Raw genomic sequence first — 259,801 nt, 5'->3', positions numbered from 1 at the left:
CCAAACCCAGCAGTACAACCACCCAGCCCTCGTTTGCAGCAGAGGTTGCCCGCTCCCCCCACCCCAGTCAGTCACGAGAGTCCCTGCAAAACCAACTTGCACACAACCAGCAGCTTGCAAACATCATCATGTTGCCACAATAGTCAAGTCAATAGGTGAATGGTCTCTCATTGTTACGGCCTTCGGTTAATAAAGAAACTCTTTTGGTTGGTTGGAGTGTTCTGCTTCTTTCTCTGTGTCTGTCTGTCTCTCACACAAACAAACACAAATATCCAGGGTTGGCCCTGCGCTTAAGCAAAGTGAGGTGACTACCTCAGTCAGCAGATATATCGGGAGGGGAGTAGAAGTGAAATATTGAAGGTCAGAGATGCGTGTATCTCAAAGTCACCCCCCTTAGCTGGCCTGCTGGCCTCAGGTGTGTTGGAAGGCGCTAAGCATTCACCAGTGTTGAAAAATCAACTGGCGGTCTAGTTGGCTTTTGCACCCACCCGCCTGCAATTCCCCATACTACTTGTACCTCACCTCAGGCAGGAAAATGCCCTGACCTTGACTACTACCACCACAATAATTCCAAGTGCTACATCCCCCCTGGAACTGACAATTAAATAATAATAATCAAATGACACAAAGCCAGTCTTCATCTAATACATTCAGGAGGAGTATTGCATCCTAAAAATTATGGATCCAAGCGAGCTCTGGCATGGGGCTACAGATCCTCCTAAACCCATGTTGTGTTAATAGGAGACCTCCATGCATTCCATAGTCACTTCTGGATGCATCTCTAGGATCCACAACATTCCCTAGTGACATGTTGCTGTAAAATCCCAAATCCAGTACACAGATTCTAATAGTAATTGCATGCAGACTTTTGAAGTTCATTATACAAACACACCTCATAACTGTCCCTGCTGCCAACAGCAAAAATCAAGGGTGTTTCCAAGTCATCACAGAACCAACATTCAAGGCACAGCATTCTCTGGATCCATATCACATATCACAACTTTTACAATGTAAAGAAAGTGGTTCATGTGTGTTTTAAGCAATGGTGGGAAGAAGGTTAGACCACTCTAACCAGTTTCAGGTCAGTTTCTCTAATGGACTTCCTAAAAATTCCTGGTAGGTGAGATTCTGGCAACGTATGCTGGAACAGAGGAATCTGGGTCGTATTCTACAAGGTGGCTCCTGTGTTCTTAGGTAAGAGTTCATACAAAAGGATTGCATACCACAGATTAGTTATGCTTTAACTGTTAAGAGATTCTGACTTTGCACTCTTGCTTTGTAAATTTAAAATGCAGCAGTGGGCTATAGGGATTCCATCAAAAAGAGTAGGCCACACAAGACTAAAATCAGCTCACTCCTATGTGGGGTAAGGAAATCAAGTTAGGAAAAGGATAGGGAAGTCTGTGCTATGTTTCTGAGTTTATTCATCACTGTGATATATTTTACAACATAGCCAGTATGGATGTGTGATATGGGGATATAGTGATGTCAATGATGATGATACAATGTCAAAAAAATATAAAAGTTATTAAATTTCACTAGCAGGGGGTGTGTGTGTCAGCAGAACCATAATTTTCACAAATTACAAAGAAGGAATTAGGATTAGGAGTCTATACATAAAGAAGAATAGAGGACAGGAAATTATAGTCCTGTCAGCCTAAGTTCTGCCTCAGATAAAACAGGAGAAAAGGCTAGAACTGTTAAAAGCAAACAAGCAACCATGATGCTGCCTTTCTGAGTTAGAACCCATAGAATGCCTTCAAAGGGGTCTGGGGCTTTTGAATTTTGAATCGTTTAGAATTATTTGAGAATGTCAATAGACAACTAGATAGAAATGAACTGACAGACATAATATATTTGGATTTTCAAAAGGTTTTGACAAAGTACTTCACAAAAGGCTTCTATGAAAACTTAGCAGTGATGAAGTAAGAGAATGTTCCTCTTATGGCCGGATATGTAACAGGTTTTAAAAACAAGGTAATGTGAGGAAGGAACAAATGGGAAGTTTTTACAATGGAAGGAAGTAAGCAGTGGGATCCCTCAAGTCATGTGTTGAGACTGGTGCTGTTTTGCATTCCTAAATGATTTTAAGGCAGGGGTGTAGATGTAGAACAGTGAAGTAGATATGTTTGCAGACAAGACCAAATTATTCAGGATGATTAAATCCTGAACAGACTATGAAGAGCTCCAAAGGATCTGTTCAATTTGGGCTTTACAGGCAACAGAATAGCAGATGTGGGTGTCATTAGATAACTGTTTGGTACTGCCACAATTAGAAAACTGTGTACAATTCAGGTCACCCAATCTCTGAAAGGATATCACAGAGCTGCAGAAAGGTACAGAGGAGAGCAACTCTAATGATCTGTGGGTTACCATATTTTTCCTACAATGGAATTATAGCGGTTGGGGAGGTTAATATTTTCTTTTGTTTATTTGGGGAGGGTGGCAAGTTGGTATGCAGCACAATCTAAACCTAAGATTCAGCAGGACCTCAGAGTTTGGATTTGGTAGAGCTTGGCCTCTCCAAACTGAGCCAGGGCTCAGCTGGGGCTGCACAGAGTTAGTCCTTACCTGCTCAAGAACAAAGCTTGGAAAACAGGTAAATTACACTGTCATAATTTACCCCAGCTAGCCAGCTGCCTGTAGTTTGGATACCTGTAATTTGGAAGTGGATGGCAAACAGGCAGAACACTTAAGAACAGGACCTGAAACTGCTGGTGGAGGCAACTGGTTAAATATTCTCTTAAGGAAGTGGCAAAAGATCTTGATCAGACCTGGAGGCTCTGCCTCCCTGGAGGGGCTACCCTCACCTTATCTTGCCATCTTTGGCTGTTGTGTGGCTGGGACACAATGGTTCTGCTCCACCATGGTGGCAGCGTGGTACCGTCCAACTGGAAGGGCCCCAAAGAAGGAACCTGTAGTTCTTATCCAGGGAAGTAGCCTGATCCTCATCCAATTCCTCCATCACACATTGCAAGGTCTGCAGGTCGTGGGTCATGACACACAAGTATACATTAGCTCAATATACCGTAAATTGTCCTCTAAGGGCCAATGAAAAGAGAGAGGCCTTCAAAGCCAGTCAAAGGTATGGTGCCTGTCAGGCTCATAGTAACACTATGATTTTGTTACATATTGTAACAGAATGATGAGTGTCCCCTTTTTGTCTACAATTGTCTAGTTAACCCATGACTACATGGGACATTATAAAAAGGTAAAGGACCCCTGACAGTTAAGTCCAGTTGCATATGACTCTGGGGTTGTGGCGCTCATCTCACTTTACAGGCTGAGGGAGCTGGCATTTGTCTGCAGACAATTTTTCCAGGTCATGTGGCCAGGATGACTAAGCCGCTTCTGGCGCAACAGAACACCGAAACCAGAGCAGCACATGGAAACGCCGTTTACCTTCCCACTGGAGCAGTACCTATTTATCTACTTGCACTTTCTGGCGTGCTTTCGAACTGCTAGGTTGGTAAGAGCTGGGACCGAGCAACGGGAGCTCACCCCGTCGCTGGGATTCAAACCACCGTCCTTCTGATCGGCAAGCCCAAGAGGTTCAGTGGTTTAGATCACAGAGCCACCTGCGTCCCCCATGAGACGTTATACCTAACTGAATTTAGCTAAGAGGCTCATACTGGCCCTATATTCTACAGAGTATGATGTATCAATAAATCCATTTTAGATTTGGAAGGGGTGCAAGGGAAAATAGGGCTTCTAACATATCATAAAGCCAAATGGATTACTTACTGTAATACCTATACCACCCACAGTGGCAGAGCTTCATGCTCCGGCACGGGGGGGGGGGCGGAGAGCAGGCGGGGACGGGGCTGGTGTGCCTCCTGGGGGCATGGTGCGTTGCCCGAAGAGGCGTGATGTGCCTCCTGGGGGCATGGTGCATGTCCTGGGGTTGTGGCACGCTGCCTGTGGGGGCGTGGTGCCCAGCGCGGGTGGGGGAAACAGCCGCGATGGCACCTCACCAGGATTGCACTGCTGGGGGTAGTACGCTCCCCCCGCACTCCTCTTCCTCCACCAGTGACCACCCATTAAGTGAAAGATATAGGAAAGAGTGGGAGGCAATGGTACTAGATCTCTTTGATTGCCAGTTTGCCAAGGGAGAGGGTGTTACAAAGACTGGTTTATGGAAACCATAATTGACACTTAATGGCAGCCAAGAGGGGAGTAGGGAATTTATGGAACTGGAATCTATCTAATTTCCCCCCCTCCCAACCTACCCCTGTGCTTTGGGGTAGGCAATTATTTGTTGTTGTTGTTGTTAAGCAGCACAATCAAACAGAAATATCCTATTAAAATTATATAGACCCATGGTTTTCAACCAGTGTGCCATGACACCCTGGGGTGCCTTGAATGCTGGTCAGGGGTGCCATGGGCAACACTGGCCTCAGTCCCTCTTTCCTCCCTCCCTCCTCTGATGCCCTCATGTGTCTCTGCCTCCCCAAGGCTTGCACAGCTGTCTGTTGCAGCAACCCTGGCTACAAGCTCCCCAGGTGAATGGTGCCTCTGGGACTAGCCAGGGGGTGCTTCCCAGGCCCCTGTGGGGCAGTGTGAGGAGGCACCTTTCTTTGGAGCAGGGGGGGGGGCAGCTCAGAGACTGGGAGGGCAGCTGCAACTGCTCAGAGGACTCTGAAGGAGAAGAGAGAGGAGAGGAGGCTGAGAGAACACTCCACAGTAGAGGGTGTTTGAAAAGGGGTGAGAGACTCCCAGCTCTGCAGGCAAGGGATGACATAACTGGGCTCCTGAGCTCACACAGAAAGAATGTAGCTGGTCAAGGGAGCTGTGGACTCAAAAAGGTTGAAAACCTCTGATATAAACAATGAAAAAAATTAGCTTTATGAAGGATAAGTCTATCAGTGCCTACTGGCTCTGATGGCTATGTACTATCTCAAGTATGTCTGGAATACCAGTTCTGGGGATTCACAAGACAGGACACTGCATTCAGGTCCTCCTTCCAGGCTTCCCAAAGGTATATGGTTGGCCACCATGAGAACAAAATACTAGACTAGTTGGGCCTTTATCTGACCCAGCTGGGCTCTTCTTAGGTCTAACCTGTTTCTATCTAAACCAGGGCATTAACACCAGCCCCCAAACCAATTTCCTGCAGTGTAGTCAGGTTTCTTCTATGGCAAGTCTTTGTTCGAAAAGAATTCTGCTAGTTTTAGGGGTGGCTACTCAGATTTCACTGTGCCTCTTTGAAGTGGCGTGTGGTGCATGAATGGTACATTGAGTGGAAAAGAGTGGTGAATGGATCTGGTGCAGGCTCAGCAACATGGGATCTGTGCCTGTGAGGTTTTTTCCATTTGTAACACCTCCATATGGATGATTATAAAACATATCATGCTGACCCACAGAGCTGCTGCTGCTCTTTGTTCAACAGTATCTCTGGAGGTGAACTTTTCCCCTTCAGTTTCAAGTTGTGTGACAACTCAGTTGTCCTTTTTTATAATAAAGGCAAATCACTGTTACCAAATGGATGCATTTCTGCAAGTTATCACGTTCCAATTTGCTATCTCAATATTACGCCCCTTACTGATGCTATTCCCTCAACTATTCTGAGGCCCCAGCAGTGATTTTTCCCACCAAAGCGATAAACGAACAAAAGATTCAGAAGAAAACTCAGAAAAGGCTTGCTAAGGTTCACATACCATTCCACTTCAGTGAGCCTGAACTAGTTTATGGTTCTACAACTGCAATTAAACTTTCTGGGTTTCAACCTGCTTCAATTTTAAATATCAGCCAGACCAGTATGTGATGTATCAAATAAAGAATGAACAAATTTAGACTACTACAAGCTTTGGGAAGATATTATAATCTTTTATTCTGGTTGTCATTACTTGCTAAAGAAGAATGCATACAAAACACAAACCATTGAAAACATGAAAATACATTTCCCCACAATGTATAATTCCTTTGCAAATTGTTTTGTAACATCTGAAACAAAATACATTGCAAGATCCCAGAAGGTGTGCGGCATGTTTAACAATAAATAAGCTCGGCTGTATCCAATGGATCTTACCTTGCTTGTAACTGAGCCCAATCAATGCATTTTATCTGGGAAGGAAGTGATTCTGAATTCAGGACAATTTTAAGGCAAGTGTGTAAACTGCTTTGCGATCCCTTGCACACTTACTTGGAAGTAAGCCCAGCTAAATATAGAGGAATTTACTTCTGGTTGGAATGTTAGACACATTTATGGAAAGCATGATATTTTTTAGTCTTCAGAAACATAAATAAACAAAGCAAGCATTTGAAACAGATTTACATTTATTAGTAAAGATTAAGACAGCCACTGCCTACTGGGGGTTAGGAAGAAACATGCTCTAATAGTAATGCACTGAATATTTCTAACCGCAGAATTTCTTATACATGGCTACCTCTTGTTAGCTGCTAAACTGAATGGATCAGAGGATTTTATTCTGAATAGAAAGGGACAGGTCCAACCTGAAGGAAAAATACACACAAGGTAAGAGCTGTTTAACAATGGAACAGACACCCTCAGGAGATGGTGGACTTTCCTTCATTAGAGGTTTTTTAACAGAGGCTGGATGGTCATCTGTCATGGATGCTTTAGCTGAGATTCCTGCATTGCAGAGGGTTGCACTAGATAACCCTAGGAGTCCCTTTCAACTCTACAGTTCTATGATTCTAAATTCATATTAATCATCATATCACCATAAATCTAAAACTTAAGTTTGGGAAGACAAAAATCCATTCCGATAAATAGGAAAAGAAATGGTTTGGTTAACTATGATTAGACTGCATAAAAATGGGGGCGGAAAACCACCATTTTATTCTCACTGAACAATAGCATCTAATTACTCAAGGAAATAAGTAATGTTACATTGGTCCCTGCTCCTGCCAACCTAGCAGTTCGAAAGCACGCCAGTGCAAGTAGATAAATAGGCGGGAAGGTAAACAGCGTTTCTGTTCATCTGTTCGCCAGAAGAGGCTTAGTCATGCTGGCCACACGACCCGGAAGCTGCACGCCAGCTCCCTCGGCCAGTAAAGTGAGATGAGCGCTGCAACCCCAGAGTCGGTCACAACTGGACCTAATGGTCAGGGGCCCCTTTACCTTTTACCTTACTCAAGGAAATAAGTAATGTTACATTGGATTTGGCCAATACTGTAATCCACATTACTCTGTATCTACTGGTTGCATCAAAAAGAATGTGCAACAAACAGATCTGTTGCATGTCATTCTGAACTTGTGGCAATACAAAGCAAAGAATGCCCTAATCATGAAAGGGCATTCCCTGATCACTTCTGCCTGGTAGTCATGGAGGAATCTATATTCCTTGGATTTGTATCATATTGGTATAGATTTATAGGCCAATAGTCAAATAATTGTATGACTAGTTCAGCACCCTTGGGAGAACTTGTGGATTTACATTTCAATAATAGCCCCACCTATCACAGTGAAAACATTTTTATTTTTTTAAAATCAGGGTGAGGAAATCAAAAGCTGTTTCTGAGATGCTGTAGGATGGCCAGCACTTCAAATAATAAGAATACAACAAATACCCACAAGCCCTTGAGAACACCTAATGTGCTTCTCTCAGCTAGCAAAGCTGCAATGAGGAACAGGATGAATTTTCTTTATACATAGGCCTTGGCTGTGGATGCAGAAATGTGCCTATTTCACATAAAGGTTAAATTTTCCAGTTTTGCAGGGGGTTGGAGTAGATGATGCTTGGGGTCCCTTCCAGCACTAAAATTCTATGATTTACCCAAGAAATTATGACAATTGATCAGGAGCATTTAGCAACACAGTTATTTTAATTAGAGTATAACAGTTAGCTGATCATCTTCTGTTCACAATAGAATACAGTTGTACCTCAGGTTAAGTACTTAATTCGTTCTGGAGGTCCGTACTTAACCTGAAACTGTTCTTAACCTGAAGCACCACTTTAGCTAATGGGGCCTCCTGCTGCCGCCGCGCCGCGATTTCTGTTCTCATCCTGAAGCAAAGTTCTTAACCTGAAGCACTATTTCTGGGTTAGCGGAGTCTGCAACCTGAAGCATATGTAACCCGAGGTACCACTGTACTAGGCTCTACTGCATTATTGGGGGAGGAGACCTTCTCTCTTACAGAAACGAATATGGATGTATGATACAGGATGACCTCTGATAACCTCAGTTGACTCATATAATAGGTGAGGTATTGTGTTAGTTTTGTGCTTGGGATAGTTCCAAACGTGGCTGGATTTCCAAATGAAGCTGCTTATGATTGGATGCAAGACTGGGGTTGCCCAGGTGTATCAGAATGTAGAATTTGGACTGTACCCAGTAATATATCATTACTAGGATAACTAATCTCTTCACTGAGCCTGCAGTTTTTAAAATCTATTAATCTGTGTTTGCATAAAAGATTCTGAAACAAGCAGTAGGATTTGAAGTGGAAAAAGTAAATGGCCAAAGCAACCATACGGTGAGAGCTTTGAAAAACCTTTATTCAGTTTTCTAAAACAAACGTTGGGTGAGTTTTCTGTTCCCCAGGGAGCCTTTTACCATTAAATGTCCATACTAAATATTAGAGATGAGCAAAATGGTTCTAGTTATTCTCTTATTTATTTAGCTCACATTTGTGAATTAAATACCATGCCAATGGTATGCCATTTCAGTCATGCTGAACCAGCACGTTTAAACATACAGCAGCTTCATGTGACATTTTTGTCCTGCTTGATGTGACAAAATTTTTAAGAAGCTGTGAGAAATGGTGAGAATAAATTTGAAATCATCTCAGTCTTGTGTTTTAGATTCACAGACTGATTCTCTTATGCCAGTGGTTGCTACGCAGGGCTATGCCAGGGTCACACGCCAGCCTAATTTAATTGTAATCGCGTGCACTCCCAGCAGCAAAGCAGAAAGCAAAACAATACAAGTAAAAACAAGAGATAACATAGCAATACTAACAGGCACTTCTGCCCGTTCCTAGCATCTCTTCCTCCACCCATCACCAACCATGGGGCTTAAACCAGTGATATGTATGATTGACATAACAGAATCACAATGCATAATTTGACAGTATCAGTGTTGTTGGACATTCCACCAGTGTAACGGAATTCAACAGTGATTTTATCTCCTGCCCAGCAAACATGATTCCAGGGTGGGAGTGCATTGTTAATTCTCCAAGGAACAGAGTTTTTCAGACTTCAAAACGTTAGCATCTTCTGGATTTAGAGATCCCAAAACACACTTTTAAATAATTTCCTTTTTCTTTCTCCCCCCCCCCCCTTATTTGATAAATTCAAAAAGAAACATAACGTAGAATTTGCATTACAAGTTGATAGAAACAATAAAGACCACCAAAGGAAAAAACACTAATAATTTTCCAGTTAACTACAATATCAATAATCTTCCATTCTATTATCCTGCATTTCATATCTTTATACATGACTTCCCATCTACACCTAATGTATTTACCCAATAATTTTCATGGACAATCTATTTTAGCATAAAACTATGTTACTTAACCTCACCTATTTTGCAACACTTACATTTAATTATTTATATTACATTTTATATTTAGCCTTTAAACTACCTTTACATCTTCATCACAGTATGTGGTGCTGGGAAAGAAAATCAAGCCAGTTCAATCTTCTCTGTTACCTTGAAATAGTACCTTCACATGATGTATAGAAAGCATTTTAATTAATATATACAATTGAAAATGAGGAAAACATTGTACCAAAATATACTTTCTATTTACTATTCACCTTTCATACTAACAGGTTCCACTTTCAAACAAGTCAAGCAAAAAATTAATCTGCAATCAAATTCTCACACCATAGCTTTGTTTTGTAGGTGAAGATATCACATTGCCTTTGGATCCCAACTTCTGCTAATATTTGTGTCCATTCTTTGGGCCAATCTGCACATGCAGGAAAGCTCTGCAATTCTTCGTCCTTTTTTTAAAAAATGAAAACACTGAAGAGATGATTGATAGGGAATGAGGCTGTTTAACTGTTTCCTGGCCGTTTGTCTTCTGAAAATTGGCCTCTTCCATGCCCCAACAGTTTTTCCATCTGTGGAGAAAAAGATGTGAACTCACATCTTCTCCATTATAAGAAATGCCCTGGTTGATCAGACTGGGCCTGTCTATTCCAGTATCCTTTTCTCTCAGTGGCAAACCAGATGCCTATGGGAAGATCACAAGCAGGACATGAGCAGCACTCTCAACAGCACTCTCCACACTTTTGATTCCTTGCAGCTCGCATTCAGAAGCATATTGCCTCCAATACCGTCATCGTGGCTTGCAGCCACTGATAGCCTTGTCCGCCATGCAAGACAGAAGCATCTAATGGGGTCAGGTTTGAGCAGTCAAATAACAGGAAGATATTTACTAGTCCATTTCCTCCACTGCCCCAAATTTCAGCCCTTCATGGCATCTTTTCATTATTATTTTTTAAGGAGATGAATCACTGAACTGCCCTTCATGTACAATTCAGCCATCTGGCATGATCAGAAGGTAACACTGACATCCCATGAGGATCACAGATGCCAGCACAGCATAAGGCCAGGCACCAGGGGCCCGCTGCCAATATAACTGCGTTGCGCCACTGCTAAAATCTAACCCATAACACCTCTGCTGTGGCTACCAGTGCTTCTGCGGTTGCAGCTGCCCACTGCCTTGGAGCAGCAATACGTCATCAAGACACTTTGCTGTAGTGCTGGGAGGGAATACCACCAATGTGGCTTTTGTCTTCCTTGCTGAGTCACTCCACCAGTCTATCCTCTTGTGTGTGAAGTGCTAGATGATGGCTTGTTGACTTGCAAGGAAGTGTGTGGAGAGGAATAATTAGAGCTGAGATAAATTGTGATGAACTATTAACTGTGAATGTTCCCCATTTGGTGAAAAAAGGACACATTATGCAGTCAAGAAGCTAACCTGTAACTTTCTGGATCTCCACTGAGCATGGCATATTTATTAACTTACTATATTACACCCTATATTCCAATTTCGTTTCATGATACTCCTGGCAGCAGTAGAGAGAGGGGTACCAGGCAGTCTCTCGTCCAAGCACTGATCAGACCTAGACAAGCTTACCTTTAGCAAGTTTGCTGCATTTGCACCATGCAGAATTTCCCTCAACTCTGCTTAAAAGGAGAAATTCATCATAGGAGTTTTTGTGGTGTTGTTACTGGAAACAATGCCAACTGCTCAATGTGGTTATCCACATACAGTTTTTCCCATGATAGCTGCATGTCCTTTAAAACAGCTCTCGGTTTGATTCAGCATGACTGTGGTTAACCACTTCCAATGCAAATATGGCCTTTTAAATTGTCCGTATTAAAGATTACAATAATACGAAAGGCACTGTTAGCTCTGTTATGAACAAAGAAAAAATGTTCACTGTTTAATTGATTGATTTAAAGAGCTGTTTATCTCATTGCTCCCTTTCAGGCATATTTTGATGATACATTTTCTACCATATGTATTTTCCCATTCCCTGTACTTTTCTCTCTCAAGGGGAAATTCTGGATTTTTGAAAGCAGATATAACGTGTGCTGGATTATAGCGTTGCATGCTTCTGTGCACATATGCCCTTCTGAAGGTTAGAGAGGCTGTTTGCCAGAAGAGAGGAGAGGGTATCATGAAGCAAACCTAACAGAATGTCTGACCCTCTGACCACTTTCCTTAGACTGTCAAAGTAATACTGGAGTCTGTTGCCATAAGGGCAGTCTCCATGCAGATAATTTGGATTTCCTAAAAATCCAAATGATCTGGTCAGAGCCTGGCGCTACTGAACTTTTTCCAGCTCTGTGACAAGTCAGTACCTTCATTATCATCACTTAGCAGCTGTCATTTTTCTAAGTACTGTAGAGATACTAAACGATAACCCTGCCTGCAGGTTCACAATCAAATAGATTCAAAAGGAAGAAGAAATGATGAGGGAAGAGGAAAGCAAGCGCTGGAACAACTGCACATTCCCTGGCTGATGCGCAGGGCCAGATTGGCCCCTTGCTATGCTGTTCTTTTCGGAAAGCAGGTTGTGCAGACCCCCAGCTGTCCTGGCAGATGCGAGTACATTCTTCCTTTCAGATCTGCAGTGCCAGGGCAACAGACTCTTTTCAGAGCTTCTTATGAGCCTGCAAGATCAGACCAAAAGTCCATCTAGTCTAGCATCCTGCTTCCCACTGGGGCAAATGAAAGGTTCACGGACAGGGCATGAAAACAATATTATTGTGAGATTGTGGGGGAAGTTAGGCTGTATATCTGGGTCTTTTCCAATTCCTGGATTCAACTGCTGAATTAACCAGGCAAGGCCATAATGGCCCCCTAAATATGGTTTGTTATGTATGGGCTCTGTACCAGAAAACAAATGGGTGGGCCCCCTCCCTCAAGGCCAGAGTGGTGTGTTTGAGCTAGAAGCTAGAAGCATGCTACAGGCTAGGCAGCTGAGAGAAAGAGCCATGCTTGATTTCTCCTGGAATCCAAGGCTGTGGCTATGGGGGAAGCAGTTATTATATTTAAAAGTGAGTGAAGAACTGTGGCTCTTACACAGTGAATACTCATTGTGAGAGAGGCCTAAGAACCTTTAACAGACTTACTTTCCATTAAATTTTCTCTACATTTCTTTTTTAAAAACTCCTCTAAGCTAGTGGTTATTACCACGTCATGTAGCAGTGGAGAAAGTACTTTTGTCTGACTTGAGTCTACTGTCAATTAATTACATTAGGTGTCCCTGAAACCCTGAATTCTAAAAAGATCTCTATCCATTTTGTCCAGGTCATTCATAATTTTATGAATGTCCCTCCCTTAGTTACCTTTTCTTCTTCTTTTTTTTTACTTTTTTTCCTAAACTAAAAAGCCAAGTTAAGTTGTCGTCCTCACAATAATGTTGTTCCAGTCCTTCAATAATCGTTCTTTACCTTTTCCAGCTCTTCAATATCCTTTCTGAGACAGGGGTGACCAGAACTGTACACAATATTCCAAGCATTTTAACAATATCTCAAAGCAGGGAGGTGAATCTGCAGCAAATATGTGGGTGCAGAGCAAGTTCCCAAGCAACTGTATTTTAACAGGACAGGTTGTGTTAACAGCGACACTTGACCATTATTCCAAAGCCAGAAAATAAAATCATTAGATAAATATCTCCCTCATGATAATAATTGTTAGCCATGTCCCCATGACATGCCAGGGAGGTTTTAGGACAGCAAAAACTTAAATACTCAGGGACAAAGAATGTTTAAACTAACTTGGGAGTGGAAGTGCAATAAGGAGGTGGAAGGGGAAACTGTGATGCACACTGGCAGTTGGAGAGACAAGAGAGGGGAAGGCAGGAGTTTGTGTGACAGGCTGTCTTCCCAAAGTAGGAGGGGAAAAGGAGGGGGAGTAGAAGCTTGGTATTTTCCCAGAAAAGCTGATAGCGGGTAAAACAGAAAGGAAGAGCTGAACACTGAGAAGGGTGGAACAATGGGTGGGGCTGGATTGGTTTCCTATATACCCATTTGTAGCTGGGATGACCAGCAGGCAAACTTGCAGGAACACAGACAACTCTGGTTTCAGGATTTAGGAGGAACCTCTAGTGAGTCTCTCTAACCTAGAAGAGGAGGGCCATGCAAGCTGAGAATTTCCTTAGCTGATCTCATTGGATAATTTGTGAAAAGTGGAAGTGATATCACATTTAGGTTGCTGGACCCTCTGTTTGTTTTGGGACCCTGGGAAATGTCCAGTCCTGCCGCCCTCTGGAACTGACCCTAAAAACTGAGCCAAGAGGGCTGAAACCTTGTAATCTGCTGGATTCCAGAGTTCCCGAATAGTAGAAACATCTGTGCTCCAATAAGGTTTTAGGAAATCGGAAGTCTTTTCAATTTGGTGCTGTAGCAAAAACACTATGCAAAGTGTTGTGGGGTGCGTGTATTGGGGTGGGGGGGGTGACTGTTGCTAAAGACAGCCCTCTGCACATTTCAAACATAGACTCTCTTATTTAGAAATATTGTTACATGCCACCCATAACAATATACTTTGGTTTTCACTGTATGAAAACACAATTTGATTTATAAAATATTTTGTAGGACAGATTTCGGAAGCATACTCCTAGTTTCCAGGATCTGAAGTAAAGAATTAAATGTGGATTCATTCTCTGCTTGTGTGTGTGTTTTAGTGTGGTGACTGCCTAGGAATTTAATGTGCTTTACTCATAATAAAAGAATCTCTAGCATACTATCGGGCTATGAAGTATTTCAGTACTTGCCTGTAGGCCTATTCATTTTGAAGTCTAGTCACTCTTCTGCTCAGCTAACAACATTGTTTACCACAAAAGGTTCAGCAAAAACTATTGCTAAAATTACTCAGTGGTCAGTCATGTTTCTTCAAATTAATTTTCAGACTGAGTAAGCTGCCTGCTGTGAGAAGATTTGAACAAAATGTTGCAGAAAGTCTGTACTGCTTGACACATGTTTCTAAGGACATTTTAATAAACAAACGATACATTAACATATATTTTTCTTTATGTACCAAATTATTTAAAGTTACATACTTTCCTTCTTTTTACCTGGAGCTTGTTGCAATATTTTTAGCAAATATCTCTAGTGGATAAATTATTATACAACTAGAAAGAGATAGCAGTAAAAGAAATTTGCCTCATGGTAAGTAATGCAAGCGTGGGACGCGGGTGGCGCTGTGGGTAAAAGCCTCAGCGCCTAGGGCTTGCCAATCGAAAGGTCGGCGGTTCGAATCCCCGCAGCGGGGTGCGCTCCCACTGCTCGGTCCCAGCGCCTGCCAACCTAGCAGTTCGAAAGCACCCCCGGGTGCAAGTAGATAAATAGGTACCGCTTACCAGCGGGAAGGTAAACGGCGTTCCGTGTGCTGCGCTGGCTCGCCAGATGCAGCTTTGTCACGCTGGCCACGTGACCCGGAAGTGTCTCCGGACAGCGCTGGCCCCCGGCCTATAGATGTGAGATGGGCGCACAAACCCCAGAGTCTGTCAAGACTGGCCCGTTCGGGCAGGGGTACCTTTACCTTTACCTTAAGTAATGCAAGCAGCTCTTCATTACAGAAGATGTTATTAGCAAATCTGAACAATCCTATGAATATTTTTGTCTGCCCCCTCTCTATGCAAAAGTCAGATATTCATTTTTATGGGTCAGTATACTGGACACAGCATCAGGGTTGAGATTGTTGTCATCAGACCCACACAAAAAAAGCAATGACTGGGTGCTCAGGCTTCTGAGTAATTGGGATAATTATTTCTGTGATATGCAACAATTATTCCAATCTGCATTATATTGCTTACTGAGATGTCTGTGTTGTATGAATGGGGAACAGAATGCACAATTAGCCTAATTGCACCTAATATGCATCCAGTGGGCAACAATGATTGAGATCTGCATTGTGAAAATCATATATTGACTCCTGTGAACAATGTCCTGAACACTGTCATGGTGGGGAAATGAAGGTTTTTGACATTGTTAGGAAAAAGTCAATAGGTGCATATTAAATGCTACTAAATGCAAATTAGCTAATAGTTAATTAACTCCCCCCCGAACTTACAAATGTGGTTAATGGGGCACCATATCACTGTTAAGAGAACAGCTTCTGTTCTGTATAAATTGTTATAAGGTACGGTTCTGGTTAATATAAAGCAGTATGATCTGGTGCATGCATTTATTACCAGCCTTATGAAAGATGGCTTGGAGTTCACAGGTTGGTACAGAACAGTCTGTATATGTAATAATATATAATATTCACGAATGTAAAAGAGTTGCCAGTTCTCCAGACAGGAGACTTTTAAGATCCCTAAATTAGATTCGTATTCAACTTTATTTTTTTATTATTTGTATTTTCCTGTCTCTAGTGTGCTTTACTTCCAAAATTAGATTTTAGCTTGCAAACCACTACACAAAAGACTTCTATATGCAAGCACTCCTCAGTTTCTCATACCCTGCCCATCACTCTGCTGAGAGCTCTGCTATAGACATCACAGACCCCGATCATCCTGACATTGTTTCCTCTGGCTGAGAGCTTGCTCACTCTCTGATGTGCTATAAAGGGAAAGCAGTGGGTAGCCCTCTGTCATTGTCAGGGCTGGGTTGTAGGCAGCAGTCTGAGGGGAGCCAGGAACCAGTAGCTGTGTGGGATGGAGCCAGTAACCAAGACTGAAGAGTAAGTCGGAACCAAAGGATGAAACAGGAGGCAGGATCAAGAAAAGCAGCCCAGAATTCAGGGCTGAAAGACAGTCAAAGGATACAGGAATGCCACATAATCCAGGAATAACTTGTTGACCAAGCAAAGCTTAACCAGAACATGAGACCCTTTTATACTCCTCCTTGTCCAGGTGGATCCTAAAGTCAGTCAGAGTGGGTCCGAGGATCCTAAATTGCCTGGGTAGAAGCTGCAACATGCAATTCAGTAGCTCATCAACATGAGACCTAAAGCTCCAGCAGTTCATGAAGCTGGGTTGTCCAGAGCCCTGTACTGACTGTATTCAAGCAGCCTGTAACCATAAAAGTGCCAAGGCCAAGCTGTAATCTTGGATGGCTGTGCTGAAATCTGATATATTCTTTATAGTCAGTAGCTGAAGAGGAGAAGTGTGATCTTAACATTCAACAAGCCAAAGGTGCTGCTCTGTTGGCCAGACAAAGGCAGGAGGCCAGATTTCTTCTATTTTTACCAGGCCTGACCAAATCAGAGAGACTTTGTACTGCCTATCAGGTGCAGTAACTAATCTTGAACATCCCTGTTCCCTTCAACACCTGGAGGAGGGCTCTGAGGCACGAGATTAGCAGAGCGTGGCTAGAATGCAGCTTGAGATTCTGTGAGTCTCAAAATCCCTGACAATAAGAATACAGTATGTGCAAGCTGAGCTGTATTGATTAGAAAGCATGTTTGTCTTTAGGGACATTCCTCAACTTGTAGCACAATCTATGCAGATGCTGGTCCAGATAAAGGAGTCACCATGCATCTAGTTACTTGGATTCTCCTATATTGATAGAGTGATCTCTAGAGCAGTGTTTCCCAACCTTTTTTGGGCAAAGGCACACTTGTTTGATGAAAAAAATCTCGAGGCACACCACCATTACAGCCCCGTGACGTCAGCGCGCAGCGTCACGCCGGGAGGGATGCACGAAAGTGTAAGTTTCAATTTTTTCCCCTCCCCCTTGCCGGGGAACCTCCAAGCTTTGGTGGTGGGGGGGAGGAGGCACCAAAGCGAGGCAGGAAGGAGAGCGCGGCTTGGCTGGGTGAGCTTTGGCAGGGGCAGGGAATGAGAGCCGCGAGGCGGGCGCTGCGGACGGAGGCGCTGCCCGCCGAGCTCGCAGGCAGCCAGGCAGGCAGACGGCGAGAGCCCCGCGCTGGGCGGCCTCTCCTTGCCGCCGCCGCCCCGCCTCTCGCCGCCCAACTCGCCCGCCTCCCTCCAGGCAACATCTCGCGGCACACCAGGCAACATCTCGCGGCACACTAGTGTGCCGCGGAACAGTGGTTGGGAAACACTGCTCTAGAGGCTGTGTAATGCAATATGCTTTGTGTTATGTGCTGAAGTTCTCGCCCTGGGCCAGCAGGGGGATACTGTAGATAGTTATGCAAATAAGGGATCGAAAGTGACGTTCAGTGATTGGATAGTTTTAGAAAATTGTTACAGTTACGTTGTACTGGAGCTCTATATAAGCAGGCTGACTGAACTCTTCAGTTCAGTTCTGGCCTGTGAATAAACAAGAGCTGTTTGAAGAATTGCTGTGTCGTCTGATATGTTCACCCACAACTTAACACTTTGTGCAGTTTGTCCATACTTGTGAAGCTCATCTTCCTGCTGGGAGTGTGTTTAACTGAGGTGCTGGGAAATAAAGATGTTGGTTTGTAAACTAAATCCAAATTTATTTATTTATTTATTTATTTATTTGTTTATTTATTTATTTATTATTGGAAAACGAATAAAAAATATTATAAAATAATAAAAAATAAAAAATAAAAAATAAATAAAAACCCAAATTTATTTTTTTAAAAGCCAATGCTGAAGTCCAGACATTGCTGGCTAAAATCAGTGTTTGTCCAAAATTTATAGAGCGGTTATGTCATAGCTTCATTAAGTATGATGGGCAAAAGAGAGGATCTAATTGGAGTGCAGGAGCTCACCATGGTTTTCTTTAAGGTGACTCTTGCTTCATCCTCTAATATTGATAATACTTTTGTATTAATCGTTATGCCACCATACCATAGAAAAACCTGTGTTTTCCAGATTTTAGCTCTATTTTCTCTGAAATGCTGAAGTCTTAAAAATAATTAATATGTCATTTTATTTACTGGTTCTTTCTCTATCTTCTGGAAAAGGTACTGGGAGTGTACTGCAGCATAACAATTAAAGCAAGCCTAATCAATTTTTTAAAAAGTTAGGGATTCAGAAACATCCCAAAATTTTAACTCCAAAGGGGTTGGGCTTTTGTGAGCAGCCAGGTGGTCATGTGAGCTGGCCTTTAAGCATCTCACCCTTCCATTTCAGGTCATAATGTCCTCACCCTTCTTCCATATTACCTGATACACTGAGTGGTTCAGTAACTTGTCCTTGAGTAATACTCAGCTTGACCATGCGAATCTTGGGGGTAAGAGTGAGGGAGACCCTGAAGGAGGCCTCAGATAAAGACTATGTACACTCTAATCTGTTTGCAACAGAAAAATGTAGGGTTTTTTCCTGCCAATATGGAACTGTTCATGCTAGTTCTCAGAATGCTTTCAATCTAGATTGCTTCTAGATCTTGCCATCCACAAAGGGGTGTATGGTTACTTGATACACATTTGAAAAAAACAACCCTCCCCTTTATTAGGTTATTCATGCTGTTTTGTCCCCATACATGAAGGAGGAAGTGTGAATTGTAATCTTGGTGTACATTCACTCCCTCAGCATCACTGAGTTAGTGTGGATACACCTGGCCCCAATTGCCAGGGCCACTTAACATCTGTTTTCAAATGGACACACTGCAGAGTAATGCAGACTCAACCTGCAATGAGTTTTTATTTTTGGAATGAAACCATTTTCTCAAGAAGTGCTTTTCAGGGGCAAAAAAGATGCAGTAAATTTAGATTGTGTGTGGACTACATGGGGGGGGGAGTAGTCATACTCCATTGATTCTAGAACAAAATGTTGTGTCTGCACAGCCAAAGTCATGTGAAGCTAGTTAAATTCTGGCCAGGAAATTATTTTCTATTACTGTCATTTAAGGGGGGGGGGTCACTTTAAGAAAATTCAGTTGTTGTGAATGTAGTTTGCTTTACCAAGCTTTAACCAAATCCAGACTTTTGTGGGGACGGAAGAACTTGGCTTAACTCTTAATGAATAGCTGAAAAATCTTATGCATGTCCCTATCCCCCCATCTGCCCTGCCATTGAGGCCCAGTGTAGAAAAGCTGAAATCCTGAACAGAAACCATTTCTTCCTGTCCCGTTCCATTAGAAAAGTAAATAAATGACACAAAGCTGTTTATTCTCACAAGACCTCCGGTCCATTCTGTTGTGCAAACGTGTTTGGATAACGCTGATGAGCTGTCTACAGGACTGACCCACTTTTCATCCTCCAGAAGTGGATAAATTAATATTGTGGGGTTTATAAAGGATAAAGTGTCAGAGAAACCCGATTGCTATTTTAAACATATGAAATTGCAAAAATTAGCAAATAATGACAATGGAAGCAATAACTCTGAATTGCAGCAAAACATTTTATATTTAGTCTCTTACTTGGTGGGGGGGGGCTCAGTTTGGTTAAACAAGTAACGTTTTGATTTGGATTGAAAACTAGCTTGATATATTATAAGTGGGGGAAATCATGACTTAAAAATAACAACCCAAACTTTGTAGCCTTCCTTCATTGGCATAATAACATTATCTCAGGGCCATATTCAATCTATTTGAAGGTCTTGTCTTTTTTTCTCCTGGAAGCAAATTCTGCTGGGAGTCAACAGAGACAACTTCCACTTAAATGCATTGATGCCTGAGTTAAACATCTTAAAGCATCCATGGTCCAACAGTTTTCATCTATAGTTTAACTATTTTTAGCAAAGTTTACCCAATTATGAGTGGAGAATTATTCTGCATTTTAAAAGCCTTTGGCAAAATATTTTATAAACTGCTATTACTTTTGTGAGGTTTGTTGAGTAGAAAAGGAGTACAATCTAATAATTTACTTTCTTACTGAAACTCAGGCAATGCAAATGAGAGTAGGATTTTTGTCAGATTTGACAATCTCAAAGGACACCCTGTTTTCTTTTTATGTATTGCCCTCATTACACCCAGTTGGCATCCTGTTCACGCTATCAGTTTTAACCAATACATATAAGGTATGCTAAAAACAAACAAACATTGTAGTTGATGGGTGCAAGGAGATTTTCACAGCAGCAGCAAGAAACACATAAAATGTAATCCATGGAAATTTAGGGATAACTAAATCCATTGAAATGGGATGCAGGTGGCGCTGTGGGTTAAACCACAGAGCCTAGGGCTTGCCGATTAGAAGGTCAGTGGTTTTGAATCCCTGCGATGGGGTGAGCTCCCGCTGCTCGGTCCCTGCTCCTGCCAACCTAGCAGTTCGAAAGCATGTCAAAGTGCAAGTAGATAAATAGGTACTGCTCCGGCGGGAAGGTAAACGTGCACTGCTCTGGTTCGCCAGAAGCGGCTTAGTCATGCTGGCCACATGACCCAGAAGGGGTACGCCGGCTCCTTCAGCCAGTAAAGCAAGTTGAGCGCCGCAACCCCAGAGTCGTCTGTGACTGGACCTAATGATCAGGGGTCCCTTTACCTTTACCTAAATCCATTGAAATATGTGGGACCTCGGTGGTTATTTCCATATTAATTCACTGAGACTTTTCAAGCATGCTTACTTTTTTCCAGATTGCATCCACAGTATGTACCGTAAATCTTCAACAATATTTAGTTGAAAGCAACCTCAACTGAAATCACTGGGGCCTATTTCCAAGTAGGCATGTTCAGTTTAGGGTAGCAAAATACACAAGGTGGAGAGCAAAGGGTACAAAGAGGAGTCCTTTTTACAATGCATTTGGAGGGGGGTAACAATTGCTTGATGCAATTTCATATAACCTCCCTGCAAACAAATCAGGATGAATGCTCAATAAACAGAACATCTGGAAGGGGAGGGGGTTTGTTGGGAAAGAGCACCAGAAGAACTTTTATTACACAAACTGAATTTGCTAGCATGTGATGGAAGCCCACTTGAAAACAGCATCAGTTACTAGGTCTACCAGTTGAAAAATGGCAGAAAAAAATGTAAGGTTAAGCACTTAAATTGCAATCTCTTCACTGTTCACTGTCCTTGCCTATGAAAGTTTACACCCCAATAATTTGTTATAGCCAGTTTAGATGAAATATTAATTGTGCGAGTGCCATCAATGTGTGTGTTTTTTGTTCTGTTAATAATGGTCTCCCTTTTCTTGCCATGGGCCAAACAAAAATGTTCTCTCTAAAGCTGCTATTTGCATTTCAAGGGAATTTCCACTGGTGTGAAGACAGAATTTTCATTGATGCTATTGTCTCTCCATCCCAACATTGCAGAGGCTTCCTCTTAGCAACTATGTAGCTCAGGAGTCCCCAAACTAAGGCCCACCGGCCGGATAAGGCCCAAAGGACTTGTTTATCTGGCCTGCGGTGGCGCCTGCTGCCGCCACCCGCTCATACCAGCGCTGTGCTGCACAACTGCCCACTTCCGGGTCGGAGGAGCACCGGAAATAGTTTGTGCGCATGCACAAGCGTTATTTGCACATGCGCATTATTTCCGGTGCACATCCAGGTTGGAGGAAGCCCATGCACATGCGCTCCTCTGACCTGGAAGTGCACTGGAAATAGCGTGCGTGCACGCGTATGGGCACGTGCTCCCCACCCTCTGGCCCGCCGCGCAATCGGCGCTGGAGGCACTGGCACAAGGCGCTGTAAGTTTGCTGACCCCTGATGTAGCTTGATGGCAGAGCATCTCCTTTGCTTGCAGAAGGTCCCAGGTTCAATCCCTGGCATCTCCAAGTAGGTCTGGGAAAGACCCCTGCATAAATCCCCGAAGAGCCAATGCCATTGAGTGTAGATGGTGCTGAGTTAGATAGACCAGTGATCTGATTCAGTTTATGTACTTACATAACAAAAAAGTGCATATTAATTACACCCATGCAATGAAAGTTGCATGGTCCTAATGAGTCGTAGAGTGTAGACCAGCCAGAGATGATCACTCAGCCCTACGCTATTGTATGTATGTATACTGCCTTTCAGCTGAAGATCACAGGGTGGCTCATAACATAAAAACAAAAAATACATAATAATGACTTACTTTCAGGTACTCAGGTTCCAGGACAAATAAGCACCTTGGGTGACACTGACAGCCAAGAGATCTGGAAGGTTCAAAGGAAAGGTTTGGTGCCTCCCTCACTGATATTGCCAAAACCAGGAGAAAGTTGCAGATCTGATAATCTTTATACCAGCTGATGATGCCAAAATGTTCTTTGTGTCAGATGAATATTTTTATCTCTAATATTATTATTACTATTTATTAAATGTATTAGTTGCTTTTTTCTATGACAACTCAAAGTGACTTACAATACAGTACAGCTAAAGTGAAGCTCATCAAAAATTTGTTTGCCAGCTTTTAGCAGAAGTCAGTTATGGACAACACTGATTGGTCCTGTGACATCACAAAACCATCTCCCTTTCATTGCTGATGTAGTGCTATACCTTTTTAAAAAAAACACTACTATTGTGCTTCTTAAGACAAAATACATGGACAAACATATATTTACTAATCTAAATCTACAGGCCAAACTTTAAAAATAGGTGAGGTGAGATGGGTAGAAAGTGGAATAAAACTGATGGCGAATGGATCAGAATGAGAATCTTTGGTGTATATGTCTGCCTCTTTTGCAGAAAAGCCAAATGGAAGCCACTCACCAACAGCAGAAAAGAATGTTAACGCTACTCGGGGTAGACCCTTTGAAATTCATAGACATGACTAACTTAGATGCATTAATTTAAACGGATCAGCTTTCTATAAGACTAGCACCTGAATGTTTGCACCTGAGTGTTTCCATAAATCCTTTTTTGAACAGTTGATCAGTTATTTAAACGGCACAGAAGCTGGTTTAAAAGCAGCATCTTTCTCAGACAGCACAAACTGCCAGAGTCCCAAAATGATGTCACCCTGCTTGGATTAGTCACTGCCTGCAGCGAGCTCAGAAGTGCCAACTGCTATTAAGAATATTGGGTTGACCCTCTTTTCCATCCTTATGCTAGCAAGATTGTCATTGAAAACAATGGGAGTTCTGAGAGTGGGGGGAGAACAGAAGGAATAGTCTCTTTATTTTAAATAACTGTCACTGTGGCTTCTATGAATAGCAGCTTACCTTTCACTTCTCAAGGCTAGCCATTGATAACTTCCAGGTGTTACAGTCTGCAGTGGCAAAAAAGAAAAAGAAAAAGGAAAAAATCGAGTAACTGGGTACAGAGGCAGGGGATGGGGAGAATACATCAAATGTGCCGCCTTCCGGAAGTTATCGATGTATAGCTCCAATCAGCCCCAGGCATCATGACCAATGGTCAGGGGTGATGGGAGTTGTAGTCAAATAACATCTGGAGGGCACTACGTTGGCCATCCCTGTCATAGAGTCATCCGTCAGACACATACCAGTCAAACTTTCTCTTCCTGTACTTGCTACTTTTTATCCAACATGGGCCTTTCTTTTCCTGCCTGTGTTATTTAGATTGCAAGCAGGGTGCAGTACAGAGACTTGCAGACTCCCGGTACCGAATAAATGTTTAAGAACAGCAGCAAAACACAGATGGGGCAGGTATATCAGGCTAGAAAGCGATGAAGATGCTGTTTGTTTAAAGACACTGTTTTGTGCCTTAGGCATGTTCCAGTCAAAAACCCATTGAAAGTTGCTCGAATGACAAACATCACTGAAGTGAATGTGGCTGCAACAGGAGCAGGGCTTAGCAGCTGGAAATCAAAATGAAGGTGAATTCTAATGGTTATTTTTCACTGTAACATATTGCAGTCCCGGGTGATACCAATATCAGATATCTTCCATCCATGTGTGTTGACCGAGACTAGTTGTCCCAAGGTAGAAGAAAAGCTGTAGCTGTCTGAATCTGCTGTTAGCTGCAAAACATGGGATTTGGCTTTTTAAAAGGAAAATGAGACATTTCTTCACTGTTTTTTGGAGTAAAAAATGGGCAGGAGAAAACAATGAAAGAGCATGGTAATCAGACCCCATTATATCATATAAAAGTTAGCAAACAAGAAAAGGGGGGAAGGTGTTTAAAAAACAGCAGCAGGAAAGCTAGAGCCATTCACTGTGTATATTTGAAAGAGTTTCAGTGTATCTGGAAAGTAACAGAATTTCTATATCAAACAGTCTAGTTTTTGAAACTGATGCCTGAATATTTTCTGCCATAATAGCACCTGTGCAAGGCCTTTGCCTTGGGCAGCCTTAGCCGCCCACCCCTTTGTGATCCGTTGTTGTAGCCCAAGGTCTCTTGATACAATGGGAATTGTGCAATGCAGATGGAAGCAGGACTGAAGGTTTTCAGCTAGAAGTCAGGTGCCTTCAGCAAGAGCAAGAAAATGGCAGGGTGGCTGGAGCATTTTGCAGCACAGCAGTTCATGTTTACAGAGACATGAATGTGAGCAACAGTTCAAGATTAAGGTCGGGACCACTCAGCAAGCTCACAACCTGTCCATTTTTCTAACACTATTATAACAGTTTTCCATAATTGCTAAAACACATTTTTTTGTTTGCTTTCTTTCTTTTTTTAAAAAAAGAATGGGGCAGCTTTTGCATTGTTTCCTGCAAACATGATCAGCTAGTTTTAAAAGAGGAAGAAAGGGGAAGTCATCCTTATCTCATTTACATGGATGTGAGTTTCTCTTCACCCCACCCCCACCCCGGCCCACTTACTTGAAATTAAATTCTCAGGAGAAATGTGCTTCTTGATATAAGAGGAAATAATTTCTGGACAACAGCAGGGAATATAACTAAGGCTCTTCCAGACATTTTCTAATGTGAAGAATATACATTCAATTACACAAGAAATGTCTCGTGTGTTATACTTTCTTTGCTGTTGTATGGGGATAGAGAGTGTTCTGTTCCACAGGCAAGGCGTATAATTTGCCAGGGTTTTGAGTTCTGACCAGTTTACAGTATGTTAGATTCAGACTGTATGATCTCAACAGGAGAGCACAGAAAGGGAACAGACACAGAGGATCAGAAGCAGTCAGGGAACATTAACTGCATACATGCATAATTATTACTACAGTGACCTGATGGAAATTCTGCAAGGATTTCAGAAATACTTCTCATATCCTTAACTCTAGCTGTGTGACTGCTCAGCTGTAATATGAGGTATATAAAGAATCACATCCTTTTATTTTCTTGTGTGTGTGTGTGTGTGTGTGTGTGTGTAGCACACTTCCCTCAACTAATATGAAAATTAAATACAAACAAATGACCATTTATTTCTACAGGAACATTACCATACCTTGACAAACTGTAGAGCTATATAAAATTCAACAAAACATTTTTATATCAGCTGAAGCATAGAAGCTGCACGACCACAAAAGAATTCAATATTAAACTGTTTTGATTACTCCCTGTTCTGGTCTTTGTGTATATTTTAATTTGTCCTAATAGAAAAGTGTTTATTCACCAGGACTAAACATTCAGGCACTTCATGCATACCATAGTCTATGTATTATGGTGTATATTTTGACCAATTAAACAATTACATGACAATTTAGTGCTGCTGATGGATCAGATCAAAGCATTAAATGTGTGAAGTGTCTACAGATGCTAATATTAATAAATCACAATCCACTTGTCCATAGCTTTATGCTAGCCTGCCTCCACATAAGGTCAAACTAAAAAAGTTTTCTGACAAGTGCTGCATGTTTCCTTCTTTCTGTCTTGTTTCTGCGGCTGAATTTAGGCTAAGCTAAATGTTTAACAGAAGCAACGCAGAAAACCAAACAAAAAAGAAATCTACTAATTTAGCTTTAAAATAAAAGTTAAAGGGACAGAAGTGCCTTTAAATTGTGCAATAATCCTTCCAGTCCTTTTGCATCCCAAAAGACTACAAATGTGACCAGACACTGCAAAATGGCAAGTTGTTTATCAGTAGTCTGTGTTCCAAAGCGACACCTGTAAATTCCTTCTCTTTTTGCATCAGCAGAATTAAGATATCTATAAAAAACCCTCCAAGCCACTTTTCTGCATATTAATGCATAAATATGCATAGCAAAATGACCTGTCCCTCACCTTGAAGATGAGATACATTGCATCAGATTCTTCCCTGCCAATCTAGCTACTTTCTGTAGGACGTAGGAAATCTCTGCTTCATACCAACAGGGAATGATACCAGGGTGTTTGTTTTGTTGTTTTACAGTTAAAACATGGGCATTTAAGCCTTTGCTATCTCTTAGGCATTCAACTCACTTCAAGGATGCAGTGAAACAACAGCAATTTTCTAATGTCTATAAGATGTACGTAAATGTGATTAGCTCCTCCCTACTGTAGCTTCTTGAAAGTTAATTGTTTCTTTTATACCCATAAATGACTTTGGGAACCGTCTCTCACACAGTGATTCTGCTGTACACGCATACTGTTACTTGAAAATAAAATATATTATTTAATTGAAAATGCTTCCATTTACAACCGATTTTTTTAGAATTAACATGCCAGGCTACAGTCCCAGGGGTGTAGAAACACCCCAGGCAGAGGTGCAACTAGGGCTGAGCCCCAGAGCCAAATTCCACAGCCCCCAGAACACTAGGTGCCCCCAAATAACCTTGTAGAGTGCAGTGCACAGGGCCCACGGCAACACCTGGATTAGCATTCTGGGGCCCACTGGGACTGATGCTGGTCACTGCAGCTTCCTTCCTTCCTTCTTAAGTTTTACAAATATTTTATAAGGCAACCAGCCAGGCATGTACATGGTTTCAGAGACTTTAAATAGATTATCCCTTTTTAAAAGAACAAAATGGTGCTTATTCCCCAATATATGTGCAGCAGAAGCAAACTCCATTTTATTCCAGTAGTCATGATGGTGCTATGATTTAAGGAATGTTGGAGCAGTTGGGTAGCATGGAATGGTGGCAAGAGGGGGAGAAGAGGAATGTTAATTGTGGGCTTTACAAATGAAGTCAGAAGTCATACATATGGCTATCTAAAGCCCCTACCTGATGAAAAACCATTATCGTATTGGCCTGAATATAAGCCACACTTTCCCCCCAAATTCCAACCGTGAGTGCGACTTATATTCGCGACCTTACAAAAATTATTCAGTATGCAGCCAGGAGCATGGGGCAAACAGCACCAGGAACGTGACAAAGCGGCTCCCGCCTCGCTCGTAGTCCCCCATCTATGAGATATGAGGCATGCCTATTATTGGCAGTTTCCAAACACAATTGAATACATTTTTGTTTCAACAGCCTTTCCTAGCTGAATGAATGAGTTTCTGCCATGGGTGTTTATTTTGTTTTTTAGACATATTTACGTTTGTGGTTATAAAAAATGTTTTAATTGTACACTGCTTTGAGGTGTGGAAGGCTAATAATAATAATAATAATAATAATAATAATAATAATAATATACACATTTCATTGAGTGTGAGGCCAATTTAACTTAATAGGACTTCTGTCTAGACATGGATAGGGTTGTGCTGAAAGAAGTCTTGAAGAAACTACACCAGTCTCTGATATTATCTGTAAAATGGGAATAGCAGTGACCTCCTTTATGATATCATTGTAAGGACAAACAAAAGACAACAACAGATTACAAAGTTGGGTATTTTGTTTTATAGCTAGAACCTGGTTCTAAGCTTATAATCCAAGAGTTCCAGGTATCCTCTCTATTCTCCCAGTTTATATAATAAATAACTCCTTGAAGATCCAAAGTGGTGACTGGATTCTGTCATCAGAAAGATATGTGGGTGAGTAAGAATTTCTGTGTATCTTGTAAAACAGCTCGGCACTTGTACGTGCATGTGTAGAACTGCAAATGATTTTATGAGATTCTTGGGAATATGTGCCTGCTTATCTAAGAGAGAAAAGTGAACTAAGAAATATCTGTCTCCTGACTTCAGCCTTGCCTGCCAAGCTTTAAATGTTTCTTTGTGTATGTTTTCTTTCTTTCTGAAGTGTATGCTGTCTCATCTCCTTCAGTAAAACTGTTAAGCATTGGAGCACACTTCCAAATAACTGTATCGTGAAGAGGAACAGAAGAGGAGAATGTATCCTGTACTGTGAACCAAATGCACAGGGCCGGGATGGGGAACCTGAGACCCAGCTCCCAATCAGCCCAAATGAGCAGGGCCAATGGTCAGGGATGATGGGAATTGTAGTTCAAAACATTTGGAGGGCACTACGTTGGCTACCTCTGGTCTAAAATCTAGTCAAATATGGCCAAATAATACCTTCAAGAAATTCACTGGACATACCCACCCCAGGTTGATTATCCTGATAGCTGGACCAAGATCACCCAGTGATTCTGTTGCACAGCAGCAGAATACAGCAACAAGCGTAAGCCTGCCAAAATTGTGCACACAGCCCATTTACAGTGCCTAGTAACACTGCACCAAAAAAGTAATACCCTGCAAAGCAAAAGGTGTAGAGAGGGGGCTAAGGACCTAGTAAATACAGTGGTACCTCAGGTTACATACGCTTCAGGTTACAGACTCCGCTAACCCAGAAATAGTGCTTCAGGTTAAGAACTTTGCTTCAGGATGAAAAGAGAAATCGTGTTCTGGCAGCGTGGCGGCAGCGGGAGGCCCCATTAGCTAAAGTAGTGCTTCAGGTTAAGAACAGTTTCAGGTTAAGAACGGACCTCCGGAACAAATTAAGTACTTAACCCAAGGTACCATGATGCGTTAAATACAAAGCATGTTGTGAGTGATTATCCTCAAACACAGCGTGCAGGAAGGGGAGGTTTAAGCCTTCACTCACGAAACTTCATATCGGTGAAACTTGTTGTGGAGGTGGGGGTGGGGAGTGATTAGCAAAATCAATCCTCCTGGCAAACAGGGAATATCCCCTTACTCAGGGGTCAGCAAACTTTTTCCACAGGGGGCTGGTCCACTGTCCCTCAGACCTTGTGGGGGGCTGGACTATATTTTTGGGAGGGGAATCCCCCCCCAACTCTCCCCTCCCTTCTCCACAGCACTGGACGAGCCCCAGTGGCTGCTTACCTGTGCCTTGCGAGCGGCAGGAGCTGGCGGTGGTGGAGGGACCTTGAGCGGCATGAAAGGGCTGGCTCTGGAGAGGGGCTGCTTAAAAAGGCGCTCAGTCAACAAAGCCCAGCCCCCTTCCTCCTCTAGGCAGGGCAGGGAGAAGCCAGGAGCAGGGAGAGAGGAGGTGCCACCGTGATGTGTGTGTGTGTGTGTGTGTATGTGTGTGTGTGTGGGGAATGGTGCAGCCCAAACAATCAAAATCCCCACGCTGATCAACGTGGCGATTTCCGGACCGTCCATGGGCTGGATCCAGAAGGCAATTGGGCCGGATCCAGCCCCCGGGCCTTAGATTGCCGATCCATGCCCTTACTCATATTTAGGACATTCCACAACTTTCCTCAGCAGAGTTTCTTTCTTTCTTTTTAGAAATATAAGTGGCTCACATAAATGTAAACTAAGCTTTAGTAATAAAGAAAACGGTAACAAAATAACATAATGAGAGAAACTAAATACAACAGCGCGAGGCAAGTCTGAGGCAAGAAAAGAAGAAGAGACAGTTGGTCCCTCTTAACTGAAACTTAACGGAACACACTGAAGGGAGGGGCTGATTCCAGAGCGTAACAAACAAGCCCCGCCCACCAGATAACAAACATTCTGCTGATCAAATTAGGCCCCAGTGTTTTTCTTACAGGTTTAAGCCTTCACTCACCAACCTTCATATCGGTCAAAATCCCCCCACATGGCAATTAGCATTGAGGGGAAAATTCCAACAGATGCCCATGGGTTCTGTTTTGTAAGATGCAGGTGGTACAGTGTAACCAAAGTGCTGTCCTGCGTTGATCTCTGAAACTAAGCCTAAGGAAAGGAAATGGCCAGTCAGATATCAGGGTAATCTGGAAAAACAGGGTCTATAGAAGAAGCTGAAGGCAATCACAGAAAGACCTATCAAGTGCAGGCTTGCTCTTGTAGCAAGGTAATGAGACAAAGACAGGGTCAAACACAGCAAAGCAGTCGAAGAGCAGGCTGAATGCTTCTCAGCAAAGTCTTTGCAGGGAGTTGAGGTAGGGTCAGCCCACTCATGAGGCAAGGTGAGGCAACTGCCTTGGGCACCAGGATCCACAAGGGCAGAAAAGCCGGCCTCCAAGGAAAGCACTGCCTGCCACTGCTGCAATGACAGCGCCAGCTGCAGTGTACTCCATGGAGGCTAGATCTGCCACCTCGTTGGCAGCCCCCATCATACTGCCTCTACAGTGGTCTCTCAGCAAAAAGGAGGTCTGCTGGTCTCCCCCCCCCCCCCGGATGAAATGATGGGGGCTGTCCTTTGGGGGTCTCTTGGGCATTGCACCCACTTGATGTAATTCAGGGTGGGCCCTTTCTCCCACCACAATGGCTTTTGATTCCCACTTCAACCATTGGGCAAGGTTTTTTTTACTGTATTTTAATATTTGGTTGGAAGCCGCCCAGAGTGGCTGGGGAAACCCAGCCAAATGGGCGGGGTATAAATAATAAATTATTATAATATTATTATTATTGTTGTTGTTGTTGTTTCGACCCCACCATCCTTGTTCTCAATATAGATATTTAGTCCCCCTTGTTCCCAATGTAGATCTTCACTCACTCCTTCTTTCCACCATTTTGTGGTTTAGCTCAGGTGCCAAAAGGTCTTGGGCCAGCCTTGGGTCCAGTCAGAGTGGGGAGATGGCTCAAGAAACTGTGTTGCTAAAGAGCTGCATTGTTCCAGCAACTAAGTCTTCAGTTGGGAGCTTATGTTGTCTGCACAGCTGCAGCAGGTTAGCTCATCCTTCAAGGTTCCCTGCTTCTGAGACATCCTTTTTTTCCTGAGGAGGTCCCTAATTCTGGTTCTTCTGATCTTAGAAGCATGTGTTCTCTTGATGGGTGGCTGCCTGTGCCTGCATCTTCTAATGCTCGGCATTTCCTGTGCCTGGGAGGTAGTTAAACCTTCTTTTATGCTACAGGCAAGGCAGCTGCTGCAGGTGAGTTAGAAACTTTGACATCACTTCTCTGAAGATGCTTTAGGTGTATAGGGTAGTCAGGAGACCCATAATGTCTTCAGACTTCATCTGATGAGGAATTGGACTGTGTCAGGTATGACTGATATACAGATAGTGTCATTATATGGTTTACTCACTAGGTGGTATGGGGCTTAGTTTTAACCGCATAGAATGAGGGGTTTGCTATGTGCTTCTCTTTAAAGAGAGGCAATAAACTTAGCTTCTAGCTACCTGTCTTGGTGTGTCCTCTAACTCTTCGATGGCACATACTCTTTCTGACACTTTTGTTATGTGTCTTTCTTAATCTGCTTCTCAAAGTTTAAGCAAAAACAGTTAACCTGGACAGACAGTAAATTGCTTACAATACATAGCAGCTACCTTAAAATAGATAAAGTGAAAATAGAAAAAGTTTTGCCTGCTTTCCTTGTGGAAGCCATTGGTTTAATTTGAGTTTTGCCTAAGCTGGATGGCTCAATTGGTTAGAGCATGATGCTGATAACACCAAGGTCGCAGGTTTGATCCAGCGAAATATTCTTGCATTTCAGGGAGTTGGACTAGATGATCCTCAGGGTCCCTTCCAACTCTATGATTCTGTGATTATAGAGCAGCCTGCTTACCTTTCATACATTCAGCAAGGATGGAATACTTGCTTGTAAATAAAAGGGAAAATATGAGATATTAAAACAGCATTTTGTATTAGAAAATATTAAAAAGCAATAGTACTGTTACCATATATGAACTGTAATATTATCCTTGCAGAGCAAAATGATTTGTGATAAGGAACATAAGCACAAAGTAAAGGAACACTTTATATTCTAAATAGCATTAATACCGAGATGATGCAAATAGTGAGGTTGTCTAATTTAATTTTGCTGACAGAAGATGTATAATGAGAATGTATGGAATATGGAGATTAAACCCATTGTCTTGTAAGCAAAGCTAATGCCTTAGAATTGCACAGCAGCAAACCTGTGATTTGATTGTGAACCTCTTTCTTCCATAAGCAACATTAATCTTGCATACTAGTGATGTTAATACTGCTTACCTTATAAAGAGACAAATATATTTTCTTTTCTATTAAAAATGTGAACAGGGGTTCTTTAAAAAACAGAATAGAGCCTCGCCCATTCATCCCATTAAATAATTTACCCATTAAATAATTTGTGACAGATGGCAAGATAAGTCTTCCTTCTAGGCCCTGTGCTATTCTGGATATCTCCATTCCATCCTTTAGCTCTGTTTTCCTCCCTGCCCATTCAGAATGATCTCCTGTTTCTGCTAGTCTGTTGCTAGGTGAATGGGGGACCGCAGAGATCGTGGTGTCTTTATGATATATGGTTTATATACACACATATATAACCTGAGCCTATGATGGACAGGCCCTCTCCCTCACCTGGATGGTAGTGAGAAAAATAAAAGCCCCCACTCTCTCTCTCACACAGAGCCTTTTGTTTTTCTCTCTACCATCCAGGTGAGGGAGAGGACCCACCCATTTCCCCTCTGGCACAAAGCAACTTCCTTTTCTATACTAATAACAACCCATAGTTAGGGCCATTAACTCACCAAGAAACTTGCCTGGTTCCTTCAACAATGGAATCCCTCAAACTCTCAACAATATCAATGTAGGAGATTCATCGTGTAGATGTGGCCCTTTTGGATTTTTGCAGTGTTTCATCATCCATCAATCTTATCTTCATGCTTACCCATTCCTCTTATCATCCTGTTTCTATCCATGTATCTTTTTTCCTGACTGAAATATGTCTTATTCAATGTCCATGACTGTTATTACTCCATGTCTACTCTGTGCTACACTGATGCCAGGTATGCTCTAGGACATTGCTGTTCAGATCCCTTACTTGAGGGAGTCAACATCATATTACCTGTGTGATTTGGAACTAGTCTGTAACTTGATGCAGTCAAGTGACTTCAAAATTCCCACACTTCCCCATCTATACCATTGTCTCCTGCCCTGTTTTCTAAAGCAGAGAATAGTCTGAAGGAACATGACGTGCTTCTACTGCTAAAACGAACCAGATCTAGTCCTACAAGCTCTCAGGATGGGAGACTGCCTGTGAACCATAAATAAGGAACTTTCAGCTCCTCGGGGGAAGAAAGTAAATAAATCATGACGCTTTCTCCAGTCTGATCATGCTATAGTTTCTTGCTCAAAGGGTAAAGTACATTTTGGGCTGCATCTAATATTAGTCACAATCAGAGTAGACCCACTGAAGTTAATAAACATGGCTAACTTAATATCAGTGGTTCTACTCTTGAGCAATCCTAAGTTGGATACAGCCCTTAAAGTTTGTTTATGTTATGTTGGCCTGTGCATCAGTGGGTATTTTATTATGTAAAGCTATCCTGCTGAAGAAATTGTAGTATATTTTCATGAGTTCTTCTTCACTCTCTGAAGCCCAGTCATGTATTCCCTTCCTCCTATGTGGAGGTAGTGGTGATGAGGGAAAGAAATACTCCTTACTTTTGTTTTTTCGTGCTCACTTGGCAGAGGTTTTCCATTTCCTGCTCATCAGGTCTTTCACCAAAATGGTCAAAGGCTTTTCACACTTCATACAATTGTTAAATTAAAGAAAGAAAAAAGAAAAGGCAGGCACATTTAGCGGGAACATTAAAGTAATCTTGCTGGTTGAATATCATATTTTAGGAAAGAAGTAAAAACATACATTTTGCATGAAATCAGAAACATGTGGTAATAAAAGAGAAGATGAAATGTACCCAGTTTAAATGTACATATGAAAAGATCTGGTAACATTATGCAGAGTGAGGAAACAAATACTTGGTATATGGCTGAACAGTCTGTGGAAAGATCAAATGAGAGGCCCTGCATGGATCAAAGTGGCAGAAGGCATAGCCTAATCTATATCTAACACTCACCTCGGTTTAACAAACTGGCCATGATGTGATGCAGACTTATCTGAACTTCTAGGCCCTGCCATCTGTAAGAAGATACATACTGCAAATTATAAGTTATAAATATCAGGTTTGGGTGCCCCAGAGCATGCAAGCTTTCTTTAATTGGTTCTTCAAATTATAGAAGCTTTCTAACAATCTCTTCTGTTCATGATGCACATACAGTAATGCCCCAGTGCAAGGGGAAAGACTAAAAAGAAATGGCCTAATGTATGCATCTCTCTCTCTCTCTCTCTCTCTCTCTCTCTCTCTCTCTCTCTCTCTTTTACACACACACACACACACACACACACACACACACACACACACACACACACACACACTTTCTCTCTGAACAGACACAGGGCTTTTCCTCTAAAGCAGACAGTAGCTTTGACAATGTGTTTGTCAAAAGTAACAGACATTGAGCTGGTGAAAAGTCTTGTAGTATGCAAATAATCATGCAACTGCAAGATACTGGAAGTTGTAGGAGATGCTGGATAAAACAGGAAGTCATGAGGGATTGGCCTGTGAGAACAAAACAAAAAAAAAAAAAACAGAAATCAGCGTATGGCCAACTCTGGTGGTAAACAATGAGTATTTATACACAACTTCTGAAAGCCAAGGGTAGGTAAGATTCTGTGGTGTGTTATCTTGGAACCAAGTTAAGGCATTTGTAACTTCATAAGAAAATGGTACTGACAGACGGGTCTAAGGTCACTTCCAGATGACCTGCTTCTTAAGCAGCCATCTGGATCTGTTTGCTGTGCTATTATACAACATCACAGCATGCAGTTGTTATCCACTACTTTCCAGTGCATTTTCCTATCACTTTCCGTACTGCAAAACTCCACTTTAACTGTGCAACCTAAATTTGCCACTATGCGAATGAATCTCACCTGCAAATAGCAAAAGTGAGAAAATGCCCCAAGACTATTGTTTTTGCCTCTGTTTGATTTTGTACAACAGAAGAGAGATGCAGTTGTTGGATGCAATGGAATAGTAAGGGATTTGACTTAATGGCTGAAGAAAAGCTAAACAGTTATGTAATTATGAACCAGTTCTGTGTAGTATTAGATAACAACGCCGGCTCCCTTGGCCAGTAAAGCGAGATGAGTGCCGCAACCCCAGAGTCGTCCATGACTGGACCTAATGGTCAGGGCTCCCTTTACCTTAAAATAGATAAATCTAATACAATGCTTCCATGAATTTCAAATTTGGGTGTAAATTCTCATACCTGAAAATAATGATGCCTTATATTTGGACCTTTTGTGTTTTGGGTATCTGCAGGGCAGACCCAAATAATTTCGACCATAGTGAAATAGGCTCCTGAGTAATGGCATGGGTTTTAGGACTTTGCTGATAAGTAGAGGCCCCTGTCAAACTCACAACACAGGAAGAAGTAGTGAGTTACTACAGACAAGGAGCTACAGGATGTAACAGACTGCAGTGAAATTTCTTTATGGTACAAAGTCTGATAATGAGTCTGCTTCAGAGAAGATAATACTACTGGTTGGTTGATTTATGTATTTAGACTCTTTCTATCCTGTGCTTCCTCAGCTCAAGGTGACTCACAATAACAGGGAATGTTAAGAACAACTTAATATGAGCATACTGTTACAAAAGTTGGGTGCTTGCCTCTCTCTCTGCCAAGCGGTGGCAAGAGCCCATGGGTCCCAGGCACACATACAGGGTCTGTGTCCCTGCATTTATTCAATCCTAGGGTTTAGGGTAGAGCTTTCCAAACTGTGTGAAGACACATTGTCAGCTGCAATGTGTAGATGTGTCGCAGGAACGCTCTCCACACTCCTCCTGGGGTTGGAAAGGGGTTAGTTTAACCTCCAGTTTGCTAGTAAAACTGAATTACTGTGTTGTGAAATGATGCATGTATAAAAAGTGTGTCACCAACATGAAAAGTTTGGAAAGCTCTGGTTTAGGGGGAGCCCCCCCTAGAACTATCACAGTACAAATCCGCACAACAGCAAAACAACACCTAACAGCACCTAAACACTTTGCAAACTAAGACTGTTTTGTATCAACTATGAAAAGCAGTAAGGGAAACAGCTCTGTACTTCCTCTGTCAGGGATTCCAATAATGATGATCTAGAGCCTTAGAAAATTAAGAATTGCTCTCTGAAGCTGATATTTCTTTCCACCAAAGTGAAGGTACTCTAGGGCTGCCTGGTTTTTACTTTTTGAAATATAGGAACCCTAAGGTACTTGGAGCAGGGCCTGACCTGCCAACTATAATAGCAACACAGAGTCCTAAAGATGAAATAAAAATGTATGTGTAGATATACACATATGTGGCTTAGCTTATTTCATATTCTTATTAAATGATTTATAGAGAAGTATTAAATATTTTGCATTCCACCTCATTTTTGGATACCGTTGTGGAAACTATTTTACAGCCACATCTGTTTGCCACATGCTTGCATTGCTGCACATCACCATAATGCCATGTGCCATGACAATGTGCAAGAAAAGCATTGGGGATACCTATGTCCTAATTACTTATGTCTTAGTAAGGCTACAGGCCTAAGTACAGGCCATGGGCGTAGCCAGGATTTTTGTTGGGGGGGGCAGATCTTTTGTTAGGGAATCAGGCCTTTTTGGGGGGAGGGGAGAACCTCAGTTAGCTATGTATTTTTATTGATTTTTATTGATTTAAGGGGGACAGCTGCCCCTCCCTGCTCCCCCTTGGCTACAACCATGGTACAGGCTAGTAGAGCACAATCCTGATAATTTTAAATCATTGGCAAAACTTTAATTGGTTTTAGGTCTCAGAGTTGCACCATTAATAATATACTCAGGACTGAATGATATGCCACTGGTGTTGACTCACCATTGGTAAGTAATTTTTTTTCTGATGAGTCAAGCCTACCCCAAATTCTACTTTTCATCGAAATGAAAGGATGTATCCTATTTTTCCATAGCATCGTGCAAAAAATCTGGTGAATAAAATCCATGTCTTCTACTTTTTGACAAAATGGTGTTATTTTTCTGTATCAGTTATGGATTGTTCCTATATGCTAACAGCAAACTAATACTTTGAGTATGAATCTTTATGTAACCACACCTGCACCATCTATGCAGAAGCCGGACACATTAGCAGGGACTCCCAAATTTTCCTGAAGTATAAAAATTGTTCAGGAAAAACTGTGAGAGGAGGTGGGGCGAACCTAGTTAGGACTGACTCTTGGGTGGAGGGAATAGAGTGCAGCATCCCCCAAAGCCTGGAATCTAGCAGTGAGCAGGATATTGAACCAGTGGCTACAGAGTCACTGGCTAAGGAGCCAGACCAGATTCCTGGCGCTGAGCCTGATGCTGGTGATCAGGGAAACACGGGATCTGAACCTGGCAGACAGTATCCCCCTGAAGCAGATTCTCCTGCCCTGGGGCCCATAGAACCAGAACCCTGATGGGTGCCTTCCTGGGTCTGAAGAACCAAGTATTTCCCAAATTTCCCCACTGGTCCAACAAGACTGGGAGCATACCAAGTGGGAGGTGGCAGAACATAAGAGATGTGCCTGTCCTGAGGCCAGAGGACTGGCACTGTAGGAACTCTAGTTCTGAGAAAAGGAGGAGGAGGAGGAGCCTAGGAGAGGTTCTAAAGGCTTTAGCTAAATGCCAACCCTTGGGAGCCACAGAGCTCTCTGTGGTTCTGCAAGAACTGACCTGCCTTGCCCTGTGGGTTCTTCTTTGGAACCAGAGCACAGCGTGGGCTTTCATTAAAACCATCTCATTGTTTTTATCAGATAAATATAGCAGCATGTTGTGCAGTTTCAGTTAACATCAAGCAATACTAAATAAGGTTGTACTGAAAGATACTGCTGTACCATCATGATTTGTAATGGTGTAGCATGCAGGGCTGTAGCTCAGTGGTGGAGAATCTGCTTTGCATGCAGAATGACCAGGTTCAATCTCCAGGTAGGGCTGAGAGAGCCTTCCTGCCTGAAACCCTGGGGAGTTGCTGCCAGTCAGTGCAGACAGTAATAAGCTAGATGGGCCAATGGTCTGACTCACTATAAAGTTTCCTATGTTCACAGCAACCATGGAGTCTTTCTCTGAATGAGGCCCTGGAAGCCAATGACTCAAAAATGCCAACTTATAGTCAAGTATATATGTGTCCAGAATGTGGCATCATGGGATGCTTATTGTTCAGTGAAAGATATAGTAGCTTTATAAAGGTCACCTCATACATAAACTTCTACAGTGTTCTATATATAGTTAAGAAAAGCATAGTCATATTTGAAGTTTCCACATTGCCTATCTTACTGCACATATGTGTTGGGAACCTGCATCCCACCATGGTAACATGGACACATATGTCATCCCCACCCCAGTTTTGGCCATGTGTACATGAGTTTTCTCAGCTATGCCTTCATAAATCTGTGTACCAAGAACAGTGGGTTGGATCTAGACTTGCAGCAAGGGAGTTCTATTCTGCTAGAAGAGGGGGACAAAGCTACTCAAGAAGATGGCGATCCGTGTGGAAAGCGGTGATGCTGGGAGCTGCAGGGAGAAGCATGAATCTGTAAAAACCACATTCCCCCTTCCTCCAGCAAGATCAGAGGCCCTTCTGTGAAGAGAGGGAGCACTTGCAGTTATTGAAGGTCATGTCTGGATCTAACCCAATAAGCACAAAGTTGCTGTGTCTGATTCAAGTAAAGGAATCATTTGTGTCCTGTATTTCTTGAAAATCTGGTTATTCTTCCTTTAATTTCATAGGTGGGATTCTTAAACCAAGAAGCTACTAAAATAAATTAAACAAAGTTTTATGTAGGTCATTAATTTTGTTCACATCAAGTGATATTTAACGATTTATATTTCTGTGTTTGGCTTGGCATGATGATACCAAATTGTTTGATCGCTTGTATTTTCAGTTTTGCTGTATAGTTATCTGAGTCATTGCTTAGCTCATGTTCAGGCACGTTCTTCATGGAGCACAAATAAGGCAAAATTTTATCTCACAATAGAGAACGTAGCAGTAGGAACACTCAAGTCAATAGCCAGACTTTTATTGAAATACACTGCGGGCACACCCCGTGGACTGAAAGGCACCAGGCCACTGAAACTATTAGGAGTTACTGACTGACTTATTTACTTTATTTAATAAACTTGTAAACCACTTCACAGCCTGAAATCATCAAAGTGGTGTACAGCATGGGGAAAATAAGAGAAAATGCCAAAAAAGTTCTACAAACAATGCAAACCATTCCTACAAATTTGAAAAAACAATAAAGCTATACAAATGGGCAATTAATATTCCATAAATGGGTGGGTCACACCTCAGGTAATGCCTTTTTTTTAATGCTTTTAGTAGGCACCTTCAGTTATGGGAAAGAACCTGTAACATGTACTTCAAAATATAAGGAAAGCATCTAGGATACAAGCATTAAAATGGAACTGTAAAACCAACTGCCAGGGTAGCTTCTCTGGGTTGGCATTCTTACTCTCAACCACTTCCTGTCCCTATGCAGTTATTCTGCCCCCTCCTTCTGGAGAAAAGAAGCAAGTGTAGTGTAGTGGTTAGAGTGTTGCAATAAGACCTGGGTAAGTGGTGAGGTCAGGTGAGAGGTAAGGTCAAGGCAGCCCAAGGCCATGATCAAGGTGTTCCATGATCAAACAGATACAGTGTTCTAATCCCCATTCAGCCATGAAGCTCACTGGGTGACCTCTGGGCACTCTCTCTGCCTAACCTACCTCACAGAGTTGTTGTGAGGATAGAACAGGGAGAGAGAGAGAGAACCATGTGCACCACCTGGAACTCCTTGAAAGAAAAGATGGGATATAAATGTAATAAATAAATAAGAAGCGAAAACATTGACTGGATCACCAATTCCCAGAGCTCCGAAGTTACCGTCCCTCACACAGTGAAGGTTATACATTTGTGTGTATTTTGAATTGCTTGAGTGTGGAGGGAAACTTGGCTGAAATATACCAAAAAAAGAAAAGAAAAAGGGAACACTATGATAAATATTGAGAAATGGAAAATATAAGAAGAATTTCTTTAAAATCTTAATACAGAATACAGAACAATCTACATTAGAGGTGGGAAACCTCTGGTCCAAACCACACCCACATGTCCAAAACCTGACATACAACATCAGGTGTGGGGCAGGTAGACACACAGCTAGATCCGTGGCTGAAAACAGGACTAGACTCCCTATGCTTCAGTCCTTCTTGGTTGCTATCTTCCCCCCACAAGTCCCAGATAATACTATTATCTACCCTCCTAATTCATCCTTCAGGAAGGAGAAAGGTGGTTTTCTTCCTCTCTCATAATGCTGGAACTGAGGGTCATCTTTTGAAACTGACTGATTCTCCAGTTCTAGACAGGAATCTGAGCCATCAAGGTAACTCAGTGACAGAAGCACTAACAAAAGCCCCCCCAAAAAAGAGGCAGTGTCCAAGGCCAGTCCAGGGTTGCAGTTGGGATAATCAAGGTCAGGTAAGGACAAAGCAGCCCAAGGTCATGATCAAGGTGTTCCATGGTCAAACAGGTATAGGCAAAATACAAGGTAAACACAGCCTAAGGTCCAATTAAGTGAGAAGGCACTGAGAGGGTTTTTAAGTGTGGTCGTTTCAAACAATGGGAGAGCTGTGAATATACTGGGAAGGGAGGAACACAGAAAGGTTGGGATTTTTAAAATTTTAACAAATAGTGGAAATGAACACAACGCAGCAGCTAACACAAGAAAGCCTTTTTCAACTGCTTTCTCATTCTACTCAAATATTTGCCCTGTTTAAAACTGCTACTTCTTTCTCTCCCTGCTTTACTCAGACCTCTTCTTCTTCCATTCCTCAGCTGCCTCATGTGTGAGAGATACAGATGCACTAGGTATTAATAGCAGGTAGGCTACCTTCAGAGTCAACCACTTAATAAGTGGGAAGACAAAGCTAGGTTAACTAGAGAGGAAAGTTCAATGAACAGAATAAAATGCATAAGGCTCTAGGAGTTTTATAGCCTTTAAAAAGCACAAGCATTCACTCTTATTATGTATCTGTAACCAATTATCCATTATTGTTAGCAAAAATAAGGCAGTAATTAGGAATGAGTGGCAGAGTTAAGAAGAGTTAAGAAAGCAGCCCAGAACATAGGAATGGGAGGAACCAATCTGAGAATCACTGCTTACCCAGGACTAAACCCAAAGTGCTAAAAGATTGGCAATGTGTGAGAAAGCAGAACATCTGAGAAGGTAATGGGGACTGATATAGCTCAGCTTGCATTGAAGCTTAGTTTGCAACTCACCCTTGATCACATTATTATGTTTCGAGCAAGTTAAAAATAAACGCTTGATTAACATGCACTTATAAATATGCATTCTTACGATGTCCACTCCAGTTCCAGACTCTTTTCTCTGAAATATAGAATTTAAGCATGTAATTTAAGCTTGTTATTGGCAGTAGGCCTCTACATACTATATAAAGAAAAAACATTTTTGCTCAAGCATATGTATGTTTCTGTAGCAAAGACGTATCATGCAATCAGTGATAGAGAAGATTATGCTCTTGAATACATGCAGAAAATCTAAGTTTCAATCAATCAAATGTACATTATACTCAATAACCAATGGCAGAATCCAGCCAAAGCTAAGTATATTTGTCTCGTTGATTTTAATGGGTGATTTAAGCATGTGTTCATTTCTATCTCATTTAAATCAATTTGATTTGCAAATGCTAACTTTGATCCTGCTCTAAGATATTACCATTTGAATTACAAGTTTGGGAAATTAAAAGGAAATATTGGCATTTCTTAAAATGGCCTGAATCAGTGGAACTGTCAGGTTTAGGGTTGAGCTACCAACCTAAGGTAAATCCAGTAAAAACAACAACAACAACATTTGGTATGTTTACTTCTATAGGATACAAAACAGTACAAAGATATTGATTTTTTTTTAACATTATACATTGCTCCAGTAAAATATATTACCTTCACCACCTTCTTCCTTTCATTTTCTGGAAGCATTAAAATGACAACAACACCTTATTGGGTACCTTTGAGCATATAGCTCTATTTTATTTTTTTTACCCACATCCAGGTTGCCACAATCTTTTATTGCAAACATTTTCATGCCTTTAATTTTCTTTCCAACATTTTTTTTTTCTATCAATGCCTCCTAAGAGTTATCCAGTGTTTGTCCTTTTTAATATTCTGTTCTAGCTGGAACAGTGTGAAAGATGTATAATTGCCTGGAGTAGGAAGCACCACTGGGAGGAATGCTTGTCCACAGCAGAGAAGTAGCTTGACATTACTCTGATATTACTTTTGGATTATTTCTAATGAACCAACATGACTACATTCAATTTTAAAACTACCTTGAAGAATCCTGAATTTAGCTGCTGAAGAGGAGATTCCTAGAACCAGAGTAAGACAACCTTTGCTGTTGTTGTTTATTTCATTTATGAATCTCTTCCCTTGAGGCATCCTGAAGTGATTTACAACACAGTAACATAACTGATTTACAATACAAAACAGCTACATATATTAAAAAAACAGTTCAAACAATTGCATGTAGAAAAACAGTTTTAAAAACGATTATGAATATACACACAGTTTAAATAAACAACAGCACATAGATAAAATCAGTTCAAATCCAAGGCAGATACCAACTGGGATAATGAGTTCAGAAGGCTTGTTGAAAGAGGAATGTCCTGGGCAGGCATTGAAAAGACAATAAAGAAGATGCCTGTCTGATACACAGTGGAAGGGAGTTCGAAAGGGTATTTGCCACCACACTACACACCCAGTTCCAGCATTGTGTGGAACAGATCTCTTTGTAGATGGATCTGCAGAATACCCTTTCCTACAGAATGTGATTGGTTGAGTATGTGGGGAAGGAGGCAATCTTTTAGTGATAGAAAACGGTGGCTGGAAAGGATTAGATGTCCTCTAATCACTAGCTATTTACAAATGAAGTTTTGCTAATCTAAGAACTGCCATATTTTATTTATTCCGCCTTGTAAGAGGCCAGTAAGTTCCAAGTACTGCTAGAGGCAGAACTGAGAAACTAGTGGCTTATATATTTGCAAAGAGTGAGCAAGAGGCCTTGCTTCTCTGTCCATCTAGCCTTTGAGGCAACCTTACTTGATTAAGCCTGTATTAACTCTTTCCCTCTTTCTAGTTTAAACTTTCCCCCAGACTGCTATTACTGATAATCAGCAAGGTCTCCCCACCATCGCTACGGCCCATCAAGCCTGACAAAGAATTTTCAACTCAAAAGGTTATTTCTTTGTGATGATTTAGTTGGTTTAAAAAGGGTATCATCTTATTTGTCACTTTTGGCTGGTCTGTTTCATAATGAGCCAAGAGAGCTACTGGTATCTGCTTCAAAAAAACACAATACCAAAAAACGTGGAAGTACAGTCATTCTTACTTAGAACTGGATCAATGTAACGGGCTATTGACTGTTTGGCTCCGAAGCGCCCTCTCCGATTGCATGGAGCCCGGACAGCCCCGTGGTTTTCCACGGATCTGAGGGCAATGAAACAATCGTTGAGACGGCTAGAGCGCCGGTGGCGGACGACCCATTCTGAAGCTGACCGGACACAGGTTAGAGCTCAGTGTCGAGCCTACCAAGTGGCGGTAGCGACGGCGAAGAAGGCTTTCTTCGCCGCCTCTATTGCATCTGCAGAAAACAGCAGCAGGAGACTTTTTCAGGTGGTCCGCAATTTAGCGGAACCACCTGCTACATCGGGGCCCAGTACGGGCCACATGATCTCCTGCAATGATTTTGCAAAGTTTTTTGCAGATAAAGTCGCTCAGATTCGGGAAGAGGTAGACGCCACCGTGGGAGCAGGGCCGGGGCGGGAGAGTGCTAGAGTTTTGTCTAGTCAAGTTGAGTGGGATCAATTCCAATCTGTTACCTCCGAGGATGTGGACAGGCTGCTTGGACGAGTGAAACCAACCACCTGTCTCCTTGATCCTTGCCCATCCTGGCTTATAAAAGCTAGCCGGGAAGGGCTGGGCGATGGGCTTCGTGGGGTGGTGAATGCTTCCCTCCGTGAGGGAGCCTTCCCAGACCCGCTGAAAGAGGCGGTTATTAAACCGCTTCTTAAAAAACCATCTTTAGATGCGGCCACGATGGCCAACTATCGCCCAGTCTCAAATCTTCCATTCTTGGGCAAGGTGATTGAGCGAGTGGTTGCTGAACAACTCCAGGCACGCCTGGAAGAAGCGGACCATTTGGATCCCTTCCAATCGGGATTCAGGCCTCATCACGGGACTGAAACTGCCTTGGTCGCACTGGTTGATGATCTCCGGCGGGCTAGGGACAAAGGTGAGAGCTGTTTCCTAGTTCTGCTGGATCTCTCAGCGGCGTTTGATACCATCGACCATAACATCCTTCTGGACCGTCTTGAGGGGCTGGGAGCTGGGGGCACTGTCATACAGTGGTTCCGCTCCTTCCTCCTGGGCCGTGTTCAGAAAGTGGTGGAGGGGGATGAGTGTTCAGACCCCTGGGCTCTCACTTGTGGGGTGCCTCAGGGTTCTGTCCTCTCCCCCATGCTTTTCAACATCTACATGCAGCCGCTGGGAGAGATCATCAGGGGGTTTGGGCTGGGTGTTCATCAGTATGCAGATGATACCCAGCTCTACCTTTCTTTCAAATCAGAACCAGTGAAGGCGGTGACAGTCCTGTGTCAGTGTCTGGAGGCGGTTGGAGGATGGATGGCGGCAAACAGATTGAGATTGAATCCTGACAAGACAGAAGTACTGTTTCTGGGGGACAGGAGGCGGGCAGGTGTGGGGGATTCCCTGGTCTTGAATGGGGTAACCGTGCCCCTGAAGGACCAGGTGCGCAGCCTGGGAGTCATTTTGGACTCACAGCTGTCCATGGAGGCACAGGTTAAATCCGTGTCCAGGGCAGCTGCGTATCAGCTCCATCTGGTACGTAGGCTGAGACCCTATCTGCCCGCGGACTGCCTCGCCAGAGTGGTGCATGCTCTGGTTATCTCCCGCTTGGACTACTGCAATGCGCTCTATGTGGGGCTACCTTTGAAGGTGACCCGGAAACTACAACTAATCCAGAATGCAGCAGCCAGACTGGTGACTGGGAGCGGCCGCCGAGACCATATAACACCGGTCTTGAAAGACTTACATTGGCTCCCAGTACGTTTCCGAGCACAATTCAAAGTGTTGGTGCTGACCTTTAAAGCCCTAAACGGCCTCGGTCCAGTATACCTGAAGGAGCGTCTCCACCTCCATCGTTCTACCCGGACACTGAGGTCCAGCACCGAGGGCCTTCTGGCGGTTCCCTCATTGCGAGAAGCCAAGTTACAGGGAACCAGGCAGAGGGCCTTCTCGGTAGTGGCGCCCTCCCTGTGGAATGCCCTCCCACCAGATGTCAAAGAGAACAACAACTACCAGACTTTTAGAAGACATCTGAAGGCAGCCCTGTTTAGGGAAGCTTTTAATGTTTGATGTACCATAGTATTTTAATATTCTTTTGGAAGCCGCCCAGAGTGGCTGGGGAAACCCAGCCAGATGGGCGGGGTATAAATAATAAATTATTATTATTATAAATTATTATTATATGGAATGCGCAGCCAGACCTGCAGGGGGCGGCGCGAGGTCTGGTGCTCAACTCGCCGGCAGCAACGTTGCCTGACGAGAACATTGCAACATGTTCAGCTTTGGGCTCAGAAAACGATAGGCAGGCTCATGCAAAAGCCTATAAACATCTCCAGAAACTATTTCTGTACTCCTGTCTTGTACAAACCTACAAGAGTTTTGGCAAGCCTCAGGGCGAATCAGCCACTGTAAACGAAATGCGTCGCCCTCGTCGCCCCCCCCCCCCGCCCGCTTCTCCTGATGGCAGCAGCCCAATTCCTCACAGACCCATTTGAGAACAACGTGGAAAAACTCATTTCCGACTGAAACGTGTGTCACTGAGGGCGAGGGAAGCGGACGAACTTCTAAGAAGACGTCGTCTAAGTGCCCTTTTGGCACAAAAGTCCTGCAAAGTACTGCTTGGAGGCAGGGTGTGTGTCTGTGTGTATGCGTGTGTGTGCATATATGGTGTGTGTGGAGACTGGACCACCAAAGGTGTGTGTCTGCGCGTTGAGGTGCGCGCGCGTTCTGCCGCGCATCTGGCGCGTTTTTGTGTGCCTCAGCCGGGGCTGTGCAAAGGAACCCGCGCCACCTCCTCGCTCCGAGCAGAACCGCCTGTCTGAGGCGGGCAACGGCAGCGCACGCGTCCTCCCTCTCTCACTTTCTCTTGGCAGGGCACCACCATGAGACGAAGTGGGAGGAAGGAACATTAACTCCAACAGCTGTTTCTTGACCCCGGCTGTCAGTCTGCCCGAACATACATTTTTGGAGAGCCCTATTCGGGGAAACAAAAGAGGGAGTTTTCGGGTGCGGGAGAGAGAGAGAGGAGAGAGCGCGCGCGTGAGAGAGAAATGGGCTATGCGACTCCAGGGGCCGCCGCCCCCAAAGCAGCAGAGGAGGCGCCGCTCTCGCTCCACAGGAAGCCTCGTCTGCCTCTGCTGTGGCAAGGCTGGAGCGAAGTAACTTGAAAGCTCCCGGCTCGGCTCCCTTGCCTGCAGCCTCCCCCTCCCTCCTCCTCCTCTCTTCTCCCGACGCACGCGCTCGCTCACTCGCTCTCTCTCTCTCTCACACACACACAGAGCCAGCGCCAGTGCTAAGAGCCGTAGCTAGACTACAGTAATTCCCCAGCATGGGCGGCTTGAAACTGCTCAGGCTGAATAGCATTTGCTGTTCCGTCCCCGCGGCCGCCTCCCGCCGCCCTTGCAAGAGCAGCTCTCTCATTCTCCTGGAAGTTGTGCTGACACAGTCTCGCTGCCACAAGAAGTTTGTCAACATCAAACTTCTGCGCGCGCGAGGAGGAGCTGCTCGACTCCCGTTCGCTTTTTTCTTTTCCCCGTTCGCGGCGCCGAGGCAAGAGCGCGCAGCGGCGGCAACAGTTCGCCGAGGCTGCACCCCCCGACCCCCCCCAAAAAAAACTCGTGGCGCCCGCGCACACGCGATGTAACCGCGTTTTCGATAGTTGTGTGAACGCCGGCGCTCGTTAGTGAGCAGCAGTGGCGCAATAGATTATTTGGCCTCCTGCCTAGGAGGCACCAAGAGACCGAGATATTTCATGGCGCAAAAGTTGGAAAGGTAGTTCTGTCGTGGTGTTTTGTATGGACTTGGGCGACGCCGGGTTGGAGGGTGGGGAGTGTTCATGGCAAGTTTGCTAGGCATACAACAGAGGTTCTGTGTTGTAAATACACGCATGGAAAAGTCAAGTGTACTATTTCCCAACAGTTCTAAGTGACAAGAGTCTGGGCCGTACAAATGAACATAAAAGGAGAGCTCAAGAAATCTACTGCAGAGGGAATGAAAGGCAATTTCTTCTTAGAGGGATGGATCAGTTATTTTGGCACCTTGATTAGCCAGAGAACAGAAAAACTTCAACTGAGTCCTTTCCCTAATCCAAACAGGTCTAGCAATATGCAGCTACATGATTTTTCAGACTTAAAAAAGAATACTTCTTAATGTTTTCTTGAGTTTCCCCAAAGTTTCTTGAAGAGTAGTGGAAGGTTAACCCTTTGCGTTCCTTGGAAGTATATGCTGGGGAATGTGCTAAATATAGCCTGCTAAAATGAACATAACAATTATTGTTCTAGAAATATATATATATAGAGAGAGAGTGTCTTGTAGAAACCTTGGCGACCAACTAATTTTTTTCTTGGTATGAGTTTTCGTGTGCATGCACACTTCTTCAGATACCTGTTTGCAAAGCTCAGATATGGGCATAAGGCCATGTAGGTTGGTGGTGGTGGGGGGCAGTAAGAGAAACCACCACCACTCTTAAAACCCCCAAACCCAATCCACTTTCTAGGTAGTCCAAAACAATAAAGCTGTAAATACTTTATTAGGAAATTTTGTTTTTAGTGATTTCTCCCCCTCCTGCTTTTCTTTTCAGAAGTGTAGCCTATTCCAAACTTGATCATCTTGTTGGCTACATTCATAGGCCCACCTTTTCAAAGCAACTGCCTGAGGAATTGTGGAGTACAGTACTGCTTAGCTTAAAATATGTGAGTGCTAGTGCTTGTCAATTAATTAACTAAATTGATTAATAATCAGTAAATTTGAATACATTTCTTTATTACCATACCTATATGTGCTTTTTTAAAAGGATATTGAGGGATGTATTTTAAGTAGAAGATAACTTCCAGAATAGCAAACCAAAGCTACTCCTAATAATTATAGGGATAGACCACGTTTAAGTGTTTTCTGCTCGTTATCTGGAGTGCAGAACAATCCTCTTTACAGCAACACATCAGTGCCAAAGTCAAAATCTCATCAGTATTGTGGAAGATTTAAAATACATGGAAGTATTATTTAGACCTCCTGGATGCGTTACTTATGCTCATGTTTGAAAGAGCCTACATGAGCTGTAAACATGTGGGCTTTGTCCACACAACTGGGGACCTTGCCTATCAAAGGTTCCCTTACAATGTGCACATACATTTTGTAGGCATGTGGATTCTTTCAGCCATTACACTGCGCCAGTGGGTCAGCGGCCATGACCCATCCACCCCTTCCTGCACAAATTATGAATGATGGTAGATGGATAATGTTTTTAAGTGAGCATGTTCACCTTGGGTTATCTGTGATTCTTATCGGTAGAAGAAAAGCCACAGTAGCTTCTCTTTGAAATATACCTGCAAGCTTTGGATACAAATTTGAAGGAAATGTCTACAATTGGCATAAGAAACAGAAATCAGGCATGTCTGTGTAGCTTGCAAGATGGTGGGCCCTTCAGTTTCAGTCCAACAGTTGCATTCATTCTTCATTCATTCTTCATTTTTTTGGGAAGAGTTAAACATAACAAATAGAAAAGGAGGAGCACAGCATGTAGGGGGAATGGTGTGGGACTAGGCAAGTTATAGTATTGTGGGACAGTATACTATTAAGGTTGCTTTTTAAAAAAACATTTCCTTCCCTTTTCTTCATATTTCTATGTGGATATATATTTAGGCTCTGACTATGCAAAATTCTACCTAGATTTTCAGATGAGTGTGTATATCTATATCTATGACTCTCAGTAGACTCTTATACTGTACAAGGGTTCATTCCTGCTCCACTTCTGCAATGGCAGAACCTCTGATGCTCCCATAACATTTAATCAGGCTTGTGTTGCCCTTACTTTTTTGTATATATTTCGCAATATTGAGATGTCATGTGCACTAAATGGTGGGAATGTTTGAAATCTGCAACACAGCCCTTAGATCTTGCAATTTTTCGGACATGCAAGATTGGTCTCCTCTTTGCAGATGGCATGATAGGTCTTAATTGAGTTTTTAATGATATTTTCAGTTTTTAAAATCAGTTTGTTAATAGTATTAGAGTGTCTTTCATTGTTTCTGTTTTGTGAGCTGTCCAGAGAACTCTTGTTAATGAGTGCCTATCTAAATGTAGCTAATAATAAAGAAAGAATCATTATTCATTTATTTCACCTTTCTCCTGTCATTGAGCTCAATGCAGCATAAATAGGGTTCCTTTGCAGTTTTCCATCCAGGCACTGCCTGGAACCAGAGTTGTTCATCTTCAGCAAGTTTGCTGCATACCTTCAGGCCATGCCTATACCTGCATTCAGGGTCCCATTTCTTTATTGTTGTGGTCCTCTGGTATGGTGTGTTGGGTGGTGTGCGTGCTTGTCTCTCCTAGGAGAAAAGTCACAGTTCCTCTAAACATGTTTCGTTGCCTTCTCCACCATGTCAGCCTTCTGGTGGGATCTCTTCACTGGTGGAGCAATTCAGCAGTAGTAGGTGGATAGATGCACTCACAGACAGCAGGTACATTATATTGTTATGTTCATCTCACAGCCAGCTCTTACAATGTCTCTGTCCACAGGGCTGTAGTGGATGGAAACTGTGTTATCTAGTACTTCTGGATTAAATTAAGTTCACTTAACTTTTCAAAAGATTCTTTAGTCGTTCTTTAATCTTCCCAGTACTAAGTTAGCATGATAGATATTGGGGAAGAATACCTATGACTGGAATATTTACTGGATCAGCACAAAAAGTTGTTGCAAGCAAAACAGGAGAGGGGAAATCCCTGAATCTTAAGTTGTGCCTCCAACTGTCCATTTCCCATGATCAGTAAGGCTGAAGCTTCCCAGACAACTATTGCTTTGGCAATGAAGCAGCTCAGACAGAGAATTTATATAGGAGCAGGAAGCTCCACCCCTTTCTGGCTCTCATCCAGACCCTAATCCGAACAAGTGTTTCCATGCACTTCTCCCTCCTGCCGAGTAGGTTTATGTGGAGCTAGATGGGCACTTTGGCAGTGGTTCTGAAGTTCCTGCTGGCAGGGGTATCTGGATCCCTTGGTAATTCATTGGCAGTGTGAAGCTCTGCTGGAGGATCCTGCTTCCCTTGTATCTCCTCCAAGGAGACCTCAGATTCAAGGTATTGGCAGGACTGAATCCTTATACCAGTCTGTGTATGTAGGGAGACATAGCATTACCACCAGAAAAGCAGAGGTGGTTTGAGGTGCTTCTGAACGAGATCCTTCATAGCACTGATCACTGTAAGATAGGATGGAATCAGGATCAGTCCCCCTCACTGGGTTACCCCTGCCCAACAGGTGATTGGTGCGATAAAAAAAAATTGCTCTGTTATAACATAGCCACAGCCGTGGGTGCCCGATGTTGTCTTCTGCTTCACTCACAGCTCTCTGGATTGGGGCCATTATCTTTAGCATTCATTTGCAAACCTGGAAAACAGGGTGGCCAGCATATTATGCAGGCATGCAAGGAAACATTCAACATGCACAAACTAGTGCTGTTAAAGAACTCTCACAAAATTAATGCCAAAATGTGGATTTTATGCAGGATAGGATAATAAAGGAACACATCAAAGAACACTCAGATAATTTGAAGTTCTTTTAATATTAGCAGGGTCTGCCGTAGTAAGTTGCTGAAAACTTGCAGCCATTGGGTATTATTTTGAGCAATTATTGTACGCCAAATGAGGTCACATAGGGCTACAGGAGACGGGGAGGGAGGGAGGGTGGGAGGGAGGGAGAGAATTCTCATGAGTTTCTTAATCAGATTTCTGTGAACAAGAATATCACACTAGGCTCCCATGGAGCCACGTTACCTAAATATCCTTTTAGAAGTCCAAGGCTCTGGCCAGGTATTGCCTAAAGCAGGGTTAGGCAATGTGGTGGACTCTAGATTTTGTGGACTACAACTCCCATCATTCCTGACCTGACCATGCTGGCTGAGCTGATGGGAGTTGTAGTATAAAACATATGGAGGGCACCATGTTGTCTTTCCCTGCTTAAGGCAATACCTGGCCAGAGACTTGGACTTCAAAAAGGGCTCATAATTACACATGATATTCAGGAGATGTGTCTCCATGGGAGCCATTTCCTACATATTTTTCTTCTTGCTGTAGAACCACAAGTAATTTTAGACTCTGAACTTAAAGGTCTGGGGGTGGGTGAGGGTGGAGGGACAATTTACATGGTAAAATGTATTGCTTCACTTCAAAATGTAGTAAGCCATTCCAGCTGCACAGGCCCCTGGGCAGCCTGGTATACTTGTTCAGGGTCTTGGAGGGCTAAGTTGCCCAGGACCCCCCGCTAGGTACTGACTGCTTTTTTTGTTTGAATTTTTAACTTTATTCTAACAAGACCTCAGACAAGCTCTGCACTGGCCTGGGATGCTTGCCTGCTCAGTTCTTCTGCTCCCAAGTCCTACCCTGGCAGCACCAGTGACCATTCTGGAATGTTCTGAATAGGAAAAAACAAAGAAGCATGTGGGGCATACATTCTCTCTAGCAAACAGTGATGTGTGTGAGAGAGAAAGTGAGGAAACAAAGAGGGCAGACTGCAGAGAGATAGAAGCATTTGGGGTGCAGGCTCCCTGGGCAAGATGGCTGGCGTGCTGCAGGTTGGGCATCAAAATAGCCTTGGTAACCCTGATTGATAGCAATGTTGAGGAGAGAGATGGGGGTGGTGCAATCCTGTTGGTTCTCCTTGACCTCTCAGTAGCTCTTGAAACCATTGAACGTTATACTGTTCTGGAGAAACTCAAGGGTGACATACACCTCTGTCTCTTCGTTGTGTCAGAATCAGGAGATGCTGTGGAGGTGTTGGAGACTTGCCTGGAAGCAGTGAAGGACTGGATGGGGGCCAATGAAACCAAGGCAGAATCCTGATAAGACAGAAATGTTGGCAGTAGTAGATGGTTCCCCTGTGTAAGAATTAGGTTGAACTCCCCCTGAGGGAACAGGTTTTTAGTATGGAAGTAATGCAACTTGTCACTAGAATCTCAAGTGGCATCTGTGACCAGGAGTGCTTCTGCCCACCTCTGGTGATTTCCCCTTCTAGACTACTGTAATGCACTGTATGTGGGGCTGCCCTTGAAGACAGACCAGAGGTTGCAGCTAGGGCAGAATGTGACTGCTAGGCTGGTAAATGGGGCAGCCCGATGCAACAATGCCAGTGAGTTACCCAGCTAAATTCAAGGTGTTAGCATAAGCATATAAATCTCTAAATTGTTTTGGAACCCAATTACACAAACGTGTGCCTTCTCCAGTATCAACCAAATCAGACCCTACAACCAGCAGGTGAGGCCTTGTTGGTAATGCCCAGTTGGGGGCTGCCCAGTTGGCATTGAGTAACAGGGCTAAGACAGGGCCATTTCAATGGTGGATAACCATTTGTGGAATTCCCCTCCCTGGTGTGGTGTCTCTGCCTCTGCCATTACTAACTTTCATGAGGAATTAGAAAATATTCCTGTTTACCCAGGTATTTGATGAATGAAGCACACTGTTCCTGGCAACCCAGAGATTAAATAATATTTATAATTTCATTTGCTTTTATAATGTTTTAACTGTAACCTGTTTTAGAATGAATTTTTAAAGAAATGTTTTGTTGATGTGTTTGCTGCCCTGAGCTCCTTTGGAAGGAGGGGTGCGATGATGATGATGATGATGATGATGATAATAATAATAATAATAATAATAATAATAATATTGATTGGGATTCAATCACATGCCAGCAAATTGAGATTGTGCAATTGCAATAGATTGGAAGGTCTTGTCAAAGAAACCTGCTTCCTCAAAAGATCAGACTATTTGCAATAAGGAAAGTGATGGGGAAACTCACTGGAAAGTGTGGGATAATGCTTGCTTGAGGCAACATCATCCAACTTCCCCACAGACAAATTGCAATGGATGCTTACTAAATAGCCAACGTCCAACCTCCCTGCAAGCAAATCAGGATGAACGCTCAACAAGCTGGTTATCTGGGGGTGCCCACAGATTAAAAACCTCCTCTCATCTCTTTATGGCAGAGCTTTCCAAACTGTATGTCGGTTAGTGTGTCGGCTGCAGTGTGTAAGTGTTCTGCACAAACATTCCTCGTGCTCCTCCCAGGACTGGAAAGGAGTTAGTTTAACCTCCGGTTTGCTAGTAAAACTGAATTACTGCGTTGCAAAACTATGCATTTCTAAAAAAAGTGTGTAACACCAACATGAAAAGTTTGGAAAGCTCTGCTTTAGGACTTCCGCAACAACCCAGTCGCCACTGCTAGCAAACTACAGCCAAAGAACATGTATTCTGTTTCCCTCTACACAATAATCCACTCCTTATTTTCATTCCTCCCTCAACCAACTCTTCACAAAAACAAGGTATCCCACTCAACAATACAAAACAAATCCTTTCCCCAGTAGCTTTCTTACCTGCTTGCCTATTCTCCCCATAATCTCACCAGGGAAGCTGTGGGGTTGGCTATATTGGAGAGAGGTGGGAAAGGAGACCACTACTGTACTGGCAATGGCATTGGCTATTATTATTTTTTAATGCTGTTGTGTTAGTTTTAGATTTTTAAAATCTCTAATTCTATGCTGTTGTTTTATCTTATTGCATTATTTGTTTATAAGCTTTTGGTTTTGATCAGGTCTTAGATGACATTTTAAAATGACGAACAAGTTGCAATTTGATAATAATATATTAAAATAATATAGCTTCTAAATAGCAGAGTTGAGACTTGCAATATAGGAATTTAAGTACCTCAAGAGCATTGCAGCGTTTTCCTATCCAGTTCATAACTACTGTTTCCTACCTGCCTGCCCATACTCTTACCCTTCAGGAGCAGGTTGTCTCTGAGTATATACTTGAGAAGGATTTCTAGTATAAATGCTGGAGCCCACAATGTTCTCCCTCTTTTTTTCTTTCTTCTTAAAAACAAACAAACCACACACTCATAGGCGCCGACTCCATGGGGCTTGAGGGGGCTCGAGCCCCCTCAAAAAAATTTTTGGGGGGGCTCAGCCCCCCCAATAATCTCAGGCGGGCGCCCTTCCAGCAGAGCGCCGCCGCCGTCCCCCGCCTCCTCCTTCGCCAGCCAGCCAGCCGCGCGCCCTAATCGGAGAGCCCCGGCTGGAAATCCCGCGAGAACAGGGGAATCCCGACTGGCCACACCTCCCAGCCAGCCAATCGGCTGGCTGGGGGGCGTGGCTTGCCCTATTTAGGGCCGGAGCCACTTTATTTGCATATTCATGAGCTTATTTATTATTCATGAGCTTTCCCGGGCCCCCCCAATATTTTTTCTAAGTCCGCGTCCCTGCACACACTCCTGCTTTCTTCTGCATCCTCCATTCCCTCCCTCTAGCTCAGGGTTTGCAGTTAAAGTGTTGAACTAAGGCATGGGAGAAATGGGTTCAAATCCCCATGACCTTGAGGCCATCCCCTTCTTTTAGCCAAACCTACCTTTGCTCACTTCACCATGAGGTGGCAAGAGTGGTTTCTGTTTTTTGCTCCTGAGAAGTAAATAAAGTTGGAAGAGGGACTCCTTCCCACTTCCTCTTTCAGCTCTAAGGGCTTTTCAAGGTTCTTATTTTGGAGAGGAGGTCTACGTATACACATAGATCCAGTAAATCTGATCCTCTTGAATTTGCATTTCTTCAGTGCCCACCACCACCACCACATCAGACCCTATTGGCTGAAGTACAAATAATAGATCTGGTGCTTTCCAATGCTGCTGTTAACTAAAAAAACATAGGTCTGAGGCACAGCTCCCTATGGATCCTCAATATTTTTACAAGAGCACCATCAAAGGATGGTGCACTTCTGAGTCCACAGATCTATTCTGTGATTTGTTGTTAGTTTTGTTGCTATCCTGTGTGCCTTGGATCAATGCTTTTATGGTGCTGGCAAGCACTGGAACCATGATTTTGATTATGCAGTTACCATAGGATTTAATCTGATGGTGTTTTTTTTGAGAGACCCTATATAAAATGCAAAGTCAGGAGTACCCTTCTTAATTCTACTGGTTCCACCTTTTGGCCAGGTCTCTTGGAAAAGAAAAGGAGGTGTGTGTGTGTGTGTGTGTGCTGTCTGTATATTGAAAGTGATCTGGGGTAAGGGATGGGCAGAAGGGTGTGTCCCTGGCACTGTCTCCAAATTTCAAATGTGCCCACAGGCCCCCAAACACTGGCAACCCCTGCAGTTCCCATTCCTCTATCTCCTTATTCTTTTCATCACAACCTACCAGTACAGCCTTGAGGAAGGCACTTTTAATTTTGTTGTACTCCTGTTTTATCGATGGGCAAAAAGGTGGAGCAGGAGCCAGGAAGCACTTGCCTTGTCAATTCTTTTACCTCAAAATTTCTGTCACACCCAGTGGCGTAGCGTGGGTTGTCAGCGCCCGGGGCAAGGCAAGTAATTTGCGCCCCCTAACCCATGGATTTGCGCCCCCTAACCTGTGGATTTGCGCCCCCTAACTCTAACTCCCAGATGTTGCGCCCGGTGCGCCCAGCCCCCCCTGCACCCCCCACACTACGCCACTGGTCACACCTCTGGGATTGACAGAAATAAAATAGTTAGCCAGTAGTAATAGGTTATGGTTTGCATTGAACACTGAATGTTTTAAGCAGGGAGGTTTGGGGTATGTGTCTGTATATGGAATCAGTAAACACATTTAAAAGAATACCTTTTACATCCATGTCTTTGCTTCAGATCATTGGATTCACAGTTACAACAGCCATACATTTGCTAACACAACTAGAGTTGTGTCGAAGATACAGCACTACATATATGATATAGGTTTAAATGACCACAAACATGCATATACTGTACTGTGTTTACTTGAATCTAACGCTCACCTTTTTTTGGACAAATTACGTTTTGACAATTAAGGTGCACATTAGATTCAATGGCACATTTACATTCACCAGCAAATAATTTTTTTGGGTTTCAAGGTTCTGAAAATTGAGGTGCGCATTAGATTTGATGGTGCATTAGACTCGAGTAAATACGGAAACCAAAGAAGGGGCAGACTAAAATTCTGGAGCTTGAGGTGGGGTTTTCCTTGGGACAGTTGTTGGGTAAGTGGCTTCATTTCACTGGTAATTAGCACTCAACAAATTCTGTCTTTAGTATACCAAAGTCTGATAACAATCTGTTACGACCCACCTGAGTGTGAGAAATCAGCTACAGCAAACCTTGTATCAGACTCAGAAGTGGGCAACTAGAACTTTACCCAAAAGTAAAAGGCAAGCTGCTGACTAGTTTTGGTTACCATGGGAACCAGAGAATTCAGGGTGGGAGAGGTCAACTGGGAGAAGGCCTAGTTTATTATGCTTGCCTATTTATATGCTTTTTAAATGTTCTTTTTAATATTGACACACAATCAAATAATATGCAGGGTGGGGAAGCCTAGGAGAGATCCCTGATGAAGAGCCTGGGTGTGAAAAGTTGGAGCTGAAAACTGTTGGCTGGACAGATATCTGTCTGAAAGCAGAAGAGACTGGGGAGTTCCTGAATAAAAGAAAGCAAGCGGGAGGGCTCTGCCTGAGAAGATGAAGATCTCAGCCACCCTGAATTTGCAGGCAAGGGAGACCAGAACAGGAGCTGTAAGGAGACTGGTGCTGAGGAGACTCTCCTCCTCTTCAAAGACCCTTTTGTGTACACATGATGGCTTGAAACATCACTGGGATAGTGTGAATGCCAGCCCCACCTTCAGTGTTCCTGGGCATGCAGACTCCTTTTTAGACTTTTGCATGTTTAGCAACTGTTAGTTTAATGTGGAATTGCTGCTGCTCATTCATTCACTTTTTTTTATAGATAATACAGATGACATCATTTGCAGATTGCTGTTGTACAGTTTTCAGCATTACTATTTCTTTTTCTTTCTTTGTGTCAATTTCTCAGAAATAGGCAAGATTGCACTGCTACCTTCTGCTTCTGAACCTGGTGCCTTTATATCTTTCAAGAGCCTTCTGTATTTTCTGTTGTTACTACCTAAAGCACAAATGTGGGGTGTTTTTTTTTAAGTTTAATTTTATTTTGCGCTATGTTGTAATATTTCCATACAGTTATAGCATTATTTCACAATTTCCTAGTAGCACCAATATCTCTTGGGCATTTGTGGGGGCTGGGGGGAGTGGGGAGATACAGCAACTCAGGAGCAGTCATCAGAATACTGATTCACTAAATTACATAGCTAGAGAAATGGCCTTGCAGGGTTGTAAGCACATATATATCAGGATGTATTGTTAATGCAGTAACTTGCCTCCAAGGTACGTTAAGGAGAAAGCGTGTGTGGAGGCACACACAGAGGTGTATTTCTTCCCACTATGTACTAAAAAAAATAGCAATTATCTAATTTATATAGTTTGTGCATTTGTTAGGTTAATCAGTACAGCAATAATTTATATTTAGTAATACCCACAATATACTGTATGCTATTTGTTCTTTAGCATCAAATTTAGGAGCTGATTATTAATCACACCTCTAATCCTGGCTTGTGAAATCATCTTTGAGTATATTGCATTCTGGTTAAAATCCTCCAAGCATGTGTTTCAACACCATCCAAGGACGTATTGTGAATGAAGTACTGCAAAGGCCATATCTAGCTATGGTGGAGAGGGCAAGAATGTATGGACTAGAGCTACACAGCTTAAGTTTCGGGAGGGTTGATTTTGATGGAACATTAGAAGAAACTTTTTGACTGTAAGAAGAGCAGTTTGACAGTGGAACCAATCAACTGGTGTGGCCTGTTGTGCAGTGTCACAAGGCAGTCAGTGCTGCCAGGCTATTTTGTGCACAAGGCAAGGCTAACTACTTGCACTCATCCGCCCAACAAACTGCTAATTTCAATTTTCAGAAACAGATGTCTTTGGATGAATTACTTACAAAAATGGTAAAATTCTTCAAAGTATAAAATGAATAAAATACTAACAGAAATGTATAAAATGATTCTGTATAAAATGGTTCAGTACTGTGCCCCTCTGAGGTCTGTGCCCTAGGCAGCAGCCTAGTTGACCTAAAGGCACGAGTCCTGATGATGGCAGTGGTGGCACTGCCCGACTTGTGGAATTTCCTTCCTAGGGAATAGGGTTGCCCCCCATGCTGACAATTCATATACATTAACTGAAAATGTATATATTCCCTTGGGCCTTGGGGAGATACTGTAAATGGTTCATTTCTGCCTACTGCGTTTGGCTAATTTACTTTTGGATATGAAGTTTTAAATGTTTTAATTATTGTTTTGAAACTCATTGTATTTTGTCATGTTGTGATCCCTGGGCTCCCTTGGATGGTATTGTGACAAATACTACTACTACAAATAATAACAACAACAACTTGCTGTTGTTGTTATTATTCACATAAAATAATGTGACTTTCCTTATAATGGCAGGGGGGAAATCCCTGCTAAATTCACAAACAATGTCACTTATGAAGAAAATAATTATCAGTGGGGCAAGTATACAACCCAGCTTTATGCTCTGGTAGGGGGTTAGTCAAAAGACGATTGGAAGAAGCTTTAACCTTTTTAAGTGTTGGATAAAGGATTTTAATGAACTGCAACAAGCAGTAATCCAGATTTGTACACGGATTGGGCAGAACTCTATTCTATTGATAGATCTCAAAAGTTATGAAAATAACAACAGATGATCCTTCTATACCATCACATATTTGTGTATCATGTGAGCAGCTACAAAGCAGCTATTCATGGAAGAATTACTAGATCTCAATCCAGGCTTCTCTTCAGTTAATTTACCTGGCTCTTAAGTCTATGAAGTAATGGTTGTCTAATTATGACCACCATGAGTTGGGACCGAAGGTTCAATTCAACATGAGAAAGAAATCTCCCTCCCTTGTAGAAAGGCAGTCTTATATCTCATGCTATATCATTGCACAAGAAAAGTGAAAAGCAAATATGTTCTTCCGTTTGTCCAAGATCATGCATAATCTCTGGCAGAGGTAGCAGCATGAGAAGTGCCAGAAAGCCTGTCACAACATTGTGTGAAATTGTGTGAACATGCTAATATGGAAGTGTTTCTGGAACAGCATTAGCATCTATTTTCCTTCTGCTCATGGTTCTTTGGATCCAACCCATAATCTGTTAAATTTATCAGTTTAGTGAGGGGGAGGGGAAAGGTCAAAGAAAAGGAGAGCTATCATGTGAACAAACCCTTTTTATAGGTTCTTTGTTTTAAAATATAATGCGGAAAACCTTATGGAAAGTGAGTGATTATCTATCTGCTTAATAATAATAATTCCACTATTATAAGCCTCAAAATTCTATAGCTTATAAAAATAGCATCTGTTGAGCTAATACCTTGAAACTGGATAATCTACCTAATGGGGTCCACAAATGCACCAAATCACAAAAAGATCTATTAAAAAATTGCCGCCGCTACAGCAAGTATTTAATAAATGCTTTTTTAAAAAAAAACCCACAGGCAGCATTTCCTGGCAAAATAAGTTAGGGCATGTACAGATTGATGTTTGAAGTAGCTTTTTTTTCTTGGACTACAGTGTTTGCTGAGAGAGCATCTGCTAGATGCCATGCTCAGTTAATACACCTTTAGTTATGGTATATGACAGTATAATGCAATGGATAGACAAGGGTGCACTAATTTTGGGGGGCCCATTTGGAAACCTGAGAAACTGTTGGGGGAGACCACACTCCCAATCTGCAACCTTCCCAATAACTCCACATCCCCCTGTGAATTGACTGAAGCCTCTTTGTTGCTTACATCAACAGCTGGCAGGCTGGTTTAAACAGTGGGAAGGGCTCACCATAGAGGCGGCGTTCCTGTGGCACTATAGTAAGACTGAATGACATGAGAGTTCAGTTTTCTCATTCTGAACTGCAACGTGATGAACATGAAAGAAATGCTCATTCACTACCATGTTGCGATTTTCACCAGCCGGCATGCTGCAAGATATCTAGGGTTTCTTTGGAACCTGAGATGCTTGGTGGACATAAAAGAGGCTGGGTAGGATGGTGCTGCAGTTGAGACAAAGTGATATGTAGGTAGAAGGGTTTTAATATCCCCTTCCAGCCAGTGCAGAACTTACTCACTTCAAATTGCACCCTGCCAATAGCACTACACACAGAAAAGATGTGTGGGCTAAGATTTGTGAGTTCAGATGTCTAACTTGAACTTGAACTCCCTGTGAACTGACTTGAACTCCCTCTGAGCTCCTTTTTAGAGGGGGAAAAGCACTGGCCTACAAACGCGCTGAAATATAAATAATTAAGCAACCCATCCCTGCTCAAAATCAGTATGTTAACCGCCTCCACACTGCCAAGATTCACCATTTGTTGTTGCCTCTTAAAAAAAATCTATGAAATGGGTGAATTATTTTTAAAAACATGCCTTGGCATTCATCGTCGTTGGCTTTGACATCAATCACAATAGTGCTCCTCTTACCCCTGCTGCGTCAGAGGAGACCAGACCATCTCCCACTGTTTAAGCCATTCTTCCAATGAGTGATGTAAGCAAGAAACAGGCATGGGTTAACCCACACGAAGGCTCAGGGGCACCCCAAGGCAATTCAGGATCAGGACAATATGGAGCATGTTTGCTGGTCCCAGGGACTTCAACCTTGCCAGATGAATTTGGGGCTGAATGACCATGGAAAAGTTTGAATGCATGGAAGGTAAGTTGTAAGTTTGCACAATTCATGACATTGCACAGCATCATTAGTGTTCATGGGGCATATTGGTTAAGGCATCAGCTTCCAGTTTGCATGCACTTTTAGTTCCTGCTTTCTGGGGTGAAGGCTTTTGTGAGTGCCATTAGTTAGCAACCCCTGATCAAACTCTGTGTCATGGACTGGTGGATATTTTATAAGATACTGGGCCTGCCAAAGGTGGGGCTTTGAAAAACCAAGCAGGGAAATCTTAAGATCTGCTCATGTGTTATTCCTGAGAGAGAGCCAGTGTGGTGTAGTGGTTAAGAGCGGTAGTCTTGCAATCTGGGGAACCAGGTTCGCGTCTCCGCTCCTCCACATGCAGCTGCTGGGTGACCTTGGGCCAGTCACACTTCTTTGAAGTCTCTCAGCCCCACTCACCTCACAGAGTGTTGTGGGGGAGGAAGGGAAAGGAGATTGTTAACCGACTCCCTAGGGTAGTGATAAAGCGGGATATCAGATCCAAACTCTTCTTCTTTTTCTTCAGATATAATATCTCAAATTGTGTAGAGGGCCAGGGGCAGCATGCACCAGCTTAGCCCCCAATGCCCCCTAGTATTCCATCCCTTTTATGCTTTGAGTCGGAAGTTCTGAAGGAGGATGGAAATCTATTCAGCTGACTGGGAATCCTGGTCATGGAAAGGCTTGTGAGCACATGAAGCTAAATTTACCAACAACCCCCTATTAGACCTTCCTGCTTAACAGACAGGGGGCCAGACACTGGGGCAGGGCTTTCATGTATGACCCATAGCCCTCTTAACACATTCCATAATTCCATCATTCAAGTAATGGTTGCAGGACAATCTAGTTTCCATTTTTTGGGGGAAATGTCAGGAGGAAGTGGGGGCATCTATGGGTGATTAACAGTGAATGGGCTGTCATGACATAGGAAGCATGGAAATGAAAAAAGAAAAACCACAACAACTGTAGGATTTGATTGCTTAAGTGAAAGACAAGGAAATATAGATTCCAGATAAAACAAACTGGCATTGCTGATTCCCAACATGAATTTTGCCCTTTTAAAATGGCAATAGCTACGATAAGCAAGCCACAGTCATCATAGCCAGGCAGGTTAAGGAAAAGAAGAAGCAGCTGCTTTTTTGCCTTAGCATTTGACAAAATGCAACTGAACTTTGTTGATACCAAGGTGCTTGATGGTCACTTTGATTTAAGTGATGCCATCTAACTTTGATTAAAGTGATGCCATTGGCATTTCTGCCAATGTGAGTTTCTTCTACAACTGTTTTACAAGCTGTCCTTTGTGCTTATTACCAATGGTAGTATTTCCTCTTCTCTTGAGTTTGAATTGGTATTTATTTATAATTTTATTGTGCCTAATGGCAATAATGAACTTTAGTTTTTATTACTTAATTGCAAATGGGGCATCTGAATTGATAGTCAAAAGTATTAGGGTGTTGTTGTTTTTTGGTGCTACTATACAACCAGTATTTAGAAATTATATGATAGAAGCTAAACTCTCCTTTTAATGAAGCTTTTGAAACACCTCCCCCAGTAGTATTAATAGCACATCTGGTTGTACTGCAAGACAATACTAAAAGTGTTAATTAATGTATGGTTATCAGACTGCAAGGAGATATCAATATGTATATCCTAGACTCCAAGTAGATATCCTTTTATGAATTGCTAGGACAAAAGTATAAAGAGGTTGATACAACTGTACTTGGAAGGATACTCTTAAGGGTGACACTTAATCCTACTATGAGGCAGGGTGAGGCAGCTGCCTCAGGTGGCAGCTGCTGAAGTGCAGGCAGTGGCCAGAGCCATGTATGCCATGTTGCTGCCCTATACCCTCTATGCTAGCCTGCTGCCCTCAGGTGCACTGGAAGATATTGTCCTTTCACCGGTCTTGAAGTGAGATTCAGCTACCAGTCGAATCGGCTTCTTACTGTGCCTTGGGGGACAGCACTCTCTTGTCCTTTGCCTCAGGCAGCCAAAAGTCTTGAGTCGGCCAAAAAATAAATAAAGTAAAAACTATTCACCAGATGTGTGTGCCCCAGAGATATTAGCAAAATGATCTTATCAGTACTGGACTGTAGGCAACCAAAGAAGATGTGGAAGGGATACTTCTTCTTTGGCGATCACTCATAGCCGAGTAAGATCATCTTCCATGAACATGGTCTTAACAGTAAGTGATGGTGGAGGCCGGTTCTGGATCCACAGGATATGGGCCCAGCATTGCCCCCAGGTGTCAGAAGTAGTTTGCTAGTAGATTGGAAGACATCACACAGCAAGGATAATCACAAAGAAGGTTGTTTGCTGGTCTGGGGGCTCAAAGCTAATGTGTTTTTCCAAGGAAGCTGGAAGCAGGATACTGGGTTGTTGCAGAGAGGAAGGTTTCCAATTCAAGACCTGCAGATTCTGATAGACCAGAAATTTAATTCAACGTCTCTCAATGTCCCTTTCTCCAGTGTGGGCCAGCAGCACAGCTGAGGCATTCCTGACAGACACTTGCACCGATGCCAGCTAGTCAACATCCAATCCAAAGCAAGCTGTGCCAGGCAAGCTGGTGGTCTACAATGACCTGGCATCACTTTGTGGCTACATATTCAGTGTGTTTCCATGCTTTTGTGAATATTATGTAGTCTGTGAATATTATGATTGTTTATTGCACTTATTTGTTGCTTTACAAAAATAGTCTCAAAGTGGCTTACAGTGGCTAAAATCAGTTAAAAATCAGCTTTTAAAAAAATACGGAAAATTCCTAAAGTGTTGATACAGATTATTATGGGAAGGATAAATCTCATTCCACTCCACTAAAAGATGAGCACCACAAAAGAGGCCAGAATCATATTGAGGTATCTGGGGAAACAGGAATGCCTTAGCCTGGTACCTTGAAATGGATAATGATGGTACCAGGCATTCTTCCGAGTATTCAACAATTGGAAAGCCACCACAGAAATAACCTGTGGTTATGATGACTACAGGGTCTGGTGAGGTTTATGTGGGGCGGGGTGGTCTGAGGTATTGGGGTCCTGAGGCACATAAGGCCAGTCAGCCATCTGGCCACTGAATTCTGCACAAAATGGAGCATTGCAGTACAGTGGTACCTCGGGTTACATACACTTCAGGTTACAGACTCCGCTAACCCAGAAATAGTACCTCGGGTTAAGAACTTTACTTCAGGATGAGAACAGAAATCGCGCGGCGGCACAGCAGCAGCAGGAGGCCCCATTAGCTGAAGTGGTGCTTCAGGTTAAGAACAGTTTCAGGTTAAGAACGGACCTCCGGAACGAATTAAGTACGTAACCAGAGGTACCACTGTATTCTGACTTAGAGGTTACCAGATCATAGACAACAGAAGCTAGGCAATCATAGACAGGCCACCAGCTGAAGCTTACGGAAAACACTCCTTAGCACCAGGCCACTAGTGTCTCCAGAGATAGTAATGGGTCGAGAAGAACCTCTAAACCATGTACCTGTCCTTTTAAGGGGAGTGCAACCCCTTTTAGAACAGATTGAAACCCACACATCCCGTCTAGGGAACCACCTTCTAATTGTGCTTCAACCTAATAGTGGATTGAGATTGTGTTTATTGACTTTCATTCAGTCTGTTACTGAAACCAGACACCAGTCTAGTAGTACAGCCACAATGGAAGGCGAAACAGAGCCGTGTGTAGTAATCAGCATATTGATGCACTCCAAATATCCAGATGAACCCACTCAGTGGTTTCATATAGTTGCCGTTTAACATCCATATTGTACCTAACATACACATTCCTGCAAGTAATTTCCCCTAATATAACTCATATTTGTAATTTTTTACAATAATAAATAATATTCTACAGCCTTCTAAATGTGTTTGTGGGAGTGGGAGTTATTGTTATGTTATGGTTTTTGTTTTAACTATCTATTTTGTGCTTTTAGCTTGCATTTTTATCTTGTGAACCGCCCCGAGATCTTTAGATGAAGGGCAGTGTGTAAATTTAATAAATAAAAAATGAAACAATAATAATATTTTCAATATGTGCTCAATGCACTCTTTCTCTTAAAATATGCACCAAAAGTTCAGAGAAGTATGAACGGCGGAAGGAAAATTGCTTTTCAGTTTGCATGTTTTTTGGGAAAGCGTGAATTGGATTGGTTTGCGCTAAAATACAAACTGAACTGAATTTCACCCCGTTCCTATCAGGGCTGCGCGGTGGACCACAAGCCATCTGCAGGTCTGGATGGGGAAAAGGGCACGTCCACCTAGACTAACACGTTCAGTGCAGTACATATCTAGTGCTGATGATTGCACTGTTAACTGGTGGGTGAGATTACAGCATCCTCTTAATGTGCCAGATTCATTTCCCCCTCTATCTTGGATGCCATTCAACTGGTGACAGAAATGCCTGCAGGAGGGTTGGCAATGTAGCGTTGACCATCTCTGATTTGCTGGTGACTCTTGTGCACTCAGGAGGGTTTCAGGCTAAAGCGAGCAGCCCTTAATTTCTGTGTAAGCGTTGTTTAGGATTGGGATACGTTTCTAAAATATGCTTTAACATGCTTTCTGCTTGGAGTGGAAACACGCCGTTACAATTTATACTGTGGCTTGAGTTCTCATAATTCTGGTCTGTAAAGTTGCTTTTCTACTTTTATACTGCAATGTTACATTTAAAAATCTAAATGCATAATGACATTTTACTAGCTGAGATGAATACCTAAACGATTTCACAGTTTCAGTTATGTAGATATAATATATAAAGTCACTTGATGCCAAGAAGCTCATTTAGTCATCTTGCTGTACCGTACTATATTGAAAAATGACTAGAGATATAGATTTATATTTTAAAAATGAATGAATTATTGTACTGTAGGTCCACCCACTTCTCATATTTTTTATTAATGGACATATAAACAAGAAGGTGAATCTTTCAGCACACATAGTCTGTTTCAATGACTTCCCAAGTGTACAGAAATGCACGTTTTTTCATTGTAAGTAATGCTCTTTCTATCTAAAAATTATGTAAATTAATTTCACAATAGAAAGAAGCTGGGTATTATGCTGGTATTACCATCTTAATATAAATTAATTATGGCATTATCATATTATTATAAATTAATTCTTCATTAATCTGAAATAATTTTGTTTTCGCTAAGTATTTATAATAAAAAGTTCCTAAACATATGCTGAAATATATATCAGAATATCATAAAACTGGAAAGCATACAAGCATTTTGCAATGGGATTTCTCCAAGACAAAAGTACATATATTTCAGACCTGAATGGTTTGCTGAAACACTGTATTATTTGTTTTAATTTTTTCCTAAATCTCACTTCACCCAAACTGATTGTAGGATGGTGTTCAATATGACACTATATGTTTTGTTTCATTTTTAAAAAACACCCCACTGCACATCCTTCATTACAATACAGCTGTAAATATTTAACATTTGGTATGATGTAATATACCTGTTGCACTGTCCCAGACTGTCCATTCTGTAATAGAAAGGTTCATTCCGTTTGTCAAAGAGACTGTGATCCAGAGGAGGCTTCCACTGGAGGAAGGGGCAGCAAATTTCCTACTGTAGATGAGTCAGAAATTATGGAAACATTACAAGTTGGTGATGGTGTTGTGCGGCTTGTGAGTGAGCAATATGTTGCAGTACTGAGAACGGTCTAGTGTGGCTGGCGGCTAGATATCTTCTGGATACAATGCAAAACTTTAATGTGAGCAAGTATTTTAAAATAAACAAATTTTACTAAGTATTTTGTGGCCAGAGATATTTATATGTATATAAATATATTTAAGTATTTTTATTAGTTTTTTCAGTCATTTTAACCCACTTTATATTTAAAACCCAACAGCTTACAATTACAATTATCATAAAATCTATTATAGCCAACAATATAAAACTGCCACCAGTGTAAAATAACAACACACAAAGCAACATCTTCATGGGGATCCCAGGTATTTTTGCACCTCCTCTTCTGTCTGCAGCCCTATTTGCTCATTTTAAAGCCCCTATAAAGATCAGGGGTCTTCTGGAGCATGAAGTGTGAGAAGCTTCAAAGAGAAAGAAAACTGGCTGCATCTCCCTTCCATGTGTACACTGAAGTGTTTTGCAAGCAAGGACTGGCCTCCATGGATCTTGGGCACCGACTAACCTCTAACCTTAAATGCTTGATGGAAGATTATTTGGCTTCCTAAATACTTATAGAGTCGGGAACTGGCAAATATAACCAGCTATGTAATGTTAGAGGCATTTCTCTAAAAGGACCCTCCTCACAAGAATTGCAGAATCACAATGACAATAAGACTGCTAACCCATTAAAAGACTAGTTCTTCTGTGGCCTATGGGAGAAAAGTGACTAATACTGTATATTTATATCATAAAACTTTATTTTTCCCCTTCCTTGTTCCTGCTATTAACAACTTAAGAGCAGCAGTTTATATAATGCTGATGCCAGGTTCAATCTGAGATTACCTTGCCTAAAGTTCAAGTTTGTGCTGTTTTGTAACCTCTAACATGTTTTTACATGTTTAGTAGAACTGCTAATGGGAAAATATGCTGCACTGGGAATGTGATAAAAGTTGGAGGTTTTTTTTTTAAATAGCTCATATCTATGTACTGTTCAAAGGGAGGAAAAGTAGATGCCTTCTTAACAATAATTGTTTCATAACATGAGGAGGACACTAAATATTCAATATGTGTTTCTTGGGAAACTGTTTGTACAATTCCTGTAATACATAATTATTTCATTTGGAAGTGCTTTAGGATTCCAAAACATCTCGTTCTTAATTGTTCACTTCCACCAAGCATTCCAGTTCTTATCTGAAAGCTTCCTAGAAGCTTCTTATGGGACAATCTCGAAACATAAATACAGTGGTACCTCGGGTTACAAACGCTTCAGGTTACAGACTCCACTAACCTGGAAGTAGTACCTTGGGTTAAGAACTTTACTTCAGGATGAGAACAGAAATTGCGCCGCGGCAGCAGCAGGAGGCCCCATTAGCTAAAGTGGTACCTCAGGTTAAGAACAGTTTCAGGTTAAGAACGGACCTCCAGAGCAAATTAACTTCTTAACCAGAGGTACCACTGTAAGTCTGAATACACCTAGGAAAAATCTAGACATATTTAGCTATGTGTAGATGCCCTGTGGGTGCTGTGTTCATATTCTTGACTGGGCAGTAGATAGTTTTCAAGGATAATGTAACTAAAACTCAAAACCTCACTGCTGTTCGTGGAAAGAAACAGGCAAGATTTAGATAGCAGAAGCCAAATAACAAACTTGATCCATTAGCAGGTGTTTGTTCTCAAGTGATATGTTAGATTGGGGTGGAGAACCTCTGGCCTACAGGCCTAATTAGGCCTGGCACATCTCCCAGTTTGGACTGCAGAGCCACCTGCCCCACACCAGATCTGTCCCTTGTCATGTGTGGGGCAGGTTAGCATGCAGCTTCAAATGAATGAACAAAGGCTTAAACTGAGCTGTCAATTGTTTCTTTGCAAGTGGGTCTCATCAGTGCATTCAGTGAGTTCCTTTGAAGGGGTGTTTTCAGTGCCAGTCAGCTGATTGCTGGGGGTCACTATGAGTTCCACTTTGTCCATTTGCAGGTGTAGTTTGAATTCAAACCACACCTGCAAACAAACTTCAGAGGGCACGATGTGACCTCTGATTAGCTGATACTGTAGGCCCCCTTTGAAGTTGTCGCCTGGTGTCATAATGACATCTGATGATTGACAGGTGGGCAGTGTTGGCCCACGGGTGATGGAGGAAGTTGGAATCTGAGCCAGAGAAAAAGCAAAGACCTATTTCACTCTACTCCCATCTTCTCAGCTACTGCGCCAACTTCAAAGGCCAAGAAATCAACTGAGGACTTTGTATCAGTGAAGCATGAGCTGAGCTCATCAGTAATATGCATCTAGTGTTCACATGACAGCAGTGGATGCTCTGGGTCTTCCTAAATAGATACGTTATGGCCTGTGGAATGTTGCGTAGGGTCAGGTCACTTCATCCAGTGTGACACGGTACAGTGGTACCATGGGTTACATACGCTTCAGGTGACAGACGCCGCTAACCCAGAAATAGTACCTTGAGTTAAAAACTTTGCTTCAGGATGAGAACAGAAATCGCACGGTGGCGGCACGGCGGCAGTGGGAGGCCCCATTACATGGAATGTTAGGCAAGATGTACACAATGCAAGGAATGTTAGACTTGGGCCAGGGAGCCCTGGATTCACAATCCCATTTCACCTTGGGCATGTCTAATCCACCTCAGATAATTTACATACTGCTATGAATGCAACATCAAATGTTATAAGTGAAAATGAGGGCAGGGTGCAGCTCTGCTGTGAAGAATAGGTCTGGGTTGCTGGTTATGGGGGATTTGGAAGATGGCTGAGATTTGATTCTGCAGTGAAACACAGTATTTGGAAATTTTTGTTCCTATGCAAGTGTCACTAGCTGCTTGGCACAGACACGTCGCGTCAAGGATGAGCTCCGCAGGGCACACTTCAGTGATCCCAAACAGAGAAACTGTGTTGCACAATCTTTCACGATCAAACTGTAAACAAGAATGCAGGAGCTCAAAGCAATAGACCTTCTTCACTCCTTGCTAGTCTGCAATAGCCAAACATTAATTTCAGATGAAGAGGGGTGGGCGGGGAATCTGAATGCTGATGATGTTCTGTGGACATGAAATGAAGATAATTTCTCTTGACTGAACAACATGCATAATTTATTGTTTGGAAAATCATTGGGCAGCAATGCAGTTAAGTCCAAACATTTGGATTTAAGCCAAGTCGCTCTTGCTGGTATAAGTTGAGTTCAGTGTTGATGGTTAAGTGCATATTCTGTAGGATCATTGATGAGCATGCCACAAGCACATTTTATGTATAGCAGGATATTCCCACAGATATCCTTATTGCGGAGATGGTCATGCTGTGTGTGTCCTCTCTGAGAAAGAAAATGTGGTTAATTGAGCAGTTGCCGTCATACATCAGAGAAGTGCACAGATGCGATGCTAATATTTTTTTCAGAAATGTAAAATAAAATTAGCACAAAAGGTTTACAAAATGGTCTGGACATTTCTGCAGGAGGGTAGCTTTTGTTTCTGGGTGTGTCTGGGAGGTACATCATTTAAACGGGTTGTATTTTATTTAGTTGTATAATTATCTCATAAAGACTGAAATTGGGGGTGGGGTGGGGGGGAGGAACCTATTCTTTTTCTTTTCCAGCTGAAGATGGCTCTGCACAGCATGGATCTGCTGGCTCTTTTTGACCTCCCGAGTCTACTCCCTCCTGCTTCCCCAGGCAGATTTTCAACTTTAAAAAAAATGCATATGTGCTTTAATAAGATAAAGAGTAGACATTCAATTAGCATGGATGCTACACTTTGTGAAGCAAAAAAAATAATTAGAAACTATTCACGTATTTGTATTTGCTTATTTGAAATAAAAAAGTAGGAGCACCTAATCGGAGTATGTGGTGTGGGGGGGGGGGAGAGCAAGAAATAAACTTTGTGTGTCTCCTCCAGGAGAGGTCCAGAAGGTGGCAACATGAGAATGGGCCTTTTCTGCAGTGGCTCCCTGTTTGTGGAATGCTCTCCCCAGGAAATATGCCTGTTCTCCCAGGCCTTTGACTAACTGAACCATCTCTGTGTGTGGCAACCTCAGGACTGAATCACTGCACTCCATGTGGTGTGGGGATGCCCTGGTGCTGCTAGGTTGTCAACCATGGCAGCTATCCAAGAACATGCTATACAGGCAAATCCCCCCCCCCATTTATGCGTGTTCAATATGACCACAACTGCCCACATGCATATTGCGTCAAACACGGAAGTGACCCGAAACCATCACAAAAAGGGGTGGAATGGCGTGGGGGAGGAACAGGGTGTTTGAAGGCTTTTACAATATACACAATTTCACTGAGGTGTGTGGTGCCTCAAAATATAGGTAAAGGTAAAGGACCCCTGACAGTTAAATCCAGTCGCAGACGACTCGGGGTTGCGGCGCTCATCTTGCTTTACAGCCGAGGGAGCCGGCGTTTGTCCGCAGACAGTTTTTCTGGATCGGCAAGCTAAAGAGGCTCAGTGGTTTAGACCACAGCGCCACCCATGTCCCCTCCTTGAAATATAACCCCCGCACAAATGGTGAGGTTTTTTCCTGTATCCGTTTTGATGGTGGCTGCACTGCCTGCTGATTTGCTACTGAGCCAATGTCAAACCAAGGTGCTTGTTGTAACATATTGAGTCCTATGCAACCTAGAAACTGATAGAATACTTGCTCCCAGTTGCATTTGCACAGCTGTTTTGATGCAGTGAGTACACCCTCTTAACCGTGCCACATTTGCTGAGCACTGACTGTGTGACAATGTAAAGAGGGCATTCCCGATACATGGACCCCATGTGAGGAACACCCTCCCTCTTCATGTTCAAGTAATGACGATCTTGTTGGTTTTTGGGTACCGGTTAAAAGCCCATCTATTTGTGCAGCTCTTTGGTTAAATTGCTTTACTGTGGGGACGGGGTGAGTGCCCCCACTGGACTAGTTGTTTTGTTGCTCCTGTTTTATCATTTTTATTATAAATTGTGATTTAATTGTGTTGTGATTTGTGCACCTGTAGAAATCATGCCCTGGGATTATTTTTAAAGATGAGTGAGTCAGACATCTTCTAAATAAATAAATAAAAATGTGGAAAGATCTTAGCTTCCTCAGTGGGAATAAAGTGGCACAACTGAGTTGCCTATCAGACTGCTTAGTCCTGCACTTGAACCCAGATATTCACAGCTTGCTCACCCCAAACATCATCAGCACTGGATGTGCTTTCACAGGTGACATCACTACTTAACTGCAATTCTACATTTTAAAACATTTGACATATTAATTGACGGATCCATCTTACTGATTCATTGTTACTTTCAGATCTAGAAAACGTGTTTTCCTTTACAAAGGGAACAGAAGTAGCAATGTTCCCTATCAAATACATTCTGGAGTTGTAGCAAGCTAATTCCTATCTACTACGCAAATAAATTGCATGAACTTTTTTATAGCACTAATGTTCTAAAATGTACTTCATTTTATGTTTATAGGAGATGTATAAAGATTTTCAGGAAGACTAGTTTCCAGATATGGGGAAAGATTTCAAGGCCATGCTATCTCTAACCTTAACTGTAGAATGGAAATGATGAGTCTTTTAAAGAAATAATTCATAGGTTATACATGCAGATTATACATAGCATGTGCGGTTGGTTATTCCTGAAGTTCAGCTATTTTTGGTGAAGTGATTAAAGCGATTTCACGTACAATGGCAAATGGAGCTTAAAAGAAAGTGTACTGCTTTTAATTATACGGCAGCAATTGTGTAGAAAGACCATGTTTAACTTGTGACGTAAGCGTTAAGACATCCCACCATCCAGCTAATTGCTTGGAGTAATAATAATCACTTTTGTACTGAATTCCGGCATATCAAACACTTTTGACAACCAATTCTAACGCTAAAAATATCTGTGGCATCTCCAGTACACCAGTACATACCTATTTGAACTTCAGCACTTTATCCATGTAATCTTCCCTAGTCGGATTTTTGAAAGCCGCGTGCCAGGAACATAGAGGAGAGATCTGCAGACTGAAAGAGAAGTGAATCTCTGCAAGTTAACCTGTGCAGATAAATATCTAGGGCCTGGCAGTAATATGTCAGGATAAATCACATATTGTTCAGTGAAAGATATGTTGCACTTCAAATGATAGACTGAATACAATAAGAGTGAGAGTACAACATCATGACCCTAGCAGTTGGGGCAATGCAGCCATTACATTCACCCTGCTTCTCAAGGTTAACGCAAATGTATGGTATTTCAGGATAACACGTTATTGTTGCAAATGATGGTATCATTTTTATTACAGAACAATTTCTTCAGAAGTCTTTCCTTAGTGAAGTCCTGCTGTAAAACGACAGCAAAAGACTGAAGGAGTTTTGCTGTTTTGGAGCAGCTCACATAAATGTAACATTTTATGTTTTCAGCTTATCTCTACCAAGTTGACTTGTTTACACATAAAAAGGAGCTGGAGTCTATTTTTATATGTGTTATGTTTGTTTACAGTATAGTGCATGGCTCCATTTGTTAAGGAGCCTTTGCAAACTCAGGGTGCCTGAATGTGCCTTCGAGGAGTGTTAATCAGTACATCCTTGTAGTTAAAGGCCGAGCAAAGAGTTTGTATGAATTCTGAAAAAGTGGTGCTCCTAAAAGTGTCAGGCTGAGATAATAAACTTTGAGGGTTAGGATGGGCGACCTGTGCTTTTACCCCCAGTGCTGAGGAGCTACAACTCCCATAATCTCTGATGGCTGGCTATTATGGCTATGGCTGATAGGCACTGGCATCCAACATTTGGAGGGCCACAGATCTCCCCACCTTGGCATATGGGTTGATGGTTATGTCTCCCATGTTGAGGCCACCCAAAATGCTTCTGTGTTGCACCCTGGCCCCACAGAGTAAGCAAACAATTTAAAATCCACTTGCTCTCTACACAAACCCAATTTGTGGCAGCGGTTCACTTCATAAGCAAGCCAAGCAGTGCATATGGGAAACAGTTTTGTCATTCTGTCATGTTGTGACATCTGTCCTGTGAGGGCATAAGAAGAGCATTGTGTATGTGAAGAGTAGAAGAGAGATGGGACAGGAACGTGTCCGCTGATATGGACACTTTTATTATAGTATTATATATAATTCATTTTTATATGCCTGTTGTCTTTGTCCACGGAGTTTTCTTGGCAGGGATACTGGAGTGGCTTGCCGGTTCCTTCTCCAGGTGGATCACATTTAGTCAAAACTCTCCACTATGACCTGTCCATCTTGGGTGGCCCTGCACGGCATAGCTCATAGCTTCTCTGAGTTATTCAGAGAACAACAACAACAAAAATATAATTTATTATAGCAGTATAGTTATTCCAAAATACTAGCCATTTATTAGCATGCATATAGCACCGGGAAATGTTTAGATATTGCATACACCTGAAATCTGTACAAAGAACTTTAATAGCACAAGTGGCATTTAGGGCAAACTTCAGTCAGTTGTAAAGTTAAAACAATATGAGTGTCCCAAAAGAAGGATATGCAAAACTCAGCTTTTCCTGCACTCAGCTGCTATCACCTTTACATTTAAGGTGGTAAAGAAATTGTGGTCTAGTCTACTCAGAAATGTCCTATTGAGTTAAGTGGGCTTCCTCCCATGTAAGTTGATATAGGATTGTAACCTGCAAAATCTAAGAAACTGAGGGGATATCTGACCAGTAACCATGAGAAATGTAAAAGCTGAGTAACAATTATTTTCCATAGCAAGCAAACCTGAACAGCAAATGAATGTTTAAACTGTAGCTTAATATTTAATCACTTGTGAACACTGAAAATGGTGTCATTTAAGGAATGATTTTGGGATCTATTTTTATCTAGAGACTTTTCTCACTGCTTTGTGTTGCAATGTAAAAACATAAGTCAGTATGTGCAAGGGTGGTTAAAATATGTTTAAGATTAATAATAATAATAATAATAATAATAATAATAATAATAATAGACTTCAGGAAAGGGCTGCCAGCCATTGTAGAATGCATTTCCTTTGTAAAAGAATGGCTTGGTTGCCTGTCTGGAGGCTGTTCAACTTTTGAACGGGGTGGGGTGGGGGATCATTTTCCTCCCTGCAAAGGCCACGTTCTCTTTGGGGGCGGGAATGTGTCAGGGGGCGCCTGCCAGTGGTGGAGCTGCAGACTGAAGTGGACCTGGCCACCCCACTCTTTCACAACACACAGCATCCCCATCCACCCATTCACACTCATTCCCAAGCACACTCTATCCATCTATCACCTGGTTATTCTTTAACATTCACATTTGCATTTGAGGAAAACATCCCATTTTTAGCAGTGGCAGGTGGGGCAGAATGAGCTGGGTGGGGATACACTGCTCTCCCAGCTTCTGAAGAAGGCAGTGGGGAGCTCAGCATGATGTGGGTGCTATGGCAGGATGCCAAATTGAGCCTCTGCACCCGCTTCGCTCTGCACTGCCTTGCCCATCCTCCTCCCTGTAAGTGGCAGCGTTCAGAGCCTGGGAGAACAACACAGCCCCTGGTGATAGACAGGATACCAACATGCTTGTGTCCAGTCTCACTGACTGAACCATACAAAAAAGGCACTAGACTTCTTAGAGTGCATTACAGCAATCCAGTCTTGAAGTAACTAATGCATGAGGACCATCCCATTCTTAAGGTTTTATTCATTGGCTTATGTTTTATTGTGGGCATGATTGTCTTTACCTGAATGCTCACAGTAATATAAATAGGTTGCAGATACAGTGGTATCTCTGGTTAAGTACTCAATTCGTTCCAGAGGTGCGTACTTAACCTGAAACTGTTCTTAACCTGAAGCACCACTTTAGCTAATGGGGCCTCCTGCTGCCACCACACTGCCGGAGCATGATTTCTGTTCTCATCCTGAAGTAAAGTTCTTAACCTGAAGCACTATTTCTGGGTTAGCGGAGTCTGTAACCTGAAGCGTATGTAACCTGAAGCATATGTAACCTGAGGTACCACTGTACAACCATCTCCCCTTCTCCATAAACTGTGTTAAGCCTGGTTTAAACCTTCCCTAGAGCAGAATGCCTGTTGCAGTCTCAGCAGCCACTTTCACATTGCTCTGGGACAACTGTAAAGGGTTCCTGATCCCACAGTGTTTTGAACAGAACCAGTGCTTTTTTTCTGGGGGACACGCATACCCCTAAACATTTTGTGAATCTTTGTACTTTTGTCCATTTACTGCATTTATTTCCCCCGATTTGAACTCTAAAATGGTGATTTTTTTGAGTCAAAATGAGTGTACCCCTAAACATTTTTTTTAGACGAAAAGCACTGAACAGAACTATGTCTGCACAATGGGCCACCCCCTTTGCAGACGTTCCTTCAATATGTGGTCGGGGGGTGGGGTGGAGGGGATGGGCATGGAGTGCATCTCGTGCTCTCTGCCTACATCTGCAGAATGTAACATGTTCAGAGGACTGAAATCTTCTATCCATGTGGTTAGGGATTGTATGGTTAGGTAGCAGTACCAACAATAATAACTCAGCTGGGATTTTTTCTGGCTTTGCATGCCTCTTGAATTGCTCCCATCTCATGGCACAGTAACAGCACTTTATGAAAGGAATCCCGTTCTGGCGTTCATAAGTATGGATTTTAAACATTACCCTTTGGTGGTACTTGATATTTCTGGGAACCAGCCAAGAAGGTAACATTTTGGCTGATCAGCAGCAGTTTCCTCTGAGGACAGGAATCACTCAATACTGCTTTTCCTTTTTGACATTTCCATTGCTCCAACTATGTTTCTTTTATGTCTGTCGAACAGAGTACAGTGGAACCTCGGCTTACAGACACTTCAGGTTACAGATGCTTCAGGTTACAGACTCCGCTAACCCAGAAACAGTACCTCGGGTTAAGAACTTTGCTTCAGAATGAGAACAGAAATTGTGTGGCGGTGGCGTGGCAGCAGTGGGAGGCCCCATTAGCTAAAGTGGCACCTCAGGTTAAGAACTGTTTCAGGTTAAGAACGGACCTCCAGAATGAATTAAGTTCTTAACCTGGGGTACCACTGCATTTACTTTTTAAAAGCATTTTAACATGCATTAAAATTAGCGACATTGTGATCATGCTGTTGTTGAATTAACCCTGCTGCAAAGTAGCACCACATTATTATTAATATTATTTAATAAATTTCTATGTGATCCTTCATCCAATGATCACAGGGCAATTTATAGTATAAAAACGCAAAAAAGTACATAACACAGTAGCAAATGAAAACAATAAGCTCCCAGTTTAAAAGGCCATAGATTCCTTAATTAGCCAAAGGCTAATTTTGATTTGAATGCACATTTACAACTTATAGGGTGTGGGTTTTAAACACCTTTGGTCAGAACAAGACATTATTAGATTATCAGGCCACTGCTGAAAAAAGCAGTCCTGTGGCTCCTCTGATAACGTGTGGCAATGTGATATCAGACAAATGGCAGCTGCCATAGGTTATAAAGAAGTGAATAGGCTTGCCATATCAGTTGCTGGGGAACACAAGTAGTAAGAGGGCAGTTGCCCTCAGGTGCTACTTGCAGGCTTTCTTTAGGCATCTGATTGGCTACTGTAGGAACAGGACGTTGGACAGAGTTGGGCCTTTGGCTTGCTCCAGCAGAGCTGCGTATATGCTCACTACTGGGGTTTTTTGGGGTGGGGTGGGGAGGAGAAGCTATATAAAGCAGCCACCTAACATGTTTCCTAACAGAGCTTGATAAATTAAAAGTGTCCTTTCTCCCAAACAAGCTTCCACCGGATATCTTTAAATATTGGTTGTAGTATTGTAGTTCATGTAACTATAGTGCTTGTGATACCCAGATGGGACATAGATAGCAATGGATGAATGATTAAATCCAGCAAGAGCGGCATGATAGCTATCAAGAAGATCGGCTGCGTATTTGATGAGAACTGGTGCCTGACGACAACTGGCCCCCTTCTGCTCTGGTTCGGGAGAGTATGTTATCGCCACCATTCAAATAACTCCATAGGAGCCAGGTAGTTTTCTTCAGAATTTCCATCCCTCCTTAGCATGCGCTCCACTCTCTTCCCAAAGCCCTAGAGAAATTCTGACTGCGTCAGAGCATTACAGCATGCAGCTGATTAGAAACTGTGTTTCAGGCTATTACTCTGTAAAGCAGTAGAATTTTAGCTGTGGAATTTGAAAGTAAGGGAATGAAATGAAGACAATGGTTGGTTGGTTTCTTGAGGCTTACCGTTGACTTAAAGTCAGCAGAAGAGTTAATAAAGCCAAAAGGAAGAGCACACATCAACTGTAAAACGATCCCAGTATGTGTAATAGTTTTTCTGTTGCTCTGCAACCATATAGTCTGGGATATTATATACTGGCGAGTACCCCCAAACAGTTGTGTTAATATTTTTGCTAATGAGTTCTGACCTCTATAGGTAGTGCCTGATAATGACTGTAATTAAAAGTCTTACAAGCCTCATCAACTAAATCCTTTTCTCCCTTGAGGCGTCTTCTAAATTGTTATTTGCATTTGGTTTTGTATTCCTACCCCCACCCCAAAGTTTTTAGGTCAAGGTGCTTGCCAGGCTTTTCAGACAATCTGCAGAAAATCAAGGAAGTATTTAAGTCAGACAACAACCCACTATGCATCTACCCCAGAGCAATCTCATGATGTTAGGTGGTACTACTCTAGTATTGTGGTATTTGTGTATTTTTCATTTGCTACTCTTCTAACTTTCTTATTTACTTGTTTGCACAATATTTTCATGGTCATCCCGGGCTGCTAACATTCAGCTTTAATCCAACTGAGTAGATTGGCTGCAGAATGAATTGATAGTTGGGTCAAGATATTAGCTAAATGTGTTTGGGCTTGCCATTAGGAAAGCTTGCCAACAATTTGTGAATAGCTATTTGAAGCCCTAGGAGACTTTAGAAGTGGCAAAAATAGATATCATTTTATTACATAGGATAAATGTAATGTACTGTATGTACTATAGATTCATCAGATTAATGTGAACTGTAGGAAACTTGTGTTGTGGGTATGTAAAACTAAAGAGAAATTTATTTCAGTAATGTAATATTTATTGAATCAGTGACTTTACAATAATACAAATAAAAATATATGGACTGGAAAAAACAGATTTGCTGTATTTTAAGATTTAAAAGCAACTTTCTGATGAAAAGAACCTGAAGCAGTGTACAGTCAAAGCACAAATGTTGCATGATGTGATGAAAGACCAAATCTGAATATAGATGGACTCTGCCACAAACTCTGCTGGACCTCCACATCTAGCGGGAAATTACAGCTTTCAGAGACAGGAAGCTAACTACTCTCTGACAGCAATAAAAGTGAAGTCTAAGCCAGTGAATTAAACGTTCTTGAAAATGTGATGGGCCGAGCAGTCCTATTGTCATATTATGCTGGGGTGAAGATACATTGCCACTAACACCAGCAGAACAGTTGCCAAAGCCTATACTCACCCTGTGGGGGTAGGGGATCTAAAAGTGAAGGGAAAAACACCCACCTCATCCCTAGAAACTTTGCCAGTCCACTCCAGCAAGGGGCACAGTCAGACATGATGCCTACATGCCACACAGACGAGGCGAGAGTCAATCTGTACAAACCAATCTGAGCAAATGGCTTTATGTCACAGCATTCCTAACACTCAAGAAACACAGAGAATCAGGCAGAGGCAGCAGCTGTAGCCAAGGAAACTCTGTGGCATGCTGTGCTAAATCACAAATATGCAAGCAAGGATGGCTTGTTCAGATCTTACCATGGTTGAAATATTTAACTTCACCCCTCTCCCAACAGAACAAAATACATGGATGGCTCCAGTCAGCCAGTCAGCCAGCCTGGTTGCCTTTGGGCCGTCAATCTGGCCCTACCAGCTGACTCCTGCTCATCCCTCAATCTCATGATAATATAACTTTGGGTGAGCAACACAGGGAAAATGGTGACCTTGGAAGCCAGCCAGCCTCTGTTGAGGCAGGGGCACATGCTCTTTGGGCAATTATGGACCCAAGTGGTACCATGCAGGCAGCAGAGCTTCCTCTGGTACATGCAAGTCCAGCCGCACTCTGTGATCATTGAGTGCCATAGGGCAAGGGTACCAGCTGTGGCATCCAGGACCTTGGACTGGAATGGGCATTATGGGCATTGTGCAGTGCTAGCCAAATGTGTGGCTGTGTGCTACTAGGTGGACTTTATCCTGCAGCTTCGGAGGGTGGCTTGTGGAAAGCAAAGGGAGACATACAGAGAGAGCAAGCAGTAAACAACTATCAGCGGCTAGGAGGCTCCAGAGCTGGATACACAATAGATATTTCTAAGTGAGGGAACAGGGGGAAGAGGAAGCGGTGTCATCTGAGTGATCAGTCAGTATCTAAGCATCCTCATATCTAAGCATTCTTCCTTTGGAGGGGAGAGGCTCCAGTCCCCCCCCCCCCTTGGAGGATGAAATTTGACTCTAGTGGCAGCTTGCTCTGCTCCATTCTCTTATCCTGTGATGCTGTAATCTAACAGACCCTCAGCCATCAATCTTCAGTATAGGATTGCATCCTGACAGACTTTGCTATCGGAGATGGTCTTCAGCAAGCTACTTCCTGTTAACTGTGCTCTCTCTTTCTCTCTCTGTCACTCCCCATATGCAGAGACTAAACAGTAACCTATTTCACAGGGCTGTGGATGCTCAGATCTCTATTTAGTTAGGGACTTGTAGGATGACCTTGGGCAAGTCATTATCTCCGCTTGTATTTTGTATGAAATCATAATTACTTACTTTAGTCTTTCCAAGTGGAAGACTAAAAATAAAACAAAACTATACAGCACATTTACAAGACTGATGTGATTATAGCTATGCCATTCCGTTATGAAAATGGCTCCCTTTTTCTAGAAAGAAATAAAGTGGGCTCATTTTAATTTGGCCAGAGTTTTTCAGCATGACTGAGATAAGTACCGGTAATCTTGAGGCTTGGGGCATGGTGGTTCTGCTGCCCTGTGACCAACATTTTGTGAGATAAGCAGCCCCATATAACCAACATGCTTAAGTCTAATTAACACATAAAAGGGGTTAAAACTATAGTGTAAGCTGTCCTGCCACACATAGCTATGTTCACTACCTCTCACATTGGAAGGCAATAGGACATGATGCCTTTGTTTTCTCTTCAGTTGACCTGAGAAGCTCAGTGTGTGAAGAACAACCAGCTTAGCCACATGGCTCTCACAAGCTATGCTTGAGTTCCTATACCAATAATTTAGAAAATTTCACCACTGCAACTAAGCCAAGTTTTACTGCATTTGCAAGCTTTTCTGAATGCTGTATGGAAAAGCACATGAATCTGATCTTTAGAGAATTTGTTAGTAAACCATTTTTAACTTAACAAATGTGGTCTTTTTCTATGCTGGGGAAGTGGAAACGTTGGAAAGAAACATTTTAAGAGGACATTTTGGAAATCATTTTAAAGGGCACATTTTTAGGTTTTACTGTTGATATTTCCACGCTTTACTTTGCTGCATATTTTGTGATTTTAAATCTCTGCTGGATTTCTCTCACTGAGTGCTTGCCCCAAACTTGGATCTTGGCATCCAGGAATTCTCCTTTTATACCTATTTTTCCCCTTGAACCAACACATTTCATGTGTATGTATTTGCTTGCCATCTGCTCAGCAGACACAGCACAAATCTCTTGTCTTTTTCCAACAGAAATTGCCTTATAGTTGTTGACTCACTGGTTTCCCTCTGCTCAGTAAAGGATGTCAAAACAATAAAAATTACATTTGATTCCAGGTGTAGGAGAGGATCAAGGACCACTCTAAATATCCTCAATGCTTTGTATACAGACTTTTCCTCTTAAATAGATGCTGCCTACTCACAGAATGTACACCTACTGTTAGACAAGGGGTCGGCAAGGTTTTACCTGCCTGGGCTAGTCAAGAGATCTCTCTTTGGGCTGGATCACGCATGTGTACACGATTTCCGGTGTCTGGGCATGCACAGACACAATTTCTGGCATCCGGGGATGTGCAGACGCGATTTCCGGTGTCTGCGCGTGCACACAGATTTCCGGCGCTGCAGAAGCAAGTCCCCGCACCGTGCTGGTTTAGTGCAGTGCGCAAGGACTTGCTGAGTGGGTGGTTTGGTTCAGTGGCGGCCGGTTAAACTGCCCCTGTGGGCCACTTACGGCCCATGGGCCGCAGGTTGCCGACCCGTGTTAGATAAACTGTGAATGGTAAATTGGTCCTGTTACACCTCTCCTCTAGGAAGATTATCAGATCTTCACACACACAACTGTAAAATAGTATGCTCAAGTTTTCAGCACTGATTTATTGAATAATTATCATTGAGGAGTCCATTAACAATTATTGAGGATTTCAGTCATTTCCGCATGACTTGTAGACAAGGGATAAAACATTCATTCAGATTACCGTATGTGCGTTTTTTTAATTTAGGAAATTTGTATTTTGTACCCCAGCAAGAGATCTCAATGTGGTTTTCATAAAAAGTACACTAAAAATTATTACGTATTTAACTACAGTACTGGAAAACAACAACAGGTAATGTAGGTAAAATTCCACAAAGATGAATGTGAACCATGTGGAGAAAACATTTTTATTTCAAGTTTCATTGGGGGGGGGTCTCACCCACATCACATGTTTTATGTTTTAAGTACTCTTATACCACTTTAACTGTCATGGCTCCACCAAGAATATTGGAAACTGTAGTTTGTTATGGATGCTGAAAGTTGTTAGGAGACCCTTCACATAGCTACAATTTTCATCATCCTCAACAAATTACCGTTTCCAGGATTATTGAGGGGAAGCCATGACAGTTAAAGCGGTCTAAGAGTGCTTTTACCATATGGTGTTGATGGGATTGACAACAGCTGGATTTTGGCTAAGCATTTCACTTAAATATCAGTGTGTGTGTGTGTGTGTGTGTGTGTGTGTGTGTGTGTAATTAAAGTGGGTTGAAAAAGTCAGCTCTATCTTTCTCTACAGAGTTGGCAAGAAGTGAAAAATGAAACGGCTAATATTTAGGAACAAATCATATATCCAGACAAAGTCAGTGATGCAGAGGAATTTAGCCAACTCTACATCATTTATTTGACAGTACCACATGGCAAGCAATGGCAGAGTTGGCTTTAAAAGCTGAAGACAGATTGTTTCTTTAGTTTGTACTTTGGGTGAAGTATAACTGCGGCATAGTAAAGTATCAAACAGATAAAACATTCTGGGTATAATTACATAGTCAGCAACTTGTGATATCCACTGTAATGGAGTTGGTCTTAGAGAGGTCACTAGGAATGCTTATAACAAATGTTATGAAGCCTGATGATCAACAACCTCTTGGATCATGTTAAATTTACTCCCTTTTTGGCTTGAATATGCCACTAAATTTAGCTGTGCTTGTCGGTCATTGTTAACAAAAATCTTCCTCAAAATGCCCCACTGTGGGAGGGATTATGTCCAGCACCTTGAAAGAGGCAGTGGTGCAGACCTTCCTGAAGATCCTCCTTGGATCTAGAGGTTTTAGAAAACTACCACCTAGTCTTTAATATTCCCTTCCTGAGCAACATGATTGTGTGTGTGTGCGTGGCCAGTAAGTGGCAGAAAGGAAGCAGATTGTCTACACACTCTGGTTTTAGAATCAAAACATCTTTGGTTACTCTGATAGATGACTTTTATTGGGAGAGACAAGAGGGAGTGTGGCCATGTTGGTTCTTCTCAGCCTCTCAGCAGTTTTCAGCATCATTGATCAGGATGTCCTTCTGGACTCAGTCAGTGTGGTTGGAGCTGGTAGTGTCACTCCTATTTGCATGGTTGGTACCAGAAAGTAATACTAGGCAACTGTTGCTTAGATCTGTGGCTTTTGAGCTGTGGGGTCCTGCAAGAGTCTTTTCTGTTATTTCTGCTATTCAACATCTGTATTAAAGTATTGAGAGCTGTCACCTGGGGATTTCAAGCACAGTACCATCAGTATGCTGATGACATGCAGCTCTCTCTCCCCATCTGAATCAGTCCCTTAACACTATATTTTCCCATATATTTGAAATGCTTTCCTTGTGTGTCCTTTGTACAATACGGCCAGTATTGTACTCAACACATAACTTAATTAATTCCAACAATAGGCACTATTTATAAGGTAGCTTGTAACAGCATTTTTCATCTTTGTGTCCTTATATTTATTTCACATGATAGTGTTTGAATTTCCAAATATTACTTATAAAGTTACTTTACCATCTCCATTTAGTATACAATTATATAATCAATAATTATTTTAACAAATGGTGAAGAAAGGGTTAAATATTCTATTTTGTAGTTTTGTATTATTATTTTTTAATAGAAGGGGTAGCAAATGGAATGTCGCAGCCACACCATACATTTAAAGCACTCTTAAACCACTTTAACAGTCATCTCTCTCCCCCCCCCCCCCAATTCTAGGAACACCCATTAAAAACTACTGTTGAGAGTTGTTAGGAGACCCCTAACAAGACCTACAATTTCAAGCATCTGTAACAAACCAGTTCCCATTATTCTTTGGAGGAAGTCACAACCTGTGGGTCCCCAGATGTTGTTGAACTACAACTCCCATCACGCCTAGCCAGCAAGGCCAGAGCTCAGGGATGATGGGAGTTGTAGTGCAACATCTGGGGACCCATAAGTTGAGAACTGCTGGAAGGGGTCTTTAAACAGCCTTTAAAATGGTATAAGTGGTCTTTAAACTGAATTCAAATAATTTCCCCTTTGAATGGAGCTTCTTTCCGAACTATCCTATGCAATGCCCACACTGTGCAAGATTGGTTCCCCTCTGAAGTACAGACAACTCCCTATTTACATGGGGGTTACATTTTGAGGCACCACACATTTAAGTGAAGTCGTTTCTATTGGGAACACCATTGAAAAAGCCTGCAAACACCCTCCCTTTGGAAACGCTTGGGGGTGGGGGAACCCCCCAAACTCCACCACAGTTGCTCTCTCCAAGCTTCCTTGCTCAAACTCCAACTCTCCCCAGGCCTCAAAGGTCAGTGCAAAGGCTTGTGGGATTGCTATGTGCTATTTTTACAGTATTTTCGTGCTCTTTTAGGGCTGTACTTCACTCTGCCTCATGGCCCCCAGAAAGTTACCTCGCTTCAAGGTTATTGGAACGAGGAAGGCTGCCTTCTGCCAAGTTCTCACCAAGACTAAAAGATTTCAGCAAAACATTTTACAATTCTGGATGAGATGAGTCAGAGCAACAAACTGCAGGGACTGGCAACGTTCCCGCCAACTCTCAGAACTTTATCTCGCCTCATCGCTTTGGTGAAGTTAGCCAGTGCTCATTTTTTTGCAGGCTGCTAGGAGAGGAGCAGCAGGTTGTGTACTGTGAACCCTTATTTGCTCCAATAGAAGGTAGGAATTTTGGGAAGGAAAAATATTGCCACTTTGTAAACGCTGAAATCAAGCGGGAACAATTCCAGCTGCCTCATCGTTAGCAACACACTTTTTTTTTTAAGGGAAAAAGGTGGACTTGGGAGGACCTTCGCGTTAAACGCTGCCAACCCTGAAACAACGCGCAACACCCGTTCCCAACACAACACTTTCCCTCTTTAACCGCCCCCTCGCATACAGGCGCGCATGCGTCGGACTAGCACATGCGCTTTCGAGGTGTGGGTCCCGAGACTCTTCCCGGAGCCCGAGAGCGGAGAGAGGGACAGGAAAGGAAACCGCGCGGGTGCTTCTGCGCTTGCGCTCCTCCGCGCGCTTCCCCCCCCTCCCCCGAGCTCCTCCCACAAGAAAGGAAGAGACGGAGCCTTGTGCGCATCCGTCAGAAATTGGCGGGAGGCGGAGAAGGTGAGCGAAGGGGGGAGCCGAGGCGATGAGGGAGGATGGAAAGGAAGAGGCGGTCGCAGGGCGCTCGGGTGCCGCCGGCAGCCCCAGCCTGGCAGAAGGCGCCGAGGCTCTTTCCCCCCGAGGGGCTTCCCGTCGCTCTTTGCCAGCCAACTTCGCCTCAGAGGCGCGGTTTGGAAACTCCCGCCCTGGTCACCGGCCTCCGTTTGAAACTGCCATTGCCCACAGTCCCCTCAGCGTACGCTGTTTCTCTCCCCCTCCCCAACCGTAAACAGGAATGCCATAGGGGTGTGTGTGTAATAATAAACCTTTATTGTCACTACACCACCTGTGTGCAGTGAAATTAAACGAGGGGGGGGGGAATTGTTGTGCTGCCTTACTGCATGTTTTTCAGGGGGATTTCCACCCCACAGTACACAGATCTCTTCTTGTCCATACAAACATGCCGAAAGCAGGAGTGGTTTTACAGGCGAGGAGGAAGGGCTCTGTGGGTTAAACCACAGAGCCTAGGACTTGCAGAACAGAAGGTTGGCAGTTCGAATTCCCGCGACTGGGTGAGCTCCCGTTGCTCGGTCCCTGCTCCTGCCAACCTAGCAGTTCGAAAGCACGTTAGAAAGTGCAAGTAGATAAATAGGTACCGCTCCAGTGGGAAGGTAAACGGCGTTCCTGTGTGCTGCTGTGGTTCGCCAGAAGCGGCTTAGTCATGCTAGCCACATGACCCAGAAGCTGTACACTGCTCCCTCGGCCAATAAAGCGAGATGAGCGCCACGACTGGACCAAATGGTCAGGGGTCCCTTTACCTTTACCTAGGAAGGAGAAACAGGCTTGCAATTCGAATGGCAAACTGTGCCTTGGCACAGCCTGGTCCCCTGGGACAACAAGTTTCAGGCCATTTGAAAACAACAATGACAAGGCACGTTTTCATTTGGGAGCCCTGCTGCTTCCCCGTTGCTCCTGGCTCAGCCAAATGAGGGAAATGTGAGCTGTGGAAAGGTGCACATGTTTGTGCTGGTCATTGGTCACCACAGCAGCCCCTTTGGGTGGTTGGAACTAAAGCAGCATCTGAAACGTAGGGAGCGGAGAGGTTTGTAAACACAGCAAAAGATACCTGTGCTTTCTGAAACTCAGAGCCAGTTGGAGATGTACTAAATATTCCTGGCCAGTGTTCTCTGGTGTGTGCATAAGGAGGAACCCTGCTGGCTCAGATCAGTGGTTCATCTAGTCCAGCATCCTGTTTCTTACAGTAACCAATCAGGAGCCTATGTAGCCCTGAAGGGGGATGCGGCTTGTTATTCTGCAGCAATTGGTGTTCAGAGGCACAGGCAGGATCTACAATGAAAGGTTCCAGTGCTTAATGCTCCTGCTCACTGTTCCATTCAGTCAACCATGCCCTCTTCCATGATACTGTAACTTAGGTGCTGGGCGAAAATGTTATATGAGATGACCATCAGGGTCCTTTCCAACCCTACAATTCTTTGATTCTAACAAGGCCTTCGGCTGATTGAACAATTTATGGCCTTTTAATTGTGTTTGTGAGAAGGGCATTATCAGTTTGTTTTTTGGTGTGTATTTTGTGTTCTCATTTTGTATTTTTATGCTGTAAATTTCCTAATAAGAATAATAATAAAATTTATACCCCACCTATCTGGCTGGTTTTCCCCAGCCACTCTGGGTGGCTCCCAACAGAATTAATGATGATGATGTTGATGATAGTAATAATGATAATGATAATAATAATAATAATAATAATAATAATAATAATAATAATACAGTGGTACCTCTGGATGTGAACGGGATCCGTTCCGGAGCCCCATTCACATCTTGAGCAGAACGCTACCCGCCTCTGCACAGGTCGCGATTCGCCGCTTCTGCGCATGCACGTGACATCATTTTTAGCGCATGCGCGAGCGGCGAAACCTGGAAGTAACCCATTCCGTTACTTCCGGGTCACCGCGGAACGCAACCTGAAAATGCTCAGTCTGAAGCATATTTAACCCAAGGTATGACTGTAAAGCGATAAAACATCAGACATTAAAAACTTCCCTGAACTCTGTGATCATATCTATCTATTCCATCCCCCTTCCTAGCTGATCTTCTGTTTCCACCTCATCTTTCAGCACTGCAGCTTCTGAGTATTCCTAGTCCTCACTGCTTTTGGAGTTTCTTTAGGCTTTTTTTTTTTAAAAAAAGGTTTTTTTGTACTGTATTTAGGAAATTTGAGGATACCTCTGTCCCTCTTGTATGTGGGTGCTGGTGTTTTTGCTACAAAAGCAATGACACTGACATCTGAACAATGAAGATAAAGGAAACAATGTTATGTGTTTCTGGGGGAAGCCTTTGAAAGTCTCACTTAGGCAGGATACATTGAGACTTTTGTGATGTTTTGGGGTCATTTCCAGGTTTGATGTGATGTGTATATGTGCAGTCACACACATATTGAACATGTGTAAATGGGGGTTGTCTGTACTTTAAATGCATCAGTTAAAGCTTGCATATTACACCAAGATGAATCTGAAAACAATAATGTATTTTGGATTTTCAGGCACTCTATCTCTCCCCTCCCCACTCCCTCAATTTTTAAGTCTAAGGCAGGTATTAGACTAGAAAGATCTACCAAGTGTTTGGTAAAATACCACACGTGTCTGATGGGCTTCATTCAACATGAGAGACAAGTTGTGCAGCACTGCTATAGGATCCTTACCCGGTAATTCTGAAAACCAAACGTAAAGGAAGATTGGTACTGTTACAAGGTATAAGAGCAGACTAAATTCTCATGGGTGCTTCAGAATTTAGCAGGCTTCTTATATCTGCATTTAATAAAATAACTGGCCAATTATTTCCTCTTATAATGATTTTATTGTACGAGTATGGGGAAAGAAGCAATACTGCATTATAATTTTCACTTTCTCTGTTATGCCTACATCTGCTCATTTGCTAAAAACAGGTGGTTCTATTTAAAGTGTGTGTGAAGACTACAGTATTTTTACCTGCACTGTGTTGATTACAATTTCACATCTGATAACTGCATCGGGAGATGTAGTAATTACTGACATTTTCCCTAAACTTGGAAACTTCCCAGTTCCTTGTAATCCAGAGTGGTGGTGATATTTGATCCTACTCATACTGTCAATAATCCATGTAAAACTGAGAGATACAAATGGCAGAATGTTCACTTATATCAGCATTTCAATCCTTGAAAGTGGTCTGCTTGTCCAAGCCCTGCTCATTTTATTGAAGCATATTGTCTGACAGAATGCATTACAGGTTGAAGTGTAAAAAACAGTACCCATTCTGGAGAGGCTTCTGCCTTTGGAAAAGTATACTAGAATTGTAGAATTAGAAGGGACCCTGAAAGTCATCTAGGTCAACCCCCTGCAATTCAGGAATCGTTAGCTCAGGGATGGGAAGTCTTTAGCTTTCCAGATGTTATTAGATTATAGCTACCAACCACTGGTCATGCTGGTTTAGGCTGATGGCAGTTGGAGTCCAGCAACATCTGAAGGGATGTAGATTTGAAATTCCTGCATTAGCTTAATGGCCCATCAAACTGTCCAGGGAATAAGTTACTATAGAAATATTATACCATCAAGTAATGACATGAAATCATTGTCCATAAGTAGAAAGTTCATCTGAAAGCAAGGGATTGGGCAGTAGCCCAATTCCTATTGTTTGTTGATCTCTTGTACTGCTTCCTGTTCCTTTGGGAGAGCTATATATTCTATTTAAACTATATCTGCCAATACTAACACTTTGTTTTTTTTAAATAGATGTCACTTAACTTGTGTGGTGAAGATTTCTTTCTGGAAGAGAATAAATTCAAGCAATATTGTGCAGAATTTATCAAACATTCTCAACAAGTAGGAGACAATTGGCAGTGGAGAATTGTAAAGGTATGTGCCAGATTTTAATCTCTAGCCAAAACACTGTGTTGCTAGTTTTGTCTCAAATTTTATAGGCCAGAGATGTTTTTTAATGTCCAGGAAGGCTTGCCTAGTGCCTTCATTGCATATCTTTAAATGCCAGGCAAAAACATTCATTTTCTTCCAGGCCTTTCTTTTGGCCAATTAAACAATCTATGTAACCTTTTAAACTGGGTGGTGGATGGTTTTGATGCTATGTTATGTATTTTTGTGTTTTTATATTGCAAACTACCTTGTGATATTTGGATGAAGGGCAGAATAGAAATTTAATAATAATTAATGAATCTGTACTTCTGTTTTACTTTGTTACCTTTTCTACACTATGGTTCCTTCAAATCGAAAAGTAGTTTGGGGATTCAATGTGTGTTTAAATATTTTTTCAGGTGTTTTTAAAACATGGAATTATCAGAAATATTGTATAGTTTTGGAAATATTTACAAAAGTTACCAATACATACACACACACACACACACACACACACACGCTTTTGTGTTCACAACTGGCATTAGTATTTATAGAACATAAATTGTGCTTTGAATGATATTCTGATTAACAACAGTTTTCCTACCTAATTGCTGAGAGGGGAGTCTTTTTTGCCACAATTGACCAAGAAAATGGGTGTTTGTAGTCTGACCATAAAAATGAGGTAAATTGACAATTTTGAATTAAAATAAAGATTGTTTTTTCTGCACGTGTGGTGTTCTATTTAAAAGTATCTTAGAAAAATATATGTCACATAAGTAATATTTTGTGGCAAAAATAGTCAGGTTTGGGAGTTAAATGTCAAGGCTAAGTGATTGTTGTGTGTGAGGGTTTTGTTTCATAGCGAATCGGATCTTGATTGCAAAATTTCAGTGCTATAGTCGATTGTTCTACTAATTTATTTTACTCCTTCCCTTCCTCAAATGTGGTCAGGGTATTGTATATGGTTGTGTCTCCCTCTCCCCATCCAATTTTGTCTTTACAACAACTTGGTAACATATCAGGTTGAGCTTGGGACTGGATTACCTATGAGATCACCTTATCCCATATGTGCCCACTCAGCCATTTTGATTGGTGGAATTGGCACTACTACAGGTGCCACATAATATCCGTGGCACATTTGTAAGAACTCAGTTGTTTAGTGTGAGAGCAACAGCACTTTGGAATTCCCTGCCTATTGAGATCAAGTAGGTGATTTCACTCTACTCATTCTGGCACCTACTAAAAACACGCTTGGTTAGGCAATCCTACCCAGATGCTTGGAAAGTTGAGGTAATTTTAATTTGTGTTAGTATTTTAACTTTTGTATGTTTTTAAGTATGGCTGTGAATTTTTTCTTGTTTTCACATTTTATAAACTGCTTTAAGGTTGTTTTTTTAAAAAACAACAACAACCAATAACAATCAAGTGGGACAGGGATTTGACCTTAGGTTTCCTTGGTCCTGGGCAGACCCTAGGCCTCTGTGCAGTATTATGCTACTATAGGAAACTGGAACCTGTCTATACAGATTATGTTGAGCATAGCTCATGGCTTTAGTTTCAGTTCACGTGCCTTGCCTGCAAACAGTGCCAGGTTAAATCCCTGGCATCTCCAGCAGGGCTTGGGTACTATCTCATTTTTAAATCCTGAACAACCACTACCAACCATAGGCAATACTGAGCTAGATGGCCCAGTGATTTGACTTGGTATTGGGCTGCTTCCTATGGTTTTGTGATCATACTTTAGTTCCATTAAAATTACAGAGGCATACAGATGAAGGGTAGTATGCAAATTTATTTAATAATAATAACAATAAGTGCATGTTGCATGAGAGTAGCAGTGGATACAATGCTATGCAGTAAGCCCTGCTATGATCAGTGGGATTTACCTACATGAAAATGTGACAAGAATTGCACCCAAATCCATTAATTTCAATTTGATTTGAGAATACCCCACTTCTGAATTGTAGCTAGCATTTAAGTTCAGAATTCCATAGCTACTGAATATGCTACTGAGATCTTTCTCTTCCTGGTAGATCCTAAACCCCCCCCCCCAATTGCTTAGATTTGAGTTCAGTTATTGTTCCTCATTGAACATTACAGCTGCATACGCAAAAAGAATTGGTTTGTTCTAGCACAGGTACGTTCTGAAATTGGCTCATTGTGTCTTAGTGGGAATATAAATAAAGCATCGCCACAAAAGCAACTCTAAGAACAAGGTAATTTTCTCTAAACTGATCTGTTCTGTGTTCAAATGTTTACTGACAGAAGCACACACTGATTTGTTTTAGGAGCAAACTTGATAAAAAGAAAGCGCTACAATAGCCCATGGCACTAGCCATACATAACACACACAGAGAGATATATGTATATATGTAATGCTACTTAAAAGACAGAACTAATGTGCTGGAGTTAGACACACATTGATTTAAAGATCAGAGCAAATGAAATAAACTCTGTCAGAAATGATAGATTAGTCAAAGAGTTAAATTTATAGTTAAATTTGCAGCCTTGTTGAGTAATTTAATGCTACATTAATGGGTTCTGTACAGAGACTTGTTTTGAAAAGAATCCTTTTATATCAGATGTTGCACATATGCTTTCTGTGTGTGTTTGTCTAAAATAAAACTTAATGAAACAGCTAATAAAACCCCAATTTGTTTGTGCTTCCTTTGAGAAATAAGCTCTTAATATGCAGCTACCATTCATTATCAACTATGCAGTTTGGTTCCCTTTCAGCAGATATTCTTCCCAGCTATGCTTGCCACGTGATTCAATCAGTACTTAAACTTTTTTGGCAAGACTTATTTGTTGAGGACAGCATGCTTAATTTGCTTATTGGAGCTAGTATGTAGGAGGTTTATAATAAAGTTGGGGGTGACAGGGCACCTGCTTCAGGTGCAGTCTTTGCAGGGATGCAAAATGGACCCCAAAGGTTTTTTAATATATTTACAGTTAATAAATAAGGTTAAATTATGCAACATTTTCTGTTTGGGATAATTGGATATGTTTTCAAAGAGGTAGATGAAAAGCCAGATAATGGGTTTTCAGGAGGTTTTGTGAAGGCAGCAGCTATGGAGGGAGGCACACTTGCATATTCTTGCTGGCTCTGCGCCTGCTACCTAGCACTTACAGCTATTGGAGATTGCTGGGAGGAGAAAGTGTTTCAGAGAAAGGAGATTCTGCTCAGTTAACTGTTGATTGGAAAGCAGCAACTGGCAGGTTTTGTACAAAGCCTTCCGAGCTGTCTTGATCTAGAGCCACAAACAGCAGGAATCTGTGTACTGAAAAGCGAGCAGCACCCTTAAAGGTATGCAGCTGTTCTAGACTCACTTTGGATTTTATTAACCATTCACCTCAGGCACCAGGGCAAAAATAATTCCTGTTTTATTCTTTTGTACATATGTGCAAATATACATCTCCCATAGAAAAGGATGCTTCTTTAAATTTATGTGGTGCCAAATATGAGGAAGGGGTCTGTCTGAGGTGCAAGGAGTCCCTTGAGAGAAAAATAGCATATTCAGGCAAAGTAATTTAGCATAGTTTAATTAAACTTGATGTTACAAGAGATTGGTTCAAAACAAAAATTTTGTATCACATCCCTATTTGACATGAAAATTACTTAAAGTTGAAGAAATGAAACATCTGGTTTTCTTCTGTGAAATTTCAATGAAGCTATATTCCCAAAGAGGTAAACAGTTTTGCTGAAAAATATTGATATTCCTTTCAGTCTCCCCCAGGAACAAATGTTTTCTCTAAAAGTCGTCCATGTTGCCATCTAGCTAACAAAAAGTTGTTGGTGTGAACAGCTTACATTTAGTTAATAAAATGTTGTTGGAGTGATCTGAACAAGAAAGAGACATTTATAGACTAATTCAGTTCATTCCAGGTGAACATAATAATTGGAAAATAATACTTAATATATAATATTGCATATGTCTGCACATTTGCAGATATGGTTAACCTGGTAGCTTCTTAGCTTCTTGCTAGTGGGAGGAGGGCAGTGTAAGCTTTCAGAGACGGAGAATGACACACTGGGGTGGGGGGTGCATCTCCTTGGGGTTTCATTGTAAGGTAGCAGGTTTGCTGATTGCTGGGAGTTCATAAGCTGCTTGCCTCAATCTGTGCTCTACTATATCTGTAAATAAACCAAATATTACAAAATATTTCCTCAAAGGAAAACCAAACCCTGAGTAGCACTGTCCTTAGAACTTCTTACTTCTTGAAATACTGTATATTGGTGAGGGCACTATAATACATTTCCTTCTGTTAAACTTCCCTGGCTAGCTTTGATTAGCTAAGATGGGCAAGAGTTGAGAGTGCATGTGGATGGTTGCATGCTAGCAAGCAGCTTGTCTGTGTCCTTGGGCTACATCAACCAAAAATGATCTCAGAAAACTCAGTTAGATGCAACATTGATGCCCTCATGTGGACTTGCTGTAATAACAGTATCAAGGTCATTGTGGAGACAAGCAATTTTACCCTCAACATGCTTTGCAAACAAGTTACAGTGGGCAACCAAAGAATCAGTCACATAGAATCATGTTGGAAGGGACCGTGAGGATCATCTAGTCAAACCCCCTGCAATACAGGAATGTGCAGCTGTCCTGTATGGGGATTGAACCTGCAACCTTGGTGTTATCAGCACCATTCTCTAACCAACCGAGCTAAAGCTTGATTAACTGAATGAAGGTTTCAGAGGCAGCTTTGCCTCTCAATACCAGTGATTGCTTGGAACAAGAGAAGATGGCTCTTGTTTTTATGTTCTGCCTTGGGCTTCGCAGAGGCATCTGACTGGTTGCTGTGAGTGACACGATGCTGGCGAGTCCCTTTGGTCTGATCCATTAAGGCTCTTCTTAATCTGCAAGAAAGAAGATGTAAAGCAGCCATCCCCAGTCTGGGTCCTCATCCAGACTACAGACTATAACTGCTGTCAGTCCCAGCCAACATTGCCAATGGTTGGGTGATGGGAGTTGCAGAGGATGCATGAGCTGAGGAAAGGAAAATAGGCAGGATCAGCTTAGTGGAGTACCAGAGTATAGGAAACAGGACAAGGGAATGGGGTGAGCAAGCTATTCCTAGGAAGGATAAAATAATGTACAGTATATTATAAGAAGGTGCCAGGAAAGATGAAGAATTAGAGACCAGGGAAAGGAAGTTGGAGAAAAGCCACCTGGGAACAAGAAAGCAAAGTTGCAGCTTACATTTGCCCACCTACCAGGTATCATCTACCTTTGCATCATTGATTCTGTACACATTTCACCATTTGCTGTGGATCTGGCATTTTAAAAATCAAACGCTTGTGTAGAAAGATTTAAAATATTTACTAATGAACTTCAGCTAATATTTGGCTGGTGAATATATTTATATATATATATTCCCACACACTGTCAGCAGACCTATCTCTTATGTGTCTTATTTTGTGTTGGCATTAATTTCCCTTTTTACCTTTATTTGCCCTGATAGTATCAGGTGGACTCTCTCACAGTGAACAAGTAGTCCTCACCACCATTCATCCCCCAAAATGTGTGAAAAGACCCACAGTGCTGCATTATTATACATCCGTCTTTGTTTATACAACCTCTCATCACTTGTTTATTTTTGTGCCCATCTTGATTTTTTTCCTCTTCCAGCTTCCTAATGCATATATTATTTATGGTATGGCTTCATTGTCACAAGCATAGTAGATCATAAGATACATATTTGTTGTATCAATATCGTAATGGCCTATAACTCCTATAAATGTAAACATATATTTGGGATCACATTTGCAAGAAATTCATTTATTTTCATAATTGATGTCATTTTAATATGTATCCATTACTTTTGTTCACTTGTTCTCTCACATGAAGTGCTCTTTTTCTGATTTGCATGCTTTCCTAGGTCTTAGGAATAATGTACAGTATTTTAGTTTTATGATGTGAAATATGCAGGATTTTCTAACTTTCACAGACCTTAAATTTTGAAATTTAAGTTAGTGATTTCTAATGCTTTTGTTCTTACATGGCTCTTTAGTGTGAGTTTTCTGGGTGTGCATACTTTTAATGTTTAATTTTAGAAAGTGCTACTTCACATTTCCCTGATTTACAGATGGTAAATTTTCAGTCACATTTTCAATGGCATATGGGAAGGATACATCCTCAATGCATCTATTGAAATATCTATTGAACGTTTGTGCCTTTTTTGTCAGTATTTACAGGTTTACCGTATGTATCTAACTGAAAGTAGGTCAGCTGTTATGGCTTAAGGAATACCACCTTGTTTTATTTGGATTATCCGATGTTTTTGAGATCTCTTTTCTGAATTTTACAGGTTATCTGTTGATCTATATTCATGGCCATTCCTCTGCCCCATATCTATTTTTATTTTCTCTCATTAACGCATACAGCTAATATAATATAAACATATATAATATTAAAAAGTATGTTAAAGGTGATTTTTTCCCCTTTTATTATGTGAAAATCATTCTTTCAATTCCTTTTGCAAATGATGCATTTCCTCCACCCTTACATTTTTGTGTATCCAATGATATGTTTTTAGGATAAATCTCCATTCCCCATCAACATTATTTATTTCAAAATTTTGTTTTCAGTTAGGTATGTTGACGACTATTTTAAGTATTTTAAAGTTTCATCCTTTTGTTTTTGAAAGAAATTGGCTGCCAGATCATGAACATGTCCTAATTAACTTATTTTCTATTTATTTCTCCTGGCCTCCGTCCTATGTCTTATACATTACTCATTGCTATTGTAACTATTAATAAAGTGTATTCCTGTTGTACTAGATCCTGTAGTACTTGTCTTAACTTCAAAATATGAAAGTGAATTAGTATACAATCCTATGGTTCCTAGGAGGACATCCTAGGAGCTATAGTTCAGAATGAATCTCTCCATGCAAAGGAGGGGTAACGCTCCCCCTCTCTCCCCTCCCAAAAAAGAAAGAAGGGGGAAAGCAGAAACACTTCCTCCTACTCTCAATTTCTTGGTGTGAGCCTGGCAGGGCTTTGGACTTGATAGTTCTCTCTCTCTCCCCTGTAAGGTTGTCCTTGACTTGATAATGGCAGCTACTGTATTGGTAGCCCATTTTATTTGGAAGTTGGGGAATAGAAATTCTGCTGGTGAGCCAATAAAATAAAAATGTTGATCTGAAAGGCTTAAATATAACTCCTGTAATGCAGTCTAGGGAAGGAAAGAGGTTGCATGTTGAGAATATAGAAATGATGGATAATTCTTTTAATATTGGGAAAGGAATGATGTACAAGATCAATAATTATATTTTTTAAAAAATAATTGTTTTTATTTTCATTTTCTAATGCACAAAAAGAAATAATAATAGGTGAAAGAGAGGAGATAAAAGCAAGACAGGAAAATAAAAGAAAGTATATGAGGAATATAGCAATATGATTCCAGACAATTGACCTTCATAGGCATTTTACCCAAGAATGTTTTTCAAAAGGCGCCCATGAGAGCAGGGCAGCTGCCAATCATATTCCTTAACTTTAATGTATTCAGTAATCAGTCATTAGATTTAATAATTAACTGAGAAGCTACAGGATAGGCATGACATGAAGTATGCCTATGACATAATGAGTATGACTTGACATAAGTATGACATGACATAATGAGAAGTGCACTAGATTGAGGAACTAATGAAGGAAAACCAAAGGGTTAAATAATATACTTGTATTAGTATTTTAAATTTACTTTTGTTTGAGTAACCACAATAGCCTTCAGGTATAATTTTCTAGGTGAATTTATTTAAGATGAGTTGTGCCTTTTCGGTTTATTTTCTATGTTGATCATAAAACAAAACAAAAGTACCCCTGCTACTTGTTTCCATCAATCAAGAATAGTCTTTTTTCCATAAAGTTTGGGCATTTATATATATAGTCATATAAACAAAATACCTGGTGGAAAGAGGAGGAGGAAAAAGAGGAGAAACAGTAAAGGCAAAGGGATTTTTTTTTTATTTAACAGTTTAAAAGGCAGAAGAGAGAAAGTAATACTAAATGGATCTTAAATTATTTTCATGGAATGTAAATGGACTTCATAATAAAATGAAGAGAAATATCACACATTGGCTAAATAGAAATTAGATATTATTTGTTTGCAAGAGACACACATAAAAAGACAATATAGAAAATTACTAATAAATAAAGGACTAGGACAAGAGTTTATATCTTCAGATAAAACCAAAAAGAGAGTGGTAATAATGTGCGTCAATCCTAAGTTGGATCAAAAATTAATCTTTAAAGATGAAGAGGACAGAATTATTGCCATCGAAGTGGAGGAGGGTTTCCACCACTGCCTGAGCCTCGAGGTAGTTCCACGAGTTTGTGTTCCATGTGATGGAAAACTTCAGCACAGCCTCTTTCTGGTCTTTCCGAAGCTTCAGGAGGTTATTTTCTAAATCTTTTCCATTAGCCTCCTTAAGAATAGCAGGTCCAACTGCTTCCTCTGATCCCGTATCCAACTCCTGAAGCCCGTGCAGGCTCGACAGGGCGGTGGCTTCTTATTCGGTTTGGCGGCTGGCAGAGGCTGCCCCTCCACGGGTTTTTCAGCCCTGGCCATCGTGGCGGAGAAGGGGAAAGGGAAAGCGGGCACCAGTTGGGACCTGCTGGGGCTGGGCACCACCATAGTGCACGCAAAGCATGCTGGGCCAGAAGGGGCTCGCCCATTTGAGGGGGAAGAAAAAAGAGGCTGAGAGTGGTTGTCAATGGCAACTCCAGTAGGCCGCTTCCTCTTTTCCTGTTTCCGCTGGAGTCCTCTTTTGCTTGCCACGCCTGGGGGCTCTCTTCCGGCCAACTCTGCCAATGACAGATCTTAAAAACTTGGGGTTGGTGAGATTCGGCAATCGCAGCAACTTGCGCCTGCTGGACCTCCAGCAGGAGTGGAGCGGGTTGTGTCTTGCTCCTCGTGAAGTAGGGTGAAATGTGAGGAGTGTTGCAAGCCAGTGTAGAGGCAGAAGGTTTGGCTGAGATGGTAGAGCATGGCTTCTCCGTCAGGGGCTTCTTCCTAACCCAGTAGAACACCAGCATCATACGCCTCTTAGATGGGTTGGACATGCTGAAGAAGGTGCTGGAGGCTCAAAGACCAGGGTGACTTCAAAGCGGAGGATGCAGAAGGCAGTTCCCTATCAATGGTGCCAAATCCAAGCAAATGTTAGCTCCAGTCCTGTTAAATCGATCCAGCAATTATGAACGTTAAATAAGCAATTAATTCCTCAGGCAGTATGAAAAGACTTTATGTGGCTTTTTAGTAGCTGGGAGCCCCCAACTACTGCCACTGTTGACAGCCTGTTGCCCCTTCACTCTGCTTGAATGGGTTATGTCACAATGGTTCCTTAAGCCTTCATCAGGAGTTTGTGAGCATGAAAATGCTGTTGGGAGTTTCAGCAATGAAAGCTCAGGCATAACATACTGTTTGAAAGTCTGAACATTTCCTCTTTTTTATTTAATAAAATTTATATACCACTTTTATAATTGATATACAATTATTAGGAGAGTAAGTTAAAAATATACTGTAGTTTATTCACTTATAGGCTAGTTTACATACTTTATTTATAGGGCCATAGCTCAGTGGTAGAACATTTGCCTAGCATGCAGAAGGCATCAGGTTCAGTCCCCAGCATCTCCTGGTGGGACTGGGAGAGATCCTGCTTGAAATCTTTTATTATTATTATTATTTTATTAAAGATTTTCTTGTTTTACAGAAGTATGTGTAATGTCGTATTTTTTCCATGTAACATTTTTACAAATCAGTTTCATTTGTTGAGACATTAGGAGGGGAAAAAAGGTGTGCGTGGGGGGAAGATGGGTGGGGGTGGGATCGGGTGGCGATGTTTCTATTTTGCTTAATGTATGTAGGGTTTCGTGTCAGTGTTGCTCGTGCAGGTTCTCTGCTGTTCATTTGTGTTTCTTTGGTGGTGAGAGAGGTTGGGGTTGGCCTAGGGTATGGTTGTTTGTTTGTGATTGGCTGTGGTGATCTTTGTTTTTCTGTGTGAGTGGGGTGGGTGGGTGTTTTGGATCAGGTTAACCATATTGAGGCTCCTTTTTCTTTTTCTTTCTTTCTTTTTCTTCCTCTTTCCCTCTTTCTTTCTCCCTCTTCGCGTTAGCTCCACTGTCCTGGTTTTGGAGCTCCTCTGCGCTGTTGGGTGGGTGGCCGGGTGCCTTCCCGGCTCAATCAAGGTCGTGGGGGGGCGCGCATTTTGGCTCTTCTGATAGACGCACCGGGCACCCCCGATTCCTCTCAGCTGGCGGTGCTGACGGCAGCAGTCCTGGGAGCCCAGGAGTCAGCCGTTTACTCTGGCAGGCTTCAGGAGCTGTTTTCTGCCGTTGCAGCCACCATGATGCCTCCATAAAAATTGTTTTTTTAAAACAACAACAGCACCACAATACCTGGTGGAAAGTATTGTGCAGGACACCGTTTGCAAGTAAAAAACACATAAAATAGAGTATTGAAGAATAATTGTGAATTCTGCTGAACATTTTTAACCATATCTCTTAAGAAATATATATCGGTTAAAGGTAAAGGGACCCCTGACCATTAGGTCCAGTCACGAACAACTCTGGGGTTGCGGCGCTCATCTCGCTTTATTGGCTGAGGGAGCCGGCGTACAGCTTCCGGGTCATGTGGCCGGAAACGCCGTTTACCTTCCCGCCAGAACGGTACCTATTTATCTACTTGCACTTGACATGCTTTCGAACTGCTAGGTTGGCAGGAGCAGGGACCGAGCAATGGGAGCTCACCCCATCGCGGGGATTCAAACCGCCGACCTTCTGATCGGCAAGTCCTAGGCTCTGTGGTTTAACCCACAGCGCCACCCGCATCCCTAATATAATATATTATATATCGGTTACTAGTATATCGGTTACTGAGACCTAAATGTTTCATTTATTGAATTGCTGGGGTTTCTGGTGAAAAGATAGCAATGCCATTTATTTCTTTTAAACACAGGACTCTGTTGATGATGGCTATATGACTAAAACACACTTTCAAGTGAAGGGTGGAAGTGTCACAGCAGACATAGAGGATATGGCTAGTGAGCGTGATGAAATAACCTTTGCACATATTGGGGTAAGTACAACCTAGACGATAAGTACCTATGTTATTGAAAACATTTTGATATTTTGCTGTTGAGCTCTGTGACAGTTCAGCAACTGTATTATCAGCAAGTTGCATAATCTTCATTGAAGTATATTTGCACTTTGAAGAGAGTCTAGAACTAGTTACACAAGAAGAGATATACACACATTGGAAGGGTTGCTGTTTATATCTGATACCAAAGTCAGGTCCACAGCTAGTTTTGAAAAGTGAGTTGCTTTTGTTCTGCTTCTTGGTAGTCCTGTGTACTTGTGTGTGCTTACAGTTAAGTGTAGCCTGCACAATTCAAGTAGATGTTGATTCTCAAGAAGGTGGTGGGAAGTACAGTAGCAGCCTGTGGGGTGGGGTGGAGCTTAGAGCTGCCCTCTTGACTGGTGTTGCCACTCCCCTCCACCCCAGCCCTATTAAAGTAAGCTGCAGTGACACTCAGGGTGGATTTGATTTAAATCAAATCAATTCAAATCACTACTCAGTAAGACTTGATTTAAATCACTAGTCAGTAAGACTTCATTTAAATCATTTTTTTTACAGAAAGAGTCATTCTTGCTGGTATAATCTTAATATTTACAACCAGATGAAGGTTTCATTTTTGGAATAATAAATTTTCAGAGTAGTTATATCAAAAATTACTGATTTGGTTTTACTGTTAGAAATACATAGATAATTATGAAATTATTGTGAAGTTTAATAAGTTAACTGTTTATATTTGGACAACTTTTCTGCTGTACTTTATTGGAAGTAGAAAAATAATCATTAGTAACAATTTATTTAACTAAAACAATAACATCATAGCATATGTATCTGTGTTTGTTAACTGATGTGGTTAAACAATTTTTTTTTATTATAAACAGACTGAGTTTTACCTCACATGAAAAACTTAAAACAAATCCTTATTTCCTCATGAATAGCCTTTGGACTATAATGTAACTTAAACAGAAAATTATCTTTAGGAAGATTTTTCCTCCAAAAGCATTTTTTTTAAAAAAAATATCTGATTTAAATAAAAAAACCCTGACTTAAATTTTAAAAGTCTGATTTTTTTTAAAAAAAACATTGATTTTTATCCACCCTAGTGACCCTGGTGTTAGGCGGGTGGCTCTGCAGCTCCACAGTGCTGCACAGGCTTCTACAAGTCCTTTTAGCTACTGGAGGAAAGTGAGTAGCATAGCAGTATGACTGAGGCTGGCCACTGTTTTGCCTATAGCTCAGCTGATGCCTTTGCACTAAAATGAAAAACTTGCACTCAGCATGAAGAAGTTTAGATCTCAAAATCATCTAGATTTCACTCCCTGCACATCAATGAATTTTTTAAAATCCAAAGCACAGTGTGCTACACACAAATCAGGAGCAAACAAGGTACTGCAAGGTAACTCATGCAATTTTAGTCAAACTGTGCTACAGTGAAGCTGAGCAAGGCTTGGGCTACTCAAAGAAAGCTACCCTGCAACTAAAGAGAATTAGTTTATAATTCTAAAACAAAATTGTTCCTTTTTTTGGACATTATAGGGAGTAAGTTGGAAAACAAACTGGTTGAGCAGCTAAGTAACAGTGATTGCTAAAACTTACAAGGCTGATCACACTGAGAAGGATCATTGTATTACTAAACCTAAATAACTTCAAAAATTAGGATATTAATTAGGAGCAGCCTGGAGGGAAAAGTTAGGAAATTAAAGTCCATACAATTGGCACGAAGGCTGCTGAGGAATACCTTATTAGAGAAACTGAATTTATGCATAGCTCTGGAACAAAGAAGGAAAAAGGCAAGGAAGAAACCTGCTATGGCTGCTTGACAGGGTAGAAGACTATATTCACACTACAAAGGGATTCTCTATATAATGGGAATTCAATCTAATAGTTTCTAATAGAACAAAACACAATTTTTTGGCAGACAAGATGAAATATTAAGGAGGCATTTGAAAAGCAAATGTAATTCACTAAGACAGAAGAAAATATGAAGTTCTCAGGTACATCACTGGTGTATTACTGTAGTCACTGAAATTAAAATAAATATTGCATCAGAAGTGAAATAACATTAATTGGATTAGTTTTTATGCTAATGAAGGAGCTCCATGAAATGGTGGGCTGTGTGAAGGATATGACTTGTCAACAACTAGCATTCTGATCCTGAATGTCTGTCTGCACTATTGGAAAAATACCATATTTTATGAAGTTGTTGCAAATTGCTTTCTTTCAGGAAAATTAAGAGCATATAATCATATGCAACCATTTCAGCCATTCAAATGAATTAGCTTAATATTAAGTACAAACCAGCAGTAACAACGTAATGTCTGTATTAGGACCAATCAGTAGTCCCAAAACAGAAAGCTAACTTTCATGTTTCGCAAGACTCTTCCCTAGACTGGATATTAAATGAAAAGTGGGAAGAATGGGAGAGGCGATTTTAAAATGTTGCTGGTAAAAATGCAGAAGCACTGTGTGTGATAAGATGGTGAATTGGGAAACTTTTTCAAATTAAGTAGAGTCGCATTATGTAAAGTGCAAAGTGTTTTGCTATGCAAAGTTTTTCACAGTTCATTGTCTTAGGGCCAAACTCTATGTGACACAGTAGATTTGTAAATGGATCTCTTGACTACTTCTTTTTTTAAAGCAGCAATGTTGTACTGGGGCTGTTGTGTGTTGGAAGGGGGGGCGGGTTTTAACTTTTCCTTTGCATGCCATTTCTCCAATTCAAATGTTCCCTGTCATATTGCTGTTAGCCACAGAGCTGGAAAAAGCAAATACTTTGATTTGAGGGTTTTGTTTTTTTTTTAAAAAAGCTGAGTCCAGTTTTTATCTCTCCGTTTTTATTTATTTATTATTCTACTTAATGTTTTGGATTTTATTGCTGTAATTTAAAGATTGTAACCTACTATCTCGGTATTTCTAGGTATCTCTCTCTGGAAATACTTAGATAGATAGATGTATTGTGCTAGTCTTTCCATCCCTCTCTTCACAGTAGCAGTGTGGGGAGCAGTATGCAGGAAATAGATTTCACATACCTTTTATCCCTGCTACATGCCTCTGCTCTATCCCCACCACCTGTGTCCTGCATAACGGGCCCTCAAAATGTTTTTCACTTGTGCACTTAATAACACGTAAAAAATAAGAAGGCCCCTGACAGACCCCAAAGTTCTGAATCCTGATGTCACAGGTGCCAACAGGTGCTTATGTGAAGCCCACAAGAAGGACTTGAATGGAGCAGCGCTCTCTGTAACTGTGATTCCCAGCAACTGATATTCAGAGGCAAACTGACTTTATTAATTATTATTGTTTTTGACAGTGGAGGTGGAACATAGCTGTCTTGGCTAGGACCCATTGATAACCTCATCTTCCATGAATTTATCTGATCCTCTTTTAAAGCCATCAGAGTTGGTGGCTATCACAACAACTTGTGGGAGCAAATTCCATAGTTTAACTATGCACAGTTTAAAGAAGTACATTCTTTTGTCTGTCATAAATCTTTCAATATTCAGTTTCATTGAATAACCCTTGGTTCCAGTACTAAGGATGCAGGAGATTTCCCCCCTCCAGTTTTTCCACATTATGCACAATCTTATTATACGCTTCCATCCTGTCCCCCCCTTACTCTACTCTTTTTCTAAACTAAAAAGTGCCACATATTGTACTCCAGCCCTTGGTCATTTTGGTTGCTGTTTTCTGAACCTTTTTCAGCTCTGCAATAACCTTTTGGACATAAATGACATAGCCATTGTAATCTGTGCTTTGGTAATTTCCAGATTGGAGTTATTTTTAGTACTTACTGTACTCTATTTGTATGTGTGCTTGTAAGTTATTTTAAACGGTTTTTAATGTATTTTAAATTGTTGTAACCTACCCTGAGTCTTTAGGGAGAAGAGTGGGTAATAAATTTATCTATTCTTACTATTTTTAATAATACTACTACTACTAATAAGAATACTAATTGTACCCTGCCCATCTGACTGAATTGCCCTGAGTGCTAGCCATGAGTGCTGGTTTGCATGTGATGCTAAGCAGCTACTCAGTGATTTGTTTTCTGCCTCTGGAAAAGGAGCAGTGAAGTGAGTAAGATTGAGTAGCAGGCACTAGCATGGTAAGCCATGGTTTATTTCAGACAAGGCTTACCATTCCCTGTGAATGAAACCACTGTGTTGTAGGTTGAGGTAGTTATTGTTAATTAAAGAGGAAAATGTGACAATAGTTTTCAAGATAATAAATCCCATTGCTTTCTGGCTTTTTACTTTGTTAACGCTTGGTAGCCCAACTAGTGCATGCTAATAAAGTAAATGTGTTAAATATGAGCATGACCTCTCTCTGTCTAACTATTTCAGACAGATCATAGATCCCTTAACATAGATGTTAATAATGAAAACATTGTTTTTGTTTGCTTGATTAACATTATTCGGAAAATGTGATTACTGCTAAATAGTGAGACATAAGCAAATCATCCTAAATTGTTGGCTATATAATTACTAAAATGAAGCAATGTTTACTTTAACTCAAACCATTCCTTGCTGAACATCAAATTTTAGAATATTTTTAGTTGAAAACAACAACAAAACAAAACTCATATTGTTTGCTCTGGGAAATAATTCCCACCCATCTATATCTCATATATATAGATGGGATAGGAAAATTGCTTTTCTAGAGAAAGCTGGGCAATGGATAACTTTCTTGATATTTGTGAAAATTTTACAGATTTCTCCCCCTGTAGCTAATTTCTAGGATATTTTTTTAAAGCTTTATTAATTGCATTTACTAATCAGTTAGAAAGAGGTTGAATCCTATGGCTCTGGTCACATATCATGCTAAATTATAGTTAAATATCAACTGTGGTTTAATGAGAACAAGCAGCATGTTGTTGCATGCTCCTCAAGAATCATAGAATAGAATCATAGAAGTTGGAAGGGACCCTGGTTTGCTTCTCCCCCACCTGGCCATGTTGTGCCAAGAGCAACAACTCAAAAGCCTTGCCTTGCTGTGTTGTCTGAACCTTGGCTCATGATTTGTTCTCCCCCCACCCACACAAATAAAACACAAGCCCAGATTTGGACGGACAACTCTTTTCGTTGGTTGCTTTTGTCACGGCCAGGTACTACATACTGCTTTGCATTAGACCATATTTCACTACTAACCATGTTATAATGTGACATGTGACCCATGCCTATGTGTTAGTAATAGGTTTAGCATTTTACAAAGCCCAAAATGAGTGCAGTCCTTCTCCAAATAATTTATCATCTGTAGGATGAAGGCAGTGATGATTTCCTGTAAAACTCTTGAGGATTTACTTAGTTTTAATGTAACTTGATCTATCTATAGTGTTCTGCATGCTTTGCTGCTTGTGGCTACTGCAGATGGCATGACTCAATGTGGAATACGTTCTGAGGATACAAAGATATCTGCTGGATGAATCAGCTGGCAAGTTGTGGGTGCTGAACATGATCTCTTCATTTGAAAGCGAAACACCAGCCTGCTTAAATTTGTGTACTTCCAGTAAAGGACATCATCTTACACATCTATGTAGGCACAAATTGCTGCATCTTAAATATCTATGTAGGCACAGATTTCTGTACAGTCACAAGTACTCTCCATGTGAAAAATCTGGGACTTAGGCCATTTTGCCCATCAAATTAATTGTGACAGCAGTATTGTTTTGCAGACATCATTGCAGATGAAAATATTCCAATTTTTAGGGTTTATTAAATCTTTCCCCCTAAACAAATCAGTGGATTGGAAATTAAAAACCAAACCATTCTCATTTTTGTGTTGAAATAAATAGCATGAACAAAAATGTAAATATTTGCAAAACCAAAGTATTTGCTAGAGGGCAAAAAACCTGAAGTAAAAAGTTAACAAACATTACTTAAGAAAAAAAATGTAAACAAATTTAATGAAACCCAGCATTCAGTAGGAATGTCAAACTGGTTCCAAGGAAAAATAATTGTATTCTAGAACTAAACCAGGAATTAACTTGGTTTTGTCAGAAACCCAAGGCAAGGATCAAGCCAAAAATCTAGACAGACCAGCTTTCTCATCTCAAAAAAAGCATCTAGTAGCCTATAGGAACTATACCAGCAGGACACAAGCACAACAGCATTATCCCTGCGTGTGCTCCCTAGCAACTGGTATAAATTATGGTATAATCAAAATAGTAGTTGGAGAAATAAATTGCACTATGGATTGCAGGTCATATTTTTGAACATTAATTAGAATTTGTAGCTTGTACCAACCTTGATGCCACTTCCTTTAGGTGATCATTCCATATGTTTCCCTCATTCAGAGATGTTCTGTAGGCCATGGCTAGGTCTCCTACCGCCTGTTTTAAATATTTCCTGGCCCTTTTACCAGGATTGGGTGAGGAAGGGGAATATATTCAGGTTGCCTAGAAATCAGCATGTGGCGCTTCTTTGGGTCTGTTAAAATAGATAAGGGCAGAACAGTGTGTGGATGAAAGAGAAGGAAAAGTAAAGATGGGGGTGGGAGAATAAAAGGCTAAAGGCTCAACTTGCATTACTGGAACATTGGTGGATAAGATGTGTAGAGTCCCGGTTATCTGTCCTCCCACAGTCCCCCACCCCTTGCGTTCTTGTTGGCATCTGTCTGTCTCAAGAGACAATGGAGTGCGCCTCCAAAAGTGAAATCAAATTGGTGCATTAGCAGCAGTGAAGTAACCTCTCCAGGATGCAAGTCTGGGCAGTGTATACAAAGATCCTGGGCAGCCCAGATGACAAGACTCCCCTCTTGGCCTCTCTGATGTGATCCAAAGGAAAGCAGAGCAATACATTTGCCACCAGCTTGGCTGCAAGAGTTGCTAGAAGGAGGCGTACAAGGCACCATACAACTGCCTTAGGGACTCCACTCTAGATTTGTGTAGTGTCCAGTCCTTAGCCTTTTCTTCTCCTGAAGATATCCTGCAAGGCAGTGGAGATTTAGGATCAGAATTTTCCTTCTAGTTAGGATATCTTCCCAGATTGACAAGCTGCATTTGCCTCTCACTTTCCTCTGCAACACATGCAGAAATGGCCTTCTTGACTGTTGGATCAAAGTATATCTGCTCAATCCGCTGGAGTCTGCTTTGCATGCAGCAGGGATTTGAGACCTATTGGCTACCCTCACTTGGTTTATTCAGCCAGTCAAAGCCGGTTTCTTAGTTCATCATTAATTACCTTGTGCAGAACTCCCTACCACAGCCAATCCCTCACTTGCATTAAAAACAGAAAAAAATATCATTCATGATTTCAGGAGGTGGACACTAACTATTTCCACTATAGGTTTTCAGCAGAAATATTCAAGTGCAGTTTGTCCTAGTTTCTTAGATCTCCCCAGCCTTTTTTGTCCTAAAATGGAACCTTTTAACTGTGGGGGCAGCATCTATGTCAAGATGGATACAAGCGGCTTTATCCACAGATTGTCCCCAATGAGACACTGAGCTGTCCTCCTTTCCAGTCTGATATCTAAAAGCCCTCTGATGACTCAGAACAACTCAACCAACGGACCATGACCAGATGCAATGGTGGTGGAAAAGAAAGATTAATTTGTTGTTATCACCACAGAATAACCTCTAAAACAGGGGTTCTCAAACTTTTTAAACAGGGGGCCAGTTCACTGTCCCTCAGACACTGTTGGGGGCCAGACTATTGTTTGAAAAAAAAATGTGAACGAATTCCTATGCACACTGCACATTTTTTTTCTTTAATTTTTTGCCCCCCCCCCCAGCAGAGTGGGGCCCTAAGCTATAGCTTGTTTAGCTTATACGTAAATCCAGCACTGGTAGGGTGTGTTGTGCCTTGCTCTGGTGCACCTGCGGGGTGAAATAAGAAAAAGCGATTTGGGTGGGCGGGCGTGAAGAGAGGTCGGAAGCACCTGTGGCAATGCTGAGAATGGCAAGAAGGGGATTAACGGAGACGCTCAGATGGCAACAGAAGTGCAGGGAGGTGCCTCTGCCCGAGTTCATGAAATGCAAAGTCAGCCCTTGGCATGTATATCATGCATGTAAATTTCTCCCTGCTCCGGGCAGTGGGATGTTTGGGGAGAGGGGAGGGGGCGATGGAGGGAGGCAGCCTGCGAGAGGAGGGCCATAGGCCCGTTAGACAGCAGTGGGTTCAGCAATTGCCAGGTGGGCTGGGTTCAGGACCCTGGCAGGCGATCCGGTCTGAGGACCGTAGTTTGAGGACCCCTGCTCTAAAAAGTTCAAGTCTTCCACCATTGTTGATCTAGTTGTCCACCTAGTCATTTCATTACTGTCAACTCCTTGGGTCACAAGGCAAGGAGAAGGAATTGTATCAGAAGGGTCCTTTCCCCATTCCGGAGGCCAAACAGAATATCAACAGGATTGAGTGTCATGGAAATTCCCAAGAGATCCATTAGAAAACCACTTGGATCCATCAGTCTTCTGGGGCAGGAACTGAAATAGGTTTACATCCACACCTCATCCAACCAGTTCTCTGTGATAACACTCAGGATCAGTACTAGACCACTCAGCAATTGCACTTGCTAAGACTTGAAATATTATTTTGCCTTCTGGTTCAGCACTGTCCAGATGAATAATACATCCCATTAATCTACAGAAATATCCCAGAAATAAACAAAGATAAATAAACTAATTGCAGAGTATATAAACAACTGTAGGAACAAACCAAATGATCTCTAACCATGATCATCCGCCTGTTAAGATGCTTATGTAGAGTGGTTCTGTTTTTTAAAAATCTGCCATTATGGCATGTAGAGCTGTCAATTATTTACAAAAGAATGTTCACACTGAGCAAATTAAAAACAGCTCTAATTCAATTTTTGTGTGTCAGCTCAGTTTGAGTCACAGGGATAGAAGACAAGGTGTAATCCCAACAGCAAACCTCCCTTGATCACCTTGGTAAATATGTTTCATTCTTTGTATAGAACAAGTATCGCTCAGTCAGAGTGTAAATGAAGGAAATTTTCACAGTACTTGTACATTGAAAGCCCAATAATTTCCTGCTAACAGTAAGGTGTTTCAAATCTCTTGGGTTTGGTGCAGTGTTTCTGCATAGAGCGAGTTAATGCAGAAATATAGCAGCTGTAATTTAGTGAGTGTTCAGTGTTATTTCTCATGGCATCTAAAATGCTTACAGTGTGAAAAATGAACAGTGAACTCAATGGGTGCTTTGTCATTGGCTTTTGTCAGTGACCTTCATAAAACCCAGTCTCAGTAAAGATCACCATTCTGATCTCCTGTTATTTAATGACAGGCCTGTCCTACTCTGCTGTGTTCAGTAAAAATCCTCAAACTCTATGTAGACTTACATAAGAGTGGGTTCAGGAAACAATAGCTTTTGCTTAAGGAAGGAAGAAATTCTCCACTGTTTTGTAGCATAAAATTTTGTTGCATATTTTTGAAGCCGGGAAATTGGATGTATTATTATTATTATTTATTTCATTTATCAAATGTCTCAAATTGACTTTAAATCCATAAAATACAACAAAGCTTACTAACATGTAAAAAAAAATACACCCCAAAATGCAATAACCTTCAGATTTTATGAGAGTGAAATGAAAAATAAGGCTGTAGCTAGTAACAGGCAGTAGCCAGGCATAGTGTGTGATCATTTTAAATAAATTTATTTATTTCACAAAATTTATATACTGCTTGATTGTAAAACAAAAACCCTTAAAGGGGTTTATAAAAGAATTTTAAGAGTGTAATGATTTTTAATTTTTAATGTTTTGTACCAGTATCAGTCTTTAAGCTCCAGTACAATTGGGTCAGGGAGCTACTTGGGAGTAGTTTGAAATAACCACATTGGATAAATTATCCGTTATACCAGATTAGTGTTTTATGCTCTCAGTACAGGATTGCACAGAATTTGAAGTTAACATATATTTTTGTAGAAGAACTTCAAGATAAGAGGCCCTAAGCACGTGGTTTAGGAGCTTAGGAAAGCATGTAAAAAATATTTATAACTTACAATTTTAATAGCCTACTTTATTTCCAGATAATATTCCATTTATATGAGGTTAAGTGTTCTTTCATCATTCTCTTAAACTGTATGTTATTTCTTCCATGTTATAATTTTCTTCCATTTCATTGAGGTTATTGTAGTTTTCTAATTACTTCAAACCTGGATAATATACTTTAGAATTCAGCAGTACATGTAAAAAAAAATGTTGATAAAAATCTCTTAACGTTTTAACAATGCTTTTATTGAGATTTGGAAGATATAACGAGAGTGCTTTCCAAATACATAAAATAAAATTGGCACAGTGATGTCAGATATCATAAGCATAGGATTAATGTTCAAATACAAACAAGTGTAACACTGTACTACACGTTCTTCTCTTTACTAACACCAGGAATTTTCTATATTTAACTGAGCAACAGGAAAATTTGGAATGATTATATATATGGCATACTTGTAATGTGTTCTGTATATCATTCAGAAAAAGGAGCCTCTGTTATTTCTCAGCTACTTAGGTTCCCTTTTCAAGAAGAAAGTTGTCTGTAACACCCCTGGATAGTGATCCTACAGGCACAGTAAGTCCACTTTCTGCTGTATGCCCTGGGTTATCTTTGATATTTTAATAATCTATAGGATAACCAAAGACTCTTCACCTTTCATGATAAAAGCCTGCTCCTGCTCAGTAATCTGAACACCCATGCTTGCTTTTGCTGCAGCCATGCCTGCTTTTGGCTGCTGAGTTCTGAATTGACTTTGGGCCAATCTGCACCATCTCAAAAACTGCCTTGCTTTGGACTTACTTGCTCATTATTTTCAGACGAACTATTTGATGTTATTGTGGATCAGAGCAAATTTTGATTTTTGCGTGGCTAAAATCCAACTTCCTACTAGCTGGCAGTAAAGAGGTAGAGTTTCAGAATCGATTCTGTATCACACAATTTCCCAGGCTGTGGGTGTTTGCCATTTCATGGTTTTTGGGTTATCCCATTTTCTTCTGCCTCTTAACTCCTCTGTGCTGCTGCACAAGCCCTCCAGCCAATCTCAACCCTCCTTGCTTCATTTCTTTTTAGTTGTTGCTGTGGTTGATTTCTGTCCTTTCTGTGCAGAAACACAGACTGGATTTCCCTCTATTCATTTGTAAGATTCCTAATAGTTCTAAGGGCATTTAGTTTGGTGTTTGCTTGGGATGCTGATCAGTGAAATGCATTGTTAGTGGAAGTGGAAATGAAGTTTAGTTGAAGGATTGTTGCAATCTAATGATGCCCTGAAATATATGAAAAAAGAGAAGCAAGCAAAGCAATCCGTTTTCCTGATTTCCACTGGAAGCAGTAGTAGAGTCAGTGGGTTTTATGGGTTGCATACAAAGGGTCCATGGGTGGTTATTTAAAATGGGCAGAGCTTGTGGTTCTTGTACAATGATTTGTGGATACAATGAAAAAACTGGAGAGATTGGAACTTCAGAGTGCTTCATTAGAGAAAATGGATTTATAAAATGTGCATTTTCAGCTGTGATGTGGACAAGCCCTTTGCTTATTTCCTACCTTCATGATACCATCTCCCTTCATCCCAATGGTTCTGATCATGACACAGTTTAGGAACTGATTACAATGCATTACACTAGACCAATTCGAAGGAAATTTTACTCACACTAGTGAAAAGGTGGCACTTTAAGAATGAAAATATTTCTGCTTAGATATGATAGTTATGTGATAGAATTCATCCATAAATGTCTATCGCAGATGGTTTTCTAACATGTATTGTCCGCTAGTGTAAGAAGTTTAAGCATTCCACTTGATGACTACCCCTAAGCTGATTCTGCAAACTGATTTCTAGCTTTTGGTGAAAGGGGAGATTTGAGTTGGTGTCTACTGCCCCTTCTGCTACCTCAGTCCCTTCCACCACTTTTGTGTCACTGACTATTCCCACCAGTGGGAAAATGTGTGTGCAAAGGATAATGAGAGAAAGGAGTTTGGAAGTCAAATGGTATAACAAATAGGTTGTTGAACTTAATTCAAGGAGTCAGATTCAGTTTGGCCAATTGGTTCTCAACTACATTTCTTCATCTGTAAAATTATAATTACAAAGACCTGGCATACTAAAATTAGTTTAGCAACTATATAAAGGCAATGTGGGGCTTGTGTCTCTTTATGGATAAATTCTGGTGTGTGCATAGGGACAGAGCAGGCACATAGCTTTTTTTAACAGTTCTCTCAGTTAGCCTTTCTGGATTGGGTAGCCTCAGGGAGCCAATCTTTAGAGCAAGGATGAAGACCTGTGGCCTTGCAAATGTTGTTGGACTCTCCATGTTTATGCAAGATACAAATAATTCAATGTTAAACACAGAATGAATAGTAGAAATGATGCTAATGCTTCTCACTCTCAAAGGGTGAGAATAGTAATAGTAACACCTGGGAGACTTTGTGGGGAGGGGAGTATGTGGCCCAATTTTGGCCATAAGTATTTTGTGACTGTCATGCCTAAGGGGTAGAATAATTGGCCCTCTAGATGTTGTTGAACTCCAGCTCCCATCAGCCCAACAAGTATGGTTTAGAGCTATAGTTGCTGCCTGAGACAGAGCTTTCTCTTCCACTCACTATTTGACAAATAGTCATTAGTCCATCCGTGTTCAATGTTTTGGGTACAGCTTGGAGTTGGAAAGGCAGCAGATCCAGGAACAAGACCAGGTAATTTGGGACTTTGAAACCAGGGGCAAAATTCAGACGAGAATTTCATAACACACCCCTGCTCCCAATGGAAGCGCCATATGGCAGCAAAAAAGGTGAAAGGAATAATAAACTTTCTATTTTGTTGGTTTCTGTTTTCGTTGAAATAACGCAAAGCCATGTGCTTGTATTATGTCTGAGAAAATAAGATAAAAAGACCAAGATCTTTATTGTGATGGGAAGACTAACCTATAGCTACCAAAAGGCTGACAGGATGCAAAATGGGGAGAGCAACAGCTTTAGTGTCAAAGGAAAAAACACATTTATGCCAAAATGTCTTGCCACTTAGAAAGTAATATTTTCATACACAAGCTTTATAACTATGTAGTGATATTTTGTAATGTGTAGTTAACTTTCCATTCTGTTATAATTTGCCAGTGAAAATTTGTTTGCCAGACAACTGATCTATCAGATAAACTGTCAGGGGAATGCAAACTTAAAAAGAAGACACATTAAATCGCTTAGAAATAGTCAGAAAGCTTTAACAGCTCTCTTGGCTGTTGCACAATGGGATGCAGAAATCGCAATAATGTTCTCCTTCCATCTGGTGCCTTCAAATGTGTTGCATTCATTATTCCAAGCTTGTGTGTTCATATGTGGCTGGCCAGTATTTTCTTAGGAAATCCTTTGATAGGAATAGCCTTTTGAAAAAAGGATTGTGGTTATTTCATGAAATTCCTGTTGGAAAGAGGATGATGGGCTAGCTAGATGAATCTTTAGTCTGTTCCAGCAGGGCTCTTATACTAATATTCACAGGTATAAGACAGTGATAAACTAATAATCAGAATCTGCAAGAGCTTTGGAATTCAATGTCTGACCATATAAATCCAGTTTGTAGTTCTCTTGGACTGTGTCTCATACATCCATTTTGTGCTGAACAGGTCCTAGGTGACTTGGTGGGTCTTTATCATAGAATAAAAACCTGCAGAAAGGATGCTTTCAACTACATTTGGAACTTGTCCTGATGATGGTCCTTCACTCCTTTCCTTGTCTACTCCGATGTCACAGTGGGCAAGACATCAAGAAGTGTCAGAGCTGTCAACAACTTGGCTGCTTTGATGTCACAGAGCCACCTGAGGCCAGCTTTAGGCTTCAGAAGCTTCAACAAAGGCATTCATAAGTCTAAACATCATACGGAAGCCATTTAAGGCAGGGTGGGGCATGATTAGGGATTATGTTGGATGAGTTTTTTACTCAAAAGTGCTTTTGCATATTAAGTTTTGGATTGTTCCTAAATATCAGAAGGACTCTAAAATTTTTGCTACTTATTAAGATGAAATCCAACTTGAGTTCTTTAATATAAGTAACAAGTGGGTTATGGGGTAGGCAGAATTAAATACTCTGATGCTTCTCACTCCTTCCCCCAAATGAAATTCTCTTTTTGTTCTGATGTTCCTCTTGTGTCTCTGCATTCATTTATGCCCCCCCTCCATTTAAAAATAAATGGTTTGTGGAAAGTGAAGACTAAATTATCTAGGACCCAATTTAGTCTTATGGATAATTAGGGAGGTTTAGAAAACCCTAGCTCTGTACCTGATGGACTGGAAATGCTGCAAGGGAGCTTTAGTGCTACACAAGTAGCGTATAGTCCTTTATGAAGGAAATGCTTTAAAAAACCTCTCTTAAAATTACTTTGCACTAGCACTATGCAGCACTTAAACTATAATGTGTTGGCTAATTTTTATGATAGAGGGATTCTACGGGCATTTAAATGTTAAATTTGTAGCTTAACTTTAGGTCTGCATTTTTAAAATTACTGGTTCATTGAGAAAATCTGGTATTGAGCTCAACTTTAATGATAACATGCTTGATTAGATGACCTAGTCTCTGAGAATAATTAGATTAAAATAATAAGAAATAAAGCTGGATAATAGTTATCTGATACAGAAGGTATTTTTCTATCTGTATAATTTACCCAATAACCTAAATTCTTTGTATGTAAAATTTTCAGATTATATTATGATAAATCTTGGGGTGTATATTTATATAATATTACATTTTGCTTTCACTAGGCATAACTGTCATAATTGGTTGGAACTGTAAATTGACTGACTGATTCATTGAAATGTTTAAGTTCTAAAAAAAAAAATTTGGGAAAAAGGTAAAGGCAGGTGCTGAAAACAGTTATCTCTTGCAACGACCTATTAGTGCATTTGTTACCTTAACATAAATGTCTCTCTATTAGCAGTTTCCTGTTTAAATAGCCTATTTTTTCAATGGAGCTCTGGCACAGAAAAGTGATATTTAATAGCATATGTAAGATAGTTCACAGAATAACCAGGCAGTGCTGTCTACATTTATCTGTTTGTTTTGACATCTCTGCTTCTTGCAGACAATACGAGGGTACATTACTGGACATGAAGTTGATTCATATCTGAAAGGCCTTGTTGGTCTAACAATTTGCTTATGTGAAAGTACACTTAACAGCCCCTGGAGCTGTGCATTGCAAAGAATGGTTGGTAGTAGCAGACATGCTGTGTTTCAGGCAACATGTCTTCCATTTACAGATCAGCATGTCACACAGTTCTTTTTTCCTGGGGATATTCAAGGGTACACAGTACTGGCACCTTTTTAAGAAAATGTTAAAAGTGTGGCACTTACTGTAACAACTTCATGGTGTGTACTGGCACCTTTTTCTTTTCTTTTTTTAAAAAAAGCACTGATGTCACGTAACCCCTAATACACAGACTACAAGTTTGCAAATTTGTGGAATATATTTATACCTATTAAAAATATTTTTTGGCCACTTTTCTGCATAAATGCTAGTCCAAAGCCGCTTATAAGCAATGCAAAAGATAAAAATGATAAAAAAATTAAGAAATAATTTTAATTATAATTAAATAATTAAATAAACAACTTTTAAATTAACACTTAACATAAAAAATATAGAACCAGAGAGATCATAGACAAGTCAAACCATCACCGTCCAAACAAGCCTCTTGCCTGAAAGGCCTGTTGAAAAAGTCAATCTTCAGAGCCTTTTTAGAAGCCCACAGTGTAGAGATTTGGTGTATATCCAACAGAAGGATGTGGAGCCACCACAAAGAAGGACCTCTCATTTAATCCCCCGTAAAAAGAGTCCTTCAGGATCAGACCAAGGTCCATCTACTCTAGCACTGAGTTGTTGCAGTGGCCAATCAGAACCAAGTTCCTATGGGAAATCTGCAAGCAGGACCTGAGTGCAACCGTGCTCTCTTCAATTTGAATTTCCAGCCATTGCTCTTCAGAGGGTGTCCAAAGCACCCTCATACCAACCTGTAGGGTGAGCACACTAGGACATACACCTTATTGACATATGGGGTGGGCAAAGCAGGAGAGCTTCCAGAGCAGGTGATACTAATCTGCGGGCAGGATAGTATCATGGTGGTTCAGTAGATAGCTGGGACTCAGACTGTTTAGCTGGAGCACTGCTCCAAATCTTCTCAACATTCAGTATTTGTGTGTCTCTCTATGTTTTTTAAACAAAACAGTACACAACTTTCATTTGCATTATTTGTTTTCAACACAGTTGAAAACAGTTTTATAGACACAGTTTTATAGACAAAGTTCTCTGCTATGGCAAAAATGTGCAAGAAAAGTGAAAAAAGCAAATAAAAAGGGCACTTCTCTTTTGATGGTGCTAATTTATGGAAAACCAGCTAGTACCCTTCAGTTTCTTCACTGTCTTTGTAAATTAGATAACTACATGTGTAACATTTCTTTTTTGTAAGCAGATAAGTAGTAGTTAAATCTCTAGATTTTGGGAGGAATGCAGAGAGCCTTACAGCCCATCCCTCTAAAAATAGTTTAGAAAACTGTTTTCATAATAGAAGTTGACATTGGCTCTGGCAGATTCACAGCTTTTAGGCAGCAACAATACTAACTCAGAAAAAGATGTTTCTTATCTTTATGCAGTGCCTAAGCAATTCAACAAAATTCTGTTCACTTTGTTCAGAATTCTGTTCACCTAGTTATCCGAAATATTTTACTAAGCAATTAAAAACTGTGTGTGGGGGGGAGAGATCCAGGTGTGTCTGTGGTCAGCATGTGTGTGGTGAGTGCATGTACTTTGTGGGCATGCAAGAGACTGTTTGGCGTGGCCACGTTGTATATTTTCCTTGGTGCCATGGAATACTCCCTTTTGTTGCTAGACAAGTCAGCATCATTGAGTGTATGGAGAATCAATTTGTGTGACTGCCACAAACAACACCAGCATGAGATAGCACTGACTTCCAATGGTAAGCAAGTTGTGGGGCATGGACAAGCAGTAATGGCTCTTTCTAACTTTGTGCTATGCTACACACCCCACCACAGACATCTTGGCTACGCCATGCATCCAGCAGTGACCATATTGTGATTGGTGCCCTTTAAAATTCTTTATAACTCAATAAGCCCTGTAGCCAAATCCAGCATAAAGAATAAGGTGTACCCAAGTCTACTGAAATCAATAGACTTTAAGCATGCTGAGTTTTGCATTGTATTGAGCCGTTAGTGTAATATTCATTGTTTGCTAATTTCTCGTGCACAAACAAATCTTTTTTTCAAAATTGACTAGAATCCAACCCCCCCCCCCATACAGCTATTTCCATGCACTTCAGGGGGCTTTGGTTTTTTAAAAAGCAGTTTGCTAGGCCATGTGGAAACGGAGGTGATTTTCAAAATCAGCTTATGGTATGGCATGGTACTGTGGTTTGCTTCTCAAAGAAAATAAGTAAAAACCATCTGGGCATAAGCAAGCTTTTGGGGCTTGCATAACATAGAGCTTTTTGGATTTTTGCCATTGTAAACTTAACACTAGATATTTGATACCAAATGTAATAATTTTTAATAGTGTGTTTGTATTTTTCCCCCAAAGAGCTCCTTTTAAATGTTGCTAAAATTGTAGAGGTTCTAACACATTTGGATTAATCTTTTTGAGACTGTTTGCATATGTATACTGTTGTGATTTAAGATGGTTTCAGGCTTATTCTAAACCTTTTTATGTAATGTGAGTGACTTTTTGGATTAAATTGGAATAATTATGAAAAGGGATTTTTAAACTGTTTAATATTTTGCTACCAAATAATCACAGCTTGAGGTGTTTACATTTGATTTCAGAATATTTGGTTTGGCAGCCGTCATACTTTTTCAACAGTAATGTTTAAAAATACACATCAGTTTACTGCACATTTATGCCCCTGGAGAGTTTTTTCCCTGTCAACCTCACAGTTTATGCATCATCCATGTCCAAATTCAAGGACATAAATTTGTCTTTGACATTCATTTCTAAAGCTTGCTTTTCTTAAATATACATGCACACACATACCCCAAACCACCCTGTGCTTATACTGCCAACTCTCTGGTCTGCTATACTGCTTCTGTTCATGCCCCTTCTTTCATCTACAGGCAGGCTATCCATTTCTTCTGTTGTTGGCCTGTTTGTTATTATACCGCCCATACTGCTCATATTTTATTTTGTTGTACTTATAGTCCACCCTTATTCCCAACAGAAGCGAAGGGCAGCTAAGAATTCAACATTGCATACATATCAGCACACAACACTATTATATTGTTAGCACCACATCATAACTGGATATGAAAGCAGAATAGAGCAGCAGTAGTAGAGACATCAGAAATGATACAATATTAAAAATAAAAAGCCAATTACATCTCAGAGGTTTGGACAAGGTAAGAACAGGTTTTAGCTTGTGCCTATACCTAGTCTCTGTGTGGGATTGCTGAATGTTATTAGGAAGGGAGTTCTACAATTAGGGATCTACCACTGAGAAATAACTTCCTCTTCATCCCATGGCACAGCAGAGCATCATTTCCCTAACTACTTGCATGCACTGGAAGTCTGCTCCTCTAGTCCACTTTTTCCTTCTAGTCCACCTTAATACATTTTCCTGATTTCATTATATGTTGTTACCTCAACAGTCCATTCATTTCCACTATGTTTCCAGGCCCAGTTTTAAGTAGATGATACTGGCTTACACACGGATATCTTGAAGCCTGGGATTCACCCATAACCATAGGCTGTGCCTCTTGCTATATGGAAACTGCTAACCAGTTTACAGAGGCTCACAGGAGAGATTCTGAGAAGATTGAGTAGTAGCATGTGAAATAAGACCTTACCCTAGTTCCTTAAGAATCCAACTAGATACAATGATGATTTTATTTATACCCCTCCCATCTGGCTCTGTTGCCCCAGTCACTCTCGGTGGCTTCCCACACAAGTAAAAACATAATGCAACATCAGATATTTAAAAAGATCCCAATACAGGGCTGCCTAAACTTGTGTTATATTTCTTTTGTGTTCTGAATTTGTCTGTTTCACTTTCCATTCCCTTCTTTCAATGTATAGGATTATGTACAAATTAATTAAGTATATTTTAATATGTACTCTATAATCCAAGTTAAAGTTTAGTTTCATTTAGATGATAGATTTTTGAAGACTTAGGTTGTCTTTTCTTTGTTCTCTAAGCATAATATTGTGGACGTGAATAGGCTTCTACAGCAGCCAACACAACCACTAATCCTGCAACATTCTGAAAAAGGGCAACTGCAGTCCAAATATGCTTTATTTTGTTGGTCAACCAGCAAAAATCTCTAATCTTTTTGTATCTAAATTCCAATCAGCTTCTTTCTGTCTTTCTAGCCTTCCTGCAATATTCTGATGGGAGTCACAAACCAAGGGCTGGAACTTTCAACTTATTTGTTAAATTTCAGATTACCTGTTGTTCAGTAGGCAAACCTACAGTTATTAGTCACAGTAATGAAAGCTTCCAAGCAGATAACAACATAACTCTTTCCTATCCTCACGCCCATTTCAGCATCTTGTATCTTATTCTTGAAAAAACAGTTGGTAAAGGAAATTATCATACAGTTCCACAGTGCATTCCTAAAACAAGCAAGGTACCTGAAGAAGACTATAGAAATCACCCTTTCTACAGCTAGAAAGCAACAAATACTAGATGTTCATAATTATGCTGCTTGGCTCCACGCCCCACTGTTTCAGAGGATATGCATGCCATAATTTTAATACATGTGTGTGAGATGGTGGGTTGTTTCAAGGTTGCATAATTATAATCAAATTAGCATTTGTAAGATAAATTCAGCCACTTAAGTTCTGAAAAACCTGCATAGATACAATCACTCCATCTATGAAAGTGTTAAGAGAATATGTAATGTCTGATTATATACTATGCTTTAGCATTTTTAATTTGCAACAAAATGTTAATGAATGTTGAATGAGAGGTAAGACAGGTGCCTTCAAGTTGAAAGAAATTGCATTATCTTGGACACAAGGTAAGTCATAACTGACTTCAGTATTGTTATCTAGTTTCTACATTCTGAAAACACCCAAAAAGAACATGATTTGTTTGTTGTATGTGGGCTTTTATGAGATTTCCTAATTGCTTCTTGTTAGTTTAGTTAGTAATTGCATTTTCAGTTTGAATGCTTAATAATTTGCATTGCATTTACTCTTACATATTACTTTGGGTCACCCAGTTTAGCTCTCCCAAGAACCAAACTAAATATTGGCTTAACTGTTCAAAATCCAAAAGTTATGAATTTTATTTGCTGTAAAAACAATAAAGAGTTCTGTGTTATGTCTTGTGGCTTGTCAGCAGATAAAATTTTGATAGTTAACATTTCCCTTATTGAATACATTGATAACTGATAGTATAAATGTTCATTTCTAAAATATGAAAAGCAAATAAATATTTTCTATTTGAAACTGAACAGAGCTACATGTAAAGTTTAGCTTAAAACTATTAACAACTATGCTTCTGGAGTTTTCGTGTAGACAGCCCCCCCTTTTTTTTCTTTTGCAAAAGCGACAAGTAAATCTGACTGACAAGCAGTACTTCTTTTAAACATATTGTACAAATTCTGTGTTTTGGCACATGAATAACATCCACAGACTGCTCAGAAAAGTAGCTTTATAAGGACACAACACAGAGGTTTAAAAAGTGCTTTTTTAAATAGCTGTTTTCACTTAATGTTACTTGCTTTACTTTTATAAAACATTTTAGAATGTAATTTCTATGTGTCTTCAAAGTATATATATTTTGAGCTGACAGTAATGTCATATTTGAATATGCCTTTTAATTTACTACTCAAACCATTTTTTATTTTTTGTGTGGGTTTGAGTATGTTGGAACAATTCTGGAATATCCCAGGTGACGCCAGTTCACTTTTTATGGACCTTGTGAGATTCGGTTAACAATTAGGCTTAACATGGGCTTTCCATGTCCACTCAAACTCATTTAGGCAATATGTTATGGTACCCTATGCTGGACATCCAAGGTTCACTACTACCTTGACTGTCAGTGGTAGAGGGGTGGACTTAAGTCTCAAGATTTGTCTGTTCACTGGAAAAGACACATGGAATTTATGTGACTGAAGTGATCATTCCTTGTCACAAGTGTTCAACTGGTAAATTATACCATCCACATAGAATGATAGAGCTGGAAGGAACCTTGCTGGTCATCTAGTCCCCCCCCCCAACAGGTAAAGTATCTTTCCTTTTAGCTACTTTAGGGAATGAACAGGACAGAGATTAATGCTATGCTTTTTGCACACCACAATGTCCTGCAAGTATGTAGCACAACCTCACATTTGGCATGGGCTACCCTCAAACACACCTCTTCTACATTGCCAAGTTTCAAATCAATTCGCTGAGACTTTTTCTAACAGCCGTAGAATGTAGTACCTACTTTTATAATGGCAGAATGCAATTCACCTGACTTGCTCATAACCCAAGACCACAACTGTGGCCCTATAATGTTCTCAATAAATTATTAGGACAACATATCTTAGTCTTGCATTGTTAAAGAGACAAGGCTAAGTGGCATTAATGCTGAGAAACCTGTGGTACTTGAGATGTTGGACAGCTCCCATCAGCCCTAGCCAGCACTGCCTAGAGCCAGGGATAATTGGAGTTATGGTTAAACAACATTTTGAGGACCATAGATTTCTTACCCTGTGTCTTGGGGAGAATTTATGTCAAGGTTTTTCAGAATCTATCAAGCTGAACTGCGGTAGTGCCTGGGGTTTTCAGGTTTCCTGCAATGTGGTTAGTCAAAAGTTTCAGTTGAGCTGAAGGCATAGGAGAGCAACAGGGAAAAGAATACATGGTGGTTGCTACAGTCATGGCAGTCATATTTGCTCTTGTATAGGGTCAGAATGCTGGAGTCACACATATTGTGTGGCACGAATCCTGTTCCCCAACCCTGCAAAAAAAGCCATAGAGGTGTGTCATGAGGGAGGATTTGAGGCTGGCTTTCAGAACATCTGTTGAGATTTCGTTCTGCCCTTGGGGCTTTCCTGCATACCTGAGAGTTGATGGTGTTCTTTAGCTCATTGAGGGAGGGAAGGACATCCAGCTTTTCCAAGACAGGCAGAGTCCGGGTGCTGTCAACTGCTGTGTTGAAGACAGTATTTTCCTATGAATACAGTTTTTCATAGTGCCCTGCCCATCGCTTCATATGCTGCTGTCTGATGGTCCCTCCAGGCAAGGTTTTTAGTGGTGCAGTTTTTCTGATTGTTGTTCCAAAGGTTTTCTTCATGCCTTCATATATTTTGTAAGTATTGCCACTGTCAGCCGTAAGTTGAATGCTCTGACACAACTTTAGCCATTAGTCATTGGCATAGCATCTGGTAATCCTCTGGGCATCATCGCTTCTTACCTTTCTGAGTGCTGCAAGTTTCTTATCGCAGGGTGATTCTTGTAGTTCACAAGAGCCTTACACTTTGCATCAATAACAGGCTCCATGTCCTTAATGTCAGCCTCAAACCAGTTGGGGATCTCCTGCTGTCTTTTGCCAAAATAGGACATAGCTGTATTGTAGGTTACCTCTTTGATGTGGTTCCACCTTCCTTCAATGCTCTCTGTAGGGCAATTTAGTAGTGTTTGATTGACAGAATCAGAGAAGTGCATGGAGTTCAGGTAGGACTGTGGTCACACTGTTGATTTGATGCCACACTTTCTACTTTGTGCTATTGGTACTCTTTGGCTGGAGAGGGATCTTGCTTACCACCAGGGACTGATCCATGTCACAGTCAGCACTGTGATAGCTCTCTGCACGAGAGATTTATGGATAGTGTAAATTCCAAGCTTTCATTGGATTAATTTGGAAGATTACAATGTTCAGTGTGAAAATGTTGGTCAAGTGATTTTCAAAATGCTATTCTACCACAAATAGTTCTAAAGTTATTAGGAACGCTACATTCATTATGCAGCAGCAACTCTGCTATATACTTACCTATTTCTATATTTCCCACAATCAGCCATGCACCCAAACTGGTTGTGAATTTAGGCTGAATTTAGCCACTGAGTAGTCTAAGAAATGGTTTATGGCAAGGAGTGAGGAGGCACTTAAAAGAAACTTTTTCCAGATTTAAGGTTATTTCTGACAGCTGAAATAGAAGGCAGAGGAGTTTGTTTCATTGAATGATTTAGTTTTGAATCTTACTCTTGATAAAAAGTTGACTTGACCTCATAACTTGTAAACAGCCTGGTAGCTCAGTGGAATTTTGGAAGCTACGACTGTTGGAATTCCTGCTCTATGATTCCTGTTCCATGGGATTGTTGTCTATCACGTGACGGTGTATGTTTTGAATCCACAGAGTGGGAAGTGACAGAGACAGGATGTTTGTGTTACTGTGTTCCGTGAAGTGGGACTATTGTCCTTTGTTCTTTCTCTTTGCTGTCTGATGCCAGAGAGAGAGGGAGCCATGTTGCAGTGCTCCACGTGTGTTTATATGTAAATAAAGTAGATTAGCCAAAATGCTGAGTTGCTGAGGTCTGTTACGCAAGCTGCGAAGACACTGCGGATCCCTAAGTGTGCCGATGTCTGTTGGCATTGGTTGCTGTGATGTTCAGGCAGAAGAAAACTTGAAGCTCCCGAACTATCGACCAGGAGGGAGAGAATATGCCAGTCGGGCATGTGTCTCTGCCAGGGTCCTACTCAAATGTAGAACAAGCTCCTGATAATGACTTCTATTGCCACACAGTTAAGGACTAGGTGCTGTAAACAGTATTAGTATGTTGTCAGCTTGAAGACTGACAATCTGATTTGCACAGTTAAGCAGCCGTTTCTTGATGCAGGCTATACAAAGTTTTGAGTTGAGCTGAAAAAGTGAGTATGGTACAGCCAACACATAATGAGGTAATTAGGATGTCTGGGGTTTTGTATTGGCCCAAAGCCAGTTGCGGTGGTATGGCTAAGGAAGTCTGTGGAATCATCAGACCAGTGTTAAAGATCTGTGGGACTTGTGTGCAAAACATTTTTAAAATATCTTTAGAAATCAGTTTCTTAAATCTGGACTATGTTAATATGTTCATTGGTATCCTTTCCTTTGTTGCTGTTTACACATCTGTTAACAAGTGAGGCTTGATGGAAGTGACTGCATTCCATTGTTAGAGCAGTGTTTCCCAACCTTTTTTGGGCAAAGGAACACTTGTTTGATGAAAAAAATCTCGAGGCACACCACCATTACAGCCCCGTGACGTCAGCGCGCAGCGTCACGCCGGGAGGGACGCACGAAAGTGTAAGTTTCAATTTTTTCCCCTCCCCCTTGCCGGGGAACCTCCAAGCTTTGGGGGTGGGGGGGGGAGGAGGCAGCAAAGCGAGGCAGGAAGGAGAGCGCGGCTTGGCTGGGTGAGCTTTGGCAGGGGCAGGGAATTAGAGCCGCGAGGCGGGCGCTGCGGACGGAGGCGCTGCCCGCCGAGCTCGCAGGCAGCCAGCCAGGCAGACGGCGAGAGCCCTGCGCTGGGCGGCCTCTCCTCGCCGCCGCCGCCCCGCCTCTCGCCGCCCGACTCGCCCGCCTCCCTCCAGGCAACATCTTGCGGCACACCAGGCAACATCTCGCGGCACACTAGTGTGCCGCGGAACAGTGGTTGGGAAACACTGTGTTAGAGTATAAGACTCCTTTTCTTATGTGCACCAAGTTCCATTGTAGAATTTGTGTTCTTGTACAAAAGCAATGAAACTTTTTACCAATGACTCAGATATTTTCTCGTTGGTTAACTTTCAAATGTTTTTGGTCTGCTCCATGTTACAGTGAATTCTAAGTGCGTTATATTAAAAGATGCATATGTATTTGTGTGTGTGAAAGAGTAAACAACAGAATATCATTTTACGTGTATTCATATTTGTAACAAAATCATAGAAAAAATGCTTGCTAAAAAGAAGTGTCATGCAGGTCTTTAGAAAGGCTGATGAGGTCACAGTTTGGCATTCCTTCGAAGGCTTTGTAGTCTGACATCATTAGAAAGCAAAGTTGTACTGAAAGCAAGAGGGAGCATGTGTCTCTTCCCCAGTAAGAAAGCTTCAAGGTAGCAAGTGTATTAGGTACCTGTGTAAGGAGAGCGTTAATATCATCTTGTCTGTCTGTCTGTGCTCTATCAAACTATCAGCTAAAATCAATAAGGGTAGGAGCTGTATCCCAGTGGGATAAATCTTTGGTTTAATAAGACCATAGTTTTTTTATTTTATCCTACAGGACAACATTGAGGGACCACAGTAAGCCGACCTAACTACTGGAAAAGTCATAGTAGATCTCAGTCCAATTTAAGCTTCAACTTTAATTCAGTTAAAAACTAGGCCAGTTTTAATAAACTAGAGTGCAAGTTACAATTCAAACCAGATGATTTCAAGGTAAATAAATATAATTAATTTAACTTATTGATGAATTAAATCAGTGTGTCTGAATTTGTCCTAATACATTTTATATATACTGAAGGCAGCCCTGTTTAGGGAAGCTTTTAATGTTTAACAGACCACTGTATTTTAATATTAAAATAAGCATTTTTGTAAACATTGTTTGAAGGATTGCATCATAAATTCTGGATAAGTGTAAATTTCTAAGGGTAGCTGGTTTTGATTTGCATTTTGTTTAAGTGTGAATTTAATAAATTTGGCTTTAAATGTATTCTGAATTGAATTTCTCCTCTGTTCCTACTTATAAGCGATTAGTTAAATGAGGACACTGCCTCTATTTTAGATACAAAGCAATAAACTGAGATAGGGGCTTTTTAGAAATGAATTGGTAATACACGCAGGACAGGTTTTTTTAAAAAAGGCTTAATTGCTGCCCAGTTTCCATCTATTCTGAATAAATGGATCATTGCTTAATGGATCTAGGACTGTCTATGGGCTGTTGGATAGCAACTAGGCTATATTCTTCCCGTTAGGTAGAAAACTGTGTAGTTTCTTTAATTGAGCCCTGCCCACCCACCAACCTTCTCGGGCATGAGAAGCTGATTCTACATCTCAGTGCTGGATAGGAGCAGTTCTGTAAGCAGCTCCCTGTCTGTTATACAGCAGAGTGAGTGACCTCAATGCTCTCACTACTGTGCAGGAGGACCAATGGAACCCATCCCACATGTCTCTAGTCTGGTTTAGTAGAGGAACTCTATAGAGAGGCATCGTTCTCCTTTCGGCCTTGAACTGCTGCATATGGGAGATCTTGCTTGTGTGTGTATTCCTTGGCTCATTACCAGACTAGATGACTAATCCCTAGGGTAAAATCACATTCTGATCTCCAAAATTGTGTGTGAAACAGACTTTAGAACTATGTGGCTAGTTGTAAGAATGCATTTTGAAACATTGTCATCACTTTTGCTCAGAGAATGTTTGAGTATAAGATGATAATTAAACTTACAAGACTGTGTTGAGCTTGCAAACTAGTAGATTGGCTTTTAACTTGGTTTGTTAAATGGTATTTTATTACTTTACCTCAGTGTAACATGCTCACATTAATGTATTGATAAAGTATATAGTCCTGATTTTTAAAATAAAATTTGCAAAATATATGAATACAGTGTTTGAACTGACCAAAGGTGTCAGTTTATAGTGTCATTACCTAGCTTTAAAGACTGAGTTACAGCAATGCTTTTATTAGCAATGCTGGTTAAATAGAAGACGTGGCTCAGGAAAACTTGAGAATAACAGATTTTTTACATAGCTGGAAGATGACCCATCTGCAGTTCAGTAAGAAAAAAATCTGAAAACTGTTCATTGAAGCAGTGATCCATGAACTTCTCCAAATGGATAAAACTTCCATAACAGCTAAACATTTTAAGAGAATGATCTTGCATTTATTCTTAATTTTGACTGTAGGAATTTTACTTCATTTATATGCTGCTGTTCAAAATATACTGTTTTTGCACGTGGCTTACAAAATATAAAACTCATTTTTAAATCGTATAAAGTATAAAGCAAGAGAATAATAGCAATAGTAGCAGTAGAAATTTCACTTATTCTAATCCAATTCCCAATAAAATCAAGAATAAAAAAATAGCCCCACAAATTTCTTTCTAGAAATCATATTACTAGCAGCAGATTTTTTTCTGCTTTGTTCTAATCCAGGCATTTAAAAAACAACAACAACTAGTTTTTCATCCTATAACTTTGTGTTTTAGTCCTACTGCACCACTGAGTAGTAAACTGTTTCCTTTTATCCACCCCCCCCCCCAGATTCTGATTATGGGTGTTAAATTGATCCTTTACCTAATAAGGAGGAATTAAATAGGAAACTTGTTTTTCTTTTTTCCAGCACTGCATTTAGTCTGCATGTGGTAGCGTGCAGAACAAGAAAAAAAATCTTTCAGCAAGTGTTTAGGAAAATACTTTCCAAAAGATCTGCATGAGATTAGAATAGCTGAGTGTTCCTCTTTCTGGCTTCCTGTTTTGGAATTAAATGCCTTGAAGGTTCTCAGAATATCTCAGTTGAGAAAAAACAAGACTAGTTAACCTTTTCAGTACTTCATCCTTTCATATATGATTAATTATAAATATAAAAAGAAAAGATCAAAGTATTCTTAAAGCAACTTCATTAAATCTTGCAATAGTACAGTTGTACTTTCTCTTCTGTCCTTAGTGTAGGAGTAGTTCCAAGACAAAAATGTAGTTGTAATCATACAGAGAGTGTCATCTTCATTCAAGTGAAGATAAAGTTCAGTTAGAATTCAGGCATATTCTTGAGGGAAATGCCCTGTCTTTTCCCCTCTCCCACACCAAATCTGTGCTCTGAAAGTTTCATTGTTTGTTTGTTTTGTAAATACATCAGAAAGAATAAAGGAAGAAACTAGACCAGGCCATATTAATTATAAGCATCAGCCATCATTCCTAATTTAAACATATATATTAATATTAGTAGTCCATATATCTAGATAGCCTAATGAGATTGATGATTGTTGATTACAGTGGTACCTCGGGTTAAGAACTTAATTCGTTCTGGAGGTTTGTTCTTAACCTGAAACTGTTCTTAACCTGAGGTACCACTTTAGCTAATGGGACCTCCCGCTGCCGCCGCGCCACTACCGTGTGATTTCTGTTCTCATCCTGAAGCAAAGTTCTTAACCCAAGGTGCTATTTCTGGGTTAGTGGAGTCTGTAACCTGAAGCGTCTGTAACCCGAGGTACCACTGTATAAGATACATGTTCAGTCAAGGAGAGTCAAGATCCTTCAGACCATTGAGTAATGAGTGGTGGGTATTTTGGTCTCTTTGCAACCAGAAGGGCTTGCATGATCCACTTTCGTTGGCCATCTGTTGGTCTACACATTACAGTACAGCAATATAAATTAAAAGTACCCAGAGATTTTCCCCCTAAAACAAAGTTAATACATACAGTAAATTCTGGCCAAAAAGAAGACGCCACAGGACATGCCCTGTTTTATGACTCAAGCACCTATCTGAAGCAACCAGTTCCTTTATTTTAATATGCTGTGACATGCAATATACCCCAAACCTGATTTTTGTTGAATCAATATCAGTTTGAAACAGTACACATGGATGCTAAACACAAGTTTCCATTGATTAGGATGTATGGAACACACTTGATTATTCCATTTGTCTCCAAAATCCTGAACATTTGCAACATGCCAATAAATATTTATAAACTACTGTTAAAAGTTTAACTTTCTTCAAATATCCATTTTTTCCTGGCGGCAATAGAGGAGATGCCAATTCACTCAAAGCTGATGGCCCATAGACAGACAAAGGTGCTGTAATTTAATATACTGGCATTTAGCACCAGTGGTGTCTAAATTGCAATATTGCAAATGATAGAAATTCTCCACCCAGTCCTGTTAAGTAATCTAATGAATAAATCCTACTATTAGCCCATTTCTTCCATAAAAGGACTGCCTCTTTATCTTCAAACCTAATGCCATGCATGCATGCATCCATAAATCCATAAAAGGGTGCTAAGTAAGTCCTCTCTAATGATTACTTATGCAGGAATATTTGCAGAAAAAGAAGCATGCCAATCCCTCATGAGTTAAAAAAAATATGCCTTGTGATATAGACTAAGATCTGGAAAATTAAATTCTCCTTCCAGTATTGACAGCTGCATTTTTTTCAAATAGAAAAATTTCAGGTAGGTGCCATTGCCATTATAAGAGAACAAGGGAAGCATTCATGGTGAGTTCCGGCACCTCTTTTTCTAGAAAAATAATACTGGATAACTGTAATCCGAACTAGCCCCACAGTTCTTATTTAGAGCTACTAAACGTGAAAAGAGGAAGCAGCTTTCTAGGGCCCTGTCTGGGCTGGAGGGTGGTGATCCCAGGGAGTCTGAGGCTCTTGGCTATATGTGATTTTGCATATGCATGCTTTGCCCCAGAACCCAAGCCTCAAGTAAGATGTGATCCCATTGTTCCACAAAGCATATAAATTATCTGCAGCAAAACATTCATCTTTAAGTGTACTAACTTTGCACCAAATACTAAGTAATGCCCATCTTTCCAAATTGAAAGATCAATCTGTTTAAAATTCAGTATAACCATTTGAGAAATGTCTCTTAAGAACCAAAATATCTAAATATGTTATAACTTCTGTGTAGCAACAGAATTGCAAATTGCATATAAACTTGATAACTTAATAGTGCCCACTAACTTATTTGTGCTTACTAATAAATCATAATAAATCAGCCACATATAAAACTATTTAGAATTTTGTGTACAAAACCTTGACTCTCTCTGTAATGCCTTATTGTTCACTTCAGCGGCTCCCAATATAAATCAAATATCAAAGGAGAAAGAGAACGGTTTTAGTACTTGATTCTCAAACTAGAACAAAGTTGCTGCCTGGTCAGCATACCAAGGTTGCCCCGAGTTTTGTTATGGGAAGATGCTTTGAGCTCTTTTGCTTTGCTCTTAGTAGAACTGGAAAGGTGAAAAGTTATTGATTCTGAAACCTGAGCACCCTTCACTCACAGTAATGTTTTTAGAGGGGATTATTTGCTGTAGCAATGGTACTTCTCTTAGGAAAAAGGAACAATTGATTTGTTTGAGATATATCTTGTTATCTAGTAATCATCTTAGTTTTAATACAAGTAAGTTGAAAATTAGATTCAAATTCAAACTATAGAATACAGTATTGGATTCAGGTAAACTTTTGTACAGCTATATCTAACTCTTGTACAGCTATATCTAAATTATGGTATTTGCTGAACTGATTTCTGCCCTATAATCCAAGTTACTAGGTGGTGCGCGTAAGGCAGTACTGTTGATTAAACAATAACATTAAATGCAAACTGGTATTGTTTATTTCTTAAGCTGAACATTAAAATTAAAAGCCTAACAAGGTCCCCAGACTTTGGAGATGTTACACTTAACATGCGATGTTGGAATGAGATACTCAAGGAAATCTATACCATAACAGAGCAAACAATCATTAAAACACCAGAATTAATGCAGCTTTCACTGTCTGACTTTTTTGGGCATGGGGAATTAGTATTTAAGAACTTGATTAGATGTAAGTTGCTGCCAGGCTTCTGTTGGTAAAACTTTGGAAGAGTAATAGGACTCTTGCTATTAATCTATGGTACAGTAAGCTTCAGGAAATTGCTATTGTGATTTGTATGCATTAGATCCATGTCATCAAGGGATAGGTAAAACAGAATGCCTTTTTTTGCAGAATGGTAGTTTTATTTTTTATATTAATAAACCTGATATTGCAAAGATGCTTCTAGCTCAATATGCAACACATTGTAAAAATAATAAATGATGCAAGTATTTGGGGACTTAACAGTTAATGATGTATTGACTCCCTCATGCTTATGATAATAGTGATTGTCATCTTCTATATTCAACATATAATAAGAGAGCATATTAGGTAAAGCTCTCACACCTTTTCTCTGGTCCAGAGTCTTTATTTGGGGTTTTCTTTTTTTTGGGGGGGGGAGGTTGTTTGATATACCGTATTTGTACATTTTTTAAAATAGAAAAATCCCAATAACTTTACAGCCTGGTGCATATGGTCTAACTGTGAAGAGGTGAATAACTTAAGAATTGATCATCTTATTTTTTCAGATGCAAAGACTTCCTGTATTTTAATCTGATCATCTTTAGTAGCAAAACTTATTTTTTTCTCAGCCCTGAGCAAAGGCACTGGAATTATTGTAGGCAAATCAAACATAAAGGTAAAGGTACCCCTGCCCGTACGGGCCAGTCGTGTCCGACTCTAGGGTTGTGCGCCCATCTCACTTAAGAGGCCGGGGGCCAGCGCTGTCTAAAGACACTTCCGGGTCACGTGGCCAGTGTGACAAAGCTGCTCTGGCGAGCCAGCACCAGTGCAGCACATGGAAACGCCGTTTACCTTCCCGCTATAAAGCGGTACGTATTTATCTACTTGCACTTAGGGGTGCTTTTGAACTGCTAGGTGGGCAGGAGCTGGGACTGAAAGACGGGAGCTCACCCCGCCGTGGGGATCCGAACCGTCGACCATGTGATCGGCAAGCCCTAGGCGCTGAGGTTTTACCCACAGCGCCACCCGCGACCCATATTTTCTCCAAAAATCACTTTGAAAAGTTTCTGGCTCAATTTGAAATATTCCAAATTAATTTCTAATTATAATGAAAAGTATTCTGCTGTAACAACTCTAACTGATTATAATTCTCCTCCACCATAAATTCTTGTCAGTCTTAATTAGCTGATTTTTTTTTTTTTTTTGGCTTTTATTAAGACAGTCAAAATATGTTTTGTTCAACTATTTTGATGTTAGACGTAGATTAGAAAAAGTAGAGATCTGTTTGGTTGATTAAATTATTAATTCACCAGCTGTCTGAAATGCTGTAAGATCCAAAATGTTAATATTAGTTTGAATAGAGTTAAATACTGTAATTAAAAACTCCAGGTAAATTATGGCATTTAAGAGCCAGGATGAGCAACTCTATACATGTTTTACTCAGAATCAAGCCCCACTGTGGTGAATGGGTAAGAAGTCTCTCCTTGCGTGTTAGGTATTACATTGTCATATGTTGAAAAAGAGGTGTTCTTAACAGCGGAAGTGCACATGTAAAGTGGAAGTATGGCACTCTTGGTGATGGCACTCAAAATTGTACCTTGCCCTGAAGGACCACTTGGAGCCAAGTGATGGAGGTTTTTAGCCATCAGTATAAAACATGATTTCCCTTTAGGGAGGCTTTCTGATAATGCTTATATGTTACATGGACTCATGTTTGTTTCAAATATTTTACTTGCTGTTGACTAAGAAATACAATATTTGTATTTCATTATTAAGTAATTTGATTAGTGTTTTTGCAAATTACCTATAACAGATTTTTCTCCTGAAAGCAGGATAGAGAACTTGAAACATGTGAATAAAAAAATTAAATTAAAAAGAGAACAAGTGACGAAGACTTCCTCCTTTCCTTGTTTATTAAAAATAATTTGTTAAGGTCTCTATTTTAGCCAGTTCTTCCATTAGCTCTAATGTATACATGGATTTCTCTAAGGGAAAACAATAATTGGGGATCAATAGTTGTCTTTTTGAGTCTGCACCATAATTGTTCTCTATCTACTGAGTTAAAGCAGGTTTCAGGTCAATAAATGCTCCAAAGAGTTTTGCTTTGTCTGACAACAGACTATGCAAATACTGAACAATTAAGAATAAAACAGTTCCTCAGTACAGAACATCCTTCTTTTTGACCAGCTTGCTCTTCATTAAAAACATTCCCCTTTTATACAAATCTAAAAGTTTATTCAAGGGTTGTTTAGCATAAATGTGGACCAGTCTGTTTATAGTTGGAACACAGAGGTAGTCTACAACAGCTGTGAAATTACGTAAAAAGACATTCATAATCCCCTTGCACTCAGTCATTTAGCAAAATAAGCCAAAAAACTGAAAACTGTTTTAGATGTTTGTCTTTTGCATTACAACAAATGTCTGTTTAGAACTTAGAGAGAGAACTAGTATGCAGAAAATATTATAATTTGTTAAAAGCTACAAAGTGTAGTACTTAGGATTCATGTTTTTTTGCAAGTGCTACTGTGTTCAGTGTGGTTTGCTTCCTTAGTTGCAGCCTTAGTTAAGCAGCATTCTACGAACAAGCACTCTAGTACACAGCCTTGGGTGCGGAAGATTTAAATTAATTGCTCTCCAAATGACATTTTTAGTACTGTCTATCTTTGAACATTTAGCCAAGTGTCACAAATCTGCTTGTGAATATTTCCGTAGGTGATTTTACTTATGACAGTTAAAATATAGCAATTTGATGCACTTACTATTTGCTCTTCAGAACAGAGAGGGAGGACACTTTATATTCTTCAGGCAGGACAGCTGATGACTTCCAAAAATGGAGGTGCTGTAAGTCCTATGCATCATGTGAAGACTCCTTCTATCTGTGATTCCGCCCCCCCACCAAAGCTACATGTTCAACTGCCGCTTCAGATTAGACTTATGTACACACAAAAACTTCGTGTTCAATTGGAACGCATATGGTGCTCCTCCTGTCAGCTATGAGAACTAAATGGAATCTCCATGCTCCTTTAATAGTGAACTCAGGTAGTGAGTAGTGCTAATAGAACTAGAGCTGAAAAGGCGTCATTGAGAAACAAGAAGGAGCATTATCCACATATTTGGGAGATTCCTAGACTTTGCAGAATAGCATCTTTTCTTAAAACAAAAAAATGAAAGACAAAAGGAATAGAATAGGGTGGAGATGGGGAACTGGACCTTCTTGGCTGGCCAGATGTTTCTCTCTCCTCCCCATTGCTGGTCAAATTTGGGCAGGGCAACCCACATTTCAATCATCTGATATAACTGGGATGTCTGATGATGGGCACATTGAAGTCCTGACAATTGGACTATCAGCTTGCCAGCTTGAATTACAACAACAATTTTATTATTTATACCCTGCCCATCTGGCTGGGTTTCACCAGCCACTCTGGGTGGCTCGCAGCACATATCAGAACATCAAAACATCAAACATTAAAAACCTCCTGATACAGGGCAGCCTTCAGATGTCTTCTAAAAGTCAGTAGATAGGTAGCCGTGTTGGTCTGCCATAGTCAAAATAAAATAATTCCTTCCAGTAGCACCTTAAAGACCAACTAAGTTAGTTCTTGGTATGAGCTTTCGTGTGCATGCACACTTCTTCAGATACACTGAAACAGAAGTTGCCAGATCCTTCTATATAGTGAGAAGGTGGGGAGGGGTGTTACTCAGAAGGGTGGTGGGAATGGGAGATAGGCAGATAGCTGAGAGAGCCTCTTGACGACTCTTAACGACTGTAATGGGTGTTATGTGGTCCCAGCGGCCACTCCCAGTCACCAGTCTAGCTGCCACATTCTGGATTAGTTGTAGTTTCTGGGTCACCTTCAAAGATAGAGCACATTGCAGTAGTCCAAGCAGGAGATAACTAGAGCATGGTGAGATAGTCTACAGGCAGGCAGGGTCTCAGCCTGCATATCAGATGGAGCTGGTAGACAGCTGCCCTGGACACAGAATTGACCTGCATCTCCATGGACAGCTGAGTCCAAAATGGCTCCCAGGCTGCACACCTGGTCCTTCTGGGGCACAGTTACCATGTTCAGGACTGGTGAGTCCCCCACCCTGCCTGCTCCCTGCCCCCCCAAAACAGTACTTTTGTCTTGTCATGATTCAGCCTCAATCTGTTAGTCGCCATCCATTCTCTAATTGCCTCCAGACACTCAAACAGGACCTTCACTGCCTTCACTGGTTCAGATCTGAAGGAGAGGTAGAGCTGGGTATCATCTGCATACTGGTGAATGTCGAGCCCCAACTCCCTGATGTTTTCTCCCAGCATCTTCATATAGATGTTAAAAAGCATGGAGAAGAGGACAGAGCTCTGAAGCACCCCACAAGTGAGAGCCCAGGGGTCTGAACACTCATCCCCTAACAACACTTTCTGGACACAGTTCAGGAGGAATGATCCCCTCCCCCATGTATTGTTCTAGGGTGACAAACATGGTCCCCCCCTCCCGATTTTATCCATGCAACAACCATGTTAGGAAGGTTAGGCAATAACTGACCAAGCTCACTCAGCGAAATTTATAGCTGAGTCTTACATACTTGGATCAGAATGAATAGATCAGATAAAGAGGGCTGGGTGTGTCCAAGTCTAATTGAATTTAATCATATAGTTGAACACTTTATATCAGTGTTCCATTTATAAATATTTCAGGATTCATTTTGCTTATGTACTTTCATTCCTTTTTATGCTCTCTGTGTAGTCATTCATTTTGGTTCTGCACAGAGCAGGATTTCAAGCTTCTAAACCTACTGAAACTAGGAGCTAAGCTTTCTCCCTGGCTTACTTAGATTGTTCATGCTTACATATTATTGACAATCTTTATTATAATGTTTCCCATTCCCTAAATGGTTTTTCAGCAACATATTTGCAGACTTGAGGAGCCATTGAGCATAAATGGGATCCAAAACGGTTGCATTTATGCAACCATTTAACATAAATCTAGTTATATTTATATATAGAATAAATGTTATTGCTCCTGCTTACAATGAACAATTATTTCAGCCAGCCCAAGAGCTTCATATATGTGATAGGAATTCATATAAAGAACAATTAGTTATTTGACTTTCTCCTGTTTGTTAAAATCACCCACAGTAAAATAGTTTCAAAAAGATTATATTCTTATCCAGGGCTGGCAGTATCCCAGGAAATAATAGTTTGGACAGGGCACTGTTAGATAATTGCTTTTGTCAATTGGGAAAACTGTAAAAATGAAATTGGAACTGTAGAAGATACACATTTTATAAAACTAGTGATGCAAATGCAGTGTGTTTAGTAAGTATAGAATTAATATTTTTCAAATTTGAACTCATTTATTCAAAAGGTCTGGTCTCACTACTGGAAGTGATATTTTGTTATACAGTGTTGAGCAACCATTTGGACCTGGCTGAAATGGAAAATTTAGACTGCAGATGGCTTTCCAAGGCCACACACAATCCTTCATACAGGTTGATTCTCCATATATTAGACCACACTTGCTCATATAGTTGTTTGACCCAGACAGTTCACTTTTTAAATCAATGGCTACAAACATATTTCTTAAACCTCTCCTTCACAATTTAAAAGTGAAGCTCAATGTGTGATAGTCTGTATTGCTCCTTGTCATGAAACATTTGTAATAATAGAAGACACTGAAGAGGACTGAATGCCTTAAACTGAGATGAATTAATTTTTCCCATAGTGGAAAAAAGCACACATTAACATATCAGTAAATGCCATGTCAACTCTGTTATCATATTTTTATGTTAGTTGTGTATTCCTTGTCCATAGTTCATATAAAGCAGCTACTCTTGTTTTCACTCTATCAGTTTTACATTTTGCCACCTACCATTGAGATACTACTATTGGATTATTTTATTCTTCATTAATTGTCTTTCAGACTTTCTGTCAGGAAGCAAAAATGTCCCCAAGACAAAGATTTTAGCTGATTCATTGTGCCCAGGAACACTTCAGATGCTGCATTTAAATTTTGAACATGACCTTGTAGCAACAGTGAGAAAAAATCTAATGCCACAGAATAGAAAATTTTAGGCATATTTGGTTATCATAAGGTATATTTGTATTTAATGTTTCAGGGTGTTCAATTTTGTGTGGGTGTGGGTGAGATATATATACACTCAACAGATTTATTTTAATTTCAGTATTAAAAATGCATGTCCTGAGGTGTTGTAACAGTTTAACAGTAGAGCTTTTTAACTGTAAGAATAATTATTCACGTAGAACACTGTGTGAATAATATAAATTGCATCAACCATTCCATTGTGAGGGCTTTTTGTGTTGGCTTTGTTGGGAGTATGATGCTGACCTGTAGTATGTAACCAAGAAATTTGTGAAAAATAATGGTTTTAATTACAAACTTTGAATTTAATCTAATTTATTTTTCACCCTAAAGGCTTAGTGATGAATGCAAATTTACTGCTGATAACTTTCTTTTCCCCCAATATAAAGTTCAATATAGCCATATTATGACCTCCAACTTTCCTTTAGTGAATCATTGTATGAAGGAACAGATTTGGGGTGGGATTCAGATTGGGCATTCAACTTTCCCCAATGGGGTTCTATAGGCACTTGAGCGAAGGACTGTGGTTCCACTGGGTATCTATTCCCACTCAAGGTAGAAGGTTGACAATTGAGATTTCGATGGACACCTGACCTTGCCCAAACAAAGGGGGGGGGTTACTTAGAGGGGAGGTTAAAATGGGGTTCAGATTGACATTTGATCATTCCCAAATGATGCTTGACTTTAGATTCAAATGAGTATTTAATAGGGTCTGAGAGGTGTGGTGGTATTGTGGGCTCAGATCATAATCTGGCCTTCCCTAAATGAAAGATAGGAGTTTAGGTACACCGTTGGGCAGCTTGTTTTACCAGAAACAGAGTGATAATTTGGTGAACTTGATGGGTGCCTTGGGTTGTCCAATGGAGAAACTGATTTTTGGGATTGAGATGCATTTTTGAGATGAGTGTCTGGCACCCAAATTAAAATGAATGACCTTTTTGCAGATCAGACTTTGGGGGTTTAGATGAAAATGTGGCAATCACAAAAGGACTGGCAGAACTTTTGAGGTTCAAAAAGGGTTTTGAAGAACTCTGGCACTGCATAAAAGACAGAGGGGTAAGTTTTAGAATTCATTTGACTGTTTGGCTTTTTCCTTGGAGTTAAGGAAGTGCTAGACTTAGAGGAATGAAGTTGTGGTGGATCATCATATGGCACCTTCAATAGTATAACTTTAGGGCTGGGTGGGAGCTATTTCAAAATAATAGGGTGAGATTTGTATTGAATATAAGTGTAGTTCTTCTTTGGACAAAAGAAAGGGGAATTTTGGTTATTTGGCTCGGTCCAAAGGATTCAGGTAAGTTTTAGGGGTCAAGTGTCTAGATTCTCCCAGATTTGAGAAGTAACTTTTGAGGTTTGGTTGGGACTTTGGGAAATCCAGAGATGTGAACCAACTTATGGAAGCTGCCTTCATGAGAGAAATGATTTTTGGGTCCCTTATTAATCTTGTTTCAGCTGAAGTGGGAAGAGGACATTCCCAACCCTAAAAACAGTAAACAAGCAAACAGACTCCCAGAGTACATTAATCAAAACACCTGTCAGTTCAGAGTAAAAATATAAGCTGCAGCTTCTAATTCACATTGGCAAATTGCAGTCGCTTTTTAAAAAGCTGAGTTGCAATTAAATTTACACTCAACTAGTACTGGATCACATCACAGCCCAGCCAGGGCAGTGTTTATGTGGTAGCAGAGTGCTGTGAATGACTTTCCAAGTGCTGCATGTATCCTTGAAATGCTTGCTTCATTATTTTTGTAGTAATGGTACATCAATTTGTTTAATGAAGTCATGCTAGGTTTATATAGATTCACCCTGTCCTAAGTTCTTACTTGCTGATGCAGGAGGCTTTAGATTTTGAAGTATCATTAGGGTTAATCATCTACTTTTAGATTTAAGTTGTTGTTGAGATAATGCTACTTTCCCAAGATCATCCTCAGATTTTATGCCCAAATTGAGATTGGGCCAGTGTTCTTTCCCCAATCTACTCTACCCTCTGGACATTACTGGATAACCAACACTTAAATAATTAACCAGTAATTTCTATTTAATATTTTCATATTAAAAATATAAATGTAAGTGGAAATTTTAGTCTTTGACGTAGCCACCTAGAAGATCTACCTATCACATTCTAATTTAGCATGAGTGATTTGTAGATGGATTGTGTCCAGTATGGTATGTGCTCCAGAGGGCAGGACCTGAACCAGTGAATTCAAATTACAAGAAAGGAGATTCTGACTAAAAATTAGGAAGAACTCTCTTGATAGTAAGAGCTGTTGAACAGTGGAATGGGCTGCCTTGGAAAGTAGTAGACTCTCCTTCATTGGAGGTTCTAGAAGAGAGGTTGAGTGTCCATCAGTGTCAGGGATTCTTTAGCTATGATTCCTGCACTGCAGGGGGTTGGACTTGAAGACCCTTGGGGTCCCTTCCAACTCTACAATTCTGATTCTTCAATTCTTGTATGAAGCAATGGGGAGAAAATTCAGGATGTGGTGGTGGTTTTGCACCTCCACTGGTGCCACTGAAGAGTTGGTTCTGATGGCTCTGATAGCTTGGGGTTAGAAAGGGCTGATTCCAAGCTCCAAACTAGAAAGTTACAGCATTGTCAATAACCTAACCACGCATTTGTGGGTGAATTTGTTGTGCATAATGACTGCTGTGTCTTATGCTTTCTCAGCTGACATTACTGATTGCTCTGGCCTAGCTGAAAATAAGGCAAAAACATAGAAAGCAACCAACATGTTCTGCTCATGTTCTAACATGCATTATTTGGCAAAGATCTTTTTAAATGTTACGTGTTAAGGGTGACTATGGCAGCCTAGAGTGTATTGACACCCCTTACATTGCAGAGATATGTTCAACAAAAATTAAATCCATATTCAGCTATCAGCTTAATATTTGAGTTATTCTCAAACATTTAGTAGTTTCTGGCATCATTTCAGAAAGCTCCCTAAAAGTGAGGTTGAAATGTAAGACAATATTGTTGAGTCTAGGAGAGGGGAAGAAGTGCCTTGAGAGTGCCTGTTGGTTTGGTGACTCATTGAAGCCTTTTCCTTGTTAGCATTCAGTTTTTCTCCATGCATAAAAGATGCATTTTGGCTGTTCATAGAATTTGCTTTTTAGTGTGGCTTAATTTGGCAGTTGGATGCCCTCATACAACACTTCCAATCCCAACAGACTCTGTGTTGTATAAGATAGAAACTGCACTGCTGGTAAGATGATTGCAGGATCAATGTGAGCTGTGACATCAGCATGCCAAGCTTTGCTCTGACAACATAGGGGTATTCCTTTTCCTGGGATCATTTTTTGCATTAATTTTTAGGTATTGAATCATGGAGCACAGGCAAACCCTGTTGACAGCTTCTCAGGGTTCATGGCAGTGTGTCTCATGATCTAAACTTTTGCACTGTATTGCAACCTGTTGCGTATAGAAATATTGCAGTGAAGGCCAAAGGCAACACAAAATATTGTTCAGAGAGATAAAGGCAATTAGAAAAAGAAACAGTTGCTTGTGATCACTGCTCATCATCCTTTTGCCTCTGATAAACAGGTTTTGTAAGACTGTGTTGTTTCAAAACTGGTTTGTTGTTGTTTTTACCAGAGTTGGCAGTAGAAAAAATAGAGTATACACCAAGGGAAAGAAAGTGTCTCTCAGACCACTTTCAGTTCTCTTAGTAGCTATTATGTGCTTCCATATTCCTCTAGAAAAGTTATTGTTGATTTATTCTTATTATTGTTTTGCTTATTTATATCCCATCCTTACAGAAACTAAAGGCAGCTTACAGAGAAAATAGTAGCAGCTAAAAAGGGAATCATAGAATCATATAATTATAGAGTTAGAAGGGACCATGCAGGTCATCTAGTCCAACCCCCTGCAGTGCAGGGGTCTTGTGCCCAGTGTGGGTCTCAAACCCACAATCCTGATATTAATAGTATCATGTTCTACCTAGTGAGCTATCCCAAAAAATTAAAAACAAATAAACATTAATAGAAAATTATTTTTTAATAGAAGGGCTGGTGCTATGATCTGTATGTTTTAATAGATCATATATCTGTATGTTTTATGATCTATTAAAACATACAGATAACTAAATAAAAACATCACAGCATCAGCCCTTTCCTTACAAAAAGTTCCCAAAAGCCTGTTGGAATAAGAAAGTCTTCACTTGCTCATGGAAGGACAAGGAGCCAGACAGTCTTAACTTTTCTAGCAAGGGAGTACTACTGTCTGGGAACAGATTTATCAGAGTACACAACTGACTTCACACAGTTTCCTCTTGCTCTAATCAAATGGTTCTATGCAGATTACAGTTTCAGATCTTTTTTATACCAACAGTCCCTCATATTTCTCCCCTCATTTGGCAAAATGAATAATCTTTGACCAAGGACTGCTTCTTCCCTGACCCGTGCCCCCAATTTTGAGAGATTTACTTTTGTCTTATTTACAGTTTTAATCACATTAATCATCATAGAGCAATGGTTGGATAGAGGACTGACTTAATAGTGTAAGAATGACTTGAAGGTAGCTTCTGGTAGCATTTTGGAGAACATCTTGCAGACCTGAAGAGAACATTCAGAGGCTCAATGTGTCAATAGCCATCCTTGTAGTTTATCCCTATGATGATTGCAGAGGGACTAAGCTCCAGTTCATGCCAAACAAGAACAAATATTGTGCCCACACATTCCCTTGTCTGCTTCTCTTCTATGCCATAATAGAAAACTCCCATTATTAAACCACACTGTCCTTTTAAACCACAGTTTCCCATTAATATGAATTGTGGTTTGATATGTTGGTTTATAGCCAGATATTAAATTACTGTGTCATGGTTAAGATGTAACAGGAAGTGGTTGTTTAATATGCATTGGGAGTTTTTTTGTTACACAAATGAGGAGGGAGTGCATATGTGCAAGGCTCATTCTTGGTCTAGTAAATTGTGGTTTATTGGACCAAGAACCTTTCATCTGAACCAAGTTATTTATTATAAGGCTGCACCACGAAGTCCCAGATTTAGAACTGAATCATCCCTTTAGGAAGCAGATCATGGTTTCCCATTATTTCACAATCATTGGCATGCTCCCATGAGGCTGCATATAATATGGTGTGGCTAAGATTACATGCTGTGAATCAGAAAGTATGTAGTTCAAAAGTCATGTAAGGCATGATTTCTGACATTCATTTGTTGAAACTAGCCACGGGTATGTTGTTGTTTAGTCATGTCCGACTCTTCATGACCCCATGGACCAGAGCATGCCAGGCACTCCTGTCTTCCTCTGCCTCCCGCAGTTTGGTCAAAGCCATGTGTATAGTTAACCACAAACCCAGGACAACACTGCAAACTGGTTAACTGAAACCTGAACCAAAAGCATCTGAACTCTCCTCAGGCACCTCTTAGGAGGAGAAAACATGTGAGCCTTACTGCAGCTTGTGCACATTGCACTAAACCATGGTATAGCCATACACTTTTTGTGTGAATGCGGGCAAACAGGCTTATCCTGAAGACGTTATTGCAGTAGGACCAGAGACAGTAAGAACATAAGAAGAGTCTACTGGGTCAGTCCAATGGCCCATCTTGCACAGCATCCTGATCTCACACTGGCCAACCAGGTTCCAGGAAGCAGGACCCAAGCTTAAGAGCACTTGCCCCTCCTATGGCTTCCAGCAACTGGTATTCAGAAGTGTTACTGCCTCCGACCATGTAGGAAGATCATAGCCATTATGACTAGGAGCCCTTATCTTCCATGAATTTGTCCAATTCTCTTCTAAAGCCATCCAAGTTGGTGGCCATCACTGTCTCCTGCGGAAACAAGTTCCATAATTTAACTGTGAGCTGCATGAAGAAGTACTTTTTAAAAATCTGTCCTGAATCTGCCAACATTCAGCTTCATTGGATGTCCATGAGTTCTAGTGTTAGGAGAGAGGAAGGTCACCTCTTACTTGCCTTTTCTGTAAGCTAAAAAATCCCGAACATTGCAGCCTTTCTTCATATGGGAAACACTCCACCCCCTTGATCATATCGGTTGTCCTTTTCTGAACCTTTTCCAACTCTACAGTATCCTTTTCAAGGTAAGGCGAACAGAATGGTATACAGTATTTCAAATGCTGTTGCACCATAGATTTGTAGTACAAATGTAATATTAAGTGAAATTCATTTTCCTACAATGAAGATTCTGTATAGCTCCCTTAAAACACTAAAGCTTTTGTCTTCTGCGTAACAACCAACTGAGCCTCAAAGAATATGCCAGACCTGCCCTGGAACTTGCTGGAGAGAACATAGTTCCCTCTGTGTCCCCACCCTGACTTTATGCTAGGTAAAGTTGCAAGCTATTCTGAAAGAAATATTTTGTTGAAACTACATTTGCCACAAAAATTAACCGCAGCCAATTGTTTCTGCAAAACATTTATGTTTAGAACTTATTTAAGGCAAAGCATTCCTCTCACTGGATCATCTATAAGTTGTCAGTGAAACATTTTCTTTTATTTTTTAATGTGGAGGGGGTGTGATTAATGCTTACCATAATATTATCCAGAATTTGGTTAGGATTTCCCATAAAGCTGTTAAATTGTAGAAGAACGATTATGGTGAATTCATGCAGATGCTCATGTTTGTAATTAGTATAAAGCTCCCTTGCTTCTTTCCACTTATTGCCATAGGAGTACATAGAAATTTAAGATGCAGTCTTATTTCTTTGGCAAAAGAAAAATAGAAGCTTTTACAGGAAGCTTGAGGATTTTGGAAATGTCAGGCTTTCAATGTTCCATATTTCTTTTTTGTTACAGGAAGGTTTTTTTCCTTATTATGGAGCTCTGTTTCCACTTCTCAAATAATTTTAAGCATTATTTGGTGTTGAGAGAGAATTTTCTCTCATATCAATTTGGGGTAAGGCGTTGTCTTTCTTTATAGCATGTTTGCCTTATTTGCTTGAGCCATTTGGATTTGTTTTACCAAACTATTCCTTGCCTGCAGGGTTTTTCATTCTCGCTCTGTGTTTGTGGCATACTGTAATGTGGTCTGTGGTCTGGATGTGGATTAATATCTGGTAGAAGATCCTGCCTTAAAGTATGATTTGGGGCTTTGAGTTCCTTCCAGTCTCATGATTTCATGTTTTGGAGCTGAAACTGAACTGTAATCGTCATTGCCTTCCTGGCCTATGTGGTCTAGTGGTTATTCAGTCTGAAGGAAACTCTGTTCACATGCCAAGAATTGCTGTTCTCCCAATGCCATTCTCCATGTGTTTTGACAGCCGTAAGTGTTGGGGGGTAGGTGGTATTGTGAGGTGGTCTGATCCTAGAAAATTATACTGTATGTAATTGACCATATATGTTTAACTGCTGGATTCCATAGGGGAGGATTAGACACAACTCAGTAAGTTATGCCAAAAAGCCAAAGTAAGCTTGAATATATTAGACTCGTGGGGACTTCAAGCAACAAGGGTGAATTCAGGATTAATAAAGAACACCTGGGAGGTGGAAACTTATGGTAGAGATAAAATCAAACCAAGCAGACAAGCCCCAGCAGCACCCTTACATTAAACTAATTTCAGTTCTTTAGTTGTTTAACTTTGTACTGATGTAGTCTTCCATGTTCGTTTGATCTGGTACTCCATTTGCCCAAGGTGAAGCGCACCTTTGTAATTGTATAATTTGGGGCGTAAAAAGGGCAATATTTCACACAGAAGTTTAAAATATGCAAAGCCTTGTGGGAAGTCATTGTTGGTAACACAAAATTACTGATTTGTGCTCTCCAGAGTAGGAAACCTAAAATAAAAGCATACAGCCTATTTACTGGATGCATCTTCTTCTTCTAGACAATTCTTCTAGACAATTATTTATTGCATGGGGATTGCACCATACTCCACATTCAGGAATTTGGAGTTTAGGGATCCAATACTTATCTTCCTAAAACATAACAGATTAGTGCTACTTTAGTGTTCCCTTGTTGTTGTTGTTTAGTCGTTTAGTCGTGTCCGACTCTTCGTGACCCCATGGACCAAAGCACGTCAGGCACTCCTGTCTTCCACTGCCTCCTGCAGTTTGGTGAAACTCATGCTGGTAGCTTCGAGAACACTATCCAGCCATCTCGTCCTCTGTCGTCCCCTTTTCCTTGCTGTCAGAGTCTTTTCCAGGGAGTCTTCTCTTCTCATAAGGTGGTCAAAGTACTGGAGTCTCATTAGCACTAAATGGTTTCCATTTACTTTTTTTTACATCTTTCAGATCCAATAGCTTTTCAGATAATCATACTAGAAACTTTGTGCCTCTCCTGACTTTCTGTTGATGGGATCAAGACTTGACTCTGCAATATGAATTTTGAAGGGAGTTACAGTTAGCAGCAGTAGAGCAAGGGAGTTTGTTGAAGAGGTGTAGGAAGAACTGCAGTTTTGCAAATACATCCATGCCATATCACCCTATTCCACTATCACTTTTTCATACTGTTAAAATGCCTGCAAGCTGGATCTGCAATGCTGGAGAATCTTGCTTCAGAAAGGATCTGGACCAAGCTTTGTGTGACATTTGAGGATGGGGAAGAAAAGTTGCAGCCTCTTTTTTGTAACAGTTGCCTTCCTTGTTTGACCACAACATCTGTCACCATACCTCTTCCTCAAGAATAGCCTTTGCTCACTTTGTGTTCTGCCTTGACCTGGACCAGTCAATGCCAAAGTCAAGTTAACGACTTCTGCTAACAGTTGAACTTTGTGTGAAGGGTCTGGTTGGAAGAGCTTTTTGAGAAGACAAAAATCCTTTGTTTGCAAAAAGAGAAATGTATATGTTGTATTAACTTTTCTCTCTCAACCCCCCCCCCCAACAATTCTAATATAGTGTTAAAGGGAACAGAACTGATAACATTTTGGAAGCAGGCATAATACTTTTTTTAAAAAAACAACAACCCACCCGATGATTGACAAATTTTGCTTGTGAGAATGCATTTGTAAAGCAACTTGTATCATTAATTAGATGGCAACTACTTGTCTTTTTATTATTAAGCATTTATTGCACTAGGTATAGTGCTTTAAAGCATCTGCTCAGTACTCCATTATGATAGCACAAAAATGCATTTACGTGAGTGTAATAAAATAACAGATGCTTCCTGATGACAACTTCCCAATTTGTTTAGGAAACAGTGAGTCCCAGATTCAGTTTTCCTATGCAGTGTGGCAGCCATGCAAGTGAAATTATCATGGAGAAGAAAATAAGTGGGGGAAATCAAGTGATTGTGTGCTGTTTTTCTAGAAAATATTAGTTCCTGTTGAATTAAATTAAGTTAAATCCTGTTTTGAAACAGTTGAATATAATAACTTTCTACTCACCATTCTGCAAGCAAATCTTTTGATAACAGACTTTACTTCTGCCTTCATAAAACCAGTCAAAAACAGTGCAAGTTACATTAATGCAACCAGCATAATGCAAAATGAATTGAGCAGTAATAGAACTATTTTTTTGTACTGCATTGTTTCAGTTGCATTTATTAGAGTAGTTAATTGTTTGTTATGACACATCCATTTATTTATACTATTTCAGTTTCAATATTTTAGACTGCCTTTCAGGGGTACCCTTTCAAAGGCAGCACACAATATTAAATACCATTTAAAAACAAACCATAAAATTATCAAAAATTAAGGTGACCTCCAGTTATGATTACTCAGTTGCCTAACACACTTCACTTGCACAATAGAGTTTCCCTTTCCTTTCCTCCACGGTAACTCATCACAAGTCTCCATAAACTGCTCGAGAAGATGGGGAAGGAGAGGTTCCATTATGCAAGTGGAAGTTGATACACATGGTGGTGGATGTTACCCATATTCTAAAACACACTAGTGCATCTAAAAGAATTATAGGAGCAGTACAAAAACTATAACAGCATAATAAACCAATTCACATACAGTGGTACCTCAGGTTAAGTACTTAATTCGTTCCGGAGGTTTGTACTTAACCTGAAACCATTCTTAACCTGAAGCACCACTTTAGTTAATGGGGCCTCCTGCTGCTGCCGTGCCGCTGGAGCACGATTTCTGTTCTCATCCTGAAGCAAAGTTCTTAACCTGAAGCACTATTTCTGGGTTAGCGGAGTCTGTAACCTGAAGCGTATGTAACCCAAGGTACCACTGTATATAATAAAATGACTTCTTTTTTTTAATCCGCAGCAGTAAATCCTAAGACTAAATATCACTTGGAATCATTTCAGAATAAACTGAATGCTGAGGATAAAATTGCTAGTCTGCTTGTGGTGCATGTCTGTCTATGGCCCTATTTGGGCATTCTGCTTGTGTGTAAAATCAGTACCTTAAAAAGTGAGAACAGGAATAAATCTCCTAAGATCTGCCCTTCCTGTAGCCCCCCTCAAATCATGAAGGGCAAAAGACTGAAGTGGAGAGCTTCTTCTGCTGAGGAAGGCCTCCCATGCTGTTTGGAATGCTCAACTTCCTTATTGAATCCAACTTTGTCATCTCAGTGGACTTAAGTTAGTCAAGCCTATTGATTTCATTGGATCTGCCCTAAGGCTGACTTAGCTGAATTAAACACCATGAGTTGGATTCAATGATGCACTATTAACAATAAAAACAGATTGCATTGTCTTTCAAAATTAAAATATTCTGCTGTGTCAGCATTGGTGAAGAGGACAGAGGGGTTCCTCATAGGAATGTTTTGTAATTGTGGACTATCACTCCTGCTCCAAGTAGTTTGCACAGCAGGAGAGACTAAAAAGCAGAAACTAGTTGGTATAATATACCTGAAGGCATGGTGCAGGAGGGACTTGGTTTACCATAACCAGTTGGTTACTTTTATGTGCACCTGGCACAGCTGTGGTGTGCCAGCATGGAAGGAAAAGGAAGGGCTATTTTAATTACCAAATAGGGCCTCTTTATACTTTGCTTTTAGGACATGAGGCAGAATCATGTCCAAAGAAATGTATCCTATGGTGTATTATACATTTCTTAGTGATGAGGAAAAAAATTCCTTGTTTCTTTGCTACTTAATGTGATTGCTAATCATTATAGCTAAAGCTAGGATAATTTGTTTTAAAAGCACAATTTATTTTCCTTTGCACATAATACTAAACAGAATAATCTCTCAGATTTTGTGGTCTTTTCATTCACAGGGAGCATCAAATACTGTAAAGGGTGTATTAAGGTGACTTAAAATGAACTTCAGTTAGAACATGGCTCAGCTTCAGAAAATGATGCTATCAACATTTACAGAGACCAAAGTTGACTTCCCCTTGGTAAATTCTTTTCATCCACCCTACTGGAAGTACAGAGAAAAATATTACACATGAGTACTCAAGCCTTTATGTCATGCATCCTGTTACTACTGTTTACCAAATAAAAAGGGATTAGAGCTGGCCTTAAGAAGGATTCAGAAGTCCTTGTATGTTTATAGATCACAGATATAGCAAGCCATCATATTTCTAGAAACAAGGCAGGCAAAAATGAGAGCTCTGAATATCTAGTAAAAACCAGGTATGTTTTCTCTATAAAAAGGCATGTTGTGTTATAGTTGTCTATTGAACAGGTTTTCATCTTTTTAAAAATTGCTTCAGAATCATTCTAGAAAATACTGCTGTTCTGTTTTTCCAATAATTATCTTGACTATTTTAAATCATATACTGGTTTTATTTTCTGAATAAGATCAGGCTGTTGGCTACTACCAAGTTGGAACATAATGTTAAGTGTTTAGTCAAGTTTAACACAAGTCTACCATCTTTAACATGATCCGTTCTGGCATTTTTCTAATGTAGGAGGAAGAATTAAAGTTCATTAACAACCTGAGAGGCATATGATACCGCCAACTGTGTTCTTAGGGAAGCTGTTTTTTCAGCCATTCAGCCATTCAGTACTTCACCCAGAAAAATCAGTAAAGTGAATTTTGAACTCACAGCTGGTTGTCACCAAGTGCACCTACAAATTCTATGGCTGTATAAGGCATGAGTTTGGAAGCATGCCATTACTCAGCTTGTGCGCACATATGCACGTTTTTCTGGCAGGCGTGCTGCCTTTATACTGTGAATGCATCAGTTGTGTTATCTTGACAAATATGTTCCAGTATTTCCTTTTAGTTCACTCCATGAAGTATGTTTTTTAAAAAGAAAAAAGAGAAGTTAATGGCCTCATTTCCAAAGCCTTTGAACACCAGTACTTGCCAGTAAATTAATTTGTTAATTGTGATCTTTTGGGAGGGTTTAATAAACACCTCTGCATTAGGCTCCACCTCCCTTGTAGCTTAGATATTTTCACCATATCATTATTTACTCCTACTTCAGTAATGGTCTCCTTTTAGTCAGTTTAAGAGCTCTGTTTTCAATAACATGGTTGCAAAGGTTTATAAACTACCAAAAAATAAATAAGAAATCGGTTGTGCAATATAGTAGCAAGAACAGAATTGGAGGGATTGTGTGGATTTTTCTTCTCTTCAAAAATTGCACCAAGCTGTTTATTTTGTATATGAACGATGATAGCAGTGCTCAAACGTTTTCTGTGAAATATGCTGATATTTGGAATTTTTAGTATCTTTTTGGCTTTAAGTGAAAATATCATACCTTGAGCACAATATTGTGTTACTTATAAATAAAGCATTTTTTAAAAAAGTTATTACCCCAACACACTAATACCCCCCCCCAGATTGTGAATTAAACAACCCACGTTTATTTATTTTTGGGATGGGGGATGTTAAATTTCATTTTCTTTCAGTTGTGTTGCTTTTCTTTATTTTTGTATGACATTGAAGTATATGTTCTTTAATAATAATTTTTTTAAAATAAAAAAAGCATCAAGCCTACTGTCTCTTTCAATCTTGACATTGGCATTTGTTCCACATAAATTGAATTATATAGGAAATTATCTGAGGTTAGTTTACAATTCAAATTGACTGGAAGATCGTCAGCAGTAACGGTAATATTTCACAGAACTAAATTGGTATGTTGACAAAATGGGTGGAATGTAACCATGCAGAATATAGACAGTGGTAAAGCTGTTTGATAATAACTTGTCCATCTACCCAGCCTAATTCACCATGCCACCGCAAAGTTGCTTAAACCAGGTTTAGCAGCAAAACATGGTGCAAGCTGGAAGTGTCATAAAAATCATACAATTGCTTCAACATCTGTTGATTTCTGTGTGGGTTTGCCTGTGTGAATTGACCCAGGCTAGATTTATATAACAGTTCCCTCAGCTGGTGCATTTGCACTGCACTGACCTTACCACCACCTCTTCCTCTCCATCCCAGTATGCAGCAGCAGCAGCAGCATAGGCAACTGGGGAGGTTAGTGCTGGCACCCTCCCTGCCATCTGCAAGTGCTTACAGTAAAGTACATCAATTATCTTTTCTTGGGTTAGAAAGAACATTATAGGTGAAACAGACATAATAGGGAATTGGTGTAGCATCATGGCTAAGAAACTGAACTTTGAATCAGGAAGTCCCATATTTAAATTTCAGCTCTGGTATGAGCTCACTAGACAGTCTTGGGCAAGCCGTTCTGTCTTAGCTTCAGTCGTCCTGTCTGCATTCTGGGAGATAATAATAATGAATTTCTCCTACAATTTTGTTGTAAGAGGTGCAATTAGATAATGCACATGAATCACTCTGGATGCCTGAATGTGTTTAACAATTGCAGATTATTAATTTGGAAGTGACCTGCTCAGTTCATACATGCCCTTTCCATAGTTGAGTTCTGAAGGGCGGAGTAAGTTTTAGAAGTTTTCTCTAGGAACTTGCCTATGATACCATTAAGAAACCTTTCTCTCATTAAAAAATATTGTATTTTAATTAATAAGTCAACAAGTAAAGAGATAAAGATACATGTGAAAGTTTTAAAAAGGAAGGCAGCCTGAAGAATGTGAAGTGATTGCTAAAATTATAATCTTATGATAAGGCAGGTGACAGCATGGTGATAGCATTTATGATTATTTAAGGTATTTATTCATTTGTATTTCATTCCCATTCTCTCTGGTTGTGTCCACTGTTAATGTTTGTTTCAGGAATGTCTAGATGACTCTCAAGTGGCTGGAAACTCTGCAGCATCTGAAGTCATTCGCTATGAATATCATGTTTTGTACTCCTGCAGCTATCAAGCTCCTGTACTTTATTTCAGGGCATGTTTTTTAGGTAAGATGTCCTCTTCATGAAACAAGTATTAAAAAGAAAAACGTGCACATGGAGTATTTATGAGACATAGAAATTGTATTGGATTACCAGGAAAATAAAAGGATGAAAAAATATTAGCGTATGGTGGTTGCTGTTGTATATATTTCAGATTCTGTAAATATCAGTATCCTGGGGCAGATGATATCATCTCAGCCTGAATAAGTTTGATCTTAAGAGTCCTGGCAGCAAGCCTATGGTTAACTAAACCTGCTGGCAATTTCTTTTAAAAAAAGAAAAGAAAAATCTACTGTGTCAGACTCAGAAATGGGGCCAACTTCTGAAAAGATGCCCTTGAATATGTACTTATCCAGAATTTTCATTTTAAATTAATAATGTATTCTGGCTGAGAATGATTAAATAGAGAACACCCCTTACTTTATCATGTTTCAACAATTACAATAATAATTTTAAAGCTCTTTGTGCCAAAAGTTAGCTTTATGTATTTTCATTGGCATACATTGCTTTTGGTATTTTCTTTTCAATCTTTGTTGCAACCAATGTTCCACTGCTGCTTCCCTTACTTTGTCAGGAAGGTGGAACACTGCCTCCTCCAAGGCCACTGTTAGTAATGCTTACTTAATTAGCAGGCATAGAGTGATCATACTTGTAGCAGTGTCTATATGCTACTCTGCTCTGCCCAAGGAGTCTGTACCTGAGGCCAGGGAGTTGGAATCCTGAGGTCATTTTCTAAACTTAGTCTCCTGTATAGCAGTATCAGTAGCTTTTGTGTTTGGAATGATCTGTTAGTTTTATCTAGATGAACACATCTGAATGTTGCTAGTGATATCTTTTTCTTTTTAATTAAAAAGTAGCTTAAGCTGCTTTGAATGTGTTTGGTAGATTTAATCACTCGCTGCCTTATATTGTTTAATGGCTTTTAATTTTGCCATGTTAGCATTTTAACCAGCTCTTTGGATGTAAAATGGAAGAACAAATTCTCTGACTCCTCTGGTAAAAGGGATTTTAATCTGAGGTTCATTTTCACGCAAATGACAATTCAGGGTATATTTTCAAGTTAGGATGTAGGGAATTGGGGACATATATCAGGCTCCATTCCTAGTAATAGTTCCCTAATTCACACATACCACACTGCAATTATATACGTGCTTGTGGTTATTGCAAACATTTAACGAAGTAGCAATACACTGTTGTTTAACTTGTCTGCAAATGGCAGAATAAAGAAAATCTTGCTGCCCAAGTCACTTAGTGTTTTCAAAATACACAGTAGGCACATTAATTTATTTGTAGTGTGATATAATGTCATCATATTTGTATTAGATGGAACAATAGCATATACCTTTTAGAAGCAAGTGGGGAGTTTGGGAATGGTGATGCTGCAGGTAAAGGAAGTAGGGCAGTTCTCCCCCCACCTTTTTTTTTTTTTTACAGTACTGTATTTTCACATAATTAGTATTCACTATAAGCAGTTAATCACCAGAGAAGAGCTCCCAGAGACAAAACAAGTTGTTTAGCTTGTCAGCATCAGGGAATCGGAGGTGTTGAAACATGACTCCTTATAGCTGGAAGTGGATATTACAGAAGCTGATGGATGATCTAATGCACAATCTTTGTATTGTGTGCCAACAGCTCCCCTTGCAGTACAGAGTTTTAATTGTTCCTGCAAGTATAATTATACATTTTAGCACTCTTCTTGGGAGTTTTTCACAATAGAAAATAATGACTTTTGGAGGATTTCTACAATAAACTAGGGCCTCCTTATATCTTTTTAGCAGCCCCCTTCTGACCTAAATAGTGTAGCATATCCCAATTTAACAGATCTTTCCAACCGATCTTAGGTGTCCTTTATATGTAGCAGCAGTGGTGTTGGAGCTGCCTTACCATGGGCAAAAATTCCGCCTTGAGCACCATTAGGTGGGGCACAAATACACACACGTGCCGCACACACACGTCACATCACATATCAGCAGAGTGAGTTGTGCAGATTGTTTCCTTGAAGACACTGTCTGACTGAGATCAGGGTCAACCATTATTTGTTACAATTTTGCAAGGCACTTTAGGGATAGATTCGGACAGAACTGGACACCATGATTAGAGCAAGTCCTACAGAGGCATCCAAAACACTGACTGTTCTATCTGTAAATCAGTTTTGATTATTGCACTACTTAAAGGGACCTCCCTGGATCCAAAAATATCACTGAGTGGCAAGTATCCCATTTGGGGGCAATTTAGTTAAGAGGGAGATGGTTGTCCCGTTTCAGACATGCTTGGAGGAAACTGATTAACTAGACCCATTTCAGTTCAAACTCTGACCCAGTCATGATACTGAAATTGTGTTGGTTGCCCCGGTTGATTATATTTGCTAGGAGGAGGAGTGTGACCCTGCTTGTTCTCTTTAACCTGTTGGTGACTTCAGTACTGTTGACCACAGTATCCTTCTGAGAAGTGGTGGTTAGAGGTACCAAGTTATGATAGTTCCACTAGCACCTTTGAGGTCATTCCCAGAAAGTAGTTATGAAGGACTCTTGTTCAGTGCCACTGAAGTCCTCTGCTGTCCCACAGAGTTCCATGTTGCCCCCTGTTTGAAGCTTCTGGGAGCTGTCATCGGGAAATTGGGAATGAGCTGTCACCAATATGCAGATGACACCCAGATTTCTCTTTCTGTTCCACCTGCATCAGGAAATATTATTTACTTGCACCCCAATCCTGTGTATGTTGGTGTGTCAGACTTGAGTCATTAGTATAAAATTGTGGTGTGTGACATTGCAAAAGCCAGGTTTAGGATTGTGTTGTTAGTGTATAGTGTATATTAAAACTCACACACAAACACACACACATTTTTGAGCATTTCTTATACATATACTTCAATCATTAATGTTAAACAATAAATAAAACCAACAGAAAACATAATATTTGAAATTTTAAACGTTTTGGAATGTGTCTATGCTAGAGAGAAAACAATACATTATTTTTCTCTTGGTTGTATTTTTACCACTTGCATACATAATGCTGCTTCTGGTTGCATGATTCATGTTGCATCATCTGTATGGTTGTGATTTTCTGGCAGCAGTGTCCTATGAGCAATTTCTGGTGAAGTGTATCGGCTTAGCTGCTGACAACAGATAAATTAGAAATGTGATACTGGTAGTGTATCAAGAGGCAATCCTAGTTTTAACAAGGAAGCATGTTTAGCAGGGCGACATGCATAGCATTTCATCCTAAGTTCATTTGGCATAAGATGAGCTTTCTGTGTAGACTTCCCTGCACCTGTCCATTTTTGTGACTCTTCAGCTCATGTATATGCACCAAAATAGAAGTGTATGTAAACATCATGTCTCAAGTTCCAACATAGAAAACATAGCACGTGAGGATTCATAATCTTCAAAACTATTGTTGCTGGAACATTTGCCTCTGTATTACCCTCTGTATTACCCTCTGAGGAAGGGTAATAATCAATGAGAATATTATTTTATAACAACTTCAGTAAGTGCAATCACATCTCTGTGAAATGCTAAGTGATAAAGCTTTGATCTCTGAAAGAGGCTTTTGCCCAAATTCACCCCAAATTCACACTATTCTTTATAAACTAAAAACCTAAATGAAGCTTAATTCTTAGTGAGAATTCAGAAGCCTGAAATTTTCCCTTTTATATTTATAGATAAAATGATTTTTTTTCTTTTTACCATTTATTTGTATCATGGTAGTGTTGCTGGTGTGACCCATTTTAAGTCCAACACAGCAATCCAGGTGTGGGTGTCAGCCTAGTAGAGTAAGACCTTCTGATCTAGATATTATTATGGGATTAGAGGAAACAACATAAAGTGCAATTTGTGGTTTCTGAGGACCAACAAATTGAATTTAAGACATGGTCAGGTATGTATATTACAGCATAGATTATTTTATGTATTTACGTGTGGTTATATCTATAAGTGAACATTTGAAAGAATAGCAATTCAAATATGAAATTTAAATTATGTGTTGACAAATTAATATAGTAATAAGAGATTGTCATACTTATCTAAGCAAAAAATCCTTACACAACATCCAGAAGCAGCAGACATATGGAGGAGGGGAATTCCACAGCAGGAATCTGCTTGCTCTTTGTGTGTTCTCCAGTACTAAAAACCACACAAAGGAGATCACCAGGAACCTTTTCAATTGCATTTCCTCTATGTGTGGTAACTTAGGGCATGCTCCAACCGCCTCATTAGTAGTTGTGGCTTGTGTATCATTTTATCACATAATGCAATAAAATCCGATTTCCCTACATAGATATAGTTGACTTTGCTTGCTCACCATTTTATTTTCCTACATTGAAGTTACCACTGGTAAGATGTCAACAGAGAAGTTTGTCTTCCATTTTGAGTGTGCTCAACAAAAATAAGAATAAACTGAATCTGATGGCAACAGGATTTCGGATTGTATCTAAACATGACATTCAAATGTTAATTGGACGAATAAATCTTGTTTATTTCACGGACATGAAAATGTCAGTGGAATAAAACTATTTATCACAGGATAATGGCCTCCTGACACCTGATAAATGCCAAGATAATGATACTTATTGAAAAAGCATCAAAATAGTCTCTCATTTGTCAAAAACAAATACTTGGGCAAAGATCATATGTTTCTTTTCAATACAGCAACTTCATTCTGTTATAAAACCTCAGCAGCTATCCAGGATACAAGAGTAAGCACCAATCAATATTGCATGGTGAGGACTCTGAAGAGGGCAGTTATTCTGCTACGTGGACATGACAGCTACAAAACACTCAGCAGGGTTGGGCCATGTTCCATCACACACACACACCCAGCCACATACACAAACATCGCAGATGTTGTTGTGGCATCTTATAAAGGAAATAGAATTTTCTTTGTGTTTTCTGTTTTTGCTTTTGAATTATCTGCATTTCGTTTGTGTATGTGGAGATACATATATTACAATTTTTATTTTTTTCCAGATGGAAGACCTTTAACTCTGGATGAAATATGGAAAGGTGTACATGAATGCTACAGGGAGCAGCTCTGGCAGGGCCCCTGGGATACCATTACACAACAGGTTGGAGGCTTCTTCCACCTATTACTTCATTACAGCATGGAATTAATTTAGTTGAATAACAGATATCAGTATCCCAAACTACACCTTTATTAGTCCAGAAAAAGGGATCAACCCTAAAAAGCCCATTTGCTAAATGTGAGAGATATTAATAGCAATAAAATATGAAATAACTATACCGTCTTTTTTACATGGGTTTTAAGCACAACTAGCTATAGATGATTCCTCTTTTTTTGTTACTACTGAAAATCTTTCTGCAGACCAGATGGAGGTGAAGTTCTGAAATAGATAATTCACCTCTTTCTATGAGCCAATGTAAGTGGAACAATTCCCAGTTCCATTTTGAATAAAAATAGTCGTTCAGGAGAAGCATTTCTAATGCTATATTTAAAGGGACAAGAAATGTGTGTCACAGGCTCACTCTGGACCTGCCCTTCTATATAATAGAAATTCAGATTAATTTCTGTTGTAGTTGACAAGCACCTACAATTGTGTTGCTGTAAATAGAACTTTTCAGCTAACTGAAAAAGAAGGGGAAACAAATTCTGGCTGAGGCCATTGCTGTGGTATAATAAGCATGCATTAATCCAGCCTTACTTGGTTCCATTAGAACAGTGGTTTTCAACCAGTGTGCTGTGGCACCCTAGGGTGCCTTGAATGATGGTCATAAGTGCCGCAGGCAACACTGGCCTCTGTCCCTCCTTCTTTCCCTCCCTCCTCTGATGTCCTCTCGTGTCTCTGCCTCTCAAAGCTTTGCACAGCTGTTTGTTGCCTCAGCCCTGGCTACAAGCTCCACAGGCGAATGGCGCCTCTGGGGCTGGCCAGGGGGTGCTGGTTGTCAGGAACTGAGGAGCCTCGGAGCAAGCAAGCAAGGGAGCCCAGCCAGCTAGTCCACCAGCCCTTGCTCTTGGGGATGGATGGACAAATGGGAGGCTAGGCACTGACCACTGGTCTTTTTTGTGCTAGCTGTGTGAAATGACTGCCTGGTATCTGAGTGTCCAAAACTGAAGGGAAGCCTTTCCACAGTGGTGCCCACTGCTGCCTCCCAAGGTGAATAAGATGGTGGCCTCATGTTCACCTTTGGCCAGTCTCTATTGGGCCACTAAGGCTGGGGGCATCCTCTGTGAGAGGAGGCACCTCATTTTGGAGTGGGGGGGGGCAGCTCAGAGACCAAGGGTGGCAGCAGTGGCTGCCCAGAGGACTCCCAAGGACAGGGGAGAGGAGAGGAGGCTGAGGGAACACTTCACAAGGGAGGGTGTTCAAAAAAGGGTGAGAGCTGCCAGCTCTGCAGGCAAGGGGTGACATAACTGGGCTCCTGAGCCCCACAGGGGCACTGCAGAAAGAATGTAGTTGGTCAAGGGAGCCGTGGACTCAGAAAGGTTGAAAACCTCTGTATTAGAAGGTAACCGTTATCATAAATGCAGAATTTTCCTTTGTAGAAGTTCTGTAAAATTAAGATGCAATTATTCTAAGATATATATGTATTCTGCAAACCTTGGAAACTAGGGCATTTTCAGACTGTCACTGTTTTGTGAATGGGATTCAGTTATATAGCAGCACATTCAAGCTGCGCAGTTAGTGAATTTTGCCCGCTTGCGCAACTAACCCCCCCCCCCCCCGCCCAAACTTGGATCTTTTTTTCTTCAGTAAGGAAAATGATGGGGCAATACACTGTAAAGTGTGGATAATTACTCAACACAATGTCAACCTCCCCAGAAACAAAAATCAGTTCATCAGACAGTTGACATCAAAGAACATCCCTGCACATTTGTGCAACCAAATCAGGATAAATGTTCAGTTAGCAAGTCATCTGGAAGCAACCATAGACATATTTAAAGGACTTTGTTGGAAAGATTGGAGAGACATTGATTCAAGCGTAGGGTAAAAGGTATAATCCTTAATGAGCCTCCTTCTCACCCCCCCCCTTCCTCTCATTTGCCTCTGAAAAGCCTGTCTTGGAAGGGAGTCTACAGCAGGCTTTACCACAAGTAGTGGGGGAGAAATTCTCCTTGCTGAGTTTAATCACATCCTGTCGAAAGTGCTTATATGCTAAAATCAGGTGCTTTTAACTCTTGCCTATTCTTTGACTTGGAAAACTTCCCCTTGAACTTTGTGTAGGGGGTGGTTGTATTTTCTCAGTGTGGAGAAAATACTTCTCTCTGATTGGTGGAAATTGATGGTGCTGCCATAGACATTGGGGAGGTTTCTGGAAGTGCTGCAACATTCTGCATGGTTTGGTATTCTCCCATTGCTTTCTTTGCTTGGTGTCTGATAGTGCACAAATAAGCTTGGTTGAGGTTATTCCAGCATGCACTAGCTGGTGTGGTGGCGCAATTGAATCGCCACTATTAAGAAGCATGGGGAGAAGACACAGAGTTCATAGGGAATTTATAAGATGGGTAACCTCAAAATGAATATTACCTTGAGGGTGGGGATATGGAAGATGCACAATTGAAGACATGTTGAATAAAATGAAAACAGTTGATTTGAGGAAGGCATCTCTTAATTATGTCAAGTGTTCACCGTGATATAGGCAGTAACCAATTTGACACGTTTAGCTTTGTAATGTGTTGTCAAAATGGATCAGCGCAGTTTTGAGGAGAGAGAGGCACCATGAGATATCTATATTTATGAGCTGAAATCACCAATTTGCTCTACACAGATTCAGAAACTATTCAGATAATAAAAAACTTAGATGTAAATTAAAACTAATTCTAGATAATCCAGCCTTTGTAAAAGAGATTTCTGTGGTTAAAATTTACAATAATGTAATAAATAATAATGCAATAAAAATACAAAATATATCTGCTTTCATTTGGCAACTAGAAAACCTATTTGATTTCTTTTTCATTCACTTTCACATAGATACAGAATAAATGCCCCGGTACCCCTGGCTTCTACACCTAAGAATAGTTGTAATAAACTTTTCCTTGAGTAAATAGAGTTCTGAGCAAATGAGCTCATACTCACTAAGGCTTAATCAATAATGGGATATATAATTGAATATACAAAGCTAGTGCTTGAGTAAGCTAATGAGAATGAACAGCTTGAGCCTTTAAATCATCAAGTTGCCAAGAAAAAAAATATAGAATCATAGAACCATGTCACATCTTTGACAAGACTATTGAATTCCTTCAGTGTGATCATCCTTAGACTTATATGTGCCCTCAGTTGCATAGAAATAATACAGTATGTGAATCAGATACACAACCTGGTTATACAGTGGTGCCTCGCAAGACGAAATTAATTCGTTCTGCAAGTTTTTTCTTCTTGCGAGTTTTTCCTCTTGCGAAGCATGGTTTCCCATAGGAATGCATTGAAAATCAATCAATGCGTTCCTATGGAGACCGTCCGGGGACAGAGGGGAAGCGCCGCTCTGTCCCCTCTTTTGAAGCAAGGGGCTGCGGGGAGAAGATAGCTTCTCCCCGCCGCCCCTTGCTTCAAAAGAGGTCTGGGGACAGCGGGGAAGACGCGCTGCGCTTCCCGCTGTCCCCGGACCTCTTTTGAAGCAAGGGGCGGCCCTTGCTTCAAAAGAGGTCCGGGGACAGCGGGAAGCGCTTCAAAAGAGGTCCGGGGACAGCGGGGAAGACCCGCTGTCCCCGGAGCTTGCGGGGCAAGCTTCGTTTTGCGAAGCAAGCCCATAGGGAAATTCGTCTTGAGAGGCAACTCGAAAACGAAAAAACCTTTCGTTTTGCGAGTTTTTCGTCTCGCGAGGTGTTCATCTTGCAGGGCACCACTGTATAAGATAGGTACAAAGGGAACTGTATTCTGTAATAGTTAATTATTATAGGTTTATAATATACCTTCCTTTTTTCCCTTTCTCCCCACATTTTCACTTTTTATTTTTATTCTATATTGTTTGTTTTAAGTGTTGTTTAAAAAATGAAATAAAAAGAAAAGTAATACATACACAACCTGGATTAGCCTGGTCCAGGCTAATACTTGGAAATATACATCCCTAACTTGATGGCTACATTCTGAAAAGTAAGGGTGTTTTGGATTATAGCCCAAGTTTAAGGACTATTATGTGATCTTGGTAGCCTTCTTTTGAGCCTCTAAGAACATGAATTTCTGCAGTCCTGTATATATTCTTCTAATTCATACCAGGGTACTTTCAGGTGGTCACAGGTATAAGCAACCTATAAGGTAGCATTTTAGTGAGAATTTGGTGGTGACATCAAATGTTTGTTCTAGATGGAAGTATTTGTGCATAGGTAGTCTGTCTGTCTAAGGAAGTGGTGTGTTCTAATGTTCCAATGTTCCATAGGGTTATATTTCCTTTAAGGAATAGGTTTGCATTTGAGGGATCCATTTCTATCACTTTGAGTCCTTTTGTGTGGTGTACACTTCACTGGCTTAGGCAAGTATACCAGATGAGTATGTATAATTATTTCTTGTATGTATGTCAACCATACATGCATGGTTTATGATGCTGGCTTGTTTTAAATCAACCATTAAGATTCACCATGGTTCATTCTCATTTGACAGTAGCTAGAATCACCAATACCCCTAAGTTTATGATAGCCTCTACTTGTATGAACAATATGTATAATAATTGTTAGAATTAGCTTATGATCCTTAAAATTGATTGTACAAAAGGATTATGCCTAACAAGTGATTTTTCTAAATGATTTAACAGATCTGTTGAGCGTATATAATTCCAAGCAGAATCACTTTTTATATTGCCTGATCTAGTTAAGCTGAGGTACATGGACTCAAATGTGATTTAGTCCATAATGTGTAGGTTTCAGTGGCATGCATCCAAATACTTTGGCTGAAAGTATTTTGCATTATGCATTGCAAATAGCATAATAATTGAAGTAGCAATGGGAAAAAAGATACATAGTTTATATATGATGGTGTTTAGACTTCTGTTGGATGGTTCTACTGGTAAGCTGTGTTAAAGGGATTTATAGAACCCTTTTTCTGTTCTCTAATTCTTTGATTGTAACTCTTACCCTGGCGGTAGCTGCAATCCTTAAATGGAGTGGGAGGAATCAACTGGATCAAGAATGATCAGTGATGAACCTGGACTGCAAGACTGAGCCATGTGCCCCTTAAACCGGGGCTGTCAGTGGAACCATTTAGCAGAACCATTTAACATACCTGAATTTTAAGAGAATTTGCAGAATATGTATAGTATTTCCATACACATACCACATACCGAGAGAAAAAGTTAGGTCGTAGAATCATAGAATTATAGAGTTGGAAAGGGTCATCTAGTCCAATCCCCTGCAATGCAGGAATCTCAACTAAAGCATCCATGACAGATGGATCCAAAGTCTACTTAAAAGCATCCAACGAAGGAGAGTTCACCACCTCCTGAGGGAGTCCGTTCCACTGTCAAACAGGTCTTGCTGTTTGAAAGTTTTTAGTCAGAAACTCCTTTCTTGTAACTTGAAGCCATTGGTACAGGTCCTATCCTCCACAGCAAGAGAAAGTAAATTTGCTCCATCTTCCATGTGACAGCCCTTTAGATATTTGAAGTTGGCTGCATCTGGCTGTTAACCAGAAAGTTGGTGTTTTGAGCCCACCCAGGGATGGCTGTGGACAGGATTCCTGCATTGCAGGGGGCTGAACCTGAGGGTCCCTGTCAACTCTATGATTCTTTGATTCTGTCTCCTCTCTCCACTTTTCCAGGCTAAATATACCCAATTCTCTCAACCGTTCCTCAAAAGGCTTGGCTTCCAGACTGTTTATCATCTTGGTCGCTCTCCTTTGCACACATTCCAGCTTGTATCCTTCTTAAATTGTGGTAGAACTGGACACAGTATTCTAGTATGGTTTGATTTTGACATTTATTTTGTAGCCAAGAGGGCAACAGCATTATTACACAGAAAAGGCTTGCTTACATTAGAAGTGCTTGAGGATTTCATTTGGCCAACATTTTTTTAGTGAACTAGCTTGATTCACATCACATCTAATATGTACAGTTTTACTTGTACTTTTTGTACTTCTCTGTGTCACACTACTTACCTTAAAAAAGTACCAAAATGTGTACAAAATAAATAGGTTGATAAATAGGTTCAAAATGTCAGTTTTCATGCAATTACTTTAAAAAATCACAGGTAGAGAAGCAGGACAAAATGGATGTATGAATGAACATGTGTGAAACTGATATAGATAATAAATTAATTAATTGATCAATCAATCAATCAATCAATCAATTCCTAATTCATATGCTTACCAAACTTGCTGACTCTAGCCCAGCTTTTCTCAACCTTGGGTCCCCAGATGTTGTTGAACTACAACTCCCATCACCCCTAGCTAGCAAGGCCAGAGCTCAGGGATGATGGGAGTTGTAGTCCAACAACATCTGGGGACCCAGAGGTTGAGAACCGCTGCTCTAGCCCTTTGTGTAATTTATTTAGTAAAATGTGTGACGCTAGATTAGTGGCCCTGTTCATGTATATCCTTGATGAAAGTGTTTATACATAAGTAAATAAATAAATAAATTGGCCTAGTTCAGAAAGGTTTTAGTGATAATTCACATTGGGAAAAGGGCAATGTGATTTCATGTGTGCCAGCAGCTTAAAATTCCTGGCATCTCCAGGATTTCTGCCATCAGGGTTGCAAAAGTTCTCTTCCTTAGAACCACATCATTGTAGGCTTAGTTCCCTTGCTACGAACTCTGAAGATATTTCAGTGCTGTGTCATGTCTTTCATGTGAACAGTTACCATCTTGTCCACACCTCTGCAACATCAGCATCAAGTTGCACTATTTTTACATTAATCCAGCTGTTATTCTTTTCACTGTGTGGTTAAGAACCCAAAAGACATGTTCTTTATAGTACAGCAGTAATTCTGTCCATTGCATCACTTAATTTATGGCAGTTTTAACACAAAAATCAATAAACATTATTTCTAAAATGACCAAGTATGTTAATGGTGTGATATTTTTTTCTTAAAGGAAAGAGATTCTTAACTGTTTCTGGAGGGCTTTGATGTAGTGGTGCTGAGGCACAGCAAAGTGACATTGTTGTAGGGAAGTTTTATATCTTGACTCATGTGTGGGTAGCTATTCTTAGACATATTCGAGAATTCTGTTAAACAGAAGAGGCTGCATTCAGTATAGTTTAACAGAAGGCTGCTAATTTTTTTTCCTGTGAAATTTCTTTGAGCTATATCAACAGTTGCTATAGAACACTGGCTAGAACTTCTGAAAAAGCTTTTGTAGTATCAATAGAGAAGATCATAAGCACCATTATTGCTGAACATGTTTTGCCCTCAAAGTTCTTGTTTCCATCATAAGGCAGTTCCGCCGAGTTTGGAAGTATTCAGGTCTAGAGATGGTCATTGGCACCCAGAAGTCTAAAGTCACACCATTCTGCTCTTTTGATGTAAGTTCCATTCTACTACTGCTTCAGGGGATAAACACAGCTACTTGTTCCCACCACTTTATATGACCACAGAATTTTCAGTGGTGTGCGTTGAGTGTTTCAATTTGTGTGGAGACTTGGAATAAGAGTCTGAGTAACAGCCCTTTCCTGGGTATCTGCCTGCCACCTTTTTTAAAAAAAAAGATGAAAGGAAGAGGTACACAATCCTCAGGTGCAGACAATCCTAGTGCAACTCTTCTTTTTAACTGGTAGGGTTTTGATATGTGCAGTGACATAACATCCTGGTGAATATTTTGCTGCTCAATACACCTTTGCTATTACCTTTTCAATTGTCACAATTTTAGCACATTTATTGCTTTTTAGAATTTTAGATTACTGCTAAAGACCTTTCCCTTTTTATTTTAAAATGTTAGCACTTAAATGAAAGAGTTGTAAAAGCATAGTGAAAAACTTTATTTTTTTACATTTCTTGGACAGCTCTTTTTAAAAGAAGCAAACGCTTAGCACTAATTAAAAAGGTTTTTTTAAGGGGGCTCAGATTTATTAGATTTTTTTTATAAAAAAAGATTTCCCAGGTATATTGGGCCTTCTTCACTCAAAGCATCTGTGTCACACCATCAGGCCTAGATGATGAAACATAGCAGGATGTATACACAGATAAGGGCACAATACATACCCCTTGATAGTGTGGAAAGTATTCTGCAATTCTGGTAGTTTACAGCAGGAGAGCGGTGATTAGTAGTACTAGGAATCATCTGTCTGGTAGCGGCCTAAGATATTTGTTAACGTGTCAACTTTTCTTGCTTTAACAGGATTTTAAAATTTTGCAGGCATCCTAAAACATGTTTTGAAAGATTTTCAAACTTTTACATTTTCTTTTATTAGGTTGTGTTTATACCAAATTCTGCTCCAATATCATTCGTTTCATCCGTACACAGCTTGTTGGATTGTCTTCTTATACCTTAAAAAAACCCCACAACTTCAGAACATATTTTAAGGAGTCATTTAATAAAATGACATGTAAGATACTAAAGAGTTGATGGCTAAATTAATTTTATTTTGGCAAGTATTGAAAAATATGTCATCTGTTTATTTTCATGAAAGAATGAGTGATGTGCCAGTTCTGAGAACAAGAGCTAGTCTGCCAATTTTCCAGTATAAACTTTTTTTTAAAGTGTTTAATCAGTTATAAACTTAACTGTAACTGAATAGACTGTGTTTCATAGTGGGTTTTGTTGCTGTTGTTGAATTTATGCAGCATCTTCATTGTACTTCTCCATTAAGAATAGAGATCCTTGTTCTTAGGAGTGAAACAGAAAACTAAACAGGAGGGCAAAGAAAAGGGCAATGCCAGTAACAGTTAAGGCTTATCAACAGGGCTATAGTCTACAGATATCAGAGAACTATAACTCCCATCATCCTTGAGTATTGGTGAAGTTGGCTAGGACTAATAGCAGTCCAGCAACCTATGGGAGCAGCACCAGTTTGCCACTCCAACTTACAGAGGAAAGTTATTATTCTATACATACTAGAAGCAGGTAGTTTTTCAGGGTTTTTGTGTTAATATCTGAAATGCAATTATCACTTTAACAAAATAGCCACTGACATGTATCTCCTGGAGGTGCAAGAAAACTGAGATAGATTGTATGTTGTCATCTTTTTCTTACCAAGTGTTGTGTACTAGCGAAGGGAAGGAGGGTCATAGTCAGCTTGCTATATGGTACCCCAAACAACTGAGTATAGCTCAGTGTTGTCTTCTTTCCACATGCAAGTTGACCATGTTCGTTACAGTCTCATTAATTTTGATACGGATAAATACTCATTTTACAGATATGGTGCATAGGCAATATGAGATCAATGCACTAAGCACTGTTGGATACAGAACGGGATTTGGATCCAATATCACTTTTGCTTGAACCTGGGGAATAAAGATGGGAAAAGAAGGATGGCCACTGTTTCATAAGCACCTCACAGGAAGACCCTGATGAGATCATTTTGTTACAATAAGTATTGAAAAATAACCAGGTTGCATTTCCCTAGTCCTTGAAAGGTTATCACATAATAAATCTGTTAGTCTTTAAGGTGCCACAAGACTCATTGTTTTTGCTGCAACAGACTAACATGGAATGATGGTACCTTAAAGTTCTGGTCACATGTAGATAACAACAAATGACTTCTATTGCTGAACAAAAGCTCCATCACAGAGTAGTTGGCAATTTGTCATTGTATAAATTTGAATTACAAGTCGGGGGGGGGGCACAAAGAGAGAGAGAGAGAGAGAGAGAGAGAGGAGAGAGAGAAGCTGTTTCTATGGCAGCTTCTGATATATTTGCCTTCACTTGATTATCCAGTAGCATTTCAAGTGATGTCTTGCTAGTCTCACTTTTCTAGGTGCAACAATCACAGCAGGGAAATGCGTCTCTATTTTATTAAATCTAATAAAGTGTAGAACAGAAATAGCCAACATGGTACCACATTAGCTCCTTCTTGATAGAGGATAATGTTAAATACTGAGGAGAGACTGTATCTCAGTGCAGAGCACATGTTTTGCATGTACAAGGTCTTAAGTTTGCAACTCCAGTTACAATAAGCTCAGGAGGAGAGCTTCAAAAGTCATCAACCTGAGACCCTGGAGAGTTGCCAGTCAGAATAGGTAATCCTGGGCTAGTTGTAGTCTAAATCAGTATAGGGCAGCTTCATATTTTCAACATGTCTTATCTGAAAAGCAGGATTCTCAAAACAATTTCCTTAGGAATGTGTGTTCCATATATAGTGGCCTTAAATTGAAGAACTCTATTCTGTGTCTTTATACTGCGCTTAGCTTTTCTCCAAAATAAGTATTATAAATATTGTTCAATGTGCACAACATTGTTCCATATGGAAGGAATATGTTATCGCCTCTGGCTGAGACTGTGGCTGCCTTGTTTCTTGAAAACTTAAACAGTTCCTTTCTTTCAAACCTCAGTATTTGATTCAGAGAACATATACAAGGGCAAGGTAGTGAGTCAACAGAGGACTGTTGCCAGAAGCTCTTGATTCGAAGAAGAGCAAAAATGTGCTACCAAGCTAATTTGTAATTAAAAAATAAGTTTATGGAGAAAATAAAATAAAGTTTCCCAATTTGCACTTCATTTCCCATTGCAGAAGGATTTGGACTTGGTAGTTGTTTATTATTATTATTATTATTATTATTATTATTATTATTATTATTATTATTATTATTATTATTATTATTATTATTATTATTGTAATGGCTGAAATAGTGAGAGTTCCAGTTTCTTTTCAAAAACAAGCTTCCAAATGATTGAGTGCCGTATTGCGAGGCTAGGCTCTGGTTAAAAAATGAAGCATTCTCCCCTAGTAACAGCAGGGCAGCCTGACTAATGGGAATTGAACATTTCCTTTCCTGTCATGATCCGAACAGAGAGAGGCCTTATTAAGGGTGTCTACTTCCTTTTTTTTTTTAAGGGATTGTTTAGAAATCTTTATTATTTAAGCAATGTATAGGCAAACATGGCCCTTGTTGGGGTTGCTGTTTACCCATCTACTTTAGCAGTCACTGTGAACTCAGCATTATTGTACTGACTTTGTCTCATCACTATCTTGGAGCATTACTTGGAGCATAAGTATTACTATTTGAAATCCCTACGCTAAATCAAAATTCCATTGCTTTTTAGACCCCAGCTGAGTGGCGTACCTTAAGCAAACATGTATCAAATTGTATATATGGGTTCTAGAATGATGTGTTGGTGCGGGTTTGAGGGAATATCTGCAGGGGGATGTTTTGGTGGTCAGGCGCATCTAGTCTTTATAGCCAAGCCTTTCCCTACCTGGGCCCTCCAGATGTTGGACCTAAATTCTTAGCAACCCTAGTCAACAGGACCAATGATAAGGACCAAAACATCTGAAGGGCACCAGATTGGCTATGGCTGCTGTAGTCCATGAATTAGTTCATTTCAACCTTCACTAGTCCAATGTCTATCTGGATGGCAGAATACTGGACACAAACCTGTGTATTTTAATTGCATGTCAATCATCCACTTCTCAGAGTTTTCAGGAAGTAAAGTTTATTATTATTTCCTCCTCTTAGTCTGAAGAATGGCTGAAGTCTCAGGTGGTATTGAAAAAAAATGTTCAGTTACAAACGTTTTCCGCTGCCCTTGATAAAAGTCTTGACATCCCTCTATGAATGATTTTCATCAAAGCTATATCATGCAAACTGGATGTGACAGAGGATGTTTTGGACAACAATCCCTTTCCACTATAGGAGAAATGGAGAGCCCATAAAGGCTATGATGGATGCTCCAAGGCAGTTTAATGTAGCACTAGAGAAAATAGAAGCCATTACTACTGGAGGAGCTCCAGTTATGACAGGGAAAATAAATGGTGCTGTTACAGGAAATGTACCAACAACAAAATACCTGCTGTTTGGGGGAAGGGAAGTAAAACACACAGTACCAGCTATCCAGAACTAATTACCTTGCTGTAATGCCCAAAAGTGACATTCGTTGTTAATTGAAATTTGACATGGATAATATTTCACATATTATTTTAGGCATTATCTCACTGTGTGCTTAAAGTTATATAACACAGGCTGAAAGTTTTGTTTTGTCAGTGCTAGAACTTAGGCATGGTTTGCTTTCTCTTGGGATGAAAAGAGAGTATTTCATATTTTTTTTCTCATTGAGATCTAGTAGAAATGACATTTTATTTGGTCAATGATAAAAGAAGCATAAGGGACTTGAAACCAGAAAGATTTGTCTTTATTGAATGCTGCTGTTGCACATGCTGGAAAAAGAAGCTTGCCCCATAATGTAATGGCTTTTGGGGCCATCAAACTCCTAGTGTAGGACTGCATTCCTATTTTCAGATTGCAAAACAAAAAGCTTTTTAAAAATATCACAGCTGCTATCTTCCTGTTTTCGCTCTGAATTGCTCTACAGCAGAAGATAAAACTAATTATCATTAGGTTCAATGTGTCATTAAGCATTTCCTGGCTTTCCTTCATAATAAGATCTTTTGAAAAAGAGAGTCAAGCAGAATCTTCTGTCTGACAATCCATGATACAGAAAATGGTGGGAAATCAATTTGCCTGGTAGGTTGGTGGAGGGGAAATTCTAGTAGACCCTTTGTTTCATGTCTATGATTCTGTCACATTCTTTGCAGGGAAATAATGCTTTAAGTTTCAGAAAAGTATTTTCACTTTTTGATGCTTTGTTCCTGTCCAGAAGACGCTTTTGCTCCTGTAAATGTCAGGTTGCCTCCTGCAAAATTCCAACACACATTAATCAGGAAATGTCTACTGCAGTAGCAGTTTCACCCACAAAAGATTAATTTATAACTAAACTAAGTTGATTTTTCATTTAAATAGGTTTGTGCTTGCAAAACTCAGTGTGATTCATGTTTCTTTTCATCACTGATATATAAGCCTGACATCTGGAAACTAAATGCTACTTCGCCTTTGTGGAGAGGATTTCCAGACACGAAAATTAAGGAAACTTCATATAGTAGAAAGTTTTTCAACATATGTATTTTGGCCTTCTTACTTTGTTTATACAGTCCTCTTTCTATGTCTCTATACTATTTTCTATATCTCAATCCCAGTTGGTGGCTTGGACAAAGAAAGGCGAAGCAGTAGCTTTGGAAACTGCTCTAGGAACTACACGAGCAGCGAGTTTTCCATTATCAATTCCCCAAGCTGCTAACTCTTTCGATAACCTTCATTGCATTGGCAACTATCCACAACTTGCTTTAGTGTGCCTCCATTTCATTGGTTTAACCTTGGATGTACATCAGACTTTTTAACAACTCACAAACAAAAGGACATGGTTGAGCTTATCATATAAAAGTCTTAGCACAAAAGTTTGAAAAATATAGCTTCCTTCCAAACTACTTGAGTGTTGAGTGTAAACTAAAGTAGCAACTTTGGGGGATTGATATAGTCAGTCAAAAGTGAAAATCTGCATTTTTTTTTTGTTTCAGAATAGTCTTGATTCAAAGGCAATCATGTTTACATGTACCAAAGGGAGGGTAGGCTTGCTGCTGAATGAGGTAAATTATCTGTATGATGTGTCTGATGTGTGCTCCAGAGTGCACAATAGGGATCACTCAGCCTATAAAGAGAAGACTTACCTGGATCTGAAATATATTTCATTTATGAATCATTTCCTGTGAAACATCCCAAAGTGATTCAACAATTTTAACAGTAAAAATGTATCTAAAAGCAATTTCAAGCCTAATACAGAGACTGGGGAAAGAATCTCCACTTAAAAGTGTTGTTGGAAAAAGAAGTTATTTAATAGGTGCCGGAAATATAATAGAGGTACCAGCTCTTTGATACATAACAGGAGAGAGTTTCAAAAAGCAGGTATTTCCATACTAGAGGTCTGATTCCTACATTTGTATGGGCTCTCTTGCAGAGTGCAGTGATCATTTGATTATATAAGTAGTTAAGTGATCTTCTAGGTAGTGTGGTGTAATTATTAGAGTGCCAGACTAGGATCTGGGAAACCAGGGCTCAAATCTCCACTTGGCCATGAATCTCACTGGGTGGCAGTGAGCCACTAACTCAACTCTCAGGTTGTTGTGAGGATAAAATGGGAAGGAAGAGAACTATGTATGGCACCTTGAGCTCCTTGGGGGAAAGGGGGGCTATAAATGTGATACATAATTAAATAACTAGATATTTAAACTGGGTCTCAAACTGTATAGGCCTTTGTACACCAGTACCAACACCTTATACTTAGCCTGGTAGCTAATTGGTTGCTAGTGCAATTCTTTTAGTGGTGGCGTAACATGGTGGCAGTATTCTGCCCTAGTGAGCGGTCGAACTGCTGCATTTTGCACTAGCTGCAGCTTCCAAGCCAACCTCAGGGGCAGCCCCACATAGAGTGCATTGCAACAATCCAATCTGGAGGTTGCCAATTCATGGTGTTGCAGTCCAAAAATGGCCATAACTAGTTTTTTGAAAAATAAAAATCAGCCAGAGCTCATAAAAGGCACTCAGGTCACCTGGGCATGTCACTTTACAGAAATTAATTGAACCTACTCCTTCAGGGGCAATTGACAGTAATTGACCCCAAGACTTTGAACCTACTCCTTCAGGAGTGATTTACAATAATTGACAATAATTGATAAAATCGCAAGGTAAGTATGTGTGTATGTGTGTGAATGAGGAGGAGAGGGAAACAACTTGAAGAAGAGTTGATGTGTTCATATTCACAGCACAACAAGACATGGGCAAGACATAACTGGAATGTGTGCATAAGTAGGGACGCAGTGTTATTATTTAATACCGTTGATGTCATGCACACTATCCAATAGATTTCTGTGACTTTTGTTCCATCCTTTTCTAGACAGCATTCCATATTCCAGCGACCCTGCTAGTTCAGGAGAAAATCTTATTTTCCCAGTAACAATATATTTAGTTTGAACTGTGGGAAAATGCAATATCCTTGACACAGAAAATGGTGTATAATAGCAGGATGACCTTCATTATATCAGAGCCATTATCTGATGAAACAAGATAAAGACACTATGCTGGGTACAGATACTCAAGATGTAGGTCAAAGAAAATGTTTGGGGAAAGGTTGTCAGTTCATTGTTTTAGTGCAACAGTGTTCTGACTGTTGGTAGCATAGAATTAGATTAACAACAGCATGTTAAAACAACAACAACAAAGTATCTAAATATACATACTGTAAAACTAAGGAGATTATATTATTTTTTGTTGTGTGAATAGTCTTAATGTTACATTTTTGTGAAAATTCAGCATGTGAAATTGCTTTTGTGTCTAGATGGAAAATCAGGAATTCTAACAAAAATCTGAACGTGCATGTTATTGGTTAAGCTGATCATGGTGTTTGTGTGTGTAATTAATATTCAGTATCTTCAGCAAAACATTGCTAACAAAGTAGTGTGTATTGTATGTCAGTAAGCATCCTATATTGGGGGAAAGAACCCATCACATCAGTGATGGAGTTCCAACTTTACAGAGTGTAGGAGGGCAAGTACCTGCCTCAGTAGCTTATAACCTGCAATTCAGTAGAGCTGGAAGGGGCAGGAAGTGTATGCAAGTTGAGTTAACTGTAAGGAATGGGAACAAGGTGGTTGTGCCAAAGGCATTATAGAAATTATCTGCAAAGCTGTTAGCTGCCTAGGACAAAGGTGCTTCTCTTTGTGGCATCCCATCAGTAATGCTAATGAAGCCAGTGAGACCACAATATTTGTGTCTCTCTGATATTAGAGCATATTAGCCAGTGTCCTCGAGAGAAGAGACAAGCAGAGAGGAAAGATGAGAGAGGCGAGATCTAGAAGCACATGGGAAGTATAAATAGATTATATAGGGGAACTGGAAAGCCACCAGGAGAGAGAATTGATGGCACCATGGCTTCTCAGGCTGACTTTCTAGTTTGAAGATAGGATAGCTACCTGCTAGCTGTGTTATAATTTGTGTTTGTTAATTTTTTGTCATTGGTAAAACTCTTGTTGCCAGTTCCAGGACATAGTCTTTTTCAGAAATCTGTCTTTGCTAGAAGTATTTTCATATATTTCAGATTCAGTCTAACAGCTGAGTGAAATAATATATTTTCATTCAGATTGGCATTTACTTCATAATACAGAATGGCATCAGTTCACTAGCATGGATAGCAGATGGTAGCATACTTGCATGAATTGGTAGTTTGGGCTGTCTTCAGGATTAAAATAAAAGGAGCCCCAACAATTTTTAGTGTTCTTCTACATAAATTTTGTTGAATTAATAAATTTTGTGAATTTCCATTGACAAAAGGCTCTTTGATCCAGTGGAGATTTATGTGAGTGAAAAGGGGGGTGGAGTATTTTCCACAGACCCTCCCTTTTTCCTACAGTCTTCCCCACACTACTTCCCAAATTGTTCTCAATACTCTGGAGCAGATTTGTTTGGGGCAGGACAGAGATACAAAGGAAAGGGGAAATTAGCAACAAAGTCCATTTTAGTATTTCGGGTCTAAACATGGGATTACATGTTTGCAGAATTCCAGTTTCTGGCTGGCAAGTCAGTCTTGAATGTTGGCACTTGCTGCATTTTGTTTCATTGTGTAATCAGACATGGAAATCAGTCCTGGGTCTACAAAAGTGTAGCTGGTAAATTGAGATCTGTAGCAGTGCAGATGTAGGCTGTGCTTTAATGTGAAAGAACATTCATTGGTTTCAATGTACTGTACATGTAAGTTGGTGAATAGAGAAAGCATTAGTATTCAATCTTACAGATGGCCAGATAATTTGTTTTCCAGCCTTCCTTAACCGGGTGGCTGTGCTGGCTGGGTCTGATGGGAGTTGTAGTCCCAAACACCCATATGGCATGGGTTGGAGTGCTGGGAGGCTGGTCTAGACTGTAGTCGTATTTGACATTCTTGGTATTTGTTTGGAATGTATTTTTTAGGCTTGAAGTATGCTAGGCTCCAGTTTAAAATCATTACATTTGATGTGTGTGTGTGGAGGGTGCGGGTCACTGCGGAGCATAAAGGTAGCCTCAAAATGTCTTCCTAGGGAATATTGTTGTACTGCAGGAATGCATTAAAAAATAACTCTTGTTGTGAACCAAATGCAATTTCTTGAAATCCAACAGTGACTAATATTCTTAGACAACTCTCATACTGCTGTAGAAGAGTTCAGTGGATCCAGCGTGGAACAGACCAAATTACGGAAATAAACACGGAATTTGTGGTACCTCTATAATTCCCTCTCCATACCTTCAAGAGAATAAGTTCTTTAAGGATTACATGTTTTTATTTATCCAGCAATTCTAATCCCTTATTTAATCCCTTTAATTTGTGTTTTCCCCAATAGCTTATTTTCTCTTGTATAGTCTTTATAAAGTGATACTCTAACATGAGCTGGTGTTCTTAAATATCTTCAGGGTGTTCTCAAAGTGTACTCATCTTACTATTTTTAATATATACTATCTATTTAATCATCTGGCCTAATATCCAGATGATTCACTACTGTGATTGCACATAGTTATAATTCGTTGGCACACTGAATCCCTGAAGCCTAAGGCTGCTTTCTGCATGTACATACTAGACTTGGGAACTGCTAAAATATTAACAAATGGCAGAAAACCTGCATACCCAGAGAACCCAGTAGAGGTCTTAGATAGCTTGATACTGTGTAAATTCATGTTTAGTAATAAATTAATAAAGTTTATGATGCTTCTTTAAAAATGTTTATATCATTCATAGCTTTGTATAATTGGTATCTCTCTTCCTGTGTCAATATGCTAAACTGTGTTGGAATATAGCTTGATTATATAAATTTAGTTTTAACATAGGTCACTTTGATCACTGTTCAAAGTCTAATGAGGATACTCAAAGGACTGTCTCCTTCCATACATTCCTGTCTGCTCAGTGAGATCAACTGGTGAGATACATCCAAAGTGCCATTGGCAAGAACGTGTAAAAGTGCCTTCTCTGTTATTGTGGAACTCTTTGCCCTGGAAGATCTAGCTTACCATCATCACTATGATGCTATTCCAGTGCTGTTTGAAGATGTTTTTGTTTCAGCAGACTTTCAACCTGGCTGGAGTCTGATTATGCCTGGATTTCTCACTTTTGGTGCTTTTATCTACTGGACCTTTGTGTTCTAACTTGTTTGTGTTTTGTTGTTAAGTTTAAAATGTTTATTTTTTTAAAAAAAAGAATGTTAATTGCCTTGGGTGTTTCATTTATTAATATTTCTGTAGAGAAGTGAATATGACACATAAATAGTGTAATCTATCAGAAAGAATATTGGTCTTGGATTTAGAAGTCCTAGTCTAAAGTCTTAGATTTAGATTTATTGGTGTTTGGCAAGTTGCTATCGCTTAACCTTCCATTCCTCATCTGTAAAATGAGAACCTTAAGAACTTAACATTACAAATGCAATAATGATTGTAAACTACTTTGGATACTGAAAGTGCTATATAAATAATATAAGCATGGCTGATCTTTTTCAGGAGCATCCATTGCTTGGACAGCCTTTCTTTGTTCTTCATCCTTGCCGGACAAATGAATTTATGTCTGCGGTGTTATCCAGTTCGTATAAACAAAGCAGGCAAGTAGTATCAGTGTGAGGTTTATTAGGTTCTCATATTCACCCTAAATAACCAAGTAAAAGTGTACTGTTGTAGCCAGACAAACTCAGGTTAGAAATAAGGCACAATTCTTTAAACTTGTTCTTTATCTTATACTGTAATAAACCTGGGGGTGTTGCTGATAGTCCTTGGACATTTTAGGAGGTGTTTCTCAAATTTCATGTTCATAATATTTACTTGGTCTTCTTTCTTATTAATGTGTGGACTAGGCTCCTCTGGAATTTCTATGATTAAAAGACTTGAGTGGAAAATATAATCTGCAGGGGCTTCTTATGGCCTCTGGCTACTCATATATGACCCAGGGAATTCTGAGAATTTGTTTTCATTTCTTCTTCTTCAAAAGAATTGTTTGACTGTATGGTTTCAAAGATAAATGTGTGATGGGAGACAAGATTACAAGCAAGGTCTGATCTTCTAGCTTCCATGATTTGGAACTCGAGATACCATTTCCCTAATTACTTCAGTGATTTAGAGGGACTCTGCTTAGAATATGCTAATATTTTGCAATGCTGTACCCACTGAACCCAACCTTGCAGGTCTTCAGAAGATTGTGTAAAATGTTCTTGTTTAAACAGGCTTTATGCTAGACCTAGCATCAGAGCTTTAGTAGATTTGATTTGGGAGTAGGTTTTTTAGATCTGTTGAGATGTTTCATTGACAGTTCATTGTGTTGTTCTTTGTTTCATTTCTTTGGTTGCAGCTTTTATTATGTATAGATATGCTTTGTTTATAAGGAAAATCATTTTTTCTGGATTTTTACGACCTTAAAGTTGGCGGTTTCAGATTATTGTTACACAAAACTTGGAATGTCAGAACTTCCGTTTAGGGCATTTTGGGATTTCCCCCTCCTCCATAGTAATGATGTGTGCAATGTTGTATCAATTTTATAAAAATTGGTAGCCATTTAAAATTATATCCAAGCTTTTAAAGACAGCTGGAGTGTTAAAAAAGCTTTCTTTTTGCTTTGTAGGAATACAAACTATATTATTTCATGGCTGAGTATCGTAGGCCCAATGGTGGGTCTCAATCTGCCTCTGAGTTATGCAAAAGCCAATTCTGAGCAGACTACAAGTGCTGACTAAAGAGGTAAAAAAATCTTACTTAAAATTTCATATTTAAAAGCCATGTTACTCTTTTCCAATTTGTTAAATATTCTTCCGGATCTGATTATCAATGCTTAAAATATAACACTGTTTTTGTTTGTTAATATCTTCATCATCACCTTAAACCTTAAACTTGTGCATCCTTTTTATTTCTGAAGTTAGCAATTGCAGATTATTATAGTACAAGTACTTCACATCTACCAGCTAAGATGTCTGTGATGGTGATTGGCATTCTGGCTTAGGATACTTCATCTCCCCCCCCCCCCCATGCATATTTTATCACCATTTTTTTTAAAAAAATATATTTTTCTTCTTCTGTAACTTTTGTTGTACACCACCCTGATACTTTGTACAAGAGTGACCACACACACACACACACACACACACACACACACACACATGTAAAACATATGGGGAACATGTGGTTATCCAGAAATTGCAGGTCTTCAGCCGCTATCCTTTGTGGTCATTTGCCATGTTGGCTGGGGCTAATGAGGGTTAGAAACCAATGCTACTTTTCATGTAAAAATGGTGCCCAGAGTGTCATTTGCTTTTCCTTTGGTTGTATGACTTGTGCAATAGGTTCTGTAGACATTCCTCAACTGTAAAACGCATTAAATATACAGTGGTACCTTGAGTTAAGAACTTAATTTGTTCTGGAGGTCCATTCTTAACCTGAAACTGTTCTTAACCTGAGGTACCACTTTAGCTAATGGGGCCTCCCGCTTCTGTTCTCATCCTGAAGCAAAGTTCTTAACCTGAGGTACTATTTCTGGGTTAGCGGAGTCTGTAACCTGAAGCATCTGTAACCTGAAGCGTCTGTAACCCGAGGGACCACTGTATATTGAAGGGCCTTCTCTTTAGTTGTGCTGCTTCTGTGGAATCCCATCCCCCTGTAACAACAACTGGCATTTTGGGCATTTGATTATGTGGGGTGGGGCTTACTTGCCTCCCCTAATATTTTATTCAAGTTGGCACCCCTGCTACTTATACCCGAGCACTTTTTATCTGCAGTGAAGCAGTATACTGAAACACTGCCAATAACCATTTTAGTAGCTGAAGGAGAGGTCACCAAAAAAATCATTTAAAAAAAATCAAAATCAGGAGTGACTTAATTTAAGCAAGTCTAGTGCATGCTGATATATCCATCCTGTTCCAGTTCCCAACCTTTGATTCTGCTTTTCATTATTTCTGTTTCAGATTCTGAACAGGAGCATGGGTATTGGCGAAGCATAAAGATGTCCCACCAGTCCTGTAGCTCAGCTCAGACAGGAAACTGAGGATAACATCAACATCACCACAAGAAGCCTAAGCAGAGGCTATGGTTCATTAACATCCATGTGTTAATTATAACCAAGTCTTAGGAAGCAATTCTAATTGCAACAAGTATGATACATGGTCTTGGCAGGAAAGAAATGTCTGTTCTCTTTTCCCAAACCTGATACAGTAACTGTTTTGGGGTAACTTATTTCTGAAGTAATTCACAAAGTATATCCACAAAAAGACAACATTGGTGATTGTCAAAGGAATTTAAAGTTTCTACCTACCTTAGCTTCTGTTGCTTTCAGTTGCTTCTATGAAAAGGAATAATTTTGTAGGAAATGGTTCCCGTGCTGCTGTTTTGCCTTGGCTTAGACCCATTAGCGACATTTATAAGTTACCAATACACAGATTGCGTCACACATTACAGAAAACACTTTCCTTGAAGAATCAGCATGAAACTGCTGCTGCACTCTTCGTGTGTTAGGATCAGACATGGTGTTTATAGGCTTCATACACATGAACATCTAGAACTGGCTGTGAGTTCTCACGTAGTCTGTACACACAGTCATATACACGTAGCAATGCACACATTTGACTTGGGACCAAACTGGGTATGATGTGGCAGTCACAATTGTTGTTTATGTGTCTTCCCTGAGGAAGGGTGTGTAATTTTTTACTTCAGAGGTGCTGTGCAGTATGAGCACTTCCTTTTTATTACCTTTTCACAGTCACCTAAACACTTTAGCCCTCAGATTTGTTCCAATACCAGAAGTGAGCCAGGCTGTTGGGACGGGACTGGGGGGTGGATTGGCATGAGGACAGTTTCACCTTTGTACCTCTCTGATACTACAATTAAACTTCACCACCGGCCTGTCATTATATGTGAAACAGGAAACATGGCTGCTGGCTTCCCACCTAGTTTGTTTCATGTTATTTCTACAGTGAAGCATTTTCCATGTAGGAAAAATGTAATGTTAAACGTTGACCCTAAATTAAGCTGTCTTGGCTTTAAAATGGCCCTCAATGTTTTGCGTCACTTCCCCCCTGCCTTCTCTTTGTGCTGCCTTTCTCCTCAGAGTAGGCTTCGTAAAAAGTACAGCTGCATTGAGAACCTGTTTAATACCAAGTAGCTTCAATTAGGACTCTGCTAAATGCCCAATAATAGTCTTCATGTTACATATGTTTATCTGGCTTATCCATTCAAGAGGTTAATTAACAGTTAATATATGAAATCAATTAGCAAAAAACGTCCAGATATTAATTTCACTTCCATTTAAATCAGTCACTGCTCTATTGATGTCAGTCACGTTGCTGAGATGCATCATAGCAGAGATATACCTCTTAGTTTCCCTCCCACTGTCCTGGACAGACTACACACAATGTGTATTTGTTACTGCATTGAGTGGGTGTTATTTAAAAGAATAAGGAATATAAAGATGACTAAAAATTCCAGTGTTGCATTGTTGAAGTTAAAAGTAAAGACTCCAAAGTTCACTAACTGGTAATATATGGCAGCAGCTTTCTTCATAATATTAAAAAAATGGTTTAGCTTCCACTTAAGGTAGTTTAGTGGGTTTTATGTTAACTTCGGCTTGTACTGGTCTTTGGTTCATGAATAAAGACTACACCTTACGTTACCTAGGTAAGTCTCCACTATTATTAAGTGGATTCCACATGAGTAATTATAACCACCACAGTGAGAAGTGTTACTCTGGCCCAGTTTGCATGTGACTTTAAACCATAAACTTCAATTTATTGTCAATGAACAGGAAGTTTGTGTGTGCTGTTTAAACGTTTGTGCTTCACTCCTCTCCTGCTCCTGATGCCAGGAAACAAGCCACAGACTGGCATGTGAACCAGAGGCGTAGCGTGGGGGGTGCTGTGGGGGCCATGGCCCCAAGCACAATTTTGAGAGGGGGCGCAAACAGGTGCCCCCACAGCAGGCTCCTTCAACAGAGCCTGGCTCTGTGCCAGAAGGAGCTGCGCCTTGACTGCGATGCTTGTGCCTGGTGCAGATCTGCTCCCTGGGTCAGGTCTGACCTGGTGGCAGAGAGCAGGAGGATAGTGGGCAGCAACTTCCCTACCACTCTCCTACCCTGAACTGTGGTGCAAGGGAGGGTGCCCTCTGTGCCTTGCCCCCCCTCATGGGTGTGCCCACCCCGGACTGCACTGACCAATGTGAACCCAGGCTTCTGGTCTGTTTCAACCAAACAAACCACCAGTAGAAGCCAGGGTTTGGTCTTGGCTACCTGCTTGTGGTGTGTTTGGGGAAGAACAACTGCTCCGTGCAAGAATAGTAGGAGCTGTGTTTCCCAACCTGGCTCCCTCCAGATGTTGTGAACTCAAGTGACTCTTGGACATTTTGACTCGGCCTGATGGGAGTTGGAGTCCCAGACATCCAGAGGGCACCAAATTGAGGAGGGCTATATTAGATGATATGAACATGAGCAGCTGACTTAAACCAGTTCAGATAAATGGTTGATGAAGCTAGGGATACTGCATCTGAACTTTGCCTTAGTCCATGTAGCCCAGCATAGTATACTCTTAGTGGTAGTGACTTTCCATGGTATCAGAAAAAGAGGAGTCTTCTCATGGCGCCTGTTAAAACAACAATTTTAAAAAAATAAAATAAAATGGAGAAGCTGGGACCTTCTGCATGCAAAGCATATGTTCCAGCATTAACTGTTGATGTCTCAACCAAAGAGAACAGGATTGCAAGCTACGCAATGAAGTGTTTTGTACAGTTCCTTCCTCTCACATCTAAAAGCAAAATAAATTACACAAAGCAAGCAAATAAACGATTTGTATTATTTGTGGGAGTAACACAATTTGGTTTCATGCAAATTTTGGATTTGTTTTTTGTTTTAGTCTAGAGTATGCACAGCCTTCTATTTTGCCAATATTTTTCTCTTTTAAAGGAGTGCTATTTCTCAAGAAAATGATACAGTTTTATATGTTCCATTTATGAGGGCAAGATGTTTGGCACAGTTCCACTACCCTTCTCCTGGTTCAATAGAGTTCAGACAGTCACCTGGGATTTTCCTTAAGTATGAGGAATTTAACCAGTGGCCTAATGCCAGTGTTTTCAGATTAAGAAGTTCTAGTTTGCTTATAGCCATCAGTGAAAATGTAGAACTTCTGCTTACATATTTTAGGATTACTATTTAATTCTTTTTCCATTCTGATGCAAAAGGATCTAGCTTGTCAGACTATCTTAACAATAAGTCAGCCGTTCAATGGTGTATCTTCATCACTGGCAACAACCAACAAAACCCATTTTCGGAACTTTATACTAGTGATTCAAGCCATTTGAGTGCCTTTTTATTCATGTTAGGTCACAATTCAACTAGTCAGTCATGGCTGCGAAGCAAGAATTGAGACAGAGAAAACATTTCTTCTATGGCTTCTTCATTTTCCTCCCTCCCAGAGAAGTTTCTTTAGCAAAGCTAATTTGTATCTCTTTTCAAGATTTTATCTTTTAACACAAAACTAAAAAAGGGGAAAAAAGAAAAGAGAAATGTCACGGACTGGAAGGAAACATAAGGATGCTATTCCATGCTGTGCAAACATTTCCCCCTGTTTCGTTCATTACTGCAGACACCCAGGTTGCCTTGCTGAAAGCATGGCATTTTGCCTTTGAAACCACATTGCCTTTTGCAGTGCATATGGCAAATGGGTAGCTGCACAGAGGGCTACTTAAATGCTTTCTCCCCAACATAACTCCAGAGGTTCTCTCAACTGACAGTGTTCCCTGCCTGCCCTTGTTTTGAGAAGCAAACTTTAATGTTCAAGTTGTCATCTGCCTCTGCAGCTGATAGACCTGTTTTCAGTGTCTGCTCAATATTGACAAGCATCCTAGCTTAACTTCTAGCAATAGAAAATGATAAGATAAACAAGAAGCATTTTGAAACAGAGAAAGTAGGGACCTTACCAAGACAAGGTTTTTCCAGATGAGAAATATGCAGTGTTCCAGCTATAATACATACACCTCTGTGGAATACATCTTCCCCCACCTTGTGCAGTGGAAAGATTAAACCATTCTGAATAAACCCAGCTATTAATCAGCAACAAACCCATGACTGGTATTGGATGGGGCAAGGTACAAAGTAAAATATGTGGATATTGTAATTTGGGAGTACCTAAGAGTGTAGGCATCCTATTTTAAAATTGTGGTTGCAGTGAGCTAGAGATATTGTTTATTTTTTAAACAACAGCAACACATGCAGTTTTATGAATATATAAATATCCACAAAACACATCTAAATGGTTATTTACATCAGTAAAAATCACTTATGAATAATCCTTTTAAACTAACAGCTGAAATACTTCAGAAACAATCCAGTATTTGCAGAAAGAAAGCATTTACAAGTTCTATTCTTTGTGTACTTTTAATTAGTTTATTGCCAAATTCACTACTTCAGAACTTGTATAGTTAGACCAGGTAGGTTTCTCTGTTATTCCTACTTGGCAGTAACAATGGAACAATGGAACCTGTAAATGATGATTTGCCAACTCTCAATTTTCTCAGAAGAGCAGAAAAAGATAATATAGATTCTGATGTGTGTGTATATTTGTACCCCACACTATCTTGCAAACTGAAAAGAAGAAGCATTCCAAAAAGCAGTTAAGATACCAAGTATATACAATATAGTCAGTAAAACACTAACAGCTTCAGCTCCAGTGACCAAATTCTAGTCCAGACAGAAAGGTTGCTTAGGCTGCATACAAACCATGGATTTAAAGCACAGTTGTCCCCCCTCCCCAAGAATCATGGGATGTGTAATTCACCCCCACAGAGCTATGATTCCCAGTAGCCTTAACAAATTACTGTTCTCAATATTATTTGTGTAGGGTGTGTATCTTAAAAGTATGGTGATTATTGCAACCATACCTCCTAGAAAATATTCCTTCTCAACTTTTGGCAGACCTCCAGAGCCAAAGATTTCATCATTGTGGGGTAGCCACCAATAATATTTCAACATTTTCTTGACAGCACACTCCTCATGAGTAATTTATTTAAGATTTTTCATTATAACCTAACAGTAAACACTGAAAGAAAATGAGGAAAAAACGGAGCTAAAATAAGAAAATAGTAAAGTTTTGAAAAGCACGTTATGCATTTTGGTGGTACAAAATGGGAAGAAAAGAAGCTATTCTAATCATTAAATAATGTCATTTGTCTTGGGCTTCTGCAGAGGTTATTGAAAAGTCAGTCTTCTGTTTTTAAACACAAAAGCAGGAAGCTGAGGAACAATATAGAAGAAGATGAAGAGGGAAGCAAGATGTTAAAATGGAAATGCAATGAAAAGGGAAAGAAGGTGAGCTGGAGTAAGTTATATATGAACTGGGCCAGGCATCAAGCGTACCAGGTTGTAGCAGGTGCAGCTTTGGGGCAATATGGCTGTAATCAAAGTGCTGGTACTAAATGGGATAAAAGGCAAAGGAAAACATGGCCTAATTTTTAATAACCTGCAAGTGCTCCCAAATGCAGTTGTTGTTTTTACATATGTAATAGTACTGATAAGAGGGTGCATTTGGGATAGTTCCAGGTGACAAGAAGTCAGGAAATTTGCACTTCCAGGGGAAAATACCCAAAGCGCTACAATTGCACTATTTGAAGGTTCCAAATGCATATTGCTTATATGTGAGCATTCAGGAACTGAGGTTGCAGCTGTATGAATTGGAGCTCTCTTCCATTTGGAACAATTTTTTTTTAGCATTTTGATTGTTTTATTTGTATCTTTATAATTGTATCTTCTGATGTTGTAACCCACCCTGGGTCCTTATGGTAAAGAGTGTAAAAGAAAGCATATCAGTAAGTACACAACTAATCATTCACTGCACTAGAATCATCGATAAAACTTTGTACCAGAAAGAGGCAATGATAACCATCCCTGGTCATTGTTACCACCTGATTTTAATTGAAGGAAAACCCTCAAAAAGTCAGGTGCACATTACTAGGGGAGGCTGGAGCTCCTCCATGACACACTGCCCAAATGACAGGACACGCCGATGATTGAGATTAGCAAAATCACATAAGTTCTTGCTGCACAGTAACTCTTCCTTCTGTGTTTTGGGGGCTCAGTGAAACATAGATGGACAGGAAGGAATCACTGCCACTTATTTCACAGCAGGAATTACAACATCTCCTGGCCAGTCCTCTGCTTGCCAACAAATTTGTTTTCAGAGAGAAGCCCAGCAAATAAGCTAAGCAGAGGGAGAGAGACAAACTGCCACTCTTATTTTGAAAAATCCTCAATTGCCTTATGACCAAGCAAAACATAGAAACCAGGAAAAAATTTTTTTAGTTCAGCTAGTCAGATATTAAGCAAGGTAGTGGTAGGGTTTATACGTGAAAGGACCATGAGCTCAGCTGTTCTATGGAAAACGAAGTCCTAGGTTGAAATGGGAGCACTCTTTTCATTAATGTTATGTCTGTCCTCCCTTTTCAAGGCACTATTTTGCACTTGTCCCCTGTTGGTGGACCTGGTGGGTTCTGGGGGTGGGGTAAAATATTCCATAAAACTAAACCTGCGTGGTGTGGAGCAACCTCCCAGGCAGAAGCCTGAATGAAGTGGTGATGCCCTGTGCATGTGGTTATAGGGAAAGTGTGTCTCACTGCTAGAGGTGCTTTTCCACAGGGAGTCTGGGCTCATACCTGAGTGTTCATAACAAAAAGCACATGGAGAGTTCCTGGGATATCCTGAGTTAATTAACTGTCATGCCACAGGGTGAAAGCCCAGCAATAGTGACATCTCTTCTCATCTGGTCTATTTTTAGCAAGATGTTCTTGCCTTTGCTGAAAGGGGTGAACATGGAAGTTCTCGGAAATGCAGAAAAAGGAATACTCTTGACCTAATTAACACAGTCTATTAGCAATATGCCCTCATTCTTGCTGAGAAAGGGACAGACTTGGGCTTCTCAAGAAGTGTGAAAGGGTGCTTAATTTAATTAGGTGTGTGCTTGCTGGTTGATACTCATTTATTACTAATGGGAGATTATTGGCTGAATTAAGGGTTTAGCTTGCATGTAGAAGCGGTACTGGATTCTGGATTTAGTTGGGGCAAGGTGCAGATTGTTGCTTATGAATGGCATGTGTCTGTGAGGGGATTATCATTGGCTCAAGGCACAAGGGCTTTCCCTCTCCACCACAGCGATACTTGCACCACTGAGAACCAAACAAATTACATAGGCTTGGGTCATGTACAGAGTTCAAACTGAACACAGCTTTTTATTTAACAGCCCAGTACTGTTAAGCTTTCTGTTATCACGTAGCTAATCTAGGCTAGCCACTTATACACCAACCCTGCTCCATCCCCCACGAAAAGAAAAAGATATGCATCATCAAAGAGTAGCGGAAAAGAAGACTGCAATTTGCATAAAACTTGCAAGCACCAATTTATGTGTACAGATGCAAATTTAGAAGATGTTTACTATAATTGCAATTGAAATATGCTACATATTGTCATAATAGGGCAGGCTGACCAGGAACCTGTGTGCATTCTGTCTGCTATGCAGGTGCTGCTGAAGGGCAATTTCAAGACCCCTGCTCCCCTTTTTCATGGTTTATTGTATTCATACTGGACTTGCCTTTCAAATAGAGGACTGTCCTCTATAAAATAGGACACACGAGCTTCTTAGGCTCAACTCAGTGTTGTTTTGATTGAGTTTCAATCAATACCCGCATACAAATCCCAAAAATTGCTAGATACAGTTGTTGCTGTTTTTAAAAAACTTGAGGTCATAGTACTAGGTTGGAAACTAGACTGGCAGACTTCCAGCTCCAACCTCTTGTTCATATTTATACACCTGGCCTACAAATCAGGAATTTTGATGAGTGTTAGGAGGAGTTAGACAGAAAAATAAAATAAATATGTTGTCGTTTTCATTCCGTTCTCTCCTTTTAAATCCCTTTGTTTTATAATCTTACATGTAGGGATGGGGGCTACATAAAAATTAATAGCAGAGGAGCTATTTATTAGGTGTAAAACCATTTTTATATTAAGGTCAAGCAACTGGATCATTTTTAAACATTTACTTTGGCTTCAAAGGCCCTACTTTGGCTTCCTTGAGGCAACATTTATTTTCCACCCAGTAAAAAGTGTGAACTTGACTCAGCTGGCAGGAAGTAATGCAAAGGTACACAAATGCTCTCATTGGCAGACTCTAGGTGATCTCTGTTGGGCAAAAGAGGGTTTTGCTTGAAGTGTAGCATTAGCTGTTTCAGTTTAACAAGTGGAGACCCCTGCCTTTTCTTTTTAAAAACAACAACAGGGAATCTCTCTTATTCCTGCCCACTCTTTTTCACACACGCTCTGCTGCCAGCCAGTTCTTTCTCTTGCCTGAACAGTGTTACCGGAAAAATCCGAGGGCTCCCTTGGACAAACAAGACACCAACCATTGGGGGGGGGGGGGTGCCCCTCTAGAAGGGGCATCTCCAGACTTGGGAGGTGGGAGGTGTGTGTGTGGTGCTTGTGCATTACGATGTAATGAAGGGGGGGGGGTCTCCTGCTACAACAGAACACAACAGTCAGTTTACATTCACAGAAGAAGAGTCCCAATAGGTCAGACCATAGGCCCGTCAATTCAACACCCTTTTCTCATAGTGACCAAGTGGGTGCCTCTGCAAAGCCAGCAAGGAGGACCTGAGTGAAACAGCAGTTTTCCCACAGAGATGACAGAAATCAGTGATTAGCTTTTGTGCACAGGGTATGCAGTTGTAGGGAGCAGCCTTGCTCCCATTTTCAGCTCAAAGCTGGAAAGCTGCTGGAGCTTGTTCTTACACCAAAGATCCACATCTCTCTCCAGCTTAATTATGGAGCTGGAGAAAGGAGCAGAGAATTGCTCCTGGCCTATGCTGTGTTTTAGAGGTATGGTACAAGACCAGGGACAAGGCCAGTCAAAAACAGGTCCCCTCTTCAGACTTGCCTCCTTAAGACAGCTTAAGATAACAGCCCAGTTGTGTTTCTCAGCTTTGCAAGGGTATGTTGAAAGTTGGCCTAGTCAGGAGACACTTTCTGTGATGACCCTCCTCTCCCACTACTGCTCTGCCCTGTACCATATTCTATGTGGACTTGAGAGTGCAGAGTACGTGCTTTGGGTTTGGCTCCATAATCCCTGACAACAAATGGGCAGGTGGGAGACCGAACACTGGAAAGAAAGCAATTAACGACGATGCTTCAAGCTACTGTAGTGTGTGCAGAGTGGGTTTTTCTTCTTTTTTCCTGGCCAGCAGCCATGTAAGTGGCCTAATAGCTTATATGCACGCCGGACTTTTATTTGCAAATTATGTATATAAAGTGCTCCCATCCATTTAAGATGTAACCTAATACCACAGATAGTCAACAGCGAGCACTTTGATATGTGACTCGTTTTATCTAATGGAAGTTAGATGATGGAAGTTGTAAGCCGATGAGTACAAGAAGTATGTCCAGTATAAATGAAATGCACACACCCAGAAACACTAGGAGTGAGGATGGAGGAGGTAAAGCTATTTATTTCAAATGATTATATCCAATCTTCGCATTCATGAGGATCTGCAGGGTGCCTTAGCAAGAATGAAAAAAGCTCATGTGAAACAATCATGCAGCAATATAGCAAAATGTAATTGATAATTATCCCAAATAATATGTAAAATAGGAGGGGTTTTAAACTTGTGCTCTAAAGCTGACTAGTGAGGGGGCATGTGAGTCCTTGAGAGGGTGTTCTATAGTCTAGGTGCCACAACTGAGAAAGGCCCTGCATTGTGTGATATGCACTGTACATTAGAATGCCTGGGGAATATGCAGCAGAGTCTCTGAGGACAATCTAAGTGAGTGGATAGGTTCATACAGAATAAAATGGTCCATAAAACATTCAGGCCTCAGATAATTTAGGACTTCATAGATAAAAAACAAAACAATTCAAAATGGGCTTGAATTGTGAGGAACAGCAGCTGAACAAATGGGCGTTAAATGAGCAGTTGTAGATCGTGGTGTATTTGCTTCCTGATTCCAAATGCTGGTTTCTGCAACTGCAGTGAAGTGGATAGATTCTGTTGTTTGGAAGCCCAAGAGACACAGGCAAGTGCTAGAAGCAGCTTCATACTGCAGTCCTGTGAACACTTATCAGGGACTAAGCCCCATTGAACATAGTGGTTTTTCCTTCTGTTTAACTGTGTAAACAGGATTGCACTGCCAGGGGCTTGCTCTGCATTCTTCATGAAAGAAGAAAAAGCTCTACTCACTCTAGCTGAGTGAGATTCAAAGTGAGGTGCCAAAGGGTCAGGGATGGGGCCCTTGGTTTTCCTAACATGTCTGCATTGTTTAGCCTTGGGATCCCCTTCCGCTCCTTATTGTGAAATTCCTTCCAATTTGCAAGTAGCAGAATAGAACAGGAGGTTTATGTAAACAAATTATGTGGACCTTAAATGAACTTCCTCCTAAGGTTTGAATTACCATTATCTCCTTTTTGGGGAAATTTTGATTTGTGCCACTAATTTGTGAGTCCAATTTTTGTATGTTTTCATGTTAAGACCATTGCTATGACTTTTTTTTGGTTAAACATACTTGCTGTTGACTGATAATTCCCCTCCTTCCCTTGTTCCAAGTAAACTTTTTTCCATGCCATTAAACAATAAACCTGTTGTCTTAACTACTTCCTTTAGCTCACTGAATACCTCCCTGAAGTCCCCTTTTCTGATTTGTTGTTGCCTTCAGCAGCATTGGGAAAACCCCACTCTCCATTTAGTGAATGTGTCTGAACGAGCCTCTCTACAGTTCTTTCCAAAATATGTATCTCTCAATTGTTCTTCCATTCTGTGTATTTTCTTGCGGGGAAGCAAAAAAATAAAATCTTACAAATCCTTCAAGACCCAGCAGGAGCAGTCTTCCCTTCTAGAGACAGAAGCAGTTTGGCATGCCTTGAAGTAAATGGGAGACATTTAGTCCTTCAATGCATCAAGCTTGATCAATTCAACCCCTTACATCAAACAATTCCAAGGGATTTTCCACTAAAGAAGCTCTGAACGTTTTACAGTCAACAGCCCATACGCCACCTCCGAATTTTTCTCAGCATCTTAAGAGTGGCATCTAGTGGCAGAACGCCCTCATATCCCTAACTGCCATTGTGAAGCAACCTTAGCTGCAGATGTATGCAAGCACATTTCAGAACAGGAGCCATGTTAGTCTTAGTCTATAAGGGCAAAACGCACAGTAGCACTTTAGAAGCAAATTTATTAGGAATCTGCAATTCATTCAGTGTTTATGAAATACCTTCTTTTTGTTCATTTCTGTGTGCATACAGCACCAAAGACAAGAAAGCCTAAAACGTGAGGAGGCCTCCAAATGGTACTGAGGAGAACAATAAGTACATTTTAAAAAATATTAAGCTAGCCAGTGCACATCAGTGAAGATCTTCCTTTCAAGATGCTAAAAGACAAGTCATATAATAAATTAAAAAATAGCTCTCCTAATGCAGAATTATATTGCTATATACATAGTCACTAATTATAATTAAACACTCCATATTAAAAAGGCTTATTATGTATAATGAAATAGATTATAAACCGTTACCTTAAGCAATCAATACAAACAATGGATCTATTACAGCTTAGGTTCTTCTTTTTCCACTACAGAACTTAAATGCTCAATCCCTTCTCATAACTAAAGCACTAATGTTGTCATCATAAATCCCTTCATAAGCATAAATTCCTGAAAAAACTTAAATAATCACTAGCAAGTCTAAGATATTGTTATGAGTTGTGGGTGCAAGACACCCTAAGTTCTGAATTAAGCTAGTGTTAGAATTTAATTAAGGCTTGTGTGTTAAAACTGTGCCAGACTCCTGCGTATTAAAATCTAATCAAGACATTTGTGTATTATGCTGCATCAGACACCTCTTTAATCCTAGGAAACTGGCAAGTGTCAAAAGCTAAATTAGTCAGGCTAATTAAGACAATGCAGAGCATCACGGGCAAAACTCATATGCAAATGAGTGGGCTCCATCCATCAACTGAGAGACAGGAGAAAGCTACACTAGCAAAAACAAACAAACCTGTGTTTTAATGCGTTATAAACATACACCACCACATGGCAATGGAGAGCAAAATAAAATTTCTAAGCAATTTTCCATAGTGTTTTTTCCCCCTTTCATTATAACAATTTAATTTCTAACTTATTTATAGCAGGTTTTTCCTGTGTGTAGGTCCACCCTTAGCTTAAAAGACAATGCTGTGTTTTAGGTTAGAGAGTTTAGGACTGTAGTTAGGAGTTATGCAACAGAGTTTGTAAGCAGTCAGAGAGCAACTTTTGAGAGCAATGTTTAAGTCTGTTTAAGTCCAAGGCTGCTGTGGCTATGGGAGAAGCCAGGACCTCTTGGGGTGTTAATGTTGGGTTCTCTTCCATTGTAAGCTCAGGTTGTATATATGTGTAAATAAACATATATTTTCCAAAAGCAAACACAGGGCCTGGGGAAAGCCTGCCTTGAACTCCTAGAATTTTGTACTGCTCAGATTGAGGTGGCGTACAACACTATTGATGTTCTTGAGCCATTTCCAGACCATTGGTATCTTGCAGAGGAGCTTTGATTGCTTACTGGCAAATACAGATCACATAATTCAAGTAAATTTGGCACTCATATATATGTACACACACACACACACACACACACACACATCCAAAAAAGAAGAAAAAGCTCCAGACTTTTTGCACTAAGGAAAGTGCTGGTAAAAGGCACTGGCAAATGTGGGTAACAGTTATTTGGTGTGTCATCATATAACATCTCCACAAATATATCAGAACGAATCCTCAAAAAACCAGTTGTTTTCTTTTTATTGCTGTTCTCTATTGTGTTTCTTCCCCACTTGTCAACAGAAGGCCCCAGGGGCAGGTTACAGCATATAAAAGCACAATTAAAACAGTAAAATAACAGCAGGAAACCTGCTAAAAACCAACTCACTTTCCAGGGAGAAAGTCACACTGAACTTAGTGGGACTTACTAATGAGTAGACAAATGCTGTAAAGCTGATTGTTGAATGGCTAGGCCTTCAGATGTTTTGGACTACAACTATCATTGGCTCCAGCTAGCATGGACAATAGTCAGGGATGAAGGGAGTTGTGGTCCAAAAAACATCTGGAGGGTGCCATGTTGGCTATCCCTTGCCTGCATTATGAAGCCAAATAACCGTGAATTCATCGCTCACAGACTTAACACACAACTTCCCCTTTTGTTTTCCAAATTTTCCATTATGTAAAGACTAAAACCTTGCTTCCCAATTTTGGTAAGAATTCATCAACCACCATAAAACAAATGCCACATCTAAGCCACATAAAATTACTCAAGTTGTAGTATTGCTACTGCTGGCTGAGGAAGAAGTGTCTGCCAGCTTGCATGCAGATTGAAAACACCTGGCATGGAATGATATAAGGAGAGTAGCTTTTAAGAGACAGGCCAAGTGGAGGGATTTCCCATGCAGCTGCCAAGGCTGAACCGAAAAGCAAGCCCTTACTGGAACAGATCGTCTGTTACCTTCAGGTACATATCTGAGGTGGCATAGCCCCCTCATCTTCTCCAAGAGCATCTCTAGAGCCATAGTGCCTCCAGTGTGGAACACGTCTGACCCCCTCTTCTGCTAGCATCGTGTCATAATCGAGAGCAAGCAGCCTGAAAGGCGGCTCTCTAGCATTTGCAGACAATCCTTTGGGGTTGTATTCTGATGAGTGAGCAGTTTCCAACAGCAATGGTGCTCCTCTTTTGGCTAAGGATTGATGAAGAAAAGGATACCGAAAGAAACGATTCCCACTACTACGCCTTATATAGCAGCAGTAAGAGCAGCATCTTCATAAATTGCATTAGAAGATGCATTTACTCGAGAGACTGAAAGCGTAAGCTGATTTACTCTGTTCTTTGGAAGTGCACTAACTCTTGCCATCAATACAGTGATTGCATCCGTAAAGCAAGACAGCTTTAGCTTCACATATTTACATTTCCTCCGCAGCGTTGCCAAATCTGTGAAACAACATGCTTTTCTCTTATTTCCAGCACCCTGTTAAAACTCCCCATTGCTTTTTGCTAGAAACATGGGTGTTGGGGAATCCTAAAATTTATATGTCGAGATATGCACACATCCAGGTAATCAGCAAGAGGTTTAGAGTAATCTTTTGAGACTACTATTAAAATTGGTTGCCAGGCTCAGACTCCCTGCACTTTTCTGAAGCAAAGGCTTCCTGGGCCAGCTGGCAGCTCACATAAATGCTACTTGCTATGATCTAATGGTTTTGCTTCTGCAAATGTTGCAAGATTTGGAAACCCCAAAATGCAGTAATATAAACAGGAGTTTTGGTGCCTTTTATTATTAGAGGAGTTTGGGGGTGCTTTTTCAGGGCAGCTGGTTGTGGTGGCAAAGAATAGAAACCTGAAGCTACCTAACAGACTAGAAACCAAGAGCTGACAAGGGTCTCCGAAAATGGATAGCAAAAATCCTTTTATGGCAGGGGTGGGTGGGGAGGGGACTTGGCGCTTCTGTTTTGATTGGTTGATGGTTGAAAGGCACAAGGGTTTTCTATATGTTTGCTAGAGAATCAGAGCTGTTTCCATTTATCCATGGACATCTGCAGCTACTGTACATCGAAACACAGAAGACTGGTAGCAAGTCCCAGATGCTACTTCATCTATAAAGATACTACTTTATCTGCAAGTATCATCCCCAAAAGACACAGAACATATTATGGCTTCAGGCATGATAGTATGGATCCAAACAAATTTCACTATGCATAGGTTCTTCTTAAAACGCTCTCCTTGGTTAGCATACTGTTTTAAAAATGGCCTGTGCCATTACTGGATTTCCCCAGCTAGCAGTTTGAGGGGTACATTGCTCTCTGGCTTATGGGATTCCCCATACGCACTTGGTTGGCCACTGTGAGAACAGGATACTGGACTATAGGCCTTTGGTCTGATCATGCAGGACTTTTGTGTTAAGTGAAAAACTTGTTGAGATATTTGTTTTGGAGACCTGGGAGGAGCCAACAAATGGAAATATCTGTGGCAGAGTAAATAAAGCAATTCCTTTCATTTGACCAAACAGTGAAAACGAATGCCAGATACATGAGATCTTAAAAAGTTACCTATAACTTTATTCAAATGCAGGTGTGCAAAGCAAGTGAAAAATGTAAACACAAGTGTTCCCATAGTGGTAAGTTAACTTGTCATCTGAGTGTGCTTAAAGTGAAGTAGTTAGAAACTGGAAGCTTAACTAGATAGACCCATTGTCTGATCATCACTGATGCTCAGAATTAAACAGGAGCTATGTTATTTGGAATACAAACTTTATGGCAGTAATTAATCAAGTCATGCCTCCTACCATAAAACAAATGCCTCAAACCCTAGAACTAGAGAGATAAAAAATTTGTTTTGGAAATACATAGCCCATAGCCCAATAATGACTTCCTTAATTAAAGAAAAGGTATTAGAGATGTTGAACTTTCATTTCTAAACAATCTACGTATAATGCCAAAACCCCTTTTTTAAAAACCACAAAGGTATTTCTTAGAAGAAAACTTTATTGATCATCTTGATAACAACATAACTTTATGACCGGGGTCTCTCCTTTTTGCCTTTGTACAAGGCTAACAGAGAAACATTTGCTACTTTGACGACCTTGAAACGAACTCCTGGAATGTCACCAACAGCGTGACCTTTCCGACCAAAGCCAGCAACCAGGACTTCATCGTTCTCCTGGAATTAAAACAAACAAAACAAATCAATTATTTTCTCGCTGCGAATAAGGAGTTTGCAAATCTCAAACATTATAGCCAACCAAATTCTCCTCCACCCTGTTCACTGGCAAAGCCTGCAGCCCTATTAGCAATATCTACCCTGGATAGCGGTATCTCTTTTCCTGAACTGCTGAGATGCATTTATCACCATTCTTAAGAAAAGTGTGGATTCTTAGAAACCAAGTTCAAGTGTGAAATATTATCCTACAGTCACCACCATAAAATTAAATTACAAAGCTTTAAATTACAATAATATTGAAATATCATCCCTGTTTCTACTACACAGAGCAGCAATACATACTAGTAAAAACTGGGTGGAGTATTTTTTTGCATATTGTTTTATTAGGGTGGTTTTTTTTTGGATAAATTACCTCAATGAAGTTCAAACAACCATCGTTAGGAACAAATGCTGTTATTTTTTTGCCATTCTTGATCAGCTGGACTCGGACACACTTCCTGATGGCAGAATTTGGCTGCTTAGCCTCCACGCCACTAACACAGAAAAAGGAAGAAATAGACACTGTATATTTAGTACAACTGTCTCACCTAGTACAGTAAAAACACTACATTCATCAGAACTTTGACTCTAAGCAGATATATTTCACAAAAGTCCCTCAAACTAAATAGAGCCATTGAAAGTATCAATTGTTTTTGTATGAACAGCTTGAATTCACTGTGTTTAGATGAGAACAAGATATTAATAGGATTGTGCTGTTAATCTTTCAATAAAAGGTAAAGGACCCTTGACAGTTAAGTCCAGTCACAGACGACTCTGGGGTTGCGGTGCTCATCTTGCTTTACAGGCCAAGGGAGCCGGCGTTTGTCCGCACAGTTTTTCTGGGTCATGTGGCCAGCATGACTAAGCCGCTTCTGGCGCAACAGAACACCGAAACCGGAGCAGCATACGGAAATGCCGTTTACCTTCCCGCCAGAGCGGCACCTATTTATCTACTTGCACTTTGATATGCTTTCGAACTGCTAGGTTGGCAGGAGCTGGGACCGAGCAACGGGAGCTAACCCCGTCGTGGGGATTCGAACCACTGACCTTCTGATCAGCAAGCCCAAGAGGCTCAGTAGTTTAGACCACAGCACCACTCGCGTCAGTAGACGACCCAAACTGGCAACTCTACTTCAAGCTTTGTAAGTTTTATATCTTACTTTTTTCCTTAAGAGTTAAAATACCTAAATGGAATATGTTTGAAATGAAAAGACTAACTAAACAGTCGAGTATTTGTTATTTGTAGAAACACCTACTACTGACTTAAATCAGTTAATTCCTGGACTGGCTCAAGCTTGAAATTTCTTAAGGGCCAGAATAAATTAAATCACTAATTTCCAGATGCAAGAAATAGGCAAATGTTGACAGTGCTCCCCTGTCTTGTGTATCAATTTAGATTGTATTTATGTCACCAGTACTGCTCTGCAGTATGAAATTCTTTACAGGAAATCTGGCGGATGCAAATGAACACACTATACATATTTTTGATGAAACTCACACTTTTTCCAGGACAATCCCTTTGGCATGGGAAGCTCCCCCAAAAGGGTTGGCTTTCAAAGCAGTGCCCAGATGGGCCTTCTTGTATTGTTTGTCATGCCACTTCTGATCACGTCGGTGACTGCGCAACTTCCTGGCAGTACGAAGTCCGCGACACTTGCCTAGAAAACAGTACATTAGAGGTTACTGAAGACATGCGCCTAAGTTCATACAACTACCAACCACCATGTACCTCAATTCACTCTAGTACCCCCTAACTGCAGTGTGACAGAATTCACAATACCCATTTTTTGTCTTTAGATTTGGAACCACACTGTAAACTTATGGAACACTTTCTAATACCAAATCTTTTTTTTCTTGCACAATTGTTTTTAAAGCCTTGATGGTAGCCAATAAAACCTGGAAATAGGGTGGTCTGTGATTTACACCTTATATACCACATACTTATGGATGGGTATTTCTCCTGGTCAATGAGAATACTTCACATTACTGCATAGTGACCCTCAAAACCCTATATGCATGTGTAGTGATCCTTAGTACTTTTGGAGTTCCATCCTGACTTCCTTCTGCAATATATTCTGGCCCTAAGTATTCAAAATTCAAGGAAGAAAATAACTCCAAACAACTTTAGAACCAAATATCTGCATGTAAACCACACACAACATTTCTAGATTCATTCTGATCACAACATGAGTTTTTGAACTGCAGGACCTGGAACTTGGTGCCCATCTTGCAAACTATCTATAGTTAGCTGAGCTGCAAACCTCAGCTTCCCAATAGTTCATCCAGGATACTCTATGCAGTAACACATGTAATCCTGGTGGAAGTTTATATGGCATTTCGCAGATATGTCTGCTGCACACCTCTTTCATTCAAATAATAATTCGCAGGCATGACAGTTTAACGATTGGCACTTCCCCTGCAAAGAAATATTTCCTATTCTTTTATTTTTATACTTTGATTCATACAGCCATGCACTTCAACGGGGGTCTGATCCCTCAAGCCTTAAATTATTCCACTGCCTTATTCCTTACAGTGGACAACTAGATTTCACTGAGTTGAAGCATTCCCCAGCCTTCCTCCTAGCCGCTGACCGACCTTTCTACGCGCACTTTTTAATTAGCAGGCAACGCCGCATCTTGCGGCAGCGAGTTCCACCGGTCATCACAAGCCGCGTGCGCGACTTCCGAGGCCTGCGCCTGCCGTGCGCCTAACATCTCAAAGGATCGGGCGGCGACAGCTCTAGAAAGGGCTGAAGGGGGAGGGGCACCATTCCCCCTGCATATCAGGGGCCCGCGGGGTCTCCTCTCTCTCCCCGCCGCTCCCACTGGGATAACGTGGCGCCCCCGACTCGGAGCCACTCACCCATCGTGCCGTCCGACGATCCCGAGGAGGAAAGAGAAAGACCCACAATCCACCGCGGCAAAGAGATCCCGCTCCGAGGACCTCGGGAACGGGCTGCCTAAGCCGGTGCCTAAACGGGGAAGGAAAAGTTTGAGCGGGTTGGCAAAAGATGGCGGCTGCCGCGCGATGCGTTGTGGGAGTCGTAGTTCTCAGGCTGCACCATCTCTGCCGCCCCCTCCCCACAGATGTTCTGGTCGCGACTTCCGCCATTCCTTCACGCCTTTATTTCTCGCGCGTGGTACCGGGCGGCCTCTTCCACCACGGAGAAGCTACGGCTAGAGCGCCTCTTAGGCTATCCAATATGGCGGCTTTTATTTAAAGCCGGAAGTTCACTCTCACCCTCCCCCCCCCCACAACCTGCGATTTCCTAATTTATTAGTAAAGCTTCAAGTTATTTCTTGACACGCATACACACACCCTTCAGCTTTCGGCACCCGCTCGGCGCTTCGTTTTCACAGCCTCTTTAACCTCAGTGAGGCGTTTCGGAAGGAAGGGAGACAGGCGCGAAAGTAGACGCCCCGCGTGAGGTCCTCGGCGAGAAGCTGTCGCGGTGGGTTGTGGGTTGTGGGTCATCCTCGCTCTCTCCCTCTCTCAGGTTCCTTCGGGCGAACCGGCAGCAGCTGCAGCAGGAGGAAGATGGGTGAGCGGAGCGGGGCGTTTTGGATTTGGGAACGCGCGAGTTGCCCCTTCCCTGGGCTGCCTTGTTAAGAGGTTCTCAATAACGTGGTCGAGCTGGCTTGAGACCAGAAATGGCATGGCAAACACGTGTTTTCCGTGCAGACGTGACGTTTCAATTTGCGGGCCGCTCTTTTTATGGGGGGGGGGGAGAAACAAATCGTTATGGCAGGGGTATGTTTCTCCAAGTTATCTACTTTGATACTTTTTACACCTCGGGCTAAAGCTCCCGCGCCTCCCCGGCCCCAATGTTCCTGGACTGTTTAACTTTTCAAACTTCGTAGTACCATTCTATGCATTTTCTGCTGCCCACTATTCTATTATTGAATTTACTTTATTATTATTATTACTATTTTACTGGAAATATTGATGCACATCCTCGCTTGTAGGGATCCAGCAGAAATTCTTAGGTGGAGGAAGGGTGATGGCATATTTTGCTGATGACCCTGCAGCCCCTCAGAGCCATCTCCATCCCACTGCTGCAGCTTTTGTGGGGGCTGCAGCAAAAAGGAGGGTTTGGTGCAAATCACTCTCACCTCCCACTTCCTCCAAGCATGTAGGGAACACTGCTGATTTCTGGTCTGAATACAAACGACTGAAGGATATTTTTGTAATAAAATAGCATATATTTAAGCTCAAGCATCGGAAGCTACAGCAGTGCTGTTTAAATGAAGTCCTTTAAAGACAAGCTTAGGGACGTTGTCATTACTTGGTGCCTAAAGATGAAAGGCTTTCTCAATTTGTTTTGTCCTTTCAGGCAAGTGCCGTGGGCTTCGGACAGCCAGGAAGCTGCGCAGTCATCGCCGAGACCAGAAATGGCATGACAAACAATACAAGAAGGCACATCTGGGTACTGCTTTGAAAGCCAACCCTTTTGGGGGAGCTTCCCATGCCAAAGGAATTGTCTTGGAAAAAGTGTGAGTGAAGCTTCTTAGTGGGACTAATGAGAGAGAAACTCTGAATGGTTTGTTTGCTTGTTTTGTCCTAGCACCAGAGAGGATATTGAAACATTGCTGTAGCATATAGTAAAACATTTGTGTATTACACCAGTTGTTCTAAATCTGTACAGACTTGGGCATATCTAAGATCATTTATAACAGTGGACTTAGGAGACTATCAGTACTGTTTTGTGGAGGGAAATGTAAACATTCAGGCCAGAAGTTCATGAAATTCAGGAAAGTATAGATTGAGAATCCTTAAGTTATTTAACCATGCTCATTCACACACAAAAAAAAGCTTTGTTGATAACACATATATCATAGCATTGGTTTATTCTAAAACTGCAGGATAAAATTTCTGTGTAAACGTTTTACAGTTAAAAGTCCTAAAGGATTCACTTTCTGGAGAGTTTTTTTAAATTCTTGTCACTCTGTTCTTATTACTAAAGGTAGAAAATATTGGGTAACTTTTCCCCTTTAAAATTTGTGATTAATAATAATAATAATTTTTTATTTATACCCCGCCCTCCCCAGCCAAGGCCGGGCTCAGAGCGGCTTACAAGCAATAATAAAAACAAGATGAGTGATTACAACTTAAAAACAAAAATAAAATACAACATTAAAATAATGGAACATTAAAATATTAAAATGGAGCCTCATTGCAGGAGAAGGAAAAGAAAAAAGAAAAAGGGGGCGGAGGGAATCAAATTGGCTCCAATCCAAAGGCCAGGCGGAACAACTCTGTCTTACAGGCCCTGCGGAAAGAGATCAGATCCTGCAGGGCCCTGGTCTCATGAGACAGAGCGTTCCACCAAGTTGGGGCCAGTGCTGAAAAGGCCCTGGCTCTGGTTGAAGCCAATCTAACTTCCTTAGGGCCTGGGACCACTAGGGTGTTGTTATTTATGGACCTTGAGGCTCTCCGTGGGGCATACCAGGCGAGGCGGTCCCGTAGGTACGAGGGTCCTAGGCCGTGAAGGGCTTTAAAGGTCAAAAGCAGCACCTTAAATCTGACCCTGTACTCCACCGGGAGCCAGTGCAGCTTGAAAAGCACTGGATGAATATGCTCCCATGGCAGAGACCCTGTGAGGAGCCTCGCTGCAGCATTCTGTACCCGCTGGAGTTAGCATATGGGGTGATCATCAGCTATGTTTTACTCACAGCAGACCCAATAAAATGAATGAACATGGCTAAGTAAGGTCCATTAATTTTAGTAGGTCTATTGTTGAGTAAAACTTAGTTGAACAAAACCCACTGTCTACAAAATTATGTTCCACTTCATTATTTTTTAAAATTAGTTTAAGTAGTCTAGGATCAGTTACTGTTATGTCTTCTGCCAGCAGAATCCTATAAATGTTTAAGTAAAAAATTAGTAAATTTGAATTAAATATAACTAGCAATGGAACTTAGAAATTTATTGCTCAAATCATTTCTGTTGTCCACTTCATGTTTCAGTGGTGTTGAAGCTAAGCAGCCAAATTCTGCCATCAGGAAGTGTGTCCGAGTTCAGCTCATCAAGAATGGAAAGAAAATAACAGCCTTTGTTCCTAATGATGGTTGTCTGAACTTCATTGAGGTAATCATATTCCATAAACCGTTATTTATTGTATTTATTTATTTTCTTGTATAAATAAACCCACTTTTCATCATATTAATCAAGGGTAGGTTACAACAAATTCCTGAGCCAAACAGGCCAGTACCAACATAAAATAGCACAAAACATTTTAGAAATATAAAGCTAAAGGAACCCTGGACAGTTAAGTCCAGTCAAAGGTTACTATGGGATGTGGTACTCATCTCGCTTCAGGCTGAGGAAGCCGGCATTTGTCCTCAGACAGCTTTCCGGGTCATGTGGCCAGCATGACTAAACTTCTCGTGCAATGGGACACTGTGCCGAGTGCCAGCGCGCACAGAAACTCCATTTACTTTCTTGCCACAGTGGTACCTATTTATCTACTCTGACTGGTATGCTTTTGAACTACTTGGTTGGCAGGAGCTGGGACAAAGCAAAGGGAACTCATCCCAACACTCAGATTTGAACTTCCAACTTTATGACTGGCAAGGCCAAGAGGCTCAGTGGTTTAGACCACAGCGCCACCGCTTCCTGTTTTAGAAATATACACAGCTCTAGAAATAGTTCTTTATACAGCAAATGGTACAATCACAGCAACTAGCCACAGTACCTACCCCTTTAAAAGTTTGAGCAAAGTGGTGCTATTGGTGAAAATAATGCGCAGTTCAACTGAGAAAAAGAATGAATTAATTGAACCAAACTACTTTATTATAGCTGCTTGTAGTTATAAAAGCTTTAAAAAATATATGCATGTGTATTTGTTGTGAACAAACACTTCTTGCTTTCTCATTTTATCTGTAGGAGAACGATGAAGTCCTGGTTGCTGGCTTTGGTCGGAAAGGGCATGCTGTTGGTGACATTCCAGGAGTTCGTTTCAAGGTCGTCAAAGTAGCAAATGTTTCTCTGTTAGCATTGTACAAAGGCAAGAAAGAGAGACCAAGATCATAATATCTGTGATGCTGCATTCAGCTATAATAAAACTTCTCATTTGACAATATGTTTCTGAGGAATCTTTTCATAGTAGTTCAGCTTTTTGTAGTATGGAAGTAATTTCACAACAGAATTCTCTCTTGTACAAGTTGGGTTGTTTTAACTTTTACATGGCTTTTCTGTGCAAATGTGGTTTCTAGTTGGGCTGTATATGATTGTAGCCTCAGTTGCAGAAGAATTTGGTTCCATTCTGAACCACAGAAATGAAAGCAGTGTAAAGGAATGTCTACATATTAGCGACACTTTAAAATTCATTCATGCAGCAGTTTGTCACTTTCTTTTAAGTATTGACATAACTAAAAGTTAAATGACAATTTTTGCTTGATGCTTATGTTGCTGGGCTTGCTTATTTAAAAAAGGAGAAAACTAGCCTTTTAAGGAAAAATGGATTTTTGGCAGAACACAATAGTCCATATTTGTTTTTAGATAATGGCCTTTTGCTTGGAGTCTTAAAATGACTTACTTTGACATGCTGCCATTGATTGGTTGAAGGCTACAAGGCTTTGTACACTTAGTAAGAAATAAGCCTATTAAAACCAGTGGGACTGAGTTCTGAGTAAATTGGATAGATTTATGAAATTTCCTTTAAATTATCAATTGAAGCTTGCATAGGAGACTGAAACCAACCTATTTTAATTACTGATATGCTGAGACAATTTAATGCAGGTTTATTTGACTCTTCAGAGGTAAACTGCAATGACAGTAAAGTATTCTGTTCCACATTTATCCTTGGATTCTCAGCAGCATCTTGCTGTGGCCTTTCACTCGTATACATATCAGACCAAGATTAATATTTTGATGTTCCATTCCTGTCTAATGTCAAGGAGTCACTGACCTGCCTTAGATGCCAGCAGCTGTATATCCCAGCCCAAGGTGCAGCTATACCTGTGCAATGGTAAAGCTGCAGTATCAGAGAGATTAAGCAGACAGAAACTGTGATATACAGTAGGTGTGCTCTGTCCACAATGTCATGTTTTGCATGCATGCAGTGCACTCCAAAACCATTATCAGAACACAAACACAAGATGGATTATAGTACACAGGCCCATGAGCCTAGCAGCACAGATGTTCTGCTCTACACGCTCAAGTGGCTGGTGTCTTAACGACACCATAAACCATAAGATGTTGCCTGGCACATGGCTGCCTGTTTGCACTCTTGAATTATCCTTGTGCCTAAACAGGGGAGCAGCTCTCCCAACCATAATAAACTGAGAAGTTCAAGGGCTACCATGGCCAGAGAAGCATAACATGTTGAAAGGAGACTACACAAAGTGAGAGGACAGAATTGCAACTAGGCAGGATGGAGGATAGGATACAGATTTCATCGCACATTTCAGAGCAGGATTGCACAGAAGCTGTCTTAGAGCACAGGAGCAGAATGCTAGTCTGGCTCAAATGGAACTATTCCCTCTGTAGTATGGGGAAGGGAGATCCTGAATAGGTGTAAGATTTGGACAAGTAGCTAAGTCTGAGTGTGCTATTTAGCTCAAACTTAGGGAATTTTGCTCGGCTTTTTTCTCAATTGTATATAGATTATGCCTACAAAATGCTGTTGCATAGTAGAATATAACATTTACAAAGCTTTGTTATGGTTGAGAATGTCGTACTTGTTCTGTGCTGTTACCTAAGCTCTTAAGGGCCTACGCATTATAACTCAAGAACCAGATGAGAGGGAGTGATCAGAGTGGAAGAGGAACACACAGACCTTTCATTGTGTGTGCGCGCGCGTGCCTGTGCCAGCTGGGAAAATGGGTGTAACGGGTTTCTATTGCTCCCTATGCCAATCTTTTCATACAATACTTAGTTAGAATGGGTTGTGTCCTGGGTTTTTTAAGTACTGATTTCGATCAAATACTAGTAATATCATTAGACTGCTGCTTTAAGCCCTGCTATCCTCAAAACATCCCTAGATTTACTTAGGCTGTTTTCCATTGTTTAAAATTGTTCAAAAGACTGTTTATGTTTGTTCAGAGACACATTTACTCTATTGGTTCTTGGCTCAGATAGCTTGTGGCCTGGTTTAATTTTTTTTCCACCTGGCAATGGGGGCCAGAGATAATTTTTAAAACAAGGGGAAAGAGCTTCTGCTTGGCATGCCGAAGGTCCCAGTTCCAATCTCTCAGCTTCAGGTAATACTTGGAAAAACCTGTCTTTCAACAGAACTTACATCTGAGTAGAAATTGTTAGGATTGTGCTCTGTGTATCTATGTAAGTCGTAACACCAGGAACTGACCTGACAGTATTTTACGGCTACTTATGGAAACACAAGTGGTCAGAAAACAATATTCTATCAAGAAGGGGGGAATATTGGAGGTGTGATGGCTTTGTAGTGTGTGCCCAAAAACCGATTCAGTAAGTATTTGCGGGTATGAAAATGACAGCCACATTAAAAGGACGTGTACCTGTTTCATCTTCAAGCAGCTGTGATGTGTGAAGGCTATTGTACTTCACAAAGTGTTTAGCGTGAAGGGATCTTCAGTCCTGATGTGTCACCAGCTATCTCTGTTCAGAACTTTTCTTACCTCTGCTTGCCTGAGGAGGTGCTAGTCGCATGTATGAATTATCAATGCTGAAAACCATAAAACCTGGGGCCGTTGCCATTCCCTGGATGTAAATGTAGGCTGTGTATAATCCTTCAGGCATTAGGCAGCGCAGCTGGTGTCTTCAGGTCTTCAGCAACGTTTATGTAATCCTGGCCGAGACAAGGTTTGCTGAGTTGTGCAACATGTTCTGACTTCTTGTCAAATGTGTAAAACCAGAGAGGATTGGGACATTGGCTGCCTCTGTTAGGGGAGCAAAAAGCACTACTGCCTAACCATTCTGTATCTTTCACATCCTGTTCAAATAGTGTTGCTCCCCAAACAGTTTTCTGTCAGGAGGATCTAAGAAGATACTATCTTCCCTGCCTATGCTTTTCTTTTTAATATCACGTGGAATTTCACACTGACCAGCTACATGGTTTTACTGTAAACGTTCTTAGCTGATGCCAGGTAAGAGGATTCCAGGTGGGTAGGCAAAGAGATGTCAGCAAGGCAAAAGAAAAGAAGAAGAAGAGGTGGACCATTTACCATTGCGAAGAGCCTCCATATTGAACCTGTTTGTGTGAGGTACCAGAACTCCCATCAGCCTCAGCCAGCATAATGGGAGTTAAGAACCAACAAGGACCACCTCTTTCCATATGAACCTACCCAAACCCTGGGATCATTGTGTGCCTCTTCCTCGAGAAGTCTGGAGGGTGGTAACATGAGAATGGGCCTTCTCTGCAGTGGCTCCCCATCTATGGAATGCTCTCCCCAGGGAAGTTTGCCTGGTGCCTTCATTATAGACCTTTAGGCACCAGACAAAAATGTTCCTTTTTAACCAGGACTTTGGCTGATTTGATTGACATCCTATGCCCTTTTAAAATGGGGGGGGGGGTTTGGGGGGGAGTTATTGGGATGTTGTTTTTATTTTGATTATGTATTTTGTGGTCTTGTATTTTGATTTTTTTTGGGGGGGCACGGGTGGCGCTGTGGGTTAAACCACAGAACCTAGGACTTGCCGATCAGAAGGTTGGTGGTTCGAATCCCCACAACAGGGTGAGCTCCCGTTGCTCGGTTCCTGCTCCTGTCAACCTAGCAGTTCAAAAGCACGTCAAGGTGCAAGTAGATAAATAGGTACCGCTCCGGTGGGAAGGTAAACGGCTTTTCCGTGCGCTGCTCTGGTTCGCCAGAAGCGGCTTAGTCATGCTGGCCACATGACCCGGAAGCTGTACGCTGGCTCCCTTGGCCAATAAAGCAAGATGAGCACCACAACCCCAGAGTCGGTCACAACTGGACCCAATGGTCAGGGGTCCCTTTACCTTTACTAGTTTGATTTTATTCTGTTATCCACCCTGAAACCTCTGGGTATAGGGTGGTTAATAATAATAATAATAATAATAATAATAATAATAATAATAATAATAAATGTCTGTTAGGCACCACATTGGCTACCTCATGCCTGCTGAATACCAGCCATTGGATGCAGGGCAGTGACTGACCAGAAGTAAGACCTTGGGGTCATCGTGGATAACTCAAAGATGTTGACCCAGTGTGCAGCAGCAGCTTTAAAAAACCATATTCCGTGTTAGGGCTCATTAAGAAAGGGATTGAAAATAAAACTGCCAATATCAGAGTTTCATTGTAACATATATGGTGTGGTGACATTTGGCGCAGTTCTGGCTGCCTCACCTCAAGAAGGCCATTGTAGAGCAGGAAGAGGTTCAAAAAAGGGCAACCATAATGATCACTGGGCAGGAGCAACTCTCCTATGAGGTAATACAGCAGCATTTCAGGTTTTTTAGTTAAGAGGTGAGTGAGACGACTTGGTAAAGGTAAAGGTAAAGGTACCCCTGCCCGTTACGGGCCAGTCTTGACAGACTCTGGGGTTTGTGCCCCCATCTCACTCTATAGGCCGTGGGCCAGCGCTGTCCGGAGACACTTCCGGGTCACGTGGCCAGCGTGACAAAGCTGCATCTGGCGAGCCAGCGCAGCACACGGAACGCCGTTTACCTTCCCGCTGGTAAGCGGTACCTATTTATCTACTTGCACCCAGGGGTGCTTTCGAACTGCTAGGTTGGCAGGCGCTGGGACCGAGCAGCGGGAGCGCACCCCGCCGCGGGGATTCGAACCGCCGACCTTTCGATCGGCAAGCCCTAGGCGCTGAGGCTTTTACCCACAGCGCCACCCGCCACCCGGAGACGACTTGGTAGAGGTGTATAAAATTATGCATGAAGTGGGATAGAAAAAAAAGTGTTTATCTTCCATAATATTAGAAAGCAAGGTGAATCTGTGAAACATGCACACTGTAACTTTAAAGCACCTCTAAAATATATTATTTCCTTCAAAGAATACCCTCACAGAGCTACTGTTCCCACCAACTCTTACAGTGCCCAGAATTCACCTGAAGAAGGGGGGGGGAGTGGACTTTGAATGTGCTTTAAAAGTGTAGTGTGTACATTCGGTGAACGTTGGTCGACTCAAGACAGACAAAGGAGAGTACATCTTCGCTCAGTACATAGTTAAACGATGGAATTTGTTCCCACAATATGCAGTGATGGCTTTAAAAGAGGTTTAGATAAATTTGTGGAAGATCAGGCCATCCATGGCTACTAGTCATGATGACTGTTATTAGAGGTAATGTCCCTCTTATTACCGTTTTCTTGGGACTCAACAGTGGGGGGAATGGAAATCCTGTTTGTGGGCTTCAGGACAGGATGTGAGGACAGGATGTTGGGCTGGATGGGTTATTGGCCTGATCCAGCCCAAGTTCTTCTTATGTTCTTCTTATGTTAGATGGTAGCTGTGCACTCAATTCTGTAAAGGCAAGACTTCTACTGATGTGCTCCTTTAAGCTTACAATGCTAGCAGGAAAAGGCCAGCCTAACCTTATCAACCCATCTCTTGTTTTTGCTTTGAGATGATGGCTGCATTACAGCTCATTTTTTCTGCACAATGCTAGCAGGTGAAGAAATGCCCGAACAGCAGTTCCCAAATTGCTTACCATGCTGGAGGCCACTTGTCTTTATTTGGATTTCAAGGAGGCTCTTAAAAATGGCTGGACTCACGCTTGCATCCGGAAAGCGGATTTTGATGATCGTTGCAGCACACCATTGGCAACATCCTTTTTGCAAGTTAAAAACCAAATACCTTTTCTAATGATAACACATTCAGTTGCAGAATCTGAAGGACGGTCAGCGTACATTTTTGGCCCAGTTACTGCTGACAACTTACATCTCGCCTACTTTGTTATTAGTAATTTTTCTTTCCCCAAGGTCTTGTCTTCTGACAAAGGAGGAGACAGATGTGGGAACTTTAAAAAGAACAGTGAAGCTGTGGAAATGTGCTGATAGATAAGGGTAAAACTTGCAAGTGTTTGCATCTTTGGTCACTGAAGCATTCATGTATGGAAGAGAGGTTTTAGTTGGAAATATTTTCATTTCTGGATTGATGGCCCCAGAAAGCTTAAGAGAGAGGGCATAAATGCAGTCCTAGGATCTTTGGGAGTTAGCCCTGGGACCTGTTTTCAGTGGAACATGTGACTAGTAAGAATAAGGCAGTCTCTCGGAGCTTATAAAATGTTATTTTCCTTACTAGTTTCAAATCCCACTCAGCTGGGAGTGGGGAGATCATGTTCTCACAAGCATACAGTTATCATGTTATTGTACTCAGTATCATTTTGATCTGGCGTGTTTTTTAAATGCTCTCTGGAAGACTCATGGCAGAGAAAAGCTTCTTTTGACCAGCCCCCCCCTATAATTATAGAGGTAAAAATGTTGGTGCCATATATGAATTAATGTCTTTTGAATGCTTCTAAAGTATGCAGATGGGTTTTCCTCCAGCCCTTCTTTTTATTCCCTCAATAAGGTGAGTTGAAATAATTTCAGTCCTGTCTGTTTACATCGACTGAAATTCCCCCCACCCACCCCAGTTCCCTTTCTGATCTTTATTTATCACCACAAACAAATGTTTTACTGTGGTTTCTTTTTTCCCCCCTTCAAAAAAGGGGTGTGTCTTCTGCCAATGCACTTCAGCCATTAGAGTAGTATGATTCCTCTCTTTGTTTTGTTAGGCTGGGCTTTTGTTGTAAGACCTGCATTTGGGTTTCCTGTCAAATGAAAAGTGATCTGGACGCATACGCAGGGACGCGGACTTATAAAAAATATTGGGGGGGCCCAGGAAAGCTCATGAATAATAAATAAGCTCATGAATATGCAAATAAAGTGGCGCCGCCTCCTCGTGAGCGAATAGGGGAGAGCGTGCTGCGCCTATTAATCAGCTCCGAAGGAAATTGGGTGGAGCTTTTGCTCGGGAGGGAGGGCAGGAGGCATGCAGCCCGACCCTGTGCATTTTGGGCTGGGGAAGGGGCGGCGATGGTGCTCTGCTGGAGGGGCGCTGGAGATTATTGGGGGGGCAGAGCCCCCCCAAACGAATTTTTGAGGGGGCTCGGGCCCCCTCAAGCCTCATGGAGTCGGCGCCTATGCGCATACGGGCTGGAGAAGGATTTGGAGATTATCGTATACTCTCTGTATCACTCGAGGAAAAAATAATTAAAGATGGTAAATCCCAAAGCCTAATGGCTGCAGATGCTAAACCCCCTGCTTAATCCTATATCTAGGTTGCATTTGACTGGCCTCCTTAATCGGTCATTTCTTCACATGATCACATCAGTAGGTATATGACACTAGCTAGTAAGCAATAAAGGCAGCATATATTCAGGGCTGCGTACATTGGACCCAAAGAACAACTACATTCTTTCATCCAAATTTTGCAATCCAAAGAAGTTCATTAAACTTTAAGATGTCACGGGACTGATATTTTTATTGCAGCAGATGAACCTGACCAATACTGACTAAATTATTATTATTATATAATACATCATCATTATCATTACTATTATTACTATCCTCCTCCTCCCAGTGGCAGACCTTGGGATCTCAAATTTCAGTGGCGCCCTGTGTGATGGCAAAAATTGCCCACCTTCTCACGCTCTATTCTAAATTTACAGAGTCTACTGTTGTTCACCTGATGCTTGGTTCCCAGTGTGACAGAAGTGGTCATACTCCCCAAAGTCCACCTCTGCTCCTCTTCCACCCTTTACCATAAGTTCACAGGGTGGAGAAACATAAAAAAGACAGTATTATGATAAATTAAAACAGTTAATCAGAATAATGGGGCTGCTCCTAACATCTTTATATACCTCAGGTGTCAAGGGCAAGGGTAAAGAGATATATTCACATCATATGCCAATGCAAATGTAGATGGATTTATTTTGCCCAATTTATTCGGCTTCCGTTCTTTGGATTTAGGATTTTATGAGCAAGGGCTGAAATAATGAGAAAGGGCAAATGAACTGAGAGCAGACAGTTTACAGCAATGAAGGACACTGGAGCCTATAACTCTTGAGAGTCCTTGATCATTCCACGTCTCCTTGCTGGAGGTCCCTGTTTAAATACGTGCTGCCCAGATGTTTCAAGCTTTCATGCATTACTCCACACAAAGTTACATTTTGCACCAGCAGGCAGTGGGGGGCTGTGCTGCTTATCTGATTTCCTAATGCTGGGGTTACTGCTAGTTACTGGGAGGGAAAGGGTGAGGTGGCAGGGAGATTGGTTCCACCACTGCCCCTGAACCATACCCCCTGCTCCTCCTCCTCGCCCCTTCCCCTTCTTGGTAACCAGCAGTGAATCTGGTGTTGGGAAACCAGGTAAGCGGTTTAGCCCACCCTCCCTTTCCAACCATTAGTGATAGAGATCCAGAGTGGTGGTGCTGGGCAAGAATGAGAGAGACTTGGGTTCAAATTCTGCTCTGCCATTAACCCTCCTCCTCCACATTTCCCCAATTTAAAGTCCAGTCCTTCATATTTCCACATCACTGTGATTTTTTTATCAATTTAAAAAAGGGTTCTTGCAAAACTTTGTCAGCATTTTAGTGTACATTCCTCCTACCACACACATTTTTCTATGCAATTTAAACGAGCACGTTTTTGCAAGCAATTTCCTCTAGTAGTATGCATTTTTTGTATATTTCCCCCCACGAATATGTGCATTTTTGTGCGCAGTATTTGCTTTGAAAACTGCATCGCAAAAATTCAAAGAACTGTGAATTTCAAAGGATACCTGCCCCCCCATCCCTAACTGCAGTCTTATCTTCCTTTAGGGAGCTTTAGTACGGAAGCGCACTTGTCGAAAGACGCTTCTTAATGACCAGCTCTTTCCCTCAAGTCTTCAGTTGCGTCTCCCCCCCCCCCCCCACGCTGGCATGAATTGTAAGTCATAAAAGAAAGCTGGCTCTATTCAATAGAGAAAGACAGCTCAGGACAGCCTCTTACTATGTATAGAGAGTCTAGAGTAGCCCATGTGGCCTCAGATGCTGCTTCCCATTGGTTGGCTGTGCTATCCATCACATGGTTCCTGAGACTACTGGCTCAGCTCTCGTTGCTACACATGAACAGATGTGCTCGGTCTGGAGGGACCGATTCATTTCTCAATGGAAAGCAACACCACCTTTAGGCTTTTACTTCTCTTTTTCTGTGTAGGAGTCTCAGCCCCTGTGGACCAAATATTTGGAAGGATGGAGAGGAGGTAAGTGATTTTGTGAATATTTGTAAATAGCACAGGGGCAGCTGATTTAATGTTGTTTATGCATGGGAGACCGCAAACATACCTTGTATTGTACATTTACAAGGTGGTTGGTTTTTTTTTTTAAAAAAAACATATATTTTTTAAACGTGCAATTAATGCAAAAGCAAATTGTTTCAGCCTTTAAAGATTCTGTAAGCTAGTTCCGTAAAAGCAGGCTTATGAACTTCAATGGGACTCCTCTTGAGAAACTGTATTATCAATTGCACATTAACGGGATCCTCTTTCATGTGATTTTATAGCTGAAGCTTGAAGATGAGAGATGAGTCTCTTTTGCATTTCTCTTTGCTTTTGTGACTTCACCTTCCTTCTGAAGTGTTAATAGCAGAGATATAAATAAAACAGCGTAGGTGTAAAACATGTTTGCAGAACACATTGTCGGTGGCATTTTTTAAATGAAAAACACACAAAAGGAAGCTTATTGTATGAATGTAGATGCAGTTTGAGCTTCATACAAAAAAGAAGACGCAACCTAATCTAAGCCCTCCTGTTTTCATCGCTGTGAACCTGTAACACACTGTTTCATTTGTGCAGTATATATGGATCTCAGACATTTCAGCAGGTGTTGGGAGTCGACTTGAGGGAAGCAACAAAGAGAAATAATCATAAAAGGGAAATAGCTAAACCGAATTCTAAGTATTTTGTCTTGCAGCCACTAATACATTTAACATATACAGGTCAGAAAACACTGATGAGGATCACACAACTACTGATGAAATCTGTGCATTTAGGGTAACAGGGGCATGTGGTGATTTGCTTAAGCTTGTATTAAGAGATCTGTGGCTTGGTTAACTGATGAATTAAAATGTGCTGTTACATTTAAGTTGTTTGCTCTGATGATGGTAGATTCTCAATTAAGAAGTGTTGCACGTCATGGAGTTAGGTGATGTAACTTTCAAAGAACTGAATTTAAAAAACAACAACTTTGCAGGATCAGCTCACAAGTTAGTTCCAGATGTCTGATTTTATGTTGATGAAAGCATGGTCATATTCTTGGTTTAACATGCATGAAACATAATTTTGAGGTGGTGGTGATTTTTAAAGTTGACATGTTCATTCCTCAACCATTAACTAGTAAGTAGGAGGTACTTAACTAGTAGTTTTACTTGATACTATTTTAAAGTTTGCCTTATCTTTCAATGTATGTTAAATTTCTGCAAAAAACAAAGATAAAGGAGTTAGGAAAGCAAGTTAAACCTTGCAGGAGCTGAGCTCATAAGCAAAACAAAATTCCTTGTAAGAAGAGTAAAGGGCCTTTTTCAATTAAGTGTCTGTTGAAATTATTTATTTCATTTCATACTATCTCTAGACCTCTTGATTGTAAACAAAACAAAACAAAACATTGAAAGTGGTTTAGAGTTATCAAATCAAAACTTCATAAAATGATGCGTGTCAGTGATGCTGTCCTGAATATATTGTATCTACTGCGTTGTGCCTATCAACTTTCAAGAAAAATATTTGTGGAAAATATATCTATATACTGTATGACTTGAAAGTGATCTGCACTGTTTGGAAAGCAGGGTTCTCTTTGAGTCTGGAGTCACTCTGGGATAACGACGACCAATGTCTGTGGTTTGCCAAAGGGTGTGATTCTTGATTTAGTGCCAAAGTCACTGGGGAAACTTACACCTGGAAATAAAAGCAGGAGGTCCTTAAGGGAAGAGGCTCCTCTTCTCAATGGAGGCTGAAATTATTGCTGTTGTATAAGAATATACAACGGCATGCGTATAAAACATGTATTCTTATATATCTCATTGTCTGCACTACTAAGGTTGCTTCAGATGAAAGTGTTTGCATGTTGTGAGTGTGGAGAATGCCTGAATTCCAGGCACCTCATCTGGCCTGCATGAGTCCAAATAGACAAGAAGAATCACCAGCTATTGTGGTGTCCCCACAATAGGAAGGAAGGAATTCTTTGAGAGACTTTATGCTCAGCTTCTTGTTTTGGCATTAACATTGGCTGAAGATGCTGCTCTTAAATCCATCGGTGATGAGGCAGTGCTAAGGTGGAAAGTCATTACTGGTGGACATTATCATAGAAACGGAGAATTGTAGAGTTGGAAGCAACCATGAGGGTAATCTAGTTCAATGTCCAGATAGATTACCACAACTACACAGCCTTCTGCTTGCTACTGATTGGATGTGCATGAGCATTGGGATGCACATCCCTGTGGGAACATGGGACTTGGTAGAAAGCAGGTTCCTTCCTATTTGCCCATATAAGCCATTACTGTCTACTCTGACTGGCAGTGGATCTCCAGGGTCTCAGATCTTTCACATCACCTGCTATTTGGTCCTTTTTAATTGGATGTACCTGGAAGTGCCTGGGAACTGAACCTGACACGATTTGTGCACCAAGCTTATATTCTACCATCTTAATTGTGATATTCACTTAAACGCAATAGTACAGAGCCCAGTAAGCATTTTAAAACACATAGTTCAAAATCAAACAAAATAACCTACTGTTATATTATACAACATACAAGTCCTTATCATGCCCTTTCCCCCCCCAACATCATATTCCTTGACCATCTGTGATTCAGTCATATTAATTAACAAGTTCATTGCTAACAAACTCTATCCTCTTGCATGACCTTTTTCCCAATAAGCAAACCAGATTTTGTTATCTTGTTGATGGATAATGCCATCTGATAAGTAGGCACTTATACCCTTTTATACATATAATCTTACGTAATTGGGCATTACTTAGTGATTAGCTGTTCCAGTGCCGTTCATTAGAGCTAAGCCAATTTCAGTTCTGCTAGTGACAGATCTGGAATAGATGAGATAACCAGCGCACAGGTATTAAATGATATAACTGTATCCTAGTATTAAATATTAAATAGTATTAAATATTAAATAGTATTAAATAGGTATTAAATGATATAATTGTAGCCTAGTATTGCTCTGTTTACATCCAGATTGCATTTTGCTTGAAGGCCCAAATTATATAACACATGGATCATGGGCTGTGTGCAGATTACTAGTTCTGCGAAACAACTGAATTGACTTTCCCTACTGTGGCATCAACGCTGATCAAATGTCAGTAATGTTATAACTGTACAAAGGTCATGAAGAAGGGGAGTAGCCTCACGGAGTGGGGAGCCAGTAGCAACTGCTTCTTCTAGCTTCATACATGTCAGTGGAGAGATGAAATTAAGTAGATGGGATCCTGATTTGTCTTTTCAGGGGTCAGTTTGAAATACAATGAAAATGTCAGAAAGCAATTTGACCAGAGACAATATAGAACACTCACAATATAGACACAGATGCCACAAGCAATGGCAATCTCTGAAAGGATATGTATGTGTATATTTTATTTGTGTCCCTTCACTGCAAAAAGGACTTACCCATCTCATATCTCCAGCTTTGACCTGAATGGGGAAGGTGAGAAATGTCGGTTTTACATTGCCTGTAGCTCCAATGCTAAGGCCATCTTGCTTGCCAGGATCTGGCTCCCCTCTCATCATGGCAAGGAGGGCAAATTGCTGTGCTCGATGTTATGGAACTTTGTTTCAGAGCCAAACTTGGGCTGTGCACGCACATTTGAAGCACATGCCTTCCCTCAAAGAATTCTGGGCACTGTAGTTGACCCCTCACAGAGTTCCAGTTCCCAGCAACCCTTAACAAACTACAGTGTCCAGAATTCTTTGTGGGAGGAAAAGGTGCTTTTATGTGCTACATGGAGTTACATTTACAGGTAGGTAGCCGTGTTGGTCTGCTGTAGTCGAAACAAAATAAAAAAAATCCTTCCAGTAGCACCTTAGAGACCAACTAAGTTTGTCATTGGTATGAGAAGTGAAGAAGTGTGCATGCACATGAAAGCTCATACCAATGACAAACTTAGTTGGTCTCTAAGGTGCTACTGGAAGGAATTTTTTTATGGAGTTACATGTAACTTTACCCCCCCCCCCAACAAATGGCTTTTAAAAATAATATGAGAAAATGAAAAGCAGCCAAGGGAGATGGCAGTCAGGAGTGGCTGGAAGGGCTGGTGGTTGCCATCTCTGTTTCATCTTAAAATTACTCAACCCCAGTTGCTTTTCTCCCTATAGGGAAAAATATAGATAGACTTATACGTTTTACACTGCAATGGAAAAGCAGTTTGAGAAGATGATTTTGACAAGAAAAAGAGTGGTCAGGATAACATTAAGTGCCTCTTCTCCACCTGTTCTTCCTTCGTTCTTAATTATAGCCTCCAGTGTGTGCTTAATTCACTAAAATAGGGGGAAAATGTGGCTGGAAAAGTTACTTTAAATGTCACATAACATGTATTGTATCCCTTAGATATGTTGTCATGGGAAATCTACAGAACCCACAGAATGAATCCTAGGCCATGTTAACACATTGCAAGACCTTCACACAAGCCCATGGAACAGGCCAGCATGCAAGGAGTGTGTCACGGTTTCCTAGACACAGCGGTGACGAGGACAGTCTGCAAATTGCAAGGAAGCAAATAACCAGCCAGGCTTCTTTGTGACAAACACCACCTGCTTCTCTCGAGGAGTGGGAAGCTCGCTGTTTGTATCTGTCAGTCTGTGGCGTTCTGCAGAGGCTCGCAGATTACTCTTGCCACCAGGTTTCTAGCAGAGTTATGCATATTTCATTGGGGAGTGCACATTTAGCACTTTGTGGATGTTTTCCTGCTGAGAGTAGAATCTTGTTACTTTGGCGTGAAACACGGTTTCATTTTCTGGTGGTTTTCTGGGAGGCAGAAGGCAACCTCCCACAAGTGTCAGATTCTAAACCAGCATCTCATAGCAACTGCTCAGGGACACGCCATACGCCTCGCTGGGCCTCTAAACAAGCAGATCCACCTTCTTGCTGTGAATTGATGTTTCACACCAATTAGGCTCCTTCTGAGACGAACTTTTCAAATGTGACATAAACCTTCGTTTCGTTCCAAACATCACACAAAGGGCCTTCACAGCAGCTGTGCTGGAAGTGCAATTCTCCAGGTGCTCCTCTAAACCATATGGCCTGGCTATGCCCTCTTATCTCACATTTCTAGGCAGATGCAATTAATCATATTAATTTTGCCCCTGGCACATTTTGCAGCTTTCTTTATCTCTCTTGTATGTGTTATCTGTCTAAAACATGGGCACTCACTAACTACCAAGAAGCATTGATGTGAAGGGTATTGGTGAATTTTTAAAAAAATCAGCAGGACTACAGAATATTGTCAGATCCCTCAGGCTTTTGTAATCTTCTATTTTTATGACATTAATATTAAATCAAAAGGGCATAAGAAGAACCAGCTGCACATGTCCAAATGCCCATTTAGTCCAACATCATTTTCTCACACTGGTCAACGAGATGCCTCAAACAGGACGTAAGCACCTAGGAGGTGACATCTAGGGAGGCCTGGGGGGGCAAGGGCCCCCCAATATTTTCAGGGAGGGGCCGGACCACCCCCCAATTCCATGGCAGTCGTCAAAAGGATGTGCCAGGGTGAAGAGGCTTTGCTCTGCCACATCCTTTTGAGGATCGCTGGGCAGGGGCGTAGGGAGGGTGTGTGTGGCCCAAAACGGCAGCATGGGGCTTATGTCCACCAGGCGGACTCCGTGGGCAGCTTGCCCCACCCCTGCCACTCCTGCGAGCTACGCCCCTGTCTCTGGGGCGCCTTCCCAGAAGTTCTTAGGCCCATAGTTCCGAAAGCAAATGATGGATATTCCAATAGTCAGGATGTACCAAAGAGACAGTGTTAGAAACTGAGATATGAAAGCTAGGAGTTAAATGGCACCTTACACCTAGGTTATGGACGCAACAACGGAAAGTCTAGGCACACTTTTTTAATAACAAGAATGCAAGGCTGAAGATGAATGAACTGCAGCTAAAACATTGTGTTCATTTTCCACATGGTCTAGTCCTTCCCCTGCCTACCCCGCTAATATTCTTAAGAGGGTCTCTTCTCTGGTCTTCAGAGAGTTTTTATCTGAAATCTTAGGCTCAGAAACAGCTCGTGCTAATGAGATTCCCAGTCACAAAATGAGCCTAGAACGGGGGGGGGGGGTCCAAACACTGCAAGGAGAAAGTGGACAATAGTCAGTGTCTGTAAGAAGGCATCCCAAGGTGTAAAAAAATGGACCTACTAGCTATAGCCACAGAATGGACAACATGCTGGCTAGTTAAGGCTGTGTTTTCTGTGGCCTTTGAGATTTCATTTGCATTTAATAAATGCATTGTTTTTCAGGTTATCTTGCAGTTCTGCTTTAGCTAAACACTGATCTCCCCCAGCATAAGTATGGTCCAGAAGTTGAGAGAATAGTGCTGATTTACTGTTTTGTGTGTCTGCTTTGTTGCAGTTTCTTTGCATTCTCTGACCAAGACTTGCTACAAAGAAATGGTAAGGTTTTCAACTTCCTTTTGAATGAAGTGGCACCAATGTTCTTGGTTACTGTATACAATTTATGATTAAAAAAAAGTATGGAAGCTTTTTGTCCATATGAGAACCTGACCAGGGATTTAGGACATTGTGTGGCCTTAGTTCACTGACAAGAGTCTTCCTTTGCATAAAACGGGCCTTCTCAGCAGTGGTGCCCTGGCTATGGTCTGCTCTGGCACCTAAATTATGTTCCAAAACCCAGACTTAGAAAAAAAATATCCAAACCAAACTCACCCCCCCACTGCCAAAGTTTCTTTCTTGGATGTACAGTATATCAAAGCACAAATCACTTTGCCTTTGCTGGGTTTTTTGTGTGTGCTTATGGTATATATATATATATATATATAATTTTATGCTGGCCTGTTTCTAAGCTGATTCTGAGTTTTTATAGCACTTTTTTGATATTATTTTATTGATCTTACTGTATTTGTTGACTTTTGGAAATCACCCAGAGAACTTTAATTGATGAACAGTCTAGAAATAGGTTGTACAATCAATCAATCAATCAATCAATCAATCAATCAAGGAAGATGAATAAAGCCTCCTGTTCAGTACCTACCACACTGAAACACTGCGTTCTTACTGCATTGTAAATATACCCTTTCCTCTTCCTGTGGGTGGGACTGCGTGTGTCTAGAAGTAGAGGTGGCTAAAGCAAAAGATGTGCAGTGCTATAGCCTGAGAATGATAGGAAAGAGGGAACAGGAGGGAGAGCATCTCAAGATGTTTATGAGCACCTGCTCACAGTGTAACTGGCTTGCTTGGCTGCACCTTGGAGAAAGTCCCAGAATCACTAAAAGGCCCAGTTTTGATTAGCTGTTCTTTCTCAAGAAAGAAGAGGTACATACATGTACTTCCTATTCTACCCAAAATTCAGTTTGTGGCATATTATGAAAAGGGAAGACAGAATTAAAAAATGATGGGTGGTATTCAGCTGACTTTTACTCGGGGTAGATACGTCCATCATGTTCATTATTTTCAATGGGTCTGAATAAAACTTAGATGAATACAACTCTGTAGTGTTAGAATTATATTTTAATGAGAAGATTGTAGAATAGGACGTGGTGTTCTTATTTGCATTAAGTAATGTATGTTGTTGAAAGGCGTTCAAGCCTATAGACAACAAATATTTTTATTTCTTCTTCTTCAGGCCGACGATATGATGGCAGTGTGAAACCAAAACTTAATTTACAACAAATAGCATTTGCACAGGTATGGAGGTACCAGGAAACTGGATTGTAAGTTCTTCCATGATGCACATAACCATACTTTTCTTCTGAATTCTATAGGGTAGCTGTTATGCTGGTCTGAATTTTTTTTGCAGTGGAATATGTAGTTTGTGTATTGGAAAGCTGTTATCTTTTTCAACCGTGAAGCAAAAAATCAAAATCAAAAATCAAGGTTCCAGATGTATTTTGAAAGGTGCTTATCACCTTGCAAGTTCTGTTTGATTAGACCAACTTTTACTCTGGCACAGTTTCCATTGACTGCAAAGGCAATGCTGTATAATCAAGAGACATTAAGATCTTGGTTGAAAATATTGGGGCAGAATGCATGATTTTGGTGCAGCCTCTGAGTTTGTAATCTTGGTGTGAACTTAGCTTGGATAACACATTGCTTACTATCTAAAAATGCAAGGTACCTGTTTCAGTGATCCTACAAAAAATATTATACTAATTCTCAGAACCAGGGGTTCAAAAGCTTTTTTTTTAATTAGTATTTTATTAAGTTTTATCAGTAAGAAAATTCAAAAAGAATACAAAAAAAGGAAAAATACAAAGTCAAAATACAAAAATACAAACATTAAGCATAAAAAAGAAGAAAAAAGAAGAAAAAAGAAAAACACACAAAGAAAAAACAAAACTCCCTCTTTTTTTAACTCATCTTTAGTTAACTTATTTTCCTGACTTCCTCACGCCTCCCTTTTTTGTATCCCTTTTTAAAAATTGGTTCAGCAAATTCATATCCAATTTAGTTTATCTATTATCAATCCCATCTTACATTTTACCTTGTTGCTAGAACCCCTTCAATTCATTTCAACGTCATCAACATTCAAAAATTTTGCAATGTTTCTGTAAATAAGTTTTAAATTTCCTCCAATCTTCTTCCACCAACTCTTCTCCCTGGTCTCGGATTCTGCCAGTCCAGGGGTTCAAAAGCTTTTAATGATGTATGCCTATTAGTAGAGCTTTGCATTTCTTCAAAACTTAAAAGTCTGCAAATATCTGAGCTATGTACTTGAACAATTAGGGGTGTTCACATGTTATCTTGCACCTGTGCACAAGTTGTTTATACCTGTGTTTGGCTGCTCCTGAAAAAAAATCTATCGTGATTCTTTCCCTTATGTCAGTTTTCTGCCCACCAAGTCATTAATGCCATGTTTTCTGTGTTACTCATTGCTGACCTAAGATTTGATATCTTGTGTTCCAAGTTCCCACAAAACCACTGATAACTTTTAGGCTTCAGTTTGAGAATCTATTCCCTAAGTGGACAAGCAAATAGTTTTGTTTGGATCTAGACAAGAAAGATAAGCAGATTTTCTTTTCACCACCACACTTCCACAAAAATGTAATTAAAATTGCTTGCTTACTTTCTACATTTCTATTTTCTACTTTTGTTGAACTCCTAATCTGACTTTTACCATGGCACAATGAGTTTCACAGAAGTATTTTTAATAAGCTAAGAGATATTCCTGCATAATGGTGTGTAGGGGGAAAACTCATGTCCTTCATATCACAGATAAATTGTCCACATTAGATGATCTGCAGTTGGAATGTCATCTGGAAAAGCAGGGAATAGTTAATCTGGTGCCTTCCAGGTGTTATGAACTATAACTTCCATCAGCTGCAGCCAGTATGTCCAGCAGCCAGGGATGATGGGAGTAGTAGTCCCATCTTTGTAGCTCCACATTGGCTGTCCCTGAATTGTGTGTCAGGTATGCTTTGCCAATGCTCATGAAGTTCACCTGAGGATTATTATTTTAGCATTTCTGTTGCACAGTACTAACAACATATATACCATTTTATCCATGCAGAATCCTGGAAGCCAGTTTTAAAAACTGTCTGGTGAGCTTTTATGCCTCAGCCAGGATTTGAGCTTTTGTGTTTCAAACTTACCCACCTACAAGTCTCTGCTTTACACTGAGCCTTGCACTGGGAGTAGGGAAAGTAAATTACTGCTTTTCAGCATACTCCACAAACCCTTTATGGTGAAATGCTTTATGCCGAAATAACAGGGACTGCATTTGGCTTAAAGATTCAAAGATAATTTGCATGCTGCTATTGGTATTAGTTGTTTCATTGCAAAGGCAGACCTGCTAACTCTGAACTCTTCCTTGATTATATGCAGATTGTGAATTACAATGGAAGCAGCAAAGAGAATTCAGAGAGAGAGTCTGTCATCCACACTCACTACAGCCCTCTCAACATCACAGTCAATGGAAGCCATTGTATTCTTTTTTGGGCCAGAAGGATCATGATTAGGTTTCAGAATCACACACAGCTGGACCTAACAGACAAGACATTTGGTGTTCATGCCACTGTGGATGTTGCAGATTCAAACTGCAGTGAAGAAAATGCAATGTAAGATTATGACCTACTGTGCTCATGAGTTGCTTGTGCCTGGTGTACAAGTGAAGCAAATTTAGAAACACCCACATAGTATTGTCTTTGCGTTGGTGCAGCCTGTGATGCTACGTGGCTGAGCTGTTTCGATGGCTTGAAATGTTCACCAACATCCCTATTGCTCAGGCTATAAAGTTAATAGAGTATTTGCAGTCCAGCTTCTGTGAAAAAGGTAAACCTGCCAGTTTATCTGAGATGAACACTTCACACAGGGCCAAGAGACAGAAAGAAAAAGGTTTGTTGTGCATGCTGGGAGGACTGGGGAAAGGTTCCAAGATGTAGGTGAGAGAAAGGACAGAGAGCCATGAGCCAAGATATCTGAAGGAAGGATGCACAGCTAGACAGTGGACTGAAAAACTGGAACCTGAGGGAAGGGTAGGTGAATAAATGTTGGTTTGGGGAAACAGGGAAACCGAAGCAAGAAGAGGTTAATTATACTACAGTTTCCAGAGTTCCCTGGGAAGAGGGATCAGTTTTCAAATCACACTGGGAATTGTAGCTCTGTGAGGGGAACAGGGATCCCCCAACAATTCTCAGCAGCCTTAACAAACTACCGCTCCCATAATTACTTGAGGGAGATGGCCATGACTGTTGAAAGTGGTATCGTAGTGCTTTACATGTATGTGTTTTGTGGCCTAAGAAAGAGCATGATTCCCAGCTCCCTCAGTAAGGTGGTGGCGCAATCCTTCCAAATCCTTCATTGGATTTGGAAGATCTCAATAAATTTAGGCTAGTCACAGTTCTCTTCCAGGACGAGGTTCTTCAGCTGATGGTCATTGACCAGAATCTCTCACAGTTTGAACACACCTGGTTCCTTGGCCGTCCTCCAAGTGTCTCCTTTGCAGAAGTCTGGAAGGTTGCCGCAAGAGAGAGAGAGGAACAGACTTGAAACAGACATTGATATCTGGTTGTTAATTTATAGCCTGTATGGTTTGCTGGTTTTGTTAATGGCTGTTTAAATGGTGCTTATGTGGATGGTTGGAAGTTTTAAACAGGTTCAATTCATTTATGATCACTTTGAGCCTGTGGTTTTATGGAATTGCCTCAGTTTTTATATTTTACTGTCCTGCGCAAACCCCCAGGGCCGTATGTTATGAGATGGGAAAAACCCCAGCAAGTTAGCTTGAGGGAAGTGTTTCCAGCCTTGTCCCTGTGGGTGCCATGGCACCGGCAAAGGGGTTCTTTGCTGTCTCCAGGCACCATAATCCTCAAATTTTCAGCTTTCGTGCTTTTTTTTAAAAAAGGAAGTTTCTTGCATTTGTAGAACCCGATAAATGAGGCAAAACATACAGACACAATTCTTCTCATTATTAGCCTGCTTTACCTTTTCAGTGTTTAACTTTGCACCCCCCTCACTCCCCCCAAAATGAGGGAAAATCCCCCCTAACATATTCTAAATGTGCAGGTGAAAGGCAGAGAGATGTATTGGGGACAGAGAGGGAGAGGCATGTGTGGCCTGTGTGTGAGAGGAGAGGGAGGGAAGGGGCGTGTTATGCTGCTGTCTGTGAGAGGGAGTCAGCAGTGTTTGTGTGAGGGTGGTATGACAATATGGTCTGTGTGTATGGGAGAGGGAGAGATACACTTGGGGGGGGGGAGAGAGAGCTATGTACATATGAGGCGTGTGAGTGTTGAGTGTGAGAGAACTGCCTGTGTCTCTGTATCTGTGCTGGGAGTGCGTGCATGTATGTGAGGCAGTGACTGCAGTGTCGCCCCTTGTATGTTTCTCCTGGTACTAGGGAATGTTCTCTGTTGTGACTAAAAAGCAGTAGCATCACTGTGCATGCTTGTGAGGGATCAGTATTGTGTGACCTCCGCAATCAGGACCAGCAAGAACTCTCTCTAATTTTGTGTTATGTCATGTCCCCATGTCAGTCATGTTGTGTTATTCCAGGCGCCCAAATCCGTCACTAGGGCCTACAGCACTTCCTCAAAACTCAAAATGTGCCCACTAGTCCAAAAAGGTTGGCAATCACTGGCTTGAATAATACAGTTTAGCTACCTTTCTTCTTTCTTCTTTTTCACATTTATGGATCTAAGCTGACATTGTTCTTTTTTGTCATAGGCTTTCACTTAATTTTGGTGACATTGACAATTTGAAGGGATTTGTCATCAGGTATGTCTTCAAACATGAATTCGTTTTTTTTCTGGATCAGGAAACATCTTATATTAAAGCCTGTTTGAACTGTTTGCTTATCACTAAGCAAACTGGAGGCTTTCAAGCATTTTAGATAGTCCTATAATGGAGGAAAATGCTGTCATAAAATGCTGTAGGAGTGTTAACCATGTGTCTAACTCTTCCTCGTTGAAATGAATGGGGCTTAGAAGTATTTAACTTTGACTGGCAATGTGCTTGGTGTTGATAGCCCCAAATGTGAATTTTATGAGAAGCTAAATTCTGTCCTCAATTGACTGGAAATGCAAAGAGGTTTTTGCCTGACCCCATAATACAATTGGGTATTTCCCCTTGGTAAAAAGTAATGGAAGGAAACAGTGATATCTGTTTCATCTAAGACTCTGTTTCTTTTATTTCTCTGATTCCTCCTCTCCCAGATTCATGCTGACCAACAGTTATTACAAGCTGTCCATTCAAAACTGGTTTACCTTACATAGAATCCAACTCATTTACAACCATTCCGTACAAGCAACGTTCAATGCGACACAAATACATGCACCAGCGAGCTACTCCTATCACTGTGAACATGTTAGCAACTTGCAGAGGTATGATGCGCTCCTGACGCCCAGCTCCACAAATGATGCAGCCAAGCTCTGGGAAGTCACTTTTATTGACTTTCAGGTAATATGAGGAAAAACCAAAGCAAGTACATGTGGTCAACCTGTGGTCCTCCAGGTGTTAATGGACTACAACTCCCATATTCCCTGACCTTTGGCCATGCTGGCTGGAGCTGATGGGAGTTGGAGTCCAACAGTGTTTGACGGACTCAAGTTCCTGCCCCTGATATGCATGGTGGCAGCAAGAAAGCTTAATGATCTACTGAAAGCAGATACGATAATCTTTATTGTCATTGTCCCATAAGTGAAAAAGTAGGATTTGAACAGGAAAGAATGTAGTTTCACCTTTGTTATATGACATGCAGTACAATTGTAAGCATATTTACTCAGAAGTAATTCTCATTATGTTGGTTAAAAATATATATATTGTAAAGCATTTTTATTCCCCATTCAAAAGGGAATAAAAATGCCCCATACAAATGCCAATGATAAGACAGTCCCTGGCTTCAAGTTTAGAATCTAAAAGACATGGCACAAAGGGAAAACGGGTTAGGAGGGAGGAGAAAAACAAAAATCCAGGAACTTTTTCTTAGTTATGTTCAATGGGACTCTCTAGGAAATGTGTTTAGGACTGTAACCATAATATTGTGTAGGGTTGATTCATTTGTCTATGGGGTGATTTTGGAACAGCTTGCAAGACAGGGTTCAGGTGTTGCTGGACTACAGTTCCCATTGTACCTGACCCGATCATTGGCCATGCTGGTTGGAGATGATGGTTGAAGTGCAACAACATCTTACTACCCATGTTGAATAGACGTTTGTTGATGACTCTGATTGGGCTTCATGTGCAAAGCAATAATACTTTCTATGATGTTTGGAAAATCTTCATGCAGGACTATGCTCTACATCCCCAAATATCTGCCAGTCAACTTCATGGGGGAATGTAAGAAGAGCCTGCTGGATCAAGCCAGAGGCCCATTTAGTCCAGCGTCACAGTGCCCAAGCAGATTGGGCCTTTGGGAAGCCCAAATGCAGGACCTGAGCTCAACAGCCCTCTCCCCACTTGTGATTCCCTGGAAATGAGAAGTGATCCAGAAACCACATAAATCTGAGTACCTACATTTAACCTGACTTGCAAAATAATCCTAAGCATTTCAACTGAGTAGCAGTGAGGCCTACTAAGTTTAACAGGGCTTAGTAAGTATGTCTAGAATCACATCCCATGGCTAGCTAAACCCAGCGCATTTGTCACTGAAAATGACAGCTTCACATTTATCTTTCACTCCTTTTAATGCAATGTTTAGGTGGGAAAATACATGACGTGGCATCACCATTATTCTTTCTCTTCTCTGTCTCTCTGTCTCCATGTGGGCTGGGAGGAAGCAATAGCATGTTGCCATTTCTGGTGACAAATGCACATTTCATAAAATGTCTAGTTTGAGCCTTCCTCTCATTGCCTTGTTTTATGTGGGGATAGATCCCTGATTGCTCTGCCTTCCACAGTTCAGTGACAAGATCACTCTTGGGTCAGTTGCTGAGGTCAGCTAAGGAGAGGATATAAGGGCTGCTACTGACTCTTATCTCCTTATGAGGATCAGAGGAAAGGGCGAGAGGGCAAGCGTAACTGCTCACTCCAAAAGAGACAATTTAGCCACCAAGGAATCTCCCTTTGTGTCACCCCTTCTTGTGGGATATGGAACGAGCCAACCTCCTTCCTTTGAAGTTGCAGTTGAAATGTGTAGCTGAGAGTCTCAACAGCCTCAGGTTCTGTCCTTAGGCTTTTACTCATCTACATGGTGGGTGCTGGAGTCTAGACATCTATCATCTGTTTTTGATCACAGAACACTGTGGGGAGTTTACCTTCTGAAAAAAAGGTCAGGTGGCAGCTTCTGTACTGTATCAGGATAGCCATATCCTCAGCTGGTTCCCTATCGGGTTTTGATCTTAAATATATAACTCAACATTTTTACATGAGAATATTTCAAATCTTAAACTGATTATGCTGTTGGGGAGAGACTCTTTTACCCTCATTTATTTTTACATGTTGGCTAGGGTGCCCACTCCTGTTTTTCAGCATTGTTGATTTTCAGCTTCTACAAGAATAAATGTCTTCCTGGAGAGAATTTTTACTGTGAAACTGGCTGCTGGGCTCCTGATTCTTCTGTGTTTGATGGAAGAGCAATCTACGCACCTCGGGTTGTTGTGCTCATGTCTTGCTCACAGACTTTCCACAGGCATCCGGCTAGCCACTGTGAGAACAGGATGCTGGGTTAGATGGGTCATTGGCCTGATCCAGTAAGCTCTTCTTATGCTCTTATGTACAGGCCCATTACCCAGTGTCTACTGTAGGTGAGCTGACATGTCCCCCCTCAGATAAATAGCAAAATCATCTCCACCTCTGTGATGGGTTTTTCTAGAGTTCCTGCTTTTCTCTTTCTCAACATGTATAGCATACACACTCACTTCAATCGAGGTGTAGTGGAAGGTTCTGCTGTTTTGACTCCTCCAATCCTAACCTGGTTTGATAAAATTAACATCCTGGTTCTGTGGCTCAATGGGCTATCGACCACAGCTATTTTGATGTATAGTTTGGGGATCAGCGGAAGAGTCATGAGCAATGTAGATTGGGAAGGGAACATTACTGAGCCCCTGTATTAACTTGGAGAAATGATTCAAGATATTTCATACCACTTCTAGACAAGAGTGGGAGGGTCTGTGGCACACAGTCATGTGTTGCAATGCTCCCTGGCTCAGCAGATTGGAGAAGGGCCTATGTATGTTTTGTAGAAGACACTGTTATATCAGCTCTGTTATGTATTGAAGTTCTCACCCTGGCCACCAGGGGTATTGTGTATATAGTTTTTACTCAGGTCCACGTAAGTTAATTTAGGCGGGAAACCCTGGGTTGTTGTCATTACAATGTTGACAATGTTGACAGCCGGCTGCCTATAAGAGCAGGCCGGCTGAGCTGTTTGCAGTTTAATTCAGTTCCAGCTTACTATAAAGAACCACTTGGGGAAATCTTGTTGACTGCTTTGTCCACCCCCAACTTAATAAGCTCAGATCTGGACTTGACTTGTGGTGCTCATTTTGAAAAGGTTGGCAACCGCTATTCAGAGGGTCTTTCTGGTAGACAAGGGTGTAGGACAGGTGACGAGTCACAGGGAGATAAGGATAAAACTCCAAAAATGCTGTACATGGAACAATGAGTGCTGCTTAGTTGCAATTCTAAAGGCCTTTAAAATAACTAGAGATGGGTGAACGCCCCATCCCTAGTGGGGAGAAAGACCTATTTTCCCCAAAGTTCTAAAAATATTAATAATTTGCAGCCCCCATGTGATCTCGCCAATTCTCTTACTTGGTAGTTATTGTTGTGGCATCTTCAGTGCAACTGTTGTCTCTCTCCTTTCGTCCTGGACTGCTCCAGAGGTAGAGAAGGAGGCATCTGAGCCCTAGCGCTGTTTTCCACTGGTCGGGCAACCTGGGCAGAATTGCATTGCTCTCCTGCCTTGCCAACACTGTGTGCCACTTCTGGTTGCTGAGAGGGGAAGGGGGAAAGCAGCAGGGAACTCAGCATGATGCAGGTGCATCAGCAGAACATATCTGATGCTCTCTGTGCCGTGCTTGCACTGTGCTGAGCTCCCCACTGCCGTGCCTCCTCCCACTCTCAGTAACCAGAACATTGACCTGTGGAGTCCTGTCAGCCACACCTGGTAGGGGCCTTGGGAAATGAGGTTTCCCCAGGGCACTAAACAAACATCACGTGGGAGATATTCTTCCATAGCTCAGGTTAAAATCAGAGCCGAGTAAGAACGTCAAAATATTTATCCTTCAAAGAAGGATGATTCATTCTGAGAGTTATAGCCTGAGCCTGAGATGTATGAACAACTGCATCACCCACAGCATCAGCACAAGTAAATTCTGCAAACCTTTATGTCTCTATCTGTATAAACAGGTCTACCTCAACAAATCAGTTGATTATGGGTTGCCTTGGTAGCAGACCACAATAAAATAGTACATTTAAAAGCCAGGCTTATACTGAATTACAACAATTGATGTTCAAGAATCTTGGTCGCTTGTCAAGGCCCCCAAGCCAGCTCCCCAGAAGAAATAAATTCACACAGACACAAATTTTGGTTTAAGGTTAATGGGCAAAATTTAGGCCGCAACTTTATTGATTACAGCAAATGTGAGCGGTATTGGCTTAGGCATTGACAATAGACTATATCTGACTCCTGCCCACCTTGCAGGGAGTCAGGAAGGGTAAACCACCAATGAGGAAGCCACATCGGGGAAAGCTGTCTGCAGCTCTCCTCGGTGTTCCCAGAGGCCTGGCCTGGCCCTACCCCTCAAGGGGACTTCGGACAGGATCCAGGCCCCGGATTCCTTTAATGGAATACCCTTGAACATGGAGGGGCAGGCGATGGCTGACCTCCCCTCCCCCCCACATCAATAAACAAATGCCTAACCGCCAAACCATACAAAGTTGTGAAGATTGCTAAGAGATAGTTGAAAACCAAGTGGCCAGTGCCAATCTACCAAATGGAAAATTCCTTTGCTTCCCAAGACAGGCCACCAATCAAAGTCCAAAGCAAGGCCAGGGGGCACCTAAAACAAAAGGAAGGGTGGGCGGGTGTTCGGCAGTGCGAAGCAGGTGCTCAGCACACATCAATGCTGCTGCTTTTATACCCCCCCACGATCACCCCACTCAAATCGTGATTGGCCAAAAGAGGCCTGGGGTGATCGTGGTGCCACCCTGGCATAAAGGACATCACTCCCCCCATGCCAGGTTGGGGGGGGGGACTGTATTGTGGGCCCACCCGCAACCAGGACCATCCTTTAGGATGTTCCAATTTAACAATGGGGAGAAAATAATGAGATTCCTTTAGCCAGGAGAGAGAGGATTTTTAATCCACACCATTTTATTCTCTCAACAGATTCAAGGATTCAACATTGAAGACGGGCAGTTTGCTTATGCCAAAGACTGTGCCTCTTTGTTTCCGCCAGCAATCCTGATGGGCCTGGTGATGTCTCTGATTTTGCTTCTGGTTCTGGCCTATGCTCTCCACATGCTGATACACTTGAAATCCCTTGACAGGCACTATGAATGCAAAGCTTCTCCTGCTTACTTCCCACAGATGAAAGATATTGATACGGTAGATGAAAAAGAACCCCTGAGAAACAATGGGATTGAAGTATATGAACTTAGAAGTCAACAGTACTCAAAAATCTATATTTAGCAGTTGTTTTTTTGTTTTCCATGGTTAGGCAGCATACTATTCCTGAGGAACTTTTGCATCATGTGGGCTCATGTTAGGATTTTGAGCATCCCAACTTTGATTTAAAACAAGATTTCTAGTCTTCATGGTTGTAAAGAAAAAAATGTGGAAGTGTTACAACAGTGTGTGTCCTAATTTCTCAGAAATTCAGAAGCTAATCAAAATAACACCAATTTATATTGTGGTTCCAATAGTGTAAGTAAACAGCATGGTTTTAGAAGTGACAGTCTCATGGTCGGGAACATTTTAGACCTGTCATATTGAGTGTGTGGAATCTAGATGCCCAGAACACTCAGCGAACAAAGTGGGAATTTATGACACTTCAAAAACTGCCAAGACTTCCACCCCACCCCAAATGAGAGGAAAACATCCCAGCCAAAGGTGCATAGCAAAAATTGAAGCTTGATCAAGCTTCTTCAGAAGCTAGAAAGTGAAGACTCTGCTCTTTTTTTTCTTTTTCTTTTTGCCATGACATGGGAAGACTCTGAACTACAGTTTTGCATGAAGTGAAATGACCTGCTCTACTTAGAGGTTGGTGAACAGAGATGTTCTGGTGCTGAAATGGCACTAATCTTTGGGCAGAAGGAAACAGCTGCACTTGATCTAAGGCAGACATCCCTAACTTGGAGGCCCTCCAAATGTTTTGGACTACAATTCCCATCATTCCCAGCAATGGTCAAGTAGTTACTTGTAGTCCAAAACTGTTGGAGGGAATCAGCTTGGGAAAGGTTTATCTTAAGTGCCCCAGTGAGCTTCTCTCTTTCTGCAACATACATATGACTCCAATTTCGATGTAACAGAACATGTTAATTGCTGATCAGCTGCCAAATGGTGTGTACCTATTATTGTACCTGTTTGCATTACAGAAAAGTGATATTTCTGCTAATCAGCAAATGATGTGCTGCTTCTAAAGATGTTATGCAAATTGTGTCAGTTACATCTCAGTGTTATGCAGATTTGCTGTGGATCTCTTATCTTGTGATGCCTTTCCAAGGGTGCCCTCAGCACTGAGCAGATTTCTCACTTCTGTTGTATCTCAATTAAGTTATCAGCACTTTCTTTTTTGATGTTCCATTCTAATACTTAGCTAAATGTTTTTTACTACATGACTTCTCTGATAAATGATCAAAGGATATCAGACTGTTGGCATTAATTTCAAAAAATGTGTCATTGAGAACAAGGTAAAAGAAAGATCTCAGCGGGAAGGAAGAAATTAATGTAACGAAGATTAGCTCTGATACTGTAAAAGTAAAGCCCTAGTCTTCCCAACTCATTTACAAACCTTTGCAAATTGCATTTCATAATGAAGGCTTTGAAAACACTGAATAAACACCCCTTCAAAAGCAATAGGCCTCTTAGCAACAGTATAAATAGAGTCCACTGATGGAAAGACTTCCTTAACATGTAGAAACTAGTTCAGTACTAATTTGTTAAATTAACCAGTTTTAGGTCAATCTTGCTTTGAGGTCGAACACAATCTGGATTTCTGTGATATTGTACTTGGGTTCCCCTGGGTTATGCAATGTAACCATCACCCTACCTTTAATGCCATTGGGCTCCCAAGAGGCACTTTAGGTGCATTCAAGTGGGATTTTAAAGTAACTCTCCCCACACTGCTAGAACAGAAGATCCTCACATTACATCAGCTACACAGCTGCACCTTTAAGTCAGGGGTGTTCTAGATCCTTATCTACCCCCATAAGCTAAGTTTGACATGTGGGTGGAGCCAGCTACCCGCCAATCACATGACATCACTATGATTTCAGGTAAACAGCATATCGGTGGTGCCTGCCAAATCTCTTTGGCCCCACCTTCTTTTTCTTGTCCCATACCTGACATCATAGATATCTACAGATACAAGGCAGAGCCCATAGATCATAAAATCAAAAACTTGGAAGGCATCCTGAGGATCATCTAGTTCAATCCATAGTTATCAATGTTTCCCTTTTTTAAAGGGAAATTGCCTTATTCCGAATAGGATTCCTCGCAAGAAAAGGGAAAAGTTGACAGCTATGGTCCAATCCCCTGTAATGTAGGAATATGCAGCTGTCCCTTACAGGAATCAAACCTGCAACCTTGCCGTTATCACCATCACACTGGTGATAACTAACTGAGCAGTTCAGGCCAAATGGGGAAGCCTGAGAGGCCCAACTATTTATATAGGCAGGAGCTTCCCCACCACTGCTTTGAGTGTGGACCTTTTCCTTCACATGTATTGCCAGTGTGGGAGGCCTGAGCCAGATCAGGACCCTACCATGGGGGAGAGGGAGCTTTATAGCTTTGTGCTTGTGATATGCATTGGGAACTCCCACTTGCTGATTTTCTTGTGCAAATTGCCCGTGAAGGGAGCCTGAGACAGATCAGGACCATAGCCAGGGCCAAAGTCAACAAGCTGAAAAATAAAGCTAACATAACATATCTTGACAGGGGGGGGGGGTTGTGGGAAGGGGGCACAAAGAAGATGCTTTCAGCAACCCCATCCTTGGGTAGCACCACCTCTTCTTCATCGCTGTTGCTGTGGCCGTGTTCACGTGCTGTTTTGTTCTGGGCAGTATCTGGAAGGGACTGATGCTGCTTTTTGCGTGGCGAGTTCCCGCCCCCCCCCCAAGGATAAATAAAGACACAAAACACCATAATTTAAGGTTAAATGGGCGAATTAGGCCACAACTTCAGGAATGAGAGGCATTGGCTTAGGCATTGGTCCTATCGACTATCCGGCTCCAGCCCATTTGCTGGAGACACGGGAAGGCTGGCTGGGTGGACGACGCGGCCGGGATTCCCCTGCTCTCGCGGGGGCTGAAACCAGCCCCTGTTCATGTGGGGTGGGCGTGAAGCCCGCAACCCCACCTCCTGGGCAGGCTGGAAGTGGCTTTGTCACTCATATCACTCCTCCCTCACTTGGAGAGGGTAGGTGAACAGGGAGCAGCAGCAAGAGGAATAGCAGGGTCAGGGGGCTCTCCTCTTTGGAGTTGTGCCTTGACAGGTGTCCCCTGATCTCAATACTTGACACTGACCCTGTATCCAGGGCTTCAACATGAGTTAGTACAAAATGGCGGACACAACACAAAACGATCTGCAAAAACCATTTGGCTGAACATGTGAAAAGTAAAACAAGAAGAAGACTGGACTATTGCAGAGATGGGATCCTATATGTACAGCGTGTTTTATGTATCTTCATTTACAAAGTAGAGCAAGCTGCCTGGCATATCAAGATCAAAATAGAATTGTCTATGAGTGCCATCAGTTTGGTAACTGGAGAGAAAATGGGGCATCTCACCTGAGACAGTGATAATGAACCTGTAATAGCCAATTTCCCTTGTAATAAAAGTAGATGGGTGAGGGGAAGACATGTTCTGCTTTAAATCAGCTTAGTGTGTTACATAAAGTGGCTATTGGGAAATTTATGTGGTAATAATTGGAATGCACTGTTTTGAGTTATTTATATGGTGTGACAGATGTGCATGTTGTTGGTGGGCTACTTGGAGGGACAATTTCGGGCAATATTCTGACAAACCCAAATGCAGGTTGATGGAATAACAATGAAACCCACCACAGGCACTTCAGCACAGAATTTTGTTTATATGGTACACAAGAGCCATCTAGTGGCCATTTGTAAACATTTGTTGTTGGAAAGATGTTATTTATTTATTACAGGATCACAACCTTTCTTCGAACCCACCAAAACAAGAAGGCAATGAATTACCTTTTGACATTTGTAGAATGCTTCCTCATGGTACAAAGAAGGAAAAAAGGATGGAGACAGAATTTTTCTCTCCCCGTTAGATGGTTTTCTTTTCACCTGATCTCTTGTACCTTTTAGTCTTGCCCTCAATACTTTTCTGAGCCAGATCTCTCTGTCTTGATGTCTACCATGTTGTGATGCTCTACAAACCCCTTTACTGCATGCACATATACACACACAGATGTCAAGAGGTGGGGGCATTTTGCAAGCAAGCTTCAGGATGACACTGCAGGTAGGCTGCAAGTCTGCCATGCTATAAGGAGATTAGATGCAGCAACAGAATCTCAGAAGACGTCTCACTGCAGACTGGATTGCTCACCTGAGGGTTCCCCATTCTTGCTTGATGTGATGATACGTCAGATAATGTTTCTGTACTACTCCTGCCAAGTCCCACCCACCCTCTAGTTGTGTCATATTGGAACCATGCAGAGCCTAATTGTGTGGGAACACAGTTTTATTGCTCCCTCATACACTCATCTTATAGGTCAGATACAGACAAGCAGGGTGGCTCCAGGTTTTGGAGGGTCCTTGGGCAGGACACACTCTGTGCACCTCCCCTCTGTCAGGGTGATTCCACCGTAGGGTTGCCACCCATCCCTGGAAAAACATGATCATCCTTTTTTTTTGGAGGGGAGAAAAGCATCACCTGTCCTGTTTGGACTTCAAACGGGATGTCTTTTTCACATATTCAAGCTCCTCTTCCTTCTCCAAACTGTGGGACAGAGAGTGGGTCCAGTGGAAGGAGGAGAGCGAGAGCCTGAGTGGAAGTTTGTGCAGGCAGAAGGTGGATCCATGAGGAGGGGAGCCAAGAAAGCAAGAGTCATTGCAGGATGCGGCAGAGGGTGGTATAGGGCCAGGAGGAGGAGTCTGAGAGAGTTTTTGAGTGGGCAGAGGGTGAGTTGCAGAGACTGAGAGAGGGGGCTTGCAGTGCATGGGCCTGCTATGGTGGAGTCTTGGGTTTTGTGGGGGTGGTGGGTCAGAGACAGAGACTCAGCATTAGAGAGCAAGGGAGAGAGTAATGGATTGCTTTGAAGTCATTTCTGCACCAGGTAATGTAATATTTAGAGCCCCCCCCCCAATTTCCTCCTGATCTGTCCTGTATTTTGCCCGGCCTGTCCCTTATTTTGCCTGACCAACCCTAGGGTTGGCAACCCTAGCCAACCACTATCTCCCTACTGCCATGGCAACCAGCTGCGGCCAGTTCTTTCCCCTCCTCCCCAGTATTATTGTGCACTCACTTGCTAGGAAGAGCACTGGCAGCTGGGGACAAGTGCTGGTAGGGAGAAGACAAACAGGTGAGGAAGTGATGGTGCAGAGACTGTTGGCAGTGGGCTCTGCAGCAAGAAGTGTGGGCCTCGTTGGGGCTGATGGGAGCTGGAGTTCAACAACACCTGAGCACCCACAGGTTCCTCACCCCTTATCTAGAGGAAAGACAACATAATTTACCTGCTTTTTTGTTTGTTTGTTTGGAATATACCTAATTAGCTCCCAGTGGAATCCTTTGCAGGTTTTCTTTCTCTTCCTGCATATCACACTCCACAGATAAAGTGTGATAGCTTTCTATTTATTGATTTCTGTCTCTGTTCTTACTATGCAATTCTAATGTGACATTTTATGCCCCTTATAGTGATATTTGAGCATCCTGAAATACTGTTTCAGCCTTTGATGCTCCAGCTATTAAAGCACAGCAGTTACGTGTAAAGAGGGGCACCTTTTTTTGTTCTGGTTTCCCTTCTTCTTTTGCTTTTGAACAGTAGAGATGTCTTATATTAACAAGCAGGAACATCACTGCTAATTCTTTCCTCATACAGTCTCTTTCCCATGGGTCAACTTTTGCCCTTTTCTTTCTGCATTGTTGTAATTTCCCGTTCTCTTTTTTTAACAAGATGTGGCAAACTAAGGCAGGGGAGCTACCACAAGCCCCAGGCATACTTCTTCAAAAAGAGGTCAGGTCAGGGATGCCTTGAAGCATCTTAATGGTCCAAAGGGAGCATATTACTCACTAAAGGGATGCAGATGCTTAAAGAGGAAAACAACTCTTTTAATTGTGTCAGCACGGAATTGCATATGCACAAAGCCTTTCTTCTTTATAACCTGTAAAGATCCCAGAAGATTACTGGTTGGGTGTCACCTGAGAAGAGATTAGAGGAAGATTACAGTTACACAAAAGATCTTCACTGAGTAAAGAAATGGAAATTATTCAGCACCTCAGGCAAAAAACCTGTATATGATCAGATCTTTATAAATGCTAGAATTAGGATCGGAAAGAGAATAGCTGTTGGGAGGGGGAAAACAAAATTTAAAGTATCTCATTTTTGTTCTATATAAAATATGTGTACCTAAGACAATTCAGAGAAGTACACCTTGTATTCTCCTGTGGCAGCCACATAAAAAGCAATTGTACTATATTCCAGCAGTGACCACCAGAAAACACACACAAAAGAATTTTGCTCTCTGCAAAACTTCAGTTCATAGTGCAATGCTTTCCTGGCACCTGTAAAAGCAACCCCCCCCCCTTCTGAGATGGCATTGCCCCAATGAATCCCTGATCTTATGTAAGAAGCTGACATAAGATTATGTCAGCTTGCTTATGTGGTAGGATTAGAAATTTATTGCAGAGCTCCTCTGCAGTGTCTCTAAAGTAGGTTACCCATTCCTGCTCTAAAGGTTTTGGCCAGCAAGAGGAAGACAAAACTCTGGTGAGCTCCAGAGGCAGTCTTAGAATTGTAGAGTTGGAAGGGACCCCAAGTCATGAGGAGAAGACAAATTTAGGGGATGAATGTCTGTTACGTATAATGGAGAAGTTAGACTTGCATTAGAACAAGACTGGCAGTAAGTCATTAATGGGTACTTTGCTCTGGGTGCCCCCACCTTCAGAGATTAATTGGGTGTGGCACTTGACTAAGGATTGCCTTCCCAGACATATTTACAGCTCCATCCCTTGTTACTTACTGTCTTTTACACAACCTCAAGTTGCTGTTGGACTACAACTCCTTAGGCCATTTCAGCCCATTTAAGTGAAACTTATTAAGTTGCTGTTTTGAATTCTGATTTTTATTAATTCTCAGCTGCAGTCCTATACTGTACTCACTTACCCGGAGTAGATATGTATAGGATTGCACTGTTAATTGTTTTTATTCTGATTTCATATGGCTAAATTTTGTAAGCTGCCTAAGGGGTCTTCTGTGGAAAGGCAGGATTGAATTCTTATAAACAAACCAATAAGGCTGCAATAGGGCTACATATATTTATGAGACTCCTCTCTCTCTATGTGCCATTTTAAGTTTAATTCTTTCAATGGAGATTTGATTAGAGTCTTTATAGGTCACTCTAATATGATGTATGTGTCAACATGCACAGCTTAAATAGCAGCTGTTGTGTTACCACCTGCAGGAATGATGAAAACCCGCAGCAATTCTGAATGAAAAATAAAACGTGATCTTAAAACAATACTTGTCTCTTCCTCTGACAAACTCTTTCTCCCCTCAAGACGGGATCATTCCTCTTCACTGGAGATTCAGACTTTCAATTAATAACAGACAAAGCCTGCTAACAATAGACAGGCATCCTCTATTCCTGCAGGTGTTTGAATGTTCTGCTGCACACATTTTTGAGGTCAGGAGGATGTGACTTCTTGTTGAAATCTGCAGACACAAAGGGATAAAGACAGAGCACTACTTCAGGTAAGAATAATAGTTCCCTTGGCTGAAGGCCATGCTACATTTTTGCTAACACAATGCATCTGTTTTCTGTAAGTGAAGTATTACATAATTATTTTAGGCAGGAAGAATTAACAAAACCTACTAAGGCTGTATGTGATTCAATGCCAATTTGACTCTTCCTGTATTTTTTGTTGAACATCAGGAGGTGGAAGGGATTCAGAAATTAAACAATAACTGCCTAAATTCTGCTTCACACTATGAATGAATTCTTAATGCCTACCTGAAGGAGCACTTACTGATTTATTGTCTATTTTACTGGAGACTGTCTCAGCCCTGGAGATGCTAGTTACAACTATCTTAAATACATTAATGTGAAGATTGCATCGCAGCTCTAGACCCAGAAGCATGCATCCATGGACTTTATATGGACTTCATGCTGGTCTGGGAACTAGATGCAGCTGCAGTGTATGTTAAGCGATAGCTGTCAAGTGTACAGTATGAATTAACTTGTATGTACATTGGAAGCTGCCATAGGGAGTCAGACCATTGGCCCAACACAAGTGGTTTGATGGATGAGAAAGAGCCACTACGCTAGTTTCCTGGCAGGTGGGTTGCTGTTGTTTACTGGCAGGGGGACGGAGGGGGTGGCAGAGAAGCTGGCATAATGCAAACACCCAATAAGGGAGCCAATAAGGGCGTATGTGTGGCATAGGCCCAAGAATGTTGGATAAATGCATGGAATTCAATGAAAAATTAACAAGAATCAAAGGTGGAGATAAAAGGGAAGGTCTCGTCCTTTCGACAATTGAAAGAACATATTTGTACGGATGCGTTTGTAGCACTCTGCACAGGGCCTGTAAGCTTTTAGAAATCAAATGCCATCGTGGAAATAACCTGTTTTAGACAGTGTAATTCATTCCTGTAGGCAAACTATCAGTAGGATTTGATGGCAGTTGAGCCTGGAAAATCCTAGTACACAAAGAGGGGGGAACAGTTTTTTACAGGAGCTCCACATGCACGTTGAAAGCTAATTTAAATTATTTTGCTATCTAGGGCAAAAAGAACTCTCCCCTGGCCCTTTCTGGCAATGGTGGTGGATGATTATGTTTCTTTCCAGAGTGTTACACTGGCAGAGATGGATGGTGTACCTCCTTGAAGATTTTTTTCGACCCACTGGAATTCTGAGTCATCTCTACTGCCTATTGGGTCAACCTGACATTGTGTGCACTAGAACATATACAAAGCTTTGTAATGGAGAGCTGTAGCTTGCAACTCACATCTACTTGGAAATAAGTAGGCTCAATTACCAGTTAGGATTATCTATGAATTGGTCCCCCACTCTAGATAGCAGCTCTGATTTAGACAAGCAGGGGCCATCAGAAGAACTTGCAGGCTGTGGAAGAGATAGATTCAAGTACAGTGGTACCTCGGGTTACAGACGCTTCAGGTTACAGACATTAAAGGTTACAGACGCTTCAGGTTACAGACTCCACTAACCCAGAAATAGTACCTTGGGTTAAGAACTTTGCTTCAGCATGAGAACAGAAATCGTGTTCCGGCAGTGCGGCGGCAGCAGGAGGCCCCATTAGCTAAAGTGGTACCTCAGGTTAAGAACAGTTTCAGGTTAAGAACAGACCTCTAGAACGAATTAAGTGCTTAACCTGAGGTACCACTGTACTAGGCCTGAGAGACTTTTGCACAGGACTTTTCCAAGATTGCTTCTCGAAGTGGAGTCCACTGCCAGACAACCAGCATAAGCCATGAGCTAGGAGAGAACTACCAGTAATAGGGAGATGATGGAGTGCTTGGCTCCAGCCCCAGAGACTCCCCTTTTTAAGCTTAATACCAGTTGCTGGAAACCACAGAAGGGCAGTGTGCTCTTGTGCGCATGTCCTGCTTGTGGAGAACAAGATACTGGACTAGCTTGACCATTGGCCTGGTTCAGCAGACTCTTACATTCTTATGTTAAACTGATCACTCCCAGGGAAAGAGGTGGGGTAAGCTGGCCTGAGCAACATGAGAAGACCTCATTTGGATGTCAGAACAATGTACCGTATTTTTCGCTCTATAACACGCACCCGACCATAACACGCACATAGTTTTTAGAGGAGGAAAATCCGTAGGCATGCCACCCATAGGCATTCCCTCCATAACACGCACAGACATTTCCCCTTACTTTTTAGGAGGAAAAAGGTGAGTGTTATGGTGCAAAAAATACGGTACTACTTTGAGCTCTTCTAGGCTTCCGCTGAAAGTCAATACATTAAAGCAACCACTGGGGTAAGCTGTGAGATGTTGTCTTGTGGCATCAGTGCTGGGGTAGGGAGTGTTAATCCTGCTCCTGAACCATGCTTGGAGGGAAAAGGCAGGCGTAATATGAGATTTGATGGAGAGAAATGTTGGAGAAGCATATTATTTGCAAGCACCATTGTTTCAACTGACTCTTGTACCTAGCAGGTGCTTTTATGTGTCCAAAAAGATGTTTGAAGATTGTGTCCTGGGTTCCCCCCATTCTGTGTAATTTGGCCGTACTCATTTGACTTAGTAACAGAGTGGGCTGCAGGGGGCACACTATTTTTTTGTGTTAATATGCTATTTTATAGGGTGTTTTTTTTAAGTGTCTGGATACTTGTTTCTCCTTTTAGCTTTGGTGACTGAACTAGCTATTGTAGGCTAGATGTACATACTTTATTTTTTCAGCAAGGGACTTAAATGTAAAGATTTTATTTACAATGCTTTTTACAAGCCAGCAGCTAAACTTGATTATCTCCTATAGGGAAAATGCCTGTCAAATTTTGTGGGAGCGTCGTCAGTGTGAGAGATAAGGATCAAATATTTTAAGTTACACATCTAATTTTGTGAGTGTGGATCTGCTTTTTTTTTTTTAATAGGGCAGTGAAGCCAGCATACAGACACAGAAACAGCTATGGGGAGGATGAGAATGTTTGACCTAGGAGGCTGGGGAAAAGAGTGTCATGCCGAGATGACAAGTTCATCATTTCTAAGGCGTCATCAGAGAGATTTGCACTCCTTGAACTCCTGAGTTATCCAGTTTATCTGCTATTGAAAGATAAAAGGCAGAGCCTACCCTGTGAAGGTTCAGCCTTGCATCTCATGAAACCTATGTCACATCTGATTCCCCAGGCATCACCTTTTGTCTGAACTTGTCTCATTTTCTGAAGCATTCTTCCACTTGACATGGAAGGAGTAATAACTTAAATGGCTCGGCCAAAGAATTTTAAAATAAGCAATCATACAAATCAGCCGCTTTTTTCCTGAAATGTATGCTTTCCTTCCTTAGTCTGAAGCACTATTTGAAGTATTCTGAATCAACAGTATTATTGCATTGTGTCATTTAGCTATTGCACTCCTGGTCTGCAGAAATGAATCACTTTCATCTTCCTTTGCTGTGATTTTCCTTGCAAAGAAGGCTCAGAACAGCTTACATGTTCAAGCGATCATTCATATTTCACTAGGCCATTTTGTAAGTCACGTTGATTGCTATGACGAAACACAGGATGGGACTAAATAAAGAAAATGGGTAATGATAATCAGGGATGCCTATATTAATTATGGGCACGTTCCATGAGGGTCATTTCCGCAGCTGATAATGCTTGGCATGGGAGAGGAAGGCTCCTATTTCCTGGATAAATTCAACCACCAAATTAAAAGGAAAGCAAATGCAAATGGTGTGAGTTTAGCAAAGCCTACAGCCAAGTCACTGCTGTTGCATCTGCCAAGGCAAATTTGAAGGAGCTCAGGTTTCTCCGCAAAACAAGTCTTGCAATGAAATCCGAAGCCTTCACTTAAAAGCTTTATTATATTAACAAGGAATTGTATTTGTTTGCTATTTTATACATTTATTTCTCTGTAAAAAGCAAATGTCATGTAACAAGCCTGTAGTTATGAGGAAAAGCATAAATATCTGCAACGTACTCATATAGTCTATGCTGAATGTGCACATCTGGTATCTTTCTAATCACTGGTGTCCTTCTTCCATGACAATCTCAAGAGAGACTTGCTCCCTTGTCTCTCAAGTGCTTCCCACTTGAGGGTGATGCTATGCTCTACACATTTCAGTCCTTGTTACACCATGGGAAGGTTCTGCTCCCATCTTTTATATTCTCAAGGCTATTTTCACTTATGATAAGCTATATCCATCAACACTTTATAGCTCTGCTGCGATGGGAAATCCACTTAAGAAGGCTCCATTGCTTTCTTTGTCTATGGACAGAAGTACTTTCCGATGTTATACTTCTTGTTCTGAAATATTCCCATGGACTTCAGTGAGGCTATTCCAGGAAGTAGGTTAAGGCTGACAGCTTAGGCTGAGCAGAGCTATGATGGCGTTTAAGATGTATGTCTTCATCTGCTTTGTGACATATTTAACCTTTTACATAACAGGTGAAAACTGGTTTTAAGTTTATCTATTGCTTGTAGACTTTTCTATAGCCACTGATTAATAATACCAAGAATCTCAATTTATAGTAGTGGAGCACTGCAGCTAGAGGAATCTATCTTGCTCTGTGCTGTAAACAGTTCTTCTAGAGGATGAAATAGGTATCAAATAACTATTTAACAGATCCTTCAGAGAACCATAGTCAGGGCACCACTATGACTTGGTCCAGATATATTCTTGGTCTGCCTAAGAGGTATGGCGTGGTCTGCTTAGATATTTTTTAAATATGAAATGATATATAAATGCATCTAAATAAATAATTATAAATAATAAAAGAAACGTAGAAATATATATATAAATAAAAAATTGTCCAGTAGCACCTTAGAGACCAATTAAGTTTGTTCTTGGTATGAGCTTGGTAGGCACACGAAAGCTCATACCAAGAACAAACTTAGTTGGTCTCTAAGGTGCTACTGGACAATTATATATATATATTTCTATTGCATCAGACCAACACAGCTACCTACCTGAAAATAAACGTAATAGTCCTGAAGTAATCAACCAGGCTGAGAATGAGTGAATGCTCTCTTTCCTCATGTGTTGGGATAAAATATTTCTGGGATTCATCAAACTGTATGAAAGGCCAGGAATTAAGTAAGTACCAGTAAATAAACATTTCCCCTAACATCTGAACTAGGAAACTATGCTTTAAATTTGGACTACAAACCAGGATATGGAACTGGTTTGTAGCATCAAGACTGAACCACAGTTTCCATTTTGGATATGCACAGACAAATATGATGCAATAAACCCCATAATTCCTTTATTCCAACACATGATTAAAGAGAGGAGAGCAAAGGTGGGCACAACACTTGTTCTCTGTCTAATAGGCTATGATTTATTAGACCAATATAGAGTTACGTCTGATAACTCGTAACTCCCCTATAATTCTTGATAATTGCATATTAAGTGGTATTACGGTGCAGTTAAGTGGGAGACAGATCTATTTAGTGCATTTCAGAGCATTTCAGACATGAATAGATCCTTGAAATTAGCCACCCCATAGATACATGCAACCTCAGATCTACGAAGTCTGCTTCGTTTCTGTAGTCTGAATGCTGCTAACTCAAGGGGCCTCATTCTGCTTTGACTGTAAACACTCCATCGGTTGACCACCCAAAGTTTAGATCTGCAATTATTTGCTGAATTTATGCTGCAGGCTACAAAGAACTATCTTGTCTCAACGTCGGAAATGAGTGGAAAAAGAACTGAGCTCTTTGTGACATGTGTTAGCTGTTATATAGATTATGGCTCTCATCCAACAAATGTTGTCATGCGTGAGCCCCATTCCAATCAATGGGACAAGTTTGTTGTGACTAATGTAAGCTCTGCTGGTTTCAATAGAACGTAAACTCTGGTAACTTCAGTTGGGTTGGATTTTAGCAGCTGTCATTTTCTCCAGATCCCTTTCTTCTATCAAATGTGTGTTTATTTACTCAGATCATCCAGCCAACGAGTAAGAAGAGGGTTTGTGTAAACTGTGGTGGGGTTAAGGGATCATATATCTATAGATCATTTTTATTGCAATTTCCTGCTGCCTTCTAGGATGATGCTTTTCAAACCTGCAGAGCACTGGCGCAGCGAGAGCGCCTGTAAAAAGAAAAAGAGACTCACATTTAAGATGAAAAAGATGATCCACTAAGGAGCAATTTACTCTGTTATATGTTTATAATGAATCTCTTGTTAGAGGCTATTTACAGTAGCTTGTTGACAAGACACACATGCTTTACTGGGGGCAAAAATGATAGCAAGCAGCACAGCAGTATCTCTATAGCTTATTGCTGCAGACACTTCAGGGAATCAGTAGAGGGCATCCCCTGCCTTTGTTTCTAATTGATACTGTGAAGCTGGGAGGTCTACTAGCACGTTTTACAAAGCATGGAAGGAGAATGTGATAGCTGGAGCTTTCAGCCAGTGCTTGTAGTCACCGAGGCTGTATACACACCGCCCATTTAAAGCACACGACCTCTCCCAAAGAATCCTGAGAACTGTAGTTTGTTAAGGGTGCTGGGAATAAAAGCTCTGTGAGGGTAAACTGCAGTTCCTGAAATTCTTCAGGAGAAGTCGTGTGCTTTGAATGTATGGCATGTACAGTGGTACCTCAGGTTACATATGCTTCAGGTTACAGACTCTGCTAACCCAGAAATAGTGCTTCAGGTTAAGAACTTTGCTTCAGGATGAGAACAGAAATCGTGCTCCGGTGGCGCAGCGGCAGCAGGAGGCCCCATTAGCAAAGTGGTGCTTCAGGTTAAGAACAGTTTCAGGTTAAGAACAGACCTCCGGAACGAATTAAGTACTTAACCTGAGGTACCACTGTATCATAATACCATAGAATCATAATGGTGACAACTCTGAAGTAACTTGGATTTACACCCCACAACACGGACACTTAAGCAACTCCCCCCTGCCTACAAATGATGCAGACTCACAGGAGCGTATTTGTTGCGACAGGTCTGCTCAACCACACTGTGGCATGTAATCATACATCTGGAATTAAATAAAGTTTCACACAAATGTTGGCAAGCACTCTCACAAGGAAGTGTTGTGATACAGAATCGGAGCTCATGACTTTGGGGTGAAGTGCCCGCCTCAGATTTCACCATGGAGAGGGAGGCATTCCAGGGTGCAGTCGGCCATGCTTTGAGGAGCACTGCGGCTCCCACTGAGTTTGGCGAGAGCTGGGGTGTGGCAGTGGCAGAAGTGGGCCACGGTGTGAGGGAGTCAGGAGGTGACAATTCCTGTTTTGCCTCAGGTGGCGAAATAGGATGGGCTGCCCCTGTACAGAATAGCACACTTGCATCATGACATAGATTCATACAGCACACTGTGACATGGTTGCACACTGGCAGACAGGCACATAGTGTAATAAACTCACTTTTTCACACACACCCATGGCTCAGTATGAGCTCTCCAACACAGAAACATGCATGTCAAAAAATACAGTGCACATGTATACACTATCACACCCACCTCTCTCTCTCTCTCTCTCTCTCTCTCTCTCTCTCTCTCTCTCTCTCTCTGTGTGTGTGTGTGTGTGTGTGTCTCCTTCCTTGCCCCCCCTGCCCCCAGTCCAGCGGTGTCCAGTCTGGCTTCAGAGTATGTTGCTTGGACTACTGTGACACAGCCAGGGCTCAGTGGGGATTTGAACCCTGGTCTCCCAGGCCCTAGTCCAAAACTGTAACCACTATACAAATCCGTGTGTTCACGTATACAAAGATTCACAGCTGCACTGGACAAATACACAAGCAATATTTTTCTGATGCTGGCTCATATCCTGTATCAACGACAAAAGAATACCATTGTCTTTTTTATTTAATCCCAAGAATTTGGAATATATTAACTGGGGCCTTGGAGGAAAACACTAAGGTGGTTCCTTGAATAACACAGTTCAATATATTTTCTTTTGTAGTTGCCTTTTATGTTAAAATAATGAATAAATGTTTTTGAAGTGGGAGGATGGCTATCATTTCTTAAGAGGAGTGCAAGTTTGCTGCTGAGGTAAACCAAAGTGACATAAGAAAGCAAGTGCCTGCCAACAACATGATGATATTGGCGGGTTGTCCTCTTCCCTCAGCTATTGCTGTGCTGAAAAGAGAACTCTTGTTTTGAAAGTCTCCTCCTATTCTTTATACTAAAATGGGTAGTAATTGGAAGCGATGGTCTGAATTAGAGATAGGGATTATTTAGACTGAGCACCAAGATAAATTTACAGACAAGCACATGAGAGCAATGATCTTCCAAATAGGAATGTGCAAACCTCTTCATTTGGCATGCTTGAAAATGGGATTGGCATGACACTAGTAATTCCGATGGACTACTTGCTCATGAGAAAAAGCGAGAGAGAAAATAATGGAGTTTGCCAAGAACCAGGCCCAGGCCCTATGCAACTGGAAAAAAGATAATACCAGCTCACATGTGGGAAAACCTCAGGTCTGATTCACATACCCTGGCAGAACAGAGGACTGTGGATTGAAGGAAAGTTGTACAGGGCCAATCTTATTATTAGGCAAAGTGAGGTGGCCACCTAAGTTGGTTGGTGATAGAAGGTGAGGAACAACATTTAGATTGTGGAGAACAGAGCTGTATGTGCCACACAGCCTGCTCTGTGGCCTCTGAGGTAGCCATCTGCCCTCAGGTGTGGGGTAGGATGCTGTCCCACCACCAGTGCTGAAGTAAGTTTCAGTCTGGTCAGCTTTGGTACATAGAACTGGAGGGCTGCCATCTTATCTTTTGCTTCAGGCAGCAAAATGTCTAGCTCAGAAGGTGGTTAGGATCTATTCATCATGTGTCTAACTTTATTTTTTTGTTTTTAGTGTACAGACATTTTCACGGAGCTTTTTACTGAGCTATTTCACTCCTATAGAGGAAAAACATCTCCTCACTCGACACACTGATAGTGCCCAGTAGCTCTGCAGCTACATATAGGACCGCGTGTCTATTTTGTCCAGGTGAGAACATCAGGTTCAGATTCCGCTTCTGCTGGATACCTTCAAAGCCGATTTCCTTGGGCTTTAGTTCATGGGAAAGGATGGGATATGGGCCTATGGTGCCTCTACAGTGAGCTCACCACCAAAATGTTGTAGATCTGTATCCACTCTACAGGATGAATGAAAAAAAAGGTTACTCTAAAAAGCGCCCAGATAAGACAAGCAAGAAGAGCCCTGATGGATCAGACCAAATGACTGTCTAGTCCAGCACCCTGTTCTCACAGTGGCCACGAGATGCTTGTGGGAAACTTGCAAGTAGAAAATGAATGCAAGACCATTCTCCTGAGTTGTGATTTCCAGCCACTGCTATTCAGATACACACTGCTTCTGTCACTAGAGGTAGTACGTAGACAATCATGGTTAAAGGTAAAGGTACCCCTGCCCGTTACGGGCCAGTCTTGACAGACTCTGGGGTTTGTGCGCCCATCTCACTCTATAGGCCGTGGGCCAGCGCTGTCTGGAGACACTTCCGGGTCACGTGGCCAGCGTGACAAGCTGCATCTGGCGAGCCAGCGCAGCACACGGAACGCCGTTTACCTTCCTGCTGGTAAGCGGTACCTATTTATCTACTTGCACCCGGGGGTGCTTTCGAACTGCTAGGTTGGCAGGCGCTGGGACCGAGCAGCGGGAGCGCACCCCGCCGCGGGGATTCGAACCGCCGACCTTTCGATCAGCAAGCCCTAGGCGCTGAGGCTTTTACCCACAGCGCCACCCGCGTCCCTTACAATCATGGTTAGAAGCTGCTAATTTTCAATTTTTTAAAGAAGAAAAAGGGAAGGTCCAGCATCAATATCTGAAAGCAATGTTGTGCATTGCCATGTCCTCATTGCAGTTACCAGAATGCACTCTGATTTAAAGTATAGTGGTATCTCGGGTTACATACGCTTCAGGTTACATACACTTCAGGTTACAGATGCTTCAGGTTACAGACTCCACTAACCCAGAAATAGTGCTTCAGGTTAAGAACTTTGTTTCAGGATGAGAACAGAAATTGTGCTCCGGCGGCGCGGCAGCAGCAGGAGGCCCCATTAGCTAAAGTGGTGCTTCAGGTTAAGAACAGTTTCAGGTTAAGTACGGACCTCCGGAACGAATTAAGTACTTAACCTGAGGTACCACTGTATTATGGTGAGATGACAAAAAATGTGGTGACAGTCATGAGGGGGCGGCTTTAGGACCCTACTGGAAAGCAGCTTGTCACACACAAAAGGCACAAGCAAAAATAAGAATTTAATGGATTCTTTTAACATGCTGAGAGACTAAACACACAACTGAGAGAGGCACCCAGGTCTAACCACTGTCCATACAAAAAACCCACAGCTCTTCTTCTGATGTGGGAAGAGCGCATCTGAATCTGCCTTAAGTGTTGTGTGAATCAGATGAGGTTCAAGCTTAACTTTTGTTTCTTCTTCAAGAAGAGGGTTTGAGGAATGGATAATCATAGAGCATCAAAGGGGAATGCCGTGATCTGTAATTTATACAGGATCCAAACATCTGACAAATTTTAGATCTAGTCTTACAGTTGGGAGGAACAGATCTATGGATGCCTCTCCTTCCTGCTGTATCAACTGTGTGCAGTTTTGTGTGTCAGAAACTAGAGCTGCTTTCAAGGCTATTCTTGGATTCAGGGCGTATTATGTTAGGCAGAGACTGGACTTAAAACATTTCACAAAGTTAAATATTGTGGAAATTTGTTGAAATCAGAAAAGTGGTGTCAGAGGGAAGAGAGGGGGAAGAATCACACAAGTTTCGTTCCAAGTTCCTTTCCAGATAATTTTCTGCTCCAGATTCCATGGGAAAATTCTATTGGAATGGCTCTTTCTCTATTTTGAGGTTGGAGCAAAGCATTTCTTTTCTGTATGCTGTTTTTGTAGCTGCAGATTGTTAGAATCATAACGATGGCAAATGGGGAGGCAGCAAAGTATAACCATGAACGATCCATACCTTGTGTTCTCATTAGGCTTCTGCTGTGATGTACAAAAATGGTATAGCTTGTATGAAAAGAGGGCTAGGAATCAAGCCTCTATAGAAAGCTCTTTGTATGCATGTCTGCTCAGAAGTCCTGAGAGCAACAGTGCTTTCCCTGCTTGTGATTACAAAAGAGCATGAACTGTGATATAGTGCCTATACAAATAGGCCCATTAGTGAAAACAACGTAAAAATGCATGGTATTAGGAGATATTGGCTGGTAAAAATGTGTATATTAAGGCAAAACTGCATACAAAAATATTAGCAGTAACACACTGCTTTAAAAAAATTGCAACCTGATTTAGAAATGTGTAGATCAGATCTTAAGATTGGAAACATGAGAAATTGTGAGAAATGAAAATGGAGAGATTCACCCAACGGGACATGCTTCTGAGTAGAGAATTGGACTGCCCATGAAGATGACAGGGCACACTCTGCCTCTTGTTAGACTATTCTTATATGGAAAAACCCCATCTGATTGTTAATGGGCTCTGAGTTCTAATCTTTACAGGAAAAAGCAGCTGATCACACCTTGTAGAAATAGGTCCACTAAGGAGAACCAACGAGGACTTCTTTCTTCTTTAAAAAAGTATTTTATAGGCTTCACTCCTTACACCCTCAACAGTAGCTTTTTCAGTCAAAAGTACCATTAGCAAGACATTTGTCCTCACACAAAATAGGTCAAAGGCATCTGGGATGACAGCTGTAGAAACCAGCACTGGCTTCTGGAGCATAGATGCAGCTGAAAACCTAAAGCAAAATGTTTGCCATAAAAATGTTTGTGACTTCTATAGTCTGCTCCTCAGATCATTTGGCACAATTTCCACTTCCCCGAAATTTGTGAGTTGGGTGCTGATGAAATAAACTTGAAGAATTACTGGGAACAGAACAGCTTTGAAATGCAGTGTTCCCAGAGAAATTACCATAATATCTGAAGGTATGCAGACCAATAAAACAGAAAGGATGCTCTCTGCTCACATTCTACTCATAATTACACATATTTCCTCCATACATAAAAATGGCACAACCAGGTTTGGAGGCAGACAAATTTATCATATCGGAACAGCTGCAGGCCTCAAACATTTGAGTGACAAGCTTTTTGTATATTCATCGGAACACCCTAAAATGACACAGCGCCTATATCTAGATGTGGGGTTTTTGTTGTTGTTGGCAGCTGACTGGGCTGTCAAAGAACCTATAACTGGAGAAAAGGAATGAGGCTTGCATCTTAATGTGGGTGAAGCTTAATCTGGCTATTTTATAGGAGGACAGATCTATTAACTCTTATCAAACCATGATAGCTAGATGGAGCCTCCATGTTTACACCAGATGCTGTTGCCTCCAGGCTGTGCTTGTTGGCTTTCTGGAAGCAACTCCAGTTGAAAATGGGATGCTAGACTGGTTGGCACTTCATTTAACCCGGCTGGACTCTTCTTCTGTTCTTGGTTATATAAACTAGAAGGTGTTTGTAGGAGAGCAGAAACAAAAAGCAAAACCACAACCAGCCACTCTTGTTACTGTGACACCACTTACATTGTTTCATTGCTTACCAGTGTGTATCAGTTGCTTTTTTACTAGAAATTCACAGTGCAACAGACAGTCCACAAAAAACTGATAAAAGTCAATTTTGAAAAAAGAGAGAGGAAACAACGCAGACACAACACAAAAAACTAGCAGCCATGAGAGATCTCCTTTAAAATTCAAAGCTCTTTCTGCATTGCAATGCTTCAAAACGCAAGACTGTCAGCGTTTATGCCAGAATAAATGAGTACATTATCATTTCATTCTAGTGATTTTATTTCTTCATGGAGTTTCACACACACTAAGATACAGGCTTTTTTATTTGTCTCCTGGTATGTCCCACGGAGGACCTTAAGGTCCACAAATGACAACACTTTGGAGGTCCCAAGTCGCAAGGTGGTTAGATTGGTCTCAACTACGGCCAGGGCCTTTTCAGTACTGGCCCCAACTTGATGGAACACTCTGTCACAAGAGACCAGGGCCCTGTGGGACTTGACATCTTTCCACAGGGCCTGCAAGACAGAGTTGTTCCGCCTGGCCTTTGGTTTGGACTCAGTCTGACCCTTATTTTTCCCTCCCCTTATGGTTTTGATCTATGGCCTACTTTTAAAATGAGGCTGCATTTTAAATTGTATTTTAACCTGTATTTTAAATTGGTTCCCCCCCCATTATGTTTTTATGGTAATTTTACTGGTCTTAGCCACCCTGAGCCCAGCTCTGGCTGGGGACGGCAGGGTATAAATAAATATTATTATTATTATTAACATATTGTGTAAAACCAACCTAAACGGTAAACTACTGGGGCTGAAATCTTGTCTTGTCTAACTGAATTGTGTATGGTGGATTAATGTTGTCAGTGCTTGTTTCATGTTGAATGGATTTCAAAGAGGAAATATTTCACAATATGTTCATGACTTTCAGAATATTGTTGTATTCTATCAACTTTTTGGGAAGTTTCCAGATAATCTGTACAATCCTAAAACCCAGAAGTAAGTGCCACTGAGTTCAGTGCCACTCCCATGTAGATACCAAATGTATAGAATTTCCACTTTCCAGGTCACTTTCCAATGAAAAGGAGATCGTTGGGCTCTTCTAATATGTATCTGCCATGTAATATGTGGTTTGGTCCTGAGTGCAATAGAAATGAATGGAACAAGCAAGTCATTGTGATTAATAAAAATAAAACCTCATTATTTTTGATGGGATGGAGCAAATACGAACAGACTTCTTGAGGGACATGGGGAGGCCTTATTGGTCAGTGGCAGAGGATTCGCTTCACAGGCATAAGATCCCAGATTCCCCAGTACTGTGTCTCCTGTTATAAGAGATCCTGGGCAGCTGGAAAAGTCCTGTGCTTGAGACCATGGAGAGTCTCTGGCAGTTTGAATAGACAATACCTGGCTAGATCGGGGTGGCGAAACTCCTGCCCACAAGGCCGTTATCCTCTAGTCATATGTGACATCAGGTGTGGGGCAGACAGAGATGTGGCAGGATCCTGTGGGCAATTTGGTTGCACAGCTGATCTCTGCAGAATGCAGCCCTGTGTTCAGTGCTTTGCTGAGCGCAGGGCTGGCAACGTCCCTTGCGCTGCAGTTCCCAAGGGCCTGACAACCAGTTTGCTGTTGGGTGCTTGGGAAGGGCTTTGACAGATGGGAGGGACAATCCACTTGTCAATCTGCCATCATAATGATGTCAGGTGTTTGTCAAGCAGGTTGTCTGCCTACTTGTCACAGTTGGGCTTGGGGGGTGGGGGACAGATAACCAAAAAGGTTTCCCACCCCTAGACTAGATGAACAGTTTGACCTGATGCACATCAGCAACCTATTAGAGATGGTGATGGATTCCATTGCAATCAAGTTCTAAAGCAAACTTATCCTATCCGCACAGGCCAGATAATCCTCAAATCAGAAAATGAACCTGGTATGAAATTCACAGTCTGGACGACTCTATTATGAAGCTTTTTCGGGTGCTCTTCAGAGCCTGTGTTGGAGTTCACAACCCTCCATTACTTGATTTCAAACTGGCTCTGCAAACTGGATCTGATGCTTCCGCCACCTCCAGCTGTGTTCAGCATTGGCAGTCTTTATAAGGCATTTGCTCTGAGGGTTAATTACACAAAGTAGTTTCCATGCTTTGTGATTTTAATGTAAAGGTATTTCTCAAGATCTTTTCAACAACTTGAAATCCATTTGCTGAAATCCCCCTTGCTGAGTACATCCATCATTGCCTCTTTCCTTCCCTCAAGGATGAAATCTACATTTGATGAGGAAAAGGTAGTCTAGGAAGAATTTCAGGTATGTGCATCTGGGTAATTACACCCCTTTTAATCCAAGTTATGTCTGCTCTGCACCAGCTGTGAATGCCCTCCCCCTCCTGGGTGAGTGGCATGTTGTTGACAGAGGTAGTGACTGGTAACTGGACAGATCCTCACCTGTGCATTATAGAACAGTTCATTTGGCCTTGGCATGACAAATTACATGAACTCCTTGTCTGGGCATCTCACATTAATTGAGGTTTCAGTCAATCCTTTTACGACAAGCTTTTTCTTTTATTAGTGTCCCTCGGACACTTGATTCATTTCTGCAGCGTTCCTCATTTTAAACATTTGTGCCCGATCCCTTTTTTTTAAAAAAAACAAAAAGTATTACTGTCATCATGTGCTCAGCCCCCTTAACAGCATGCACTGATTTGATACTTACTTGATAAGGTTGATATGTTCTTAAAACAATATGGGTCCATAAACGGTGATGAAGGACATTCCAATATCCAACTGGTTCTCTGAACAACACCCTTTCTCCAAATATAACTTTGGCTCGCACCCCAGAAGCCAGGCAATTAAAAATGTTCCAAATCAATTAATCTAGCTGATTAATTTTTTTAAAGGCTGCTGCCCAAGTTATAGCTGCAATTGTTGGCCTAGTAAATACTGGGTCAGTAGAGATGACAATTTATCAAGTGATAACTTACTGTGGAGTGCATGGAATCACTTGGAAAGTGTGTATTTTGTCATGTCCTGTGAAGTGGTGAGGAGGTTTTTAGCATTCTTCTCTTTCCCCAGATTTCTTATTGTATGCAGCTGGGTGCTTAAATGTTCCTTACCACTTGGCAAAATTTTAACCAACTGGCTTACCGAGTGGTTATATACAGGCACTGTTGTAAGTTACCACTCACTAGAGGATTGTCTGTGTCCATCCATTGCTGTGGGAATCTCCTTTTCATATACATATTTTTATAATTATCTGTCTAGACCATCCTCTGCATCCCAGCTCTAGAATCCCTGTTAACTTGCCTGTCACTTTGCTACTTGGCTGTAAATTAGCTGAGCTACCTGCATTTCTTCTGCCAAGCACCTGACTGCATCATGAGAGACATTTTACGCTTTCTAATCTTCACATAGGTGTGAAGCATATGTGTTGTAGGTATGTATGTATTGGCTGCTATTTACTTGGCTGCTGAGAGTGTTGGCTTGCTTCTTAGCTAGTCTAGGTCCTGCATCCAGCAAAAACATATGTGTTCAATTTAACTCTATAGGAGTCTTACTGACCTTGAGAAGGATTACTTACAGTTGGAGACACTGGTTCTTACTAAGTATTGGAGTGGATTCTTACAGCAGCATTCATCTTTCTTTGTTCTCGTTACACATGGACAGGCTTTGTGCTGTTCTTTATCACCTAAAGAGGCTCATTATATGTGGGAAATGTGGGAAGTCCCCTTCTGTGAATGGAAGTGGCATTCTGCTGGTGCAAGGGGTTCCCTGTTTTTACCCACAGAGACTCTCTTCATGTTAGGAAAAATGGCACATAGCCTGCCCAGATGTAACCAGGAAAAACAAAGATGAATACCTTGGCAGATGGTTTCCACCTTCTGGCTGAGCAATAGGGAGATTTGACATGAAAAGGAAGTAGTCTGCCTGCATAGGCTAATGTTAACTTCTACAGGCCCCAGGTGACCAACTTCAAGGAAAGTATACCAAGTCATCTCAACTAGTGGAAATGAATGAAGTCAAGATAGATGGAGAAGAATACCATGGTGAGTAGATTAGCCTGTTGCCTCCTGATTTAGGTCAGATGTGGGTTGCTTCCCGACAACCCATATTGAGCATTCATCCTGATCTGTTTGCATACAGCTTGCAGGGAAGTTAGAAGGTTATTGGCTACTTACTGAGCATCTGATTTGTTTGTGCAGGCACTGCCCCACATTTTCACTGTATGTCTCCATCACTTTCCTTATTGGAAAAAGTCAGATTTTGTGGGGAAGCGAGATTGTTACACAAAAGTGCCAAATCAATATTTATTGTGCAACCTGAATTTGAATAATTATTCTAGCAATAACCTGCCCCCCCCTGAGTTTCTTTGCCTCACACTTGGATTGCTCTGGATCGATTTTGAAAGAAGCCAGTGACTTGGTTTTACTACATAATCATTGTATCTCTTCCAGTTGCTAGTCCCAGATATTTCTTCTCTCCTGGAGAAGGGAGTGGCTGTTTCTGGGGCTGCCTAGACATGACTTTGTTGGCGTTTGTCTGTTCACATGGGTGACTCACTCCAGGAATATTAATAGATGGGATAGAAGCCAAATCAAAGACAGTCCCATTAAAGCCTTTGAGTTTTCAGGGTGCTTACAAAATCAACATGCTGTGCAATGTTAATATTTGACCAGTGAAACTGCAGCTTCCCTTATCCCGACTCTGGCTCTGAGCCATATAAAACACAGGACAGATGTTATGCTTTAGTAGGGTCAGGGTTATCAAGAGGGTGTGATTAATAGCCCATTGCTTTACTTTTTGACACTTCATGTTTTGTTTATTGCCAAGGAAACGCAGAAATCATTGATAATTTTGTCTCTGTGTAAAATTCAACTGAATAGACAGTACAGAGAAGAACCTTGATCCTAAACTCTTTCTTGCAATACCCCAGATTATTAGGCTGAAACTTTTTGGATCTGAGTGCTACTGATACAGACATGTCAAAGGTCAGAGGTTAATGCCTCTTCACAAAAATAACAACTGTGAATGGAAACAAGGTGTTCTCTACTGTATAATGATTTCCTATCATACGATCAAGGCAAAAATGTTAAAGTTCAGAAAACCACTGACTTTTAGGAAGGCATCAAAGTAATTTGTTAGTCTTTGATGTAGGAAGTTATTTATAACATTACAGTGCTTGCTGATTGTATGATATGGCTCCTAGCAGACATGGATTGTCAGAGTTAAAATAACAATGTATAGTGGGAAATCTGAAGCTTGGAAATGGATGATGTAATTAGTTATATTAAGGGCTTTTTACTTGTTTGTTAAAAATACCTAAGTATTTTGGAAAGGTACTCTTTTTATGTGAGGGCTATTTCCTCAATTATCATTTCCTTAATAGAAACCAATTCTTTGCATAGAAAGGGTGTATGTGGTAATATTTGAAGTGCCCTGCAAAAGCAGTTTTTTAAAAATAGGAATGCCCCATTTTGGCAGATGCTAAACCATACATCTTGTTTGCAATATATTTTTGCTGGGTCCTCCAACAAAATGACTCTACTTACGGTACTTCTCCCCTCCCATTTTATATTCTTAACAACCCTGTGTCAGAAGGGGGAGACATGAGCAGGTCAGCAATAAATCACAGGGCGTCAGTGAAGTTAACTCTCTATTCAAGGAAACACAGTCAACTCAGAAGACCAGGCCTAGTGAGCACAGCAACTCATCCCAGTAGATCTTGTCCTTATGAGGCAGTTGTGGGGACTGAAGGTCCCCACCTTCCCACCATTGTCTTAAGTCTCTTCATCCTCTTGGTCCTTCCCAAGCAATATGAGACTGTGTTACCATATCTATATCTGCTCCTCCCTCTTTATACCTCTTCTGGTTTGGGTAGACCAGGGGGAACTGGATGCAGTCAGGCTTCTTCACCAGCCTGACTCATCTCTGCCTCTTGGTCCCCCTCCTGTCCAGCCTCTACTTCTGCCTCTGATTCTGGATTATTCTCTTTCTGCACTAAACCCTGTTACCCCTTCAGCTTCTGACACCTCTTCTTCCCAGTCTTCTTCCTCTTCTCCCTCTGATGGCTCATTGTCATCTCACCACCAATCCCTGGGCTCTGAGCCTTCTTCCCTTGGGGGTTCCCCAGCACGTGTCTCCCATCACTCTTCAGCATCCAACCAGTCCATGATATCCTTTGAGGTAGGCTAGACTGAGAGATAGTGACAGACTCAAGGTCACCCAGTGAGCTCCATGACTAACTGGGGATCTGAACCTGGCTGTCCCCTTTTCTAGTCTGACACTCTGAACACTTTGCCACCCTAACAAAGCCCATTAAAGCAAAACAACAAAGAAAAATCACTAGAAAATGGAAAAAGGCTTTTCTTAATACAAAACATTTTTACCTGTTGCATAAAAGTATCCAGTGAACTACCTAAGCAGTGGTGGCCCTACTATTAGGCAGGCGAGGTGGGAACCTTTGGCGGCAGGTGCTGAGAGACAGAGAACATCAACAAGGTGTTAGAAGACAGAGTTCTGTGACCCACCTAGCCTGCCTTGCACTGCCTAAGGAAGTCTGGTGCCCTTGGGTGTGGTAGAGGACACTGTTTCAACACCAGCACTGAAGTAAAATTAAATTGCCTGTCTGTCTAGTTGCTGATTGTATGTGACACAGAGAAGGGGCCGCATCATCTGGCCCTTCGCCTCAGGCAACAAAATATATTGGGATGGCAAATAGATCTCTCTTGATAGGGAGTTCCACAGGGAGGACACTGCTGTTCCTTGTCTCCATCAGCCTTGCCTTGGACAACAGCAGCACTCAGAGAAGATGAAATGAGTGGGAATGGAACTGGGTTGTTCTTACATCAGTTTCAAAGAGTGCACATGCAGTTTTAACTGTAGCAGTTTAATCGGAGATGGGAAATCTGTGGCCTTCCAGATGTTGTCCAGCCAACAACGTCCATTTTCTACATTGATGAGAGTTGTAGTCCAACAACATTCATAACTGGTGCATGGATAGCTCAGCTGGTTAGATCATTGTGCTGATAACGCCAAGGTTGAAGGTTTGATCCTTGTATGTGACAGCTGCATATTCCTGCATTGCAAGGGTTAGACTAGATAATCCTCAGGGTCCCTTCCACTCTGCAATTCAATGATTATAACCCATGAATTACGCATTGCAAATTCTCTGATAATTTCTATTGATTTTAATGTTCTTAGTAATCATTTCAAACCAAAGCAAAACGTCATATGTTACTTATTGACATGAATTATGTTCTTTGCTCCCAGATCAGCAGTTGTTCAGTCTATATATCTAAAATAAGAATCACAGCATCAAGGCTGCCGTCCACCTCATGAAAGATTCTTCCTCCATAATTAAGCTCTGTCCTCCCCATGCTCTTTCTGTGGCTCAAGTAAGATAAAACGTCCAGCTCTTTATTGCAAGGGAAGTTGAGTAACAGGTTCACTGGGATGTCAGGAGGAGGTATTTTAAAAGGCTCATTGGCTCTAACCTTTGCCTAATCTAATCTGTTGATCTTCCTGCCTTTACAACTGTCATTCAAGAAAAATTAAACCCAGTAGGTGAGACTGGTGGAGTTAGACTGCTAGACTGGAAGAGCATCTAGACAATTAAAAAGTGAGAGAAAGTGAATGAATTGTTATTTTTAAAAAAGACTCATGAAATAATCTGATGAAAGAGACAAAGGAAATAAGATTGGGTTGGAAATAAATAGCAATGGAAGTTGAAAAGGAAGAAAAAAATTGTTGAACAGAAGAGAAAAAATGTTCAGATAAGTAAGTGCATATAAAAAGTAATGCTTAAGAACAATAGTGTGTTGATGAAAAAAGACGGGTAAAAGGTTGAAAACCACGAAAGAAGCTCAAAATAGAGCCTGGCATCCCAAGATCTCATGCCAGGGTCTTGTTTTTTTCCTCCCCCCCCCCGCCTTGGAAAACAGATCCATACAACATATGAAGGTCCAAAAGTAATATTGAAGAAGGACTTACTTTTTAGCAAAACAAAAAACTTTGGATACTGTAAATGAAATCCCCCAAATTTCTTTTGTGGCAGAATGTTGAAATTAAATTAATTTTATTTGTTAATCTTCAAGCTGTGAGATGAGTAGATGTATGGGATTGCATGTTGGTCAAGAAAGGAAAAAGCTAGCAGCCCTGAATATATGCATTTGCTTTTCATTTCTGCAGGGGTCATTTGTTTGTAGGGCTGGTAGAACTCTGTTAAATTGCCAAAGTGCGCTAGTATAAAAATCTCCATTCACCGTGATCCTGCTGAATAAACCTATGTTTCCATGCACAATCAAGCACTGGATCAGGAACAGCAGACACACATCTGGTAAATCCAGCTGTGCTTCTGTGTGGGGATGTTGTCTAGTAGTGCTACATTGCTTTTAATGGAATACTTAACACATGCTCATCCACATTTTGGCACTACTACTAAGAACATTTCCAAAAAGTGTGACTAGACTGGAGTTGAGATGCCTGTCTTTGGGGTAGCTTTTTATTCAGGCTGCAAAGGGATCAAAGAATCACAAAACCATGCCTATTATGGGATAGCAACCATTGCAATGTGAGACCATGCCTGTGTGAAGTGGCTTGCACAGATACTGCCTTCTTATCACGTAATTGTGAGGCCTGTCACTGGAGGCAGGTCTATCAAGCGATAACCTTAAGTACCACTTCAACTGCTGCTACTGCTTTGGAAGGAAGTTTAGATACTAGCAGCAACAATCCAGGCTTCGGAGAGAACATAGAATTTGTGCAGTCCCCGCTCAAAAAGCTTAACAAGTCAGAGACAGAAATGGAGGAGGGCAATGGGAATATAGGAAAGTCATGGCGGTGAATGATGGTGGGAACTGCAGGTAAAAGAAGCAGAGGGAGGATTGGGAAGCAGGTCTGAACAGGAGAAGAAGGAAGAATCTTGGAGAAGAAAGAGAGAGGAAAGGCAGCAGTTCTGCAATGGAGCACAGATGTTGCTTGCAGAAGGTCCAAGAGCCATAGCTGAGTGGTAGAGCATCTGCCTTGCATGAAGAAGGTCTCAGGTCTGAGGTTCAATCCTTGGCATCTTCAGGTAGGGCTGGGAGAGAGCTGCTGCCAATTAGTGTAGTACGGAGCTGGATGGCTCAGTGGTCTGATTCAACATCCTACTGTCAGTTCCAGATAGGGCTCTCAAAGGCCCTGGCCTGAAATTCCAATGCTGAATTGCACAGACCTGAGTTTCCCCACTCCTACTTTAGAGAAAATTCTTCATTTAAAAAGGAAAGCAATACAGATTTCTCCTTTCTCACTTCAAAGCCTACTTTGTGTTGCTGAATTTTCAGTAGTGAAAATTAATTATGCTTGTTATTGTATGCACCGATTCATTTCCTCAACAGACAATAACATTTATCATAGCTTTCTTTTATCTGGAGTGTGTAATGGCAGCTCCCCCAGTGCTATCTGATTTGGTAAGGAGCCGTTCCTCTGATCCACATTCCATTGTCAAAACGATGGCTGATTAAGCCTCTTTCTTTTACCAGAATGGAACGTTGTTCGCCATGTTTTTTATTCCCATGAATCTCTCATCTTGTATAGTTCTAGGTTTACCATTCTTTCTTTCCATCTGGTTTTTCTCTGCTTTAAACACTTGTCTGCTACATAATTTCCCAGGTGAATTCCATTATTATATCTACCACAATCTTTCCCTGTTTTCTTGCTTAACTTTAAAATATCATGGTGTGAGTTACAGGAATTCAGACTGTGATGCTGAAATCAAACAGCATTGTGACATCTTCTCTGCTGTGCAGTTCTTGCTGGATGAGTATTCAGCTGATAAAAAATGTGTATTGGTTATCCACAAACTCAAGAGCTTACACTTTTCCTATATAATAATAATAATAATAATAATAATAATAATAATAATAATAATAATAATAATAATATATTTATAACCTGCCCTCCCCAGCCAGAGCCGGGCTCAAGGCGGCTACCACCAGTAAAATTACAGTAAAAACATAATAGAAAAAGAAAAAACCAATTTAAAATACAGGTTAAAATGCAATTTAAATTCAGCATCATTTTAAAAGTAGCCATAAAAATCCTGTTACTTTGATTAAACACGAGGCCATCCAGTTCATCCTCTGGAACAGGGATGAGGAACCCGTGGCTCCCCAGATGTTGCTACAATCCAGCTCCCATCACCTCTGATTATTGGCTATGCTGGCTGGTCTGGTGGGAGTTGCAGTTCAGCAACATCTGGAGGGCCAAAGATTTTTCTATCCCTGCTCTATAACTTCTTCTCTGTGTTTACAGTGACTTCTAACTTCAGAATAATTTTGTGATCGGTTAGCTTTCCTTGTAGTTCTTCCCTCAATTTTTCCCTGAGAATTCTTGGGGGGAGAATCGGTTACTTAGAGCTATTCCTGAGAGATATTGAAAGACCCAAATCCTGCCCCCTCTAGCATTCTTCATCATGGCCCCCCTACTCAATCCAAGCAACATAGCTGTCAAATGTCCCTTATTTGAAGGGACAGTCCCTTATTCCAGCGCTATGTCCCGCTGCTGTCCCTTATTGGTGGATGTCCCTTAAATGTCCCTTAAATGATGTCCCTTAAATTTCAAAGGAAGCAGCTCCTCTCCCTCCCTCCCTGCCGGCCAGGGAGGAGGGAGGCTCCAACTGTGTTGCTTGGCTGTGTTGCTCACCCAATAAGAAGTCTAAGAACGACTGGGGGTGGAGCTTGCATGCCTTGTGTGTGGCTAGTTAATGCAAGCTGAGGGTTTTTTGAATGCTGGACGCCATTTTGCTGCAAACTTTGCAGTGCAAAGTCAGGCCGGGGAGCCATCTTAAGTTGAGGCTGCATAGGCCTTGTGGTGCATGTGATTCAGATTCTATTCAGTTAAACCTCTGGTTACAAAGTTAGTTGGACAGTGTTCTTGAGGCTACCAGCATGAGTTTGACCAGACTGCAGGAGGACAGGAAGACTGGAGTGCCTGGAACAGGTGAGGCTGCAGGTCCCTTATTTTGGCTGCTGGTCCCTTATTTTCAAGGCTGCTGGTCCCTTATTTTAATCTGTAAGTTGACAGCTATGCCAAGGAACCTTTACAAGGTGATGGTTAAAAAAGGGCACAGTAGTAGTAGTAGTAGTAATAGGGGATAAGACTTGTTGGTGACAGGAGATGCCTCTAGATTCAATGCATCGGACTGAGAGATGTGGGAAACTACCCTTGTACCCAAGAAGGGAATGATGCTTGGAAGCATCCAGGCCATAGGGATGGGGCTTAGACCTCTACTGCCATCAGCAAGCCATCCAATTGTTAGTTCTCTCAGCCTCACATGGCCTGGCTAGTGGCAAACAATGTGTTCTGGCCTGAACTTCAGAGATAGTTTTGTGTGGGATTTCAGAACTGGGGCTATTTAGTTTTCCAAGCCCCACTCCCCTAAGTCTATTCACTTCAATCACTGGTACTCCCCAGAGAGAGTACGGCAGATTCTGCCTTCTTATTTAAGTTTTTGTAAGATCCTGGTTGACCAATAAGACTACAACCCTTGCACTGAATATTGTCCTAAAGGACACTGGCCCTAGTTCAGCTCTAACTTCTTGCAGTCAGTTGCTCCAGATGGAACTGCACAATCTCACTCACGTTAAAAGTTTAATTGAGTGAGTTCAGTGGTGTTGGTGTTGGGTGCAGTAATCAGGATACTTGAGTACACAAATTCCCTTTCTGGTGCAGGGTAGCTTTATTTAGAAGCTTTGCTTTTGTCTAATCCTGTGAACTATTTGAACTCAGCTCCTGTTCTAAATTTACCCAGCCCTGCACTGAACCAACTGCTTGTTTGATGCATCAATGGGTGGAGATTCACTTGTGCAGCTGCATGCATCCATTTCCTGCACTCTGTAATTTGTACAGCTGGGCAAATAGATAAGAAAGGGTGATATTATGCAGCATTAGTCATACTCCGAGTAGACCCATTGAAATCAATGAAGTTTAGTCCATGGCTTTCCATAGCTCTGCTCTGAGTACAACTAACCAAAGATTTTAGCATGAATGCAGCTATCCCCTTCCCTTCAACCCTTCTTCCTCTACTATCTCGCCTGGCAGCAGGACGCTCCCACTCTTGTCTGGCTGACAGGAACTGAGCAGATCCTCCTTCCAGCTGCTGATTACAGAGTCCCGCTCAAGGTCTCATTTATATGTGCATGTTTCTGGGAAGTGGAGATGACCTTCATCTGTTGAGTGTCCTTCTGCAGTGCTGGATCACCCCCAGAGTCCCATCTCTGACTCTTCTGCAGGTGTATCGTGGCTTCCCACAGGGTCGAGAACCTACAATTCATTTTATTAAAAGTCATTTTTTAAATAAATCATCTTTTTTGTTGTCAAAAATTTGTACCACTCAAAACAATTACTTTCCCTATAATGAGGGAGATATTTAAGAGCGACCTTCATTTTAATAATTATATTTATACATCTTTTCAGTATTTTGTTGTACATTAATAATATGCATTGGCTCTACTGAAAGGCTCCTTGTTCTTTTCCTTGGTTGAAATCCAATTTGCGCTAAGTCACTTGCTCACTGCCAAGGATAACAATCTGTAGGCTAGAGACAGGAAGCTAACGGGGTCTTACTCTTCAAATTGCCTTTCTTTTCTAACAAAGCTTTCTCTCATCCGTTTTGAATAAGATTGCCATTTCTCCCTCCTATTTCTGTTTCCCTATATTCCTGTCACAATGCCGGTTAGTTATACCCATTTTCAAATGTAATAATGGTTAAAGCTTTTCTTTTATGTGCTTTTGGAACATCAGGGAGGGGTGGAGCAGTTAAGGAAAAAAATGGCATACTTTGGGTATAAGTATGAAACTTATACATGGATCCATATTAAACTTTTTGAAATAAATTGATCTCAGTAGGCACTGTCCTTTGGGTGCCTAGAACAGTGGCATATATGTACTTCTGCCTTGTACAGCTAAGTCTGAGATAATGCACCTTGGGTTAGAAGTATGAAATGTGGGAATGAGGACAATGTCTACTCTCATCTTTTAAGTTTTATTCTACTCTACTTTTTAAAATACCTGCTCTATGGTTCAAGGAGTCTGCAGCGACACTCCCGGCCTGTAGGTGTCACTGTAGGTGTCTACACCACAGCCTCCATACTAGTAAGGACCACCCACTCCCAACACCCCTCAACCACATCTCCTCAGCAGCCCTGGCAAACCACACTTATTCCCAGGAATGTGGGCATAGAATTACAGTCTAAGTGGC

At 41.0% G+C, this 259,801-nt stretch overlaps 4 protein-coding genes and 1 long non-coding RNA gene across 12 annotated transcripts; 3 read left to right on the top strand and 2 right to left on the bottom strand.

Moving 5' to 3' along the window:
- Nucleotides 1–19,638: 19,638 nt before the first annotated feature.
- Nucleotides 19,639–30,579, bottom strand: LOC308597612. 4 transcript variants are annotated; one of them, XR_014013079.1, is made up of 4 exons: nt 29,865–30,579; nt 23,331–23,377; nt 22,265–22,415; nt 19,639–19,887 (listed from the first exon to the last, which is right to left on the bottom strand). It is a non-coding gene; the product is annotated as an uncharacterized lncRNA (long non-coding RNA). The 4 variants fall into 4 exon arrangements; XR_014013080.1 differs by lacking the exon at nt 29,865–30,579 and adding an exon at nt 29,170–29,748 and having other exon boundaries at nt 19,639–19,884; XR_014013081.1 differs by lacking the exon at nt 29,865–30,579 and adding an exon at nt 29,170–29,746 and having other exon boundaries at nt 22,265–22,325.
- Nucleotides 30,580–84,900: 54,321 nt separating this feature from the next.
- ATG10 (autophagy related 10) lies at nt 84,901–179,542 on the top strand. Of its 4 annotated transcripts, none has more exons than XM_081213475.1 (9): nt 84,901–84,927; nt 89,133–89,255; nt 100,202–100,321; nt 150,749–150,875; nt 155,834–155,931; nt 169,251–169,319; nt 174,241–174,338; nt 175,349–175,464; nt 176,682–179,542. In XM_081213475.1, exons 2-8 carry the CDS (start codon nt 89,133–89,135, stop codon nt 175,458–175,460), a joined length of 747 nt encoding a protein of 248 aa, XP_081069601.1. In that variant the 5' UTR covers nt 84,901–84,927; the 3' UTR covers nt 175,461–175,464; nt 176,682–179,542. The 4 variants fall into 4 exon arrangements, with proteins under 4 accessions (XP_081069601.1, XP_081069598.1, XP_081069599.1 ...); XM_081213472.1 differs by lacking the exon at nt 84,901–84,927 and adding an exon at nt 85,138–85,368; XM_081213474.1 differs by lacking the exon at nt 84,901–84,927 and adding an exon at nt 87,990–88,115.
- Nucleotides 179,543–192,262: 12,720 nt separating this feature from the next.
- LOC308597610 (small ribosomal subunit protein uS12) lies at nt 192,263–195,465 on the bottom strand. Its single transcript, XM_081213476.1, has 4 exons — nt 195,357–195,465; nt 193,993–194,152; nt 192,868–192,988; nt 192,263–192,455 (listed from the first exon to the last, which is right to left on the bottom strand). Exons 1-4 carry the CDS (start codon nt 195,358–195,360, stop codon nt 192,309–192,311), a joined length of 432 nt encoding a protein of 143 aa, XP_081069602.1. The 5' UTR covers nt 195,361–195,465; the 3' UTR covers nt 192,263–192,308.
- A 408-nt stretch (nt 195,466–195,873) lies between these two features.
- Nucleotides 195,874–199,573, top strand: LOC308597611 (small ribosomal subunit protein uS12). The gene is made up of 4 exons (XM_081213477.1): nt 195,874–196,035; nt 196,828–196,987; nt 198,461–198,581; nt 199,380–199,573. The coding sequence occupies exons 1-4, from the start codon at nt 196,032–196,034 to the stop codon at nt 199,524–199,526; spliced, it is 432 nt and encodes a 143-aa protein (XP_081069603.1). The 5' UTR covers nt 195,874–196,031; the 3' UTR covers nt 199,527–199,573.
- An 8,922-nt stretch (nt 199,574–208,495) lies between these two features.
- Nucleotides 208,496–227,880, top strand: LOC308597596 (V-type proton ATPase subunit S1-like protein). Of its 2 annotated transcripts, none has more exons than XM_081213440.1 (7): nt 208,496–208,671; nt 215,034–215,074; nt 216,264–216,325; nt 218,462–218,694; nt 220,799–220,849; nt 221,287–221,530; nt 226,404–227,880. In XM_081213440.1, exons 1-7 carry the CDS (start codon nt 208,577–208,579, stop codon nt 226,704–226,706), a joined length of 1,029 nt encoding a protein of 342 aa, XP_081069566.1. In that variant the 5' UTR covers nt 208,496–208,576; the 3' UTR covers nt 226,707–227,880. The 2 variants fall into 2 exon arrangements, with proteins under 2 accessions (XP_081069566.1, XP_081069567.1); XM_081213441.1 differs by having other exon boundaries at nt 208,643–208,671; nt 216,264–216,351.
- The last annotated feature ends 31,921 nt before the right edge of the window (nt 227,881–259,801 follow it).

The sequence above is a fragment of the Podarcis bocagei genome, assembly GCF_964188305.1.
Source record: "Podarcis bocagei genome assembly, chromosome: 11".
NCBI classification, from domain to species: Eukaryota; Metazoa; Chordata; class Lepidosauria; order Squamata; family Lacertidae; genus Podarcis; species Podarcis bocagei.
The sequence above is the reverse complement of the archived record's forward strand: the minus strand, read 5'-3'. Positions and strand labels throughout refer to the sequence as shown.

What these genes read in the sequence shown, in the direction of transcription:
- ATG10 (XM_081213472.1), top strand. Translation starts at nt 85,153, where the DNA reads ATGCGTCGGACTAGCACATGCGCTTTCGAGGTGTGGGTCCCGAGACTC. An exon ending in TAGGCTTGCTGCTGAATGAG is followed by an intron (nt 169,320 to 174,240) that starts GTAAATTATCTG and finishes GATCTTTTTCAG; the next exon opens with GAGCATCCATTGCTTGGACA. An exon ending in AGTTCGTATAAACAAAGCAG is followed by an intron (nt 174,339 to 175,348) that starts GCAAGTAGTATC and finishes TTTGCTTTGTAG; the next exon opens with GAATACAAACTATATTATTT.
- LOC308597611 (XM_081213477.1), top strand. An exon ending in GGAATTGTCTTGGAAAAAGT is followed by an intron (nt 196,988 to 198,460) that starts GTGAGTGAAGCT and finishes TTCATGTTTCAG; the next exon opens with TGGTGTTGAAGCTAAGCAGC. An exon ending in GTTGTCTGAACTTCATTGAG is followed by an intron (nt 198,582 to 199,379) that starts GTAATCATATTC and finishes TTTTATCTGTAG; the next exon opens with GAGAACGATGAAGTCCTGGT.
- LOC308597610 (XM_081213476.1), bottom strand. An exon ending in GGGATTGTCCTGGAAAAAGT is followed by an intron (nt 192,989 to 193,992) that starts GTGAGTTTCATC and finishes TTTCTGTGTTAG; the next exon opens with TGGCGTGGAGGCTAAGCAGC. An exon ending in GTTGTTTGAACTTCATTGAG is followed by an intron (nt 192,456 to 192,867) that starts GTAATTTATCCA and finishes TTTTAATTCCAG; the next exon opens with GAGAACGATGAAGTCCTGGT.
- LOC308597596 (XM_081213440.1), top strand. Translation starts at nt 208,577, where the DNA reads ATGGAAAGCAACACCACCTTTAGGCTTTTACTTCTCTTTTTCTGTGTA. An exon ending in AGACTTGCTACAAAGAAATG is followed by an intron (nt 215,075 to 216,263) that starts GTAAGGTTTTCA and finishes CTTCTTCTTCAG; the next exon opens with GCCGACGATATGATGGCAGT. An exon ending in TCACTTTTATTGACTTTCAG is followed by an intron (nt 221,531 to 226,403) that starts GTAATATGAGGA and finishes TTCTCTCAACAG; the next exon opens with ATTCAAGGATTCAACATTGA.